The sequence below is a fragment of the Caretta caretta genome, chromosome 15, assembly GCF_965140235.1.
Source record: "Caretta caretta isolate rCarCar2 chromosome 15, rCarCar1.hap1, whole genome shotgun sequence".
NCBI lineage: Eukaryota > Metazoa > Chordata > Testudines > Cheloniidae > Caretta > Caretta caretta.
The window spans coordinates 5,631,184-5,874,976 of NC_134220.1; the positions used below are offsets into that span (position 1 = coordinate 5,631,184).

The 243,793-nt window shown below is 49.8% G+C and overlaps 2 protein-coding genes and 1 long non-coding RNA gene across 4 annotated transcripts; 2 read left to right on the forward strand and 1 right to left on the reverse strand.

Annotated features, from left to right (window-relative positions):
- The first annotated feature begins 90,699 nt into the window (after positions 1-90,699).
- Positions 90,700-112,663, forward strand: PRODH (proline dehydrogenase 1). Its single transcript, XM_075120192.1, has 14 exons — positions 90,700-91,053; positions 91,837-92,045; positions 99,940-99,974; positions 100,528-100,677; positions 101,032-101,096; positions 101,817-101,933; positions 103,086-103,165; positions 103,764-103,845; positions 105,282-105,374; positions 105,763-105,909; positions 106,198-106,373; positions 106,458-106,556; positions 107,353-107,441; positions 111,143-112,663. Exons 1-14 carry the CDS (start codon positions 90,730-90,732, stop codon positions 111,331-111,333), a joined length of 1,857 nt encoding a protein of 618 aa, XP_074976293.1. The 5' UTR covers positions 90,700-90,729; the 3' UTR covers positions 111,334-112,663.
- A 4,128-nt stretch (positions 112,664-116,791) lies between these two features.
- Positions 116,792-121,584, reverse strand: LOC142069372 (uncharacterized). Its single transcript, XR_012665157.1, has 2 exons — positions 121,270-121,584; positions 116,792-117,987 (listed from the first exon to the last, which is right to left on the reverse strand). It is a non-coding gene; the product is annotated as an uncharacterized LOC142069372 (long non-coding RNA).
- Positions 121,585-134,439: 12,855 nt separating this feature from the next.
- On the forward strand, positions 134,440-243,537 carry SCARF2 (scavenger receptor class F member 2). 2 transcript variants are annotated; one of them, XM_048821412.2, is made up of 11 exons: positions 134,440-135,300; positions 152,868-152,926; positions 156,914-157,015; positions 160,909-161,428; positions 161,657-161,875; positions 163,896-164,024; positions 179,674-179,777; positions 186,783-186,900; positions 220,737-220,858; positions 239,962-240,114; positions 241,241-243,537. In XM_048821412.2, the coding sequence occupies exons 1-11, from the start codon at positions 134,927-134,929 to the stop codon at positions 242,473-242,475; spliced, it is 3,135 nt and encodes a 1,044-aa protein (XP_048677369.1). In that variant the 5' UTR covers positions 134,440-134,926; the 3' UTR covers positions 242,476-243,537. The 2 variants fall into 2 exon arrangements, with proteins under 2 accessions (XP_048677369.1, XP_048677370.1); XM_048821413.2 differs by lacking the exon at positions 239,962-240,114.
- Positions 243,538-243,793: the final 256 nt, after the last annotated feature.

Sequence of the window (243,793 nt, forward strand, 5' to 3'; positions counted from 1 at the left end):
CTGTCTGGTTCTGTGATTGTTTCTGTCTGCTGTATAATTAACTTTGCTGGGTGTAAACTAATTAAGGTGGTGGGATATAATTGGTTGCATAATCATGTTACAATATGGTAGGACTGGTTAGTTAAATTTCAGGAAAATGATTGGTTAAGGTATAGCTAAGCAGAACTCAAGTTTTACTATATAGTCTGCAGTCAATGAGGAAGTGTGTGGGTGGGGGAAATGGGAACAGGGAATGGGGGTGGGGAAATTGGAATCATGTTTTGCTAAGGGGGAAATGGAAACAGGGAGTGAGGGAGGAAAATTGGAATCATGTTTTGCTAAGGGCAGGAATGGGAACAGGGACACAGGTGTAAGGCTCTGTGGTGTCAGAGCTGGGAAGGGGGACACTAAGGAAGGAAACTGGAATCATGCTTGCTGGAAGTTCACCCCAATAAACATCGAATTGTTTGCACCTTTGGACTTCGGGTATTGTTGCTCTCTGTTCATGCGAGAAGGACCAGGGAAGTAGGTGGATGAAGGAATAAGCCCCCTAACAATAGCTACCAACAAGAGGGAGTCCTTGTCTTGAAATTAAAGTCCCACCTGTTCTCCAAGGTGAAGTTCATTGAATAACATTGAGTTCCTGTGAAAAGGCCATCCCTCCTTTTGCATCTGGGGAGGAGCCCCAGAGTTCCTCCATGGCCATTTCTAGGCTGCTTGGTTGCTCCCACAGAATGCACACGAGCATTGCCCAGCCAGGAAGGTGAGCAGAGACCCCCTCTTCTGGTCAAGGTTCACAGGCTGCCTATTGGAAGAGGGATGTGAAAGTGCCGGGAAAATGGCAGGGAAGGGGCAGAAGCCGAAAGCTGAGGAAGGGAATGGATACAGTTCAGACTTCTTATCATGCCCTGCCTGAGCAAGTCCTCCAGTCACGGCCTGGGGAGGACCTGCTTGCCCCCAAGAATAGCTCATTTTACAGCAACAGAGACAAGCAACCACTGAAACGTGCCCCTATAAAGCAGGGATTAGGAAGAGCAGTCAAAGCACTGAGCAGTGGAGCAGATGGTGCGACAGGTGCTACAGGGCAGGGATCCAGGAGTAGGTAACATGAGAATGATTCACACCCCTTGTGTGCATTCTGGTCCCCTCCCCAGCCCAACTCTCGTGGTCACGCATCGGAGCCCTCGTTCATTTCGACTCCAGACTTCCCGCTGCTGGAGCCCTTCCTGAAGGATGTGGATGTTTCAGCCGGGAGCCCACATGTCAAAACACTGTAGCATGGGGGTGAAATACACGGTGACACAGGCTGTGACACAGACAAGCGGCAGGTGGACAGCACATCCCGCATCTTCCTTCTCAGCTTTGTTGGCAAGAGGCTGGAGATTCTCCACCATCGACTCCAGTGGCTAGATTCTCTCTACATTTCCACAGGTCCTTCCAGAACTCCTGGGTGCATGTGCCTCCCAGTCTCATCCCAACATCATCTCAGAGGATGTCCAATGTTTTCCTTCCCCAGTAAGTCCCTTTCCCACCTGGCTGGTTGTTCCTGGTTTGGAACAGGACTGAAATTAACATGACATTCAGGGGATGCTGCGTATAGTAAACAACTCCTGAATGACACCATCCTGATGCAGCAAATGTATACTATCTCTGGCAATAAGGAAACCAATCTCTCCAGGAGGGGAAAGGCAGCTCTACTGTCTGTGTTCAAGGAGAATCAAAAAACACTCATCAACAGTTGCAGAAAATATTGATATTAAATCTCTGTCTCTTTCGTCAGGTTCCCAATTCTCCAAAGCCCCATCTCCCACAGTAAACAGAGATCACTTCTGCTGCAGCATCCCTTCAAAGGGGAGTTGTGGCCCTGCAGAAAACACTACTAAACAAGCTAAGTAGCCACGGGATGAGAGGTAATGTCTTGTCATGGATCAAAAACCAGCACAGAGTAGGAGGAATACACTGGAAGGTTAAATTAATTTTCATCATGGGAAAAGCTTGGTAGAGGGGCTTCAAGGTTCTGCACTCAGTCATGTATTAATATATTAATGAACAAGCCAGGTGAATGGGCAACTTGTTGGCAAATGAAGTTCAATGTTGATAAAGGCAAGGTACTGCACATGGGAGGGGAAAAGGTCCTGCTTCTCACAGGATTGTAACAACTACCAACTGATAATCCAGTTGGATGTCATTATGCTCTTCTGCTGACTGTGCAGCTGAAGTCAAAAAGGCAAGCAAGATGTTAGGATGCATAAGGAGTGGGATGGTGAGGAACACATAAAATATTGTAATGTCTTTACACAAATCTATGGTGCAGCCTGTGTGCAGACCTGGTCATTGCATCTCAATGACAGTATTGCAGAACTAGAGGCAATTCAGAGAAGGCCAACAAGAATTATCAAGGGCTGGAAAACTCTCTTTTGAAGAGAGACTGAAATGACTGGGTTTGTTACCTTAAAAAGGAGATGGGTAAGGGAGAACATGACAAATGTCTATAAAATAATGATTGGTCAAGAGCAGGGAGACAGGGAGAACAGAAGGTCCCAATCTCAAACACTAGACTAAGGGGATGTTGAATGATATTGAAAGGTGAGAAATTCAAAACTGACGAAAGGAAATCCCTTTTAATACGTGTAATTAGACTGTGGGACTCACTGCCACTGGAGTCATTGAGGCCAAGAACTTGGCAACATTCAAAAAGGGATTGGTCATTTATATGGATAACAATAATAACTGACAACAAAAATGTTGGCAGGGATTTAAAACCTCCTGCTTTAGGGATTAAGCCAATCTCTTTCTAACTTGAAACGAGGGTGACCCCTAATGTGGAACAGGGAGTAGTTTACCCCACATCTACTACTGTGAGGTTCTTTCACCTTCCTCGGCAGCATCTGGTACTCGCCACTGTAGGAGACAAGATTCTGGGCTAGATGGACCCCAGCTCTTAGCTAAAAAGGATGTTGATACATTGGAGAGTGTTCTGAGAAGAGCCATGAGAATGATTAAAGAATTAGAAAACATGTTTTATGGTGATTGAGCTACTTAAGTCTAGCTATTTACCTTAAATAGCTGGAAAGTTTAAATTTAACTAAAGAGAAGGTTAAGGGGTGACTTGATTACAGTCTATACATGTCTATATATAAAACAAATATTTAGTAATGGGCTTTGTTGGATCGTATTAAAGAAGTTCTGTATTAAAATCACAAATGAGTTTGATTTCCCATAGTTTAAATTCCAAGGTATTACTAATTAAGAGGTCTCTTGGTTTTTGGTACTGTTTCTCTCCCTCTATGTGTGAAACTTGCAAGCTGCTAATTGCGTTAGTACATTCTAAGACAGAGTCTGTTCTCAAAGCAATTCTTTGTAATAACAACTACTCACACAGAGAGAGACTCAAAGCAATATTCTGTAACAACAGAAACAGCACCCAGAGACTCCCCGCCTTTTGTTGTATTCATCTTGCTTTGTTAACAATTGTGATTAAAATAGAGATAGAGGATGTATGTGGATGGATGCTTGGCGTGGATAATAACTGAATGATCAGGGAGGTGCCAGCCTAAGAATCCAATGTTCATCGGCTGAAGAAGGTGTCAAGTGGAAATAACCAGAGGACCCCCGGAGGGCAGACTGGAATCCACCCAACTGCCTCAAGAATGGGAGAACCAAAGAACAAGATAACATCTAGCAGCATGGAGCCGTCAGGAATGTGCTATCTGCTGATTGATTCAGCAACAGCATGATGAAGCAATTCCCATAAACTGGCATAGGAAGAAATTCCTATAAAAATGGACTCTAGAAAGTGAGAACTTTGGGGTCTGATTCTGCAAACCAACTTCCAGGAGCATCAGATGAGCATCTGACAAGTTCCTGCTCCATCCTCGTGTCCAGACCACCTGGCCAGTGGCTTGGCATGAGCAACTCTAAGGCTGGTAACTATGATAACAACCTTGCAGAACCTGTGTGTGTGTGTTTGTATGAATGAATGTGTGAATAAATATGAGATTGAATGGAATGTTATAGCTATAACTAACTGCTTACTATGATTCTTTCTGTATTCACAATAAATGTGGTATTTTGCCTTTTCCCCTTTAATAAGATCCTGCTGGTTTTTATTTTATTGGTATAACAGCTTTTCAATCTAGCAGCAAAAGGTCTAACATGATCCAATGGCTGGAAGTTGAAGCTAGACAAATTCAGACTGGAAATAAGGTGTAAATTTTTAACAGCGACAGTAAATAACAACTGGACTTGAAACAATTTACCAAGAGTCGTGGTGGATTCTCCATCACTGGCAATTTTAAAATCAAGACTGGATGTTGTTCTAAAAACTCTGCTCTAGGCATTATTGTGGGCAGTTCTCTGGCCTGTGTTTTACAGAGGGTCAGACTAGATGATCACAGTGGTCCCTTGAAATCTATTAATCATCTGGCAGTTCCTACGTTCTCATACTGCATCCCAACTTTGGCTGTTCTGTAATCAATTTACCCACCCATACAGCAACCTGCTGTCGTAGAATCAGAAAAGCCAGCATTGTGGATCGACCGTGCATGATCACTCTGTGGACTCATAGGGGCTGGACGCTCCCCGAAGCTTTATGAAGTATCCTACTAGATTTAAATATCAGAACAAGGGGGAGCCTTCTGTGCGCCCCAGGAGAAGACAGTACAGCAGCTAAGGAATAGGGAAATCCTGGAGGGACAGGAGTGCTGGGCACCATCTCCCTTTCCAGTTGGAGAGAGCCTTAGCTGAAATTTGGTTTGGTCTGAGGGGTGCAAGTTCGTAGATGGGAACCTGCTTCTAACTGAGCTGGGGCACCCACATCTGGGAAAGCGTGGGCAGCTCCCCCAGATTCAGAGCCAAACTTCAGGCCGGAGCAACTGCCTACAGCTCTGCAGAGAACTGGGCCTGGGCGTTCTTTGGCTGCACTGCACAGAATCAGGTGAGATTCCGGACTGGGCCGTTCTGGCCTTGACATCTCCAAAACAACAACTTGTTCTTCCTGCCACTGCTATTTATTGCCCTCCTGTTGCTACAGAAGGTCCTTCCACAGGGACACCTGCTAGCGCACAGGAAGAAGAGACCCAGAACCAGAGCCGAAGCCTAAGGGATATACAGTGCTGGTTAGGAATTATTTGGTGAAACATTTTTTCATCGGAAAATGCCCATTCATCGAATCTAAAGCTTTTCATGGAAAAATTCCATGAACTTTTCATCACAAAATGTTCCTCACGTCCAGGCTATAATTTGTGGTCAAAACCAGAGAGCGAGAGACAATCCCCCACCCATACCAAAGTGGTCATGTCATTCACCAGTGGCAGGGAGAGCCAGGTTAAAATCTCTGGTGGGATATGGTGGAACAGAGGCTTGAAGCTGTGTATCCTACATACCAGTTGCGTGCTCTAACCAGGCAGTTATGGGCTAATCTATAGCTTGCCTCTTCTGATTCTCGCTTTTCAAAACAGGTTTGGAAGGTTTTGCTTTCATTCCACATCTGAACAAAAATAAACATCAAAATCGTCAACATTTTTCATGAAATGGAATTCTTGTTTTCTGACCAGTCCTTTTTATCAGTGTCCAGTGGAGCATCGGTTCACATCCTGGTGGTCGTTCAGGGGTTGTCTTGCTGGACATATGTCATAATTCCATAGGGCAGTAATGGCGGTAACTGACAGACTCCATTGTGTTCAGCGCCCAGGACATCATGATCTGTGCCAGCCTGGGCCAGAATGGCTTGGCCACAAACACACTGCGGTGTGTTTACTCCTCTCCATGGCACTGGAGCTCTCAGTACCTCACCCTTCCACACTGCCCCCAGTCCATTCACCCACTGATGTGAAGGGTGGGAGAGATAGCATTCTTCTCTATCCACCATGCACAGGTGTCCCAGCTGCACAGTGCCCCCACCTCAGAGGAAGCCTCAGAGAAGTACCCCTTACTAGCTCTCTTGCAAACCTGCCTTTGCACAAAGAGATGCGGCACAAACAATTCATATTGCTCTGCTCCCTCCACACTGCACACTCTGATGTTGGAATTCACGATGCTCTGACTCGAATCACTCTCCATATAAAAAGGCATTGTGCTCTGTGAATTAACTCTGGCCCAGGGAGGGGCAGCAGAGGCTGCCATGCATGCAGGGATTCCCTGTGCCAGTCACACCCAGCTGCTGGGACAGGGAAGGGCAAAGGGCTGCGTTCGTGTAGACTTGTTAACGATGCTTTCTGATTTGTGAATCCAAAGCACAGCGGTAAGAGCTCCGGTCCTGCGATAAACAAATCAATACACTCAAATTTAAATTACTATGCCATGCCAGACAGCTGGGTCAAGGCCACCTCTCCCAGCCATGGATCAGGTTAATAGAGGTTCCACTCACCACGCTCTGCAGTGAGGAGGGACTCCGCCAGCTATTCTAGGCTGGGCCCATGTCTGTTAAATCTGGGACAATTGTGTCCTGCTGACAGTGGCGGGGGGATCCTGGCAGCCTCCCGTCTGAGCCGTGGGCGGACCCACGCAGCAGGCACTCGGGCCTCCTCAAGAGCTTACATCAGTCAGGCAAGTAAGAGGCTCTGGTGCTGGAATAGGGAACTTTGACCTGGACACTGAGCTTCTTCCCTCCCTTTGCTGCCCTTCCATTGGCTCCGTGCATGATGGGCCATGGCTCATGTTCACTTGACTGTCACTAGTTCAGAAACCCCTGGAAAAGCAGCACTAACAAGCGGTGACCATGTGCCTGCCTCACTCGCCTTGGCGGGCCTATGGGGGGGGAGGGGGAACTGGCCCAGACACCGGCTCTTTTACTTGTGTTTGTGACCTGGCTGGAACTTGGGTGTTCAGATGCTACTGGGCTACGCAGCTGGAAGACAGCCAGGCCTCCAAGAGACGGTGGGCTCTAGGCTCTCCCTCGGCTCTTCAGGACGGGCAGAGATGCTGTCCCCACTGGCAGCTCGCAGAACATCAGGCAGGGCAAAGGCTCCATCTGCTGAAATGGGACCCTGCTTCTGGGGTCAAAACTCAACTCGCTTCCCACGGTGAAAAGACGGGTTGCCTCCTGTGGGGCTGGGTGCATTCACGGGAGCAGAGTGCTCCAAACCCCTTCTCCAAAAGAAACAGCCCGAAGAAAGGAGAGTCAGGGACCGAACCAGCCCTTTGGGAAGGGATGCAGCTCTGGCTAACATGGAAATGAGCAGGCTCCAGGTAGCCCAGCATTCTGACAGCATCCAGCACCAGACGCTACAGACAGCTCGGCTCTACAGGGAAGGCAGTGCACAGCGAACAAGGGCATGAATTCAACACACAGGGGCTGCCTTCAGGTGGTTTAGCATGGGGCATTAGCACAGAATAGCAAGTGCGCACCAGCCACGGCAGGCCTTTTCCAGGTAGCAAGCCCCAGGAATCCTGCGGTAGCAGACGTGGGGTAATCTGCCCCCCTGCTAAGATCTCGTCCTGCTCTCTAATAATCAGAGATAGGCTTGAGCCCTGAAGCAGGTTTTATCTCCATTCCAGGGCTTCTTCCTAATCCTCCCTGGCACTTCCAGACCCTAGACTTCACCACTGACAGTGCCCTGCCCCCTCTGGCTGATGCTGGAAGCCGGTACATTACACTGCAGCCTTTGCAGAGCATCAGGCACAGCTTTGGTGAGTGAGTGACCATGACCGATGATCAGTGGAGCCTGCCCTAGCCCCTGCTGTGCTGGGATCCAGGCCTGCTGCCCAGTTCATTAGGACACCCCCCTCAGCTGGAGTGTGAGGTGCTCCCTGTGTCCTCTGTCCTGGGAACTAATTCGTGAAGTGCGTGCCCTCTCATTCTTCTGTTCTGCCCCAGCCATTGCTCTGCTTTGCAATGCCCCCAGGCCAAGTGACACCGCCCAAGAGCCTGCAAACACTAGCTGGGCCTCCTGGGCCATTGTAGCCAGGTCCTGCTGAGCTACTGCTCAGTGATAGAGTAGCTCATCACGCTAGGACCCGCTGGGGCTCTCTGTCCTGCTCTCTCTGGGGCTGCACACGTGCTGGGAACCTGCCACGCTAGTTGCTGCTGTGCTGGGTTATAGCTCCAGCCCCACAGCTTCCCTTCTCCGGTCCATCCAAAGAGCAGCTGCCAGGCTTGCTCCACTGCCCTTTTCCCATGCTCCCCTCCCCATATTGCAACAGTCATTATCACTGCAATCACCCACAGCTCCATGACCTGCCCCCTACAGCTCCTCCCACCCTCTGCCAGCTCTTCTGTCACCCCCTCCTGCCCTCTGTCGCCTCCCTTCAGCTCACCAACCCACCTTTGGCCATAGCACTCCCACCGCTGCCCCACCAGGCTCTGCCAACCCTTTGCCCTCCACCTGTGGGCTCCAGCCCAGCCCTCGGAAGCCCCCTGATCCCCTCCAGGATTCCTCCTCCATTGGTAAAGAACTCCCTGGGTTCAAGGCCTCCATGATACTCCACTCTTTCAACCGAGTCCCCACCAGCACCTGACCATCCCCTTCTGCCACTGCCCTTCCCCCCAGCCCTCCCCTCTCCTTCTTTCTGCCCTGCACAGAGCCCATAGGATCGGTGACAGGGTGCCCCTCGCCTTGCTGTCACTTCAGCCCCCTGTTCTTTTCCCTTCCCATTTCTTCACAGTCTTTGAAATCCATTCCACCCAGCCCCCTATCCTCAGGCCTGGGCAATGCCTACCACCCCCAACCCCTCCACTGCTGCCTTTCCCCATCCTTTTCATGCAGGTGGGCAGACTGACCCTGCTGCTTCTCAGCTCCAGCTTGAGCTGTCTCCCCAGCTCACTCACTGGGTCACGCCCTGGGCCACATCTTTACCAAATACTGCTCTCTCTGATCTGTCTTCCCTCTCCCTGTCTCTGGCCACAGCTATCGCCCTACCCCCCACCTCCTGCATTGATCTCCCGTCCATTCATCTTCCTGGCCCGACCTCCATCTTTCCTGTTACTTCACCTGTCCCAGTCCCTCTCTGCTCCTTTAGCTCCTTCTCCCACTCTTGGCTTCACACTTCCCATAATGCAAGTCAATTTCAGTGTCAATAACCTGTATTGGCATGACCTGGAGCAAAAATGTTGCCAAAGGTCAATGCAGCCAAATCCGACACCCACCAAGGACCGGTTTCCCAGCAGTAGTGGGTCCATCCAGTGCCCAGATTGTCAGGCTAGTTCTGCCATCATTTTCACTCTGTCACGTCTATGTTAGTTTCTTTCCCATACCTTCTGGCCCTGATTCAATATGGAATTGAATGTGGAATGCCTCACTTAAAGCCTGTGAGTAATCTTATTGACTTCAATGGGACTATTAACATGCTTAAAGTTAGGCATGTGCATAACGGGGTCTCTCTGCTGCCCAGCAGCCATATTTCTTGCTTCAAATTTTAAGAGCTGTGAGTGTAATTCACTCCCATGTCAAGGGCCAGCATGGGTCTGTCTACACTGCAGCTGAGAGTGAGCCTCCCAGCCCAGGGAGACAGACTAGTGGGGCTCAAGATTGGACATTGAGGCTGGGGCAGAGATTCAGACCCTCAAGCCCACCAGACCCCCTGGGTCTGAGATTATATTGCTATCCCAAGTCTCGGCCAGATTACAAGTTGCAGGTTTGGTGAAGAGAGAACCAGCTTACCCGTCTGCGTCAGTCCCCCCACAACAAACACACACGCTTTTACTGATACAGTTTACTGATTATCCTACGTACAACACAAAGGCTTCTCACAGAGAGGTTGAAGTTATTCTCAAAAGCTACAAAAGAACGGTTTATGCACAGCATTCAAACATCTGCCCATAGCTCTTTTTAATAACATACACTGTGCACCATCATTGGGGGGATAAAATTAATCTTTCCTGAGCATAATGTGTTCTGTTCATGACCAGATAAAAGAGCAAAAATCATAATAATAATAAAGCGACAACCTGTTGTATTTATTTCTGATATCTGACCCATCAGGCAATTCCTGAATTACTTCTCTAATTAGTTTTCACCTTCATGAAGGATACAACCTGCCTCTCTAGAGAGAAATCTACAAATGAGAAACTATTTCTTGCAGGCAATAATGTGGAAGCGGCAGTCAGATTAGGGATAAGCAGGGATAACAAAATCTGCTATTAAAGGGGAAATAAAATCATTTTCTTCCAAGACTTAACACATTTTCCTCATTTCCAAAAGGGGAGGAAAAAAAGGGAATATACAAACAATCCCTTCCATCCCCTCTGCAAATTGTACTCATCAGTGTGGTCACAAGACAGGTATCTGAATACTTCGTGCTTTTTCCACAATGTAATTGTTAACTCTACCAATGTGTTGGGAACACTGGGGCATGGCCACTAGGTAACTTGAGGGGATGGAAGACCACGAGTGTCGATGAAGCCACCTCGCACTAGGCCCCGGTGTCCTTGGCCCCCCCTCCTCCTGCCTGGAGGCACTCGCAGCAGCTCTGCGTGCTAGGCCCAAGTGTCCTTGGCCCCCCCGCCTGGAGGCACACACAGCAGTTATGCTGAGAATCTGCAACAGTATGTTGCAGAGTCAGACTGCCTGAAACTAAGCAAGGCCAAACAGGGGAGATATGGAAGAACAATGCTGAATAAAGCAGCTTTATGTATAGTTTAACAAATGATACAGAGAATCAGGGAACTAGCTGGGAACTGGATTGGCTGGCTATATGGATACTTGGAGCAGCTTGCTATTGGATAAGTATGCTGGGAAAAAGGATGTATAAAAGCCTGTGTAACTTCCTGCTCTGTTGTACAGGATTTGAGATTCAAATCTCCCTGTACCTTTTTGAAGCTTCAAATAAACTTTTCTGCTTCTCCACCCCGTTGTGATTATTGGGTGTAGCACACCGGGTAACGAACCAACTCAAGCTGTTGTTCAGCCTCTCGGCACTGGGTGCCGGCAACAGCTTTTGGCGTCCCTGGGTGGGCGACGAGGCTGCAATTTAGCCTTGCCCGGACCCCTCCTGGAGGTCGAGGATTGCGGCGAGAACCGACGCCCAGCGCGCACCGGTGAGTTCATCGGGGGCCTCGGAGGAGACGCGATTTGATCGACCCCGGAGGGCACAACGGTGCAACGCACTCATATAGTGGAGAAGCTGTTGTGGACGGCGGTGAAGAACCGGTCCCTTAGACATGGGGGAGGAGCAGCTGCAGGCCACGGTGAAGAACCGGTCCCTTGGATAAGGTATGAACCTTTTAAAATCCGGATTGTATGCTCTGTTGGAACCTGGGGACGCCCAGAGTTACCCTGTAGGTATGGGACAGGGACAGAGCTCAGAGGTTAGGGCACGGTGTACGCCCCTAGAGTGCATTCTAGCAAACTGGAAGGTATTTGGTGCGGATCCGATGACTAAGAGCCAATTAAAACGATTCTGTACAGTTGACTGGCCTCAATATCAACTAGAGGACCAGGAGTGGTGGCCACCAGGAGGGTCAATTAATTACAACACGATCCTCCAATTAGTTTTGTTTTGTCAGTGAATGGGTAAATGGAATTAATATTTGTATGCACAAGTGTTTATGGCTTTAAGAAATAGAAAAGAGCTGTAATTCTGCAAAGTTGTAATCTGACTCCGACTGGTTCGGTAGCAGCTAATGTTAGTCCCCAGACCCCCACCCCCACTGTAATGGCAGAGCCGGTGTCCCCTTCGGCCCCTACACCCACACCTTGTAAGTCCCCAGTGGTTGGCCTATACCCCTTAATCACCGAAACTAAAGTCGCCCGGTCTGGATCAGACAGGCGTCCTGCCACAACTATGCAGGTTTATACTCATGTGCCCTTTAATCCTGTGGATTTGGCTGCTTTCAAAGCACAGGCAGGAGAGTTTTCCACCAACCCAAGCAGGTTTATTTCAGTCTTTGAGGGGTGCCTCAGTAGTCACAAGCCGATTGAGACGACTGTAATATCCTCCTGAGAACCCTGTTGTCTGAGGTGGAGAGGGATCAGGTTACAGCTAAGGCAAGGGGAGCGTCAGCTTTCAAGCGAAAGAAAGGAAGCTATCTGTCAAGTTTCTACCCCAAGTAACCGTAAGCGGCTCAGGGCATTTCTGGGTATGGCAGGCTTTTGCAGGATAGGGATCCCAGAGTTTGGACTGTGGGCTAAACCCCTGTACGACTGTGTAAAAGGAGCAGATCATGACCCCTTCTATTGGACCCCAGAGGCTGACAGGGCATTTAAAATTCTGAAAAGAAAATTGATGGAAGCCCCGGCTCTGGGCTTGCCAGATCTCTCTAAGCCGTTTCAGTTGTATGTACATGAACGAAGGGGGGTGGCCCTAGGAGTGCTCACACCGCTGTTAGGAGCATGGAAGCGTCCTGTGGCTTATTTTTCTAAGCAATTGGATCAGGTTGCAAAGGGTTGGCCAGCATGTTTACGGGCGGTCACAGCTACTGCCCTATTGCTTGAGGAAGCCGAGAAGCTAACATTGGGAGGGGTTATGCAAATCTATACTCCCCATATGGTCCGAGCCTTATTGGATGCAAAGGGAGGGCTTTGGCTCACCCAGGCTCGGATTGCTCGGTACCAGGCTAAGCTGTTAGAGAACTCTGAAGTCACCCTACAGCCTTGCCCCTCCCTTAACCCAGCCACTCTCTTGCCAGAAACAGAGGAACAGAAACATGACTGTTTAGAGATCATAGATGTCCAGTACTCCAGCCGTCCGGATTTAAAGGATGTACCTCTCCCAAATGCAGATTATGAGTGGTACACTGATGGTAGCAGTACTGTAATAGATGGACAAAGGAGGGCGGGTTATGCTGTTGTGACCCTCCATGACACTGTGGAAGCTGAAGGTTTGCCTGCTGGGACCTCTGCCCAGCTTGCTGAACTAATAGCCCTGACTCGTGCACTTGAACTATCAAAAGGAAAGCGGGTCAACATTTTTACTGATTCAAAGTATGCTTTTGGTGTGCTGCATGCTCATGCTGGCCTATGGAAGCAAAGGGGAATGCTGACAGCCCAAGGCTCCCCAGTCAAGTACGGGCCCCAAATCCTCCGGCTCCTAGAAGCCATACAACTCCCCTCGGAAGTGGCGGTGGTACACTGTAAAGTCCATCAAAGGGAGGATCAAGATGTGGCCAGAGGTAACGCCCGGGCAGATAGAGAGGCTAAGCATGCTGCCACCCTGCCATCCCCTCAGGCTGAGAACGCCCATATGCATGCCCTTATCCCATCAGTAGGGGAGCTTCCAACCCCTCAGTACTCTGGGGAGGAGAGACAGCTAACTGACAAACTCTGTCTCCGGGAAAAGGAGGGATGGCTCCATTCCCCAGAAGGGAAGGTCTTCTTACCAAAGGGCCTAATCCGGCCAGTGCTGCAGAAACAACATCAAACCACTCATGCTGGCAGGGAAACACTTATCCAGCTAATGGGAAAATACTTTATCACTTCCGGACTCCGACCCCTGGCTGCCCAGGTACAAGCGGACTGCTTAGTCTGCCAAAAGAATAACCCCCGACCGGGACATCCTGTGCCACCAGCTGCCCTAGAACCCACTCCGGGCCCCAGACAAGTGTGGCAAATAGACTTTACTGAGTTTCCCCGGACCCAAGGGTTCAAATATCTCCTTGTTATAGTGGATCGGTTCAGCGGATGGCCAGAAGCCTTCCCATGCCGTAACTGCACTGCCAGGACAGTGGCCCTCAAGGTTGTTAAGGAGCTCATTCCTCGCTTTGGACTCCCCCTGTGGATGGAATCTGACAATGGGACACACTTCACGTCAAAAATCATTCAAAGCATCTCACATGCCTTACAGATCCCCTGGAATCTCCATACGCCCTGGAGACCGCAAGCCAGTGGGGTAGTGGAGAGTACCAATCAGACCCTTAAACGGCATCTCTCAAAAGTGTGCCAAGAAGCCTCACTGCGATGGCCTGATGCTTTGCCCCTCATCCTACTCCGTATCCGCGTTCTCCCAAAGGGTAGATTAGGGCTCAGTCCCTTTGAAATTATGTTTGGAAGGGCATGGCCCATGAATGGCACCCCGGTTCTGTCAGGGGAATGGGAGTTGGGTAATGTTTTTTTGTCACAGTATATGTGTTCCCTGTCTGCTGTTCTCTTGTCTCTTCACAGGTATACCAAGGATTCTCAGCCTCTCCCCTTGGACTCTCCCGTTCACTCCTTACAGCCCGGTGACTCTGTGCTTGTTCGCACCTGGAAAGACGAGCCTCTCCAGGAAAAGTGGAAAGGACCCTATACCGTCCTGCTGACCTCCCATACAGCGGCAAAGATCGAGGGACACAAGAACTGGATCCATCACTCTCGTCTGAAGGCAGTAACCGCCCCCTCGTCAGCAGAACAGTGGACCGTCCAACCTGCTGACTCCTCATCTAGTGACGATCTCGGGCTAAAGCTACTGTTTAAAAGACACAAATAGCGGGCACCTTAATGCTAAAATGGGCCCACCCAGGTATTGGAGACTTTGGGTTGGGAAGACTCTGGTAATAATTAATTGGGTAACATTGTTATTCTTTGTATTGGTATTTCCAAACTGTGCATATCGGGAGCATAACTCCTTTGTTTTGCTTGCGCACCATGTTGCTAATTTAACAAACCAGACTGATTGCTGGGTATGTGCTCCAACTCCACTATCCCCCAAGACGGGAATGCCCCTTGACATGCTGCCCTTGACCCTAGCAGAATTAGCCACCACCAAAGAGCAGGAAAGAACGAACTCACCGTTCTGGAACAAGACCTCTTTACAGCAAGCCACCTATCAGGACCAGGAGTATTCAGTTGCAGTACTCACTGAGGGAGTGTTATGTTTTACCCGAAACCAATCTGATCCCTATGGGCATCCTGTGGGAAAGAGCTCCTGTGTTATTACACAGTGGGCTGATGGGTATTGGATAAAAACCAACAGGGGAGGCCAACAGTGTGGGTGTAATGGTTCCTCCCCTTTTAGGGAAACACTTACAAATAATCTTACCACAAAAAAAGGGGTTTGGAAATGTAACTTGCCGTCCAGTTAATACCTCCAATGTAGCAAGCCAATGGTGGGTTTGTAGTGGTCCCTATGGCGAGTGTAATTTGAACGGGACAATTAGAAATGCCCCCACTTGTACCCAATCAGGAGGATGGGATGCCCCCCTAGGGGCATATGACCTGTTTGGAAAAGCAGCCTTAAATATCCCAGGAATCCCCTTAAGAAACAGTCCTTACTGGGCCCTACAGGGTCACTATTTTGTATGTGGCCGAAAGGCTTACAAGGTGCTGCCAGCCAACTGGACAGGTAGCTGTTATATAGCTCATGGAGTTCCTCATCTTTCCATAACTGCCACACTGCCCAAAGGAAAGATTAGAAATGCCCGAGACACCTCTGTTGAGTCACGAGAAAAGACCCTGCGGCGACTGACTAAGGCATTGGAGGACAATATGAAGAATCCCCTCACAACTGAGAAGCTGGTAGGGTGCTCTGTACTGGGAATAGCGCCACTGTTTACCGGGCCAGCCCTGGCATGCATAGGCCGCTATACTGTAAGGCTGCAGATGGTACTTGAGAAAGTGGCCTTAGAGTTAGAGGACTCGGTTAGTGATTTAGGGTCAGCAGTAAAAACATTAAATAAAGAGGTACAGCAGCTCAGGACGTTTTCCCTCCAAAACAGGCTGGCTTTGGACTATCTCTTGGCATCCCAAGGAGGGGTGTGTGCCCTCATCGGGCCCCGATGTTGTGTATATGTAAATGATAGCAGTTATGAGATCTATGAAAAGGTGGTACAGGCTGAGGCCCATGCCCGAGCCGGAGCACAGGTTGCCTATACTGTCCCCGAGAGCGATTGGTTGCAAACCTTGTTTTCAGGCTGGGGTTTGTCGTCTTGGCTTGGTGGTTTATTTAGCCTGCTATTGAAATTTCTCTTTCCTGTATTGCTTGTATTACTGGTATTATGCTGTGCAGTATCATGTGTTAGGGCCCTTTTGCAAAAGTTAATAAGTCAGTCTCTTCAGGGCTATCACAAAGTGCTTATGCAAAGTCCTATTGTAAAGAAATAAGTAGCCCAAGTGAGAAAACTCAGAGCCAAGGTTGTTGAGTGTTCTCAAAGGGGGGAGTTGTTGGGAACACTGGGGCATGGCCACTAGGTAACTCGAGGGGATGGAAGACCACGAGTGTCGATGAAGCCCCCTCCCACTAGGCCCCGGTGTCCTTGGCCCCCCCTCCTCCTGCCTGGAGGCACTCGCAGCAGCTCTGCGTGCTAGGCCCAAGTGTCCTTGGCCCCCCCGCCTGGAGGCACACACAGCAGTTATGCTGAGAATCTGCAACAGTATGTTGCAGAGTCAGACTGCCTGAAACTAAGCAAGGCCAAACAGGGGAGATATGGAAGAACAATGCTGAATAAAGCAGCTTTATGTATAGTTTAACAAATGATACAGAGAATCAGGGAACTAGCTGGGAACTGGATTGGCTGGCTATATGGATACTTGGAGCAGCTTGCTATTGGATAAGTATGCTGGGGAAAAGGATGTATAAAAGCCTGTGTAACTTCCTGCTCTATTGTACAGGATTTGAGATTCAAATCTCCCTGTACCTTTTTGAAGCTTCAAATAAACTTTTCTGCTTCTCCACCCTGTTGTGATTATTGGGTGTAGCACACCGGGTAACGAACCAACTCAAGCTGTTGTTCAGCCTCTCGGCACTGGGTGCCGGCAACAAATGGAATCCTCTTCCATGAATGGTGGAAGTGCCAGTCAGTAGCCTCAAACCGTGGATCTAGGAGGCTGAATGGCCACAGCACAGCCACATCCAGAACTACCCACACTCAGCATTTGGATGGCCCCTCTCCTTCCTTCTCAGACCCGTCACACCAAAGAGGATCATAGCGCCAACCTGTAGCCCTCTTATAGCAGGGGTGCAGAGACTGCACCAATGGATTCCAGCCACCCCTGCCAACGTTCCTGAGTTCTCCCATTGCATGTCCATGCTGGAGTGCCAGGAAGATGTCGTTCCACTTGGCGCCAGAGCCTTCTCTTTAGTAGTTGTTGAATAGAAAGGCCAGAGCTAGATGAACTCAGGACAGAAATTCCCCAGCACAGGCTGTAGCCTGACATATCACGCCGGGGAGGCAGGATTCCTCACCCTCCATAGAGCAAAATGCAGTTGCACTCCTGCCCTGTCCAGTGCTGAGGGGTTAAACACACAGATTCAGAGGAAACATCCAAACCAGCCAGGATCTCTGGTTGGGGTAAAACAGGAGCTGGGCCTTAGCAGCCTCGGGTGCTTTTCTGTTGTACTCAGAACAGACTCCAGGTGGGTACGTCCAACTTGCTGCCCAATATGCAAAAGTCAGCACTTTTTCTGGTCTTTCTTCTCAAGACAGTCCCAGGACTGAACGGCATTGGGTGTGGCAGGTCAGCACTGACATGACAGTAGGAATGCAATCCCAGAACATGGCACTGGGAACCCATGAGCCATAAAATTCCAGGTCTCTCCACTAACTTGCTGAGGGAATTAAGCGATTCACTGAACCTGTCACACTTTCAGGTGTAAGTAGTGCAACCTAGTGGTCAGAGCAGGTATCTGGCCTAATGGCCAGAACAGAACCAGATGTGTGTTCAGGAAGCAAGTCAAGGGTAGGAGTCGGGAGCCAGAATAAAACCAAAGGGCAGATCCATAGTGGTAGACAGAACCGTGAGTTAGAAATCAGAAGTTTAGAGGCAGGCAGGGACTGGGGCTGGAGTGCAGCAAGCAAAGGATGGAGCAAGGGCTGGACAGGAGCAGGTCTGGTGCAGCTGCAAGTGTGAGGCCTAGATCCAAACTGATGCATGGCTGCATGTCATGGTACCTAAAGACTTGCTTCGGGAAGACTTGTGTGGTTCTATGGGCAGACTGAACAGTGCAGCAGGGAATAAAATGGGCCACCTTAGTCAGGAGGTCCATTATGGTCATGATAAATGAGTGTCTTTGGGAGTGTGGTAATTCAACAATAAAGTCCATTGAAAGGCTGAACCAAGGACACAGAGGTGTGGAGAGGGACTGAAGGAGGCCCACAGGCTTGGCTTGTGATTTCTTCACATGGGCACAGAGGTTGCATGACTTGACATAGTTTTAACCTCAATTCATAGGGCTGGCCACCAGAACTACCTAGCAATCAGGGTCCAGGTTTTAAATTGGCCGCAATGTCCACTCATGGGTGAGTTGTGGCACAACCTTAGCATTTGAAGGTAGGAGCTGCCTTTGGAAATGTAGAGACAATCTCCATGATAAAGGAGATCTTGTTATAAATGCAACAGAGTCTGGGGAAGCATGAGTGGCTTAGAGTTTGGCAGACTGGGGACACAAACAGGTCCCTTGGAAGCAAGGAACAGATAGTGGTCATAACATGAAGCTTCCTGCTCCACTTCATGGTATCTGTCCTAGCGGAACAAGGCATCCACATTCCTGTTCTTAGTCCCTAGAGGGTATGTAACCATGAAGTCAAGTTGGGAGAGGAAAAGAACCCAGCAAATCTGACACTGATTCAGTTGTCACATTGTCTATAGATACTCCAAATTCATGTGATCAGTCCAGACTTGGACAGGGATGCAGGCTTCCTCAAGGGGATGCCTCCATTCCTTGAAGGTGGCCCCCTTGGTTAGGAGTTCCTTGTCCCACACATCATAATTTCTCTCAGTGGGAGTCAGTTTCCAAGAGAAAAGGGTGAAAGTATGAAGCAACTGGCAAGGGATGGTGAAATGTGAGAGGACTGCACCTATTGCAAAGTCTGAAGTATTGGTCTTGACTACAGAAGACTTTGAGTGGTCCAGATTGATCAAAATGGAAGCTGAAATAAATGCCTTTTTTAAGCAGTCAAAAGCTGCCTGTCAGTGGACCAAGTGAACTTAGCCCCTTTCTTGAGGAGGGTCATAATGGGAGCTACCAAGTTAGAGAATCCTTAGATGAATTGCTGGTAAATATTTGTGAACCCAAGGAATCGCTGCACCCCACCTATACTGAAGGGCGCCTTCCACTTGGCTATGGCTGAAACCTTGTAGAGGTCCATGGCAAGTCCTACCAAGGAGATGACATAGCCCAGAAACTCCACAGTATCCTTTTCAAATTTGCATTTCTCAGGTTTTGCGTAAAATTTATTTTGGCAAAGCCAATCAATAACAGTGAATGCATGGAAGTCATTGAGTTCTTAAGTCTCTGAAAAAAATAAGGATATAATTTCAATAGATGATCAAGAATTAGTCAAGGGTGTCTCTGAAGACGTCATTCATAAAAATGTTACAAAGTAGTGGGAGGACTGCATAGACCAAATGGCATGACCAAATATTCAAAGTGGCCATATCTGGTTCAAAATGCTGTCTTCCTTTCTTTCCCCTGCCAGATTCTGAGCACGTTGTATGTTCCATGCAGTCTTTCCAGGTGTCTGTTTATGAGAGGAAGGAGTACTGATTGCAGACAGTGATCTTGTTAATGGCTCAATAATCAACACAAGGTCTGAGGGAGCCATCCATCTTGGCCACAAAGGAGATAGGTACTCGCTCTAGGAAAGTCAAGTGATGAATGAACCCTTTCTGCAGATTTCCCTTGAGGTACTCCTGGACGTTTGCAGCTCAGGTTCAGATAAGGCATAAATGCATCCAAAAAGGACTTTAATTCCCAGTTGAAGGTCAAATAGGCAATGGAGAACAGCTTCTGTGGTATGTTGTCAATTAGGGTCAAAGATGCCTTCTATTGCCCATACAAAGCTCTCGAAGTGTTCAAGAAAGAGGACTGGACCCTTCCAGGAGAAGGGACACCCACTTCAAGGCCTCTCTGGTGAGCAGTCTATGCACTAATCCCACTCAGGACCAATCGGGAGGGTTTAACTGCTGCTGCAACACAAACTAGAGACAACATGGTTAAGGAACCCATGAAACTTGGCACAATCCCTATCACACTTATTGGGTAGGGACAGCTTGGGCTTACAGACAGTGGATGTGAGAGTTGGGGGAAGGGGAGAAAAGAAGATGCTACCTAGGTTTGTACCTGGGCCTGGAGGGCTGCATTCTGGTCACAAAGTGTGGTGACCTGAGCCTGCAGTTCCTGCAGGACCCTAACAATGTCTGAGGAGATGGGCTGAACTCCTGCTGGGGCCATTCTGGAGGGGAGCTCCATGTCATGGGATGAAGTCCCTCTTATCTTCTAGTGGGCTGCTCAAACTGTCACAGTTTGTCACTGTAGGTGGTGTGATCTAGTGGTCGGAGCAGAATCAGATGGCAGAACTGGAGTCATGCTCAGGAAATAAACCAGTGGTCGGAACCAGGAATCAAGGGTTCAGAGGCAGGCTGGAGTGGAGCAGGGACCTGCGTCCCAGGACCTGCGTCCCAGGACCTGCAAGGGTATGGGAAAGTGTGTAGAGTACTTTCAGGATGTAAAGCACTTAGGAACCTGCTGAGCATTATCAGTGGAGTTCAGTTGCATGACAAAGGTAATAGAAGGGTCAGAACTGGAGTAGCAGGGGGCTGCAGGTCAGGACTGAGATACGTTGGAAGCTGGCACAGCTCTTAGCTGCCTCTCACCAATGCTTTCTGCTCCTCATTTGCATAAGCACTGATATCCCTCCTGGATATTCTGTATTAAGATGTAAATGAAAGCAGCAAGCTTTTCTCAGCAGCATGGAGACATGGTGGTTTCCATCCCATTTCTGAGTTTTTCTCAGTGGTGATGCCCTGGAAGTCCCAATATCTGTTGGGAGTAGGCAGTTTGCATTGTTACAGGCATTGTAATTGCACAATAAAAACATTTTTCTTCACCACCAGTGGAATTGGTATCAACAATATGTTTGAAAGCTTTATAGCCCAATTAATTGTAAGGCAGGAATAGGAAAGGACATTATGGCTTCAGAAAACACAAGCTGCATCTATATTCAGTGATATTAAATGGCAAGAAGCCTTCATTCTAACAAAGCAAAGGGCTGGTCTAGTTCCCATAAAAGCAAGGATCTCAGAGTTCAGCACAGGGAGTCTGAGTAGGGCAGGGAGTATCCAGGACATCACGACCTGTGGCAAGGCCTTCATGCAGCTCCTGCAGCAGCTCTGCAGAGCACTCAGCCATGGGGCAGGCTGGCACTAGAGAAGCCTCACAAGACCCTGACAAGCACTGGAACAACTTCCAGCGCTACCTGCTTGCCCAGCATAAGGAGCGGAGATGATTGGGCATATTCCAATTAAACAGATTTTCAGCTGAAAATGCTGCTTTGTCAAAGCCAAAGTGTCTCCTGGAAATGTATCGGTTTGGATAAATTTCCAGTGAAGTTTCCTACCAGCTGCTGGAGAGCTCGGGCTTCTAAGATCCCTGGTTCCAGGACAGCCCCACTATAGGGCCTACAGCATAGGCACTGACACCATGGGTGCTCCAGGGCTCACGCACCCATGAGAAAAAAGTAGGGGGTGTTGAGCACCCACCAGCCACAGCTGTTCGGCAGGGCCACCAATCAGCTATTTGGTGGCTGGCAGGAAGCGTTTGTGGGAGGGTGGAGAGCAGCAAGCGGCCGGCAGACAGGGGGCCTCAGGGGAGGGGGCGGAGTGGAGACAGGAAGAGGTGGAGGGAGGGCAGGGCCTTACGGGATGGGCGGGGCCGGGGCAGGCAGATGAGGAGCAAGGGCGGGGACTCAGGTGAAGGGGCAGATTGGGGCAGGTCCTTGGGGTGGGGGTGGAACACCCACCGGGGAAAAATAAAAGTCAGCACCTATGGCCTGTGGGATCTGCAGCTCGAGGGAAGTTGCACCATGCAGTCTGTCCCAGTCAGGGACCCCCGGCTCCGTAGTTCCAGGAGCTCATCTCCTTTCTCTGCAGCAGGGAGTCTGGAAGCCCTGAGAACACTGGCTCAAGCCACAGAGCCAGGGGCCTGGAACTCCTAGGGTGTCACAGGGCTTCCAATCTCCCTGCCACAGAACTGGCAGCCCCAGAGTCCCAGCTCAGCTGTGGCTCACAGGTTTGGTAGGCTCCCCACCAGTCCACTAGGGCTGATGGGGCTCGGACCTCGAAGCCACAGCTGAGCTGGGGGCCGCAGAGCTTGAGCTCTCAGGACCAATTTTTTTTTTTTTGACATTTTGATTATTTCAAAGTGATTTTTTTCACATTTCCCTTACATGGGACATTTTGAAATTTACACTTTTTGTTCCAAAATGGAATAAAACCATCTGTATGTCAGCCCAGCACAAGGGTGTTCCAGGCAGGCTGCTAGCAGGGTGTGTGTCAGCAGCAGGATGGGGCATGGCCATGGTGGCTCTCTGCTTCAGCAGTTCTCCATGGCTGGCAGCAGGGACACAAGTGTAGCCTGTTAAGAGGCCAAACTGGCCCCCAGCAACCCTTGAGTAGGGAAGGCGCACTGCAATGGTATGGGGCAGAGGCTCTGAGGCCCCCTTTCTCTCCTCACTGGCATGGTTTTCACATTGCCCATTGCCCCAGCTTAGAGCAGTGTCCATGAGAGGAGAAGCAGGCGTGGGCTGTTCAGACAGACCAAGAACACGTGAAATCTGAAAAACAGATATCGGAGGAGACACGGAGAATGTCCCCATGCTGATCAACACCCCTCAGTTGCTAGGCTGCAGCTTCTGACCCCAAGACTAGAGAGTCCCCTCCACTACTGATGCAGGCAGAACCTTCCCAGCCATGGCTGGCTCTTCTGGAGTGACACCTGTCCAGCATCCTCTCCATTGCTGAAGAGCCCTGTGTGTTTAAGGTGAGTAATTATCTCCACTCTGATAGGGGATCAATGAGCAGAGAAGAGACACGTGGAGGGGCAAGGTCATTGTCTGACTGGCAGCTTCAGGAAAGTTACGTTCTTCTCAGAAACAGCCTTGCCTGCCTCTTGGTCCTAAAGGGTGAATACTCTGCACCAGCAAAACTAGGTAACACAAAGTACAAGGCTCTGACAGTTGTTAGCTTTTGTATGTTTGCAAGTGTAACTCGTGTTGAGATTAATTCAACATGCAGGAGGGGAAGTGAGATGCAAGGTAGTTAATTTAAAATTATATATGCAATCAATGGAAAATTAATACAATTACATTTCAGACTGGCATTTCATAAAACACCTTTTTGCAAGTAGAATAGTAAGTGGGCATTAAATGCTGCTGGTTTGTAAAAATGTGACTCGCTCCTCTGGCTGAGGTAGCTGTGCCAGGGAAATGATCACACAGCTCCATCATGGTAATTTGTTGGGAGAGACTCTAATTACATATTTATAGCTTACAGAGGAAGCCACTAATTACAAGCTGCTGCAAAGCTTCACATGTTGTTCGTAGTAGATTATGATTTACTGAGCTACCTGAAGCTGGAGTTTGAGTGAGCAAGTCTCCTAAACCCGCACTGCCACTCGTCTTCCCCCCAGGCCTTGTCTGTACTGTAGCGCCCAGCTGGCAGGGCACCCCGTGTGAGTGCCTTTTTACCCACCCCTCCTGGGCACTTGCACGGCCCCTGCACGCCTGCTGCCCTTCCCTGCTTTCCCACCTTCCCTCCAACCCAGTTTCTCCTGCTCCCTCTGGTGCCCAGAGACCACACCCCCTGCTACACTATCCACCAGCACCACCAGGAACCTGTGCTGCTGACACTAATCCCCTCCCCAGATTTTTTTTATTGCAAGCTTGAAGCTAGAAGCCCCCCAGCACCAGCAGAGAATTATTTGTACCCGACCTTTGTTTCCAGCCATTTCAGCCCCTTTGCTGTTCTAGGCTGATTTTGGGTGTGTGTGGGAGTGACCCGTTTCTGTGAGGTGCTGGGTCTGCTCTGGCTGATGGGCCCTGTGGTTTGGCATGAGGGACGAGACTGGAACACACTGTGCCCCCCACACCAGCTCAGTGTCCATGGAAGAGTTCAAGATAAATGAAAGGTGAGGTGTGGACATCATGGGGAGCCCGTGCTGGTCTATTTCATATTGGGGGCTTTGCCTTTTGGGGCTGTTCTTCCAGACAGGGAGTCTAGGCAAGACACTGCGAGCATCTTGTCGTTATGCACAGACTGATGGAACCAGACACAGAATAAAGAGATCTCTTGCAAGCATCATAAGCAGTGAGTGATCACAGAATAGCATCTGGTACCAGGAGTAAAGAGGAACTAAGAAAATACCCAGAGTGGACAAGCGGAGCCATTAAAAGCCCCACCCGAGCTGAAACTGTCTGTAAATGTGGGAAACAACTGGAGAAGGTTTAAAGAGCCCTTCACTCTTTATCTGCAAGCACTGGGGGCCAGCAGACAGGAGGATGGTCGGAAGGTTGCTTTATTCCTGACAATAGCTGGTCCTGAGTTGATGTGCTTAACAGTTTTCAGATAAGTCATGCACAGGAGACTAACTACAAAACGGTAGCAGAGGAATGTGAGGAGCTCTGCACCCCACCGAAAAATAAGACAGATGAGAGATCCTTTTAAACAGAGAGAACGAAGGGAAGGTAAAGCCATTGAGGAGTTTGTGACTGATCTAAGGCTGAAAAGCCAATCCTGTGGGGCTAATGGAGTCCTTGATAAGAGACCCGATTGGACAGGGACAGATGGGGATCCGGAACAAACAACTGCTGGGAGACCTAGCAATAACCCTTGGCAAAACAATTAGCATTTGTCAAGCAGTGGAAGTCACCCAGTCCAGAATGAAACTTATGGAGGGTGGACAGTGCTCTGAGACTGTGGGCACAACGAAGAATCCAAAATAAGACAAGAACAGCCCTGAGGCAGAAAAGCATGCAGAGCTCAAAGTTAGAGTGCAACAAAAACAGCACATGGAGCTGCACACTGCAGCAACCAGCCCACGCCAAGACAATGCCTGGCATATGGGAAAAGATACACCAAATGCAGTAGGTTCCATTTAGATGCGGGAGTTTGCAAGCCCAGCTGAGTATGCACAGCAAGGACAGGGAGGGTGAGGACAGCACCACTCACTCAGAGGAATTCTCCACAGGAGCAATGGGCAGTGTAGCAGCAGATGATGAGACAGTCGCCCTGAAAGCAAATGGGGCCTGTATTAGTTTGAAGTTGGACACCAGTGGACAAGCCAGTATGTCACTAAAACAATGGTTATTAGCACTGGGGGAAAAGCCACAGGTATTGGAGGGCAAGTGGGTAAAACTCAGGGCTTACAGTCCACTAAGGGAGTGTGTGAACTACATGTATGGCTAAATAACAGATGGGAAAAGCTGCAATTTGTAATAGCAGCAGGGAAAAGAGCCCCTGTAATTGGATTAGAAGGGTGTCAAGCTCTGGGTCTCGTCAAGTGGGTGCACTCACTGGAGGAAGAGTTTGACGATGTCTTCCAGGGGATAGGGAAGCAGTTACCAGAGTACAAGACAGAATGAAGGGCTCAACTGCCCCACAATTCACACCCCTAGGAAAGTGGCACCCTTAGCAGCAGCTGAAAGAGAAGCTGGATAGACTCATTGCTTTGGGAATCATCGAGCGAACAGACGAGCCAAAAGATGGGTACACTCATTGGTCACTGTAGAAAAAGACAGAACCCTTCTCTTATGTATAGACTCAAAGGAATGACATAAACATGTCCAGCTACCAACAAGCAGTTACATTTTGGGGATATGGCTAATGCCAAATACTTCTCCTCACTAGGTGTGTCAGTGGGGTTCTGGCAGAGGCCATTAGAAAAACAGAGCTCACCTGTGTGCACATTTCACACCCCCGGTGGGAGACACTGTTTCTGCAGACAGTCGTTTGGGCTGTGCTGCATGGCCAAGGTGTCCCACCAGAAAATACAACACAGGTTTGATGGTCCAGAGGGTACCAGTGTTTACAACTATGGGGTTTTGATTTGGGGAAAAACAGTAGAAGAGCAAGACCTGAGGCTCCAAGCAGTTTGCAAAGTGTGTGTTATCTGTGCTGGGCTGAGCAGGTCAAGACTGGGCCAGGCTCACCGTGTGTTACCCATGCTGGGCTGGGCTGATCTCGCCGTGAGTTACCCATGCAGGCTCAGAATGGACGGCAGAGTCTCGGTCAGGCTAGCACAGTGAGCTTCACTGCCGTTCTGCAAGATGCAGTGACGTGGTGTGAAAGCAGCAGGTTAATAGAAATCTCAGCAGAAGCTGCCGCTCCCTGGCTTCCCCTCAGTAGCAAATCCCTTGGTGTTCAGCACAAAGTGGGGGGCTGATGTTGAAGGGGGCCAAAAAGCCAATGCCAAACAAACTCTTCTCAGGTGGAAACAGCAAGAGCATCCTACCAAACCTGAAGATGAATAAAAGCTCCCAGTGCCCTTACAAATCTGGCTCCTCTGCTTTAAGCATCAATAAAGTTTCTCCCAGAGCAGGAAACAGACTCAGCCAATCCTTCCCCTTCAGCACTGAGTCCTGGGCCAGTGTCTGTCCCGCTTGGATTTATGGCTCCCCAGGCTCATAAATGTCAGAGCTGCATGTGATGGATGGAAGAGGTGGGAAATGCTTCCCCTCAACTTCAGGAGATTTTTTTATTTTTCCTGATCTTTTACAAAGTCATAAACCAGCTGCTGATTAGTGGCAGGTTTTAAAACTTTAGGAGAAAGCTGTTGAAATCAGCTTTAAGTGATAAGCTCCTCCAGAAGCCCAGCAGCTTAGTGTCTTCCTTTTGAGGTCACACTCCTGATGTGTGTGTCCTTCACAGCCACAGCCTCTTTGCCCACGGGGCTAGGCCAGCCTCACCAGCACCAGCCAGGGGTTCTCAGAACAAATTTTTTTGATGGCCTCAGAGCACGGCCACCAACCCTTGCAGGTGGCCGCTCTCACAATTTTTCGAAGCCCAAGCCCCTGCTGCCCCAGGCTGAAGCTCACAGCTGAAGCCCGAAGCCCACTGAGCACACACACTGGCCCCATGTGTCTGCAGAGGCGCTGCTTGGAGCCTCCAGGAGGCTGCATGGTGCAGGGCACTGATCCCCTGCTGGCGGTGCCAGCAAACACCAAGGCAGCCAGGAGCAACAGCTGGGCATTGCAGGGAGGGGCTGCAATTCCGGACTAGGCCCTGTGCCCTTTCTGGAGCAAACCAGCTGTTCTTCCCACCTACTCTCAAGGGAAACGAGCCTCAGGGTTGGAGCCCAAGGCTGTCATTTTCTGTTGCACTGACGGAGTGGAGTCATGCCAGCCGTGTGCCTACCAAGGTGGGCAGGCATCTTGCAGCCAGACTGGACAGAAGAAGCAGGGATGGAGAGGGGACCACTTTGGAAACCATCGTCACAGGCATCAAGAGAGGCTCAGGTTACCCAGCCATGCTGCTTGCCATGTCCTTTCACATCTCCTTTCTCCCCTGCTCCACTAAAACCTTTTGGGGCACAGCCCGTACGAATGCATTATAATGGCCTGAATCCGCACCCCCTTCTCATGCTGAAGGCACCCTGAGTTCAGGGGGCTGCACCTGTTTGTAGGCACTGCCTGTGGAGTAAGTGGCTGCTTCCCATCTGAGCCTCATCCAGCCCTTTGGGTGAGCAGCACTGAACTGGGAATCCTGGGAGAGCAGGTTTTCCCCTGTGATTTCCTGGCCTTCTGCTTCTGGAATTGCCTAGCAGGGCTTGCACACGCTCTCACATTTGGCTTTCTGAACACTTGTGCATTAAGCATTTGGGAATTCTCGGTAATCTTGCTCCCTGCTACAACCTCACCACCCCTCACAGGCCTGGCCTGTGAGGTTCTTTCTTCCCCCTTCCCCAAATGGTGGTAGGGGATTGTTGCTTTTCTTGGTCCCAACAGAGAGACCTCGTCTCTGTATTAGTCTAGAAACCTGGGCTAATGCAGAGGCAGATGCTGCTTGTGCAGGGTGCAATACTTCATTAGCACCCAGGTGAGCCAATCACTTCTTGGTCAGACTGGACTAGAGTGCCTAGCACAGACAGCGCCAACCAGATCTACATCAGGGTATGAAACACACACAGAGACGGATTCCAAGGCCTGCTCAGACTGACTGCTGATGAAGAGCAGCGCATGCTCACTCCACAGCACACATCCCAAGATGTGAGCGTGCTACAGGGGAAGCTGCCCAGGCCGGGTGCATTAACTTGCCATTGGACTGCTGTGGCCTCCAGTCTCCATCCATGTGTATAAACTGAGGGTAAGAGCACTCTGCTGCTTTGCCGTTAGGGTTGCCAACTTTCTAATTGCACAAAACTGAACACCCCTGCCCTGCCACCTGCCCTGCCCCTTCCCCAATGCTCCATCCTTGCCCCGCTCCTTCCCCAAGGCCCCACCCCTGCTCACTCCATCCCTCCATCACTTGCTTTCCCCCATCCTCACTCATTTTCACTGAGCTGGGGAAGGGGGTTGGGGTAGAGGAGTGGGGTAAGGGCTCTGGCTGGAGGTGTGGGCTCTGGGGTAGGGCCGGGGATGAGGGGTTTGGGTACAGGAGGCTCTGGGCTGGGGCTGCGGGGTTTGGAGTGCAGAAGGGGGTGTGAGCTCCATCTGGGGGTGTGGACTCTGGGGTGGGGCCAGGGATGAGGGGTTTGGGGTGAAGGAGGGGACTCCAGCTTGGGGCAGGGGGTTGGGATGCAGGAGGGGCTTTAGGATGCTATGTCCTGGCAGCGCTTACCATGGCTTTCAGGAAGTGGCCACCAGGTCTTTGTAGCCCCTAGACACATGGGTGGCCAGGGAGGCTCCATGCGCTGTCCTCATGCCCACAGGCACCGCCCCCGCAGCTCCCATGGGTCATGGTTCCCGGCCAATGGGAGCTGCAGAGCCAGCCCTCGGGGCCAGGGCTGCCCGCGGAGCCTCCATGGCTGCCCATATGTTTAGGAGCTGCGGAAACCTGGTGCCCACTTCCAAGAGCCGCATGGAGCTAGGGCAGGCAGGGAGTCTGCCTTAGCCCCACGCCTCCTCTGCGCCACGGACTGAACTTTTAACGGCCCCATCGGCGGTGCCGATTAAAGCTGCCAGGGTCCCTTTTCAACTGGATGTACCAGTCAAAAACAGGACACCTGGCAACCCTATTTGCCATCCAAGGCTGAAAAGCAGCAGCATATAGTGCAAATGGTTATTAATTGACCATTCCTCCACATAGGTGGCTGCCCTTTCCTCACAGGCCAGGAGCAGAGACAATCAGCTGGAGACTTCCCTCTCCCTGCCCAGAGGAAATCCGGGAGTTACTCACCCCACAGTTTAGAGAGTGCAGTGACTGGCACCTGCTAGCTCTGCCTGTAGCATACTCAGGAGCAGCAGTGTAGAACAGAACATTTCTGGACTATCCTTATGTCATAGAGACCTGGCCGAGCCTGGAGCCTCACCAGATGACTGTGTCGAGCACTCGAACCCCAGACGGCACGGTTCGTTGTCTGACCGGAGAGAGACAGGCAACACCAGCGAGGTCCGAACACAAAGCTCTTCACTTAAGAGTGCACACAACAATAGAGAGCAGCCCGTCTCCAAAGAGAACCAGCAGCCTCTGAGTAAAACTAATAGGTTTTTATAAACAGTTCCATCGCATCACAAATTTATTCATAAAGCAGCCACCCCTCCCCTATATTAGTTAACATCCTCTTTCTCTATATGCATGCACATCTACCCCCCTTATTGTAGATAACTTTTAGCGAATTGTAGTGCTTCACTAACTTTCTTATCGGTATGGGTGTCAACCGGGAGACTAGGAGTTAAAACAGACATAACTCAAAAGCAGGGAGTGGAAAGCAGCGCCTCTGTATCTCAAGGACTGTTCCCAGCACATCTGGTACAAAAATGCAGGAACGCAGGCCTCCCCTTTTTATTCACTCTCCGTAACTTGAACAAATATTCCTTCATTCTACTTTCAGAGACTTTCCCAGCAGCCTCTCTTAGCCTGACTTTGGTTCGGTTGGCATAACTGCCTCCTGTTTAGCTTTTCTTACCTAACAACTGTGAGGGGATCTGACCACCGGATCCCGTGTGCTTTAAGCTTCTGGAGCCTGGTCCAAGCCCAGGTTCTTCCCCTAGCTGGGGGCCATAGGCCCACTCTCAGTGTGTGGATCCTCTCTCCAGCACCCCATCCTGAGAGCTGAGATGTAGTGGTCTGATGGTCCAGCACCTGACACCAGTACTGACCCATCAGACTCTCTTATAGCTTAAACACACCCTCTCCCATCACTCAAGCTGTGTGGGTGCTTGGGATCCACAGATTAACTCTACAGGGGCATATAGTAGGTGTAACACATCACACGCACAGTCTTTGCACAGGATTCTAAACCATTATTGGTCTTTACTTTATAGCACAAGAAACATATAGATCGATACAAAAATAATAAACAGGCATTTTCCAGGCATTTTCCTGCCTCTGTGTCTCAACTCGTTTGGAGCATTCTTTGGGCTGGGATCTAGGTTCTCTGAGGGTATCCAGAAAAACAACGAGTCCGGTGGCACCTTAAAGACTAACAGATTTATCTGAGCATAAGCTTTTGTGCGTAAAAACCTCACTTCTTCAGATACTTGGAGTGAAAGTTACAGATGCAGACATAAATATACTGACACATGAAGAGAAGGGAGTTACCTCACAAGTGGAGAACCAGTGCTGACAGGGCCAATTCGATCAGGGCGGATGTAGTCTACTCCCAACAATACATGAGGAGGTGTCAATTCCAGGAGAGGCAAAGCTGCTTCTGTAATGAGCCAGCCACTCCCAGTCCCTATTCAAGACCAAAATTAATGATGTTAAATTTGCAAATTAATTTTAGTTCTGCTGTGTCTCTTTGAAGTCTGTTTCTGAAGTTTTTTTGTTCAAGTATAGCTACTTTCAAATCTGTTATAGAATGTCCAGGAAGATTGCATTGTTCTTCCACTGGCTTTTGTGCGTTACCTTTCCTGATGTCCGATGTGTCCATTTATTCTTTTACGTAGGGACTGCCTGGTTTGGCCAATGTACATGGCAGAGAGGCATTGCTGGCACATGATGACATATATCACATTGGTAGATGTGCAGGTGAATGAGCCTCTGATGGTGTGGCTGATGTGGTTGGGTCCTCTGATGGTGTCGCTAGAGTAGATATGGGGACAGAATAGGCAACGAGGTTTGCTACAGGGATTGGTTCCTGGGTTAGTGTTTCTGTGGTGTGGTGTGTAGTTGCTGGTGAGTATTTGCTTCAGGTTGGGGGGCTGTCTGTAAGCGAGGACTGGCCTGTCTCCCAAGGTCTGTGAGAGTGAGGGATCGTTTTCCAGGATAGGTTGTATATCGTTGATAATGTGCTGGAGAGGTTTTAGCAAATCATTCTATAACAGATTTGAAAGTAGCTATACTTGAACAAAAAAACTTCAGAAACAGAATTCAAAGAGAAACAGCAGAACTAAAATTCTGAATTAAACCCTCCGACTAACAGGAGCATTGAAGAACTTTGTTATATATCAATGCCATCTACTGGACAACGATGGAAGCAGCCGAGAAACTGAAAAGCTGAGAGCCATTTGGCCAGAGGCCAACAAGAATCAGAGGGTGGCTCCCTCCAGTAAACCCTGAAGATGGTATATAAAACAGAGGTCACTGTGTAGGACTGTAAAGAGTTTAACTGAGCCCCCAAATGGGAAAGACTCTCTCCTGGGCCAAGTTATAGGACTAAGACAACAAAGAGTTGGCTGAACCCCCCAATAAGCTGCAGAATCCACAGTGCAATCAACACGTGGACCAGCCATGTGGAAAGAACTTATCTCGGGATCAACAGGATAAGAAAAATTGGTAAAATTCTATTTCAACGATTGCATTTCCCAGTCTGTTCTTTACCATATATAACTGAAATGTAGCTTGCTGAGTCTACACTCTCTAGTGAGACCTCAGTTAACCATATTTTAGATTTTAACTAATGCTATATCCATGCTCTAAGCCCAAGTAAATTGGCCTAAGAGAGATTTAAAGCAATAATTTTAAGCAATTGTTTGTGATATTCTGAACTTGTCTCTTTGAGATCAAACCAGTCAAATATCAGGAATCACACTCCTAAAGGGGGCTTAAAAACAAGTGCATCCCTGTTCCTTAGAGAAACATTGCATGTGCAATAAATATGCTAGGTACTAAAGAACTGATGATAGATGTCATAAGCAAATATTATAAGAAGTTCTTTGGAATAACTGCTGAGCCTCAACACTAAGCTGTGACAATCGGTAGCGAGGCTGTGTTGGTATGGTTCTGGACATGCCAAGAACATTAGTTGTGGTTATACTTGGTTGATGAGCTGTTGATTGTGCACTGATGTAGTTCTTGGTGAATTAATAAATGATTGATTGTTTAAGAATAACCAGATGTCCTGAGTTAAGGAATATTGTTCAAAGTAAAAGTTTACTTGAAAAGAACCTAGCGTTAACTTAGTAAGTTAGCACTCCCTGTGCTCAATAAACAAGTTTGTCCTATTAGATTCCATTCTAATATTGGCCACAAAACTCAAACTGGCAAATCTAGCCTGTTAGATTTTAAAGTTGAAATCTGACTGGCACCTCAGAAAATTCCCCCTTTCACACTTACAACTTCACAACATCAACCAGAATTTGTAAGTTGTACAGACCGATTCCCCAGACATGGCAACAGAGCAGAGCAGGTCAGGGATCGTTAAACACTGAGGATGGAGTGGAGGTCAAGGATAATCTAGGCATGGCCCAATATCTAAACAAATACTTTGCCTCAGTCTTTAATAAGACTAAAGAGGATATTAGGGATAATGGTAGCATGACGAATGGGAATGAGGATATGGAGGTAGATATTACCATATCTGAGGTAGAAGCGAAACTCAAACAGCTTAATGGGACTAAATCAGGGGGCCCAGATAATCTTCATCCAAGAATATTAAAGGAATTGGCACGTGAAATTGCAAGCCCATTAGCAAGAATTTTTAATGAATCTGTAAACTCAGGGGTTGTACTGTATGATTGGAGAATTGCTAACATAGTTCCTATTTTTAAGAAAGGGAAAAAAAGTGATCCAGGTAACTATAGGCCTGTTAGATTGACATCTGTAGTATGCAAGGTCTTGGAAAAAATTTTGAAGGAGAAGGTAGTTAAGGACATTGAAGTCAATGGTAAATGGGAAAAATACAACATGGTTTTACAAAAGGTAGATCGTGCCAAACCAACCTGATCTCCTTCTTTGAGAAAGTAACAGATTTTTTAGACAAAGGAAACGCAGTGGATCTAATTTACCTAGATTTCAGTAAGGCGTTTGATACCGTGCCACATGGGGAATTATTAGTTAAATTGGAAAAGATGGGGATCAATATGAAAATTGAAAGGTGGATAAGGAATTGGTTAAAGGGGGGACTACAATGGATCCTACTGAAAGGTGAACTGTCAGGCTGGAGGGAGGTTACCAGTGGAGTTCCTCAAGGATCGGTTTTGGGACCAATCTTATTTAATCTTTTTATTACTGACCTCGGCACAAAAAGTGGGAGTGTGCTAATAAAGTTTGCGGATGATACAAAGCTGGGAGGTATTGCCAATTTAGAGAAGGACAGGGATATCCTACAGGAGGATCTGGTTGACCTTGTAAACTGGAGTAATAGTAATAGGATGAAATTTAATAGTGAGAAGTGTAAGGTCATGCATTTAAGGATTAATAACAAGAATTTTAGTTATAAGATGGGGACACATCAATTAGAAGTAACGGAGGAGGAGAAGGACCTCGGAGTATTGGTTGATCATAGGATGACTATGAGCCGCCAATGTGATATGGCTGTGAAAAAAGCTAATGCGGTCTTGGGATGCATCAGGAGAGGTATTTCCAGTAGGGATAAGGAGGTTTTAGTACCGTTATACAAGGCACTGGTAAGACCTCACCTGGAATACTGTGTGCAGTTCTGGTCTCCCATGTTTAAAAAGGATGAATTCAAACTGGAACAGGTACAGAGAAGGGCTACTAGGATGATCTGAGGAATGGAAAACTTGTCTTATGAAAGGAGACTCAAGGAGCTTGGCTTGTTTAGCCTAACTAAGAGAAGGTTGAGGGGAGATATGATTGCTCTCTTTAAATATATCGGAGGGATAAATACTGGAGAGAGAGAGGAATTCTTTAAGCTCAGTACCAGTGTGGACACAAGAACAAATGGATATAAACTGGCCACCAGGAAGTTTAGACTTAAAATTAGATGAAAGGTTTCTAACCAGAGGAGTGAAGTTTTGGAATAGCCTTCCAAGGGAAGCAGTGGGGGCAAAAGATCTATCTGGCTTTAAGATTAAACTCGATAACCTTATGGAGGAGATGGTATGATGGGATAACATGGTTTTGGTAATTAAATATTCATGGTAAATAAGCCCAATGGCCTGTGATGGGATATTAGATGGGGTGGGATCTGAGTTACCGAGGAAAGAATTTTCTGTAGTATCTGGCTGGTGAATCTTGCCCATATACTCAGGGTTTAGCTGATCGCCATATTTGGGATCAGGAAGGAATTTTCCTCCAGGGCAGATTGGAAGAGGCCCTGGAGGTTTTTCGCCTTCCTCTGTAGCATGGGGCATGGGTCACTTGCTGGAGGATTCTCTGCTCCTTGAAGTCTTTAAACCATGATTTGAGGACTTCAATAGCTCAGACATAGGTGAGAGGTTTTTCGCAGGAGTGTTGGGTGAAATTCTGTGGCCTGCGTTGTGCAGGAGGTCAGACTAGATGATCATTATGACCTAAATATCTATGAATCTAGCCTGATAACCTGTTTCCAACAGTGGCCAGGCCTGGCTTCTTCAGAGAAATGGGCAAAAAACTCAGAAATGGGAAACTCTGGAATAAGTTGTGCAGAGGGGGAGTCTTGCTACCTCATGACACCATCATTAGGATATTTATAGTGTAGGCAACCTATACTAGAGGGGCCTCTGAAGTTAATTGGGAGTGTTCTAGTAGGGAAGATCCTGAGTGCTGCAATCCAGCCTTGACAACTACAACTCCCATGATGCTGTGGGGAAGAAAGACTTCTGTTCCATGGGATGCAGAGAGCTTCATCTTGCTGAAAGCTGAGATCCTGGTCAGGGGAGTGGAGACTGCCTTCTGGAGCCCATCCAAGCCAAGGGCTGCTGTCGAGAAACTGCTGGGGCTTTGAACAAGCAGGGACTCATGGAGGCTATTGCTGGATTTCACTGGAGCCAGGGAAGACTGTTGCTGTGCCCAGAGATGACTGAGGTGGGCCTGCAGTGCAGGGAAAGTGCTTGCAGAGGAAGGGGGACAGCGAGGAGACTTTAAGGGGTTGCCCAGAGTCAGAGAAGAGATTAAGTGTTCTTATTGTCTAACCAGGATCCAGGGATACTGACCTCTGGTTATAACAACTCCCGTCTTCAGAGGAGTTGTGCAGGTTGGAATGATCCCAAGTTAGAATCCCTCTGCCGCCTCTGTCAGACTGTTTTCCTGGATCAACAGAGCTCTGTCCCCAGCTTTGAGATCTTCATGCACACCCATGCAACTAGAACTTGGACACTTAGAGGAGTGAGCACTCGGGGGCGGGGTAAGTGGTGCAAGTGTGAATGTCAGTTGGTTTAAGTTTCATTTATTGCTGTAAACTGCATTTTATTGAAGTGTCCCCTTCTGATTTCAAGTAGTTGTGATGTTTTAATCAATCTCAGTCTGTTCCATCACATTTCTTAAAGTTGTGAAGTAAAGGTGGGTTAACACTAACATAAGAGGCTATGGGGTGTGTATTGTTTATAATCAGTACTTGTGAGTTAGACCCATTGCCTAGATCAACTCACATTTATTCCTGGAGGCTCCCAAGACACATCAGGGAGGGCGTACAGGGCCCAGCCAGGTGAAGGCACAGCCAAGAATTACTTATAAAAGAAATTAAAGGACTGCAGCAGAGGGATGGAAAGAGGATTCCCACCTATCCAACATCACCACTGGGATACTCAGGATCTTACTGTTGCCAACATCAGGCACCCGGGCACACAGGTGAGCGTTGCCTGCTCCAAAGTAACCCAGGAAGGAAAATGTGTGTGTGTGTGGGGGGGGGTGTGTGTGTTACATTAGTATACAGACATGCAGCTCTGGTTATGTAATTTAATTAACAAGGTACCCACACCAAGTTTCTCATGAGGGGGATGAAATTTGGATTGCGTAGCTAAGTGTGAGTCTGTATAACTGTGGATGGTTTGATAATCCAAATGACGTTTAAATATGAAGAAGACAGTAAAGGAGTTGCTTTGAGTGCACTCCTGAAGGTCACATTAATGCATGGAAAGTAGCCGAGTTAAACTGTACCAGGAAGACAAATCAAATCACAATAAATAAAAGACTCATTACAGAACAGTAACTCAGCCTGACCCTAGGAAGGTGCCTTCGGTGTCAAGCAGGAAGTCTGGAACTTTAGGACAAGTCTTTATCTATTTTCTAGTGAAACTTGAAAGACAGTAAGACAGTCAACAGCAGTGCAACTACATGTAATTCTAAAGATTTAAAAACAAATTATTGCTTCGTTAGTGACATGTTCAACATTCAATTCAGCATTCCCTTCCCAGCTAATAATTCTCATTCATAACCAGCTTGTTCACACACACACACACACACACAAAAGTCCCATGCTAACCCAGTGAATGCCTCAGGCCCCCACCCTGCCACTGTGACTCGCAAGAAAGCTGTGCAAAGCAGGCAGAGCGTCACTGAGAACCAAACTGTCTTGCTGTATTCCAGGTCACCCTGCAGTCTTCCTTGAGGACTGGAAAGGGAGAGGGGGAGCAGTGCTTTATAAGCTAAATATTACCAGTGGGAGAAGTTACTGAGCAGCAGCCTTGGCTCTCGGCCTCTCGCACCTGGGCTAGATTCACAAAGGGGACTTAGGTATTGTAATGTCTAACTCCTAGGGGCCCTGCTGCCCAGCAGAATTCACAACACCCAGGTTCCCCCTGCATTGGAGAAGAAGAGTCAGGTGTCTAAGAGAGGGATTCAAAGAAGCCAGCAAGCTGAGTGGCTGGGAGCTTCAGCCATGAACCCTCTCCTGGAGTTAGGCATCAAAACCAGGTCAGCCCTTTCTCTGGAAAGTCGAGAGTGAGAACCCCACACACCTCAACAACTGGGCACTCCTTGGAATGTGGGAGGCCTCTGTTTAAATCCCTCTCGGCCTATTCTGCTTTCTCAATCCGCCTTTTGAAGCTGTTCCACTGCATATAAATAAGTAAAAACCGTTGGGCGAGAGAGCAAGAGAGCAAAAACTAGAGCCTGAGTTTATGTCCCAGTGGTTAGTGCACTCAAGTGCTATTGAGGAGGAGAGAATGCAGATAAATAGTTCAATGGTAAAGTCTTACTCTGCAATCTTTAAACTGTCCTGGCCCTGGCGAGGGGTCATTGGTCCCTGGATGCAATGGTTTTGCCCTGTTAGGCTCTTCTGGACCCAGCTCTCCAGATAGAGTCACTAAATAATTTAGGTCCCCTTTCCGGGGGTGTATCACAGTTCAGTCTTCAGTAAATTGCTGACCCTTTTCAGAGTCTTCAGTCCCCTAAGGTTCGACTCTCTCCTCAGGGAGCAGGCCACTCTGCCTGTGGCCAGTGTGGGGGGACTGGGACCGCCCACTACTCCAGGTCCCAGCCCAATGACCCTATGAATAGCAACTACATGCCATTGTGTCCCTTTCAACTGCTCACAATGCTGCTACGATTCCCTGGGTCATTTCCCCATGGTCCCTGCACCTTCACCAGTGTTTCACTCTTACCGTAGGGCTGAAGTCTTGTACTCAGTCCCAGCAAGAAGCCAGGAGCTCCTTCTTGCTCCCCCCATCCCTATCAACCACTGATCTGTCCACAGTCTTGTAGCTCCCTTGGCCAGCCAGGAGCAACATTCTACCTCCTCTGGCTTCAGGCAGCAACTGTCTCTGGCCCTGCAGCTCCTTTTATATGGCCCTCCTGGGCCCTGACTGGCTGCTCCCTGCAGCCTCTCGGATTGGCTGCTTCCCCTGCAGCCACTCTAGGCAGCCTGGAGGACTCATCTCCACTGCTCCTTTCTGGGACGGAGTGTGGTAGGACGCTGCACCTGGTACACCCTATCATACCTACCATTTACAATATCATGCTGTCTTTGACGTTCATTACGCTTCAGTCTCTTCAGTGTTTCTAAATCGTACGGGTTTTCTAATTATACGACCCAAACGTGTAACAACTTGGCCATCTGTCTGTCCATTAGTTGCATTGACTGGCTGTGGTCGGTTTGGAATCCTTGAGTCTTCTTCTTGTTCTGCATCTACCATCTGTAGAGCTTGTTCTGTTGATAGTTTTTTCTGAGGAACAAACTGTGGATGCTGATGGTTTCTATTGAACTCTTCACTGTCAGTCTCGATCACCTACAATCTGGGTGCTGAATTCTTTTTCTTTATGACAGCTGGAGTTGTCCATTCCTTTTCTCCATCCAGTTTAACGTGAACACAGTCACCAAGTTCTAGGCCTGGCAGTTTGCTAACTGGGTGACATAGCCAGAACCGTTTCATAGTCATTTTTGTGACTGTCTTCAGTAACATCAAAGGATTTTAAGATATGCTCTACTTGCTTCCCCATAGCATAAGGTAAAGACAATACCTGGATATCTCCAGTTTCTTTGTGCAGCTTGGTAGCAATGAGAAACCTTGCTAAATATTATTTCCAGTCTGTCCATTCTGAAGGTTTGTAATAGCTGAAGTTCTCCAAAGATTAGAAAAGTGGCATATTGATGAGATCCTGCAGCCTTTGTTGCTGTTCCTTCTGTTTCTGTTCTTAATCCAACTACTGGCCCCCCATGCCATGCTCTTGTAACAGATATGGACTGGTCACAGACCTCGTTTATACCCACCAGCTGTGCTCATCGTAAGATCCTTTAATGGTCTCCCAGGTGTGGCTGAGGTTTGTTTAAATAAGGTATTTTGCACACAGTGCCACCTAGTGGCTACCAGTATAAAACAGTTTAGCATTCCATTACAGAAGGGGTGCAAGATGAAATTTTCAAAAGCACAAGGGACTTAGGAACCATTTTCCAAAGTGATTTAGGAGCCTACATGTCACTGACTTACAATGACACTTTGGGTCCTAAGTGTCTAAATTACTTCTAAATATGGGATTAAGGTTCCTAAATCACATAGGTACTTTTGAAAATTGTATCCATAATTCCTTCCATATTTTTACCCATAATTTACATTTTCAGGCCAAAATTTGCAAAACAAACTGAAGCACATAGCAGCATGTAGGAACTGTCCTTCCCCAGGGGTATCTGTAGCTGCTCCATCACAAGGGTGGTGTGTCCCAGCAAGAGGCAGTGGGTATAATTTCCTTGCAATGGTTAATAACAGAGTGGACCAGCATTACCATGTGTTTTCCCTGGGCTGTGACATTCATAGGCAACTATCAACTGAATGAATTTCCAGCACTGTATGCACAGGCATGACACCCTTCCACCCCATGACACACACCCTAAAGATGTGTAAGGTTTAGACAAAGTGGTAGTCTTTTTGCTCCAGGTGCAACCACCAGCCCTTCCAGCCTTCATCAGGCTGAGACACAAAACCAAGTGTCCATTCAACTCCATTCTAGAGGCTGCATGACAGTCACAGTGCTGCACTCTCTACATGGGGAGGCAGGATGGCAAAGGAGCAGATTCCTCCAGGAATCACAGAGGCCTGGGCATTGGCATGTCTATAACAGCTCTTCAGCCACACTGGAAGCTTTTCCCCAATGAAGCCACCAGTTCCAGCATTTCCCTAACTATACAAGCCAGAGCAACAGTTTGCAATCTGGGAAGAAAGGTCTTACAGTAGGTTAGCACAGAGCACAGTAGTACCAGGTGGTGGTAGTCTGCCAAGCGCTGCCTACCAGGAAGCTCCACTGCTCTGAGAGGACAAAAATCAAACATTACTCATAGTAGAGTGTGAAGATATGATGCAGCTACCTGAGTTCCTGGGCTCGGCTCCCCCGCAGGGGAGTAAAATACACCCCTGGGCTCTGTAGAACAACTTCAGTTCTCTGACATTCCTGGGAGATGGAGCTGTCTTAGCAGCTTTCATTTATTCTGGCTCTGGACACAGCCTCTTGGTACTAATGCCGAATCCCCAATGCAGCCTGCCTGGAGAATGAATGTTTTGTTTAAGGCACAGCCCTGCCACTGGCTAGTGTTGCACAATCTCACCAGGGTTTCACAGCTGCTCTCCTTCTGTAATGGTTGTGATTCATGAGAGTATGGGACAATCCTGGGATACCTGCAACCACACAGCTCATGCTCAGATAAATTTGTTAGTCTCTAAGGTGCCACAAGTACTCCTTTTCTTTTCACACTTACATGGTGCATTGAGAGAGGAGCTGCAGTTATTCTTAAAAACCCCAATGGGTTTTAATGGAGACATATTGTCTGGAACTTTCCTGCAGGATAATGGCTCGTACTCAGCTTTGTAAACGTTCCTCCCCTAGCTAAGGGGACATGGGATTATCTGTCTCTGGAAGAGGTAGGGCTGGGGTCAGCTTGCTCTATTAGCTGCTTTATAGCTCCTGCAAATGGACACGGACCCATCTCCTTTCACCACCAGGGCAACTGAACAACTTCAGAGAGCTCACCACTGGGTGATCACTTCTGTCCGCAGCAGCTCCAACTCCCCCTTCAGCTTTGAGTCCGGCCCCCCTGAAATATTAGCAATAACTTCCCATACTGGGGATGGAAGGTTCCTGATCTAAGCGGTCAGGCTGGTTGAGAAACGACAGTTATTTTTCATGTTTGCACTGTTGCCGTAGACATGTTGGTCCCAGGATATGAGAGAGACAAGGTGGGGGAGATCATATCTTTTACTGGACCAACTTCTGTTGGTAAGAGAGACAAGCTTTCTAGCTGCACAGAGCCTAGACCTGAAGAAGAGCTCTGTCTGTAGCTCGAAAGCTTGTCTCTCTCACCAACAGAAGCCGGTCCAATAAAAAGATATGACCTCCCCCACCTTGTCTCTCATTGTTTTAATGGAAAAATTCAAATTGTGTTCACTTTTTAAAATTTCCTGTGAATTTTTTGCTTTGTCTATGAAAAAAAAAATGAAACAAAAACTGAAAAAAACCCCATCAGTTTTCAAAAGCCAACTTGGATAAAAATATTCCTGGAAACCAATTTTGTTTTTGCCAAAACCTGAACATTTTTACAACCAAAAGAAAAATATTCTGTGGAAAAATTTGTTTTGGTGGGAAAAACGCCCCTTTTTTTTTCTTTTTTTTTCCCACTGAAAAAAAAATGTTACATTATCCAGACCAGCCGTCTTATTTGCTTGGATCAGTGGAGCTGTGCTGTGAAGTAGAGCAGGTGAGAGTTTAACAGAAATTTTTTCCTGCTAAATTATAAGATTTTGTCACAAATCACATTTTCCAAAGGAGGATGTTTTCAGTTATTTGTTTGTTTACATGTCAGTGGCAGATGAAAGTTTTCAATTTTGTGTTGAATTAAAATTTTTTGTTGTTTCCGTTTTTGAACACTAAAAAAAAAAATCACTAAAACACTAAAAAAAAAAACCTGTAGGGGACAATTCTTCCAGTTTTCAGGCTTTTTTCTGCAACCAAGAGGGCTAAAAACTTCCTTTTCCTTTAAAAGGGAAGCTAATATTCTCCTATAATGACTAGTCTCAGGACTCTGGGGCTGTAAGAAACACCCCCACACTCGGGAGCTGCTCAGTAGAATGCGGGGAGTCAGCAGCTCTGCCCATGAGATGGGTCTGGTGAGCTGGCACCAGCTGGCAGGACATCCCATGTGTGTTCTAACTCCCATATCACAAACTAACTCCACACTTTGCCCTAATAGCAGATTCAGCTGTGAGGCGAAGAACCTCCATCGGTCATGGAGCTTGAGCTGACCCAGGAAAGCTCCTCCCAGATTTGGGTGAGGCTGGCTGGCAGGGAGCACAGATGGGAAACTCACCCAGCGGTGGCCCGCAGATAGACACAGGGCTTCATTCTCCAGGGCTCTTCTGTGGATGCCTTTCCCCAGCTCTAGAGCCAGACCATTTTTAAAAGGCAAAGTTTACAGGCGTGAAAATCTGTTGTGAATATTCAAATCAGACCGTTACATTTTTGGCGTCAAGTGCCACCCATGGAGCTGCACAAAACTTGGCAGCTATAGCCCAGCTGGTAGTACTCTGCCCTGTCCACCAGTGCATATCTGGCCAAATTGCTGCTACGCGATGGCTCTTCCCAGTTCTCAAGCCCTTTGGGGGCAGAACCGTATGAGATGTGCCAGCCGGGGAAGAGGGCAGCAGTGTGCCAGCCAGGGGGAGCCAGCCCCAGGCTCACACCTGAACGCAACAGGTATTAACGTGAGCCCAGCTGTGCTGGGTACAAGCAGAGTATTTTAAGCCGCAGCGTGACCCAGTCATGGCTGGAATGGGTTTTCAGAGCCAATCTGACTTCAAGCCTCCTCCCTGGGAAAATGTATTGCCTTAGAAATGCTATGCCTGTGCCTGATGGGTGGGGCCAGGAGCTCCTCCCAGGATGCTCTAGGGGACTGCTTCATTCACTGTCCCCAGAGAGCTGCAATGTAACACCTGCTGATCAGTGCTAGAGCTGTTAATAATAGAAAAAGCCATCCTGGAGCCTTGTGGAAATGAAAACCTGTATCGCGGAGATGGATTTCAGCGTTTCCAAGAAGTGTGTGTCACCATGGATCCCTGTATCCTGTCCCACTGCAGGCATCTATGGAGCATCCTGCTAATCTCCCTCCTCAGATGCAGTCAGGCTGGGCGTGTTTTTCCGGGGGCAGACAGCCCTCTCCCCAGTGCTGCTCTGATTCCTGCTGAAGACTCCTGGGTATCGCTCAGGGTGGGAGGGGATCAGCGTGGCGAAGCCAGAGGGCATTGGCGACTTAAGTGGGGTTTGCAGCGGCTTTGCATCACCAAAGCAGCTGGAGCATACACCCCATTCCCACCCCCTGTCCTCCAAATCCCCCTTGTAGGGGGCAGTCACCCCACTCTGGCTCAGAAAGGGTTAAAAGCCAGCCCTTGGAGAGGGCTGGGGCTGAGAGCCAATAAAAAAAGGCTGGGAGGCAGCAAATCAGGGCCAGGCTGGGCCCTATAAAAGGCCTGTGAGCCAGGAGCTGGATCAGTTTCCCTCTAGTTTTGGAGAGAGATGTTCCTAGCTGCTTGAAGGGGCAAAGAGGGGCAGGGGCAGGGGCAGGGGCAGGGGCAGGGGCGAGCTGAGCTGAGCTGAGCTGAGCTGAGCTGAGCTGAGCTGAGGCCCGGTGACCTCCCAGTCTGCGGCCTGACAGGAAGGCCTAGAGAGGTACTGGGCTTCAGGGAAAGGCAGCAGGTCCAGACCCCCCTTGCCAGTGATGAGTGGCCATTACACTGCAGTCTGCCCCAGTGAACAGGGGCTAGATGACGACTGGCAATAACCAGTGAGGTGGGGATACAGGGTTGGAGTTTCTCCTGGGAGGGGAGACCCAGAGCGTGGAGGTACTGCTGGGGCAGAACCCCGAGGTAAAGGACACCGGGGTCTGGGAGGGACGTGGGGCCTGAGTTGAGCGGGACACTGGCCAGTAGGAGGTGCTCTGAGAGCTAATTCCCAAGACAACCAGCAGGAGGCGCCACACTGGTGAGTCGTTGCTTCACTGTGCGCGCACACACACACACACATGCACATATTGAACTTCCTCCTCCCTCCTGCTTCCACTGTCAATAGATCTGGTAAAATAAATGTTTCCAATGAAGGATCATTTCCCACAAGAATTGGCAGTTTTCCCTTTCAGGAAAAGCTGAAGAAGAAAATCTTCTTCAGAGAAATTCATTCAAATGGCTGCCAGCCTCCATCATTCTGAAAGGGAGGGAGGCCAGGCTTCCCTCAGGGAAGGCGGGAGCTCCCCGTGCTGCCAGGAAGCGGAGAGAAACAGGTGCTTAGAGACAGCAGAAGAGCTGGGTGGAGATTAGAAAGGTCATGCTGTTTCATGGAGGATTTCAGCATTTCACAATGTGGTCTTGTTCCAGTATGGAAAGGCAATGGAGTACCAGCTGCAGGGCAGGCTCCATGGTGGGCTGCCCCAGACAGGTTTTCCCAGGATCATCCCTTTTTGGAGGTAGATATCCCATAGAAATCTGAACAGGTGCGGCCAGCTGTCCAGTTTTATGGGCTCAGGATCATCCTGGAAAGCATTTTGATTTCACCAAATTGACCAATTCTGATGGGAAAAAAAAATTGTCAGAATTTTTCCACCCAGCTCTAGATAGCAGCCATCTTTGCTAAGGGCAGCCAGTGACCTCAGTCTCATTGAGGAACAATGGGAAGTGGTGGCCATTTTTAGAAAGGCATCTTAATAATGGCCAGCCTGTACCCTCAGCCCCACAGACCAAGTAAATGCTGGTCACCATGTGAAAGAGGGCAGTTCTCTGTGGAATTCTCTGAAGAACATTGAGTGGCAGGAAAAAAGACCATGAGGATTTTTTAAAAGGATGAATGGAGCTCCTGGTCTAACAAATCAGCAGCTGCTGTGTTGAAGATCAAGGTTGTTGATACATTGATCAGTCTCATGGAGGTTCAGGTCTTCCAGAAACCAACAGTTAACATGTCAGAGACCTTGGTCTCTGAATTTGCTTAGCCCTGTCAGGTTCACACAGGTCCTAATCTGTGACAAAGACACAGCTACTGTGTTGAAGTTCCTGGTTTACACGTCCAGCCTGGTGATGATCAGCAGTGCCAGGAGGGCAGTACTCTCCCGTACGCAGTACCGGCAAGAGATTTTTAATGGGTATGGAGTACCAGAAAGATTTGGGGCTAGCCATCCCCCCTCTGGAGGGGGAGCGTGGGGCTGCACTCTGCTCCTTAAAGGAGCAGAACTGGGCTAGGGAGGGCATTTATTCTTTATATGGCTTTAACAGCACAATACATATGCTAACAAACTTAAAGGCTTTGTTTAAGTTTGTTAGCATATGTATTGTGCTATTAAGTTGGTCATGAGTCCTCAAGAGGGGAGGGGTTGGGGGGAATAAAAGGTGTTTAAACAGTGTTTTTGATTCTGTTTCTCCCCATTGGTCTGAATTATCCATGAAATTCATACTGCATCACATCAAGTACAAATCATTAGAGGGATGCCTCTGCTTGCACTGACCAGATGATGTTTGGATTCTGATGTCAGCCCAGTTCTGCAGCCTGACATAAATCAGCTGTTGTCCCCAGTGTACACAGAATTCTTCTTTTCAGCCAAACTGGTCTAACATGCATTTTGTTAACTGAAACTGGAGCAGCAAAATAAATGCCTCATTTTCCAGTTTTGTGGGTGAGAGAACTATAAGTGAAGATTATAACGCCGGACACTGACGGCCTTTGTCAAGGTTCCTTCTCCACTCTGAACTCTAAGGTATAGATGTGGGGACCTGCATGAAAGACCCCCTAAACTTATTCTTACCAGCTTAGGTTAAAAACTTCCCCAAGGTACAAACTTTGCCTTGTCCTTGAACCGTATTCTGCCACCACCAAGTGTTTTAAACAAAGAACAGGAAAAGAGCCCACTTGGAGACATCTTCCGGCAAAATATCCCCCAAGCCCTACATTGCTGGGGAAGGCTTGATAAGAATCCTCACCAATTTCTACAGATGAACATCGACCCAAACCCTTGGATCTTAAGAACAATGAAAAATCAATCAGGTTCTTAAAAGAAGAAATTTAATTAAAGGAAAGGTAAAAGAATCACCTCTGTAAAATCAGGATGGTAAATACCTTACAGGGTAATCAGATTCAAAACATAGAGAATCCCTCTCGGCAAAACCTTAAGTTACAAAAAGACACAAAAATAGGAATATATATTCCATCCAGCACAGCTTATTTTACCAGCCATTAAACAAAAGGAAATCTAATGCATTTCTAGCTAGATTACTTACTAACTTAACAGTTGTAAGGCTGCATTCCTGATCTGTTCCCGGCAAAAGCATCACACACAGACAAACCCTTTGTTCCCCCCTCCAGATTTGAAAGTATCTTGTCCCCTCATTGGTCATTTTGGGTCAGGTGCCAGCGGGGTTACCTTAGCTTCTTAACCCTTTACAGGTGAAAGGATTTTGCTTCTGGCCAGGAGGGATTTTATAGCACTGTATACAGAAAGGTGGTTACCCTTCCCTTTATATTTATTACAGCCTTAAACCAGCTGCCTCAGGAATCTGCCAAGAACTTTGCTGAAGATATAGTCCTCATCTTAGCAATGGAGCTAAGACTTAACACACATCTGCCCACCTTTATTGGAATGAGGCTCCTTCTGATCTGACAGCTCAGGCATTGTTAGTTTCATCCAAAAGAATTTACAGACTTGGAACTTAATCCTGTAAACCCTTAATCATTTCAACCATCCCATTGAAGACAATAGGACTATTTGCATGACTGTGGACCACTTTTGTGGTAAGAGTTTCAGGAGTCTGTTCTTTTCCTATAAAGGAAGTTGACTCTCCCACCGAAATGCAATGTTTGCGTACAATACCATAATGCAGTTTATGATACGGTTCTACTGAAAATTTGTCTTTTAATAAGTCATACATATGCTGAAATGGCTCCTCACCCAACTCCCATGTTCCATATAAACAGACTGAAATACTACATATTTGGGGAGAAAGTGCGTAATTAAGCATGTTGATGTTTGTATATACAAACACCCATGTCATCACTGTAGTGGAAAATATAGCTGAACTTAATTTTCTATGGAATTTGAAGAAAGTTTAACAGCCCCAATTGTTTGTTAATCAGTGTGTACCTGAAAAAATTGCATCCCTTCTAAGAGAAAAGAATCAGTCCACACTTACTGAAAAAAAAAATCCTTCCAAAAGGTGTTCAGAAGAATGTGACAAGACACATACATAACCTCGTGAGCAGAGGGCGGAGAGGATACCCTCCCACATTATGACCAGAAAAAAAAAAATCTCAAAGAGAGGTTCACAGATTTGCAAACCTAAAAACCTGTGTTATGCTTTAAACCACCTCAGCACATACCAGGTTTTTGAACATTAAAAAGTTAACTGCAAAGGCACACTGAAGCCCATTAACCTGAATGTGTGCCAGCCAATATGCCCTCACTGACTAAAGGTGCAGTCACACATGTCACTGGCTCCATCTCTGTTGTTACATAACAGACAAAACTCCAGTGGGGCCTGGTGCTGGCACACAGAGTCTCAGGTACATGGTGTGATTTTTCAGAATCTCTTTTGGGAATAGTCATGTAGGTGAAATAGCTGGTACTTATGATTATGTTATTTCTATGTATGTATATTCATCTTGGTAGCTGAAGTTATGAATATTAGCTATGTTTACTACATGTTTGCTCCTGTGGTAACGCCCACAAGATATTTAGCCAGCACATGAAGGGACAAGTCAAGTTGAATGGCCCATTAAGGAACACTTAGTTCACAAGGGACCCTGGAAAATGCCTGTCTACACTTAATGGACTTTTTGTGAACATTCTAACTAGAATATGGGTGGGGGTGATGGACATGTGACTTGCCCATGTGACTCCAAACACCATCTTTCACAGTGAGAACAGATTTCCCTTTACTTGGCACTTGGCAGAAGCTAAAAGGCCCTAGCCTGGAAACATCTCCAGCCTCTGGAGTATGAACATATACTAACAGGAGCATTCTAACCAAGGGACTGAGGACTTTAAGGTAATCTGGAGCCTTCATATTTCCTTGATCCTTTGCAGATGGACTTGGGTTGGATATGGTACAGAGACTGTTCTAGCCTCATTGATTGCTGATTTCTCCCTTGTGATGCACAAAGATCAGATGTCTGCTGACTTTCTACATGAGTCAGCAGTCGTTGATACCTGTGGCATAAGCAACATAGTCCTTGCTTAAGTGGTTTTGTTCTTTCCTCTGTAAATGTCAAAGCCTGTTCCCATTGAACTCAATAGCAAAACTCCTTTTGATTTCAATGGGGAAAGGATTTGGCCCCAAGAGATCAGAGAATGTGATTTGATCAATTGCTTATCTGTCCAGAGACAGTTCTCATGCATGTTCTGCCAGGCTGATTTTGATTGCCCCTCCTGTATGTCATGCTGAGGAAAATAATAAAACAATCTGGGCTGTAGTGCTATCAAGATGTCTATGGCACACAGCTCTATGACTCTTTTCCATCAAACCCAGATGGCGCAGCATCTTTGCATTCCTAGTGCCTGGAGGAGAGCAACACTTAGATAAAGGCAAGCTGGCAGGAGCTTAGTTTGGACATAAGGGAGGCACTGATAATGTGTTAAGGGAAAGTGGGGTGATTGTCCTTCCTATCCTTCTTTCATTTAAGAAGTTTTCAATTTGGAGTGCTGCTGGATACTTAGTGACATGTGGATCCTCAGTGAGGACAGGGAAGCTTTGGCTGGTTGGAGTCTCCAGGAATGGCTGTGGACGCTGGTCTGCCGCAGCTCACTCTCTCTCGCTCTCTCCAGGCCCTCTGCTGTGTTTGGGAGGGGGATTTGCAGAGAACCAGCTCCAGTTCTGCTGCCCTAGATAAACCATCCCTGAGCAGTCCACGCTTACCCCAACAGCAGTAGCAGCTCAGTATTTTCCTGCCTCTGCAATTTTGCCTGGGTGGTGGACTCAGCCCCGCGGGCCCAAGACATAGTACGTAGACACCCCAGGAGGCTGAGGGAGGAGCACTTTGTCACACAAACAATTTTTTTGGTAAATACCCTTAACAGAATAGACTGGGTGAGGCTGACCAGTGCTTGGCTCCCTGGGCAGCCGGGGCAGAGGGATGTTCCAGGGGGTGGCGCCATCCTGTGCTCTGCAGCGGAAGTAGCACCTGGCTCCAAAGGGGCTTCTGGAGGAGCAGTGGGAAATTCAGTGGCTGAGGCGAGAAGGCTCAGCATAGGGTACAGAGGGTGTACGAGGGAAACAGCTGGGCCTGGAGTTTGATAACACTAGAACAACAGGTGTCTCAGAACAGAGCAGTCTGCCAGAGAAGGGAAAGATGGAGCAGGAAAGAGAGCAACTGAGAGGGACAGAGGGGACAGGAGACAGACAGAGGGGGTCAGGGAGCCTATATGACCTGTGGTCCTGCCTCCCCTGGGGGAATCTCAGTGCTGCTGGGATGCACCCACCTGCATGGGGGTCAAAGAGGGGGAATCAGAATTCAGTGCGGCAGTGCTATTTTTAGGCCCACCGCCCAAGCCCCTTGAGCCTAAATCAATTGACCCCGGGATCTGAGGCTTGCTTGAGTTGCGGGTTTTTCTTGGCAGTGTAGAAACACCCTTTAGGCCGAAAGGGCTGTGTGCTGGTGTCCATGGCGGACGGAGGCCACGAGCCACCACCGAGCGGCGGTGTGTTCATACCCCTGTACCCTGAGGGGCAAGCGGGGGAAGATTCACACAGAGCTAGGGGGAGAGAGCTCAGCCCAGGGAGTGGAGAAATAGGAGAAAGGGATTTTATTTGCTTTTGGGACTGCCCTTCACACCAGAAGGGCAGGGTTTCATCTGGCTGGAGGCCTAACCCACCCAGCAGCAGAGGGAGCCAGGGGCATGGCCAGTTCACACCAGGCATCTTTGAGAGATGACTAAAATCGAATCCCCTCCAATCTGGAAAGCCAGAGCCCAGGAAAGTGCAGTGCGGCAGTGTCATCTAGTGGCAGGCACATGAATCCCATAATCCCTGCACTAAGGACTCAAGGAGTCTCAGCCCCTTTGTTTGTGATGACAGGTTTCAGAGTAGCAGCCCTGTTAGTCTGTATCCGCAAAAAGAAAAGGAGGACTTGTGGCACCTTAGAGACTAACAAATTTATTTGAGCATAAGCTTTCGTGAGCTACAGCGTCGGGAGGGATAGCTCAGTGGTTTGAGCATTGGCCTGCTAAACCCAGGGTTGTGAGTTCAATCCTTGAGGGGGCCATTTAGGGATCTGCGGCAAAAATTGGGGATTGGTCCTGCTTTGAGCAGGGGGTTGGACTAGATGACCTCCTGAGGTCCCTTCCAACCCTGAGATTCTATGATTCATCGGATGCATTCAGTGGAAAATACAGTGGGGAGATTTATATACAGAGAGAACATGAAACAATGGGTGTTACCATACACACTGTAACAGGAGTGATCAGGTAAGATGAGCTATTACCAGCAGGAGAGCAGGAGGGAAAAAACCTTTTGTAGTGATAATCAAGGTGGGCCATTTCCAGCAGTTGACAAGAACGTGTGAGGAACAGCAGGGGAGAAGTAAATATGGGGAAATAGTTTTACTTTGTGTAATGACACATCCACTCCCAGTCTTTATTCAAGCCTAAGTTAATTGTATCCAGTTTGCAAATTAATTCCAATTCAGCAGTCTCTCGCTGGATTCTCTTTTTGAAGTTTTTTTTGTTGAAGAATTGCCACTTTTAGGTCTGTAATCGAGTGACCAAAGAGATTGAAGTGTTCTCTGACTGGTTTTTGAATGTTATAATTCTTGACATCTGATTTGTATCCATTTATTCTTTTACGTAGAGACTGTCCAGTTTGGACCCATGGAAAAGAAGCCCTTGAGGAATTCCACCATGATTTCAACAATTTCCATCCCACCATCAACCTCAGCCTGGACCAGTCCACACAAGAGATCCACTTCCTGGACACTACAGTGCTAATAAGCGATGGTCACATAAACACCACCCTAAACTGGAAACCTACTGACCGCTATTCCTACCTACATGCCTCCAGCTTTCACCCAGATCACACCACACGATCCATTGTCTACAGCCAAGCTCTACGATACAACCGCATTTGCTCCAACCCCTCAGACAGAGACAAACACCTACAAGATCTCTATCAAGCGTTCTTACAACTACAATACCCACCTGCTGAAGTGAAGAAACAGATTGACAGAGCCAGAAGAGTACCCAGAAGTTACTTACTACAGGACAGGCCCAACAAAGAAAATAAAAGAACACCACTAGCCATCACCTTCAGCCCCCAACTAAAACCTCTCCAACACATCATCAAGGATCTACAACCTATCCTGAAGGATGATCCCTCACTCTCACAGATCTTGGGAGAAAGGCCAGTCCTTGCTTACAGACAGCCCCCCAACCTGAAGCAAATACTCACCGGCAACCACACACCACACAACAAAACCACCAACCCAGGAACCTATCCTTGCAACAAAGCCCCTTGCCAACTGTGTCCACATATCTATTCAGGGGACACCATCATAGGGCCTAATCACAACAGCCACACTATCAGAGGCTCGTTCACCTGCACATCTACCAATGTGATATATGCCATCATGTGCCAGCAATGCCCCTCTGTCATGTACAGTGGCAAAACTGGACAGTCTCTACGTAAAAGAATAAATGGATACAAATCAGATGTCAAGAATTATAACATTCAAAAACCAGTCAGAGAACACTTCAATCTCTTTGGTCACTCGATTACAGACCTAAAAGTGGCAAAAAAAACTTCAAAAAGAGAATCCAGCGAGAGACTGCTGAATTGGAATTAATTTGCAAACTGGATACAATTAACTTAGGCTTGAATAAAGACTGGGAGTGGATGTGTCATTACACAAAGTAAAACTATTTCCCCATATTTACTTCTCCCCTGCTGTTCCTCACACGTTCTTGTCAACTGCTGGAAATGGCCCACCTTGATTATCACTACAAAAGGTTTTTTCCCTCCTGCTCTCCTGCTGGTAATAGCTCATCTTACCTGATCACTCCTGTTACAGTGTGTATGGTAACACCCATTGTTTCATGTTCTCTGTGTATATAAATCTCCCCACTGTATTTTCCACTGCATGCATTCCAATGAAGTGAGCTGTAGCTCACGAAAGCTTACGCTCAAATAAATTTGTTAGTCTCTAAGGTGCCACAAGTCCTCCTTTTCTTTTTGTCTGTGATGTGGATGGGAAAGTTATACAGGAAGACATGGATGGCCTTGAAGTGACAGAAACGGGATGAAATTCAATAACATGAAGTGCAAGGTCATCCACTGAGGGGCTAATAAGAATTTCTGCTGCACACTGTGGGCTCATCAGTTGGAAATGACAGGGGAGGAAATCTGGGCATGTGTATCGATCACAGGATGACTCTGAGCCACCAGTGTGATGCAACTAATGCAATCCTAGGCTGTATCAGGTGAGGCATTTCCAACAGAGATATTGAAGTATTAATGCCACTATACAAGGCACTGGTAAGAGCTTGTCTGGAACACTGTCTGCCACTGTGGTCACCCATCCTTGAGAAAGATGAATTCCAGCTGGAACAGGGGCAGAGAAGATCTGCTAGACTGACCAGGGAAACGCAGGGTCTAGCTGATGAAAGGCGACTGGGAGAGCTGGGCTTGTTTAGTCTCATGAAAACAGGCTGAGAGGTGTCCTGATTGTCCCCTATAAATACATTAGGGGTAAACACAAGGGAAAGGGAAACGCTGTATAAGCTAAAGGACAGTGTTGGCACAAGAACAAATGGGATAAACTGGCCAGAGACAAATCCAGGCTGGAAATTAGAAGGTGGTTCTCACCATCAGAGGGGTGAGGATCTGGAACAGCCTCCAGTAGGAACAGTGTGGGCAAACAACTTAATTTGTTTAAGAGAGAGCTGGACAAATTTATGAGTGGGATTGTATGTGAGATTGTATGACAGGATTGCTTATGATGGTGGGAGAGGCATGGCTCGGCAGCTCTGGGGCTCACTTCCAGTATGTGTCTAGTGTTCCTAAAGTTCATGCTTCAGGGTGTCAGATCAGCAGAGGTCAGGTAGAGAGACCCCCCTCTCCCCAACATATTCTGGGATTTTTTTTTTTATTTCCTTCCTCTGAAGCATCAAAGATGGCCATGGCTGGAGAAGGGACATAGGATGGGAAGGGCTGGGACTCTTAGGTGGCACTGAGCATTCTGTCTCAGGTGCTTGGCTGGCTGGTTCTTGCTTGGGGTGTAATTGATCGCCATCTGTGGGTTGGGCAGGTATTTCCCACCGGGTCAAATTGGCAGTGACCTTGAGGGGGTTACTGCCCTCTGCAGCATGGGGGTGCAGGTCACTTGCCAGCGTTATCTGGGTATCTCTCACGTAATCATTGCCCTGCCGTTGCGGAGTGCACCTTGGTCCGCCCTGCTCTGCACTTGTGGCACAGAACAGTCTAGTACAATGAGTTTCAGCCTGGGGTCCACAGATCCCTGGGAGCCACAGACTATGTCTAAATTTTCCAAAGGGGTCCACACCTCCATTCAAAATTTGTTAGGTGTCTGCAAATGAAAAAAGGTTGAAAATCATGGGTCTAGTCACCTGAGGGCTGTAATACTTTGGTCTCATTTTGGTTGTTGGGGTTAGTGTGTGGGTGCTGGGTGGTGGTGTTGGCCTGTGCTGTACAGGATTTGAGGATCATAGAATCATAGAATAACAGAGTTGGAAGGGACCTCTGGAGGCCATCTAGTCCAACCCCCTGCCCAGAGCAGGACCAATCCCAACTAAATCATCCCAGCCAGGGCTTTGTCAAGCCTGACCTTAAAAACGTCTAAGGAAGGGGATTCCACCACCTCCCTAGGTAACGCATTCCAGTGTTTCACCACCCTCCTAGTGAAAAAGTTTTTCCTAATATCCAACCTAAACCTCCCCCACAATCTCCACTGGTCCCTTCTGGCCTTAAACTCTAGGTCTATGGTGACAGCAAAGGACAGCAATCTTCAGTTTGCTTTTGCAAGTTCCTTGATGTGCTGCACAGAGTTGACCAAACCTGGGTCCCTCTCCCAGCTCTAGGGCATCTCTCTTGTGTAATGTCTCTACTGTGCCAACCTGTCCATTCAACCCTAAATTCCTCAGCACCTTCATTCCTGCAGGCATGCGTCACATTGTACTTCAGAAAGCCTGGGCCTGGACTTACAGTTTGCTCTGTATAGTACATAGCTTGAATTTATGTTTCAAACGACTTCATTAACGGATTCTGCAGGAAGTGAACTGAATTTCTTCCTCCAGGGGTACAATGATCTGACAGATGCCTGGAACCAAAATCTGGATGCTCGATATCGGAATTCTCATTCCTCCATTGAGCTGCCACCATTGATTCAAGGCTGGAGAGTGGAGGGGACATAGAGCATTGCGGTGCATGCCAATCTAAAGGCCCAGTTGTGATGCTCTGTACCTCGGGGGAACACCCTACACCCCTATGTTCATCCTTGTAAAATGATTATATGGTATCCAATGCAAAGTTTGTCATGTCGGGTGTCTTCAGAAGGCTCATGATGCACTGAGCATGGTTGTTAGTAATGTTGTAGGTTATAATTTCATGTATATAGTAATGAGGCTGAGTATCCTTGTGGCTTAAAGCAAGCCCACACAAAAACTCTCCAAGAGCAGAGACGCAGTTCACACCTCATCAGGTCATGTATGGGACAAACACAGCCCAGCCTCACAGGAACAAAGGATGCTGGCCTAGGCAGCAACAAAAGAATCTGTTGGACTCTGAGTGAGTCACTCCCCTTCCTTTGGTCAGTTTGGGACTGCGATCAGGTAATGCTCACCTGACTCTGAAGGGGCAGGGGTGTGTGTGCAAAGCTCAGAGGGAAGAAAGAACATGATAAAAGGGAGAGATGTCGGCCATGCTCTCTCTTTCTCTTCCACCGACATCTACAGACACCACACCAAGTGACTGATCAAAGTGGAGAGCCTGACTGAAGAGAAACCAGCCAGGCTGTGGTGAGAAGCATCTAAGTTTGTAAGGACATTAAACGTGTTAAGATCAGCTTAGAATGTGTTTTGCTTTTATTTCATTTGATCAAATCTGATTTATTATGCTTTGACTTAGATTTTAAGTGATTATATCTTTATAATTAATAAATCTGTTTGTTTATTCTACCTGAAGCAGTGCATTTGGTTTGAAGTGTGTCAGAGACTCCCCTTGGGAGAACAAGCCTGGTTCATATCCATTTATTCGTTAAATTGACGAACTCATATAAGCTTGCAGTATCCAGCGCTTGTAACTGGACACTGCAAGATGGAGGTTCCTAGGGTTGTGTCTGGGACCAGAGATATTGGCTAGTGTCATTCAGTTGCACAATACAAGGAGCAGTTTACATGCCAGAGACTGTGCATGAACAGCCCAGGAGTGGGGGGGTTCTCATAGCAGAGCAGGGTAAGGCTGGCTCCTAGAGTCAAGGATTGGAGTGACCTAGCAGATCACCGGTCCAGATAACACCAGAAGGAACATTCCAGTCTTGTCAATTCCCTGCAGAGAAGAGAAGCTGGATGCCATATTTGCAGTGGAGAATGGAGAAATGCCTCCCCAGGGTTTCTCTTTAAAGGTCAAGAGGAGGAGGAGGCACCATCCAAGGCAGAAGTATCAAAAGAGGGTGCAATGACGCCAAGACAGCAAAGGATGCTTCTACATCACTCAAGGAAAACACCACACAGACTTCGGCTGCATGAAATAGCTGGTCACGTCATTTGTCCTTGCAACAGTGCAGCATGGCAATTTGAGCTTACGGAAATATCTGTTATGCTAGAGCAATGCTAGGGCTTATCTCCCCAGCTTTCCAAGTCAAAGTTAGGAGGGACTAAGATGGAGTTTTATGAGGGAAGCGAGCTGCACCCCTAGCTGTGGGGTGGAGTCTGCCACGTCTCCATAATACAGCAATGCTACAAACTGACCATTTAATTTAGATTCTAAAAGGCTCCTTTAAAACTCATTGTCAGAGTTGCCTGCAATAGCAGGGGACTGTACTTGATGACTAAGGAGTTCCCTTCCAGTACCATGGTCCACACCTTCAAGCGGACATGCCAAACCCTCAGGAAAAAATGCAGAAATTGGCCCTTGTTTTGGCTTAATTGGCTTGTGAGTTGCTTGTTGGCTAGGTTTTTGCTTGTAGCTTGTTGCTTTTTTTTTTGATCAGCTCCTGGCAAGCAGGGAAGGGGGAGCAAGCAGGGGCAAGCGGGGGCAGAGAGAGTCAGGGTGCACAGCAGGCCCATCACAGTCACAGACTGCATGCCGGGGGGATCTAGTCCCATAGAGTTTGGGGTTCTGAGGGACTGGCTTGTTTTGAAATGGGATTAGCTTGATTTTTGGATTATTGTGAAAGTTGGGATGCTTATTTACCGTGTGAAAGTTGGCAACTGTGCTTCAGAGGGTATTAGATATATCAGTAGAGGGTTAAAGCTCAGGAGAAGATTAACACTTGTTTTGTGTTTTAAATGGTAACAAATGTGCTTTATGATCAGCTGGGGCTTCACTTGATTGTTAGCCAAGCAAAGCTCCATTGATTTAAACTAGAACTTCACCTAAATCACAGCAGAATAAGAACTGAGTGAGACTGGATGTAGCCAGGGTGTGCTCAAATACCGACCTCCTCCTCTGTGACACTGAAGTCTTTTGCAGGGGGGGTGAGGTGGGGTGTCTTCACTGCAGAGTAAACATGGCTGATCGGTATCAAGGTCTGAGCCCTGGTTATCCTGGCCCAGGTGTGGGCAGCCACCCTGCAAAGCCACACTTGAGTTACTGTGTCCTCACCAGTGCTGCACTCCCCTGCGTATGAAACCAGGACTTCTAGGGGCATGTCCCATGGTTCTTAGGCTGCAGTAAACTGAGCTGCTGTACAATGTTTTCCCAGGGAATTGTGGGAAGGCATTGAAGAACTATCAACATTCAGGTGATTTGGCCTGCATCCTCACTGCAGGTTACTGGCCCATATGAAAGCGGCTCCTGGGCTTTAGCCTACAGCCCCAGTCAGGCCAGCTAGCCTCGATTGAAAGGTGAGATGGTTTTGGGGGGTGATTTAGGTGCGACACTGCCTTTTGTTGTCAAGCTGATTTTGCACAACTGTACACTGAATACATCAAAGTGTGCTGACCTGTCTTTCCAGCACAACCCGCCATCTTTAAAAATCCCACGTTGCTGTTGGGAAACCACAGGCTTTTCCATCTCTGTGCAAGTACTAACCATGTGGACTTATTTCTGGAGCAAACCACTATTCAGCATGAGTAGAGGTAACAGAAATTAGCCCTTTGATGCTATTGAGATCATTGTGAACAAGGAAGAAATTGGATGCCAAACTAGCAGCATTCACAGGATGACAGGCTCTTACCTTGGCTATTTCTCTGCCTGACAGAGCAAGTCCCAGATACATAAAACAAGAAAGGGTGGGAACATCCATTGCTGGCCCATCTCACCCCACGCTCCTGTGATGTATTCATGGTCAGAAGAAGGGAAGTGCCAGCTCCTAAGCAAACCGAGAAAGAATAGGAAGATGCCACGAGCCAGGCCATTCCAGAAGCTGCAGTAGGAGCTGATGAGGGAGGCACCACTATAGCCAAAGTGGGGAGTATGCAGTGAGGCTGCAGAGACAGCAGGTGTACTGAGAAAACTAGACACTAGAATTTGAATGGAACGGAACTGATCAGATCTGAATGGTGAAAGCATAAGGGAAGGAGAAAGGTATGGCTGCTGCTGCTTAGGAATTATACTGGTCCTGGAGGGAGATGCCCAGAAGATTAAGACAAAGGGGATTCTGCTGAACATAAATGGTGATTTATAGGCAGGGTAGGCAGCACTACCTACAGCTGAGGTTGCCCAAAACTTCCTATTATAAGCCCCAGCTTTGTTGCTTGTAACTTTGCCAAACCTGCAGCCATTTGGACTGAATTGTTCTATGCTGGGTGTCTGCCTCTGTCTGCATTTTTTCTTTCAAAGTTTCAGCAAAAATGTTTCTGAGAAAGATTAGAGAAAAACACTTCCCCCTCCAAGTTAAAAAACAATTACAACTATTTCACTGAGAAGCTTTAGCACCTCCATGCTGTGGAGCAGGAACGTGGACTTTGATGCCAGGGATATGCTGTCTCCATGCAAATCGGCACAAGTTTAGCCAAGTTGTAAGCCTCTGAACATTTCAATTCACATGTTTGGTGGAAGCTTTTAGAGGCTGGAAGCATTATTCTCAAAGAATCCATCTGCATTCAGCACACTCCATCCCCTTACAGCTCCTAGGTGTGACTGGACTGCGCATGCACCATCCCCACAGAGCAACTGAGCATGCGTCATCCCGGAGCTGAGGGGGCCGAGAGGGACTTCCCTTGAAATTACTTCTCCTGGCTGCTGGGACACCTGACACCAGAACTGACAGCAAGGAGACTGTCCCTCCTATGTCTCAATCTCCCCACCCCAGGCAGCGTGGAGAGCAAGGAGGAAGCCACCTAGCTCAGATACAAAGGGGTGAGGAGCAGGGGTAGGAGCACGGTAGACTAGGGATAATAGGAGCTGAGGGATGGAGACGAGGGAAACAGGAACAAGAGGCAAGGGCGGGGAAGTGAGAATAGGATCAAAGTGGTGACAAGGGCAGAAGAGTTTATAACCACTAAAAAATACTCCTGTCCAGAACCAGGAATAAAACCCAGGCTTCTGGGTCTATAGCTATGATACCCAGTAGCAAAATGTGTGTCTGCTCTTCCTCTAACAGCTGTTCCACATAGAGGATAACAGCTTACTGCTGTTAGCAGTAAATGAGTTAGCTCAGGTGGTAGAGGTCTGTGCTGAAATCTAAAGGTTCTAACCTTGCTGACATCCCACGTGGGGGTCAAAATGGTTTCACATAATGGGACTTCTGTTGTTTAAAATTGCTCTCACAAGCACCCTCTTGTTCGGGTGTGTGTCTGCACCTCTTTCAGGTAGTGCAGGTAGATGGCAACTTTCTGGCAATTTCTAGTGACAGCCCTCCAGCCAGGTCACACACAGTCTGTGCAAAACACAACTCAAGCAGATCCTTCCGGGGTATTAGTCCAACAAAGTCTTTAAACGCTTCTGGCCCTGGTAGGGGCATGCACCCAGGAGACTCTTCATCCACTCTGGTCTGTTCTGGCCCTAGCTCTGCAGCTGGGCCTCTTAACAGGTCAGATCCCTTTCTGGGGGTTTATCACTGTCCAGTTGTAGGCCAATTCCCCAGTGGCTTAACTGTGGGGGTGTGGAACAGGACCCAGGACAGCCCACTACTTCAGGTTGCAGCCCAGGAACCCTAAGAATAGCAGCCACACACCACCATATCCCTTTAACCAAACTGCTTTCAGTTCCCTGGGCCACTTCCCCACAGCCCCAGCCTTCACCAATGCTTCACCCTTACCTCAGGGCTCTCCTGTATTCAGGCCCAGCAACCGAGCAGGAGCTCTTTCTGTCTCCTCCAATCCCTGCCAGCACTGAGCTGTTCATGGTGCTACAGTTCTCTTTGGCCAGCCAGGAGCACCATCTTAACTCCTTAGGCTCCAAGCAGCAACTGACTCAGTGCTGCACTGAAGCTCCTTTCATATTATCCTGCAACCCTTTGATTGGCTAGCCCCTTGCAGCTTCCCCCTGATTGACCGCATCCCATGCAGCCTCTCTAGGCTGTTTGGAGGACTCCTATACTGCTCCTTTCCTGGGATGAGCGGAGCAGGACCCTGAAGCCTCCAGCAGGGGACTTCTGGGCCTAGTCCACACCATCACAATTGCCATTTTAAAAATATAGAAAATTATTTTTAAAAAAGCTTCATTAAAATAAAGTTAAAGTTAAAAAGTCAAGCACTCAAAAGTTAATAAATGGGATTAAGAGTGCCTGGGAAACCTCAGTCCAGCTCCTTCTACTTATATATTATGATACAATTTATAAATACATGATCATGTACTATTTTTGCCATAGGACCCCTATGTCATTCGCGGCACAAGATGGATGGTGCTCAAGGAAAGAATCGGATTTTATAGTGAAGGACATTGTGGTCTGTAGGACCCCTGCCTCATTTGTGCAGAAGGTGGAATGTGTGTGGTGAATGAGGCAGGGAACTGAATGGGGAGAAAGGATGGTCTCTTGATTAAGGCAGTTGAATGCTGCCCTGGAAAACTGGATTCCATCCCTGCCTCTGCTACAGAGTTCCAATGTATTGCTTCACAGTTGGTCTCTAATTGTGTGTTCCTCGTTTTGGGGGGTCCAACTTGAGACATCTGGGGTCTGATTTGCAGAAGAACTGAGTGTGACACTGGCAGACCAGGAGCCAGCTCAGACCAAGGTCCCGTGACTGGGATCTGTCTGGCTCACCTGTGTGTTAGGACTGTTCAAATAGGTAGTAGAATCATAAGAATGTGTTTAGTGTTTAGTTTTTATTGAATGCTTGTGAGATCCTACCACATTAATCTCACTTATAACAGTTGTATCCCATATTGTAAGGTAATATTTGAGCATTTGCATTGTAAGGCTCCACAACTGTGTAACTCAGTGTGAAGTGCTGGTCTCCAGAATTAGGTGTTATGTCCTGCCCAACAAGGAAGGCCCATCAACACAAGATGGACTGGAGTGGAACGTTAAAGAGGAAAAAATACTTCATTGTTTGCTCTTCCACCTACCATGAAGATGAGTCTTGCAAGTGAATTCCTCCCATCAGCTGAATTTGCAGCCCAAAGCACAAGGGGAGAGTGGAATAAAAAGTCCTAACAAGGAGTATCTTTATGCTGCTTGGATTCTGGGGGGAAAAGATTACTAAGCATAAGAAAAAGATCCCCAGTGCTTAGCCTGGGTACAGAGCTTGATTATTATGGCAGCTTCTATTACCATTTCAAACTTAAGATTGTATCTCATTTCTGTATGTATGTTTACCTGCTTTAACCTTGTAAATAATTCCCTTATTTCCTTTTCTTATTAATAAATCTATAGTTTATTATAGGATTGGCTACAAGTGTTGTTTTTGGTGTGACAGCTAAAGTGCAATTAACCTGGGTAAGTGACTGGTCCTTTGGGATTGGAAGTAACCTGAATTTTGCTATGATTTATGGTATATAGACCAGCCATCACAAAGGCAGGCTTACCAGGGTGGCAAGTCAGATCAGAGGAACTGAGGAGGAGTGTCTCTGACTCCATGTTAAGGCTGTTATATTGCCTGAGGAGTTTACACTGGATAATTGGTTAGTGAAATATAAGTATAGAGCTCACAACCAATTTGGGGTTTGTGACCTGGTTCTCAACAGTCTGCCCTGAGGTTGGTACTCACGCTCTTGAGTCACTGCAGGACAGCTTGACACTGAGCACTCAACTGAAGTCAATGGGAGCTGTGCTTTCAACATATAAAGTGTTATAAAAATGCTAATTACTATGAAAAATCAGGCCTTAGGCATCTCAATTTGGGTAACCAAAGTTAGAAAACATTTGACTATTTTGGCCTTAATCTTTTGTGCGTCTCAGTTCCCTGTCTGTAAAATATCACCTCACAGGGGTGTTGAGAACATAAGTTAATTAATGTTAATGGCTATTAGCCAGGATGGGCAGGGATGGTGTCTCTAGCCTCTGTTTGCCAGGAGCTGGGACTGAGTGACAGGGGATGGATCACTTAATGATTCCCTGTTCTGTTCATTCCCTCTGAAGCACCTGGCCTTGGTCACTGTCGGAAGACAGGACACCGGGCTAGATGGACCCAGTATGGCTGTTCTTATGTTCTTACGTTCTAATGTCTGTGAAGTGCTCAGATACTACACTGATGGGTGCCTATGAGCAATTAACAATTCTATATTCAGTGCTGAGTTTGGATGGGGTGCAGTAAATAAGGTCTAGGACCACATGTTGCATGTGGAGGATAAAATGAAATATTGAATAGCTGCCCATTTAGTGAGCAGTGTCCATCCTGTGCATTGAATGAGGCAGGGTCCTATGGGAAAAAATAGCATGTGCTCAGGTAGTCAAATTGTACCATGATGCATATGCACAAATGAGCTGAATTAAGGCTGCGCAAGGAACCTTAGCTCTGACATTTCCTAACTTCTGACTGTTTGTCTTTTCAACCTTAATGTTTCTTTAATGGCCGGGGGGGGGGGGGTTTGGATGCAATAATAAGACTACAGACTGCAGGAGAAAGATGAGAGCCCGGGACTGCAGATAGAAGAGAGCTGGAGACAGAGTACATGGAGCATGGGCAGAGGCAGATGGAGATAGAAAACCATGCCAGGCTCATCTGTCAGATGACTGATGGCTTGCACACTGCTATTGGAAATGCTTGCTAGGAATGAAGCCAGGCACAGCAGCCTCCCAGGCTGCCATAGGCTTCCAGCAGCCACAGTCACTTTTCATTCAAGCCACTGTTTCTTTATGGCATTTACCCACCCGAGGCAACATTCGTCCTACCCTCTGTCGTACTTTCCTTGTCTGAATGTGAGGTTATTCTGGGAAAGGGAAGCTGAAGCAGGGTGACATGAGGTTCATGCATGCTCTGTTGTGAGTTCCAAGCCATGGCACAACTTCTGGGAGACCTCTGCCGCCCTCCCTCTCAGGCCTCACCCTTGTGTCTCACAATCCCATTGCTCCAGTGGTACTCAACTGTCCATGGCCAAGGTCATGGAGGGTGCAGTGATCCCATAGGTAGCTTGGGCTGTTTTCACAGAGGGCTTACCTGGGATTTCTTTCAACTAGCAGCTTCCCAGGCAGGTGGTGCTGGGTCTTGGGCAGCCACCTGGGAGATAACACTTCACGCCTGTACTGAGATGGACACTCAGTTTTGCCAACTTTAAGAGATCAAAAATCATGTGTCAGACCCTCCCCAATCGTGAGATTGGCCCAAAATATCGTGAGATTTTTAAAGAAATCAAGTCAGGCTTTTGTCAGGCTTTTGACTTGTTCATAGACTCATAGAATCTCAGGGTTGGAAGGGACCTCAGGAGGTCATCTAGTCCAACCCCCTGCTCAAAGCAGGACCAATCCCCAACTAAATCATCCCAGCCAGGGCTTTGTCAAGCCTGACCTTAAAAACTTCTAAGGAAGGAGATTCTACCACCTCCCTAGGTAACGCATTCCAGTGTTTCACCACCCTCCTAGTGAAAAAGTTTTTCCTAATATCCAACCTAAACGTCCCCCCACTGCAACTTGAGACCATTAATCCTTGTTCTGTCATCAGCTACCACTGAGAACAGTCTAGATCCATCCTCTTTGGAACCCCCTTTCAGGTAGTTGAAAGCAGCTATCAAATCCCCCCTCATTCTTCTCTTCCGCAGACTAAACAATCCCAGTTCCCTCAGCCTCTCCTCATAAGTCATGTATTCCAGTCCCCTAATCATTTTTGTTGCCCTCCGCTGGACGTTTTCCAATTTTTCCACATCCTTCTTGTAGTGTGGGGCCCAAAACTGGACACAGTACTCCAGATGAGGCCTCACCAATGTCGAATAGAGGGGAACGATCACGTCCCTCGATCTGCTGGCAATGCCCCTATATATACACATCCCAAAATGCCGTTGGCCTTCTTGGCAACAAGGGCACGCTGTTGACTCATATCCAGCTTCTCGTCCACTGTAACCCCTAGGTCCTTTTCTGCAGAATGGCTGCCAAGCCATTCGGTCCCTAGTCTGTAGCAGTGCATGGGGTTCTTCCGTCCTAAGTGCAGGACTCTGCACTTGTCCTTGTTGAACCTCATCAGATTTCTTTTGGCCCAGTCCTCTGATTTGTCTAGGTCCCTCTGTATCCTATCCCTACCCTTCAGTGTATCTACCTCTCCTCCCAGTTTAGTGTCATCTGCAAACTTGCTGAGGGTGCAATCCACACCATCCTCCAGATCATTAATGAAGATATTGAACAAAACCAGCCTCAGGACCGACACTTGGGGCACTCCACTTGATACCGACATGACTAGACATGGAGCCGTTGATCACTACCCGTTGAGCCCGACAATCTAGCCAGCTTTCTATCCACCTTATAGTCCATTCATCCAGCCCATACTTCTTTAACTTGCTGGCAAGAATACTGTGGGAGACCGTGTCAAAAGCTTTGCTAAAGTCAAGGAACAACACGTCCACTGCTTTCCCCTCATCCACAGAGCCAGTTATCTCGTCATAGAAGGCAATTAGATTAGTCAGGCATGACTTGCCCTCGGCGAATCCATGCTGACTGTTCCTGATCACTTTCCTCTCCTCTAAGTGCTTCAGAATTGATTCCTTGAGGACCTGCTCCATGATTTTTCCAGGGACTGAGGTGAGGCTGACTGGCCTGTAGTTCCCAGGATCCTCCTTCTTCCTTTTTTTAAAGATGGGCACTACATTAGCCTTTTTCCAGTCATCCGGGACTTCCCCGGATCGCCATGAGTTTTCAAAGATAATGGCCAATGGCTCTGCAATCACATCCGCCACCTCCTTTAGCACTCTCGGATGCAGCGCATCCGGCCCCATGGACTTGTGCTCGTCCAGCTTTTCTAAATAGTCCCGAACCACTTCTTTCTCCACAGAGGGCTGGTCACCTCCTCCCCATGCTGTGCTGCCCAGTGCAGTAGTCTGGGAGCTGACCTTGTTCGTGAAGACAGAGGCAAAAAAAGGAACTCCCCTCTCGCCTCTGTCAGTGTGTGTGTAAGAATGTCAGGTTGAAAGTCAACATTTAATATGCACGGACATGTCCTCGTTCTCCCTGGCTATTCAGATGGAGACTCCATTTACCCTATCCCCCAAGGGGCGGGAACTCCCTTCCCCTTCCTGGATCTGTCCTGACACCAAGGCAACCATGTCTCTGCCTCCTTCTGCCCTGGGACTTCTCCCCCTGGCACCCGACAGCACCACCCCTACACAGGGCTTCTCTTCTTCCCTGGTCCCAACAACACCCCTTTCCCAGCTCACCCCTCCCCGCCTCCCGCTGCCCCCAGACCCTCTCTCTGCTCCAGGGCCATACTTGAAGGCAGGGCTCAGTGGTAGGGCAGGTCTGTGCCCTCAGCCCTGTGTCCATTGCACACAGCTTTGCCCCTGTGCCCCAGCCCTGACAACCACGGGATCGGAGGAGCTGCTATTGTGACAGTGCCTCCAGCAGGCACCAACGTCCCACGACTCACTCCTAGCTCATGAGAGCTGGCAACACGGTCACATGGCCTTCCCCTGGCTGCTTGCAGGGGGCTCCCCTTCCCCACCACTGCCCCCCAGCTGGGGGAGCTTCCAATCATCCTGCCATCTCCTACCCCCATCTGTACCCCACATCCTCCTCCACCCCCTCAGACTCTCCCTGCCCCCACATCCCCTTCCCCCATCGGCTTCCACTCTGCCCGCACATCCCCTTCCCCCCTCAGCTTCTGCTCTGCCCCCACATCCTCCCGCACCCCTTCCCCAGCAGTCCCTAAATCCTCCTCCTCCCAGTGCCTGCTCCCCCTCACTCTCTATCTCTGCTGCCCCTCCCAGTCCCTGTGTCCTGCCCAGCCCCTGAACTATAGAGGGCTACCACATTGTCTGTAGGCCCGGCTTCAACCTCACTGAAAACAGTGGGAGGTGGCAGCCAACTTTATTAAGGGCAGCCTCCCTTCCCCCTGCTAGCGGACTATAGGGGAAAGACAGTGTCTTGTTGGCTCAGCTCCATTGACAGGAACGGGAGCTGGCAACCATTTTGTAAGGGAGAATGTGTGAGTTGGCCCCTTGCATCATGTTTTCAGGAGACCAGAAATACCTGCCCCCACATCATAGAGTTGCAGCAGACCCGCAAGGGTTGGCCTTGCTGCTGGCCACACAGATGCAGCAATCAAGGAGGATGAGTTCCTGTGGCATCTCACAGAAAATTTTGATTTAGTTGAGGATTGGTCCTGCTTTGAGCAGAGGGTTGGACTAGATGACCTCCTGAGGTCCCTTCCAATCCTGATCTTCTATGATTCTATGAAAAGGGCTCTGGGGCTGGAAGAAGAATGGCCCATCACATCCCTTTGGTTTGGCCAGCTCGGCGGGACCCTGCTAACCCCAGCTCCTGCTGCATCAGCTGGGCAAAACGGCTCGTCTTTTCCACGAACATGGAAACACATGAAAAGAGAGTGGTGTCATTTACAAGGATTTGCAAAAAGTTCTGTTGGTCACGAAAATATTGAACTGATTTTTTTTCATTTGGAAATGATTCAGAGAGCCTTAGATTGTAAAGCCAGCAGGGCCCTTCTGTACGACAGGCCAGATTTCAAACGCTTTTCATTTGCGTAGGCCCAATCCCACTTCTTGTACCTTTTCATTTTTCCCGCCCTTTTTTTCCACTGGGGGGAGGACAGTAAAAAAGTGAGACAAAGTGGGGAGAAAACAACGGGTTTTCACTCCCCCCTTCCTTCCAGTGGAAAGAGGGGTGATAATTTTAAAAAAAGAAGGGGGGAAAGTACTTTCTCTGACTTTTTAATTTGTTTGCCATTGGGAAAATGTTGCCAGGTTCCTCGGTGTTACTTTCTCTCCAGTAAATAGAAAGAAAGTGAAAGTGAGACTTTGACATGAGAAAGTGTTGCTGCCCCGCTGCCAGTCGTGGCCCACCAAACCCTACATCAACTCCTGGCAACCCGTGAGGCAGGGCTCCAGCTGCTGTGAACCGGACATCAAAGCTGCTCTGTAACAAAAAAGGGCTTTACTGTGTCTGTAGCGGGCTAAGGAATCGATGGGGTTGCACTGGGAGCCATCTCGTCTTCCTGAGGCTCGGTAATTAAGGGTATATTTTTAGACGCATCAGACACTACAGTGATCAATATGTAACAGCCAAGTTCTCAAGGGTAAAGCTGGCTTTCAGTGAATCGACCTCCTCCTTGCCATCGCTAACTGACTAACGCCGCGCAGACTCCTGGCTGCACCAGGCGTGGCCCACATTTATAACAACGCACAGAGTCATACAATGCTGCATGTCTACTCTGACAGCACCCATCTGACATGCCATGTCAGAGCGTTACACGCTGACTGCACGGGTCCCTTCTCCGTTACTCCAGCAGGAAGCTCGAGCAGGGTGTATGTTCCTTCTCAATGCACTGAGAGGCCTTTGAACACCCAAGCAGTCTCCGGAGAACACCACTGCCCCGACCCAGCTCATTGTTACTGAACCACAGAGGGCACCTTGAAGCCAGCTTCTCCCTTTGAAAACAAACGGCTTGGCCTCCTGGGGACAGCAGCAGTGGAAGAAAGGCAGGAGCTGGGCCGGCTTCTCAGAGACTGGGATTTGAGCATGCTGGCTTTTATGCTCGTTTGTACCCTTATTAGTTTTTTACAAGAGTCCCTGGATGCTGGATGGTTGGAAGTGGGGGACGGGATGGAAACAGCCATGCAGGGTTGCTAGAAAGGCTTTTCCCTTGGGGAAAGGAGCATTGTTACGGAGACCAGCAGGAGGGTCTGGGGGCTTTCCTCTCCTCTCAAGTCTCACCACAGAGCCTGAGGTGGGAGCGGTCCCCAATCCAACAGAAGAAAAGGATCATGGGGGAAAGGAGGCAGCTCTCCCCTCACCAGGCAGCTTGGGTTTTGCTATCTTGAGCCCTGTTGCCTCTGGCCATATCCTCACAAACAGTTTTTAAGAGAGTTGCCAGGACCCTCCCTTTTTTCCCTTTCTTACCCAGTTATGTAAAAAGAATCGTTCCCAGCCCTTCTGGTCACTGAGATAACCTCATGAACAGGAAATTTGTTTAACGGATGGAGTGATGCCTGCCTGAATCTGCAAAGAGCTTGAGACAATAGCTCTAAAGGGAATGAATTGGCCCATTCATCTGCATCAGAACCTTGTGGATGCTCTCATTCTGTGGCCATGGAATTTTCCATTTTTCTGTAGCCAGGCATCCAGCATTTGGTTTTCTGTCTCCCTGACCTGCTGGGGCCTGTTTGTAGCTGCCTCTTGCTTTCCAGCTCTCCCCTCCAGCAGAGTTCATTGGATTTTAGTGCATGCTCCTGCTCTGTTTAATGGAGCCAGGCAGCAGGCCAGTCACAACCAGCCTAGCTTTTTTACTCTGTATTCCTTCTTCTTTGTGTAACCCTTCTGCCCGTCAGAGTTGGCAGCAACAAGGGCTGGGTTCAATATCTAGGGGATCCATTCCAATAACACAAAGCAAACCATCTTGAGCCCCCACCCAGTGACCTGGGACAATTATATACCGCCCCCGCTGGGCGCCTCCAAGAGGTAATACTTCTCCTCTCGCAAGCACCTAGTCTGAGTGTAGCAAAAAGCCTTTTAATAACAGAGAGAAACAATGTGGCATTGTGTTGGGGAAACACCACCAACAGGATTCGTAACACAACCCATGAGCAAAAAAACCCACCCCAAGCAAATTGGGGCATGCCCTTTCCCTTTGGTTCTTGAGTCCAGCAACCCCAAATCACTCAAAGTCCCAAAAGTCCAATGACCCAAAAGTCTCTGTCCCTGGTCAGGGCAGCCCCAGAGTTCAAAAGTTTATCTGCAGAGCTTTACCTCCCAACCTGGGTGGAGATGGGGGCGGGGGTAAAAGGCACCTTACATGATCTGAAGCTGACCGCCCCACAGCTCCATAGGCCTTCGCTCCGCTCCACCAGCCGCCCCACGAACTGCTTTGCTCCGCTCCACTCTGCAGCCCACAAGCAGCTCCCGCCGTCCCACAAACTGCTCTGCATCCCACCAGCAGCTCCCGCTGTCCCACAAACTGCTCTGCATCCCACCAGCAGCTCCCGCCGTCCTATGAACTGCTCCACCAGCCTGTCCACAAGGCACTCCAGCCGTCCTGCAAACTTCTTCACAATATATCTTCAGGCTCCCCCACTACTTAACACAACACTCAGTGATTTCAGCTCTTAGTCAGTTCAACTCTTTGGTGAATTCAGCTTGTAGTAGGGGAGCCTCAGTGCTGGTGCACCATTAGCCCAAAGTGAGCTCAGCAACCTGTAACTAGACTTCTAATGAAATCAAAATTAGCTCTGATATTCCACAGTGGAAAGAGGAAGAAGTGCAATTAGCATGTAAGGCCCTCACCAAGGGGCCCATGCCACCAAGTATTAATACTTATCCCCCAACCTCTCTCAGTTCACAGAGTTTTGGAACCCATGACCTTTGCCTAGCGAGTGCTACTTAGTTGATGGTTAGTCCCTCCATCATAACAAAAGGCCAAGTACAGTTCCAAGCACAGTTCCCATAATCAGGGTAATAACAATTTATTCTTCCTGCCCCAATAACAGAGACACTGGGGATCCCACAGCAGCCAAAGTGACCATTTGGGCAGCTATGGCCTCATTCTAGGCGAGGTGGGTGTGCCTATGCAAATGAGATCAGCCCCTGAAGTTCTTTTCCACAACTTGCCACACCTCACCACCAGATGTCAGGGTGGAGCTCATCCTGACACTGCTTACATTTGGATTCACTGCTTGCAGTTCCTCTAGCAGATTCAGACCAAAACACATCCTGGAGTGCTTGTCAGTTCTGCAGGATATCAAAGAGGCTCCCTCAGTAACTGGCAAAGTATTCTGGGTGTGTATATGGCCATTTAAAAAAGGAGCACTGATCTATCTGGAGACCAAACATCCATCCTGACAAAAGAACCCACTGAATTCTTCAAACCTGTGGGATTACAAAATAAGAAGACTGATTAACAGTGGCTTTGTGGTATAGGCTTTTCTTATGTGTCAAAGGTTCTGTGTTCAAATACTAGGGATGGCCTAACAACAAAGAATAAATCTCTACAACTGCTAAAGTTAAATATTTTGTAATCTGCAGGACTGATAACTTGCACCCAAGAGTTTTAAGAGAATTGGACAAGAAGCTTTCTGAACCATTTATGTTGATATTGAACAACTCTTGGAATACTGTGAAAGGCCCAGAGGAGTGTAAGAAAAGCTAGAGTTGTGCTAATATTTTAAAAGAGTACATGGGATGATCCAGGTGCCCCTATAAACTACATTGTTTGACATTGATTGCAAGGACAATCAAGAAAAGGTGGATGCTGGATGCAAACAGTAAAAAATGAAGGATGGCAGATTAAGTAATGACAATCAACATGATTGGGGGGGGGTTGTTTTGTATTCTTTTGTTGTTGGGTTTTCTTGGTTTTGTTTTGGGGATTTTTGTTTTTTGTCCAAAAACTTGATATTGTTTTTTGATAAAATCACAAGTTTGCCTGATAAAGGTAACTGTGTTGACATAACATATTTGGACTTCTGAAAGGCATTTGACTAAGTCCCACATGATATTCTAATAAAAATATCACAGTACAAAATCAATGTTATTCACATTAAAAACTGGATTAGGACCCAGCTACCTGACAAATCTCAAAAAGTAATTGTTCATGGGGAATCATCTACCAGCGGGGGGTGGGGTTTCAAAGGGATCTGATTTTGGCTTTACACTATTCAATATTTTTATTACTTATCTGGAAGAAAATATAAAACTAGTAGGGCTGTCAAACTATTAAAAAAATTAATTGCAATTAATCGAGTGATTAAAAAAAATAATCATGATTAATCGCATGATTAATTGCACTGTTAAACAATAATAGAATACCATTTATTTAAATATTTTTGGATGTATTCCACATTTTCAAATATATTGATTTCAATTACAGCACAGAATACAAAGTGTACAGTGCTCACTTTATATTTATTTTTTTACAAATATTTGCACTGTAAAAAACAAAAGAAATAGCATTTTTCAATTAACCTAATACAAGTATTGTAGTGCAATGTCTTTATCATGAAAGTTGAACTTAAAAAGTTAGAATTATGTACAAAAAATAACTGCATTCAAAAATAAAACAATGTAAAACTTTAGAGCCTACAAGTCCACTCGGTCCTATTTCTTGTTCAACAAATCGCTAAGACAAACAAGTTTGTTTACATTTATGGGAGATAATGCTGCCCACTTCTTATTTACAGTGTCACCTGAGAGTGAGAACAGGCGTTCACATGGCACTGTTGCAGCCGGCGTCGCAAGATATTTACATGCCAGATGCACTAAAGATTCATATGTCTCTTCATGCTTAATCCACCATTCCAGAGGACATGTCCAGGCTGATGACAGGTTCTGCTCGATAATAGCAGAGCAGACCGACGCATCATCTGAGTCAGTTGCCACCAGCAGAAGTCTGATTTTCTTTTTGGGTGGTTCGGGTTCTGTAGTTTCTGCATTGGAGTGTTACTTTTTTAAGACTTCTGAAAGCATGCTCCACACCTCATCCCTCTCAGATTTTGGAAGGCACTTCAGATTCGTAAACCTTGGGTCGAGAGCTGTAGCTAACTTTAGAAATCACACATTGGTACCTTCTTTGTGTTTAGTCAAATCTGCAGCAAAAGTGTTCTTAAAATGAACAACATGTGCTGAGTTATCATCCAAGACTGCTATAACATGAAATATATGGCAGAATGTGAGTAAAACAGAGCAGGAGACATACAATTTTCCCCCAAAGAGTTCAGTCACAAATTTAATTAAAGCATTAATTTTTAATGAGCGTCATCAACATGGAAGCATGTCCTCTGGAATGGCAGCTGAAACATGAAGGGACATATGAATGTTTAACATGTCTGGCACATAAATACCGTGCAATGCTGGCTACAAAAGTGCTGTGCGAACAAATGCCTGTTCTCACTTTCTGGTGACATTGTAAATAAGAAGTGGGCAGCATTATCTCCTGTAAATGTAAACAAACTTGTTTGTCTTAGCGATTGGCTGAACAAGAAGGAGGACTGAGTGGACTTGTAGACTCTATAAAGTTTTACATTGTTTTGTTTTTGAGTGCAGTTATGTAACAAGAAATTCTACATTTGTAAGTTGCATTTTCATGATAAAGAGATTGCACTACAGTACTTTTATGAGGTGAACTGAAAAATACTATTGATTTTGTTTTTCATTTTTACAGTACAAATATTTGTTTTCAAAAATATTAATATAAAGTGAGCAGTGTACACTTTGTATTCTGTGTTGTAATTGAAATCAATATATTTGAAAGTGTAGAAAAACATCCAAAATATTTAATAAATTTCAATTGCTATTCTATTGTTTAACAGTGCAATTAAAACTGATTAATCATGATTAATTTTTTTAATCGTGATTAATTTTTTGAGTTAATTGCGTGTGTTAACTGTGGTTAATTGACAGCCCTAAAAACTACTGCTAGTAAAATTTGCTGGTGACACAAAAATTGGTAGCATGATAATGATACAGGCAGGTCAAATATACAGAGCAGTTTGGAACACTTGATAAGTTGTTCTCACTTGAACAACTTGCGTATTAGTACAGCCAGACATAAGGTCACATATCTAGGAATGAAGAATGCAGGTTACATTGGGGGTGTGTGGGACAGGGTGGGGCTGACTGTATTCTGGAAAGCAGGGACTCAGAAAAGGATTGAGGAGTGATGGTGCAAACCAGCTGAACATGAGCTCCCAGTGCCATGTTTTGGCTAAGAGGGCTAACACAATCCATGTATATACTAGCAGGGGACTATCCAGGACCAGTAGGGAGGTGAGATTACCTCGGTATAAGGCCCTGGGGAGGGCATTACTGGATACTGTGTCCAGGTCTTGTGTCCACACTTCAGAAAGGACATTGACAAATTGGGTATGGTTCAGAAATGAGTCTGGAGAACTGGCCTTGGAGGGAGAAATAAAGGAGCTCAAGAGAAGATTCAGGGGTGATGATCTGTAAGTACCAACATGGGAAAAGGGGATGGGAGGAGAGGAGGAGCTGGGCAAGAGGGAACAGGCAGGGAAGCAGAGCTGGGAACAGGCAGGGCAGCAGAGCTGGGCAAAGGAGGGGGAGGCAGAACTGGATGATGGGGCAACAGGAAGGGAGGTAGGGGCAGGAGATGGGAAGGGGCGGGGAGCCTGGGTGGTGGCAAGGGGTGAGGAGCTGTCCGTTTATTAGTCTCTATCAGTGTGTGCTCCGTGTGGGAAACTGTCCCCTTCAGAGAGTCTGGCAAGAGCTAGTTGGAAGCCGTGGCAGAGACTCACATTAGGCAATGCTGATGATCAGTCTACGTTTGTGCAGGGAGCTGGGATTTCCAGCTCGCGCGGACAGACCCAGAAGCACCTATGAATAGCTGTGTATCGTGGGTGGCTGCTCAGGCAAGGCAACTGAGTACATATCCAGGGATCGGAAGGGATTTTAGTCAGGGCAGGTAGCCCGAGCAGCCACCAAGGCCACGCTGCCATTTTAGGTGCTACCTCATGCAGCTCTCGCGTGGGTATGTCTGCGAGAGCTGGCAGTCGCACCTCCCAGCTCAAATATAGACGTACCCTCAGTGAAGCAGAGCTTTGTCAGACTCCCTGACTCAGAGCGATCATTGGCTGCAGAAACCATCCTGTCTTACAGACTCCATCTACTGCAGCTGAGCCAACTTCTACCCACACCTAGGAATTGTCCCCAACTCACACACATGCACACCCCACTTCCCCCGTGGCTCGAATCACTTCCTCCCGCCTTCATTCCACTTCTCCCCTTGCCTTCAACAGCCTCTGCCCCTGCCCCGCTAGGTCAGACAGCCCTGGCCAGCTGCTGCGGGGGTTCAGGTGGCTTCCTGCAGTTTGCTTCCTCTGTCTCAATCTCTCAGGTGCTACGCTAGCTTCCCTGCACTGGGGACTCTAAACACCATACTTGAGACCTTTCCTCCTTCAACTTTTTCCCTCTGCTTTTCTGGGAATTGTCTTTAGCATGAGGCATTGAAATCATTTGCGTGGGTCTTCCAGCCATTTTGAAATCCAGATGCTGTAAACAACCTACCAGCCCAGGGAACCAGCCTGGAAAAAGACTTTTTACAGCTATACCTCAGCCCAGCCTCACTACTGTCAAAACCTTTAAAATTGTTCTTTTCTAGTCCCTCAGTGCTTCAGAATTCTTGCAGGCACTCACTGACCTTCCCTCTTCCCACAGCCATGCACAGCGAGCTCAGGCGTCCTGCTTTTTATCCAGGATGCCCCAGCTCAGAGCTCTGCTTGACAGATTCTCTGAATTGATGGAATATCACAGGGGCCCCTTGCAAAAAAAAAAACAACCTGGGAAAATTTGATGTTTGCTTCCTTGCTCTGAAATATTTCCCAGATGTCCTTTAAGAAGCAACCTCCTTTTTGCAGAGGTTTGACCTTTCTGGAGATGGGAATTCACCAAGGTATTTCCCATTGGCTGCTCAGCAATATTAGACCTGCAGCAACTCACAGCAAGACTCAGAAAGAGTCTGACTCAGTTTTATTTCTTGCACTGAAAGTAAGTCACTGAATGTCTGTTTTAATCCATTAGAAAATGCAGGGGAATTTGGAGCAGTCCCACAGCCAGATACTGGTCTTATCTACACTAGTGTAGATCAGAAGTTAGTCCTCTGAAGTCCATGGAATTAGAAGAGTGTAAAGCAGCGGAAGATTAGAGAGATAGTCGCAGTCTCCAGGGAGATTTCCACCCGAAAACATCAGTAGCTAGCTGGTAGGTGTTTGCATTATCGGTGGGAGTTTATGATTGGCAGATTATGGACAGACTTTAGCTTCTCTAATAATATCTGCAAATGAAAAAATCAACAGCAATGTCCAGTGAGCGGAAGGATGGGTTAGCGGTTAAGGCACTGGCCCAGGACTGCTTGTGTGACCTCAGGCAAGTCATTTCATTTCTGTGTGGCTCAGTTGCCCACCAGCACGATGGGATAATAATCCTTCCTTTCTTCCACCCTCTGTCTGTCTTGTCTAGAACTCTTCATGGCAGAGTCTGTCTCACTGTGTGCAGCACTCTGGTGCCCTGAACTTGGGGAACACCTCTCGGCACTCTCACGATATAAATACAAAACTGAAGAAATGCATTTCTCAAAACCAAACCCTTCCCAGCAGCTCTCTGATATGTCGGCTATTCTTGCAGGTTCCCTCAGGTCTCTGGCTTGGCCACTCCTTCCCCAGCTTAAAGCAAAGGAGCTTACCTGGAATGGATTCTCCTGTGGGTGTGGTTATTGTTCTGTGCTCAGTACTATCACCAGCCCCTTTCTCCAGGGCTTTGAGCTGCATGGGTCTGCCAGAGCAGATGACACTGGGGTCTCCTCTATGTATTTCTGGAGATCATCAGGGCAGGAAACTGGAATGTTCCACAAGGAGAAGCTACTTTTCTGATGGACAGTCAGGTGATCCTTCCACAGAGGATGTGGAAAAAAGCTAATGTACTCAATGCTTTTTTTGCCTCTGTCTTCACTAACAAGGTCAGCTCCCAGACTGCAGCGCTGGGCATCACAACATGGGGAGTACATGGCCAGCCCTCTGTGGAGAAAGAGGTGGTTAGGGACTATTTAGAAAAGCTGGACGTGCACAAGTCCATGGGGCCGGACGAGTTGCATCCGAGAGTGCTAAAGGAATTGGCGGCTGTGATTGCAGAGCCATTGGCCACTATCTTTGAAAACTCGTGGCGAACGGGGTAAGTCACAGATGACTGGGAAAAGGCTAATGTAGTGCCAATCTTTAAAAAAGGGAAGAAGGAGGATCCTGGGAACTACAGGCCAGTCAGCCTCACCTCAGTCCCTGGAAAAATCATGGAGCAGATCCTCAAAGAATCAATCCTGAAGCACTTACATGAGAGGAAAGTGATCAGGAACAGTCAGCATGGATTCACCAAGGGAAAGTCATGCCTGACTAATCTAATCGCCTTCTATGATGAGATTACTGGTTCTGTGGATGAAGGGAAAGCAGTGGATGTATTGTTTCTTGACTTTAGCAAAGCTTTTGACACGGTCTCCCACAGTATTCTTGTCAGCAAGTTAAAGAAGTATGGGCTGGATGAATGCACTATAAGGTGGGTAGAAAGTTGGCTAGATTGTCGGGCTCAACGGGTAGTGATCAATGGCTCCATGTCTAGTTGGCAGCCGGTGTCAAGTGGAGTGCCCCAGGGGTCGGTCCTGGGGCCGGTTTTGTTCAATATCTTCATAAATGATCTGAAGGATGGTGTGGATTGCACTCTCAGCAAATTTGCGGGTGATACTAAACTAGGAGGAGTGGTAGATACACTGGAGGGCAGGGATAGGATACAGAGGGACCTAGACAAATTGGAGGATTGGGCCAAAAGAAATCTGATGAGGTTCAAAAAGGATAAGTGCAGGGTCCTGCACTTAGGACGGAAGAACCCAATGCACAGCTACAGACTAGGGACCGAATGGCTAGGCAGCAGTTCTGCGGAAAAGGATCTAGGGGTGACAGTGGACGAGAAGCTGGATATGAGTCAACAGTGTGCCCTTGTTGCCAAGAAGGCCAATGGCATTTTGGGATGTATAAGTAGGGGCATTGCCAGCAGATCCAGGGACTTGATCGTTCCCCTCTATTAGACATTGGTGAGGCCTCATCTGGAGTACTGTGTCCAGTTTTGGGCGCACACTACAAGAAGGATGTGGAGAAATTGGAGAGAGTCCAGCGAAGGGCAACAAAAATGATTAGGGGTCTGGAACACATGACTTATGAGGAGAGGCTGAGGGAACTGGGATTGTTTAGTCTGCAGAAGAGAAGAATGAGGGGGGATTTGATAGCTGCTTTCAACTACCTGAGAGGTGGTTCCAGAGAGGATGGTTCTAGACTATTCTCAGTGGTAGAAGAGGACAGGACAAGGAGTAATGGTCTCAAGTTGCAGTGGGGGAGGTTTAGGTTGGATATTAGGAAAAACTTTTTCACTAAGAGGGTGGTGAAACACTGGAATGCGTTACCTAGGGAGGTGGTAGAATCTCCTTCCTTAGAAGTTTTTAAGGTCAGGCTTGACAAAGCCCTGGCTGGGATGATTTAGTTGGGGACTGGTCCTGCTTTGAGCAGGGGGTTGGACTAGATGACCTCCTGAGGTCCCTTCCAACCCTGATATTCTATGATTCTATGATTATTTTTATTAACAGTCCTTGAACAGCCATTCTGCCCCATTTGCATCTATGCAAGCCCTGGGGCCTCAGACTCCTGGCATTGGTGGCTAGTTGGTCACACTCCCCATTCCTAGCGGCACACCAAAGGGCACCCTGTATGCTGGAGGGCAGGGCAGCACTGCAGCTGGTTGCAGCTCGCAGCTGGCTTATTTTGCTGGGTTATGGCGTGTTTAAATAAAAATAATGTGCCTGGTAACACCAGCTCCTTGTGCCTGAATAGGAAGAACACACACCACTCTCCAAGCCCTACAGATGAGCTCGAGGCAGCACCTTTGCCCATCTCCCACTCAGCTCTGCAGGTTCTGACCCACAGGTTCTAACGCACTCCTCTGCAATTTGGCAAGATGTTGATTTGAAACCCCAACCACACTGCAAATGCAGATGACTGGCAACCACGACATCGGCTCTAGCAGCAGCATTTGGGCAATGAACTTTCCTGTGTCCCCTCCAAGTGTCATTCAGTAGAAACCCAGGAGGTTGCTGGACTCTGGCTAGCCCACAGTGGCAGCCCTGTCCCTACTGATAGGGCCTGAGGGGGAGACCCTGCTCCCTGATTCTCTCTAGCAGCAAGAGGAGTAAGTTCAGGGTTTGTCACGAGCAGATTCAGCAGGCAGAGTGTGGGTTGATTTTAAATGCCATAGTTGTATGTGAACCATGGTTTACTCAGCTTCCCATGGCCTTGGGTAGTTTTCCATTTGTTTATACCTAGCACATTTCTCCCTCCAGTGTATTTTGTCTCCATCTCTAGCATCTCCATTTTCACCACGGCGTTAGCACTGGATTGCCAGTTTTCACAGGCTGCATAAGCCTCTTTTTGTCAGGGCAGCCTGGAATCAGCACACGGGTAGTAGCCCTGCAGAAGAGATGCCAGGGGCAAGAGAAGTGTGCTGAGCCACCCCTACAGTGTCCAGGGAAAGCGGTCTGCTAGGAATCTGGGGGGTGGGGGGTTAAGGGCCTCTATCCAGTTAGTCAGATCAGCAGCACTGGCTGTAACTGTATCAATGTATATGTCTCTCCTGATACCACCATATTCATAGATGGCCAGCAGGGACCACAAGTCTTTGGACAGGAAATCTGGCAAGACTGCGTTTCTCGTGTCATGTACTGAATGAGTGCATTGACTGGGGGGAGGATGCGGGGCTAGCAGGTTGCTGCTAGTGTTCTGATCCAGCGCTCTTCCCTGGGGAATGCCTGGCAGCGCTGTGCAAAGCTTTGGATATGCAGGCCGGACAGAATGCGGGCAATTGATTCTCAGGGAAAGCATGCAGCCAGCTGGACTTGCGCAGGCCTTCCCTGAGGGGCACCAGACTAATCTGGGGGGTAGAGGAGGGGAGCAGTGGGGTGAGGGACAGCGTATTCATAGAGTGAGAACCTCCCATCCCTGCTCTAATGGTCATTCCTGCTCTCTGGCCTGGCCTAGGTCTCCCATCACTGCTGGAGAGGGGCAATGGCCTTACTGTACAGGGACAGGGCTGGGCAGCTGGCCTCAGAGTGTCCAAATCTGATGGAAACGGGGAGTTCATTAGACTCTCCTGGAGAAAGGTCCGGAATACTGGCAGCTTTTATGCCCTGCCTCCAGCTGCTTTAACACCTGCACAACAGCAAGGGGAGAGATGTGCCCTGCATGGGGCACCCTGGTGCTTCTAGGAGTGAATGAGAAAGGTCCCCTGGCAGTACGACCACCAGCTGGGGAGAGCGCTCCTCCACCCCAGGGCCTGTTAGCAATGAACTGAGACCTCTGCCTCTGGATAGGGGCTGGCTTCAGCAACTCTCCCACCTGCCTTGGCCTGCTGCTCTCCGGTGTATGGTGCAGAATGCACAGACTGGGAGAGCATTCCAGGAGCTGACTACTCGACCTCCTCACATGGGACACAGGGCACTATGATGGCCACTGAATGCAGAAACACTGGCCGGTGCTGGCCGGACCCCAGCTGTCAGGCTGCTATGCATGGAGACGGCAGACCCCCACTTGCCTTCCAGTCCCCCTGCAGCCACTTTGGGGATGCTCTCTCTGAGGGTCCCATGCTGCTTCTGTGCTTTGCACTGAGCACTCATGGTGCCAGATTGCTAGCGGGCATGATGCCAACTGGGACTGTCTGGGAGGCTTCATAACTCCACAAAGGATGGGGGAGGGAGGGGGCTATTGTTTGCTGTTATGGTTTGTTATTGGTGTGCAGAGCAGCCCTCTGGCCCAGGCCTCGCAGGGGGCAGGTGGGAAAAGCTGCCCCAAATCCCAGCACAGCAGCTTCTGGCACCCTCAGCCTGTCCAGTTGCTCACATGCCCTCTCCTCAACCCTCCACCTGTCCTCCTCCTCCAGCTTTCTCTGCCGGGATCAGGGCAGATGCCTGGCTGGTTGTGTGCTCTCTGCCTCTGAGGGGCATGGACAAGCCCGTATGCACAGCCTGCTCCGAAACCTTGCTCTGTGTGGTCCGACAGAAATATGCAAGCTCTGAGAATCCCACTGGGGGTTCAGTGGAATGGCCGCAGGCAGCAGAGCACTCGCCCTCAGGCCGCCCCGCAGTGTGAAGCCCTCACCACCCGCAGCCCATTGCTAAGGCACCCATGGCTGGCTCATACAGGGAGTCCATTAGCATATGCTGCACCAGGGCCGTCCGCAGGGAAATCACCTGTGAGGCCAGCTTGACATTTTTACTAAAATGCAGAAGGCGAAATTTTCACCTCATAAATTTCCCTCTCAGGTGCCGTGAGTCTTTGCCATAACTTGTTGCCATCTGTTGTTTTTGCTGCATCAAAAAGCCCCTCTGCTGAGCACCAGCCTATGAAATATGCATGAAGTACCTTTCCTCCCTTCCAAACTGTCATCTCCTCCAGCACTGAATCCGCTTCTCATCTGTTTGTCTTGCATTCATTTTTGTTTCCTTAAATTTTATGGATTCTCAGGCCATCAATAATAGACTATTCCCCGGTGTGGCACGATCATCAAGGTGTGGCTGAGCAGCCCAGGGAGATGGGGAGAGATTCATGCTCAGTTGTCTCTCTAGAGGAGCGAGGGCCCTTGTCCTCTGGGATTCGCTCCCCTCCGTGCCAGATACCTGGAAAGGCAAGGTGCCATTGTATCCATGGGGTAAGTGAAGATCAGAGAGTGGGGATGGTGCTTATCTGTTGATCCACACCTGGCTTTGTTCTAAGAGACAGGAAATAGAAGGCTGTCGGAGGTGTGATTTCAAGCCCAAAGAGATACCCCCAAACTGCCTCTGATTGAGCTAGCATGCTACACTACCACTGTGGCATCAGTGGCAGGAGGGACCAGCTGCCTGAGTTTGGGGGTTTCAGATGGGTATGTACTCAGTGAGGCTAGCAACTATACTGCTGTGGCTATGCTGCTATTTTTAGTGTACTAGCTTGATCGGCGTGACTATGGGTATATCTCATGGAAATCACACCCCTGGCTAGAAGTGTAGAAGTGCCCTTAGAGGTTGGCCAAGTAGAAGGCCCTGCTCATTCTGGAGCTGGCAAGGGGGATGGTCCTTCACTGAGCAGGGGTGGAGGGAACAGCAGCTGACAGAGGGCTCAGCGCTTGTCAACAAGGAGAGATGGGAGGGTTTGGAGGCTAGACCTGAGGGTCAGGCACAAGTGACTGAGGGGGACTCAGGATATTTTAGCAATTAGGGGGTCCAATAAAGTTCTTGAAGTGGGGAAGGTCACAGATCCAGCATAAAAACAATTAAAAATTGAGCTGGGTTGCTGAGGGCTGCGCTTTCAGTACTGTCTTCCCAAAGCTCCTACTCCCAGATTATGATAGTGCCTCACTTTGTTCAGATCACTTTAAGGACTGGGTCATTGTTTTATAAATTCATATTCATAGATCCCAAGGCCAGCAGGGACCATTTTGATCATCTAGTCTGACCTCCTGTATCGCACAGGCCAGAGAACCGTCCCCAAATCATTCCTAGAGCAGAGATTTTAGAGAAACATCCAATCTTGATTTAAAAATTGTCAGTGCTGGGGAATCCACCACGACCCTTGGCAAATTGTTCCAATGGTTAATTACCCTCTGGGACAGGCTGTACCAATCCCTCACTGGTGAGGCAAGCATTAAAGAGCTGCTCTGGACCCAAGAGGCCATGCCCCCCTCGCCTCTGCTGGGCATGATCCCAGTGGAGGGAACATTTAAAAGGGAACACAGGAGGGACCCCAAATCCAATCCGTGATGACATTGAAGGGACTGAAACAAGGTTAGGAAGTGACCCAGAGAGTGCCTTAGGGAAGAGGCCCCAAATTGTGGGGCGCACCCCCCTAGGGGGGCAAAGAGTAACAGCCAGGAGTGTGTGGTGGAGCCTGGGCCAGCTCCCCCGGGGGACAGGGAGGGAGCGCCACCCAGCCCCTCCCTGCCCCCAGCTCTGCTCTGGTCCCATCACCAGCTGCATCCTTGACTCCCAGCCCCTGCCTCAGTGTGGCTCCACTTCCACCCCCACCTCCAGCCTTGGCCCCTGGTTGCAACCCCACTCCCAGCCCCTGACCCACCCCAAGCTGTGGCCCCAGCCTAAGTCCCCTTACTCATGTCCATGCCCCCCCATACCCACAGCCCCACTCCCGGCCCCCTTTATGGGGGGCAGGAGGGTGCAGACAGGGGCAAGGGGGAGTTACGCTCAAAAGTTTGAGGACCACTGACTTAGGGGTCTCAGGCCCTGAGCCCTGTGCAAGGGCCACTGTTTTGAAAGACCCTGGATTGGAACCCAGTGGAGTAGGTTGGGCCCAGGTTCTTCTATCCCCCCACTCTCATCAGCAGGGGACACACCCCAACTATTGCTGCCAGGCAAAGTGGCCTTTGGACTCTTGCCACTGGGTGACACTACCCTGAACTGAAATTGCCAGCAGCTGGGAATGGGCGACAGGGGATGGATCACTTGATGATTCCCTGTTCTGTTCATTCCCTCTGGGGCACCTGGCATTGGCACTGTCAGAAGACAGGATACTGGGCTAGATGGACCTTTGATCTGACCCAGTATGGCCATTCTTATGTAAAGTGACTCTTGGACTCTCACAGTTAGGCATTTCACCCCCAAGTATCACCATTAGGCAGTACTACCAGCCCAGAGCACACAGCCAACTCCCGACACCCTCACTGCCAAAAATGTACACATTATTTCAAGTCTCAGTTTGTCTAGCTTCAACTTCCAGCCACTGGATCACGTTAGACCTTTCTCTGCTAGACTGAAGAGCCCATTATTAAATATTTGTTCCCCATGTAGATACTTCTAGACTGTGATCAAGTCACCCCTTAACCTTCTCTTAGTTAAGCTAAATAGACTGATCTCCTTGAGTTTCTCACCCTAAGAGGCATGTTTTCCCAGGACATGTTAAGGACATAAGATTCTTCCCATTGGGATATGTGGGGATGTGAGCACTTGAAGGGCACTCATTGCAATACGGAGGGAAGCAGAAGAGTCTGGTCATGCTGGTGATGTTTTTCATCTGTCCGGTTATAGGTGTAAGCCGGGTCTGAATGAGTTCCAGCATGACAGCTAATGAGCTGGGGGAAAGGCTTCAGGACCAGCATGTGTTTACATGAACACACCCCCTCTGCCTAGGTATCCAGCTGACAGAGCTGTTTTGGCTGTTGTTACAGATCACTTTAGTAGAATGCAGGGATAACAAAATGTTGTTATCCTGATTGTACAAGTGAAGGGCAGCAGAAGTGTGCTTGGCCTGTCCTGATTGAAGGGGTCACCCTCAACTGAACTGCACTCGCTAAGCCAGGGGTTCAGCTGCCAGAGCCCAGTGGGGTTGGGGGGGGGGGGAGAGAAAGAGAGACAGGTCAGGTCAGGTCAGGTCAGGTCAGGTCAGGTGTTGTGTTTGTGTTGTGTTTCTGCCTGTCTAAAAGAGTCGTAGGCACCTTTTGACATGCCCCTCTCCACTGTTTAAAGACAGAGCCATTTGTTTTTTTAAATAATCACTAGAACTGAAATCACTGATAATCAGGTCTAAGTGCTCAGCCTGAGACCTGCTGCAGGACAACCTTTCTGCAGAAAAGACTGCCCAGCCTGCACTAGCAGTGAGGGTCCCTCCCACTAGCTGCTGAACTCACTGAGAGCTGAGTGGAACCTCAGGAGACTGACTCATAAAGGTCACAATAGAGAGGCAGGTGGCAGTATAAGGAGACGGTGCTGGACTATCGGCAATGGAGCAGATGATGGCGCGGTGGAGCAAACAGTGACATGACGAACAACAGCATTGGAGTGAACAACGGCATGGCAGCAGGAAGTGACACAGAGTGGACAGCAGCAACTGTGAGCCAGTCACAGTGGCAACAGCAATTGAGGCATTGCTTGACATTCCTCCTTCGAACCCCAGCCCCCCATGTGGGAGGTGAAATCATGTGAACGCACCTCTGAACTCTGGGTCTCCACTGACCAAGGGCAGCAGCTGTGAGTGGAGGGAGAGTGGAGTACTGTGTTAAAGGACCTTTTTTTGGTTGGACTTTCACACTGTAAGGTGAGAAATGGAGAAATGGAGGCAAAAGGCACCGCCCAACGTACTCTAGGCTGGGTATTTGCTCATGGCCAGATGTGTTCAGATCATGGTTGTGGTATTTTCTCAAATTAATGCCAGCTTCCGTTCCACTTTTATGGTTTTCTCTGCTATACACAGACTTAGTGCTTGCAAGTGAGGAAGTATTGCCTCTTAGAGGCGCCTCGGGGTGGTGGTTAATTTTCTCAGATTACTGGGTGGAGTCTCGAGCTGGAGCTGTGTTGTATTGTTAAGTGGGACCCCTGGACATTGATCCTGGCCCTTGTTACTGCCAGCTCCACCTGGCAGAAGGATTACATAGGTTGACATTGTATCCATGGCATGAGGACATTATGGTCCAACAGGGCTCTCATTAAATGCAAGGTGGAATCCTACCTTGAATGGTCCCTTACAAAATGAACTAACTACTCTTGCTAAACAATCTGTTCCATCTGGCCTTTAGCTGTGATGCTCGGAGTACCTTTCCCAGACCAGAAGAAGAGCTCTGTGTGGCTCGAAAGCTTGTCTCTCTGACTGACAGAAGTTGATCTGATAAAAGCTATTCCTCCCCCACCTTGTGAATCCTGGGATAGTGGGACTGACACACTGCATATGTTAAGTCCATGATATTAGCCCCATTGCAGATGGATGTTAGGGTCTGACAGGGCACTAGTCACAATATAGAAGGAAGTATTAGAGTCTGCTTGTTTCATCCAGGTACAAAACATACCCTTGTGCTCCCGGGAACGCACAGGAATGTGAGGACTGGGGGTAGGGTTAGTGCTAGTGTTAGGTGTGGAGCAATGTTAGGGTCAGATTCTGACTGATTTTTTTTTTTTTTATAATCTAGTTTATTTTAAAACATCAAATAATTTTTTTAAAAAATTTTTTAACCTCGGCTTTCTGGATTTAACACAAATCACAATGTTTTTACTCTTTTTTACCCTCAAGTTCAACCCACTATGCTGGACTTGGTGTATTTAACCCCCTTGCAGTAATGATGTTCAAAGGAGTTATTTCCATAACGCTATTAAAAGCCTGCTCTGTAGCTCGCTCCTAGGGTCACATTATGGGAATGCATGGAAAGGGTGTTTACAAAGGGAAACGTTGGGCTATGTCTACACTAAAAGAATTCTTCCATCAACCTCGCTGTGTCTCGCTGTGTCTCGACCTAACTACAGTGCTCAGGGTGTGAATTTTTCACAGCCCTGAGCAATGCAGCTAAGTGGATCTAATTTTTAAGGGTAGACTTCTACAATCTTCTACAATATGAATTTAACAAAATATTTTCATGAAACCTCAACAATTAGGTATAACTATTAATTCTTAAATTATTTGTGAAAATAATGGATATATTTCTGTTTGGTTTTGAAGGAAAAATGTGTATTTTTAAAATTGCTCATTTATTGCAAGCTTCCTCTGGTGACCAAACTTGGACATTCCGGGCAAAAAATATATTTAAAATTGGCAGATTTTGAATTAAAACCCCCCCAAAAAACTAAGTGTAAGTTCACAACCCCCTACAAAAATTCAGGGTGGGGGGTCTAGTACTTAAAAATAATGCAAACTATTTCTGTCACAACCACAGTCTAATCAAAATGTGCTTTCAAATGCAAACAAATACTTGCAGGTAATTTCTGCTACTGCTTCATCGGTTCTGCCTAATAGAGGGCTCCTTCTAAGGCCATGGCTATACGTACAGTGCCGCAGCGGTACCAGTACAGCTGAGCCGCTGTAGTGCATCTGGTGATGGGAGAGTGCTCTTCCATTGGCATAATAAAACCATCTCCGTGAGCAGCATAAGCTATGTCAGCGGGAGAAGCACTGTGCACGTGCGCACATGTGCCGGTGTAACTTATGTCACTCAGAGGGGTGGAATATTCACACCCCTGAGAGACATAGGTTTTGCCAACATAGGTTGCAGTGTAGACATGGCCACATACACACATGTGATTAGCATAACTAGCCACTAGATGTCACTGGGGCTCCCAGAATAACAGAATCTCTTTGAGTTTGCAGTTCTCCATTGGATACACAACACATTTCTATGGGGAATCAGGAGCATGATTCAGAGCCAGTCCAGGGCTCCCCTGGAAATGAGCCCAGTAGGTTTGAAAATAATCATATTGAATTGTAACTCTAGAGTGACTTCCATTCCAGGATCTCAAAGAGGCTTACAAACACTGGAGAACTAACAACACCTCATCTGCCCATAGACAGTGTGTCTCACAGCGGAGTGGGCCAGTGACACAGCAAAGCCAGGGCTTGATCACAGCTCTGGCTCCCAGTCCACTGCTTTAACCAGTAGGCCATGCTCCTTGTGAATGCAGGGGAGCTCAGATAACTGAAAGGACATTCACTGGTACTAGGGTTGCCAGGATTGGCCTGGAGTCTCCAGGTATTAAAGATTAATATTTAATGTCATGTGATGAAACCTTCAGAAATACGTTCAACCAAAACTGGCTACCCTAACTGGTACCTTTCTGTCTAAAATGGTCTCCGTGCTGAGCAGCAGCCTGGTCGGTAGGAGCAGGAGTGGGCTGTGCATGGGGGTCTGTGGAATGGACTGTGCAATGCTGCCCTTTCACTTCCTCACCGCCTCCGTTCCCCAGGGCCTGAAGCGCCCTCCCCTTCTCCTTCCTTCCCCTTGCCTGTGCTATCTGGATGAGTGTGTCCAGCCCAGCACAGGAGGAGATGGTGATAAAGCAACTGTTTGCTGACCCAGCATTAAGCAGTTAGGGAGGGGCTCCCTCTGTTTGCTAGGCCTTTGTGTTGGGATTGACTGTCCTGTCCGGGAAGAAGAAAAAGTCGGGTAGATGGGCTGGAGCTGTTGCTGTTGCCTTGTCAGTGTCTGATCCTATTTCCTCTAGGACAAAACAAGACAAGCATGCACAGAGGGAAGAAGACGGAAGGGAAAGCGACTTGTTCCCTGGTGCTGGCTCTCACTGGCAGCTGTGCTGAACGACCTGCCCAGCACCTGCTCTAATCAGCCACCTCCAGCCCTGCAAGCTGTACTCACTGCCTGGCTGGTTACAGTGTTGCCATGGCTGCCTCTCTGCTCACAGCGCTGGTACAAGGGGGAGCCGTCAGTATGCATCCGATGAAGTGAGCTGTAGCTCACGAAAGCTCATGCTCAAATTGGTTAGTCTCTAAGGTGCCACAAGTCCTCCTTTTCTTTTTGCGAATACAGACTAACACGGCTGTTACTCTGAAAAAAAGACTCCCCTCAGAGGCAAAAGGAGAGACAGAACGGAGGAGAAAGAAGGTGGGGGAGAAAAATGAGCCATGGGAGTGCAGGGACAGCAGGAACCTGGACTCTCAGCCCAGGGGCTGCAGAGGTCTCAGCTGGAGGTGCTGTGGTCATCGGTTCCCTCTCTGGCCTGGTGTGATTAGAAGATCGCTCAGGGCCAGGGCAATCAAGGCCTGGTGTTGCCATGGTGGGTCACCTGGGAAGCTGGGGGTGGCAGCGGCCAGGATGGTGAAACTTCCACCCTCCACTCCTCTGCGCCCCGGCTTTTCAATGACCCTCAGATAAACACTGGCCTGAGAGAGCAGCAATCTCCTGCCATTGACACTTCCCAGTCATAGCACGTAGGCCAGTCCAATGAGAATTGTTGAGCAGGGGGTTGTGACCTCCTGAGGTCCCTTCCAACCCTGATATGCTATGATATTCTATGAACCACCCACCATCTCTCCAGTCGGCCAGTGTGTTGCCATGCCAACTGCGACAGCCGGCCCCATGGAGCCCCCTTAACAGCATCCACTTAGAACCCGTCCCCTGGAGGCACTCCAGGGAGCTCAGGGAGTCGACTCATAGAGTGAAATCTGCACACGGCAACGAGAGACCCTGACTCCATGGGGATGTTCTCACCCCTTCCAGCACCTTCCTTCCCCTGCTCCTTCCCCCCAGCACCTCTCCCCGCTCCTCCCCCAGCACCTCCCCCCCCACCACTTTCCCCACTCCTCCCCCCAGCACTTCTCATCCCCTCTCCTCCCACCCCACCCAGCACCTCCCCACTCCTCCCATCCCACCCAGTACCTCCCCTCACTCCTCCCACCCGTCTCATCCCCCGGTCCTCCCCCCAGCACCTCCCCCATTCTTCCCACCCCTCCCAGCACGTCCCACCCCCCAGTCCTCCCACTCCAACGAGGACCTCCCCCCCGCTCCTCCCCCCAGCACCTCCCATCCCCTCTCCTCCCACCCCACCCAGCACGTCCCCTTGCTCCTCCCACCCCTCTCACCCACCGGTCCTCCCCCCAGCACCTCCCACTCCCCACTCCTCCTACCCACCCAGCACTTCCCCACCCCGCATTCCTCCCTACCCCTTCCACACCTCCCCACTCCTACCTCCAGCACCTCCCACTCCTCCCACCCTGCCAACACTTTCCCCCTCCTCCCGCCAGCATTGCCCAACCCCTCCCCGTCGCCCCTTCTAGCACATTCCTTCCCCCTACTTAGCCCCCAGCACCTTCCCACCCCCCACTCTTCCCCATATCTCCACTTCTCTCCTCCCAGCCCTTCCCCAGGCCCCCACTCCTCCCCTCACCCCATCTAGCACTGACGATCAGGAGCACCAGCATTGTAAATGTATTAAACAGGCCTGAAAATTCTGATGCCAGCCAATGACAAGCCAGCACTACTCAGAGGCCACGGCTAGCCCTGACCTCTGACACAGCTTAGAAAGGCCCCCTGGACTTTGCTTTGGCCCATGTTTACCCTGCCCTAATCACCAGACACCTCTCCTGCCTCCTGGATTAATGGGGATTTCCTCCCCTCCCTCTTCACGGGTAACAACCCTGAGGTGTGTTACTGCGTCTGGCCATGCAGGATTATTGGAGCAGAGGCTGTTAGTACAACTGGGGGGAGCAACCTCCATCCTATCCCTGTTTCCATACACTTTAGGGGCTGGAGCTGTCAGCTGTGGTTGTGTCCAAGGTGCATCGTGCGTTGTTGTGTTGGGAAAAGGCCCTTAAAAATTCTAATTATGATGCCCAACAGGGGCACTTCACTTAAGTGCCCAATGCCCGGGCCTTGCCGGGCCGTTTGATCTCCTGTACAGAATCATAGAATCATAGAATATCAGGGTTGGAAGGGACCTCAGGAGGTCTAGTCAGGGGTGAAAGTAAGTCAAGTGACTTACCGGTACCCTGGGGCCAGCTCTGGCTCCCGGAAGGGGTGGGGCCTAGGGCAGAAGGGGCAGGGTTGAGGGGGTCAGAGCCAGCCCCAGCCCACCCTGTAAGGTAAGTGCCCCCCCACCAGGGTAGCAGCAGCAGCCTGGGGCTCCGGGGGCTATTTAAAGGGCCCAGGGCTCCCCTCTTCTACCGCTCTGGCCCTTTAAATAGCCGCCAGAGCCCTGGGGAAGCGTCGGGACTCCAGCGGCTATTTAAAGGACCGGAGCGGCAGAGGCAGCTGGAGCGCCGGCCCTTTAAATAGCCCCTGAAGACCCCGCTACCCCAGGGCTCCGGGGGTTATTTAAAGGGCCCGCGGCCCTCCTGCTTCTACCGCCCCGGTCCTTTAAATAACCGCTGGAGCCCTGAAGTAGCGGCGGCGGGGCTCGAGTGGCTATTTAAAGGGCTCGGGCGGTAGAAGCAGGGGAGTCCCAGGCCCTTTAAATAGCTGCCGGAGCACTGCAGCCGCTACCCCAGGGCTCCAGCAGCGGGGCTCTGGAGGCAATTTATAGGGCCTGGGGCACCAGCCACTGCTGGGAGCCCCAGGCCCTTTAAATTGCCCCCTGGGGAAGCCAGGCTGCCCCAGTACGGTGCACCAGCTCTTGCCAGTACGCCGTACCGGGGCATACCGGCTTCCTTTCACCTCTGCATCTAGTCCAACCCCCTCCTCAAAGCAGGACCAATCCCCAACTAAATCATCCCAGCCAGGGCTTTGTCAAGCCGGGCCTTAAAAACCTCTAAGGAAGGAGATTCCACCACCTCCCTAGGTAATGCATTCCAGTGCTTCACCACCCTCCTAGTGAAAAAAGTTTTTCCTAATATCCAACCTAAACCGCCCCCACTGCAACCTGAGACCATTACTCCTTGTTTTGTCATCTGGTAACACTGAGAACAGTCTAGATCCATCCTCTTTGGAACCCCCTTTCAGGTAGTTGAAAGCAGCTATCAAATCCCCCCTCATTCTTCTCTTCCGCAGACTAAACAATCCCAGTTCCCTCAGCCTCTCCTCATAAATCATGTGTTCCAGACCCCTAATCATTTTTGTTGCCCTTCTTGTAGTGTGGGGCCAAAAACTGGACACAGGACTCCAGATGAGGCCTCACCAATGTCGAATAGAGGGGAACGATCACGTCCCTTGATCTGCTGGCAATGCCCCTATATATACATCCCAAAATGCCATTGGCCTTCTTGGCAACAAAGGCACACTGTTGACTCATATCCAGCTTCTCATCCACTGTAACCCCTAGGTCCTTTTCTGCAGAACTGCTGCCTAGCCACTTGGTCCCTAGTCTGCAGCAGTGCATGGGATTCTTCCATCCTATGTGCAGGACTCTGCACTTGTCCTTGTTGAACCTCATCAGATTTCTTTTGGCCCAATCTTCTAATTTGTCTAGGTCCCTCTGTATCCTATCCCTACCCTCCAGCATATCTACCTCTCCTCCCAGTTTAGTGTCATCTGCAAACTTGCTGAGGGTGCAATCCACGCCATCCTCCAGATCATTAATGAAGATATTGAACAAAACCAGCCTCAGGACCGATCCTTGGGGCACTCCGCTTGATACCGGCTGCCAACTAGACATGGAGCCATTGATCACTACCCAGCTTTCTATGCACCTTATAGTTCATTCATCCAGTCCATACTTCTTTAACTTGCTGGTAAGAATACTGTGGGAGACTGTATCAAAATCTTTGCTAAAGTCAAGGAATAACACGTCCACTGCTTTCCCCTTAGCCACAGAGCCAGTTTTCTCATCATAGAAGGCAATTAGGTTAGTCAGGCATGACTTGCCCTTGGTGAATCCATGCTGACTGTTCCTGATCACTTTCCTCTCCTCGAAATGCTTCAAAATTGACTCCTTGAGGACCTGCTCCATGATTTTTCCAGGGGCTGAGGTGAGGCTGACTGGCCTGTAGTTCCCCGGATTCTCCTTCTTCCCTTTTTTAAAGATGGGCACTACATTAGCCTTTTTCCAGTCATCCGGGACCTCGCCTGATCGCCATGAGTTTTCAAAGATAATGGCCAATGGCTCTGCAATCTGAAGACTGGGTTTGATTAAGGAAGGCAAAGCCATACTGGGTACGTGCAGAGCATGGTGGGCTGCGGCACTGCAATAGTCACACCTTTCCCAAGAGCTGAAGGGGGACCAGGCAAGATCCTAGCTCGCTGTGTTGTTCTTATGATGCATGGCCATTGGATCCCAGATTCCATGCAAATCCCTGGGTGCACCTACTTTCATGCCCCATAATGCACTGAGGCCTTCACAGCCTGGGGAGATGGAAATGTAACCAGGGAGCTGCTCTTTGATTTCTTTGACACCATCAGGGGCCTGTAGTAGGTTCAGGTCTGAGGGGGCAGGTTAGGGTTTGGGGCACTGTCCCTAGGGGCAGGTTAAGGAGTGTGTTGGGCATAGTCACTAGGGGCAAAATAGGGCGGTTGGGTTACAGTCCCTAGGGGCAGGATGGGGGGTTGGGGTACTGTCCCTGTTGGCAGGATAGGGTGGGTTTGTGCCACCATCCTTAGGGGGCAGGTTAGGGGGGATTGGGTCACAGTCCCCAGGGGCAGGCTAGGAGTGCTTTGGGACTAGGGTGACCACCTAGCAACTATGAAAATAGGTGGGGGGTTAATGGAGGGGAAATAGGTGCCTGTATCAGACAAAGCTCACCAGGAACACAGGACTGGAGGGGACTGGAGGAGAGGGGTCATGGAGTGCAGCCCCCACCCCCCATGTAGGGCCCTTCATAACTCTGACTGTGGGTCCTGCTCTGCTGTGCCAGCTCACCAACAGGCGACAGGGGGCGCTGCAGGGAGGGGGCGGGGCTACACCCTAAGGGGGTGGAACGCTCCAGATAGTGGGCGGGGCGTGCCAGGGGCGGGGCGGGGCTACGCACTAAAGAGGCGGGGCACTCCAGGGAGGGGTGGGGGCAGAGCTCCCTCTATTTAAACCGGCTCAGGCCGGCGCGCGGCAGTCTCCCCCATCATGGCGAGCGGTGTCCGGCTTCTGGTGGTCCGCGCCGCCTACGGCCTGCACTCTCCCCGCTGCCTCCGCTCCACCGCCGCCGCCCGCCAAGAGCAGCCGGGGGAAACGCCGCCGCCGCCGCCGCCTCCTCCTCCGCCCGAGCGGGGCTCGGCGCGCAGCGAGACCGGCCCGCGGGGGACGCCCCGAGTGCAGCCGCTGCCGCCCGCCGTGCACTTCGGGGACGCGCGGGAGGCGTTTCGCAGCAAGCGCAGCGCGGAGCTGGTGCGGGCTCTGGTGGTGCTGGGGCTGTGCACGGTGGAGCCGTTGGTGGCGCGGAGTCGGCAGGTGAGCGGAACCCCGGGGCCCCGTGCGCGGGGCGGGGGGTTCGGAGCAGGCTCGCCAGGGCTCGGCTGCTGTCCCGCGGGGCTGAGCTGGGGCCGTCTTGGGAGCGGTCTGGGCCCCTCAGGGCTGCTCCTGTGGCCGCACATCTCCCGGCGCTCTGCAAAGCAAGGTGTGGGCGTCCGGGCAAGGCACAAAGCCTCAATGACACCCCCCGCGAGTCAGCTAGGGGATCCCTCGAGCCTGCCTGTGACTGATGCCTTCTGGCCTCCTTCCTCCCTTAGACGCGGGCACTGGGGTGTCTCTGGACGGGTGCTGGGAGAGGGGGTCTGGGGTCAGGTGCTGCTAGGATCTCATCTTTGGTACGATTGTCACGGTCTCACTGTCGTAGTCGTACCCCCCCCCCCCCCGGCAGCGTGTGGTCCAGTGCCTGGAGCGTGGACCGAGACCTGGGCTCCATCCTGGTGCTGGTACGGAATGGTTCTGGGACCTCGGGAAAGATCATGTGCCCTCCCTCCTTTCCCTCCTCTGTATAAATGGGGATCGTGATTTGGACCCTCTTAGTGGCTCTGAAGTGCTGTGGAGTGGCAGAGCTCTGGTGTGACCAGCACTGGCTGGAGCCTGAGGTCAGACTAATCCAGGGCCCTGCAGCTACTGGTGCATCTGGGTCTTGGCATTCCCAGAGCACTGTTTCTGAGAGTTAATGCAGAGTTGTTACCCCAGGTATGGCGGGGCAAGAAGGTGCCTGTGCTGGGGAAAGCTGTCTTACACGGGCTTTGTGTCTTGCAGCTGATGAACCTCAGCCGGAAGCTGCTGGGGCAGCAGCTGTTTGAGAAGCTGATGAAGATGACCTTCTATGGGCAGTTTGTGGCTGGCGAGGACCAAGCGGCCATCAAACCCCTGATCCAACGAAATCGTGCATTTGGGGTGGGCTCGGTGCTGGACTATAGTGTGGAGGAGGATCTGACGCCAGAGGAGGCGGAGCGTAAGGAAATGGAGTAAGCATCTGAGTGCTTCTCACTACTCGTTTGCAGATTGCAGGCAATTAAAAGCAAAGCTTTAGGCAACCTGTGCTGAGGGATGTGAATAGAATCAGAGAATATCAAGGTTGGAAGGGACCTCAGGAGGTCATCTAGTCCAACCCCCTGCTCAAAGCAGGACCAATCTGCAATTTTTGCCCCAGATCCCTAAATGCGCCCCTCAAGGATTGAACTCACAATCCTGGGTTTAACAGGCCAATGCTCAAACCACTGAGCTATCCCTCCCTGCCCTATACAACACGGCTAGTACTGCTAGACCTCCCAAAGCTTGAGATCAGAACTGGGACCACCTTTGGGGAGCTTTTGTGGTTCATGAGGGGAGCAAGAAAATAGAGCTTGGCTCTTCAAACCTCCTGATGTACAAAGGTATCCCAGGGAGTGCTGAGAGGGGGACAGAGCTAGTGTGTGGGGTGAGATGAACTAGGCAGCAGATTGTGCCCCAGTCGTGGATGCAACCTAAGGGGGAACCATCCGGTGAGGATTTTCCCTTTTTTATCTGCCTCTGTTATTCCAGGGCTGCTGCTGGCACAGGAGAAGGAATGATCTGATAGTGTGAGTTAAGCTCCTTTTTTCAGGCCTTGTTGCTCAAGCAGCCTAGTTATAAAAGGGAATGGCTGGAGCTTGTTGTGTCCATGATGAGCTTTCCTAGGGAATTGCACCCCATAATATGTGACGTCCAGGATTTGGCTGCTTCTGTTCTGTCTTCTGGTCCCTTTGCTTTCCTTTCCTGGCCTTGCTTCAGGCCCATGACAGCTTCATCATATCTGTTCTCCCTCAAACTTACCTTAAGGTTAAGATTTGAGCTGGTGACTTGGGAGACAGTTTCACGCTGTTACATGTTCACCATGGCCATTTCAAATCATTCGCTCATTCACACTGTAGTTTGTGCTGCATGGACGTGCTGACCTTGCCTTGCTGTTCTGGTCATGTTCTCCTCAGACTAGCCCATGTGTGAAAAGAGAACGTACAGTTCAGATTTCTAGCTTCCCAGGTGCTGACACTGCTCTGCTTTGGCACCAAAAAGCCACCCATCCACCCCTGCCTCCAAAGGATAGTGTAGTTGGAAAATGCTCAGTGGCACCCCTTCTGGGACATCATCCCTTCTGCTTGCCCTTTCTCAGAGACCGAAAGGTGGGGCGAAGCATTTATATGTTCCTTTTCCTGTGTGGAGAAAGGGCCTCTTTTCTGGGGTCCCAATTTGAGATGTCTTCAAAGGGTCTGATTTTTAAGAAGTGCTGAACACCCACCGTCTGTAAATTTGGTCCCTAAGCTGTCTTAGGTTGGATTTCCAAAATCACTGGTCACTTGGAAATTCAGGGCCAGTGCATGTTATGCTCAGTCAGGACCTGTGTGACCTGACATCTGATCTGTACATCCTTTTCAAACCCGGAGCCGTCTCTGCTGTGGGATCAGAGCTGCGTTTGGCAAAGCCGGGTTGTCTCTGGCCTGTGGTGCTGAATGGAACCTACACCAGTACAGCATGTGCTTTGAACCCATGTGCACGTGGTCTATGTCCTTCCCTCAGGGAGGTGGGCTCAGTGCTGCTGAATCCTCAAGCCTGGCCTGGGGCAGTTTGCTGTGACCTTGGTAGTGGGCAAGGACTAGATTACTGTGGAGCACCTGCTGCAGTTGAAGGGAAATTGTCTTCTCTGCCTGCAAGTACCTGGGACAGAATGTGCCCTTTCAAACTTGCCAACGACTTGAGCTTCTTCCTGGTAATGCAATTGGTCAATAAGGCCCATCCCCTTCAATTTGATTGGCTGTCATAGAGGCAGAGCCTTTAGGTAAGCACTGGAGCTGCCAAGTTCTGTGCTGCTTCCCAGAAGGCTCAGATTGAGTACCCCCTTCAGGCAGATCTCCTAGCTTGCCTGCCTGCCTCCGCCTGGGAGCAGGTGCAGGGATCCCTCCCCATCCTCTCGGAGGTGTCCTTGAGTTCTGCCCCAAAAGGACAATTTCTTGCAAGACTTGTGTCCCTAGATTCCTCCCAAGGTTTGTCTACGCTACAGGTTACATCCGTATAACTTGTCCCCCCTCGGTTATGAATAAGCCACCCCCCCAGCAACAAGTTACACCGACCTAAGTGCCAGTATGGACAGCAGTATGTTGTCAAGCAGAGCCTCGGAGAGGTGGATTTATTATGCTGACTGTGTTACCTGCACGCTCTAGGGCACCCACCTTTACTTAGTTCCTAGGGATCAAGGCGTACTCTTCTGTGGGTTTGCAGGACCTTTTTACCAGTGAAAGAGCCTTACACAGAAATTCTTAACCTCCCTCTGTTAACAATCACAGAGCAGAATACACATGCTAAGAATACAATGCTGTGCTCACCAATCCTGGTCACGCAGGCAGACTTTACCTGTTGGCGAGGCAAGATCGGTCTCAGCTGAGTTCTTGTTGCTGCACGTCAGGGTCGTGCATAGGATTCTAGCAGCTCTGCTCTTGGGCTGTGTCTTGGAGGTGAGTTCTTCTTCCAGGTCTTTTTTTTCTTTTTCTTTTTTTGCCCAGCCAGTCTCCTTCTTGGAACCCAGTTTATATAGTGAAACTGGAGTCCTGCTTAGCTATACCTTAACCCAGGGGTGGCCAACCTGAGCCTGAGAAGGAGCCAGAATTTACTAGTGTACATGGCCAAAGAGCCACAGTAATACATCAGCAGCCCCTGCATCAGCTCCCCCACCCTGCTCACAGCGCCTCCTGCCCACCGGCAGCCCCACCAATCAGCGCCTCCCCCACCCTCCCTGCACCTCCCAATCAGCTGTTTTGTGGCATGCAGGAGGCTCTTGGGGGAGGGGGAAGGAGTGAGGGCATGGCAGGCTCAGGGGAGGGGGTGGAGTGGGAGTAGGGTCTGTGGCAGAGCCAGGGGTTGAGCAGTGAACACCCCCTGGCACGTTGGAAAGTTGGCACCTGTGACTCCAGCCCCAGAGTCGGTGCCTATACAAAGAGCTGCATGTGGCTCCGGAGCCCCAGATCGGCCTCCCCTGCCTTAACCAATCATTTTACTAAAATGTTATGCAGTTCCTTGTCCAATCCTAACATATTGCAAAACAATTCTTTGTCTAATCATGCCCCACCACCTTAGTTGATTTAAATCTTGCAAAATTAGTTATGCAACAGACAAAGAACCAGACAGATAAACAGGGAAGCAGGGACCATAGACAAGATAAAATAATGAAGTAGAGACTTCACAACCACAACTGTTGAAGTGATTCCTTGCCAGACAGAAGACGATCAAACAAGTTTTCTTTAGGCATCTGAAGATCGGTTTCTGTATCCGGTGGTGGTGGGTACTATTAGTGCAGGAGCCTTTTGAACAGCCTGATATTACATTGTTTTAAAGTAATTTAGAGGGAACTTGAGGATGTGACCTTTCGCTTCTTGGCTCATGGCTGCTGCTCCCCTAATATGGCTGCAGACCTCACAACGGGAGAGCTCTCTCCCATTGGCATGGGGCATCTTCACCAGACAGATTGCAGCATCTATGTAGCTGCACCAGTGTAGGGCTTCTAGTGTAGACTAGAGGGTGCTTGTGTAAATCACTGAGTTGAAGTTGCCCTTATTTCCACTCTAAGCCCCTGTTTTCAGGCATTCAGAACTTTCTGAAACTTCATTTTTGGGTAAAAAGTGTCCCACCTTGACCATTATAAGAATTCCTTTTTTGTAAGCTGGAGGGAAAAAATTCAGCTGCTTGAGAACAAGGATCAGCGGGTGAGGGAAGGGGAGTGCCTTGCCAGTCATTGAGACTATGCCTGCCCAGCACACGGCAGAGCTGGCTGGGGCAGAAAGCTGAACATCAGATGGTTCTCACTGCCAAGGACATCTCCAGTGTTCTGGTGAAATTTAGTTTTGATTTGGTAAAGCCGTGACTTTTGACCACCAATAAGCTGGACGTACACAGTGCACTTGGCACAGGGGTTTATGCTAAGCTGGTAATGGTTGTGCTCTCTCTGTACGTGTGGCTAAGTGGAGTGTGCAGTGAAGAGTGTGATGGCGGAGGGAGTCCTGCTCTGCCCTGGAGCCCCACAGCTAAGGAAATTGATCTGTGTTTAGCAGTTATCAGCTGGCAATCTCTGTGCTCTTGCTGCTGTGGTGCTCAGGGCTAGACCAAGGCAAATGTTGTGGAGATATTTTTCATAAAATTCCATGCTAAATTTTTATCAGTTCACTGTGCCCATTTTTGCATCCTCTGTTTTGGAAAATGGGGAAATTGAGGCCCCAGCCATTCCCATAGAAACACTATGGCATAGTCGTCTGTGTTGGAGCAACAATGAAATGCTTTCTCCCCAGAAGAGCAGCTTCAGCTTCTGCCTCACCATGAGGCTTTCACCAAAGCAGGGTGGTCAGAATTAACCCTCCAGCCAAATCAGACTGCGTGTGGACAGTGTTTTGTAAACTGGGCTGTTTCTCTTGAGCCTGGAGCCTGGGTTAGCTTTGTGAGTTCTGGCAGAGTTCTTGATGCCGTGTAAGAAACGACCCTGATTCACCATTCCCTTGTGCACTTAGTGCATTGGGGCTGGTTGGTAGCATATCACACCCACTGCACAAGGTGCAGGGCAATGGTTGGCTGAGCCCAGAGACAGCAGAAATAGTGTCCAGCGGGTCTGGGGAACCAGTGACATCTGGAGTGTCCGTTAGACACGAGGTGGGCCTCACACAGGCGCAGCCACAGCATACTAATACTCATCATCCCCCCCACGCCCCCCCCCTTGAGAACCACACAGCAATACCAATGACTGCCCATCATCCAGCTAGCTAGGAAGTTGCAGCTGTTCCTCTTGGTGGGAACCTAGTAACCCTGATTGTCACTCAGAAACTGGATGACTGTAACTAGGAACATCAGTCTAGGCCACTTTAACTGTAGCCCATGTGTTTCATGGCAGCACCAAGGCACGTGGCACCAGAATGCCACTCCAGGTTCAAGTCACTGGCTTGGTCCTAATCTCTAAAGCCCCTGCTGGGCTGTGACCAGGCCTACAGAACACCTGGTTCTTGCTGTAACTCCAGAGACCACCGCCCTCATCATGGCCCAAACTCCAAAGCCAGCATGATGCTCTTGGCCCTGAATCGGAGGCTCTTCCAGGGTGGTCCCAGGCTGTGGGGCACTGTGCCAAGTAGATCAAAATACACTTTAGCTCTGCCTCCTTCAGAGCTGGGCTGCCCATAGGAGTTCACAAATGGGGAAGGAATTGAACCACCGTCAGCTGAGCCCTGGGAGATGAGAGGTGCTACTATCAGGTGTGTAATTCCTCCAAACCCTGCCAGACCTCCGGGCTCTGGGCTAGTCTCATCTTGTGTGCGCACGGAGCTGGCTGTTTTGGCGCAGGGTATGTTGGTGTCCCAGCAGGCTGCTTTGCACTCTGTTAAAGGGGATGTCTTTTCTCTCCTGACAAGGTTTATTCCCGTGTTGCTCCATCCCGTAAATTGTTGTAGGCAAATATTTACACAAGTCTGGGTTTGCTGCTGTGAGTTTGCTGGCTGGGACTAACTTTCCAAAAAGGACATGGGAGCTCGTCTGTTTGTTCAGTTGGGAAAAGGCTTTTCTTCTTTTTGGCTTTATTAAAATGCAAAATCCCTTCTATGAATGCACAATTCTGACCAATACTTTAAAAGCCCAGGCCAGGAACCAGAAAGCTGCACTGTATTCTAATGCGAAAGGAATGCTGAGCAGGTGGGCATGTTGACACATGAGTGCGCTCTCCCATATTAACAAATCAACAGGGAACTTCTTGCTGCTGTTCCAGTTTGTGTTTTACTCGGCCTGGCGCAGGGACACCGGGTGGGCCCGTTTCACTTCCTGCTACTTAGCCTCTAGCTGCACAGTTGCTCTTGAAAACCCCAAGGGCTGGGCTACACAGTGTACAGATGTGAAAGCACATACAGTTAAGCCAGTGCAACCCCTTAGTGTGGGCACAGGGACGCCTGCGTAAAAGGTGCTTATTCTGCTAAATGTACAGCACTGAGTGCCTTGTATGGGGATCACTGCACCTGCACTACGGAGTTGCATGGCTTGAAATGTGTCAGTCTCCAAACTGGTACACAACCGGGGTAGGCTGGCCCTAGCAAAGCCTAGTGTCTGCACGTTGAAAATTCCTTGTTTCTAGTGAAATTAAGAAATCCTCTTCACGGATGGAATCTGGGGCCTGCCACCACTAGCATGTCCCTTGCCCAGCAGTACTCGTAGGAGGACTGTGCCTTGCTGTATTACATGTCCCTTGCTCTGAGCTCTGTGGCTGCTCTCTCTAGGCAATACCTCTGTCTGTTAAATGCTGTCTCCTGACTTTTCTCTTTCAGCTTTCCCTTGGGGGGGGGGGGTTAGGAGGGGCTGGTATTTGCAGCTCTCTGGGCTTGTTTGAATTTCTGGTGTTTCCTCCGCTCACTGCCATGATCACATTAATGCACACCTGCAGCGGCAGGTGGGTTATTGCCTATACTGCTCTTGGTCTTAGTAGTGCCATTGGCCATAGCAGAGAGAATGCAGAACGCTGAGTTCAGCAAGGGGGCCCCATGCTGCTGTGCTCTCTGCAATTGGACGTCTTTGTAGCTTGTTCATATGGAATTTCATTCTGCTTCTAAACCAACCAGGACCCATTGCTGACCCCAGGGCGCCACCAGTCCTTCCCCCAGCTTCATGCTAGACCTAGCCACTTGTTTATATGCTAATCTACGTTGCCTCTGGTTTAGAGGAGAGACTCAAATTAGCAGGAGGTAGTTTTGCATGAGGGTGGTCCCTCTCGCTGTCCCTATCAAAATCCAGCCAAATGGTGCCTTCCAGCCTTGCTGACTGCTTGTGAAAGATCGTTTGCTGCATATGAGGGGACTTGCACTTTTTTAGAAAAACCTAGTAAACTAAATACAAAAAATATTAAAATTAGGGCTGTCAAGCGATTAAAAAAATTAATTGCGATAAGTCACACTGTTAAGCAATAATAGAATACCATTTATTTAAATATTTTTGGATGTTTTCTACCCTTTCAAATATATTGATTTCAATTATAACATCGAATACAAAGTGTACAGTGCTCGCTTTATATTTTTTTATTACAAATATTTGCACTGTAAAAAACAAAAGAAATAGTATATTTCAAGTCACCTAATACAAATTCTGTAGTGCAACCATTTTCTAATGAAAATTTAACTTACAAATGTAGAATTATGTACAAAACATAACTTCATTCAAAAATAAAACAATGTAAAACTTTAGAATCTACAAGTCCACTTAGTATTACTTCTTGTTCAGTCAATTGCTCAGACAAACAAGTTTGGTTACATTTACGGGAGATAATGCTGCCTGCTTCTTGTTTACAGTGTCACCTGAAAGTGAGAACAGGCGTTCACATGGCATTTTTGTAGCTCGTGTCACAAGATATTTACATGGCAGATGCACTAAAGATTCATGTCCTTTCATGCTTCCACCATCATTCTAGAGGGCATGGACACTGGGGCAACTTCGCTCTCCTCACCTATGGCAGTGTCTCCACCCCAGAGCTGGCTGCCCCGTGGGGTGGGGTAGGAATCTCCACTAACATTTTCCAAGGCACTGAAGGTCCCACTGATTTTCATGTGGCCCGGAGTGTGGGGGGTTTGCACATGACTGACTCCGATGGGCTTAGGCCCGAAGGAGGCTTTGGAAAATATCGCCTTCCCCACCAGCAAAGTGCTCTGGCCCCGGAGGCGCGTGAGAGAAGCGCTTCTATGAATGGCCATTGTCGGAGTGAAGAACAGGGAGGATGAGGGGCTTGTGGGGATCTGGCCAAACCCCAGTGGCCTTTTGGGTACAGGGAGCTGACCCATGTGAAGCCAAGAGAGCTGGTTGTGAGGGGGTTGGACTGTAGTCTCACCATCTGCTTCCTTCCTCTAGGTCCTGTACCTCTGTATCTGAGAAGGAGATGGGGGGTGAGTGATGCAACCGCTCCTCACACAGCCTAGTTGGATGCTAATCTATTGAGACTCTGGCCCAGACCATCCTCCCCAACATGCTCCAGGGCTCTGGCCCTCACCCTTGCCTGGGGCATGATGGCCAATTGTACCTTGATATGTTCGTAAACTGTGAAAACCCAGGCATAGACTGTGTTTAAAGTGCTCCGGGGGAGCCTCGGCTCGTGGGGGTCTCAGATTGCTACGGTCCGTCAGCTGCTCAGTTCTCACATAGGTATTAAGACTGGAACATCTAATCTGTGTTTGTGCATAGCACAGGCCAGGGAATCCCACCCCATGAGTCCTGCCTCCAGCCCATTGGCTTGTGGCTGAGCTAGAGCAGATCTTCTAGAAGGACCTCGATCCAATGAAAATCTAGCCTTGGGACTTTCTCCTAGGGCCTGAGAGATCCCCAGAGGCTTGGGCTGATGGGAATGGTAAGAGTAAGGGGGTTTGTTCCAGGGACATGTGGCTGTTTGCGATCTCCCCCGCTCTGCCGTGTCTGCAGCACGCTCCCCCTACCTGTCCCCAGGTGCCGCCCAGAGAGAGAAGCAGTACCGTGCGCATCGGGAGTTTGGGGATCGCCGGGACAAGGTCATCAGTGCCCGCACCTACTTCTATGCAGACGAAACAAAGTGTGACCAGCACATGGACATGTTCCTGCGCTGTATCGAGGCCTCAGGTAGGTGCCCTGCATGTGCCACCCCCAGAGTGCCCCTGTGTCTGCTGTTCCTGACTGTCCCTCTGGGAGCACCTGGCAGTGTGCCCCTCCCCCAACAGGCTGCATAGTCACCCCCGGGCCATGGCTCTCCAGGTGCCCTCCTGCTGCAACTGTCAGCGCTGTGTGGCTTGCTGCAGAGGCCAGGGGCTGCTGCAGTCTCTGGAGGGTATCCAGCAGGGGCGAAGGACAGATCTGCCAGCTCAGATTGGCTTTCTCAATTCCTCCCCCTCTCCAGATTCCCCTGAACTGCTTTCCTTTACTTGCCCTGGAGTTATGGATGCTGCAGTCACCTCAGCTCTCTCCTGCTTTGTTTAGGTAGCAGCTCCGAGGACAGCTTTTCGGCCATTAAGCTGACTGCTTTAGGAAGGCCTCAGTTCCTGGTGAGTGACTTTTGGTGCCAGGGCTCACACGATGGCAGAGGGAGAGGCAGGGAGGAGGGGTGCTCAGGCTGAGACAGGCTCTGGGAGTTACTTGGAGACTGTTCCAGGTGGCAGGAGCTGCAGAGGAGGTGGCTCTGGCGTGTGAAAGGACGGCAGCCCCTAATGCTGGATGAGGGCTTTGGGACCAAATCTGCCTCACTACTCTCCTCGCAGGCAGCACCCCGCCACTTGGGCTCAGTGCAGCGAGCTGGGTGCCAAGCAGGATGGTCCCTCCTGTCGGGTCCATGCCAGGCACATGCTTATGGATTGTGTCTGTCAGTGATGCTCAGTAGACTCCCTGGGGAGACCAGTGCCCTGATCAGGGCAGCAGCTTGGGCCGTAGTCCATTCCTAGAGAGTCAGAGCTCCTATCTGATGTAGAAGGGCCTGAGTTTGCCTCTTGCTTTGAGGATGGAGATCTGGCTAAATGCTGGGCTATCTCACTGGGACCCCTGCCTAGTGTCAGCGTTAGGGGCCTTGATCTTTACTAGGAGGGGCCTGGGGTAGTGGGAGGTGCCAGCACTGTCCTGTTTGGGGCCCAGCAGGGCCAGTCCTGCTTACTTGGCGTGGCAGAGTGCCCAGCTGGGTGGATAGTGTCCCTAGGGTACAATCACGGCGGTGGGTCTGAGCCATCCCCACTGGGGAGAGGAGGGGGAGCTCACCCTGCAGTTTGCTCCCCCAGCTGCAGTTCTCGGAGGTGCTGATGAAGTGGAGGAGGTTCTTTCACCAGATGGCAGCAGAGCAGGGCAAGGCCGGGCTGGCTGTGGTGGAGACTAAGCTGGAGGTGAAGAAGTTGCAGGTGAGCTGGGCACAGCGCTCCCAAAGGAGCTGTCTTCCCCACTCTGCCCCATGGGCATCTGTGCTGCTCATGCCCTGGCTGCATCACCCTCCTGGGGGACTGCACCCCCACATTTCTCTGGGGGTTGTGAAATGCTTTGGGGCCTTGGGTCAAAGCACTGGGGAGGGCTGAGTTGCTAGAGAGAGTTCTTTCCCAGGTGTCTGGCTGGTGGGTCTTGCCCATGTGCTCAGGGTCTAACTGATCACCATATTTGGGGATCGAAGGAATTTTCCCTGAGATCAGATTGGCAGAGACCCTGCGGTTTTTTGCCTTCCCCTGCAGCATGGGCATGGGTCATCAGTTGGCTTGAACTTGTGCAAATGCTGGATTGTTTGTAACTTGAAGTCTTTAGACCCTGATTTGCGGACTTCAGTCACTCAGCCAGCAGTGCGGGGTCTATTACAGGAGTGGGTGGGGGAGGTTCTTTGCCCTGCAACGTGCAGGACCTCAGACTCTATGTTCAGGATGGTCCCTTCTGGCCTTAAAGTCAGAGTCTGGGAGGAGCATTGTTCTGGTTCCATGCTCAGTGAGCGGAAGAGCATGATGCAGCAGTCAGTATAATCTGCGCCCTATTGCTCCCTATCCAAGCAGGCTCATTTCTGTGCATTTCCCCCAGTCCTTCCCCTGGGCTGCGGTTGCACTGTAATCCCCATTCCCCTTCATCGGTCCCAGTGCACTGTAAATCTTTTGAGATTTATTGTTGCCCCTTCGAGGCAGAGCAATGCGGGGAGCCCCTCTTGGCCGGTACCTGTGAGGTCTGTCCCAGGTGCTGGTGCATGTACCTGCATAGCTCCTGCAGTAGCCCTCTTGCAGCCATGAGGCTAGTGCTCCCTTCTCTCCCAGGAACTTCTCAGCAGCAAGGGAGAACCCCTGGGAAGCTCCAAGTGGCTGTTTGGTACCACTGAGCCCACGGGGGCTGTCTGCATCTCAGCCACCTGGCGTTGTGGTGGGCAGGGACTGGCAGTCCAACCCCAGCCATCGTCTCGAAGCAGGGTCATGGCTCAGGGCAGAGTCCAGGCCTGCAGTGCGAAGGCAGCAGGGCTGCTGCTCACTGCAGTGTTTGGGGACAGCAGGTGGCAGCAGGGACTCTGACTTGCTCCTTTCTCATTGCAGGAGACCCTGGCAAACCTTGGGATTGTGACCAAGGCAGAGAGCCAGCACTGGTTCACGGGCGAGGACCTGGGCATGTCTGGGTGAGCTCCCTGCTGGGCCACAGCCAGCCTGACCCTCTGGCCTTCCTGGAACATGCTGCAGAGTGGGGGGGGGGGGGGGGTGCTACGGAAAGGAGCATGGGGAGGGGTCCCAAAGGCTTCCATTTCAGCCAGTGTGTGTACTGTCAGAGGGACTGGGGTAGGAGGTGGAGAGGGCAGCTTCCCAATTCTAGAGCAATGGCTCAGGGCAGGGGTCCTGGGAGAGGCTGCCTTTCTCAGAGGCCAGGGAGCTGCACTGGGAAGGGGTAAAAAGTGGTGGTGGCCATGTTTGTTGTGGGCATTTTGAGGGGCGTGTTAGTTCTCGGAGCCATAGCTGGCTCAGGTGGAAGAGTTTGACTGGGTAAGTACCCAGAGTTGCCATGCTGATCCTGCTGCTCTGCCAGGCCCCTGGTGACCAAGGAAAATCCCAGTGCTGGGATCTACACCCAGGGAGCTCTGCTGAAATCCTCCCCAGTTGGGTCAGGACAGGCAGCAGTGGGCTCTGGGTCACTGATCCATCCCAACTAGTGAGGAAGTTGCCAGTGCACCCCTTGGGGAGTTTGCTTGGAGCTGGCGCTAACGAGAGTCTTTCTGGCTGCAGCACCGTGGACTTGCTGGACTGGAACAGCCTGATTGACAGCCGAACAAAACTCTCCAAGCTGCTGCTCATCCCAAACATGAAGGTGGGTGAGTGGCACTATTTTGGCCCAGGGAGAGGCCCCAAGGGAATCCTCCTGAGCAGTAGAGCTCACCCCAGGTAATGGCACGGAACACTGCAGCTGGAGAGTTTCCCTGGTACCATACCTTCCAATGTTTTAGAACTGACTGGCTAAAACTTCCAAGTAACCGGGATCAGCCAGTCACATGCGAGGTGCTTCCTGTCAGGTACTTCATCCTGATACTCGTCTGATCCCTTGATTGCATCCCATTGCTTCTACGTACACCATGCACCATAAAGAATTCTCTCCCCTTGGGGTCTGCACCCTTCAGCCCTGGGTTACCCTCTTTCTTGAACTGGATGGGGAGATGACTGGTCAGATGCACATGGTGGAGCTCCTTTAACACGAGTGTATGCAAGTGAACTCCCAGGCTAAGCAGAGCCCTGTGTGGGAGCAGGTCAGGGGGAGGGGTGGCTAGAATCCATCTGCCCTGGGTGGGGAAGACTCCAGGGTCCTGGCTGAGGCATTCCTGCCTCTTGGGGATCCAGCGCCAGCAGTTCAGAGCTGTAGCAGCGCTGCAGTACCCCCTCGTGGCTGGGCTGGGAGCTGGGCCCTGCGGGTGTCGGCAGCCGAGCTGTGCTCTAATCTGCTCTTTCCAGACAACAAGGTGGGGTGGGGTGGGGAGGGTAGACCAGCCTGGGCATCCGCCTCAACCCCACCTCTGCACAGCCCAGTGCTGCTGTGCTGGCCTGAGCAGAGAAATGGGTTGGACTCTCACCAGGCTGTCTCAGCCAGGCCTGTCAGTGGAGCCGTTCCCCTGGCATGGAACTAGGGCAAGTTCTGGGTTAGGGGTGCAAGCATTCTCCTCTCTCAAACAGCTTCTTCGGGGGGCTCCTCAGATAGAAGGGCTCCATCCTGCTTCCCAGGCCCTGCCGGGCCAGCAGCTGCCATTACCCCAGTCGCCTAACCCTCTACACCAGGGATTCACAAACTGGGTGTCACACTCAGAGGCTTGCTTTGTGAAAGCGGTCACCAATACAAAAGTTTGAGAGCCACTGCTCTACACCCCTTCTGTAACATCTGGGGAGCAGCAGCTCCGGCTCCCAGTCTAAGGTGGCTGGTGCACAGGGTTGGTGAATGGGGCTGGGGGGATGCCCCTTAGAGTCTGGAGCATGCTGGTACTCCTACTCCTTGGAACCTGATCCCAGCTTGGGCCCCCCCTGCACTTTGATGCAGAGAGTTCAGCACACAGTGCTTGTCCCACATGCCTGCGTCCCACGTGTGTAAATGGGGAGGGAGTGAATAGCTGCATGGGCTCTCAGGGTTAGCGCTTGTCCAGAGGCCTTGTGTCATGTCCTGCTCTGCACCTTGGGTGAGGGAGGGAAGGCTTATGGTCTGTAATGTCCAAGCTGTGGCCGCGGGGGCATAGCACTGAGGCTGTCTGGTGCTTCTCCTTTCAGACCGGCCAGTTGGAGCCCCTGCTCTCGCGCTTCACCGAAGAGGAAGACCTGCAGATGAAGCGAATGTTGCAGAGGATGGACATCCTGGCCACGGTTAGGAGCAGCCCTGCCTGGACTGTCATGGGGGTCTTTGTGGGAAGTTTCCAAGCCGGGGTGAGGTAGAGTGGGCCCTGACCTCAGGGTGAGGGAGATGGACCTGCTCACCCATGACCCAGCATGGCCTTGGTGCCAGAAGCGTTTTGGGTGAGCCCCAGATTGTAAGCCCTGCTCTCTGTGGCCTGTACGCTGCTGTGCTAGGGTCACAGGGCTCTTCCAGCAGGTGTTCCCTGGAGGCATTGGCATGCAGGGGTGAGTGCTGCCATCTGCAGGACCCCTGCAGTACTACACAGCAGTGGGCTCAGCATTGGCCCTGCAGACTCCACCTGGACAGAACCTAGTCACTGCTTGTGGCCTGACCTGAGGAGTGTCCTTCCCCCTGCAGAGAGCCCTGGAGCTGGGAGTGAGGCTGATGGTGGACGCTGAGCAGACTTACTTCCAGCCAGCCATCAGCCGGCTCACCCTGGAGATGCAGCGCAAGTTCAACATGGAGAAGGCAGTCATATTTAACACCTTCCAGTGCTACCTGAAGGTGAGAGTCTGGCCAGTGCCACCTGCGGGCAGGGGATCTAGGGCCCAGCCGTGTGCGGGGTGCAGCCTGCATGCCTGAAGGGCCCCGGATGCAGTGGTGACGGTAGTGCTCCAAGCAGTGGTGGCAGGCACTGGGATGGAGATAGGTCGTGCTGCAGGAGGGGATGCTTCAGTGCCAGTTTGTGCAAGCAGCCCTGTCTCAGGGCAGAGCTACTCCAGGAGCAGGCGTGGAGCCTTGCTCCCCAGACAGCATTTCAGTGGATGTCACCGCTCCGTCTTTCCACTGCAGGAGGCATACGACAACGTGACGATGGATATGGAGCTCTCTCACCGTGAGGGCTGGCACTTTGGGGCCAAGCTGGTCAGAGGCGCATACATGGAGCAAGAGCAGGCTCGAGCTGCCCAAGTCGGCTACGAGGATCTCCTCAACCCTACGTATGAAGAGACCAGCAAGATGTACAAGAGGTAGGAGGGCCCGAGCTGGGATGCCGGGGTGAGGAGGTGGTGCCCTGGGCACTTCCCTGGGCCCACGTGTGATCTGTCCTGCAGGTGCCTGGACTACGTTCTCAAGGAGATAAAGTACAGCCGGAAAGTCAGTATGATGGTGGCATCGCACAACGAGGACACAGTGAAGTTCGTCCTTCGCAGGTAGGGCACTGATGTGGCAGCGTGGCAAGAGCCGTGGGTGCCAGGCCTCAAATAGCAGTGGGAGACGGTGCTGCAGCAGAGCAGCTATGTGGGAGCCTAGCGTGGGGCTAGCAGGGGCTGCTGCAAGAAGGGATTGAGAGGTGGCAGCAGAACTGTGTGGGTGACGTTTGCACAGCATCTGACTGCACTAGGAATGGTGGCTGGCCATAGCTGGGGAAAGAGGCTGGAAGGGAGGGGGCCTGTGCATGGTCTGGAATTGAATTAATGTACCTTCCTGTTTTGTTAGGAGAATAGCCCCAGGGCTGCAATTGAATTGGGGCCCTTGGGGGTCTGGCAAATAGGAGATCAGACACTGGCAGAAGCCACTTTCAGGAAGGGACTTGCTTGCTCTGTGGTGACCTTTCTGGCCTGCAGGTGTAAATGTGTTCGCTCACACCAGTGCTGAATACCAGACTCCTGGGTTTTTGTATCACTGGGCGTATGAAGGCTAGCGGCCAGACAAAGATATGCTGTAAACTGTTGGATACAGCACTGTGTGCTGGGCAAGGGCATGCAGTGATTCCAGGGAAGAGCTGTGCCCGGCACTTTGAGGGGATGGGCACTAGTTACCCAACTCTGCTGTGCTTCTCTTGCAGTCTACTTTTTTACTCTATGGGAAGTTAATTTAGGCCTGTGGGCAATAGATCTCTGAAAAAGGAGCAGGATTCTCATGGTCCCTCCAGCTCACTGTCAGTCCTTCTAGTGTAGTGTTTCCTGCTGGGCATCTCCTGGTGTGACTCTGGTGATTCCATTACAGAATGGCAGAGCTTGGCATTCATCCCTCTGAGAAAAAGGTGTACTTTGGGCAGCTGCTGGGCATGTGTGACCAGATCACCTTCCCTCTGGGTAAGTGTCTGGTGTATTCCTCTGGGCGCCCAAGATGGGGAAGGGGTTGCTGTGCTGCTTTCAGTCAGTGAGTAGAGATCCATCTGGCTGATCTTTTTTTTAAAAAAAAAAAAAAGGCCTTGAACAAGATCTTTCATGCATGATTACTAGAGACGAGTCATGAGGTAGGAGGCTAGGTGTTATCATGGATCAGAAACTGGCTGAGAGGAAAAACAGGAGGAATACATCGCTTTTGTCATGGCCAAAAGTTAAAGAGCAGGTGCCAGAAGGCTGTGTGTAAGGAGCAGGGTTTAGTGATCTGGGAAAGGGACGAGTAGTGAAGTGATGCAATTGGCAGAGGATGTAACTTAGGTTAGTCAGTCCAACATGGGCACGGCAGCACTTCTGAGGGGCCTAGCCAGGCAAGAGGGCAGCTCAATGCTGAGCAGTGCAGGAGAGGACACAATTAATAGCTTGTGCACAACCTTGCCACATTGTAACTGTGTGAACTCAGGACAGGGACCGGCACATGTGTCCAGCTTACTGAAGATCTGCTCACTGCATGGTTGTGGTCAAGTCAAACAAACAAGATGTTAAGCTACATAAGAAACAGGACTGACAATATAGTCATAATGCTATTCTACAAATCAGTGGTTGGTGCACATCTGGATCCTGTGTACTGTACCTTTCACCCTATCTCAAAGGATGTTGCACAATTAGAGGGGGCTCAGAGACAAGTGACAATGACCAGAGGCAGGAAAAGCTCTTGGATGAAGAGATGGAGAAGACCGGCACTGGTCTCCTTTGAAAGGAGATACATAAGCCATATGATAGAAGTATATAAAATGGCGGATCTGGAAGGGAGATCATGTGCTTGTCCTCTGTCTTAGCACAAGAGCAAGGAACATCCAATGACATTGGAAGGTGAAAAATTCAAAGAATAGAAAAATGTTTTCATTCTAGGTGTAACGAGACTGTGGAACTCACTGCCAGTGTATTATTAAGGCAGAGAACTAGCCACATTCAAAGGCTATTGGACACTTCTATGGGTAACAAATAGCTCGAGGAGTTAAATGCAATTTAAAAAGCTCAAGAAAAGACATCAATCCTCCTGCTTCTGGGTTGGAGCCCACTAACTACTGGAGGTCAGAAGGGGACTCCCCTGGGGCAGGTGACTATCCCATCACTACCTATTGTGAGATGTCTTGCACCTTGCCCTGAAGCAGGATACTGGCCTAGTGGGCCATAGTGCTGACCCAGTCTGGCAATACCTGTGTGCACACAGGCCTGGCTGCAGGAGCTCTGATGCACCTTCACGGTGGACCCGCTGGCTGCTCTTAGTCACTAAGGCTTGTGGGACAACTGGAAGAGCTGAGTCAAGTGGTTTCTTCTCCTTGGCCTGTGTAAGTAGCCATGGCATCAGATCCCATCCTGCACAGAAGTCTCCCCGCATATTCTGCTGACACATGCATGTTGGTACTTGCCAGCATTCCTCTGCTATGCCTAACAGGAAGGGGTAGAAACATGTGCATGATGCTGTGGCTACTGTGGAACTAAATTGACATGGGAATGTCTTGTGGGTGGAGTTGTGGTGTGGTCTGCCTATGGCACTGTGCAGAGCTGCCCAGCGCTGCCCCACCCTTGCTTTAGTGACTTGTAGGACATCGCTGTTCTAGCTGCCTGGGCTGGCGTGAATGAGGAGTGCTGAGGCACCCAGTAACTGTTCACATGCCTGTCACTAGCGCAGTGGTGGTGCTGGGCTGTTACTCCTCACCCCGCTGGAGTCACAGCAGTTTCCTTGGCAAGCTGAGGGTGGCTTGGCCTCTCCGGTCTCCTTCAGCCAAGTCACTGGCCCGCTGGCTGGAAAAAATCATGTTTGTCATAATTTGGGTATTCTTGGTTGAGTGCTTCTTGAATTGGCCCAACCCTCCCTGCTTCTGGGGTTTCCCACCGTTTCCTCCTGTGACACCAGCCACTTCTCTCTCTCTCTCTCTCTTCCCCAAGCTCAGGGGAATTCCCAGTTCTCCCCCACCCCTACCTTTTTCAAGGGGATCCTTTTTTTAAGGGGATCTTATGTGCCTCATACTGCTGAATGTTTGACATGTTCTCTGGCTCATCTTCCTCAGCTCTGCTTCATGGGAGAGTCACTTAGGTTCAGACTGGAGTCTGAACCTTTCTCTCTTGAGTCATAGAATCATAGAATAATAGAGTTGGAAGGGACCTCTGGAGGCCATCCAGTCCAACCCCCTGCCCAGAGCAGGACCAATCCCAACTAAATCATCCCAGCCAGGGCTTTGTCAAGCCTGACCTTAAAAACTTCTAAGGAAGGAGATTCCACCACCTCCCTAGGTAACGCATTCCAGTGTTTCACCACCCTTCTAGTGAAAAAGTTTTCCTAATATCCAACCTAAACCTCCCCCACTGCAACTTGAGACCATTAGTCCTTGTCCTGTCATCTGCTATCACTGAGAATAGTCTAGATCCATCCTCTTTGGAACCCCCTTTCAGGTAGTTGAAAGCAACTATCAAATCCCCCCTCATTCTTCTCTTCTGCAGACTAAACAATCCCAGTTCCCTCAACCTCTCCTCATAAGCCATGTGTTCCAGACCCCTAATCATTTTTGTTGCCCTTCGCTGGACTCTCTCCAATTTCTCCACATCCTTCTTGTAGTGTGGGGCCCAAAACTGGACACAGTACTCCAGATGAGGCCTCACCAATGTCGAATAGAGGGGAACGATCACGTCCCTCGATCTGCTGGCAATGCCCCTACATATACATCCCAAAATGCCATTGGCCTTCTTGGCAACAAGGGCACACTGTTGACTCATATCCAGCTTCTCGTCCACTGTAACCCCATGGTCCTTCTCTGCAGAACTGCTGCCTAGCCATTCGGTCCCTAGTCTGTAGCAGTGCATGGGATTCTTCCGTCCTAAGTGCAGGACTCTGCACTTGTCCTTGTTGAACCTCATCAGATTTCTTTTGGCCCAATCCTCCAATTTGTCTAGGTCCCTCTGTATCCTATCCCTACCCTCCAGCGTATCTACCACTCCTCCCAGTTTGGTGTCATCCGCAAACTTGCTGAGGGTGCAATCCACACCATCCTCCAGATCATTAATGAAAATATTGAACAAAACTGGCCCCAGGACCGACCCTTGGGGCACTCCGCTAGATACCGGCTGCCAACTAGACATGGAGCCATTGATCACTGCCCGTTGAGTCCCTTTGTTGGTACCTTCTAAGCATTTCCAGAATTGTTCTTCCGCCCCTGTGGCACCTTGGGGCTGCTCTTGCTCCTCACTACACCCCGTCTTGAGGTCTCTGCAAATCTCTACTTGAAGCATGAAAGGGTTCAATGTGCCACTGTCACCACTGTAGTAAACGTGGTGGGGTGTAACAAAGAAATGAGAAGAAATGGTGTTAGCAGATTATGTAGGGTGACTTTTTTTCTGTTGGGCTGGGAAAGTGCTGCCTTGAGGCCAGGGTGCAAATTCCTTTGCTTGAGAGGTTAAAATGAGTGCTCTCTGCACTGAGTAACTTTCCAGAGGCCACAGAGGTGGTCTGGAATTGCACCTGGAAAATGCTTCTAAAGTCTTGCTCTGGGAGGCCAGATCCTGAGCTGGTGTGAACTGGTATCTCAGCAGTCGATGGAGTGGGATTGATTTGCACTAGCAGAGATTCCTGCCCACTGTATCCTGTAAGTTACCTTGATTTCTCTCCTCAGGGCAAGCAGGTTATCCAGTCTACAAATACGTTCCCTACGGCCCTGTGAACGAAGTGTTGCCATACCTGTCCAGAAGGGCTCTGGAAAACAGGGGCTTCATGAAGAGAGCCAAACGCGAGAGGGAGCTCCTCTGGAGTGAGTTGAAGAGAAGACTGATCACTGGCAGCCTTTTCTGTAATCCAAGCCACTAACCTGTCCTGCCTTGGGCTGGGATATAGAAGTAGAACTGCTGTCATGCGGCGGCAAATATCCCAGACTGGCAGACCTAGTGGCTTTTTAATAGAACTGCTGCTGTTTTTCTCCAAGTACCCTTCTCCACCAATCTCAGTCCTCTGCAAAGACACTCTCTAGTGCATTAATATCTGACCTGCACCAGTGACCCTCCAATAAACATCTCTGCTGCAGGCCCATGTCACTGCCCCTGCTGTGGGATGGTTCAGCAGCAGCTGTTTCCTTAAGTTAGATGCAGTTAAATGTTGTCCTAGGACATCATTGCCTTTCTGGGATTTAATACAACTGCAGATGGGCCCCTAGTTAAAGGCAGGGCTCTGGGAGAGAGCAGCCATAGGTGTAAAACAGTGGGAGACTCAATCATGTCCCTGCAAGTCATAGCCACCTGCTTGTGACTCCATCCAACTTCCTGGTGCTGGCATGATCACATTCCTGGCTCCTAGGAGGATGGATGGCATGCCCCAGGGCTCAAAGGTTAAGTCATCGGAAAGCAGTTATAGCTTGGCACCCCCACTAGCTCTCCAGGGTGGGGTGAAGATGGTGAGAACTGGGTGTTCATACTGTAGTGGGAGGTTCCATCCAGGCAGCTCTGGGGCCTGCACATTGCTAGGGGTTACTTAAATCTTGAATTGTGCCCTCACGTGGCGGGTGTCCCTAGTTTACAGATAGGGAAACTGAGGCACAGAATGATTGTGACTGGTCTGAGGTCACACGGGAAGGAAGTCTAGTAGAGCCAGGAATGATTCTCACGCTTGTGCCTTTATCACACCCTTTCCTGCCCCACCTCCATGCCCTCACCAGCCAAAGCCTGTAGCCCTGACACTTGATGCTGGTCACTAGAGCCCAGGGCCTGCCTAGCTGATGGAGTGTGTAGGGTGGGGGGAGATTGGTGAGAAACAGTAGCAGAGCATGCCAGTGGGGTAATGCCTCTCCAAGCTGCTGCTCAACCTATCTGTGAACAGAGTCTGGGGGCCAGCACGGCTGGTCTCTGATGCACAGACTGCACACAGCCAGCCTCTGGCAGCTCTTCCCTTGTCCTGCAGCTGAAGGAGGAAGGGTGGGGTGCTGACTGCAACACAAGGGGAAGCACCTGTGCTGGGAATGAGGTTAAATTGGGCGGGGGGATTCAGGGAGGGGAGGGGGAATGTGCTGCTTTAGAACAGAACTGTGTTTTTTATAAGTGGCCCAGCTGTCTGCACCGCTGGGTTTTCTTGGATTTGTAGCTGGCTGCGGTGACACCCTGGGTTTGAAAAAAGAACTGTGCATGTATTAAATCTACCAATGTTCCCAGACCAGCATCAGTGCTGTTTGTCAGGCCCGTGAGCCTGGGCCCCAGGGGAGAAGGACCTGCCCCTCAGCAGTCCTGGCCTGGGCTAGCACAGTCATGTTAGATGAGTACTGTTGAGTACCTCTTAGCAATCTGCTCTGAGCCTTCATCCTCAGCCCCAAAGCGAGTAGCAAAGAGGGCAGGGAATAAAATGCAGGCTGCTTTTGGAGGAGGGAAAAATTCGGGAGCCAGGGTCTTGTGCGACTCCAAGCTGGGTAGATGGAAGGGCCCTAAACTTTCAAACTACTGTCCTGCCTCTTCTGGAAGAACTAGCACAGAGTGTCCTTTAAAATGACTTGGTAGCTGCTGAGCCTATTGCCACTGTTTGCACCTGCTCCTGGGGCCCAAAACTGATCCCACAAATGCAGAAGGGGGGGGTCCCGCCTTCCCTGCTGCAGGCCAAGGGTCTAAGGCGTGCCTGTGAAGACATAGAGGTATCTGCCTCTTGCAGTTCCCTCCTTCCCCGGTCAATCCGCTAACTGAAGTGCTGCCAAGCAGGGTATGAAACAAAGTAATGTGGAAATGGTTTCCTGGCTCATAAAGCTTCCCCTTCAGGAGAGGGAGGAGTCCTAAAACAGCTTTCTTTCATTAGAAGACCAGGAATGTGCCCAGCTGCCTTTGGCAGTGCACAAGGGAAAGGAGAAAGCAGCCCTTAGTTCTCATTCTTGATTCTCCTGCTGCAGGATTTGAGTAGTGCCCCTGCCTGAAAGGTGTTCAGGGGATTAGCTCTGCTGCAGCCCCTAGGAGTGCTACCCTCCTTCATTCCCCTCTGGGTTCCTAGAGGCTGTATGGGTGGTGGCCACCCTAGACCGTGGGAGGCTGTGCCTCCCTAAACGGCCAGGCGTGGCTCTGAGCATGCTCTTCCCCCAGACCCCTTCCTGCTCTGCTGCTTGTCCTGGGCGGTGGCCCCAGCTCAGGCTGGGGCCATGCCTCCCAGGGCTGTGGCGGCTGCAGCCGCACTGCCCACCCTCCTGGGGCTGTGGGTACTAACCTGGGGCAGGGGCCAGCCTCCACAGTGGGGGACTATGGGCTCTGATGTGGAAGGGGTGGGGCTGGGAGCTAGCCTCCCCCCAGCCCGTGGTTCTTGCGCTGCCCATGACAGACTCCTTGCTGCTAATGCAGCTCCTGCTCCTCCTCCCCTCAGCACACAAGTCTTCAAGAAAGGCCTTGGGAGAGGGTTTACTCCCCCTGGTGCTCACACGAAACCACCACTCCCCCCAGGTAGTTCTCACCCTGAAGATAAGGGCCCTACTTACATCATTACCATTGTGTTCACCACTGTCACGACCTCACCCACAAATTGCTGTCTAGTGTGGCTGACTCAGAATGTTAACAGTATTGTAGCCATGTCAGTCCCAGGGCATTGGGGGTGGAGTGGGGTTAATACCTTTCATTGGACCAACTTCTGTTAATGAGAGGCACGAGAGTGAAAGCTTGTGTCTAGGGGTGTTAGTGAGAGTCTCATGGTCTGTGATGAATTCAGTGAAACCCCAGCTCCTGGAATCATATGAATATGGGAGAATCTCAGCTGACCTTTAAAACAAGGGTCAGTTTCTAGCCCTCCTCCGTGGGGAGAAAAGCTGGAATGTGGCTCCTAGAGGCTGGGATGGAAACACCAGAAGGTCAATGTATAGAACCTGACATTTTTAAAGTCGCAGGATTTTGAAGGGCCTGATTTGTGATTCATGATTGGAAGCCTTAGGGTTCACAATAGAGTATCAGCAAGTGTTGCACAAAGTTCCTGCTGGAGTAGAGAGGGGCAAATAAAAATTTGGTGAAAAGTAAATGTGCCCCAAAAAGTTCATGGGGAGGGGCTCTGCACCTACTCACTAATCGGGGTCAAATTCAGCCAGTAGTTTCACCTGGAATGTGTTTGGAAAAGTCACGGTTGGGTTTGGTTGGACATTTTTTTAAATGACCAGTTTTGACATTCCATTGTGAATTGACATTTTCCGAACAATGTTTTGCCATGACATTTTTGAAATGAAATGTCGATTTAAATCCGTGTTTTGTTTAAAAGTGTTGATTTGACTCCCCGGTCAGTGTTTCATGTGACCTGAAACTGGGTTTTTTTAGGTTTTCATTTTGGGGTGGAAAAACTGAAGCAATCGGGTTTTTTTTTGTTTTGGCCACCTAACTGAACCATCAACTATTGCCCTGCTCTGTCCATGAGTGTATTCCCTGTAAACCTAGCCCCTGGGCATGTGCTTCCTAATCTACCAGGGGGCTCAGCCAGAACTCAAACACTTCCAGATATAGCCCTCCCCCTAATCCACAGCCAGCCACAAACATCATCCTAAACTGCTCCACCCTGAGCACTTCTCCGGCCCCTCCCTCACTAACCCCACAAACTGCTGACACCCCTCCCCCCCAAATCCTTCCCCTAATCCACTGCCCCTGGGGTCTTCACCACAATTTCCTCCTGAACTCTCTGCCCCTCCACTCAAGTGCTCCCCCTTCTTTTTGGAGTAGCGACCCCATGGGTGCTGCACTTCAGGTGTGCGTCTGCATGTGCCCCTCAAGCCCTTATTGGAGAGTTCTAGCTACTGGTGCCCATTCAGCCCACACGTGCCCCCTAAGCCTCCTTGTGGCAGACATAGAGGCTATATACAGGTGCATAGGCAAACCGCCCTCAGTTTCTTCCCTACCACCTCAGCCCAGGACAGAACCTTGGTGTGTCCGCCTAGAGTGCTCAGCCTTCTCTGTTTGCTGTGGCCGTTAGTTTAGAGTGGTTGCTAGTTGGAGGTAAGAGGGACCCTTGGGACCCTTGTCTTCTGGAGGACTCTTCCTCTGGTACCGGTGGGCCCGTAAAGGCCTGGGGCTCCAAGGAGAGGCAGCACAGCTGATAGTGCTCCTGTGCTCTCCACCACTAAGGAGGGTAAGCACAAGGTACCACTGAGCTCGGTCCCATCAGCACTGAAGCGTCCTGCTCAGCCATGGGTGCTGTGACACACCAGTCATAATTACCAATGCAAGCTCAGCTGGGGGTGCCTGGACCCTCTGTACCAAGCAAGCATTGGTGTTTGACACTCACAAAGCCTGTAGTATGCTCATTACTGGCACTGGCAGCTCCAGCCACAGCAGCCTCAGGTATGGTGTCAGTACCAGGGTCCTGTCCAGTACCACAGAAGTTCTGATACTCGAGGGATTGCTCAGTGTTGGATGAACCAGAGTCCCTGTTGCTGTCAGGTACCGAGCATCTCGTGGTACCAAGATCTCGGTCTCTGAGTGGCTGCTCCCTGGCAGAGGTTTCTCCTCTGTCCTCAGTGGCTGCTCCCCCATGGGAATATTTTGAGGAAAAAGAAGAGGATTCCGTTGGTCTCCTCAAGTTCTGTTTGAGGTTCTCCTACCTAGCCCTGTAGGAACCTGCCCTCGCACAGTGAGGACTCTGTGGCTCATCAAGCATGGTGGAATCAGCCCTGTACACAACTTCTGCTCCCTTATAGACCCCCACAATGACCATATTGGGACCCGTGGGCTGCTTATCTGCAACAATCCAGTAAACTACTGGTACTGTCCTTTAGGGAGACCGGGGTTCCACATCTTCCCTCTACCCTTCCAAGGCAGGAGATGTTGGAGGGCAGATGAGGAAGTCACCCCTGAAACTCCCATTTTGTTGTTGCCGCTGGATGAGGCACTCAAGCTTCCCCCTCTTTCGATGAAAATTTCAGGTCCTCATTAGAAGGGTAGCGAGTGCCCTACAGATCCCTCTGGAGGATGTCAAAGACTAGCAGCACAGGCTGCTTGATATTTTGCACTTAGCAACACCCTCCAGAGTGGCACTACCTGTCAATGAGGCTCTCCTGGATCCAGCTCAGACAGCATGACCGAGGCCATGCCACCAACATGCAAAAGGGCAACAAGTAGTAGTATGTGCCCTTAAGGACTCAGACTTTGTTTTCCCATCAGCAACCTAACTGCCACATGATGGATGCTGTGAATGAGCAGGATAGGCAGTATTTTTCAAGGGCTACCCTGTGACAAGGATCAGACTTTCATGCAAAGAGATCCAGTCTTTCCTTACTCGTCCCCAATATTGAAGTTCTGCATCACGCGCTATCAGGTGGCCATGGCCAAAAAAACTTAACTAATTACAAGAAGTTTACAGCCTTTATTAAACATCTGCCATGTGACTGTAGGGAACCATTCCAGTCTATTGTTGCGGCGGGTCAACTGATGACCAGACCAGCTCTCCAAGCATCCTTAGCTGTTGCGGATACAGCTGCCAGGTCTATCTCCACGGTGATAGTTATGCACAGGGAGTCATGACTCCAACTTTCAGGATTTCCAATAGAGGTTCAAAACACAATAGGTGACCTCCCCTTTGATGGTCATAAACTCTTCTCAGAGACCACAAATGGCTCCCTGCTCACGCTTAAGGACACCAGGGCTACCCTACATTAGTTGGGTGTTTACAGGCCTACAAGCAAGAACCATTTCAGTAGGTCCCAGACTGCCCAAAAATCATGCCCTGCTCAGTTCTCAAGGCACCAAAGACCCAGGGAACTCCACAGAAACAGACAGATTTCAGAGGAAGAGGGCCACCCTCTGCAACCACCCAGGTGTCATCTAAACAGCAGCTTTGGTGGGTTGAATGAAGGTTCAATTCCTTCCATTCCTCTGATTTTACAGTTACACCCTCACTCCCTCTGGGGACCATGTTGTCCATTTTCACCAGGCCTGGGAGCGGATCACCATAGACCAATGATGGTCATAACATCAGGCAACACCACCCAGTTTTTGCCACTCCCTTTCACACCCATTCCCTGTCCCTCTTCAGGTACCCTCTCATGGTCTTCTACTAAGGCAAGAGGTGGACTCTCCTCCAGCTAGGAGCAATAGAGCCAGTCCCTTCCCCTCACAGGGGTAGCGGGGGGGGGGTCTATTCATAATATTTCCTAGTACTGAAAAAGGACAGAGATTGGAGGCTACTCTTAGATCTGAGACAGTTGGACAAATTTGTGAAGCCTGAAAAGACCAGGATGGTGACTCTTAACAATCATAATTCCTGCTCTAGAGGAAGGGGATTGGTTTTCATCCCTTTACCTACAAGAAACCTCTTTCCATATAGCCAAACACCCATCACATAGGAAATATTCACTGTAGGCAAAGATCATTTCCAATAACAAGTGCTTTTCCGTTGGTCTGTTTTCAGTGTTCTTGAAGGTTCTAGCAGTTGTGGTGGCTTACTTGTACCTCAGTGACTGGCTTCTCAAAGGCTGCTCTTTCCAGGCAGTGTTGTCATCCAGTCAGAAGGCTCTGTTCTAGGAGTTGGGCCTACAGCTGTCTGTAAAGAAACCAACATTAGTACCAGTGCAAGGAATACCATTTATAGGGGCATACATGGACTCCGGGACAGCCGGTGTGTACTTCCTTTCAAACAGATTTGTGACTGTCGGGACTGCTAGGGGTGATTCAGGGAAGCCCTCAGACATCACTAAGGAGCTGTCTTCAACTCCTTGGCAATATGGTAGCATGTACCTTTGGGACCAATCGTGCAAGGTTACACTTCCACTGCTTCCAATGTTGGTTGTTCTCTGACTAGGGACACCTTGGACAGGCAGGTCATGGTCCCCTTGCATGTGAAGAGCTTCCTAAACTGGTGGAAGGAGCAACACCATGTCTGGCCTGTGTTGTTCATAGATTTTAAGACCATCAGGGATCTTTGTCATCATCTAGTCTGACCTCCTTCCTCATACAGGCCAGAGTCCTGACCCACAATAATTCCTGGAGCAGATCTTTTCAAAAAACATCCAATCTTGATTTTTTAAATTGCCAGTGATGGGGAATCCACCATGACTCTTGGTAAACTGTGTTCCAATAGTTAATTACACTCAACCCTTAACAATTCACACCTCATTTCCTGCCTGAATTTGTCTACCTTCAACTTCCAGCCATCGGTTCATATTATATCTTCTGATAGATTGAAGAGCCCATTATTAAATATTTGTTCTCTATAAGTAGGTACTTCTAGATTGTAATCAAGTCTCCCCTTATAGAATCGTAGAAAGGTAGGGGTGGAAGGACCACAAGATGTCATCAGGTCCAGCCACCTACACTGAGGCAGGACCAAGTAAACATAAGGAGGGTCTAACAGGTGTTTGTCCAATCTGTTTTTAAAAACCTCCAATGATTGGGATTCCACAGCCTCTTTTGGAAGCCTATACCAGACCTTAACTACCCTTGTGGTTAAAGTTTTTTCTGCTATCTAACCTAAAATCTCCTTTTCTGCAGATTAAGCCCATTACTTCTTGTCCTACCTTCAGTGAACATGGAGAACAATTGATCACAGTCCTCTTTATAACATCCCTTAACATAATTGAAGACTATTATCAGGTTCCTCCCCCAAGTCTTCTTTTCTTTTGACTAAACATGCCCAGTTGTTGTTGGGTTTGTTTTTTAACCTTCCCTCATAGGTGAGGTTTCAAAACCTTCTATCATTTTTGTTGCTCTCCTCTGGACACGCTCCAATTTGCCCACATCTTCCCTAAAGTGTGGTGTCCAGAATTAGACACAGTACTCCAGCTGAGCCCAAGTAGAGTGGGACAATTACCACCCCTCCATCTTCCGTACAACACTGCTGTTAATACACCCCACAATATTAGCCTGCTTTGAAGCTGCATCACACTATTGACTCTTATTCAATTCATGATCCACTATAACCCCCAGATTATTTTCAGCAGAACTATACCATGCCAATTATTCCCTGTTTTGCAACTATGCATTTGATTTTTCCATCTTAAGTCGAGATCTTTGTACTTGTCTTTATTGAATTTCACCTTGCTGATTTCAGACCAATTCTCCAACTGGTCATGGTCATTTTGAATTCTAATTGTGTCCTCCAAGCTGTCTCCAACCCCTCCCAGCTTTGTGTCATCTGCACATTTTATAAACATACTCTTCACTCCCTTATCCAAATCATTAATGAAAATAGTGAATAGTACTGGATCCAGGACTGACCCTGGTAGGACCCCACTAGATACGCCCTCCCAGTTTGACAATGAACCATTGGTAGAACCAGGTTCTCAGACTCGCTGCCATGGGGCTTCTTTGTGGGGTAGACACTCTTTATACTACTACTCACATGCAGCTCAGAACACAGAAAAACACAACAGCTCCACCTAGGACAGGGAGTCACCTTTATTAACCCTTGAGTGGAAACAAACCACTTCGACCCACATTCCTCCCCTGAGTGACTGACGTTTGGGTTTGCAGAAGAAAACAAAGACCAATCCACTGTTTAAACCCTGGATCACTCAGTAAACTGGGCACAAACAAATGTGGTTTAATGCAGCCAAATGCAAAGTCATACATCTAGGAACCAAGAATCTAGGTCACACTGACAAGATCCACAGCTGTCTCCTGGAAAGCAGGGACCTTGAGAAGGACTTAAATGTTCTGGTGGAAACCAACTAAACGTGCCCTCAGTGCACTGCAGTGTACAGGAGGCCTACTGTGACCCTCGGAGGTTAAGCAGAGGAACATCAAGCAGGAGTAAGGAGGTGGGATTACTTCTGTGTATGGCATGAGTGTATATGGCATGTGTTAGGATAATACATCCAGGTCTGATGTCCATATTTCAAAAAAGGAGGTTGAAAAATTGGAAAGTGTTCAGATAAGAGCCACACGAATGACTTGAAGTCTGGAAAACCTACCTTCCCCTGGGAAACTAAACCTCAAACTATTTAGTTTATTCAAGAGAAGGTTGAGATATGACTTGATCACGGGCTGTAAGCACCTATGTGGGGAGAAGATCTCTGATAGCAGAGATATTTAAGTTAGCAAACCAAGGCAGGCCAAGGTTCAAGGCCTGGAATTTAAAGACAGAACATTCAAACTGGAAATAGGTAGATGTGGAAGGATTTGAGGTTGGTAAATGTCAATTTCACTAAAAAGAAAAGGAGTACTTGTGGCACCTTAGAGACTAACCAATTTATTTGAGCATGAGCTTTCGTGAGCTACAGCTCACTTCATCAGCTCACGAAAGCTCATGCTCAAATAAATTGGTTAGTCTCTAAGGTGCCACAAGTACTCCTTTTCTTTTTGCGAATACAGACTAACACGGCTGTTCATCTGAAACCTGTCAATTTCACTGTACACACACAAATGGATGAAAAAATATTTCCATCAATAATAAGAATTTACAGATAGGCAAAGTGTCGGGGGGGGGGGGGTAATGCTGCTTGAGAACTCATCAGAGTCAAAACCCAGTAATCTAGACTTCTGAATCCGGCTTGTTGCAAATGGGCTAGTGAATGAATATTGAAAACAGTTATGATTTGACTTAAGGGTATTTACTTTGCATACTTTGACATGATGTTGACAATTGGTGTTTCAATGGTTTATAAAGCTTTACTTTTTTGAAATTCAAAAGGGCTTCTGTCATGAAACAATTGTCTGACCTCTCCAATAATTCCCCACAACTGTGAAAAATTAAATTGGTCATAAAAATGCTTAAAAATAAATATCAACATTGTCCAGTGACATGTTTAAACAATCAAATTCTGACAAGCCTAGAACTAAGTCACAAACTTTTAACTGAGAATAATTAGCCATTGGAGAAACTTACCAAGTGATGTAGTGGATTCTTCATCACATGAAGTCTTTTTACATCAAGACTGGCTGTCTCTTTCTAAAGGATACTCTGTATCACAACCACCGGTCATTAGACTTGATAGTGTTAATTAATCCTCTGTTAATTCCATGTAAACATTGTTAAAAGCACATTAAGGCTGCACAATGAAGTGCTGAAGAGGCAGGAAATGTCAGTTATGTCCACGCAGCCTTAGTTCCGCCCTCTGGTGTGTATGCATTGTGATCTAGTCCTTAATCCTATGATCACGTACGTTGCTTCTGCAGAACCCCGGCCTGCTCGGTGCACAGGATGGACTGGAAACTGAGTGGATGAGGCAGCTGAGCTAGGTTTATTTTTATCCTCAGGCAGGAGCCCTGCCTTGAGCACTGCCCCTCCGGTGTGCTGAGTGATGTATCCCTGGGCAAGGCGGAGCTTGTCCAATATAGTAAATTCTAGAAGTGCAGGCAAAAGGCCTCTTGTTCCTTTGTGACATGAAACAAGGCTAAGTCAAGGATCCCTTATTTTCTGTCCACACTGGCATAGCCCTGTGCCATCTCCACGCATGGCACTGCAGGCATATTCCAGAATACATTCCTCTAGGGCACCAGTGCTCCTGCCTTAAAGCAAAGACTGGAATATTGTCCGTAATAAATATAACATGGCATGTAGGAAATACAGCACTGTCCTGTCCCTTGGAGGAGCCCAAGAACTGCCAGAGACCCATGGTCCATCTTGCCCAGTGCCTGTTCCAAAAGTGGCCAGAGCCAGCTGCTTCAGAGAAAGAGGCAAGAACCCTGCAGTGGATAATGGTGGACTAACTTGCCCCAGGGAAGTTTCTCACTGTACCCATTGGTGACACTCTCAGGGGTACTCAGGGTTGCGAGGCCCCTGCCCTTCATGCGAGGACGTCTTGTCTAGCCCTGCTGTGGATCAGCTCCCTAAAACCACCAGCCTCTGGTAGCACAAGAACTGCCTCCTAGGCCTCGCTCTCTCTGTACAGCGAGTGCTAGAAATGCCCCGAGGCCTCCAAATGTCCCCTGTAGTATCCAGCCCCTGCTCCCCTGAACACGGAGTTACCAGGACTGCTGTTGCCAACACACCAGCTTCTTAGCTAGGCCTCAGAACCCAGCTCTGTGTAACACAGGAAATAGAGCCAGCAAGAGTGAAAACAAGAATATTAGCAAAGAATGGTCTACAGCTAGTGAGTCAGAACACTGGAAACAAATGGCTACATATAAAACATGATCAATAACATGCTTTCTGGAGCCTAAACATAACTACCAGGTTTGACCTCCTGTCTAAAGAAGCTTTTCTCACCCAAAGTTATCTCCAGTGGTTTCAGCCAGGCCTGGCTAACAGCCCTCTTTCATGAGGGCACTTGCTGTCCACTTACCTCCTAGGTGAAGGATGCCAGGGTGTGAGGTTCTGCAGAGTGCAGAATGGCCAGTGCCTCCAAGCCGTTACCCAGCAGCGTTAGCACATAGACCCTATGACACAGACCCGATGGACGTACCTACCACAGAAAGTACCACCCCAGATGGCCAAACTGACAACTTCTCTCATGGCCCCTTATTGGTCCAGGCTCCCTATTTAAGCCCAAGAGGGGTTCCCAGAAGTGTCTGTGCAACAAGATAGACTCCTCCGCCAGCTATAGCTACAGATCTGCCTGCCAGCTTGCTCTTGGACAACTGACCCCAGCTCTGAGTCTTGGCTCTGACCCCTGGTTCCTGACTCTGCCCATTGTCACTGTTCTTGGCCTCTGACCGTCACTGCTCCAGCCACTAATCCTGACCACCCAAGCCCCAGCTGTGAAAGTTTGCATGGGCTAGAAGACCCCTAACTCCCTCTGTGGAAATGGCCTCAGGCTTACCACCCCCCAGCACACCCCAATGGACACCAGGACCGCAGGAGCAGATTGACCATCTCCAGGCAGAAAATCATGCACGGTGAGCTCAGGTGATGCAATTTTTGGCTGCGAATCAGCCCCTTCAGGAACAAGTGGTCCACTTCCCCAAAGAAAACACTGCAGCCAGGCATGGATCATGGCCCTGCTTCCCCAACAAGGACCCGGGTAACCCTGCTTGAGCATTTTGGTGGAAGCAGCCCAAAATTCAGAGGGTTCCTCAATCAATGCCACCTATTTTTCCTGCTCCACCCCAGACCTATTCCACAGAGCAGGCAAAAGTGGAAGTGTTAGACTGGCTCTCCCCTCTTGGAACAAAATACCCCAGTGGTGTAGGACTGGAACACTTCCCTGCAAGCATTCTCAACTCTTCAGTGCTACTCAGCCGAAGCCACCCTGCGGAGGCTCTGACTGGGCCGGGCTACCTCATACACCTCACCTTTCCAATGGCTCACTACTGACGCAGAATGGAATGGGACAGCTCAGCTTTATCCGTTTTGAGACAGGCTCCAGGAAGAGACCAAGGACAAGCAGGCCCAGGCAGAAACACCGACCAATCTGGATGCCTTCATCAACTTAGCTCTCTGTATTGACAACCAGTTGTGTGAGTGAAGGGGGGAGAAAAAAGGGTGTCGTAGCTGTCCCATTGATACCCCAGCCCCATCAGCTGCAGACCAGACTCCCGAGCCCAGGCGGGTCAGTCTGGCTCACTTGCATCTGACCACCAAGGTGGGGGAGCGATGCCAGCGTAATAACCTACGTTTTCATGGCAGTGAGCCTGGCCCCGCTCTGGCTGCCTGCCCTTTGCAAACACTAGTCCGGAGAGACCTGACTGGAATGTGCTGTGGGCCACATAGGTCCTCCGTGCACTTTCATGTACGGATAGAGTTATGCATTCAGGATGAATCCCAACAGATACCTCCGTGCTGGGCCCTTGTTGATTCTGCTGCTGCTGCTAACTTTATATACACCATTACAGCTCAAGCTGTGCAAATGCCCATATGGCTGAAATCTACCCTGGACCTCCTAGAGATGATAGTCTGGTCACTTCTGTCCCCAGGTCCGATGGAGGAAGAGACTGCATCCTGGAAGTCACCATCCAAGGACACCGAGCGACACTGCAATTCAGTGCAATCTGTTACCTGCATTTCCTGCTGATACTCAGTGTCTCTCTACAACCCCCAGGTCTTCTGGTGGTAACAAAAAATCAGCTTCCCCTACAAATTTTGCCTTCAAGTCTGTCTGCCCACAGCTAACAGTGGGTCTTTGGACCTGGGTAGACCCTTCTAGCGTGAGGCAGTGCTCATCTCCAGGGAATCCCGGGCACTGGTGAGAGGTCAGATGGGGCCATACTCAAGACTGACCCTCAATCTACCTGTCAATAACAAGACTATGGGGATGTTTTAGAGAAAAATAATGCAGCTACCCTACCCCCGCACCGGGACTACAACTGCCCCATAGATTTGCAGTCTGGGGCACAGGCCCTTTAGGGTCGAATCTACACAATGTCTGAACTAGAGCCAGCTACCCTACATAGGTACCTCTTACCTCTGATCCCTGAACTGCTAGACCACGTATGGTCTTCTTGGCTATCTATGAAAATGGACCTGGAGGGTGTGTGTGTGGGTGGGGGGGGGGGTTGTAGCTTGGGGCACATCTAGGCAGGGGATGAATGGAAGACCACCTTCCGAATCCATTACGATCACTTAGAGAACTTAGTGATGCCATCTGATCTTGTGAACACCCCTGCAACCTTCTAGCACTTTGTTTACGATGTGTTCTGGGACTTTTTGGACCAATATGTAGTCACCTATCGCGACAATACACTGTCAAACTGCATGCAGTGACTCAAGAGTGTGAGTACCACCCTCAGGGCAGACTATTAGGAACCAGGGCACAAACACCAAATTGGTTGTGAATTCTATATGTGGATTTCATCCACCAGTTATCAAGTGTAAACTCCTCAGGCACTGTAACAGCTAAACAGGGAGTCACAGACAGTCCTCCTTGGGTACTCCAGTCTATCTGGCTACCCAGGTGAGTTTACCTTTGTAATAGATGGTCTCTTACACCAAGAATCACAGAAATATTCAGGTTATTCCCAGTCCTAAAGGATCAGTCACTTACCACAGGTCAATCACACCTTAGATCTCACACCAAAGACAATGCTTGTTGCTAATCCTATAATAAACTATCTGAAGTTTTATTAACTAGGGAAAGGAAATGAGAGTTATGTGCAAGGTTAAAGCAGGTAAACATCCACACACAAATGAGTTACAATCTTTAGTTTCAAAAGGTAAGAGAAGTTTCTATAATAAGCAAGCTCTATATATCTGTTTGCCAGAAGCTGGGAATGGGCGATAGGGGATGGATTACTTGATTGATTGTTCTGTTCATTCCTTGTGGGGTACCTGGCATTGGCCACTGACAGAAGACAGGATACTGGGATATAGGGATCTTTGGTCGGACCCAGTCTGGCTGTTATGTTCTTAGGTTGGCTGACTGAAAACCTGTTTTTCACCTCAGCTGAAACAAACCTTATGACCATAATTTTCAGTGTATATAGATCACTCCTCGCAAACCAGGCTTGCATGTCTTTCACAATGATACTGTGACCCCCTGGCTTTTATGTGAGACCTCCAATCACACTCTTTAGTGAACTAGAATGTACCTACCAGCTACAGAATATCTCTGTAACTCCTAAGAACTCCTCGGTGCCCCTTGCCATGTGGCACTAAGAGATGCCTGGGCCCACCTCCAGATAATGTCTGGCTCATGCCCTGAAGCAGATGGACTTAAAGCCCTGATCCATTTGTACGTTGGGTCTAGCATGTGAATGTGGATTACCTACAGACACCACCGAGCTTTTGACTGGCTCACAAGGCTCATGTGCACGCTGTCACAGGACCATCAGCTTTGCAGCATCCTGCGGCTCAGCAGCATGGCCACCAGGGGGAGGCAGTGCTACGTTCCTGTTATAGATCTCGGGCATCCTTCATGCCTGCTAGAGGCGAGCTGGGGCTATGCAGGGCGGGGGAGGTCACTAGCCCCAGAGCTGCCTGCTGGGCCCAGGCCTTCTGTACTGGGAACCTGCCCTCAGTCCTGCCTCCCTCCCTCAACACAGGCCTGCTGGCTGCACTAGCACATCGCCCCGCCCCTCCTCTGCCGGTTCTCCCACCAAGCTCCTGGACGCTGGCCTGGCACGCGTGCATGCGTGCGTGTGCATGTTAAGTGTGCATGTTTCTGTCCTGGGAGTGGGGATCTGCAGCAGGGTTTGGCACATCACATGAGGAGAACAGACTAGGTATGAGGGTGGGTCTCAGCTGGATACACCCATCCAGACTCACTCAGACATGAATCCAAGCCTTCACCACAGGGACCAGAAATCCCCCTCCTCCTCCTCAATACAGCATCCCCAGTGACTTCTCTGAACCCTCAGCAATTAGCCAGTGTCAATTGCCGGGGACTACCTGGTGGTCTAGCCAGTGGGCCATATGAGGACTAGCCAGAGGGGCCCTGCTCTCTCTGGCTGAGGTCCATTCTGCACAGTCCTGCAAGAGGCTCAGACCCTGTGGGAACCTCCACTCTGCAGGAATCGGACAGCATACCAACTCCAAGCAGCCCAAATGTACTCCGGAGCCCATGGGGGAGAGACGCAGCAGGGCAAGCCTAGCCCTGAGCCCTCAGTAACCAAAGTAGAAATTAACCTGCCTCTTCATGTTAATATCTACTGAGCCATGAACACAGGGGAGCTGTATGCATGGCCCTGGGCTGGGGTGATTGGTGATTAGGGTGTGGAGAGGAACCTAGTAAATCACAGCTTCTTTTCAAACTCTTTAAGACAGAAATACTCCCAAGAGGTCCCATGTGGTAAGCATGCCCTGTGGGTGCAGTGAAAGCTGGTGGCAGATTATAACTGGATGTAAATCTTGCCAGGGTCCTGATCTCCTGACAGGGAAGTGGAGACCTGGTGCTAAATCGGGAAAGACTGAAAACCAGGGAGATCCAGCTTGACAATGAAGGGGTAGGGGGAGAATCAAAAAGAGAAAAGAAGGGCAAACTCCAGTGGCTTCTTGCCACAGAGCCGAGGTCCAGAGGACAGTGAGACAGGCCATTTCTGGGCTAACGCTCCAGGAGCTGAGATTCCCTGGATCCCATATTCAAAGGGGATTAAGGATCCAGTAAATGCTGGGTCACAAATACAGCCACCCATGGCCCAAGGGAGTTTGCCTTCTAGTACAGAAAATAAAATGATCCAAAAAAATAAAACTTCCCAGCCAGAGAAGAACTGGCTGAGCAGTTGTCTTTTGCTGACAGCAAGACACTGCCTGAGAATGACAGCACCGATGCTCCAAGCCACTGGCACTAGAAGGGATGGGGACGCAGGCTGGCAAGGAGACAAAAAGCAAGCGTGGAACCAGGAATAAAAGGAGCATGATTCTGCTGCCCCAAAAGTCAGTGAAAAGCCCCATTGATTTTAATGGCAGCAGGAGCCTCCAACCCTGCATGACTGGTGCAATAGAAGGAAGGCAAGGAATGCAAGCAGCCCCCTGAAAAGGACTCCAGAAATAAGCCCTCTGCACAACAAGAATTCAGTGGGGAGGAAGCAGCCAGTGGGACTTCAAAAGGGGCTGCTCAAAGAATGGGCAATAATGAAAACTCTGTACTGGAAACAGGATGGCAGAAAGGCAGTCAGATACAGGGCCAGGCTGTCAGGGAAATGAGTTCATTCCCTCTTGCTGAGCAGAAGCAAGGGTCAGGGCCCTGCAGGGCAGCTTCCCATTGGAGCAGAAAATCAGGGACGCAGTGTCTGGGTATATTCTTAGGACAACTTGTTTATTAAATGCTATAGACACCAGTCCTGGAACAGAGATGGTCACAAATGACTCGCATCTACTCCCTTCTTTCATGAATCTCAGCCCAACATCAGTGCCCAATCTGCCTCCAGAAGTGACTCTAGCTAGAAGGATTAAGGCAGAGAGCACACTCCCTTGCTGCCTGCCACAGCTCCCCAAACACACAACTAACATTAACACAGCATTTCTTCAACACCTGACCAGCACTCACACTCTGGGGGGAAAAAATGCATAACATTATGTGTAACAGCACCCCGTGGTTACTCCTGCATTACAGCCCCCAAAGGACCAGGGAATAAGAAGGGATTTCATGATCTTCAGGGAGGACGCAACATGGATGTTATAAAAGCAGCTACAAAACTAAACCGCTTTCAAAAATCTAGCTTTGGAATACAGACAAGGTTGGACAGTCAGGAAGCAACAAGAATTGGCCAGCAGAGTGGCACAATCAGGCCTAAATTTACTTATCCACAATGTATTGCTCATGTAAAATCCTGGAGCATTTGGGATGTAGCACAGGTCCGGAATGAAGCAAACACAGCACTGACTTCCACTTAGGGATAGCACTGACCCTGAGAGCTCTGTCTGGACACCTTAATGCCTGCTGTGATACAAGGTACCAAAATGAAGGGGGAAATCTCTGCAAATGTGTTGAAGCTAATAGAGCCATCAGCATTAAGCAGCAGCGAGTTTGCGACTGGTACAGAGATTGGGTGTTTCTATTCACCCTGCCATCTACCTAAGAACAAGGGGGCACTAAATTAAATTGAAAGTCAGCACATTTAAAATGGCCCTGTTTTGTGCAGTGCACAATTAGCCTCTGGAACTCATTGCCACAAGATATCACTGAGTGCAAAAGTTCAGCAGGATTCAAAAAAGTATTGAGCATTGCTACTGATAAACATCTTTTATAAATAAGAGTTTGGGAAGGGATAGATGCCATCAAGCTTCAGGGCAGGAAACCACTTCTCACCGATGGGAGTTAGGGAGAAACTTTCCCTGTGGACAGGTTAGCCCATAACTGCAGGGTCTTGCACCTTCCTCTGAAGCAGATGGTGCTGGACAGGAGACTGGGCTAGATGGAAGTTGGGTCTGATCCGATCTGGGTATCATTTCTCTTGAATGCTGTGGTGCCTTGTTCAGTGGTCACAGATGACAGTCACGTCTTAGAGAGTGATTCTGCTCAGAATGATGGAATCCTGTCTGAGGTTTGTCAGGGCGTTTGTTGAAATTGGCAATATGGGCTTGGGGAATCATGGTCCCAAAGATGAACAGCACATAAATCTATTCAGAGATTTAAAGGCCAGAAGGGACCATTGTGATCATCTAGTCTGACCTCCTGCATAACACAGGCCAGAGAACCACCCAGAAATAACTCCTCCTCGAACTACAATGTATCTATTAGAAAAACATCCAATCTGGATTTTAAAATGGCCAGTCATCCACCACAACCCTTGGTAAATTGTTCCAATGGTTAATCACCCTCACTGTTAAAAATGTGTGCCATATTTTCAACCTGAATTTGTCTACCTTCAACTTCCAGCCATTGGATCTTGTTCTACCTTTGTCTGATTGAAGAGCCCATTATCAAATATTTGTTCCCTATAGAGGCACTTATAGAGTGTAACCAATGGTTTGTCAACACGGTGTTTTAGTCCACACCCGAAGGTTGTAAATGTAAATCCGTGTGGCCTAAACATGCACTAAAATTTCCATACTCACATCAATGTAGTCCCATTTCAGACAATCCTACATTAATCTGCACTGGGGAACTTTTTGTGCACACCAGCAGTGTTTGTACAGGCCAGTAAGTGTGCAACACACTAGTGCAAATTAAAATGTACACCCCTCTGATATGGACTAAAGCAGTGGTACTCAACCAGGGGTCCAGGGCAGCCGCGAGCGGGTTTCAGGGGGTCTGCCAAACAAAGCCAGCATTAGACTCGCTGGGGCCCAGAACCATAGGCACCAACTTCCTCTCTACACGGGGGGTGCTCAATGCCTCCTTTGCCCCAGCCCCACCCCCCCCTTCCCCCAAGCCTCCACCCCACCCCTACCTCTTCCCTGCCTCTTTCTGCACCCTCCCCTGAGTATGCCCTGTCCTTGCTCCTCCCCCTCTCTCCCAATGCCTCCTGCATGCCATGAAACAGCTGATTGCGGCAGGTGGGAGGTGCTGGGAAGGAGGGGGAAGAGTTGATTGGCAGGGTCGCCTGCAGGCAAGAGGTGCTGGGGGGAAGTATGGAGCTGGCTGCCAGTGGGTGCTAAGAACTGGCTAATTTTTTTCAGTGTCTATGCCCAGGGCAGAAACCTGAAGCCCCACCACATGGGGCTGAAGCCTGGGGCCCTGAGCCCAGGGGGCCGTGGAGTTTTTATAGCATGTCAGGGGCGGGTCAGAAAGAAAAAGGTTGAGAACCCCAGACTAAAGCACCATGTAGGTGTGTGCCCAAGGCACCCCAAGTCTTCTCTTTGTTAAGCTCAATAGATTGCGCCCCTGGAGTCTGTCACTAGTCGGCAGGTTTTCTAACCCTTTCATCCTTCTCATGGCTCTTCTCTGAACCCTCTCCAAAATAGCAACCTCCATCTTCAATTGTTGGCACCAGAACTGGACACAGTTTTCCAGCAGCAGTCACACCAGTGCCAAATACAGAGGTAAAATAGCCTCTCTGCTCCTACTTGAAATTCCCATTTATACAACCAAGGATCACATTAGCTCATGTTCAGTTAATTATCCACAGTAACCCTCAAGTCTTTTCAAACTCACTGCATCCCAGGATAGAGTCCCCCATTCAGTAAGTATGGCCTACATTCTTTGTTCTGTCATCTGCAAACATTATCAATTATGATTTTATGTTTTCTTCCAGTTCATTGATAAAAATGTTAAGGAGTGTAGGGCCAAGAACTGAACCCTGCAGGACCCCACTAGAAGTACACCCTCTTGACGATGATTCTCCATTTACAGTTACACCCTGAGACCTGTCCATTAATTTTTAATCCATGTGTGCCATGTTATTTTTGTGTTACTCTAGTTTTTTAATCAAAATGTTGTGCAGTACCTAGTCAAATGCCTGACAGAAATCTAAGTATATTATATAAACATTATTACTTTTATCAACCAAATTTATCATTTGCTCCATTATTTTGCCCAGGATAGATATCAGGCTGACAGGCCTAGAGTTACCCAGGTCAACCCATTTACACTTTTTAAATATTAGCACAATGTTAGTTTTCTTCCAGTCTTCTGGAACTTCCCCAGTGCTCCAGGAGTTATTGAAAATCAACATTAACTGTCCAGTGAACACCTCAGCCAGCTCTTTTAAAACTCTTAGATGCAAGTTATTTGGACCTGCTGATTAAAGAGTACCTAACTTTAGTAGTTGCTCTTTAATATCTTCCTGAGTTAAAATCAGCCAATTGAGAACATTAGTCAAGAAATAACAGATACCCATATGAAACAAATCAACAATTCAAAGTTTCTGAGTGTGACTGCAGATGAAACAAAAGACAGTGGGGGGAAAGGAATGCATAATCATTTTGGTTTAGATACTTGCACCACAATATACTCAGAGAGAACTTGTTCCAGGTAACAGAAAGCCATGGTGTGCCTTGCAGAGACACAGCAGAGAAGATATTGCCTGAGCTGCAAACTTTCGGAACTGATGATCTCAATGTATTTTTGGATTTGGGCTTTGTGCAAAGAGCAGATGATTTTCCTGGAGCTCAGGCACTCATTTTCTGTAAGGCCCCAATTTTGGTCTATGTCCAAGTCAGTGTCTAAAATTAGTTATTAGTAAATCTAGTGAGGCTCCTGCAATTCATAACTGTTGGAGTACAATTGAAAAAGAACAACATTCAGCCAAAACGTGATCTGTCTGGGACATCATGTTGAAGGCCCACACATTCACTGGGAGTCAATGGGTTGATCAGCATGCCAGCACTATTTTCCACCACCGTTATCCCCATAGTTTGGATACTGCAGAGGAGGCCAAAGGTCAAAACGCTCCAGGAGATGCAAATATTCTCCTTCATGTTTTACAACAGAGAATTTACCATTTCCCTTGGCATTCTGGAGGCACCTTTGCATGAGGAAGTGTCAGCACTGCACTGCAGAGTACCACGACGGACGTTTTTGCCAGCCACGACCAACGATCAGACTGAAAAGGTGAAGCGATGCTTCCAAGATTGGCAGCCGAAGCGTGATGAATTCAACAAGCTCTGCAAACGCCAAACAAAAAGGAAGGGATGCTGGCCAAGAGCTTTCAATGTCCATGTTGTCAAGTGACACCGCCACCAGCAGAGTTTGCTCCTCTGAAGTCTGGGCTGCCACATTACAGAAGGTCCCTGTTTCTTCAGTTTGGCTCTACACAGCTAAATAACCAATCTGGAGCTTGCAGTAAAACTTTGCTTTGCTGCCTATTTATTTCAGCAACTACAACTCCAGTGACCTTGGGAAATGACTTAGCTACTATATACTATGTTAACCTGGTGACAAACATCAGGAGTAAAATCTGCCCCACTGACATCAATATGAGTTCAGTTCAGCCAGGATTTCCACCCAAGTCTCCACTGACTACCGAACTCAGCATGACCCAATATTCTTTTGAAGCATCCAAAGGTCATTAAGAATACTGACTACTCTGCCTGTGACTGCAGCGACTAGGGGATGTTCTTTTTCCGCCCTTGCTTGCCCGAAAAACTACTGCTGCACCACAGTGAGTAAAGTCTGGTTGGCCATGTCAGATCTAGGAAAAAAGGTGTGTTTTAACATGTGTTAGCTAACACATATTAAAATACTAATGCAGACAAGGCAAACTATACTGTTAGCACTTTAGCTGGTCAAGGGAACCTCCCTGTTAAGCCTAAAATTTGAACAGGTGCTTGAAAACTTACCCTTTCCCGCCCTAGGGAAGACAAAATTCATTGCTCTGAAGGCAAGAAGGAATCATTTTGATTGTCCAGTCTGACTTGTCTAGGTATAGCACAGGACAGAAAATTTCACCCAGTAATGTTTGCATCAAGCCAATAACCTCTGTCAGAGCTATGACAGATCTTTTAGAAAGACTTCCAGCCTTGATTTAAAGAGTTCAGGTAATGGAACAACTTCCTTATGGATTACCAATGGTTAATGACCCTCACTCTGAAAAACATGCCCCTTATGTCTAATCTGAATTTCTCTAGCTTCAGCTTCCATCCATTGGATTGCACTGTGCCTTTTTCTGGTAGATTAAATAGCAGTCTGCTCTCAGAAATCTATTCCCCAGATAGGTATGGATAGACCGTGACCAAGTCACCTTCTCTTGGCTAAACTAAGCAGATCCAGCAGGAGTAAAGAGGTTACTTTACCTCTGTATTTGGCACTGGTGTGACCACTGCTGGAATCCTGTGACCAGTTCTGGTGCCCACATTTTAAGACGGATAGTAATACATTGGAGGGATTCAGAGAAGAGCCACAAGAATGATTAAAAAACATGACCTATAGTGAAAGGCTCATACAGCTCATCTATTTAGCTTAACAAAGAGAACGCTAGGCGATGACTGGATCACAGTCTGTAAGTACGTAGCTGGGGAACAAACATTTAATGGTGGGCTCTTCAGTGGAGCTGGAATAGTTATAACATGATCCAAAAGTGGGAAGTTGAATCATAGAATATCAGGGTTGGAAGGGACCTCAGGAGGTCATCTAGTCCAACCCCCTGCTCAAAGCAGGACCAACTCCAACTATAAGGCATATCTTTTTAAAGGTGAGAATAATTAACCACTGGAACAATTTATCAAGGTTTGGTGGATTCTCCCTTGCTGACTATTTTAAATCAAGACAGGCTGCTTTTTCTAAAAGCTCTGCTCTGGGAATTATTGTGAGGAAGTTCTATGGCCTGCGTTTTAGTGGAAGTCATACTAGATGATCAGAACTGTCCCTTCTGTGAGCTTCTTTCATCTCTCACTAGAAGACAGGTTTGCCAGCCCTCGAGGCCGTTTTCTGAACCCTTTCCAATTTTTCAACATCCTTTTCTGAAGTGTGGACCCCAACACTGAATGAGGCTTCCCCGCTGAGACATCCAAGGAGTGTGTTTGCCCTTTGTCATGTTCAGAGTCCACTTTCCAGGGTACAGTCCCGCTTTGTAGAGCTTCGCTTTGATGTTTGGTCTGTCGGCATGCCTGGAAAGAGCTGGCTGGCTCTCGTGCGATTCATACTCTCTCATAAAGATGCAGCTAATGTGGACAGCTCATTTGCATGTTGTCTTGCCCCCCCACCCCGATCTGCGGCTGGCAGTGACGCCCCAAGTCTGTTCTCCAGCCTCATCTCCTAGACAAAGCGCCTTCCCCCCCCCCCTCTGAACTTGAACCTCTCCGTGGGCTCCCCCTTGCTATCGGGTCCCAGCTGCCTTTGCTTTTCCACCCCTTCAGGACGGGCTACAGCTAACCTGACAGGCCATCTCCGCTCCTCTCCCTCACAGCTGCTGCAAGAGCCGTCTCCTCCGCAGCAACGGACCGGCCGCCGCCCTGTCTCTCCCCCCAACACGCTTCGGACATGGGCTGCGACCTGCCTCGCCCCAGCCTGGCTCGCTCGGGCTGTGGTGAGGCTGGGAAAGGCCGGGTCATTCTGGAAGGCACTGGGCAAATCCCGCACACCAGCGAGGTCGGACCGTGCCCTCCGCACCCCCTTCGCCTGCTAGCGAGGAATCGCGGCCCCCAGGGACAGCCCCCCTCCTCCCAAGAGACCCTACAATAACCAACGCCCGCGGTGCCCCCGAGGGAGAAGAGCTCGGAAGGGGCCAGGGCCGTGGCGGGGGCGAGGAGCTGCAGCCCGGCCGGGCACGGGGCGGGGAGGCCCCGGGGCGGGCAGAAGGCGGCGGCTCCGCGTCCCCCAGAGCCTGGCCCGGGATCAGGGGAACCAATGTGGAATTTCCTGGCTGGCCGGGCGCCCTCCTGCTGCTGCCGAGAGGGGCGCGGAGGAGGCGGCGGCGGGGCAGCTCGGCTCTCGCACTGCAGCTTCCGGCCGGGACCCCGCAGGCAGCCGCCGCCGGGGAGCCAGGGCTGCGGCGCTCGGGCCGGAGAGCGGACCGCGCTGCCCCGCCCAGGAGCCGCCGCGCTGCAGCAGCCCGGCGCCCGAGCGAAGGAGACGCCGATGGAGGCGCCTGGGGGCCCGGCCGCCGGGCTCCGGGGGCTGCCTCCGCCCGGGCGGGCTGGAGCGCTGCTGCTGCTGCTGCTGAGCTGGGGAGCTGCCCAGGAGCTGCGTCCCGGCGGGAGGAACGTGTGCGGAGCAAGCGGGTAGGAGCGGCCGCGGCCCCACCGCCCCCTGCCCGGCCGCGGGAACCCGCCGCCCGGGACTCGCTGCCCCGGGAGAGAGCTGCCTCTGCCTGCCTCCTCCCGCTGGAGAGGGGCTCTGCGATTCCCACCCCCCGAGAGGGGCTGCTGGGGGCGAGGGTCCCGCTGGCCCTGCGATCCCCCCCCCCACGAGAGGGGCTGCTGGGGGGCGAGGGTCCCGCTGGCCCTGCGATCTCCCCCCCACGAGAGGGGCTGCTGGGGGGCGAGGGTCCCGCTGGCCCTGCGATCTCCCCCCCACGAGAGGGGCTGCTGGGGGCGAGGGTCCCGCTGGCCCTGCGATCCCCCCCCCCCCCGAGAGGGGCTGCTGGGGGGCGAGGGTCCCGCTGGCCCTGCGATCCCCCCCCCCGAGAGGGGCTGCTGGGGGGCGAGGGTCCCGCTGGCCCTGCGATCCCCCCCCCCGAGAGGGGCTGCTGGGGGGCGAGGGTCCCGCTGGCCCTGCGATCCCCCCCGCCCCTGAGAGGGGCTGCTGGGGGGCGAGGGTCCCGCTGGCCCTGCGATCCCCCCCGCCCCTGAGAGGGGCTGCTGGGGGGCGAGGGTCCCGCTGGCCCTGCGATCCCCCCCCCACGAGAGGGGCTGCTGGGGGGCGAGGGTCCCGCTGGCCCTGCCCTAGCCCCCCGGATTTGGGCTGGTGGGGGCGATCCCAATGCTGGGCGAAGCGGCAAAAGCTGCTGGAGTGCCCGTTCTGGCTGGGGGCATTGGCCCCTCCGAAGGAGGTTTTGGGTGGCTGGGGTCTCGCCTGTGGATACGGAGACGGGGCAGTTCTAGCTAACGGCCCCCGGCCGGCCGGCATGGTTCCGACCCGCGGCACCTGGGCAGGGTCTGTGCACTCCTACATCTATGCACAGCTGCCCCCGGAACCACTTGGGTCCGGAGGACCGGGGGGGGGGTGTCACCTGAATCGGCCCCACTGCCACGATCGGGCTGGCCGAGCTTGTAACTTTAGTCGCACGTTTCTCGGCATCCCTGTCTGGAGTGCCAGCTCAGAGCTCCGCATGCCTTTGGCTTCCCCTCCCTCCTTCCAGCGAGCGCCGCTTTCTGGAGAATTAACCCCGTCGTGGTCTACTGCTCTCGGGATGCTGCAGCTCCCTCTTCCCCCTGCCAAGCCCGAACCCCACCAGCACCCCTGGAGCGCAGGGCCGGCCCCAGGGCTGGCATTTCTGGGGAGATCCCGTACAGCAGGTGTGCCCCCTGCCTCGAGGTTCCGAGGGAAAACACGCAGCCCAAGTGTAACCTAAAACCCAGTGGAAAGGAGGCTCCATCTGCTTTAGATTTAAACTCTTGCAAACAAACCCTCCTAGACAAGAGGACTTTCCAATTCTGTGGAATTTCTGCACCCCCCCCCCCCCATGGAAGCGTCTAGTCTTTTTTTTTTTTTTTTGCAAGACAAAGTCCCTTTTGTGAGGTACTGCGGGGCGGTGGGGTCTGACACCACCATGCTCAGGTAGGGGGCTAGTCAGGGGCTGGGGTGTAGCACGATGAGCTGGGGCCCATGTGACCCAGTAGGCTGTCTGTGGGAAGGAGAGCAATTGTGCGTGTGTAAAATTAAAAAAAACAAAAACAAAAAAGGGTCACCAGAGCTGGTGAGGAGCTCATCCTGCCCTGCCCCTGCTTGCCGTGCATGTACATGGTGATTGGTGACTCCTGGCGCGGAGGAGACAGTCTCCTCTCTGGGGTCACTGGCCCACTCTTGGGCAGGGGCTGGATGGGGGGCGTTGGGAGTTAGCTCGCCCGTGGGCTGGAGCGGTACAGAATCAAGGAGATGTTAATGTTGGCTCCAAACGTCCTGACTCTCCTAGTCACTAGACGAGCTGCGCTGGAGCCCACGGGGGCTGGCAAGCAGGGGGGTGGCGCTGGTTCCCCTTCAGCTGCCTCACCAGAGCGTCTGACTCCTCTAGCAAGGCCCAGGAAGTCCAGGGAGTTGCTAGAGTCCCTGCCTCGCTCTCCAAACAGCTGCTTAGAGGCCACCACTTCCTCCCATTTGATCGTATCCCTGACGCTGCAGATTGTTTTCACAAGCCCAACTGCTCCACAGCACTGGATTTGAAGCAAGGTCTCATTTTCAGCATGCGGCTGGAGTGGGAGGAGGGAAGGGGGTCAGAAGAACTGCCAACAAACCAGACTTTCAAGCAGCAGGTTGGTTTGTGGGGCAGGAGCTGAGACCTGCTCTTTGCAGGAGGGAAGAGCCCCTTTCTTTTCTAGCCCCTGGCCCATGCTGGGGATGGGCTGCTACCTCGGGACAGAGCATATATTCACCTTTTGTATCGTGGCTTGTGAGGTCAAATGAGTCCACAAGCTATGACAGGAACAACACACAACTTTCATGGGCTCTCAAGGGGCTTGGATAATGGGCTCATTGAGCAAAACTTCCCAGCTCCAGCGCCCTCTCCTCAAATTACAGGCCGCATTTTCTAGTGAGACAGTTTATGAACCAGAACAGGCGTCAGAATCCCAGCCATGTGCTCACTTAGGAGTTGGCCTTCTTGCTGCAGGGGGAATAGAGAGTATCTCTCTCATTGCTATTTAGGGGGGAAACCCTCCAATTTTCTGAAAAACCTACTGAGTATCCCCTCCATCCCCCCAACCTCCCTTCAGCCACCTTCATTCCAAAAATGCAACAAGAGCCAGCAGAGAGACCATGGCCAGGCTGGACGACACCCCCCCCCCTTTGTGTTTTTCAGAGGCACTCAAAGGGAGGGACTTGCCTGGAGCCTGGTTCCAGGTGCAGCAATAGCCATATTGTTACAAAGAACCAGTGCTTGAGAAGTGGAAACAAAATCCCTGCTCCGGGGCAGGCCAGAACTGAGGGAGCCCTGCCTGGCACCTCCCCACTCTCTGTAGGGAGGCCACGTCTCACCTGGTGCCCTCACCATCAAAGTCAACTATATTCCACAGGATGCCTTGAACTTGACCCTTCCCCTCCTTAGTGCCTTATTCTGGTTCTGCCTCCTGGTGGGCAGTGGAGGCAGGAGGGAAGGTGGATGGGTAGATGTCTCATTTCCTGGTCTTTACAGTGCAGATAACCACTGGAAGCTCTTCTGGGCAAGACCTGTTTATTGCAGAGTCTGTGAAGTGCCTGGTGCAGGGGGTCACAATCTCAGCTGGAGTTTCTAGGAGCTACCTAATAGAAACAATAAATACAGTAGGCAGGTTGGGTGGGAGTGTGGGGGCGGCACCCTGGGAAAGGGACAGCTAGTAAATAGTCATTCTATTCAACCTTCTAAAACCCCTCCCCCATGTTCTGCCCCGATCGCCCACTAACCCCCTGCCCTGCATACCCAGTTCCAGTGCCTTGTCCCTACTCCCAGCCATCCCCCTCTAGGCTGCTGTCCCCCCACCTAGTCTACCCGAGAGGGACTTGATTTGTACACTTTTAAAATCTACTCATCCTGATGTCAGAGGCACTTAGAAAACCCAGTGAAGGAGGCATACATTTCATGGGAGGTTCCCACCCCATGCACTGTGGTGGTTACTAGTGGAGTTCCTCCAGGACTGGTCTGGGTACCCATCTTATTCAATGTTGTTAGTAATGATATTGGTACAAAAAGTAGGAGTGTGACAATGAAATTTGCTAATGACATGAAGTTCAGCATCGTCAATACAGAGGAGGATGGGCACGTTATACAGGAACATCTGGATGATCTTGAAGACTGGAGTGACAGAAATGGAATGAAATTCAATAGTACAAAGTGCAAGGTCAACCACTTAGGGTCTAATATGAATTTCTGCTACCAGCTGGGGACTCATCATTTGGAAGTGACAGAGGAGGAGAGAGACCTGGGTGTGTGAGTCGATCACAGGATGACTCTGAGCTACCAATGTGATGCAGCTGTGAAAAAAAGCAAATGCAGTCCTAGGTTGTATCAAGGCATTTCAAGCAGAGATATTGAAGTATTAATGCCCTTGTACGAGGAGCTGGTAAGACCTCACCTGGAACACTGTGTACACTTCTGGTCATCCGTGTTCCATTCCACATTAGGTGTGTTCACCGCGAGCACAGTCACTGGAAATTTTTCCCTCAGTGGTACCCGGCAGGTTGGCTCTAGCGCCCTCTGGTGCTGCGCGCTCATGCGCCGGTATAAGGGGTCTGGCTGACTCCACATCCTCTCATAGAATCATAGAATATAAGGGTTGGAAGGGACCCCAGAAGGTCATCTAGTCCAACCCCCTGCTCGAAGCAGGACCAAATCCCAGTTAAATCATCCTCTCAGTTCCTTCTTACCGCCCGTGACAGTCACTGGAACTGTTCTTCTTTTGGCTGTACTGAGTGGTCTACCTAGCCCAGTTCTTTATTTCTTACATGGACTATTGTTAGTTGGTTATACATAGTTAGTTGGTGCTTCTTGCTGTGTTAGCGAAGTTTCATCTGTTCCCAGTACTGGGGCATGCCTTGGTCTTTGGGCTTCAAGCCCTGAGCCTTCTGTGTCAAGGCCATGCCCGTGGGTGACCCACTCTCCAGTTAAAGTGCTTGCGTGAGACCCATATCGGGGATCACTGTCAGATCTGCTGTCCGTTCACGCTGTGTATAAAGAAAGGCCTGGAGGCCAGGTTGAAGTTCCTGCTGATGGAGGTGGTGCGCCGACCCTCTTTGGAGCCGAGCCGGTCGGACTCAGCACCGAGTCCCTCGGTGGCAGTGTGGAGTGCTCCTCCCGCTGTGAGAGACTCTCAGCACTGTTCCCCATCGCTGGTGCTGAAAAGAAGCAGCTGGCCAAGAGGTGGCATTCCCCGACTCTAAGGAAGGCCAAACACGGGGAGTGCAGGGGAGTGCGACCTAAATTGGCCACTCCTCCGACATGCTCCGCAGGCAGCACCATTGATTCCATCCTGTACGTAGGCTCCGTTGAGTCCGGTCCCCATCATCAGCACCGGAGGGACAGCGCAGCACCAGTGTAATTGCAGTGCTGTGCTCCCTGGAGGCATTTAGGGCAGCCAGAGACTTGCTGGCGCGGTTGGTACCGTTGTTGCCAGCAGTGCACGAGCTGTCACTGGCGGTGCTGGTGGGTAGAAGGGCGAAAGTGCCCCGTGGCCTCAAACCTCGGACTGGAAGTGGAGGTGGTCAAAGCGTCCTCCCACAGCTTGGTCAATGTATTGACCACGGAGGCCCCGTCTAAGGTGATTCTACCTCTCAATGAGGCCAGCATGGGACCAGTTAAAGCCCTGTGGCAAACCCCATCCTCCTTGCCTCCCACTTCAAAGAGGGCCAAAAAGAAGTACTTTGTTCCCGCCCAGGGGTATGAGTACTTGTATTCCTCTCCAGACCAGGGCTGCAAGGAGCAACCCCCTAAGGCAAAGGACTCAAAGAAACTAGGCCTCTTTGGAAGAAAGGTTTATTCTCCATGGGCTTTACCAACCAGCTGGCATTGCCAGGGAGGTACGATTTCATGGTCTGGGACTTTGTCAAAATTCAAGGACTTGCTTCCCCAAGAGTCCAGGCAGGAGTTCTCCACTCTGGTGGAGCAGGGGAAGTCTGTAGCCAGGGCTTCCTTGCAAGCCATGCTGGATGCAACAGACTCAGTGGCCAGACCCAGGGTCTCTGCAGTGGCCACGCGCAGGTGCTCTTGGCTTCAGCGCTCAGGCTTGCTGACGGAGGTCCAGCCATCCCTTCATGATCTTCTGTTTGAAGGTGCTTTGCTCTTCTCAGAGCAAACATATGCAAAGCTCCATGGCCCAAAGGACTCCAGAGCCAGCCTCAAGTCCCTGGGTCTCTACGCCCTGGCGCTTTGAGGAAGCACTTCAGGCCCCAGCACTCCACCCGTTTCTTGGCTCTACCACTCCCCAGGCAACTGCCCCCGTCTGCCTCAGCATCGCTACCCAGCCCGCCCAGATACTGGGGGGCAGTTAAGCAGAACTTTTGATGGGACACCCAAGGACATTATGCCAGTTGCTGTGTCACTGGATCCTGTCTCCTTGTTGTTTTCAGACCGCCTGTCCCACTTCAGCTCAGCACAGTCTCATATCACTACAGACCACTGGGTGCTGAGCACTGTGGAAAGGGGTTATACAGTCCAGTATATTTCCACTCCTCCCCTCCATCCTCTCTCCCTGTCCCTCTTCAGGGACTCATCTCATGAGCAACTGCTAGCCCAGGAGGTGCCAGCCCTCCTCTGAGGGGGAGCCATGGAGAAGGTTCCTCAGGACTTAAGAGAGAAGGGGTTTTACTACTGCTATTTCCTAATTCCAAGGGTGCTCTCTGACCTATTGTAGATCTGCGATGCCTCAACAGATACCTCAAAAAGCTGAAGTTCCACATGGTCTCCCTGGCCTCCATCTTTCCCTCCCTGCATCCAGGGGACTGTTATGTTGCCCTCAATTAGAGAGAAGCTTATTTCCACATCTCACTTTTCCAAGGCTGCAGAAGCGTTCTCAGGTTTGCTGTAGACCAGACTCGCTACCAATTTGCGGTTCTCCCGTTTGGCCTGTCGGCAGCCCTACACATTTTTGCGAAATGCATGGAGGTAGTGGCGGCCTTCCTGAAAAGATGAGGGGTCCAAGTCTACCCAGACCTCGACGACTGGCTGGTCAAAGGCCGGTCTGAGGCCCAGGTGGAGGCTAATATCCACCTCATACAGCCAACCTTTTGAGCACTGGGCCTGCTTATAAACAAACAGAACTCTGCCCTGGCCCATGTGTAGAGGATAGAGTTTATTGGAGCAGTGTTCAATTACTCCCAGGCCAGGGTCTTCTTCCCAGAAGCCTACTTCCAGACAATGGCATCATCGACAGCGCAGGTCAAGGCCCACCCGGTCACGATGGCCCGTTTTTGCCTCAAATTGTAAGGTCACATGGCCGCGGGCACATATGTAGTGCAGTACGCCTCAGACCCCTTCAAGTTTGCCTGGCCTCAGTGTACTCGCCAAGCCGCCACCACCTGGACTTGGTGCTCATAGCACCTGCCCCAGTCCTTGCCTCCCTCAACTGATGGAGGGACCCTCTGTCAGTCCTTTCAGGCATCCCCTTCTCCCGGCCCCAGCCCTCATTATCCATAGTCTCGGATGTGTCAGAACTAGGATGTTCTAGACATGTTCTACCTCAGCGGGCAAGGAGGGGCTTGCTCTTTCTGTGTCAGGACGCTATCCACTTGTGGAGGTTTTGCATAAAGCACTTGATCCACCTCATAAAGCACTTTTGCATAAAGCACTTGATCCACCTTTTCAGCTTCCGGGAGCACCAAACGAGCTGGCAGATCATCCAGCAGGTCTTTCTCCAGTCACCACGAGTGGTCCCTCCACCCCAATGTAGTAAGGGTTGTTTTCCAGTGATTGGGAACTCCCCACGTAGACTTGTTTGTGACCAAACAGAACAGGAAACGTTCCTAATTTTGCTCCTGCGAGGCCACAGCCCAGGCTCACTCTCAAACATTCTCCTGGTCCTTTGGACACGGCACCTGTTCTACGCCTTCCCTCCCATTCCTCTTATGCGCAAGGTCCTGCTGAAGATCAAGCGGGACAGAGCACAGGTCATTCTCATAGCCCCAGCCTGGCCGCACCAGCACTGGTTCGCCACACCGCTAGGTCTTTCACTAGCGACTCTGATGCCGCTCCCTCTCCTCCTGGACCTGATCTCACAGGACTATAGTCAAATACTCCACCACCCTCTACCTGACAGCTTGGAAGCTCCAGGATTAAATCCCGAGAATCTGGCCTGTTTCGAGCAAGTCCACCAGGTGCTGCTACCTAGCAGGAACCCCTCTACCAGAGCTAAATACCTGTCCAAGCAGAAGAGTTTTTCCATTTGGTCTTCCCAGCAAGGTCTCTCACCTGCCTGGCTGTCACTGCAGACCGTTCTTGAGTATTTGCTACATCTGAAATAGCAAGGGCTGGCAATGTCTTCAGTTAAAATACACCTGGCCATGCACCATGGTGGATGGCTGATCGGTTTTTTTACATTAGATGTCTGTTCGTTTTATCAAGGGCCTAGAAAGACTATACCCTCGGATTTGGGAGCCCAGTCCCCCATGGGACCTAAACCTGGTCTTGTCAAAACTCACAGGGCCCTCTTTGAGCCACTGGCAACATGCCCCTTGTTTTACCTTTCTTGGAAGATGTCCTTTCTAGTGGCTGTCACTTTGGCCAGGCAGGTCTCAGAGATCTAGACCCTTACATCAGAACCCCCTGTACATGGTCTTCTTTAAGAGCAAGGTACAGCTCTGCCCTCACCCCATGTTCCTCCCAAGGTGGTTTTGCAGTTTCACAATAATCAGACTATTTTCCTGCTGGTTTTCTTCCCAAAACCGCACGTGAGCAGGGAGAAGCAATGTCTCCACACACCAGATGTTAGATGCGTCCTGGCTTTCTATATTGAGAGGACAAGACTGTTCTATAGATCCACGCAGCTCTTTGTGGTGGAAGCGGACAGGATGAGAAGCCTATTTCAGCTCAAGAGGATTCATCCTGTATCACATTGTGCATCTGCACATGCTACAAGCAGGCGTGTGTTCCTCCACTGACTATACTGACGGCCCAGTCTATGAGAGCGCAAGCTTCCTCAGCAGTGTTCCTGGTCCAGATCCTGATCCAGGACATCTGCAGAGGAGTGACTTAGTCGTTGGTACATGTTTTCTTCCCACAACGCCATCACCCAGCAAGCTAGAGATGACACTGAGTTTGGTCGAGCCATGTTGCAATCAGCATGTCCATGAACTCTGATCTCAGCTCCTATGACACTGCTTGGGAGTCACCTAACGTGGAATGGACATGAGCAAGCACTTGAGGAAGAAAAAACGAGGTTGCTTATGGTCGGGGGGTGGCTCAGCAGCCCTGGGGCTCACTTCCAGTATATGTCTTATGTTCCTAAAGCTCATGCTTCAAGGTTTCAGCCAGCGACCAGAAGAGGTCAGGAAGGGATTCTGTCCCCCTCCCCATGTATTCTGTGGGTTTTTTAAAATCTCGTTCCTCTGAAGCATCAGGAATGGCCATGGCTGGAAAAGGGACATAGGATGGGAAGGGCCGGGTCTCTGAGGTGGTACTGAGCATTCTCTCTCAGGTGCTTGGCTGGCTGGTTCTTGCCCAAGGTCTAAGTGATCACCATCTGTGGGGCCAGGCAGGAATTTTCCCCCAGGTCTGATTGGCAGTGACCTTGGGGTTGGGGTGTGGGGGGGGGTGCCACTTGCCAAGATTCTCTCAATTATTTCCCTGCCATTGTAGGGATCTCAGCACTGGTGCACCTCAGTCCCCCCATTCTCTGCCTGTGGCACATACCAGTCTGCTCTCCTGTGTACTGTGATACTTTGGTCTCATTTCAGTTGTTGGGTTAGTGTGCGGGTGCTGGGTGGGACTGGTGATCCGTGCTATACAGGAGGTCAGACTGGAAGATGTGGTGGGCCCTTCTGGGGCTTTTAACTTTGTGACTCCGAGGCTATGCACATGGCATGATAAAACCGGGTCTCACCTGGTCAGGAGATGCCATGCTGGTATCCTGTACAGTGCACAGGCCTGCTCTACACTACACAGTTAGGTCGACATAAGCTGCCTCATGTTGACCAAATTGTGTCCGTGTGCACACTACAGCCTTGACCCGCTGATGTCAGTGACCTATGACACTGACATCATAATTCCACCTCCGCCAGAGGCATAGCGCGTATGTTGGTCTAGTTAGGGCCACGCAGTGTCCATGTTGACACTGCATTCCTTACATGGGCTGTTGGCTGTCTTTCAGCTCCATGCTGGCTGCTACCCAAAGGCTCCCTGTTCAGGGAGCCGAGAAGCCGGGGTACCCCTCCCCCTGCGCTCCTGGCTGGGAGGCGAGAAGCCAAGAGCCCAGAAGGGCAGCTGGGCTCCCGGTGGGGAACAGCACGGAGCTGAGAGCCCTGGGTCTCAGCCCCCCCCCGCACAACCCCTACTGCCCCTCTTCAGTTGGTGGAAGTGTTCCTGGTGAGGACGTGCACCACTGACAGAAGGACAGTAGTATGGACATTCCCTAACATAGGTCTGTAGTGTAGACCTGCCCTAGGCCTCTACATTCCCTTCACTTGTTACTCTTTGGTGTTTAGCAGAGGTCCTGTCCACTTCTGCTCATTAGGGTGCCATAGCATCTTTATCGGCTGTAGCAAGGCAGTGGCTGCGAGAGTGTTCGCTCTGTTAACCAAGTGCTCCTTCCATATGTCCGTAAGTTGCTTATTGATATCTTGGATCCTATGATGCCTTGTTGTTTTCTTTTTCTGAAAAGGAAAATAATGTTGTTTGTAAACCCCCTGTGCCTTTTCCTCAGAGTCGGGATATTAAACCTGGCCTATCCGAATTCTACCTGGACTGGAGTAATCACATTCTGCATCCCTAAATTCCTTCTGCAGTTTTAACTAGAGTCTTCCACAGCCTTCTGAATTCCCTGCCTCCTCTCTTGTGTAGCACTGCAGTGCGCTATGTGCAGGGCCACATTTCCGCCACAGGGGTGGCTGCGTTTCAGTGGTGGGTGAGCGATCCCTGGATAAATTATATAGTTTGTATAGTGCTTTAAGTTAATGAAACCTTTTGAGGTAGCAGGCACGACATAAATGTAAAATGTTCCTTCATCTACTCCTTAGGGTTAGAACTTCTCCCATACTGGGGTTTTCTGGAGCATTGTCTTTGAAGTGGGTGATCCTACAGTGGTAGGAACTAGCTCTAGTTTTGTACTAGCATTAGAGTCCAATTTTCATTATAACAAAACAAGATTAATTTTGGGGAAATGCAACTAATAATTGGGAGCCAGAGGGTAGTGGAAATTAATCCCAAACCTCAAATCCTCCATGGGAGGGAGACAGCTGGAGTGACTGCATGCAGCAAGTTCAACACCATCCAGGGGGTATTGTTTTCCAAATAGAAGGGGGCATAATGAGGAGATAGTCAGTCAGACTATCAGGATAATCCTCTTCTCAGACTGGATCAGCGCCTGCCTGGGGTCGTGATGGGGATCCTGTCATTTGGATCCAGCCTGGTTTGGCAATCCAAATTATAGAAAACTTTTCACCTTCTCTTCTGCACACACTTCCATGGGAGCCCTGCATTCCCCTCACTGAAGGAGTAACCTCCTGGATATGGCTACATCTGCTCCCCATAGAAGTGGAGGGTCAAATTGGTCCACACCAGTTAGCCTCTCTTGAAGACCAGGAAAACGGGCTGAAATGATAACTAAAAGTAGAATTACAAAACATCTGCATGACCATGATATGACAAAGATTAATCTGAACAGTTTCTGCAAAGGAAAATCCTGCCTCACTAATCTATTAGGGTAATAGATTTGCAAAAATGATGTAGTTACTTAGGGCCTTGAGTGACCCTGGTACTGAGGTGCAGCATCACAGTGCCTAACTTTTAGGCACCTAGAAAATCACAGGAACACACTACGATTCACAAAGCCTGAGCTCCTATACAATGAATGGGGGAGAGAGGTGCCTTAGGGCTAGACTATAATAGAAGCGCTACACCGATGGAGAGCATGTCCAGAAATGGATGATAAATATGATCAGAGGCTGGGAGAGACTTCTGTATGAAAGGTGAGTGAAAAGCAACTACCCTGCTGCAAGCAGAGACAGTTTGATCCTGAAAAGGAAGAAGAGCCAGAAACTCCATGAAGTCCATTCAATTCTTCACTATTGCTGTTCATTTTTAGATTCTACAGTGATGGGTGGCAGGGTAGAACCCTACGGGAGTGACATAAATGATTGTGAGTGCCTAGTTAGAGAGGAGATGAACAAGAGGGCACATATTGGGGGTATATGAAATAATGAAAGACCTTGAGATAGTAAATCCAGACAAAGGGATGTCCAATGAAATTGAAAGGCAACAAATTTAACACTGACAAGGAAATACTCTCTTACACCGAGCATTATTGACCATTGGAACTCACCACCACAAGATGCTGCTAAGGCCAAGAGCTGAGCAGGAATCAAAAGCAGATTAACATTAATATTGGTAGTGCAAACATCCACTGAGTTCCCCTATGGCCAGTATTGCTCACTAGGGGTTTACTGCCCTTTCCTCTAAAGCAGCTGGTACTGGCGTCTGTCAGAGACAGGCCACTGGACTAGACGGGACACTGTCTGATCCAGTCTGGCAATGTGTTCCTGTGTGTCTACCTCTGCCACTGTCCTGCCTATCCCACAATTAACTCCTCCAGCAGCAATGGAGGCTTGAATATGTGCCTCGAATTCTGCTGCACATGGTGCTTTGACAATTGGAGCAGGAGAGAAGCTGGCACAGGTCACATCAGATTCCTGCTGCTACTGTGGAGATGCTGGCACCAAGGAGTCGAATCCAACAAGTAAAGTCCATGCAACGTTAATGATGAGCTATTAAGAACTGATGCTAGACTGGAGTTGGTTTATTCTTCACTGCCTTTGCCTTGTATGAGGTGTAAACTGCTACAGATCTAGCCCAGAAGGGGTCTTTGAGCTGCATTAAAACAAGCTGTCCAGGTCCTGATGTTTTGCTGTGAGCTGCAGAACTTCCTCTGCTGGCCATGAGGGATTCAGTGTTTGCTGGAGCTCATTCCAGGCCCTGCACTGGTGTGCTCTGTGTGTGGGGGGAGTGGGTGGGTGGGGGGGGGGGCAGGGGGTCCTGTGGTTTAGTTGCTGCATTTGAAAGAGACAGACTTAGAACTGACTTGACATTTTCCTCTCAAAATATTTTTAACTGAAAAAAATGAAAACAGTTTTTTGTTTGTTCGTTTTGATAAAAATGTTCAGTTTTTGGTAAAATTTTGGGGGTTTGGAAACTGAAAATATTTTCTGTTGAAAAAATGAAAAATGATTCATGGAGAATTTAGAAAAAAATGCATTTAATAAGTATTTCCTTTGAGAAAAAATTTCAGACCCGCTCTAGAGAGGCTCCTGGTACCACTAGAGACTGTGCTTCTTCCCACCTCCAAACTAGGGCAAAGAGGAAAGAGGGGAGACAGTCACTTCCCAGTTGGCTTTAAATCATCACAGCAATATATTTCTGTTCTGTATTTGGGGGCTTCTCTCGGACACTTAAGGTCTGACCTTCCCCTCCCATGTATGCAGCTGTGCATGAAAAAAGTGTTGCATCCAACATGGGGGAACTCTATATTAGACCTTGTCTTGACGAATAAAGAGGAATTGATCACAGAACTGAAAACTAACGGCAGCTTAGATAGAAGTGATAATGACTTCAGCACATTTTTAATGTGCAAACAGAATAAAGTCCAGATCAATGATGTATGCTTTAAAAGGGCCTATTTCACAAAGCTGAAAACAATTATAAGCCAGATCATCAGGGAGGAAGAATTTAATCAGAAAAACGTGAATGATATTTGAGAATTGTTTACGATCACTTGATTAGATGCCCAAGAGCCTCAATTGAGGAAGAAGGCCATATTGGTTAAAAATGGCCTGGTTAGGAGGGGGAGTGAAGGCAGGTGTGTGTGTGTGTGTGTAAACAAATGGAAGAATGGAGAAGCTGAGAGTAATGAATATAGATCAGAAGCTAGGAATTGTAAAAAATTGATAACGGAGGCAAAGGGACACACAGAGAAATTATGGCCAACAGAGTTAAGGATGATAAGAAGGAATTTTTAAAGTATATTAGGAACAAAAAGAATCCTGAAAATGGTATTGGTCCATTACTAGATGGAAATGGCAGAATCATCAATAAAAGGCAGAAGTGTCCATTAAATATTTCCGTTCTGTATTTGGGGAAAACACAGATGATGTAATCCTACCATATGGTAACACTCTTTCTGGTCCACAAATGTCTCAGGAGTATGGGGTTGGTCCTGCTTTGAGCAGCGGGTTGGACTAGATGACCTCCTGAGGTCCCTTCCAACCCTGATATTCTATGAACTACTAAAATTAAACTTTTCAGATCAGTAGGTCCAGTTAACTTGCATCCAAGAGTTTTAAATCAGCTGGCTGAGGAGCTCGCTCAACCTTTAATTTTGATTTTCACTAAGTCTGGAAGCACCAGGGAAGTTCCAGAAGACTGGAAGAAAGCTCAGTTGTGCCATTGTTTAAAAAGGTCACAGGATGACCCAAGTATTATAGGCCTGTTGGTCTGATGTTGATCCCATGATAAGATAATGGAGGGAGTGTTGCAGGACTCAATTAAAGATTTCAAGGAGGGTAATATAATCCATGCCAATCAACATGGCTTTATAGAAAATATATCTTGTCACACTGTCTTGGTATCTCTTTTTAATGAGATTACAAATTTGGTTGATAAAGGTAATCGTGTAGATGTAATGTACTTAGACTTCTGTAAGACATTTGACTTGGTACCACATGACATTTTGATTAAAAAAACTAGAAAGATATAAAATAAGCATAGCACACATTAAATTGATTAAACTCAGGCTAATTGACAGGTCTCAAAATGTAATTGTAAATGGGGAATTGTCATCAGATGGGTATGTTTCTAGTGCGGTCCCGCAGCAATCGATTCTTGGCCCTACACTATTTAACGTTTTTATTAATGACCTAGAAGTAGACAACATAATTACTGATTAAGTTTGCAAATGACACAAAAATTGGGGTAAAAAATGAAGAGCACAGGTCACTGATACAGAGCAGTCTGGGTCACTTGGTCAGCTAGGTGCAAGCAAACAATATGCATTTTAATATGCCTACATGTAACTGTATACATCTAGGAACTAAGAACATAGGCTGTACTTACAGGTTGGGGGACTTTATCCTGGGAAGCAGTGACTCTGAAAAAGATTTGGGACTCAAAGCAGATAATCAGCTGATCATGAGCTCCCAGTGTGACGGTGTGACCAAACAGGCTAATGTAATACTGGGATGCGTAAACAAGGAAATCTCCAGTATGAGTGGAGAGGTTATTTTGCCACTGTATTTGGCACTGATGCAACCACTGCTGGAATACTGTGTTCAGTTCTGGTGTCCACAGTTTAAGAAGGAGGTTGAAAAATTGGAGAGGGTTTAGAGAAGAGTCACGAGAATGAGTAAAGGATTAGAAAACCTGCCTTATTGTGACAGACGCAAGGAGCTCAATCTGTTTAACAAAGAGAAGGTTAAGGGGTGACTTGATCACTGTCTATAAGTACCTATATGGGGAACAAATATTTAATAATGGGTTCTTCAACCTAGCAGAGCAAGGTATAACACGAGCCAATACTAGGAAGCTAAAGCTAAAAAAATTCAGACTGGAAAGAAAGTGTACATTTTTAACAGTGAGAGTAATTAACCACTGGAAAAATTCACCAAGGGTCGTGGTGGATTCTCCGTCACTGATGATTTCCAACTGTGTCTCTTTCACATACACGCACAGTGTATGAGAGCTGTGACAAGGCTGCCAAATGTGTGTCACAGGAGAGGTCTCAGACATGGTCTGCAGAACAGAACTTTGCCTGAGAGAGCAACAGATGAGTAACTGCCCTGTGTGTCTCAGAAGGGGAAGCTCCAGCTACTCCAGTCTAGTGCTTAGAAGAGCAGCTGGGCTACTTTGAAATGGCCTGGCTTGTTCAGCTTCTAGATGCCAAGTTTGGTTAGGGAGGCTGCTCCCTTGTAGCTGCTTGCAGCTCCCACGTGCCCTTGAAGACTTGTACAGAGGCTAGAAGCAGTGAGAGGTCATTGCTCCCGGGGCAGTTTCTGTAACAACAAGTGGAAGCTGCAAGTGACGTTTGGGCCACAGCAGGAGATGAGTTTAGTCCAGTCTTATCTTGGTAACGAAGGCCTGGGTCACTGTCTCATGGTCTAACAGAAAATGACTGATCCCTCTCACTATGTATGGACTCAGAGGGTATGTCTACATTGCAGTAAAACACCCAAGGCTGGCACAGGTCAGCTGACTTGGGCTTGCAGAGCTCGGCCTGTGGGGCTATCAAGTTGCAGTGAACACATTTGGGCTCAGGCTGGATCCCAGACTCTGAGACTCTGCAAGGTGGGGAGGGTCTCAGAGCCTGGGCTCCAGCCCGAGCCCTGACCTCTATGCTGCAAATTTATAGCTCCACAGCCCAAGCCCTGTGAGCACAAGTCAGCTGGCATGAGCCAGCTGCAAGTGTGTTGTTGTAGTGTAGACATACCCAGAGTGCTCTCTCCACTGCAGCTGGTCTCTACCATGGCTCTAGCTTCAGACCTGTGTGACAGACAGCAGGGAGGGATGTTTGGCTGACTGGAGCTGGTCAAGAAATAGAAGGATTGTATGGATCTGGGCCAGGTGAAGACATTTTGGCTCCGTGTGTTCCACAAAGCTCCAATTTTTCATTTTTTTGCAATTTTTTATAGAAAAAATGTATTTCATTTTCAAAAGGGGGGATGCTGAAAATGAGATGTTTTTGGCTAACTCAGTCACATGCTTTCTAAACAATCAAAACAGGCCATGCAGAAAAATGGAAAAGCACCCCCCATTCCATTGGGCCAGGCATCAGGTGGCATTTCTTCCGAAGTTTCCATTGCATATTTTTCAAAATGGAGATTTTTGAAGAAATGAAACCGTCGTTGTAACTCCATTTTCAAATCGGAAATGTGGATGACAAAGATTTCCTGTGAAGAATGTGGACCCTCTGTTGCTGGTATCCTCTCCAGCTCTTCCCGCTTCTTCCCCCAACCTAGCATCACTTCAGGCTTGTCTGGATTGGCCATTTGCCAGCTCACACACAAGCAGGTCCCTATCTTATGCTGACATATGATGGTTAGTTTCGCTGCACCAGCTGGGCCAGGTGAGACCGAGATATGGGTGTGAGTGGTGGTAGCATATTGAAAGTATCATCCCTTGCTTATCCTCCGACCACCCGCGTACGATACATCTACACTGCAAGAAAAACTCTGTGGAACAAGTCGCAGAGCCCAGGTCAACTGATCCGAGGGAGGGTGTGGAAGCTCCTTTCCTGGAGGTTTTAAAAGGAGGCTGGATAGCCATCTGTCTTAGATGGTTTAGACCCAACAAATCCTGCATCTTGGCAGGAGGTTAGACTAGATGACTCTTGCAGTCCCTTCTAATCCTAGGGTTCTATGATACAGGCTCACGGGGCTTGTGCTGTGGGGCTAAAATTAGCAGTGTGGCCATTCCTGCTTGGGCTGGAGCCTGGCGTCTGGAGCCTGGGGTCTGAAATCTGGGGAGGGTCTCAGAGCCTGGGCCCCAGCTCAAGCGGGAATGTGTCCACACTGCTCTTTTTAGCCCCATAAGGTGAGCCCGCGTCAGTTGACTCAGGGTCTGAGACTCCCTACAGCTGCATTCTTTTGTTTGGGTTGCATTGTAGCTGTCAGCACCCTGCACTGGACAGCCCTTGAGGAAAAGGAGAATTGCCCCAAAGTATTCTCCAAGGGGTGGGGGGAGCGGAGCAGCCCACGAGTGAGTGCCCCAGCCCCGGTGTCAGCCAGGACTTGCAGTCACTGGCTGCAGATATTTGCCTTCCTCTCAAACAGGCCTGCCCGCTGGGTTTTAAAGTGGAGCCCTGGGTCTTTCTGACTCACTTCAAGTCCTTGGGGTGGGGTGGCTCTCTCAGAGCTGTGGCCCAACACGCAGGAGAGCGAGCTCTCTCCAGAGGAAGGGGAAACCTTTGGCAGAGGGACCGAGGTATGTGAGAATTGTAACCGGACCTTTGTGTTTTCCTTTGTGCAGCTTCTCTGGGTCTCTGTGCTGCCCAGGATGGAGGCAACAAGGAGACGAGTGTTTGATAGGTAAGCACCAGCATCCCTTCTTTAGACACTGCTTCTTCCTCCTTCCTCAGAGCCACCTCTCCTCCCGTCCCTGAAGGGCTTTCCCAGCCCCCTTGTATCTGAGTTCGGCTTCCCCAGAGCCTGCCTTGCTCAGAGCTCTGTGACTAGGGGGTTCCTTTGGGAGGGTCCTGCCTTTCCTTCCTCGGTCAAAGCTAGCCCTGGGGGCGAGGCAGGGACCAGCAGCGAAACAGTGGATGTCTGCAGGACAGTGGGCATATCCCCAAACTTCTGTTCACTTGGTAAAGTGGCATTGCAACCGATGGACTGGAGCTGGGCTTCCCTCAGAAAGTTAGTCACGTCCCTTCCCAGCACGGTGCCAGCTGCCTCCAGGAGACAGCAAAGTGCAGACGTCAGTTCCACAAGCAGTGTCTGGCTTCACCTGTGAGAGGGGGTCGCGAGCATTAGTCCCTGCCCTTCCACCCAGATTTCGGGTCTCCTCGCTGTTACTGCTGACAGCCGTTTACATCCACCATAAAGCCTTGTGAAGCTGAGCAAAGAGAGCCATGTACACTCAGGGGAAGAAGCCCACGCAGTTTGTCCTGCATGAGTCGTTTTGCAGTCTTCCTCATTTTGGGTCCTTGTCGCACACTAGGTTCCTCATTTGGGCCTTGGCTGGAGAATGAAACTCAGCTTCTGGGTTGGTCACTTACTCTCTATGCTGGGGTTGAGGGGTACTTTGAGGGCAGCCGTTTCTGCCCCTCAGACGCCTCCCACGACTCTGTATTGGCCTGTGTTTGGATAGTCATGGGAGTAGATTGATGGGTTTCAGAGTGTACTGCCCAGCCCCCGTGAAGAGATGATGTAACTACCAGAGGCCTCATCTCTGAGGGAGGGAAGAGAAAGAGAAGTGAAGGAGGGGGTACGGAGACAGGGGGCTGGAAAGAAAAGGGAGGCCGCATGTATGGAACACGAAGAGCTTCAGTGGACGTTGCTACAGCTCCAGTGCCAGGCGTTCGGCCTGAGCGTGTCTGCAGTGAGTGGAAGAAGCAAGTGATGGGGATTTGGGGCTCTGTTGTGGACACTCACTGAAGTCCCCAGTGGAAGGGAAGGTCGTAACTTAAGGCACGTCCTAGATATGGCAGGATAATAGTGCGTATTCCACAGCGTGCTCTTCATTTCTGCAAGGAGAGCTCTGGCCGGGGCTGCTCCAGGGTAGGGTCATCTGAAGGTACTGTTACAATCAATCGGTTATTGTCGGTGGTTCAAAGCTCCCCTGGGGGCTGAAGCTCAGCTTTCAGTGCCTCTGTCTCTAGAGAGCTTTGTTGAGTTCAGGTCTGCAAGAGTGAGTGTGTGGGGATTGAGAATTCTTGGACCCTGGATTCCCAGAGCGCAGCTGTGAAACTTTGGGAGGCTATTTTTGGATTCCTGTAAAACTTCCCGCAGTTCCAGCTGGCCCCAGTATCCCTGACTTCCTGTTGTGTGGTATTGCTCTGCGCTGCTCAGCGGCTGCGTGTTCGTGCTGGAGGAAAGGCTTCCTGCCTATGTGTGTTCTGTGCACGGCCTCGCTTGAATGCAACATTCAGTCTGAGCGTGTATCACATAAGTCCAGGGAATTCAGAGGTAACGGTTCCCGCAGGAAAATTAAGTGAGCTCCTTTGCATCTCCTGCATATACGAAGGTAACAATATAACAAACAAATACCTCAAGGTTTGCATTTAACACTAATTATGATACTTTGCATGAGTGTCAGATACTTTTATCTGACACTCTCAAAATGCTTCATGAGGTGGGGGATAAATTAACCTCTTAGCATCTCCATCTGGAAGCCTCTCTCAAGGTCTCACAGCAGTCGGGGTCAATCAGGAAGGCAATCCAGGTTTCCTCAGCCCCAGGCCTCTTCTCACCACTAGACTCCAAGCCTCCGTCAGTCTGGTTTGTCTAATCTAGCTGTCTCTTTGAGGGCTTTCAGAATCCATCACCATAGCATCTGGGAGCTTCCCAGGTAAGATGGACTGTATGGAGTCCCCTGCTCTTCTCCCTTCCCTGGGTGAGGAGGCTCTTCTGGTGACTGCCAGCACTTTACCTACAGCTCTCGTGGGCTTCGGCTGGGGCTTGTGAGCTGCGATGTGCACAGCTGTTGATCATGGGTGCAGATGCGGTTGCTGAGGTAGCTGGAACCTGGCCTTTTGCTGGCTTTACAGATTAGGACCGAGGCTGTGGACTGGGAACCAGTGGAAGGAACTGAGTACAAGGGAGATGTGCTCACGGGCCCAGCAGCCTGGCCCATTGAAGGGCTGCTACCCTGTGTTCAGGCTGCAGCTCTTGCATTTCATCCACGCTCAGCTCAGTGCACAGCTTGCAGCAGTAATGCAGCCTGGAGGTGACCACCGCACGGATCCATGCGGAAGGGAGGACGGAGGTGCCTCGCGAAGGCACACCTGGACTAGAGAGCACCATGGAGTCATGCTGGCCCTTTCTGTGAGTGCTGGTCAGCTGCTCCCGGATCAGTGAGGTTCCACCCCATGGGTGGAACACTGCAGGGATGCTGGTGGGGGCAGGCGAGGCTCCAGTCATGTCACCTTGGGAGAACAGGAGCCAGGAACAGCATCAAGCACTGGGCAGGATACCTGTGCTGCTCCCAGCCGGAGAGGGGCAGGGCATGGGTCAGACACCTCTCCTCAGCCTCGGGCTAGCCCTGGGCAGTGCCATTGCCCCCTTGTAGTGGGGCAGCCAACACGCTGCTGCTGGCTGCAAGGACAGAGGAAGAGCTTCCCCTAGAGCAGAAGGGTCAGAGCCAGCTCAGGCAGGGAGCTGTCTCCAGCAGAGGATACGGAGAGCCTTTTGTGAACCTTGCTGGCTTTGCTGGACCCAAGTGGCTGAGGAGAGGTGTCTGACCCATGCCCTGCCCCCTGTGCCAGGCCCCAGCCTAATCCATGTGGTGTGCTGTGCCCGGGGCGATGGAAGCTCCATGAGATGTGATGCCTCCTGGAGGTCAGTGCCTGTGACAGAGGAGGCAGGCACCCTTTTCCTCCTCTCCCTGTGATCCTCCCAGGGGGCCTGGCCGAGTCATCTGGCTCCATGCTGCCAGGCGCTGCCTTAGCTGTGTCGGCCAGAGGCTGCCTGGCACTCCCAAGGCCTGGAGACTGGCATCCCCTCATCCCCTGAAGATGGCCGGCTGATGCTGCTTTTGACTACTGTGTTCATTTAGGTTTGTAACAGGATTGACCCTAGCTGCCATGTTCTATCCAGGGTTTTGCAGGAGACTTCCGTCCTTCCCCTCTTGCAGCACCCTTGGCCTGTCGTTCGCCCAGAGCCAGTGCAGGGCCTCCCTGTCAGCGAGGCATCTCCCCCTCCACTCCTCAGGCAGACCTCCTGCCAGATCCCAGAGTGTCATGGCACCCACTTTTGCCAGCCAAACCCTTGCTGTGGGGTTTAGTGTGGCACCCAGAGTCCTGTGAGACTGCCGTTGCCCAACTCCAGGGCAAGAAGAGGCTAAGGGGAAGCAGCCTCCTTCTCTTAGACCAGCACTGCACCGAGGGTGACCAGATAGCAAGTGTGAACAATCGGGATGAGGTGGGCGGGTCATAGATGCCTATATAAGAAAAAGCCCCAAATATCGGGACTGTTCCTATAAAATTGGGACATCTGGTCACCCTGACCGCACCAGACTGGACTCTTGTCTTCTCCCACCCTGGTGACCTTGATCTTCCACCCAAAGCACCTTATCAGGTGTCCAGAAGGCAGCAGTTCGCGGAGCACCAAGGCACCAGTTGCTCTTCTGCCGCTGCCTCCTGGCTCCATCCAGGATCCCCCCTCCACCTGGGGACATGCACTGGTGCCCCTGGTTTCCCAAGGGTTGCTGGGGAGGAGAGTGGTGGTGCTGCCTCGTGCCTACTCTCCTAGACTGCTGGAGAACTTCCTCCCTTCCCTTCTCTAGCAGGGAGTGCTCAGCCCTGGCTTTGCCTTTCCCTGCCCTGTCACTGTACGTCTCTCCCTTTCTCTTGGCAGCCGTGTGCGAGGGGAATTTCACCTGCAAGGAGAACGAGGTGTGTGTGAGACCCAGTGAGTGCCGCTGCCGCCATGGATACTTCGGGGCCAACTGTGACACCAGTGAGTATCGGGCATCTGTTGGAGCTGGGCGTCAGCAGCTCTGACCTCTGTCCTGGCACCATCCCATAGCGGAGTGACACAGCCCCGCCTAGCTTGGGTTAGTGCATAAGCAGTAAAGTCAGTGAGTGCAAAAGCTCTGCTCCGGCAGTATTGGTGATAAAAGCAGACAGGGAGTGCAGGGTTAACTCACCCCCCTGCACATGCCCTCTGAGTGTTTGAGGTGATATTGGCCCTTTTGCATGTTGTGCTCTTTCGTTTAGAAATTGCACTTGGGATAGATGCCTGCTGACCTCTTTGCTTGGGACTTGCCCAGGCTTGGGCATTACAGGCTGCAAATTGTTCTGTTTGCTCCTTGGCTGGAAGCTGACATTTTCTAGCTGGATTGCATCTTCTAAAGAGAAGCATGGAGCAGGGCAGCCTCTGTGCACTCTGGGAGCCCACACTGGGTCCTACAAGGACCATACTGGTGAATGGGTGGCAGCACGCTGCTCCAACTGCTTACTTATACATGCTTCACCAAGTTACAAACACGAGGCTGGAGCCTCCAGGGAGTCAGACAGGGCAAGTTCTGGGTCTGAGTGCCCAGGAGTGATCACCCCTACAAACTCATTCCAGGAGTTGTGGGCGAAAGGGGTGGCAGGGCTAGATGTAGCAGTTGGACAAAGCTTCCCCCTTTCAAAATCCTTGTTCCCGCTCCAGCAGGGCCACTTCATAGAATCATAGAATATCAGGTGTTGGAAGGGACCTCAGGAGGTCATCTAGTCCAACCCCTTGCTCAAAGCAGGACCAATCCCCAACTAAATCATCCCAGCCAGGGCTTTGTCAAGCCTGACCTTAAAAACTTCTAGGGAAGGAGATTCCACCACCTCCCTCGGTAACGCATTCCAGTGTTTCACCACCCTCATAGTGAAAAAGTTTTTCCTAATATCCAACCTAAACCTCCCCCACTGCAACTTGAGACCATTACTCCTTGTTCTGTCATCTGCTACCACTGAGAACAGTCTAGATCTGTCCTCTTTAGAACCCCCTTTCAGGTAGTTGAAAGCAGCTATCAAATCCCCCTCATTCTTCTCTTCTGAAGACTAAACATCCCCAGTTCCCTGAGCCTGTCCTCCTAAGTCATGTGTTCCAGTCCCCTAATCATTTTTGTTGCCCTCCGCTGGACGTTTTCCAATTTTTTCAAATCCTTCTTGTAGTGTGGGGCCCAAAACTGGACACAGTACTCCAGATGAGGCCTCACCAATGTCGAATAGAGGGGAACAATCACGTCCCTCGATCTGCTGGCAATGCCCCTACGTATACATCCCAAAATGCCATTGGCCTTCTTGGCAACAAGGGCACACTGTTGACTCATATCCAACTTCTCATCTACTGTAACCCCTACGTCCTTTTCTGCAGAATTGCTGCCGACCCTTTCAGTCCTTAGTCTGTAGCGGTGCATTGGATTCTTCCGTCCTAAGTGCAGGACTCTGCACTTGTCCTTGTTGAACCTCATCAGATTTCTTTTGGCCCAATCCTCCAATTTGTCTAGGTCCCTCTGTATCCTATCCCTACCCTCCAGCGTATCTACCACTCCTCCCAGTTTAGTGTCATCTGCAAACTTGCTGAGGGTGCAATCCACACCCTCCTCCAGATCATTTATGAAGATATTGAAGAAAACCGGCCCCAGGACCGACCTCTGGGGCACTTCCCAAGGTGCAGGCTCACCACAGTGTTTTGCAAATCTTCAGAACTGTATTTTTCCTCAAACCAATCTGTTTGACACTTCGCACAGCAGGCTCACCTCCTCTAGTTGCCCTAGCTTCCTGGCAGCGAAGCACTGAGTACAGAATGCAAATCACCCAAACTCTCTTTGAAACTGACAGTGCTCTCTAAGTGAACAACAGAGCAGCAGCAAAGTATTCCTCGCAGGCAGAAGTGATGCAGGCTTTCCCCCAAATTCCCTGCCCCCCATCTCCTTCAGGCTGGCACCAGGAATGGAAAGTTTCAAGCCACAAGGGGGATTTCTGGGAAAGCAAACCTAGACGTTCTGCTGGCTGCTGAATAACGACAAGCTTCTCTCTTTCCTTGTCCGTACCCCAGATAGAGCACAAGAGGGAGGCATTAGCTGACCCTGTTGGCCCCCCACAGCCTCTTGGGGTCCTCGTTTCATTTACCTGCTGCCAGGGCTTAGCAAAGTGCAAAGCCTCACGCTCTGCAGTGAGATGCCCGGCACTTCTAGGGAAATGGTTGGGGCCGAAACATTTTTTGTTAATTTCGTGTGGCCAGGAAAGTGACGCTGACTAATGGTCCCGTCTTCCTCCACAGATCAGCTTCTGCTGGATTAGCAGTCAGTCTGTTCATGCCACTAACTTAAATAGGCTTTGATTCCTCCTTACTCCGGTTATCCCTGTGGAGCCAGCCCAGCCCAGCCCAGGCCAGAGAAGAGGCAGCTGGAGTCTGTTCTGGCTTATGCATCATCAGTAGCATTGTTAACTGTGTTTGGATTGCATGGGCTAAAGTGTGCTCCCATTAAGGGTACAGCAATTAAACATCTGCGGCTGGCCCAGGTCAGTTGACTTGGGCTTGCGGGGGTCAGGCTGTGGGGCTGTAATATTGCTGTGTAGACATTCAGGCTTGGGCTGGAACGTCGCAAGGTGGAGGGGTCCCAGAGCCTGGCATTTATAAAGAGCCTAGAGGGGCCAGTCACTGCAGGGTTCATTTATTGCTTCCTGGGGGAGAGGAGGAGTTGTGTGTCAATCAGAACCCTGAACCAGTGGAAAAGTCCACGTGTCTCATAACCAGCCTATGCTGACTCGTTCCTGGTGATGGCCCCAGTGCTTAATCTGTGCCAGGGCTTGGCAGTTCAGAGCCTCGGCACCTCTGGGCTCGCCACATCAGTTATGAAAGTAAAAAAATTACTTGAGTCTCGGCACCTCTTTCATTACAAATTAAGCACTTGCTGGCTCCTGTAGCTAAGGAATGGTGAACGCACCAGACCTCTCTCCCTGAGCCTATCCAGATTCTGCTGCCTCCTTGTCTAGGCAGGAGACCTCCTCCTCACCCCTGGGCAGCTGGGGATCAGACCCTGTGTCAGTCATAGGGAAAGGTGTGTTTGATTGATTGACCAGAGATTGCTTTTGTTATGAAGCTACATGTGCAGGATGAAGCAGCTAAGGATAAGGACAGAAGTCATGCAACAGAACAAACACGTTCACCTAAATAGTAACAAACTTCTACCAAGGAGAAGAGGCACTTTGCAGTGGGAAAGCCAGGAGAAGGGGGGAGTGAGAAGCCTGTCCTGAGCTCAGCCAGACGGCTCTTGCAATTGTTGCCTCTGGAAGCTGCATCAGGGCTGGCTCCCAGCCCCTTTCCCTGGGACCTGCCCAGGCCTGTGTGTTACAGGGTGCTTTTAGGGGGTTCTGCTGAAAATTGCTTGGCTTTCTCTTTGGTTAGAAGCTGACATTGTTTCCAAATGGAGACAGCTGGAGATGCTGGCACGGCTACTGCGTTCTTGTCTCCCTGGCCCCCTCATCTTGGAATCGCATGTTCTGTGGCAGCAGGAACGGCAGCACTGCCAGTGGGTGCTATAGACTCCTGCGGGACCTGCTGGGTCGCTTCACCTGCCGGGGCAGATCAATGTGCAGACAGAGAGCCTGTGTGAGATGTGCTGGGGAAATGTGCCTGTGAATGATGCTTGGATGCTCTTGGCGCAGAACTGGGGCTATACAGACCCACAGTCAGCAGATGAGTGTGCTGGGCAGGGCTCCTTTAAACTTGGGTTTGGAGCTGCAGTCCTCTAAGGAGCTGCAGCTGGAGCGTAAGCTGACAGGATGATGGTAGGAGAGGCCTGGTGACCGACCAAGGGACTTGGTGGCTGCTTAGTAAGTGCTGGTGTGTTGCTTGTTTTGCAGAATGTCCCCGCCAGTTCTGGGGTCCAGACTGCAAGGAAATGTGCAGCTGCCACCCCAATGGCCAGTGTGAGGATGTCACGGGCCACTGCACATGCAACCCCAATCGCTGGGGGCCCAAGTGTGAGAACGCCTGTCTCTGCAAGCATGGCAAATGTGACCAGAAGACGGGCAAGTGCTCCTGTGAGCCCAACTGGTGGGGTCCCCAGTGCTCCAGCTCGTGTTACTGCAGTCTCAACTCCCAGTGTGACCAGCAGACGGGGACGTGCATCTGCCAGCCCGGCTGGTGGGGCCGGGGCTGCAACAACCAGTGCGTCTGCAACAACTCGCCATGCGAGCAGTTCACTGGGCGCTGCCAGTGCCGGGAGCGAATGTTTGGCCCGCGCTGCGACCGCTACTGTCAGTGCTACAAGGGGAAATGTAACCAGGTGGATGGTACCTGCACCTGTGAGCCGGGATATCGGGGCAAGTACTGCCGGGAGCCCTGCCCAGCGGGCTTCTACGGACAAGGCTGCAGGAGGCGGTAAGTGTGCAGGGCCTTGGGCAGGTTCAGGACCCCATGCTGCACTGGGCCCTGCCCGCCCGGTGTTCTTGCAAGTTGAAGACAGTCCCTGTTTCATCTGTCTTGTGCAGTCACTGCTTGGTCCAACAGCTGAGTCCTGCCCATGATGGGGCGGGAGGGAGGGGTGAGCGTGGGGGTGTTCAAATGATTGCTCACGTTCTGGGTTGTGCTCCCTGTTGGCATCTGTAGGTGTGGGCAGTGCAAAGGGCTGCAGCCCTGCACCATAGCGGACGGCCGCTGCCTGGCATGTGAAGCTGGCTGGAATGGCACCAAGTGTGATCAGGCCTGCTTGTCAGGCTTCTACGGAGACGGCTGCGAGAAAATCTGCCCCCTGTGCAAAGATGGCCACACCTGCAACCACATCAATGGCAAGTGCTCGCACTGCAATCCCGGCTGGATTGGAGACAGGTGAGTGGAGGCTGGGAAGCTGCTTTGTGAGGAACCAGGCTGCAAGCTCCTGTGCTTTTCCACTGGCCAAGGCAACTGAGGCTGTGCAGGACATTTGTGGCACTACCTGCATTAGACCTGTGGTCCCCTGACTCCTGTCCTTTGCCCACTAGACAATGCTGCCTTCCTCTGAATACCATTTAAAGCCTTCTTCTGGGATTGGCACTCCCCTCCTTCTGGGGCATCAAACATGCTGGCGCTTTGCATAGTGCTCGGTCAACATGCCCCAGTCTTGCCACGGAGCCACCCTGCTGGAAGCTCTGGCCAATCACAGACTGACATTGTCCTGGCCAGTCAGAGCATTCTGGCCCCAGCCTGCTTCCTCTAAGGTCAGGAAGTGCAAAATGCTTCCCCCAGTCCCTGAAAGCCACCAACCTCACCAGCCTGCACCCTGCTCCCGGGTGTGAGCTGGTGGGATGCAGCACCCAAGGGAGAAGCATCTCGCGCTATGGGAGCACACGGTACAGGATGCAGCATCTGAGCCCAGTACAATGGAAACACATCACAAAAACCAAATCTGTTGCTCACCGGGTGTTCCTCATTCACTGGGGCCTGGCCTAATCCAGCCTGCAGGAAACAGAGCCGTAGCACCTCTCACGGACCAAGAGAGAGAATGGCAGCCCCCACCTCCATGCCCAGAAGCTGCCTGCAGAGGACAGAGCTGTGGCCTCTTGCCATGCATTGCAGAGGCTGTGGTGAGCTCTGCCCAGCCCTGGTGGCTCTGGCTACTCCAGGGCACTGCTCATCCCAGGGACCCCTGCTCTGTCAAGTCACTCCCTGCCCCAGCCCACTGAAATGTGCCCAGTGCTTGCTGCTCCGCTGGAGCAGGCGGCCCGTGCGGCCAGCTCCCTGGGGATGCTCAGACGGACCCTTTCTTTCTACTCCATGTTGTCAGCTCTGGAATTCACTGCGGGTTTGTAAGCCCAGCAAATGGGAGAAGCGTTAGCAGGAAGACAAGCCGTGTTTCGCTGGGCTGTTCTCTAACCGAATGGGTCACTGTCTCATCAGGTTGGCAGGATATCCTGTCCCACCTCTAATCCAGGCAGAAAGTGCCATCCAAGCAGCTCCTGCTCTGTGTTCTCTCCAGAGGAATTTATGGCTGGGCCTGGGCTCCAGCTAGAAGCCAGTCTCAGAGCAGAGCATGGGCAGTGGCTGGTGGGGACGTCCTGGGGTGCTGGTCTCAGAGCATAGTGTGGGCAGTGGCTGGGGGGATGTCCCTGGGGGCCGGTCTCAGAGCAGAGCATGGGCAGGGAATGATGGGGAGAGGTATCGCAGGCAGATCATGGTTAGTGAGGTGAAGAGAAGGAGAGTGTCCCAGGATGGTGCCGAAGGCTCTGCCGACTCCTGTCTGTGCTGTGTGGTCTCGGGAGGTGCCTCTTTGCTGCAATCACAGCTTCACCTACCAGATAGGCCGTAATCCAGAAGCAAGAGTGCCAGGCCAGCACTAAAGCTGCCTCCCCCAATGGCTACGGGTCCCACCAGCAATCATGGCACCTGCACTCGCGATCTGGAGCTCTCAGAGCGTTTGCGGTGGCCCTATGGTTTGAATCCCAGCTAGGGCCTCACACGGGCAGCACTGTGAGCTGTGGTTGACGTAGGCTGCTGCTTTCCCAGGAGGCCTAGAAAGAGCCCAATGTGCTGAGAGAGGCAGCAGAATCTTTCCTTTTGCTTCCTACATACCTTACAAACATTGTGAGCAATACGTGATTGAGCCCGGCACTCCCTTCATGGAGCTAAGTGTCAATTGACTGAGGTGGAAAATGGCCTGGCAGCTCCCAGCAGCTAAACCCAGTCCTTCTGTATTGGGGACAGGGAGGGACCATGCAAGGGCAGTGGCTTTGCAGCACTCAAATGCATTTGTCTGGAGAGTCCAGCAGCTGCACCAGGCTGCCTGACCCTGCCAGCGTGGCTATGCCAGCTCTCAGGGCATGGTCTCCTCTGGTGCCCGCCCTGTAACCTGCTCCTTTTGGCCCTTTCCTAGGTGTGAAACCAAGTGTCGCAACGGGACATATGGCGAGAATTGTGCCTTTGTGTGCAGTGACTGCTTCAACGGGGAGTGCCACTTTGAGACGGGCAGATGCCTCTGCCGGGCAGGCTCTCACGGCACCTAGTAAGTGACTCTTGCGTCTTGCACTCTGTGCGGCTGGTGTGGTGGGTGTGTGGGCTGCTCCGGCCACTGCAGACCTGTCTGGATAAACACACATGGATTTGGGCACATGGGTGGGGCTGTCTCTGACATCCCCAGGAGAGGAGGCTGTGGGGAAGAGCCCAGAGGAGTATGACAGTGACCGGTGCTTAATTTGTAATGAAAGAGGTGTCAGGGCTCAAGCCATTTACTTTCGTAACTGACGTGGCAAACCCAGAGGTGCCGGGTCTATGAACTGCCAAGTCCAGCGGTGCCGGGGCTCAGCCTTAGCAAGCCCTGGCACAAATTAAGCCTTTACGGTGTCCCCTAAATACTCCCTTTGAAGCCTGCAGAATACACTGTGTGTGGAGGAGGGTGCCTTTTGATTGGAAGCACAACTCCCTCCAGGGGGAGCTAATTGATTACTGTTCGTTTTGTACTAGCTGGGGTGGCAGGTGAGGGGGGCTTTGCATGTGTCAGAACAAATGAACCCGCAGTGTATCAGTGCAAAGTTATTCTTATTTCTTCATTCCTTGCTTCCATCTGCTTGAACCCCATCAATGAATTATCTGGGCCTGTTTCCTATTTTCAGTTGCAGACAGAGCACTATACTTTTCCATTTTCACAAACCACCCTTTCCAGGCTGCTCGGTGTTCATCTAGATACTCAAGCAGAATTTGCTGTAGAATATACCTGGATTTTATGTGATATTTTCTTTTTGTTATTACGCTGGTTTTCACTGTGAGATCCTTGACTTTAGCAAAGCTTTTGACACGGTCTCCCACAGTATTCTTGCCAGCAAGTTAAAGAAGTATGGGCTGGATGAATGGACTATAAGGTGGATAGAAAATTGGCTAGATTGTCGGGCTCAACGGGTAGTGATCAATGGCTGCATGTCTAGTTGGCAGCCAATATCCAGTGGAGTGCCCCAAGGGTCAGTCCTCGGGCCGGTTTTGTTCAATATCTTCATTAATGATCTGGAGGATGGTGTGGATTGCACCCTCAGCAAGTTTGCAGATGACACTAAACTGGGAGGAGAGGTAGATACACTGGAGGGTAGGGATAGGATACAGAGGGACCTAGACAAATGAGAGGATTGGGCCAAAAGAAATCTGATGAGGTTCAACAAGGACAAGTGCAGAGTCCTGCACTTGGGACGGAAGAATCCCATGCACCGCTACAGACTAGGGACCGAATGGCTCGGCAGCAGTTCTGCAGAAAAGGACGTAGGGTTTACAGTGGACGAGAAGCTGGATATGAGTCAACAGTGTGCCGTTGTTGCCAAGAAGGCCATTGGCATTTTGGGATGTGTACGTAGGGGCATTGCCAGCAGATCGAGGGACGTGATCGTTCCCCTCTATTTGACATTGGTGAGGCCTCATCTGCAGTACCGTGTCCAGTTTTGGGCCCCACACTACAAGAAGGATGTGGAAAAATTGGAAAGAGTCCAGCGGAGGGCAACAAAGATGATTAGGGGACTGGAACATATGACTTATGAGGAAAGGCTGAGGGAACTGGGATTGTTTAGTCTGCGGAAGAGGAGAATGAGGGGGGATTTGATAGCTGCTTTCAACTACCTGAAAGGGGGTTTCAAAGAGGATGGATCTAGACTGTTCTGAGTGGTAGCTGATGACAGAACAAGGAGTAATGGTCTCAAATTGCAGTGTGGGAGGTTTAGGTTGGATATTAGAAAAAACTTTTTCACTAGGAGGGTGGTGAAACACTGGAATGCGTTACCGAGGGAGGTGGTGGAATCTCCTTCCCTAGAAGTTTTTAAGGTCAGGCTTGACAAAGCCCTGGCTGGGATGATTTAGTCCTGCTTTGAGCAGGGGGTTGGACTAGATGACCTCCTGAGGTCCCTTCCAACCCTGATATTCTATGATTCTATGAAGTGGCCCTGCTGGAGCGGGAAGAAGGATTTTGAAAGGGGGAATCTTTGTCCAACTGCTACATGATATTCTATGATCCCAAAATAGAGGGACTAACTGAATACAATTCTTAATACAAGAGAGTAATTGCAAGTAAAGCAATATCTTACTTTCCAAACCCCTGTCACCTGCCACCATTCCAGAGACAACTCAGTATTGTTGCGCATTCATTATCACCTTTTGTACACCTTGGAATATTTGCTTGTAAATGGATGACTCGGAAAAGGCCTGGAGTACACCAGTGCCACTTTTGTTCCACCCAGTCCAGGGAAGGTGGGGCTTTTTGTGATTTTCACCAATCAAAAACCAGCCAAAGACAAAACCAACAACACAAACCCACTGAGAAAGTCAGCGACAAAGCAAATAAACAAGCAGAACTCTCAGAAGGTATTTGAAATGGAAGAGAAAACACATCCTGTGTTATTCATGTCACACGCACGTTCATCCCTCAGACATAAACAGGCACACCTCGTTCAACACGAAAAACCTGCTGTGCTGTGAGGAAAACACAAAAAGCCTAGAATCCGCATGTGTAATTAGATCAAGCCAAATTTCTGCTGACACAATGACAGTGGTGTCATGAATCTGCCAGGTCCCACCCAAAGCACCTTGAATTGCTTAGGGAAGCCTCTCTGTAGAGCCCTTTGTTGTGGAAAATGTCCACTGTGGTTTTGCTCAAAGTCCTTCTGGTGGTAACTGGCTGATAATATAGAGACATGCTCTTCCTGAGAGTTCAACCAAGAGTCACTGGAAAATTTTCTTGTCCAGTTAAGCAGCCGGGAGGCTGATGGTGATTGTAGAAGCAGGTGTGAACTTCCACAATCTGCTTTAGGAGAGTGTTGGTTGTTTTTTCAGTGCACGGAGTGGTTCCAGCTGAGGATGATTGAACCTGATCATTCTCTCCTCCCGTTCGTTATATTTCCATTATCAGCCCTTATGGTGGATATAGCAGCCTTGGGAACAATTCATGGTCACCAATCTTTGCCAACAGTGATTCTCTGCATGTTTTAACTGTCGGCAGTAAGTGCTCTAGCCAAGGATCCTAGGGTAGGTTTCATCCAAGCCTGAAGATTAGCTGGAAATTCAGGTCTCTCTTTCAATTAATTGGTAAGATCTCTGTCTTGGAGAGGCTTATCTTGAACCCTAAGAGCGTTCCCTCTTCCTGTATGAGAGCAAATAGTGTTTGGAGGGAGGAGTATGTATTGTGCATAACAGGGAGGGAGAAAAGCCGCCATATTCCTCGTTCTGATGGGAAGAAGGATTTAGTTGTTATGCAAATGACACAAACATTAGGTGAGTGGTAAATATTGAAGAGGACTGGTCAGTGATAATTGGGATCACTTGGTAAAGTGGGCACAAGCAAACAATACACGTTTTAGTACAACTAAATATAAATATGTATATCTAGGAACAAAAAATATAGGATAAAAGATTTAGAAAACCTGACCTATGAGGAAAGGTTACAACAACTGGGCATGTTTAGTCTGGAGAAAAGAAGACTGAGGGCAGACCCGATAACAGTCTTCAGAGTCGTTACTTACAGGATGGGGGACTCTATCCCTGGAAACAGTGACTCTGAAAGATTTGGGGATCATGGTTAAGGCTACATTTTAGTCTCAGGTATTTTTAGTAAAAGTCATGGACAGGTCATGGGGAGTAAAAAACAGTTCACGGCCTTGTTCATGACTTTTACTATATACCCCTAATTAAAACTTGGGCTGGGGCACTGTGGGTGCTCTGGGGTGGAGGGTCGGGGGTGCTGCAGGTGCTGTGGAATGTAGCCCGGGACCCTTGCTGGTGCTGGGAGGGGGGTCAGGCAGTGGCTTGTGGCCCGGTGTCCCTGCTGGTGCTGAGGGTGGGAGGGGCAGGCAGCACATGAGAACCGCAGCTAATGGGAGCTGCAGGGGCAATGCCTGTGGGTAGAGGCAGCGCGTGGAGCCCGCCTGGCTGCTCCACCTAGGAGCTGCAGGAACATGCCGGTGGGAGCCGGGGAGCCCCCCCCGCCGCCGCAGTAAGCAGTGCCACACACCTCAACCCCCTGCCCCAGCCCTGAGCCCGCTCCCACACACCCAAACTGCTGCTGCTGGCCCTGAGGTTTGACGTGATTTGTTTTTGACAAATCCATGCAGGCTATTCCTTATAAGCCTATTATCCTTTAGTTTTTTTACAAATTGATTGTTTTATAATTTTCCCAGTATCTTTCCAGGTATGAAAGTAAAGTTGGCTGGTCCATAATTCCCTGAGTTCTCTTTGTTCCCTTTTTTAAAGATAGGGACTATGTTTGCCTTTCTCCAGTCCTCTGGGACCTCACCCATCCTCCATGAGTTCTTGAAGATGGTTGCTAACAGTTTCAACATTGCGTCAGCTAGTTCCTGAATTTCATCAGGCCCCGCCAACTTGAATACATCTAACTTATCTAAATATTCTCTAACCTGTTCTTTCCCTATTTCAGCTTGTGTTCCTTCCCCCTTGTTAATATTAATTATGTGGGGTATATGTTGACCTTTAACCTTTTTAGTGAAGACTGAAGCAAAATAGGCATTAAACACCTCAGCTGTCTTCATGTCATTAGTTATTAGCTCGCCTTCCCTGCTAAGTAGAGGACCTACACTTTCCTTTTGTCTTTCTCCTGCTCCTAATGTATTTAAAGGGAGAAAGGAGTCCTTGAGAGCTGGCTGTATTTTAAAGAATCCTCATTGAGGTTACAGGGACAAACCATCCCGATGTGTAGAAAGAATAGTAAATATGGTAGGCGACCAGCTTGGCTTAATAGTGAAATCCTTGCAGATCTTAAACACAAAAAAGAAGCTTACAAGAAGTGGGAGATTGGACAAATGACCAGGGAAGAGTATAAAAATATTGCTCGGGCATGCAGGAGTGAAATCAGGAAGGCCAAATCACACTTGGAGTTGCAGCTAGCAAGAGATGTTAAGAGTAACAAGAAGGGTTTCTTCAGGTATGTTAGCAACAAGAAGAAAGTCAAGGAAAGTGTGGGCCCCTTACTGAATGAGGGAGGTAACCTAGTGACAGAGGATATGGAAAAAGCTAATGTACTCAATGCTTTTTTTGCTTCTGTCTTCACGAACAAGGTCAGCTCCCAGACTACTGCACTGGGCAGCACAGAATGGGAGGTGACCAGCCCTTTGTGGAGAAAGAAGTGGTTCGGGACTATTTAGAAAAGCTGGACGAGCACAAGTCCATGGGGCCAGATGTGCTGCATCCGAGAGTGCTAAAAGAGTTGGCGGATGTGATTGCAGAGCCATTGGCCATTATATTTGAAAACTCATGGCGATCGGGGGAGGTCTCGGATGACTGGAAAAAGGCTAATGTAGTGCCCATCTTTAAAAAAAGGAAGGAGGAGGATCCTGGGAACTACAGGCCAGTCAGCCTCACCTCAGTCCCTGGAAAAATCATGGAGCAGGTCCTCAAGGAATCAATTCTGAAGCACTTAGAGGAGAGGAAAGAGATCAGGAACAGTCAGCATGGATTCACCAAGGGCAAGTCATGCCTGACTAATCTAATTGCCTTCTATGACGAGATAACTGGCTCTGTGGATGAGGGGAAAGCAGTAGATGTGTTATTCCTTGACTTTAGCAAAGCTTTTGACATGGTCTCCCACAGTATTCTTGTCAGCAAGTTAAAGAAGTATGGGTTGGATGAATGGACTATAAGGTGGATAGAAAGCTGGCTAGATTGTCGGGCTCAACGGGTAAGTGATCAATGGCTCCATGTCTAGTTGGCAGCCAGTATCAAGTGGAGTGCCCCAAGGGTTGGTCCTGAGGCCGGTTTTCTTCAATATCTTCATTAATGATCTGGAGGATGGTGTGGATTGCACCCTCAGAAAGTCTGCAGATGACACTAAACTGGGAGGAGAGGTAGATACGCTGGAGGGTAGGGATAGGATACAAAGGGACCTAGACAAATGAGAGGATTGGGCCTAAAGAAATCTGATGAGGTTCAACAAGGACAAGTGCAGAGTCCTGCACTTAGGACAGAAGAATCCCATGCACTGCTACAGACTAGGGACCGAATGGCTAGGCAGCAGTTCTCCAGAAAAGGACCTAGGGGTTACAGTGGACAAGAAGCTGGATATGAGTCAACAGTGTGCCCTTGTTGCCAAGAAGGCCAATGGCATTTTGGGATGTATAAGTAGGGACATTGCCAGCAGATCGAGGGACGTGATCGTTCCCCTCTATTTGACATTGGTGAGGCCTCATCTGGAGTACTGTGTCCAGTTTTGGGCCCCACACTACAAGAAGGATTTGAAAAAGTTGGAAAAAGTCCAGCGGAGGGCAACAAAAATGATTAGGGGACTGGAACACATGACTTAGGAGGACAGGCTGAGGGAACTGGGATTGTTTAGTCTGCGGAAGAGAAGAATGAGGGGGGATTTGATAGCTGCTTTCAACTACCTGAAAGGGGGTTCCAAAGAGGATGGATCTAGACTGTTCTGAGTGGTAGCTGATGATAGAACAAGGAGTAATGGTCTCAAGTTGCAGTGGGGGAGGTTTAGGTTGGATATCAGGAAAAACTTTCACAAGAAGAGTGGTGAAACACTGGAATGCGTTACCTAGGGAGGTGGTGGAATCTCCTTCCTTGGAGGCTTTTAAGGTCAGGCTTGACAAAGCCCTGGCTGGGATGATTTAGTTGGGGATTGGTCCTGCTTTGAGCAGGGGGTTAGACTAGATGACCTCCTGAGGTCCCTTCTAACCCTGATATTCTATGATTCTGTGAAAGAACCCCTTCTTCTTACTTTTTATGTCCTTTGCAGGTGTAGCTCATTTTGTGTCTTTGTCTTTCTGATTTTGTCCCTGCATACTTGTGCTGTTCTTTTCCTCCTTTGCAATTCATCCATGGTTCCAGTTTTTGTAGGATTCCTTTTAGATTTTCAGGTTATTAAAGAGCTCCTGATGAAGCCATATTGACCTCTTACTATTCTTCCTATCCTTCCTTTGTATTGGGATAGTTTGCAATTCTATCTTTAGTATTGTCTCCTTGAGAAACTGCCAGCTCTCCCAAACTTCTTTATCCCATAGATTCTCTTCCTATTGGACCTTACCTACCAGTTCTCTGAGTTTGTTAACTGGCTTTTTTGAAGTCCGTTGTTCTTATTCTGCTGCTCTCACTCCTTCCTTTCCTTAGAATCACCTTCATGTTTGCAACCAATTCCTCTCTGTTGGTCAGAATCAAGTGTAAAATGGCTGTCCCCCTTCGTTACATCCTCCACTTTCTGAGACAAAAAATTGTCCCCAGTGCATTCCAAGCACTTACTGGAAATGTTGTGTTTTGCCATGTTACTTTTCCAGTGGATGTCTGGGTAGTTAAAGTTCACCATTACTACCAGGTTCTTGTGTTTTGGATATTATTTGTTCTAGAAATGCCTCATCGACCTCCTCTTCCAGATTTGGGGGTCTAGAGCAGACCCTTCCCATGACATCACCCCAGTTTTTCCCCGCTTTTATCTTTACCCAGATACTTTCAACTGGCTTCCTCCCACCTCCTTCTGGACCTCAGAACACATGTATATATTCTTGACATATAATACAGTACCACCCCCCTTTTTCCTTGCCTATCCTTCTTGAAGAAGATATACCCCTCTATACCAATATCCTAATTATGAGATTTATCCTACCACGTCTTTGTGACACAGTTATGTCATAATTAGCTTATGTATCCATACGTCTAGTTCTTTCTGTTATCCCCCATACTACTTGCGTTTTTGTATAGCGGAAATATACGATGTTGAGAAGTTTCCCCCACTGATTCTCCTCTTGATGTTCCTATGAGCCTCTTGTAATTTTCCATGTCCGCGCCCCGCTGCCCCAATATTTAGCTCTCTCTTTTGTCACCTGCCCCCTTTGAAAGTAATTTACAACACACCTCAGTAGGTTGGCAAGTCTGTGTGTGAAGATGCTCTTCCCCTTTTTGGTCTGGAGAATGATTAAACAATTAGAAAACCTGCCTTATAGTGATAGACTCAAGGAGCTCAATCTATTTAGCTTAACAAAGAGAAGGTTAAGGGGTGACTTGACCACAGTCTATAATTACCTGCATGGGGAACAAATATTTACTAATGGGCTCTTCAATCCAGCAGCTAAAGGTCTAACACAATCCAATGGCTGGAAACTGAAGCTAGACAAATTCAGACTGGAAATAAAGCATATATTTTAACCCATTGGAACAATTTACTAAGGTCGTGGTAGAGTCTCCATTACTGACGATTTTTAAATCAAGACTGGATGTTTTTCTAAAAGATCTGCTCTAAGTAGGCTGACCAGATAGCAAGTGTGAAAAATTGGGATGGGGATGGAGGGTAATAGGAAAAAGCCCCAAATATCAGACCTGTCCCTATAAAATCAGGACATCTGGTCACCCTTGCTCTAGGCCTTATTGTGGGGACATTCTCTGGCCTGTATTATACAGGAGGTCAGACTAGACGATCACAATGGGTGCCTTGGAATCTATGCCAGGAGAGCCAGTGCTGACTTTGCTTTAGATTGGAGCAAGTCCAACCCGGGTGGAACCTAAAATTCAAAAATTTGGAGGTAATTTTTTTTTCAATTTTTTTAAAGGGGTGGGTTTGTTTTTACTTATTTGAAATTTGATACTCAAAAAAGTAATCTGAAATTTCCAGTTTTGAAATATTTATTTTGAGGGTTTTGTTTACCCTCCAACCCCACGCCACCATTGTGAACATACAGTCTCTCCCTTTTCCCCCCTCTGCTTTTCCTTTTCTTTGCCTTCCTTTTTTCCATTTTCCCACTGGAAAAGGGGGCAAAAGGGAGAAACAACAAACTGAGAAACCAAGAGAGTCCTGAAAAGGTTCTCTCCTTCCCTGCTAAAACTGGCCCAGGCAGTGCTTTCCATTCAATCTAGCTGCATGAATGACTTGCGTGTCTTGTGTTCACCTCCTCGATTGAGTTCTGTTGTGCAGTGCAACTCTATCGCGCAGGCTGCTGCCTGCCCAGTAAGCAAAAAACTGGGACAAGGTTAGAATTTCACGCTTTTCCTAGAGATTTTGTTTTTCACAGCAAATGATCATTCTCATGTGTAAGATGGGTGTTGTGACCATTTGTCTTGCTTACCGAGCTCACTGCATCTCCAGCCGCACCTGTAGTGAAATCACTTGTTTGTTTCAACTCTTCATTTTCCAGAATCCCCTTCAGTGATTGATGGACCTGGTAATTGGAGGGAAACTTGCTGTCTGACTAGTCACTGCCTGCTTCACCACTGTGCTTTGCTTCCTCAGAACCACACAGCTGTGATTAACTCTGGACAGCCAGGTCGCCAATGCTAAGTGCCTCTTGTTGGCCTTTATTAAACAGAGTTGTTTGTGTATGTGTCTCCCTCCAAGGGTCTTATCAGTCAGATTGGGAGATTTACTACTAAACTGAGAAATAGCAGCCAGGATAGAAACAATCTCTCCTTATCATCACGGCAGCTGCCAGAGATCAGGGGCAAAAGCTGATGAACTGCCTCCAACCCCAGTGGAGGTTTGTGGGCCATTGTCTCCTCCTGAAGTAGGGGATGGGGCTGGTGGGAAGTTGCTGAAGGCCTGGCACAGATCAGTGGGCGCACATGCACGCACACCTATGCTGCAGCTTCGCAATTCTGATTCTCTTGACGTCTGAGGTGTGTGGTCCGATCTTGGGGCTGGGGCTAAGACGCTCATGGCTTCCCAGATGTCCTGCTGGGGCCTGCATTCCCTTGTGTCCTGTGGAAACTGTGCTAGCAGTGGGAGAGAGCTGTGCTTCCGCTTCCAAGAAGGGCTTTGATGGTTTCCTTAGGGAGCTGGAAAGCAGCTCTGTGATTGGCCAACTGAGTCCAGCACGGGGTGCTGGAGCATCCCTTTTACAAATTGCACCATGTGGTTCCAACCCTGGCTGCAGAAGGTCAAGGCCAGAGTCACATGTCTGACGCATGGCTCCTGGCAGGGAGGGCTTTGCGGGGTGCCAGATGTTTGTTGACTCAGCGGTGCTGTCAGGCCTTTTGCTGCTTCTTCTTTTTTCAGTGGAAGGAAAGGGGAAAACAGTGGTGTTTTTGTGCCAATGCCCCCTGCAGTGTCACCCATCCCTAGGGTTCAGGCCACAAAATCATGAGATTGGCTTAAAAATCAGATGATTTTAAAACATGGTTTTGGTTTGTTTATTGTCTTCTGGTCTTAAGCCTGGAGGATTCACATTTCCTAGCTTTCTTCCTGACCCCCAAATACTAGAAGTGTGCTTTCTGTAAGTGGAAACTGAGAGTCTCCCATAATCACCTGACTCCAGAAGCTGGGGCTTTAAGCAAAGCACCAGCTATGACGATGATCCTGTTAACAACATGAGAGTTGGTGACACTGCCAGAGCCTTGTAGGGAAGCGCATTGGGCTCAGTCAGACGTGCTCCTCCTGGTGTAGTCACATTGTGGGGGCCCCATTTCCCTAGTGTACTCAGACAGGTGCAGGCTGCTCAGGGAGGCATGGGACACAGCGTTCACAAGCCAGGGGGTTTGTGTACAAACGCTGCAGAGACTTGGTCTGTGTCATAAAGGCACAAGGAACAAAAGTCTCTCCTAGCTGTACAGGTCCAGGCTACACTCACTTTCATGTGATGGGGTAAAAGCAGCTTAGCCAGATTTTCCCCTTCACCTCTTGTGAACAGAGATGGCTGGGTCCTTTTTCACCTTTCACTATGCTGATGGCTGGAAAGCAGGGTGGTATCATGTGTCAGGTGGAGTTCCGTGCTGCTGACCCTTCCACACCAACATATGCTCTGTTTATGAGTGAAGAGCTAGTTTTCTTGCCGCTGTGCAGACTCACCTGGGATCTGACCCTCATGGGCTGGGTTTTCTTTGACATTACCCCCGGAGTGTAGGCCCTTCTAATTATAAAAGCATCTTAGACCTGTGTTTCCAGGTATGCCGAGCTGATGTTCTGTGCGCTTGTGTCACATGGAGGACTCTGATAGCTGAACGAACACCCTGACTCCATAAGAGCCATCCCATCCAGAAGGCTTTGTCAGCAGTTTAAACCCCTGCAGATGGGTTAAATATAACTTTGGTCAGAAGTTACTCATTGCCCCGATTAACTTCAGATTAACTTCAGAAAGGGACTTGGCTTCACTTTGCTCAGGATAGAAAACTTTGTGGTAACTTTCCCAAACAGCATGTGGGAATTTCTCTGTAGGGCACCCGGTGATGTCAGTGAGGAGTAAACCTGTATTTACTTCTGACAGTAACATTAAAGAAATACCAGTAATTACAAGAAGGGAAGTGAGCCGAAGAACAGCTGGAGACTGTTCCACCATCACGATCCCCCTGGAACTGAAAAGCAGAAACTTAGGTAAAGGGTGACACCAAGGTTACTGCAGGGGTCCCTCAGCCTCGCCTGTTGCAACAGTTCCACTGTGTATAAATAATTAAAGAGTCCTTGGAGCAGGGGGACTAGACCCGAGGTCTCCCAACTCCCACACGGTGCCATAACCAACAGGCTACGGAGTCATTTGCTCTCTGGTCTGGTGAATGGTTAAGTATAGAGTGAAACAGTTTCAACAGGCAAGATGGGGGCAGGCCCACATCAGCCTATCCCATGGCCCACTGGCTAGAGCTGAGAGACCTTTCTCCCCTCAGAGAGAGGAGGGAGTCCCAGGTAACCCCTGTAACCACTGGGCACCACTCCTCCTCTGGCCCCTCCATGTGAAGTAACTCGTTCTCCCCAGAAACGCCTTTGGCGCCTGCCTCCCGGAGAGGGGGCCAGGCTGTGATTGCTATAGTGGGAGGCACCTCATGGCAGCCCATACTTAGGCGCCAGTCTCTGTGAGGGGGCGGGGCTTAGCACACACCCCGCCCATTGACTAGTTTAGCTTAGTCCTGCCATGAGTGCAGGGGACTGGACGAGATGACCTCTCGTGGTCACTATGATTTTATGATCTATGATCTTCCTCACAAGTAATTCAAGGGTGTGTAGTAGTTGGGGATGGGATCCCGTTAGCAGAATGGCTAATTGGAGCTGGCACTTTGGCCTCACTGTGGCCCCAATTGAGCAATCACCAAACCAAGTACAAAGGCAGAAGTATGCTGAGAATGGGTTGACTTGTCCCATTGACTTCAATGTGATTCCTTATATGTTTAATTGTGTGGCTGGAGACATAACTAAGGGGAGGCATTGGCCATCTCAACAGATGATAAAGCCAACACTGGGTCTCCCCACCAGATTTTATCAGCCAAGGAGCCCTAGGTCCAGCCCACATGTTGTGGCCCCAGCTCCCTGAATACCCCCAGAGCTTTAGTGAGCACTCCAGGAACTTGGACATACAGAAACTGAACATTCACAATGAAGGATCAGGCGAGGCATTTCCAGCAGAGATAGGGAAGTATTAATACCATTGTACAAAGCACCGGTAAGACCTCACCTGAAATACTCTTTACATCTCTGGTCACCTGTGTTCAAGAACAATGAATCCAAACTGGAACAGGTGCAGAGAAGAGCTACTACGATGATGAAGGGAGTGGAGGGCCTGGGTTACGAGAGGAGACTGGAAGAGCTTTGTTTTTATTTAGCCTAGCAAAATGAAGGCTGAGAAGGGACCTGACTGCTCCCTGTAAATACGTCAGGAGGATAAACACCAGGAGGAGAGAAGAGCTATTGAAGTTAAGGACAGTGTTGGCACAAGAACAAACGGCGATAAACCAGCCAGGGACAAATTCAAGCTGGAAATTAGAAGAAGGTTTCTCACCATCAGAGAGGTGAGGATCTGGAACAGCCTCCAATAGAAGTTGTGGGGCAAACATCTTACTTGATTTAAGCGAGAGCTGGACAAATTTATGAGTGGGATTGTATCATGGGGTTGCTTGTGATGGTGGGGGGCACGGCTCATCAGCCCTGGGGCTCGCTTCCAGTACATGCCTTATTATGTTCCTAAAGCTCATGCTTCAGGGTTTCAGCCAGCAACCAGCAGAGTCCAGAAAGGGATTCTGCCTTCACCCCCCTCCCCCCCCCGCAGTGTATTCTGGGTTTGTTGTCTTCTATTTCCTTCCTCTGAAACAGTGGTTCTCAACCTATTGACCATTGTGGGCTGCATATGCAGGTCTCTGTGTGTTATGTGGGCCACATCCACACAACATATATGCTATCTGTATATCTACCAAAAAATCATGGTTCGTGTGTGTTCCACAGCAGCACTACGATTCAGACTGACCTGGTACCTTTTGTTTCAACACTGGCAAATTTCTGCGGCGCAGCTGGGCTGAACGTCTGGAAAGCGCAGCTTGGAGCCTGGGAGCCCAGCTAGGGACTGCCCCCCAGCCCCTCCGTAGACTGCCCCTCCAGTCAGGCAATGCCCCTCTTCACCCAACCCCGCAGGGACTATCCCCCCAGCATCCAGAAACCCAACACTGAACTGGCTCATATGTCTGCCCTGCAGAGACAGGGTGCCTTGTCCCTGGCAGAATGTCCCCCACCCAGAGACTACCCCCATGCACCCAGCCCCCCATCTAGAGTCTGTCCCCCATGCACCAGCAGCACCCCTCTCCACAGCCCCCTGCACATACCTTCCTGCGTCCCCCTCACCCCAGCCCCCTGTGCCCCCCTGCCTGTGCCCCCCCTTGTCCCCTGTACCCCTTCTCCACACCCACTGGTCTCCTACCTCAGCTGCACATCGCTCAGCTGTGCAGCCCACCCCGTTGTGATACCCCCTGCTGGGGGGCTGGTGACGCGTAGAGTGAGGCAGGGATCTGCGTGAGCTCCATTCTCTCAGCACATGCGGTCATGATCAGCAGTGGCAGTAACCAGCACATTCATGCATCTGCAGGGGATGAATAAACTGGGAGCTATTCAGACCCCAGTGAGGAGAGATGAGGAGCCCAGTGGGGCCATTGAGAATGGAGAGGAATAACAAAGTGGGATTAGTTCTGGAGAAATGTGAGCAATCTCCCATGAAACACATGGGTGGGAACAGAGAGCAGCAAGCAGGGAATTGCAGACAGGGCTCGTGTGATTTGGGGCTGCACAGTGCGGTGGGGGTTGGCTGTGTGGGGGCATACAGGGTGCTCTGAGAGGATAATAGTAAGAGAGGAGAGTGAGAAAGGGAAAGTTTAGGCCAAATCCCAGAGCACACTTTGTGTCATCAGCAGGGATCCTAGAAATCTGTTTGCTGCAGAATTTGCATTTTTACAGAGAACCTTTAGTTTCTACCTTTTGTGAAAAAATAAATACATATATTAACTATTAACCAAATTTTAATGAAAGTACCAGTGTCACTTATTCAATGTGCACAACCTCCCCCTCTTGTGTTTGATTTTTGAATGCCCGTTAAATTTACATCGCTAAACAGACTCCAATAAACTGTTTCCGGCGTATAGAGGTTACTCAATGGCATATAGGGGGTTCGTGTTTTAATGCATCTCAAATTTCACTTCATCTTCCAGGACTAACTCAGAAAGTGAGTTATGTTAATATAAAAGGAATTTTCACTTTATTTTTTGTGCATTTAAAACAAATTTCTGAAAACATAGAATACAGACGTAGAAGTATTTGGAATCCGGAAGAAATACAAATTGCAATTCTATTAATTTTATTTTATTATAATGATTGGTGGCACTGGTAGGCTTCGAACTTGCTTAAAAATTGTAACTATATCAATAAAACATTGTGTTCAGCTGATACTGTATATATTGTGGCTAGGAAAACTAATGTTCAGCATTTCATTTTCATCATGGAAAAACAGATTTTTATATTTTTTTATCTGAGAATTTTGGTTTTTTTATCACGGAAAACTAGGATCCCCGGTCATCATAACCTGGCCTCCTGCGGGACGTGATGGCATCCCAGTGCGAACAGGCAGGACCAAGCATTGGGAAACACCCTGAGGGACCATGCAGCCCCAAGCCCTGCAGAGTGATGCTTTTTCTCTTATTTCTGGCTCATTGCCCACTCTGCCCTTCCAGCACCAGCGACTGGTCTAGGAGAGCCCTAGCCCAGGAGAGCCCCATCATCTCCCGCTAGAGGGAGGCACATGGTTGCTGCAGGCTGGAGTGGCAATGGAATCTACCTGCCAATGCCCCAGCTCCTGTCTGCTCCTTCCCAGGGCAGATGGTGTCCTGGCCCCTGGGACAGCACAGGGAGCCTTGGGTGCTCTGGGTGCTGATGTCATCATGGACTGCTGTAGGAAGTGTGAGGCCACGGCACAGCTTCTGGCAGATAAATGCCAGATGTTAAGGCCTGTTGGGTTGTGGACTATGGGCTTGGCCCATGCCGGCGATTGTGTCAGGAGCTGGGATCTCAGTCCAGGCCTGTATCCCCATTCCTCATTTACCCTGGGCCATTCCTTCACTGGCCCCCAGGGTGGGTGCCACAGAAGTTACCAGGGCTTTCCCATCTGTAACCCCCATGGCTGTGGCCCTCTGCTCCCCTGCCCCAGGCTGCTGGCAGATGCTTGTGTGTCTGGCCAGTGGTGACCATACAGCTCCTCCCTCTGTCCCTTCCAGCCCGCAGCTCAAGCCTGGAATGGGGAGTGGGGGAATGGCTGGGGCTCCTGGGACATGTCTCTTGTCGCTTGAGCCACCAGAATGTGACAGTTTCCTCCCAGCACAGCTCCACCCCCAGTCGGAGATCCAGGGCAGGTGTTGCAGCTCCAGGGGCCCTGGGGTCTGAATCCACAGAGAGGGCTGTGGGGAGCCCAGTGGGGGGCTCAGAACCGCTGATGTGGGACTCTCTCTCTCCTCTCCAGCTGTAACCTGACATGCCCAGCTGGTCAGTACGGAGTCAACTGCGCGAAGTCCTGCAGCTGCCATGATGACACATGTGACCCCCTGACTGGAGCCTGCCACATGGGTGAGTGCAGCAGTTGTGTCTGGGTGTGGAGTCGGATGGGGAGGGGGCAGGGCCCCTTTCTGCTATATTATCTAGAAAATAGGTGCTGTGGGGGTGGGGCTTTCAGCTGTCCTGGGCTTCTCTCCCCAGGCACTCCAGCCCCCCTTACCCACTGCACCCAATCCTGTTGCTAAGAGGAGCCAGGCCCACTTGCCCCACGCATAATTGAGATGCTCCCCAACTCTTCCTACACCTGCTGTCCAGGAGAGTGCCCCCTCCCCCTGCACTGGTTGGCTTGGATCAGGTAGGTTCTCCCAGCACCAGATGAGCACTACACGTGCATCTTAGAGCCACAGCCTGACCTCTGGCACACTTCCTGTACGGGGCCTTCAGTCTCTCTCCTGTGCAGACGTCAGGGCTCATCGTCCAGGTTCCATAACCAGAGGATGGCCACTGTGTCAAGGGAGTCTAGACATTGTAGGCTGCTCTCCAGATGTCAGGTTGGGCACCTTCCACCACGTGATTTATTGTTTGCAAAGCTGCCCCACCGTCACCGTGTGGGGAGGAAACCAGGACAAGCTGGTGCATGGATGCTGCAGCTCCGGTCGAGCCAGAGAGGCTCCTGTTGAGCCTGATCCAGAATCTGCAATCAGGCGGACAAGGGAGCAGGGTAAATTCTTGAATGCATTTAGTGTGTTAGACTTGCTTTCCCACTGATGGTCCTACTCTGTTAGGACCAGCAGCAGTGAAGATGTTGTTATCAGCCCAGGCTGCTGGGGTGCGTGCAGTGACCATAGCAATAGGATGTTTTCATGTAGGGAACAGTCTAATTGCATTGTGTATGAACAGTATGGATTAAGCCTGGCTTTGCAGCAACTTCTCCCCAATTGTTCCACCATTGTCCAGAGATCTCAAGCCACAGCGCTCTGTTGTTCTGGTCATAGAATCATAGAATCATAGAATATCAGGGTTGGAAGGGACCCCTGAAGGTCATCTAGTCCAACCCCCTGCTCGAAGCAGGACCAATTCCCAGTTAAATCATCCCAGCCAGGGCTTTGTCAAGCTTGACCTTAAAAACCTCTAAGGAAGGAGATTCTACCACCTCCCTAGGTAACGCATTCCAGTGTTTCACCACCCTCTTAGTGAAAAAGTTTTTCCTAATATCCAATCTAAACCTCCCCCACTGCAACTTGAGACCATTACTCCTCGTTCTGTCATCTGCTACCATTGAGAACAGTCTAGATCCATCCTCTTTGGAACCCCCTTTCAGGTAGTTGAAAGCAGCTATCAAATCCCCCCTCATTCTTCTCTTCTGCAGGCTAAACAATCCCAGCTCCCTCAGCCTCTCCTCATAAGTCATGTGTTCTAGACCCCTAATCATTTTTGTTGCCCTTCGCTGGACTCTCTCCAATTTATCCACATCCTTCTTGTAGTGTGGGGCCCAAAACTGGACACAGTACTCCAGATGAGGCCTCACCAATGTCGAATAGAGGGGAACGATCACGTCCCTCGATCTGCTCGCTATGCCCCTACTTATACATCCCAAAATGCCATTGGCCTTCTTGGCAACAAGGGCACACTGCTGACTCATATCCAGCTTCTCGTCCACTGTCACCCCTAGGTCCTTTTCCGCAGAACTGCTGCCTAGCCATTCGGTCCTGGGTGCACTATCACACATGCACAGAGCTCTGCTGATGTCCCTCAATCCCGACCTACAGCCCTCCTGCTAGGCCAGTTCTGTTCCCTCCCACACACGCAACTCTTCAATACCTCTTAGTCCGAGCCCTGGCTCTACTGTGATTGAAATGACCAGTCATGCCAGACTCTGGTGGTATTGTAGCATGAACTCAGACCTATGGGGGTTCATCCTCGTGAGGCAAGGAAGTGGTGTTTTACTGACACGTGTTTAACAGCGGAGCTGTGGGACATGCTGCCGAGTGGTCAGTGCAGGTGTGGACCCAATGCGGTGAGCCCTGCTTTGATCCACAGCTAGTGGGCATGATGCTGACCGTGCCATGTCTGTGTCTGGCTGGCTGGCAGAATTGTGTCACCTGACCTGCCTGTTACAAATCAGCTTTAAACCCTATTTAATTGTCTAGTGAAAGGGTGACCAAAAATGAAAACCAAGTGCATGAGCTCAGCCTGGCAATTCATATACCCCTCTCCCGCACCATGGAGATAGCAGCTCTATTTTCTGTCTCCCGCCGGGGACTCTGTTCAGTCCAGTGGTTGGCACAGACCATCCCATCTGGAATTTGCACAGAGCAGTTCCTTGCACAGGGAGGGGAAGCTGGAGAATCCTCATTTTGGTCACCTGGGCCCTCTGGCTCTAGCTCCCTGCTCTGATCTGCTTTTCTGTCTCCCTCAAGCCCCATGTGGGAGTCCCTTTGGAGCCTGAAAGAAGCCACAGTTGGACTGAGCCCTGCTGGGCCAGAAGGCTCCAGATCTCACTTTTGCTCTGGCACAGGGACCCCCAGAGGATGATGAGAGATGCCATGCTCCAAAGGATAGTGACCAAGAAGACTGCCTGAGCTGCCTTGCAAGCAACACTGGGGAACCCGAGACAAGAGATCAAGATGGCCATGGGTTGAGCAGGATCAGAACCCACTCTGAACACCGGCAGAGAGAAGTGTTAGAGCAGGAGCAGTGCACCATTACGCACAGAGTGTCAGGGATCTGCTAGCTCGAGGGGTTGAGATACATTCTGCCTCCCCTGCACCAGTTGCTGGGAGATTCCTCTCTTTCTGCATAGCCCCAGCCCCAATGTAAGGGCCATGACTGGAGGATTGCTGCTCTCCCACTCTTCCCTGCAGCTGGAAAGGCCCCTTGGGAGCCAGCAGTGGAACTGGCTCCTGGCTGGCTCCACCTTCATCCTCCTTCCTCCCCAGCAGGGTCCACACAAAGTGAGGTGAGGCCTTCCCCAGGAATCAGGCCCACCACATCACAGCCAAGCCCGGTAGCAGCCACTAGATAGGAGAGTATTCTATGGTGTTAGGAAGTGAAATGCATGGAACGCTCCAACTGAAATCCTGCAGGGCCAGGAAATTCCAGTCCGTACAGTACAGACAGCAACGCCAGCCTCATTGCACCTTGGGAGCACTGCTCATTCCTGCATCTCTGGTTACACAGATGGTTTAAAATTATTCATCTTCCTGTGGGACCCATGAAATGTCCCAGATGCTTTCTCTCCAATGCCACCCTGTCTCCTTTCTCCCTTTCATCTCAAAGCTCATTGGACCTGCCGTCTGCAACTGCTGATTGGAGTTCTTCTCCTCCAATGCCATCTTAGACCCTTTCCAATCCAGCATCCTCCCTCTGTACACCACTGAAACAGCTCTCACCAGAATGTCCTCTCCCTGGCCAAGCCCAGAGCCAGTGCTCCATCCCCCTCAACCTGCCAGCCACCTTCCATGCCTTCAACCCTGCTGTTCTTCTTGGAATGGAGCGCACTTCGGGTTCTGAGCCTCTTTCCTCTCCCAGGTCCCCTCCTCCCTTTCTCATCACTCTGTCAATGTTTCAGATGGAGGATCCACTTCTTACCTGATCATCTTCTTTTACAGAGGGTCCCCCAGAGCTCTTTGTTGTTGCCTCCCCTTCTCCCTTTAACCTTGTCTGCACAATATCATTCAAAACCACACGTTGACTATTTTCTTCCTGCTGACAACCCCCAAATCTTAGGGGCAGCCCTATGAACTCTCAGGGAAGACTGGGTAGGAGCAGGGAGGTGACATATAGTTTAGATGAGACCATGACTGAACACCACATCCAGTTCTGGTGTCAAAATTCAAAAATATGTTGACAAAATGCAGAGGATTCAGAGATGAGCCACAAGAATGATTCAAGATCTGGAAAACCTGCCTTATAGTGAGAGATGCAAGGAGATCACTGTATATACATTAATAAAGAGCAGGTTAAGAGGTGACTTATCACAGTCTACAAGTGCTCACAGGGGGAAAAGATTTCTGATAGTAGATGGCTCTAAATCTGCAGCTCCAGAGAACTTTCATCCCAGAGTTTTATAAGAGCTGGCTGAGGAGTGTGCTGTACCATTAATGTTGATTTTCGAAAGTCTTGAAATAGTGGAGATGTTTCAGAAGACTGGAAGAAAGTGAATGGTGTGCTAATTTCAAAAAAGATAAATGACCCATATAATTATAGGCTTGTCAGCCTGACATCAATCCTGGGCAAGATAATGGAGCAGCTGCCACAGAACTCGATTAATAACTAAAGGGGAGTAATGTAATTAATGCCAATCAGCATGGGTTTATGGAAAATAGATGCTGTCAGGGACAATGGGTCTTGAACACTGGTACACTGGGCTCTTAAGAGCCAATAAGTTCTGATCTGTCACTTTGTGTCCTCTTAATGATCCCCAGAACTACAAGCCCAGCACTGATGGAGAACTCCAGTTCTGGGATCTGATTGGTGGAACTCCTGCAGTCTCAATTAGTCCCCTGCTCTATTTAAATCAAGCAGAGGAACAGGAAGTTGTCTGTACAATGAGGTTTCTCCTATTTAGGATGCCCCCACACCCCAAGCTACCTGCTCCTACTGCCTGACTCTGGTCTCTTGGTAACATGACCCTGCCTGTCTCACGACACCTGATTCTCTGTCTACCCTCTGGCCTGTCTTGGACTCCGATCTCCTGGTGTACACTTAGCCTGGCCCTGATTCGTGTGGCTTCCACTAGCTCAGACCACCCACAAGCTGGTCGTGCCACAAGCTAACTTGAGATTTTCTTTGGATGAGATTACAGCTTTGGTTGAAATAGTGTTGACGTAATATATTTAGGCTTCTGTAAGGTGTTTGACTCGGTGCTACATGACATTTCAATTAAAAAACTAGAGCGATATAAAATTAATATGGCACACATTAAATGGATTAAAAACTGGCTACCTGGTATGTCTCAAAATGTTACTGCAAATGGGGAATTGTCATTGAATGGATGTGTTTCCAGTGGAGTGCCACAAGGATCAGTTCTTGCCCCTAAGCTATTTAGCATCTTTATCAGTGCTCTGGAAGAAAACTTAAAATCCTCTTGGATAAAGTTTGCAGATGAGACAAACTGGGGGAGAGGTAAATAACAAAAAGGATAGGTCACTGATTCAGAGCACTATGGATCAATTGGTAAACTGGGTGCAAGCAAACAATATGCATTTTAATATGGATAAATGTAAATGTATACATGTAGGAACAAAGAACATAGGCCACACATACAGGATGAGGGATTCTAGCCTGGGAAGCAGTTACTCTGAAAAACATTTGGGGGATGGATTGGGTGGTTAATCAGCTGAACATGAGCTCCCAATGGACGCTGTGGTCAAAAGAGCTAACGCGATCCTAGGATGTATAAACAGGGGGGTCTCCATTAGGAGTAGAGAAGTTATTTTACCTCTTGGTTTGGTACTGGTGGGACCCCTGCTGGAATAGCATGGCCAGGTTGCGTTCCCACAATCCAAACAGGCTGTTGATAATTGGAGAGGATTTTGAGAAGAGGCCCGAGAATGATTAAAGGATTAGAAAACCTGTCTTAAAGTGATTGAACTTTTTGATCAACTTGAGTTTATCTATTTAGCTTAACAAAGAGAAGGCTCAGGGGTGATTTGATCACAGTCTGTAGTTATCTACATGGGGAACAAATATTTAATAATGGGCTCTTCAGTCTAGCAGAGAAAGGCCCAACACGATCCAGTGGCTGGAAGCTGAAGCTAGACAAATTCAGACTGGAAATAGGTTGTTCATTAACAGTGAGAGTTAACATTATTAACAGTGAGAGTCATTAACCACTGGAACCATTTACCAAGGGTCGTGGTGGATTCTCCATTGTTGACCATTTTTCAATCAAGATTGGATGTTTCTTCTAAAAGCTCTGTTCTACGAATTATTGTGGGGCAGGTCTCTGGCCTGTGTGATACAGGAGGTCAGATGAGGTGATTGTAAGGGATCCTTCTGGCCTTGGAATCTATGAGCAATCTGTGTGACAAAGGCAGAACAAGATCTAATTGGTGGGAGCTGCAGCTAGAGAATTTCAGACTAGAAATAAGGGACACATTTTTAACAGTGAGGATAATTAACCACTGAACAACTCACCTAGGGGTGCGGTGGATTCTCTGTCACTTGGAATCTTTAACACTGGGATTCTCAAAGGGACATAAAGGCCTGAATTACAATGGGTATTGGGCATCTAACTTTCTGAGGATCCTTTGAAAATCCCAGTCAAAATCAAGATTGGGTGCCTCTTTCTAAGAGATCTGCTCTGGCAGATCTCTGGGTGCAGAAATTCTCTGGCCTGTGTTATAGCAGAGGTCAGACTAGATGATCACAATGGTGCCCTTGGGTTTAAAATTTATTAATTGTGCGTTTTTGCCAATTTGCCCCACTCACATCCAGTCAAACTGATGCTGGCTCATTGCTTTGGCCATGTCACTCCTCTTTTTGCATCCCTTCGTTGGTTCCACTGTATCAAACACCAACTGCTGGGCTTCACTTTCAGGGCCCTTCATGGCCGTCCCCACCTACGTATCATCTCTCAGATGCTATTGATGCTGACTCTGCTCCGCCAATGACACCAGCCCCAGGGCTCACCGTGGGGCAGAGGGGCAGCCCTGGGGCCTACCGTGGGGCAGAGGGGCAGCTCAGGAACTGTCATCCCCAAAGGGGAGATTTGGGGAGAGATTTTATCATGGACTTTTCAGTGAGCACCGAGGTGTTCAGCCTCATCGAGACACATGGGACTGACGCACTCCCTGCCCCTAATGATCTAAACAGCAACCTGACATGGCCAGGCAGAGAGCTCAGGACTCTGCTTGGCGGGGACACAGGTGATTGGACTCAGTGAGGGCGTCTGAGCCGCCTGTGTTGAGGCGTTTGGTGGGGAGGGGCAGGAAACGGGAGGTGCCTTCCCTCCCTCTTTCCCCACTCCAACTAGCCAGCCCATTGGATCTCGGACAGGCCTGGGATGAGCGACTGGCTCTCTAACCGTCCCCAGGGCAGTGTGTTAATAGAGTGCCTTGGGTGTCTTTTCAGAGGCCAATCAACGGATGGGGGTGATTGCAGCAGGGGCCCTGCTGGCTTTGCTGCTCATCCTGCTCCTCTCGCTGCTCTGCTGCTGCTGTGTCTGTCGCAAGAAGGAGGAAGCTCAGGGGTAAGTGTCTGTGCCTTTGCCTCACCAGTGAGAGCCCAGTGCACGGCCTTCCTGGAGCCGCTGCCGTCCATCCTGGAGCTGCCGGGCTCCTTGCTGCTGGCCTTAGGCACTGACCATCCCACCAGGTCCCCCAGCTCTGATTGCTGGGGGAGAGTCTGGTCCCATGTGGTTCCATGGGACACGCTGCGGGGGCCCGCCACTGGGGCTGGGGGAAAACAGCCACTGAACCTATCCAAGGGAGCAACATGTTCTTTTCAGATGGAATCTGCCATGGCAATGTTCAGGTTTTGGATGGAAAAATTTTTGGGGAAAAATTTAAAATTTCCTTCAAGTTTTGGAAACCATCCATAGCCTGAGAACTTCCCTCCCCTGGGAGACACTATCCTAGAATCTCCTGCCATCCCCCGAGGAGACTATCCTAGAATAATCTCCCCCCAGGAGAGAGAGCCTAGAATTTCCTCTCCCCAGCCCCTGCCCTCTTCCAGCACCCTCCAGCTCAGACTGGCAAAGGTCATGCACTCCTTACAAACTGAGCAGCAGCCAGCTTCGGGGATGGCTTAAGGTATGTCTACTCTGGAGCTGGAGGTGCCATTCCCCGCAGAGTAGCCGTGGCAGAGCTAGCAGCGGGAGGGGCAAGCTGTCCTGAGTACATACCAAGGGTCTTAGACAGGATCGCACCCGGCCAGCTAGTCCCCCCGCCCGCCGCTCATCCAGGTGTGGCTATCCTCTGCTTTTAGGGCTGGCTCGGTCAGGAAAGAGGTGGCCTAATTGGAGAGATTCCAGAGGAGAGCGACAAAAACGTTCAAATGTTTACAAAACCTGACGCAGGTGGAAAGGTTAAAAAATAGGGCATGTTTAGTAGTGAAAGAAGAAGGAGGAGAAGGACCTTGGAGTATTGGTTGATCACAGGATGACTATGAGCCGCCAATGTGATATCGCCGTGAAAAAAGCTAATGCGGTCTCGGGATGCATCAGGCGAGGTATTTCCAGTAGAGATAAGGAGGTTTTAGTACCGTTATACAAGGCACTGGTGAGACCTCACCTGGAATACGGGGTGCAGTTCTGGTCTCCCATGTTTAGGAAGGATGAATTCAAACTGGAACTGGTACAGAGAAGGGCTACTAGGATGATCCAAGGAATGGAAAACCTGCCTTATGAAAGGAGACTCAAGGAGCTTGGCTTGTTTAGCCTAACCAAAAGAAGGTTGAGGGGAGATATGATTGCTCTCTATAAATATATCAGAGGGATAAATACCGGAGAGGGAGAGGAATTCTTTAAGCTCAGTACCAATGTGGACACAAGAACAAATGAATATAAACTGGCCATCGGAAAGTTTAGACTTGAAATTAGACGAAGGTTTCTAACCATCAGAGGAGTGAAGTTTTGGAATAGCCTTCCAAGGGAAGCAGTGGGGGCAAAAGATCTATCTGGCTTTAAGATTAAACTCGATAAGTTTATGGAGGAGATGGTATGATGGGATAATATGATTTTGGCAATTAATTGATCTTTAAATATTCATGGTAAATAGGCCCAGTGGCCTGTGATGGGATGTTAGATGGGGTGGGATCTGAGTTACTACAGAGAATTCTTTCCTGGGTATCTGGCTGTTGAATCTTGCCCATATGCTCAGGGTTCAGCTGATTGCCATATTTGGGGTTGGGAAGGAATTTTCCTCCAGGGCAGATTGGAAGAGGTCCTGGGGTTTTTCACCTTCCTCTGTAGCATGGGGCACGGGTCACTTGCTGGAGGATTCTCTGAAGTCTTTAAACCACGATTTGAGGACTTCAATAGCTAAGACATAGGTGAGAGGTTTATCGCAGGAGTGGGTCGGTGAGAATCTGTGGCCTGCATTGTGCACGAGGTCAGACTAGATGATCATAATGGTCCCTTCTGACCTTAATATCTATGAATCTAAGAAGACTGATGTTGGGAGGCCGACAACAGTCTTCAGACGTGTTAAGGGCTGCTATAAAGAGGATGATGATTGATTGTTGTCTGTCCCCTGACGGCAGGACAAGAAGTAATGGGCTTCATCTGCAGTGAGGGAGATTTAGGTTCGATATTAGGAAATCTTGTCTAACTAAAGGGATAGTTCAGCTCTTGAGCAGGTTCCCAAGGGAGGGTGTGGAATCCCGTCATTGGAGGATTTTAAGACCAGCTTGGACAAACACCCGTCAGGGATGGTCTAGGGTTATTTGGTCTTGCCTCAGCCCTTGTTGCCTCTGTGTCCTTGGGGAGCAGCTGCTGGGCCAGCTGTACTCATGGCCCCATTAGCAAGCACCCTGATACCTCTCCTTGTGCAGCAGGCTTGTGCCCCACAGTGCCAGACTCTGACAGGCAAGTTTAAATCCCCACCCTGAACATCACCTCCCTGCAGGGTCACCATTTATCTTGCTGCCTGAAAAGGAAAAGTGGCAAAGAGCCAGTCCTGCTGGAGTGCAGTCTGGGAGCCTGCCCAGCCACCATGTCCTCACTGCTGTACTGAGGTATCTGTGCCCCTGAGTGGGGGGCAGGTCCTGAGCGCCCTCCTCTACTGCCCTGGCCCCTGGGATCTCCAGGGGAAAACGCTGCACTCAGCATGGCCGTAGCAATGCTGTGTGCACATGACCTCAGCCTCTGCTCCTCCCACCATCCCCTGGATGGCTCATAATCCTTTCCAGCATGGGCCCAGCCATGCACTGTGTACTGCCAATCAGCCTCTTGCCCCTGACCCCAAGGGGAAGCCTGACCCCCTTATGCCTGCAGGAGCTCAATGGATATTCCAGCCACTGAGGTTGGTGGGTTCAGCATTCAGGCCAGGCTCTGCCAGAGGTCGGGCTGCAACCAGAGCCCCGTGTGCCTGTGTTACCCTTCAGTCTCTAGTCACAGCTCTTAGCTCAGTCTCTCATTTTATTTACACAGTAGATCATCGAGCAATTCTTACTGCCACTCTGGATACACATGTAGCACCCACCCTGGGCGTGTGCTGCTCAGTGTACACCAGACAGGCAGAAACATGGGAGAAACAGCATGTGTCCGACTGTTAAAGAGCATGTTCAGAACTGGATGGTCTTGTGGTCAAAGTGCAGCACTGGGGATCAGGGGTTATGGGGGCTAAGCCTGCGCTCAGCACTTACTCTGTGACCTTAGACGGGTCTCATCCAGTGTTGTAGTGGTTAAAAAAAAAAAGTGAGTAAATGAACCTAAACTAAACTCCACTTTCCAAGAAAGAGAAGTGGATAAACTGTTTACCCTCGTCTATGCTACCGGTCTCATCGCTGCTCTGTGTCTCAGCAGACTGGGGGGAAGTCCCTGCAGGGACATGATATGGCACCATGCAATAGTGGTTGTAAAGTGCTTTGAGATCCTCCCTCTACAAGTGCTCTCAGCCTCTGGCTCATGCCCCTAGGCCAAGGGGGCATTTGGGGGCAGGAAGAGGAAAATGCAGCATTAACCAGACCAAGGTGTTTCCCGACATGTTGGAAATGGCGCCTTGCCCATCATCCAAGGAACCAAGGAGGTGAGTGTGCCCTTGCCTTAGATCTCCCACAAAGCAGCCACCTGTAGAGGGCACAGAACCCTATCAATGAGAAATCTACATGATGGGGACTGCGCTGCATGATTGCCAAATGCTGGGAGATCAGTCAAGAGGCCCATTCACACAGGGAGAAGAGAGCTGGCATAGGAGCTCGTTAATCTGGCGGACAAGGCAGAATGGGCTCCGATGGCTGGGAGCTAATGCTAGGCAAATTCAGAATAGAAACACGGCACCGATTTTTAACAGTGAGGGGAAGTAGCCATTGGAACAATTTATCCAAGGACATGGGGGATTGCCTATAACTGGGAGCCCTTCAGTCAGGACTGGGGGTCTCTTTCTAAAGATCTGCTCTGGCTCAACTAGAGGTTATTGGGCTAGACGCAGGAATCCCTGGGTGGGTTCTCTGCCCTGTAAACCCAGGAAGTCAGACTAGATCAGGATGGGCACTTATGGCCTTGGAATCTGTGAATCCATAACAAAAATCCAACTTGAATGGGAGCACTTTTGCTCAGCCAGGACCCTAGCCCCTCACCCCTCCTCCTCATTCCATTCTGCTCAGATGGGTCTCTCACCCCCCTACCTCTCTCCTCCCCTCTGCTGCTCAGCCAGGGCCCCCACTTGGTGCACTCCCACCCATTTCTACAGTAATGCTGGTTAAAATCAATGTAAAAAGTTTCACAGCAAGGGAGTGCATTTTCCCTCATTCTCTGCAATGAGTGAACTACTTTTGCAGACACTTTCCAAACATTTTCGACCTCAGACACAGACTGAGCCTGGAAATTTCAACCAAAAAGGTGAAGATTTCTGAAAACTCTGGGTAATTGCAAACAGGTTTTTAGTAATGGCCACTCTTAGCAGCCTTCAATCCCCTGGCTTGGGCCCAACCCACAGGGCTTTGCCATCTGCCAGTGCAGCTGTCCTCCAGTGCAGGGTGACGGGGGGGTGCAGCCACCTCTGGGCAGAAAGTCCATCTAACAATGCACTGCAAAGAGGCCCTGGAGTCAGGGAAAGCACTGCCAAGCGGAAGCTCAGGGAAATGTAGATTGGAAGAACATAGTTACTGCCATAGAATTGGACAAGACACCAGGGTCAAACTTGTGCTGTTACAAAGGCCATGAAATCTTTGATGCCCACAAGGGATCAGGTCTGAACCTCCCCAGCTGGCATAGCAGCAGAGTGACGCTGATGTGGAGAAAAGTGTACGACCTGTGGAGTAACTGGTCCCATTACGCCCTCAGCTTCCCCAGGTCTTAGAATCATAGAATCATAGAATATCAGGGTTGGAAGGGACCCCTGAAGGTCATCTAGTCCAACCCCCTGCTCGAAGCAGGACCAATTCCCAGTTAAATCATCCCAGCCAGGGCTTTGTCAAGCCTGACCTTAAAAACCTCTAAGGAAGGAGATTCTACCACCTCCCTAGGTAACGCATTCCAGTGTTTCACCACCCTCTTAGTGAAAAAGTTTTTCCTAATATCCAATCTAAACCTCCCCCACTGCAACTTGAGACCATTACTCCTCGTTCTGTCATCTGCTACCATTGAGAACAGTCTAGAGCCATCCTCTTTGGAACCCCCTTTCAGGTAGTTGAAAGCAGCTATCAAATCCCCCCTCATTCTTCTCTTCTGCAGGCTAAACAATCCCAGCTCCCTCAGCCTCTCCTCATAAGTCATGTGTTCCAGACCCCTAATCATTTTTGTTGCCCTTCGCTGGACTCTCTCCAATTTATCCACATCCTTCTTGTAGTGTGGGGCCCAAAACTGGACACAGTACTCCAGATGAGGCCTCACCAATGTCGAATAGAGGGGAACGATCACGTCCCTCGATCTGCTCGCTATGCCCCTACTTATACATCCCAAAATGCCATTGGCCTTCTTGGCAACAAGGGCACACTGCTGACTCATATCCAGCTTCTCGTCCACTGTCACCCCTAGGTCCTTTTCCGCAGAACTGCTGCCTAGCCATTCGGTCCCTAGTCTGTAGCGGTGCATTGGGTTCTTCCGTCCTAAGTGCAGGACCCTGCACTTATCCTTATTGAACCTCATCAGATTTCTTTTGGCCCAATCCTCCAATTTGTCTAGGTCCGTCTGTATCCTATCCCTCCCCTCCAGCGTATCTACCACTCCTCCCAGTTTAGTATCATCCGCAAATTTGCTGAGAGTGCAATCCACACCATCCTCCAGATCATTTATGAAGATATTGAGCAAAACCGGACCCAGGACCGACCCTTGGGGCACTCCACTTGATACCGGCTGCCAACTAGACATGGAGCCATTGATCACTACCCGTTGAGCCCGACAATCTAGCCAGCTTTCTATCCACCTTATAGTGCATTCATCCAGCCCATACTTCCTTAACTTGCTGACAAGAATACTGTGGGAGACCGTGTCAAAAGCTTTGCTAACGGCAAGAAACAATACATCCACTGCTTTCCCTTCATCCACAGAACCAGTAATCTCATCATAAAAGGCAATTAGATTAGTCAGGCATGACCTTCCCTTGGTGAATCCATGCTGGCTGTTCCTGATCACTTTCCTCTCATGCAAGTGCTTCAGGATTGATTCTTTGAGGACCTGCTCCATGATTTTTCCAATGATCTTCCTGACTAAGTACTGGCCTCCTGACTTGATAGCTGCCCCAGTACCACCCACGTGGGCAGATGGGCTCAGCCTTGGGCACCTAGCCCCAGCGCTGCTCATGCGTCTACTGCCAAACTGTTCTTTTCTCCCCAAGCCGGGAATCACACCTGCTGGCTGCTGTGCCCAGACGGTGACTGCAAGGCTACGTGAAAGTGAAAAGGAAACAGACGCCACTGGGACTGGGACCAAACAGCTCACTGAGAGAAAAATTAAAAGAGGGTCAAAATGTCTGGCTGTTTGGGGGAAATGGACATGTTGGGTAGCTCAGTAGAGGACTGGCCCACTTGTAGCGAGAGACTGCAATGGCCTATATGTGATGACAGGGCATGGGCAGTCATGCCTAATGGCTAGAGCAGGAATCATGCCTGGTGGTTGCAGCAGGAGTTCAGAGCCAGGAACCAGAGTCAAGGGTCAGAGCTGGAGTCAGAAACCAGAGTCAAGCTGGGGTCAGAGCTGGAGCCAGGAGGAAGCAGGGTTGGAACAGAGTGGAGCAGGACAAGAATAAGGCTGGAGCAAGGCTAGGAACAAGGCAGGCACAGGAGCAATCGCAGCTGCAGGGTTAATTGATGATCAGTCAGCAACCTGCTGCTGCTGAGTTCAGAAGCAGGTCTACTGGTTCCCTCCTGCCAATCAAGCAGGCTGGTCAATCAGACTGTCCTACCACAGCCCAGCTGGCTAGTCCTCAGGCTCAGCTAAAGAATATCACTCCTGATGGTATCCTCCTCTCAAGGAGTCCTTCCAAGGGCCCTCTGCCCAGGCTTCTCTGGATGAACTCAGCGGAGGTCCCACAGTAGATCTGGTCTTTGGATATTCTCTACTAGCTCGCATCGTCAGGACCATTGCATTCCCAATCCACTAAGTAATGAAGCTTACCCTGCCCTCTCTGGGAGTCCAGAATCTGTTGGACTAGGTGTTCCTTTTGTCCTGGTACTGTTATGGGTGGCAGTGGCGTGTGGACCAACCAGGAAATGGGTTTTGCACATAAGGTTTTAGGAGGGAGAGGTGGAATACTGGGTGGGTTTTCATTGACTCCAGTAGTTGCAGTTTGAATGTCACTGGGTTGATTTTCTCCAAGATCTTGAATGGACCTATGTATTGGCAGTCTAACTTGACTGACAGTCATGTTAACCTGAGGATTCTGGTTGACAGCCAGACCCTGTCCCTGGTGGCCCTGACTGGCATAGCACTTGTAGGTCTCTGGCAGTTTCCAGCTGCTCCCTGAGCTCCTGCTGATGAGTGACTAGATCTGCCACTGCAGGGACCAAGGAAACTATGGGTAATGCTGGGTGGAAACATGGGTGGAAGCCAAAGTTGGTGTAGAACAGTCTGTGTTGGGTAGAGGTATGGCCCAACTTGTTATAGGCAAATTCTACAAAAGGCAGCAGGGAGACCCAGTCATCCTGTTGACAATTTAGGAAGCAATAGCGGTACTCGTAGCAGTGTTAGGCACCTGCAACCCAGGCAATCGCAGAAGGTCCCAAAGCAGCTGGAGAGCCCCCTGAAAGCACGGTCCAGTCCATGAGGACCTTCCATTGGCCTGCTTGACAGCTGCTCCATCCTGCTCCCCAATGGGGGCTCTGATTGAAGGACAGCCCCGCTACCTGGCTCTAGCTCCGCTCCTGGTGGCTCCAGCACCTGCACTCCCCTTCTCAGTCCCAGCTACAGCAGTTCCCATGCTGACCCGCCTCTGCGTGCTCCACCCAATCTCCCCACTGGGTGAGGGAAAGGGACTGCCTGGCAGCCAGGGAGCACAAGGGCCAGAGCTAAGAGGAGCCCAGGGCCAGCTGGAGCCAGGTAGCAGGGCCACCTTTACAGCAGAGCCCCCAATGGGAACAGGAAGGAACAGCTGATTCCTGGTGGGCCAAACAAAAGGCCTTTGCCGGTGGCTATGGTACCTGTGCTCCCCTGCCAGATGGCCCCTTTCCCTCCCCTGCAGGGCATTCTCTGAGCCAGCAGGTGCCAGTGCTGGACTCAGGAAGGAGTGGGGGATGCTCAGAGGTGGGTCAGTGCAGGAAACTTGCAGTCCAGAACTGGGCAGGGGAGTGCAGGGGCTGGAGGGGCTGGGAGGTTGAGGTGGACTCAGAGGTGGAGTCAGAGCTGAGTAGCAGAGCTGCCTGGACATTGGAGACCCCAGCTGGAGGCACAGGGAAAGGATGGGCTCTAGGGGGAGTCACTCCCTGCTTCCCCAGACCTCACCCAGCTCCGCCACTACTCCCATATTCCTCCCACTCCCAAGTAGGGGCCCCAGAATTGAGCTTTTCAGGGGGCACCTATGGGACAAATGCCAAAACTGGGAGGTACTGCTCTGGGATCTGATTTACCCATTCTGTCTGTCCATAGTGTGTGGATGGTATGCTGATGAGATAAGAAGTGCTATGCTTAGGAGCTTAAAAAACTCATGCCAGAAGTGCGCAATAAATCGCCTTGATCTGACACAATGGCAGTTGGAAGTCCATGGAGCCAGAAGACATGTTCTAGAAGAGGTGGACTGTCTCTGAGGTGGTTGGTACTGTGCAGGAAGGAACAAAAAGTGCCATCTTGATCAACCACTGTGCACTACTGAGAACGAGGCAGATCCATAGTGAAGTCCAGAGACACGGTGGACCAGGGCTAGGACAGGTTGGGCAGTGGCTGGAGAAGGCTGAGTGGCTTCACATGTGTGTTTCTGATTCAGGAGCAAAGGTCACAAAAGCTAATGTATTTCTTGACAAAGTGCTTACCCAGCCACCAGAAGGTCCATAAAACTAAGCTCCACGTTTTAGTTTGGCAAAAGTGACCATTGAGAGGTGCATTGTGGCAGAGTTTCTGGACTTTGCATCAAGGTAGACCATCAGGGACATAAATGTGTTCCCCATGGTAGAGGAAATCTGAGCCGGGCTGAGTATTTGTATTGTCCAAAGCCTGGTCGATCTGGGTAGCAAATGGGTCATGAGGCAGCCGGGACCAAATGATGGACATTAGGCTCTCTCCAGTGTTCCATTGACAAAATGTGTTGGTTTAAGGACTCAGAAGAGGTTCTGTGTGAGATCTGATGTAATCATCTTTGAGGGACAAGGCATTCACCTTTCCATTTCTAGCACCTGGGCAGTAAGTCATGACAAACTCAAATTGGGCAAAAAATAGTGACCAACAGATCTGACACTGATTTACATTTTGAGCCATACAGAAATATTCCAAGTGCTTGTGGTCAGTAGGGACCTGAACCAGGCTCCTTCCAGGAGGTGGCGCCATTCTTCAATGGTTGCCTTGATCACCAGTAGCTTCTTATCCCAAATGTTGTAGTTCCTTTCTGCCAGGGTTAACTTTTGTGAATAAAAGGCATGTGGGTGGAGCTGATTGTGTGACCCATTTGTTGCTACAGTACTGCTCCAATGGTGAAATTTGATATATTGGCCTCCAGAGTAAATGGCTGGGTGGGATCTGTATGGACAAAGATGGGAGCCATGGTAAAAGCTCTCTTTAGTTGGTCAAAGGTGAATTGAGCCTCAGGAGACCAGACAAATCATTCTCCCTTCTGGAAGAGCACCCTCATAGGGGCTACCAGGTGGGAAAAACCCTTGATAAAATGCTGGCAAAACTGAGGAACCGTTATACCCATTGCACATCCCTCGGAGCTGCCCACTTGGAGATGGCAGATACCTTACATGAATCCATAGTCAGTCCTTTGGGGAAAATGGTGTACCCTAAGAACTTGATTGTGCTCTTGTCAAATTCAAACTTCTCTAGTTAAGCATAAAGGTGGTTCTGGTGGAGCCCTTCCAAGACCCAGGTCACATATTGGTCACGAAGGACTTGGGTCTCAGAGAAGATATCATCAAGGTAGATCACAACGATCTGGTCCAAGATGTCTCTAAAAATATCTTTGATTAAATGTTGGAACATCATTGGGGCAATGCACAATCCAAAGGGCATTACCAAGTACTCAAAGTGTGCGTACTGGGCATGGAAGGCAGTCTTCCACTCATCCTATTCCCAAATACGGACAAGGTTATAAGCTCCATAGAGGTCCAGATTGGTAAAGATCTTAGCAGAGTGAACTGTCTCAAGAGCAGTAAAAGGGTATCGATTCCAGATGGTTACCTTATTCAAGGCTCGATAGTCCACGCAGTAGAGGCTCCAGAATTGACTAGTGCTTCTTGACTGGCCAGCATGGCAGGGTGCCATAGTCAAAGTGGAAGCTGGAGGGGTGTTGGCTGCTGGTTGGACACTGCAAACGTCCTGGTGGACAGGTGTGGGCTCTGCAAGGCCAAATGAGGGGAGGAAAACTGGCCCAGCTTAGATCCCTCTTTCAGAGCTGGGGCATTTCCTGATTGAGGTGTGGGTCAGGCCTTACATGGACAGGATGAAGCAAAATGCTCAGGTTGTCCAACAAACAGACAGAGGTCTTCTGTCCGGCATTGAGCCTACTCCCCTTTGGAGAGGTGGGTCTGGGCCATATCAACCTGCATGGGTTTGGACTGCAGTGTGGGCACGTGAGACTGACTGGTCAGGGCCATCAAAATTGTATCATCTACCTTTCTTGGTGGCATTTGGGTTAGGTGGTTTTTAACTTTAATGCACAGATCAGTAAAAGCGACTAGGCCAGCCATAGGCTTTATCCTGCTGCTGTGAGGGAGCAAAGAGGGAACTAGCAGCTCCTTTCCAACTGAAATAGCTGTGGAAAAAATCTCCCTGCAGTGTGGCTGCATCTCATACTGTCGACTGCTACAGGAAGCTTCCATTTGGCAGTAGTGCCAATTAAATTCCAAAACCGTACATCTGGTTTGGAGAACGTGTGGTCTGCATCTAATTATTGTGCAGATAAAAGAAGCCACTTCACAAACACAGACTCATTGTCAGAAGTATTTCTTGGGAAAAGTCTCAAAATAGTTTTCTTCGTCCATAGTTTGTTGGGCTCGCTGGCTCTTTGTGGCTGTGCTGGCGCATTGCAGGATGGCGTTAGCTCTGGAAAGCATTGCCGGCTGCTTCCCCAGTGCAGAGCTCGAGGAGGGACTGGCAGCACCCCTGCTAGCAGCAGTGGAATGGCAGAATCTCTTCACAGTGAGTGGGGCCAGTTCAGGTTGTGGCTAATTCTAAACTTTGGCAGGTTTGCCCCATGTTCTGTGCAAAATCCTAGATCAGTGGTCCCCAAACTTTTTATCTTGTGCCCCTCCTTACCTCTGTCCATCTCCCACTGCCCTGCCAGCCAGGAGCGGGGGACTCAGACAGGAGTAAGGGGGCCCAGCCTGGGGGCAGGAGCAGCTGAGGCTGGTAGCCAGGGCCCCAGGCACAGGGCCGGCAGATGCAGCCAAGAGCAGAGCCCTGGGCACAGGGCCAAGAGTAGAGCCCCAACGTGGGGCTGGCAGCCATGAGCAGATCCTCAAGTGTCGGGTCGGCAGCCGGGGTGCAGCGCCAGCAGCCAATCCCCGGGACCAGGGCCAGGAGCGGAGCTGAGTGGCGCTCTCTCCCCACTCTCTGTGGGGGCTGGCCCAGGCCCCAACCACACCCCCCCCCAAACATTCCTCCTTGCCTCCAAGAGGCACGCTCCACAGAGTGGGGACCTCTGTCCTAGATGAATATGGAGTGTCACTGTTTAGCACCCTCTAGTGACAGCATGGTAGCATGACAACATATCACAAGGCAATCAACTGTGGGAGGGCTAGAGGGAACTCTAGTGAGCACACAGCCTGTCTTCTGTGCTTCCCTTTCTAGGTGTCTCCTTGACTCTTCAGCCTATTCACATCACAGCATTATTATGGTTATTTCTTTATACTCCCTTAGCACCTGGAAGTCCCAGCCATGGAGCAGGGCTAGGTGCAGTACAAACGCAGAACTAACTGAACTACCTATAGCCATGCTAGAGAACACTAGCCAAGGCCTGTTTTGCTTAAACCCAGTTGCAGGAGCCACGCAACAAGGCTGCATCAGGCAGAAAAAACAGCAACTAACCTTCCCATAACTGTTGTTCTTCAAGGTGTGTTGCACATTCCACTGTAGGTCTGTGCATGCCTTGAGCACAGCCATCAGAAATTTTTCCCTCAGTGGTACCCATTGGGTCAGCTCTGGCGCCTTCTGGGGCCGCGCACTTATAGCCCCAGTATAACGGGCTCAACCGACCCCACACCCATTAGTTCCTTCTTTCCGGCCAACTCCAAAAGAGGGGTAGGAGATTGGGTCGTGGAACAGACATGTGCAACAGATCTTGAAGAACAACAGTCACGGAAAGGTTAGTAACTATTTTTTCTTCTTCGAGTGATTGCACATGTCCATTCCACGGTAGGTGACTCCCAAGCAGTAGCATAGGAGGTGGGATCAAAGTTCATGGACATGCTGACTGTAAAACAGCTTGACTGAAACTGGCATCATCCCTAGCTTGTTGAGTAATGGCGTAATGAATAGAAAACTTATGAACCAATGACCAAATTGCGGTTCTGCAAATGTCCTGGATAGGGGCCTGCATCAGGAATGCTGCTGCTGATGCTTGTGCCCTTGTGGAGTGGGCAGTCAGGATAGCTGGTGGCAGACCATCCACCTGCTCGTAACATGTGTGAATGCACAATGAGATCCAAGATGAAATAGTCTCAGCAGAGACGGGAAGGCCTTTCATCCTGTCAGCTACCACTACAAAGAGTTGGGTGGATCTACGGAACAGCTTGGTCCTCTCTATGTAGAACACTGGGGCACATCTAATGTCCAGAATGTGAAGATGTTGCTCCTCCCTATTCGTGTGTGGCTTTGGGTAGAAAACTGGCAGGAAGATTGCCTGATTACTATGAAATGGAGAAAACACCTTTGGAAGGAAGGCAGGGTGAGGATGCAGCTGCACCTTACCCTTAAAGAAGACTGTGCATTGGGGTTCCAACATGGGGGTGTGGATCTCCGAGACCCCTTCTGGCCGAAGTAATGGCCACCAAAAAGGCCACCTTCCATGAAAGGTATGACAATGGGCACATTGCCAGCAGCTCAAATGTGGGACCCATACATTTTGATAAGACCATGGAGGGACAGGTTCTCGTATTTGGGGGTATAGTCTTTCTAGGCCCTTGAGGAAGTGGATGGGCTTCTCACGTGAAAAAACGGACCGATTATCCACCGGGGGATGGAATGCTGAAATCGCTGCAGGGTTGACCTTAATTGATGAAATCACTAAACCCTGCTGTTTCAGGGGTAACAAATACTCAAGAACGCCCTGCAGAGATGACTGCGTGGGTGAGACTCTGCACTGGGAAGCCCATTTCATTTGGAGAGGTATGTAGCCCTGGTTGAGGGATTCCTGCTACCTAATAAGACTTGGCGAATCTGCTCCAAGCAGGCCAGCTCTGCATTATTTAGCCATGGAACTCCCAGGCCATCAGGTGGAGGGTGCCGAGATTTGGATGGAGCAGTCAGCTGTGGTCCTGGAAGATCAGGTCTTAAAGTAGAGGTAGTAAAATCAGTCACTATGGAAAGGCCTAGCAGTGTGGCAAGCCAGTGCTGATAATGCCAAGCTGGTGCTATGAGAATGACCCTCGCCTGATCCTGCTTGATTTTCAGTAGAACCTTGTGCATGAGCGGGATGGGGGAGGTTTAGATTGGATATTAGGAAAAACTTTTTCACTATGAGGGTGGTGAAACACTGGAATGCGTTACCTAGGGAGGTGGTAGAATCTCCTTCCTTAGAGGTTTTTAAGGTGAGGCTTGACAAAGCCCTGGCTGGGATGATTTAACTGGGAATTGGTCCTGCTTCGAGCAGGAGGTTGGACTAGATGACCTTCTGGGGTCCCTTCCAACCCTGATATTCTATGATTCTATGGGGGGAGAGCGTAGAGCAGGTGCACTGTCCATAGGAGCAAGAAGGCATCTGTGAGCGAACCTGGGCTGTGGCCACGCAGTGGTGACACTTTCTGTTGTGTCTGGTTGCGAATAGGTCTATCCGGGGAGCCCCCCGCGTCTAGAAAAAGTCCCTCATGATTTCCGGGTGAAGGGACCGCTTGAAAGACCTGCTGAGGCAATCTGCCAGCTCATTTTGTGCTCCTGGAACATGAGAAGCCTCGAGGTGGATTGAGTGGGCTAAGCAGAACTCCCAAAAGATAATTGCTTCCTGACATAGTGGAAAGAGCGAGCCCCTCCCTGACCCAAAAGTCTCAGACAAAAGCAGGCTGTTGTAATGGGTGGTCCTTGAGGTGTATTCTCAGCGACGTCATCATCTGAAGCCAGCCTCCTGGGAGGAAGGCTCTGGCCTGGGTGGAGTCAAGCACTGCATTGATAATCTCTATCCTCTGCACTAGAGTGAGAATAGACTTCTGTGCACGTATTAACAGGCCCAGGGCCTGGAAAGTCAACTGAATGAGATGGATGCTGGTCTCTACTTGAGCCCTGAACCTGTCTTTGACTAGCCAGTCATCCAGATACGGGTAGACTTGCACCCTCCATCTTCTCAGGAAGGCCACCACTACACCATGCAGTTTGTGAACCCCCAGGGGGCCCCAACAGGCTGAACAGGAGTACCGTGAATTAGTAATGCACTGGGTTCACAATGAACCTGAGGAACCTTAGGAATTTCCAATGTGAAAGTAGGTGTCTCTTATATTGAGGGTGGTGTACCAGTCCCCAGGATCCAGGGAAGGAATAATGGAAGCCAGGGAGACCACACGGAAATTCAGTTTCTTGAGGTAGCTGTTGAGCAGGCGCAGTTTAGAATAGGTCTGAGACTACTCTTGGCTTTTGGAATTAGGAAATAGCAGGAATAAAACCCCTCCCCTATTAAATCCTGTAGAACATCTTCCACGGCTTCCCACCTAGAGGAGAGCTTGCACCTCCTGGACTAGAAGTTGCTTGTGAGAGATGGGGAGGGAGAGTGGGGGTGGATAAAAATAAATTGGAGTGTATAACCCGCTTCCACTGTGCTCAGCATCTAGTGGTCTGTGGTGATATGGGACCACACCATGATGAAGTGGGACAGGTGGTCCAAAAATAAAGGGGAAACAGGATCCGGCAACACAGGAACTGGTATAACGTCCACGAGCGTCCCATCAAAAGGTCTGCTCAGAGCCCCCTGGATGTCTGGGCGGGACAGATGTTGCCGCTGAGGTAGACGGGTGGTTGTCGGTGTCTAAAACCCCTGCTCCCTTTCCTTTGCAGGTTGTGACGGGACAGTGCGGTGGAGAAACAGGTGGGCTCCTGAGGCCTGTAGTACTTCCTCAAAGTCATTGGGGTATACAATCCCAGGGACTTGAGGGTCACTCTGGAGTCCTTCAGCCCATGGAGCTTCACATTCGTGTGCTCCAAGAGCAAAACCCCTTTGAAGGGGAGGTCCTGAAGGGTTTGCTGGACCTCAAGTAGGAGACCGGAGGACTGTAGCCGTGATGCACGGCCATCGCAGAGGCCATGGACCTGGCTGCTGAATCTGCTGCATCCAGGGCAGCTTGCAAGGAGCCCTAGCTATTGACTTCCCCTCCTCCACCAGTGAGGAGAAGTCCTGCCTTGTCTCTTGGGAAAGCAAGTCTTTGAACTTCATATTGAAGTCCCACATATTGAAGTCGTATCTGCCCAGCAGCAGTCCCATGGTAGAGTAAACTTCTCTACTGAAAAGGTCCAGTTTCTTGGACTCTTTTGCTTTAGGAGTCACCCCTTGCAGGCCCTGCCTCTCCCTTTTATTGGCCACGGACACCACCAGACACCCAAGGGGGGAGAATGTATAGGAACTCATAACCTTGGGCAGGCACAAAGTACTTCTTCTTGGCCCTTTTTGAGATGGGGGTATGGAAGTCAGGAGTTTGCCAGAGGGCTTTCACTGGGTCCATAATGCCATCAGTGAGAGCTACTTTTCATAGGGCCGCTGCAGTCACAATGCCAACTAGGCTATGGGAGGAGTCCTTCACTACCTCCGCCTCTAAGCCTGAGTTGGAGACCACTCTCTTCAGCAGCTCCCGGCGGGCCTTGTGGTCGTCTTGAGGAGATGACATGCCTGCCCCTGACACAGTGTCATCTGAGGAGGAGAAGGCCTGCACTGGCAGAGGGCTCCGCTCCGCTCCTCCTCCCCTCCTCCTCCCCTTCTGCACCAACAGGATTCCACAGATCTGGATCCTGAAGCTCAGCACTGGCCTCGGTACCAGAGTCTGGATCAGGGGTTGCCTGATGGGATGAAGGAACCCTTCTATCGGAGGCCATTGAACATCTTGAATGGGGCCCTGACATCAGGGGAAACCCCCATGAGTTCCAAAATGGCCACTGGCATAGGCCAGTGACCACTCAGCCGAGCGCTCAATAGCACTACTATGCCAGGGTCCACAACAGCTAATGCCTCAGCTCTTAGAGTGCTGTGAATAAGTGGGAATCTTAGCTTCCATTTTAAAAATATATGTTTCTAGCCCTCTGGTTTGAGGTCTTCCTGGGGAGATGCACCCAATGAGTAGTGATGGGAAACTGCACCTCTACTGCTGGACCCATCACTTATGGAGTCCCACAAGGATCAATTCTCATTCTGTTCCTTTTCAACATCAGCATGCAACCGCTAGGTGAAACTGGTCAGACAACATGGACTCAAGGGCCAGCAACATGCAGATGACAGACAGCTCTACCTCTCCTTTGCCACACACAACTACACCACTATCACCAAGATGGCCCAATGCTTGGCTGAGATCCCCTTTTGGAAGAAGAACAGCAGGTTGAAGGTGAATCCGAATGAGACAGAGGTGATGCTGGTGGGCTGAGGGAAGCATTTTGAAGAGCTTGCAGCTACAGTGTAGTCTCTGTTATTTGAAGATACACAGCCACAATTGGTCAATTCAGTCCATACTCTCTGATGCTGAGCTCTCACATAGTAAAGCTTTCTGTCATCTCCACTTGGCTACGAAACACCATCCCATTCTGGCGGACGAAGACCTGGCCTCAGTTATTCATGTCTTCGTCGCCTCTCAGCTGGACTACAGCAAAAACGGGCTATACCAGGGCATGAAGCCTTCAGCACTTGAGAAACTCCAGGTAGTTCAGGACACTGCACTCCTTAGCAACACAGGCTTCTGGGAGCACATCAGACCTGTCATTGCCTTCCTACACTGGCTCCCCAGAGAATTTCAGATCCAGTTCAGGATCCCAGTCCTTATTTTCAAAGGGACCAGGGTTTCTAAAAGATCATGTAAAGCTCTGGGACAAAGACCATGGTCAACAACTCTACTCCTCTGATATACTCTCAACAATATGAGTAAAGCTTGTCTGTGTGGGGGCCAGGACCTTCTCTGGGGTCAAGTCAAGACTCTGGAATGAACTCCCTGAGTGTGATGGGATGGATTAGGCCCTGAGGCCTCTGGCTGGAGGCCTTGTGGCCCTGCCACATCTTGCCCCAGGAAAGAGCAGTAGAGAGGTCATCCAAGCTTCCTAGAGTGGCTGTGTGGGAAGCAGCCAGTCAGGGCCCAGCATGCTAGTATAAGGGTATGTCTACACTACGAAATTAGGTCGAATTTATAGAAGTTGTTTTTTTAGAAATCGGTTTTATATATTCAAGTGTGTGTGTCCCCACAGAAAATGCTCTAAGTGCATTAAGTGAATTAACTCGGTGGAGCGCTTCCACAGTACCGAGGCTAGAGTCGACTTCTGGAGTGTTGCACTGTGGGTAGCTATCCCACAGTTCCCGCAGTCTCCGCTGCCCATTGGAATTCTGGGTTGAGATCCCAATGCCTGATGGGACTAAAACATTGCCGCGGGTGGTTCTGGGTACATATCGTCAGGCTCCGTTCCCTCCCTCCTTCCATGAAAGCAAGGGCAGACAATCGTTTCGCGCCTTTTTTCCTGAGTTGCCTGTGCAGACGCCATACCACAGCAAGCATGGAGCCCGCTCAGGTAACCGTCACCGTATGTCTCCTGGGTGCTGGCAGACGCAGTACTGCATTGCTACACAGCAGCAGCAACCCCTTGCCTTGTGGCAGTAGACGGTGCAATAGGACTGGTAGCCGTCATCGTCATGTCCGAGGTGCTCCTGGCTGCGTCGGCCTGGAGCGCCTGGACAGACATGGGCGCAGGGACTAAATTTGGACTGACTTGATCAAGTCATTCTCTTTAGTCCTGCAGTCTGTCCTATTGAACCATCTTATGGTGAGCAGGCAGCCGATATGGATTGCTAGCAGTCGTATTGTACCATCTTCTGCCAGACAGGCAAGAGATGAGGATGGCTAGCAGTCGTATTGTACCATCTTCTGCCGAGCAGCCCTGAGATGTGGATGGCATGCAGTCCTTCTGCACCGTCTGCTGCCAGCCAAAGATGTAAAAGGTAGATGGAGTGTGTCAAAACAAGAAATAGACCAGATTTGTTTTGTACTCATTTGCTTCCCCTCCTCCCCCATCTAGGGGACTCATTCCTCTAGGTCACACTGCAGTCACTCACAGGGAAGGTGCAGCGAGGTAAATCTAGCCACGTATCAATCAGAGGCCAGACTAACCTCCTTGTTCCAATAAGAACAATAACTTAGGTGCACCATTTCTTATTGGAACCCTCCGTGAAGTCCTGCCTGAAATATTCCTTGATGTAAAGCCACCCCCTTTGTTGATTTTAGCTCCCTGAAGCCAACCCTGTAAGCCGTGTCGTCAGTCGCCCCTCCCTCCATCAGAGCAACGGCAGATAATCATTCCACGCCTTTTTTCTGAGCGGACACCATACCAAGGCAAGCATGGAGGCCGCTCAGCTCACTTTGGCAATTAGGAGCACATTAAACACCACACGCATTATCCAGCAGTATATGCAGCACCAGAATCTGGCAGAGCGATACCGGGCGAGTAGGCGACGTCAGCACGGCCGCGTGAGTGATCAGGACATGAACACAGATTTCTCTGAAAGCATGGGCCCTGCCAATGCATGCATCATGGTGCAGGTTCATGCTGTGGAACGCCGATTCTGGGCTTGGGAAACAAGCACAGACTGGTGGGACCGCATAGTGTTGCAGGTCTGGGACGATTCCCAGTGGCTGCGAAACTTTTGCATGCGTAAGGGCACTTTCATGGAACTTTGTGACTTGCTTTCCCCTACCCTGAAGCGCATGAATACCAAGATGAGAGCAGCCCTCACACCGGTCAGTTGGGAATCAATTTGGAGTGGGCAAATCTACTGTGGGGGCTGCTGTGATGCAAGTAGCCCACGCAATCAAAGATCTGCTGATATCAAGGGTAGTGACCCTGGGAAACGTGCAGGTCATAGTGGATGGCTTTGCTGTAATGGGATTTCCTAACTGTGATGGGGCCATAGACGGAACCCATATCCCTATCTTGGCACCGGAGCACCAAGCCGGCAAGTACATAAACCGCAAGGGGTACTTTTCAATAGTGCTGCAAGCTCTGGTGGATCACAAGGGACGTTTCACCAACATCAATGTGGGATGGCCGGGAAAGGTACATGACGCTCGCATCTTCAGGAACTCTGGTCTGTTTCAAAAGCTGCAGGAAGGGACTTTATTCCCAGACCAGAAAATAACTGTTGGGGATGTTGAAATGCCTATAGTTATCCTTGGGGACCCAGCCTACCCCTTAATGCCATGGCTCATGAAGCCGTACACAGGCAGCCTGGACAGTAGTCAGGAGCTGTTCAACTACAGGCTGAGCAAGTGCAGAATGGTGGTAGAATGTGCATTTGGACGTTTAAAGGCGCGCTGGCGCAGTTTACTGACTCGGTTAGACCTCAGCGAAACCAATATTCCCACTGTTATTACTGCTTGCTGTGTGCTCCACAATATCTGTGAAAGTAAGGGGGAGACGTTTATGGCAGGGTGGGAGGTTGAGGCAAATCGCCTGGCTGCTGGTTACGCGCAGCCAGACACCAGGGCGGTTAGAAGAGCACAGGAGGGTGCGGTATGCATCAGAGAAGCTTTGAAAACCAGTTTCATGACTGGCCAGGCTACGGTGTGAAAGTTCTTTGTTTATCCTTGATGAAACCCCCCGCCTCTTGGTTCACTCTACTTCCCTGTAAGCTAACCACCCTCCCCTCCTCCCTTCGATCACCGCTTGCAGAGGCAATAAAGTCATTGTTGCTTCACATTCATGCATTCTTTATTCATTCATCACACAAATAGGGGGATGACTACCAAGGTAGCCCAGGAGGGGTGGTGGAGGAGGGAAGGAAAATGCCACACAGCACTTTAAAAGTTTACAACTTTAAAATTTATTGAATGCCAGCCTTCTTTTCTTTGGGCAATCCTCTGTGGCGGAGTGGCTGGTTGGCCGGTGGGCCCCCCCCACACTGCGTTCTTGGGCGTCTGGGTGTGGAGGCTATGGAACTTGGGAGGAGGGCGGTTGGTTACACAGGGGCTGTAGTGGCAGTCTGTGCTCCAGCTGCCTTTACTGCAGCTCAACCATACACTGGAGCATACTGGTTTGATCCTCCAGCAGCCTCAGCATTGAATCCTGCCTCCTCTCATCACGCTGCCACCACATTTGAGCTTCAGCCCTGTCTTCAGCCCGCCACTTACTCTCTTCAGCCCGCCACCTCTCCTCCCGGTCATTTTGTGCTTTCCTGCACTCTGGCATTATTTGCCTCCACGCATTCGTCTGTGCTCTGTCAGTGTGGGAGGACAGCCTGAGCTCAGAGAACATTTCATCACGAGTGTGTTTTTTTTTCTTTCTAATCTTCACTAGCCTCTGGGAAGGAGAAGATCCTGTGATCATTGAAACACATGCAGCTGGTGGAGAAAAAAAAAGGGACAGCAGTATTTAAAAAGACACATTTTATAAAACAGTGGCTACAGTCTTTCAGGGTAAACCTTGCTGTTAACATTACATACATAGCAGATGTGCTTTCGTTACAAGGTCGCATTTTGCCTCCCCCCACTGTGTGGCTACCCCCTCAACCCTCCCCCCTCCCCGTGGCTAACAGTGGGGAACATTTCTGTTCAGCCGCAGGCAAACAGCCCAGCAGGAACGGGCTCCTCTGAGTGTCCCCTGAAGAAAAGCACCCTATTTCAACCAGGTGACCATGAATGATATCTCACTCTCCTGAGGATAACACAGAGAGATAAAGAACGGATGTTGTCTGAATGCCAGCAAACATACACTGCAATGCTTTGTTGTACAATGATTCCCGAGTACGTGTTACTGGCCTGGAGTGGTAAAGTGTCCTACCATGAAGGATGCAATAAGGCTGCGCTCCCCAGAAACCTTTTGCAAAGGCTTTGGGAGTACATCCAGGAGAGCCGTGAATGCCAGGGCAAATTAATCCTTTCACATGCTTGCTTTTAAACCATGTATAGTATTTTAAAAGGTACACTCACCGGAGGTCCCTTCTCCACCTGCTGGGTCCAGGAGGCAGCCTTGGGTGGGTTCGGGGGGTACTGGCTCCAGGTCCAGGGTGAGAAACAGTTCCTGGCTGTCGGGCAAACTGGTTTCTCTGCTTGCTTGCTGTGAGCTATTTACAACCTCCTCCTCCTCATCATCATCTTCTTCATCCCCAAAACCTGCTTCCGTGTTGCCTCCATCTCCATTGAAGGAGTCAAACAACACGGCTGGGGTAGTGGTGGCTGAACCCCCCAAAATGGCATGCAGCTTATCATAGAAGTGGCATGCTTGGGGCTCTGACCCGGAGCGGCCGTTCGCCCCTCTGGTTTTCTGGTAGGCTTGCCTCAGCTCCTTAAGTTTCACGTGGCTCTGCTTCGGATCCCTGTTATGGCCTCTGTCCTTCATGCCCTGGGAGATTTTGACAAAGGTTTTGGCATTTCAAAAACTGGAACGGAGTTCTGATAGCACGGATTCCTCTCCCCATACAGCGATCAGATCCCGTACCTCCCGTTCAGTCCATGCTGGAGCTCTTTTGCGATTCTGGGACTCCATCATGGTCACCTGCAGCTTGCCACGCTGGCCAAACAGGAAATGAGATTCAAAAGTTCGCAGTTCTTTTCCTGTCTACCTGGCCAGTGCATCTGAGTTGAGAGTGCTGTCCAGAGCGGTCACAATGGAGCACTCTGGGATAGCTCCCGGAGGCCAATACCGTTGAATTGTGTCCACAGTACCCCAAATTCGACCCGGCAAGGCCGATTTAAGCGCTAATCCACTTGTCAGGGGTGGAGTACGGAAATCGATTTTAAGAGCCCTTTAAGTCAAAATAAAGGGCTTCATCGTGTGGACGGGTGCAGGTTTACATCGATTTAACGCTGCTAAATTCGACCTAAAGTCTTAGTATAGACCAGGGCTAAGAAGAGCTGCAAGGCAAGAGTGAGTTCAGTACCTTTCTAGACCTGGAGGAGAGTGGAGGGTGTGCCCAGCTGGCTGAGACAGCTACAGGACCTTGGACATAGCAGTGCTGGCAGAGGCTGAGGGGAATGTGAAAGAGCTCCGGGCTGGCTGCTGAGACTCCACCAGGACAAGGCCCTCAGGTAAGGCCATGAAGGGTTTGCTGGACCTCAAGTGAGAGACCGGAGGACTGTAGCCACGAGCTCCTATGCACGGCCTTCACGGAGGCCCTCAGGTAAGGCTGAAGAAATGTGCTAGGGCAATGGGAAAGTGGCCCAGGGAATTGTAGCAGCAATGTAGTTTATTTAAAGGGACATGGCGAATGGCTGCTATCTATAGGGTCCCTGGTCTGGGTCCCAGAGCAGAGTGTGGGCTCAGGTCCTTCCCCCCCATCCCCCAGCCACTGGGAAAGTGGTCTGGTCATTGAGATACCCCAGAAGGGGAACTGAACTGTAGTGGCCCAGTTGGAGAGCTGCAGCCAGAAAGGCCTGAGAGGGCGAAGACATTGTCTCCAGAGGGACAGCTTGAGAGAGATGTTACAGAGGGCACTGAGAGTGGCCCCTGTTGGACTTGTTAGTTTGCTTTTACCTCCGGCTGAGTCACCGAAGACCCACCACAAACAGAGAGAGAGCACATGCACACGGCCAGGGGGAATTCACCCATTACACTCAGGACCATCACAAACATCACCACTTTCTGCTCCATGTGCAAAGTGCATTTCTTTGGCTTTGCCTTCTTTAGCATCTACACAGAGCAACAGTATACTTATAATAATAACAATTAATAAAAGGAGACAACCTACCAAAGCAAGACACTCCACTGGAACTGCTTCTCCCTCTGTGGAGAGGATGAGAAAACAAACAACATGGAACAGATCTATTAGTTACGTTGCTTAATGTATTACTGGAAGATGCTCAGATGCTATGGTGATGGACATGGTACAAAACCTATATAGAATATAACAGCCCTCATGGCTGCAGAGGTAAGTGTCAAGCTTTCTGGAGTGGCTGGAGAGTGAGTACCAACCTGTTAAGAAGCAGGGCACAGACCCCAAATTGGCTGTGAGTTCTGTACTTAGATTTCACCAACCTAATATGAACTGTGAACTCGAGCATTATAACAGCCTTAACATGGAGTCACAGACAGTCCCATTGGGTACTCTGATCTGGCTACCCAGGTAAGCTTGCCTTTGTGATAGCTGGTCCCTTATACCAAAAATCACAACGATATTCAGGTTTCACAGTAGCAGCCGTGTTAGTCTGTATCCGTAAAAAGAAAAGGAGTACTTGTGGCACCTTAGAGACTAACAAATTTATTAGAGCATAAGCTTTCGTGAGCTACAGCTGACTTCAACGGATGCATACAGTGGAAAATATAGTGGGGAGATTTTATATACACAGAGAACATGAAACAATGGGTGTTACCATACAGACTGTAACAACAGTGATCAGGAAAGGTGAGCTATTACCAGCAGGAGAGCGGGGGGGGGACACCTTTTGTAGTGATAATCAAGGTGGGCCATTTCCAGCACTTTACAAGAACAGTAGGAGGGGAAATAAACAAGGGGAAATAGTTTTACTTTGTGTAATGACACATCCACTCCCAGTCTTTATTCAAGCCTAAGTTAATTGTATCCAGTTTGCAAATTAATTCCAATTCAGCAGTCTCTCGCTGGAGTCTGTTTTTAGTTTATTTGTTGAAGAATTGCCACTTTTAGGACTGTAATCGAGTGGACCAAAGAGATTGAAGTGTTCTCCGACTGGTTTTTGAATGTTATAATTCTTGACGTCTGATTTGTGTCCATTTATTCTTTTATGTAGAGACTGTCCAGTTTGGCCAATGTACATGGCAGAGGGGCATTGCTGGCACATGATGGCATATATCACATTGGTAGATGTGCAGGTGAACGAGCCTCTGATAGTGTGGCTGATGTGATTAGGCCCTATGATGGTGTCCCCTGAATAGATATGTGGACACAGTTGGCAAGGGGCTTTGTTGCAAGGATAGGTTTCTGGGTTAGTGTTTTTGTTGTGTGGTGTATGGCTGCTGGTGAGTATTTGCTTCAGGCTGGGGGGCTGTCTGTAAGCAAGGACTGGCCTGTCTCCCAAGATCTGTGAGAGTGATGGGTCATCCTTCAGGATAGGTTGTAGAACCTTGATGATGTGATGGAGAGGTTTTAGTTGGGGGCTGAAGGTGATGGCTAGTGGTGTTCTGTTATTTTCTTCGTTGGGCCTATCCTGTAGTAGGTAACTTCTGGATACTCTTCTGGCTGTGTCAATCTGTTTCTTCACTTCAGCAGGTGGGTATTGTAGTTATAAGAATGCTTGATAAAGATCTTGTAGGTGTTTGTCTCTGGGGGTTGGAGCAAATGCGGTTGTATCATAGAGCTTGGCTGTAGACAATGGATCGTGTGGTGTGGTCTGGATGAAAGCTGGAGGCAAGTAGGTAAGTATAGCGGTCAGTAGGTTTCTGGTATAGGGTGGTGTTTATGTGACCATCACTTATTAGCACCGTAGTGTCCAGGAAGTGGATCTCTTGTGTGGACTGGTCCAGGCTGAGGTTGATGGTTACTCCCAGTCCCAAAGGACTGGTCGATTACCCCAGGTCAAATGCACTTTAGATCTCACACCAAAACACAATGATTGTAGCCAATCCTATAATAAATTATCTAAAGATTTATCAGCTGAGAAAAAGAAATGAGTCATTTGCAACGTTAAAGCAGATAAACATACACCCACACCCACAGGTGAGTTACAGTCTTAGCTTCCAAAAGTTGATAGGAGCTGCTGTAATATGCAAGCTTTATATGTCTTTTAGGGCTAACCCAGACTAAGCAGCTGGGAATCCCTTGCTTATGTTTAGAAATCTTGTCCTCCCAAAGTCATAGAGACAGTTTCTTCTTGTCAGGGATTTCCCCCCGCCCCTCCCAACCCTCCCAAAGCTGAAGCTGATGGGACGAGTTCATGCTCTCGTTTCCTCTTCATGGGTAATGGAGAGGAGGAATGCAGTTAACAAAGTCTTTGTTCTTTGATGTTTCACAATGGTTCATTTGGTTTCTGGGCCTTCTTGGTGGGCAGGACCTAACACCTTGTGTAGGAAACCAGCATTGTACATTGATTAATGCTTCTTTCCTGTTTGATGACTTACACAATTACAGAGGATGAGAATGCGAACATGTAATGTCATGTTATAACAAAGGCTATAGATGTTGTGAGATTAATACACATAAAGCCTAAACACCAAGCACATGTGTATAACTCTAATACACAGGTGAGCCTGAGTGGTTCCAGGTGTGTATTTGTCATTGTTCAATTGAGGCCTAGGGGCCTTGGTGTGAGCTAGCACCTGCTCCGCCAGCATCACAGTAAGCTTGAAAGCATGATTCCTAAAGACTCAGAAACCAGAAGCAAAGAAACAGAGCCACCGTTTATTATTTTTAAAAATCTCATTATTTGGGGGGCCTGACTCATGATTTTTGAACACTTGTGGTCAGTGATGCTGATGGCTGCAGCAAGCTGTTCTCCTGGAATTGCCAGGTACCTTATGGTTCCTAACGTGCTTTGAACATCATGCCGGCCCTGCCCGGCACTGATTCATAAATTACAGAGTCAGAGGGACCGTTGTGATCACCTAGTCTGACCTCCCCATAATACATGGTGTGGGAAATTTTTCACACCTGAGCCATTCTTTTTAGGTGGCAAATCTGAGGAACTGTCCCAGATTGAGGGGTCAATGGAGGAGGTTTTGGAACAAATCAATAAATGAATAAGTCACCAGGACCAGATAGTATTCATAGAATCATAGAATATCATAGAATCATAGAATATAAGGGTTGGAAGGGACCCCAGAAGGTCATCTAGTCCAACCCCCTGCTCAAAGCAGGACCAATTCCCAGTTAAATCATCCCAGCCAGGGCTTTGTCAAGCCTGACCTTAAAAACCTCTAAGGAAGGAGATTCTACCACCTCCCTAGGTAACGCATTCCAGTGTTTCACTACCCTCTTAGTGAAAAAGTTTTTCCTAATATCCAATCTAAACCTCCCCCACTGTAACTTGAGACCATTACTCCTCGTTCTGTCATCTGATACCATTGAGAACAGTCTAGAGCCATCCTCTTTGGAACCCCCTTTCAGGTAGTTGAAAACAGCTATCAAATCCCCCCTCATTCTTCTCTTCTGCAGGCTAAACAATCCCAGCTCCCTCAGCCTCTCCTCATAACTCATATGTTCCAGACCCCTAATCATTTTTGTTGCCCTTCGCTGGACTCTCTCCAATTTATCCACATCCTTCTTGAAGTGTGGGGCCCAAAACTGGACACAGTACTCCAGATGAGGCCTCACCAATGTCGAATAGAGGGGAACGATCACGTCCCTCGATCTGCTCGCTATGCCCCTACTTATACATCCCAAAATGCCATTGGCCTTCTTGGCAACAAGGGCACACTGCTGACTCATATCCAGCTTCTCGTCCACTGTCACCCCTAGGTCCTTTTCCGCAGAACTGCTGCCTAGACATTCGGTCCCTAGTCTGTAGCTGTGCATTGGGTTCTTCCGTCCTAAGTGCAGGACCCTGCACTTATCCTTATTGAACCTCATCAGATTTCTTTTGGCCCAATCCTCCAATTTGTCTAGGTCCTTCTGTATCCTATCCCTCCCCTCCAGCGTATCTACCACTCCTCCCAGTTTAGTATCATCCGCAAATTTGCTGAGAGTGCAATCCACACCATCCTCCAGATCATTTATGAAGATATTGAACAAAACCGGCCCCAGGACCGACCCTTGGGGCACACCACTTGATACCGGCTGCCAACTAGACATGGAGCCATTGATCACTACCCGTTGAGCCCGACAATCTAGCCAGCTTTCTACCCACCTTGTAGTGCATTCATCCAGCCCATACTTCCTTAACTTGCTGACAAGAATACTGTGGGAGACCGTGTCAAAAGCTTTGCTAAAGTCAAGAAACAATACATCCACTGCTTTCCCTTCATCCACAGAACCAGTAATCTCATCATAGAAGGCGATTAGATTAGTCAGGCATGACCTTCCCTTGGTGAATCCATGCTGGCTGTTCCTGATCACTTTCCTCTCATGTAAGTGCTTCAGGATTGATTCTTTGAGGACCTGCTCCATGATTTTTCCAGGGACTGAAGTGAGGCTGACTGGCCTGTAGTTCCCAGGATCCTCCTTCTTCCCTTTTTTAAAGATTCACCCAGGAATTCTGAAGGAACTCAGATATGAAATTGCAGAACTAACAACTGTGGTATGTACACTATTGCTTAAATCAGCTTCTGTACCAGATGACTGGACGATAGCTAATGTAACACCAGTTTTTAAAAAAGGCTCCAGAGACAATCCTGGCAGTTACAGGCCAGTAAACCTAACTTCAGTACCAGGCAAATTGATTGAAACTATAGTAAAGAATAGAATTATGCTATGTAGAGGAAGAGTCAGCATGGCTTTTATTATGCCCCAGCCTTTGTTAACCTGAGTAGAGATTCCACAGACACTTCAGCCAGTGCTTTATCTAAACTTTACTGGTTTAGATAAAGCACTGAAACAAGTTTATTAACTGGAGAAAGATGGATTATAAATAATAAAACCATAAACGTCAGAATTGGTTACAAAAGAAATTGAAGATAAACATGAAAGCTATTGCAAAAGTCTCTCTGGTGACTTGAGAAAGATTGGAAGGGCCTCAGTCCATAGTCAAAATACTCTATTTAGTTATAAATCCACAATCCAGAGAACTGGAGCAGGAATGAGGCAAAATGGAGATGTCTCGGGTGTCTTTTATATCCTCTACTATGTTCATGAAAATTTACTGTCCCAAACAAAGCCCACAGCCCCTGCATATGGAAAGTTACTGACAAAGATGGAGTCCGAGGTCACATGTCCACATCCCACGCCCTTACATGTTTTGCTGAATCACAGGAGTGACCATTGGCTCTTGTCTGTCGGAGGCATCCTCAGGAAGAGCTATCTAGAGAGTTGACAGGTTTCAGACTGGTAGCCGTGGTAGTCTGTATCAGCAAAAACAACGAGGAGTCCTTGTGGAACCTTAGAGACTAACAAATTTATTTGGGCATAAGCTTTTGTGGGCTAAAACCTAGTTCATCAGAGAGTTGATTCTTCTTAATGGCCCATCAAGCTTAAATAGTCCAGTCACAAAAGGCTGGCGAGACTGGATGTAAATTACCTTGTGGGTGTCACCCCAAGAGTAAACACATTTGAGATACAAATACATAGCCAATACTCATAACTTCAGATATAGTTATGATACATGGATTTAACCAGGATAATCATACTTGACAGAGTGTAACTTTTCCATTGACACCTTACATGATATACTTGTATCATAATTTAGTGCAATTGTACAACAGGGATAGCAACAATGATTTACATGGTCATCTTCAATCATACAGCATCGGACACAAGATTCATGGTAAAACTGTGAGTTTGCAACACTGCCTCTTCCCTCAGTTTGGAAGCAAGTTCATTATCTGCAGTGTTTTTACTGTTGTATTTGTTAGATTTGCTGTTCACTCAGCTTGGACACCAAAACTAGACTGGTTGGCTTCACTTTGTGGGTCTCCTGCGGGAGTCCCATATTGTTGGGTTTGGATTGCAAACACTTTAGGGCAGGGGTCAGCAACCTTTCAGAAGTGGTGTGCCGAGTCTCAATTTATTCACTTTAATTTAAGGTTTCACGTGCCAGTAATACAGTTTAACGTTTCTTAGAAGGTCTCTCTCTATAAGTCTATATATTATATAACTAAACTATTGTCATTTATAAAGTAAACAAGGTTTTCAAAATGTTTAAGAAGCTTCATTTAAAATTAAATTAAAATGCTGATCTTACACCGCCGGCCCGCTCAGCCTGCTGCCAGCCTGGGGTTCCGTTCACCTAGGCCGGCAGCAGGCTGAGCGGGGCTAGCAGCCGGGACCCCAGGCCAGCAGTGGGCTGAGCGGCTCAGCCTGCTGCCGGTCTGGGGTTCCATCCGCCGGCTCCTGCCAGCCAGGATCCCGGATGCCAGCCCCTCTCAACCTGCTGCCGGTCTGGGATCCCGGCCCTGCCCACATAGAGTGGGCACCTACCTTCTCCCTGGTTCTAGCCCATTCTCTTCCTCTCTCTTTGCATTGAGCTGAGGGTGGGAGTGCACTGAGCACAGGGCTGGGGGTGAAGGAACAGGCTGGGGCTTGGGGTGCAGGGTCTGGCCAGGAGTTAGAATGAGGGAGGGGGCTCAGGGTTGGGGCAGGAGGTTTGGGTGTGGAGTACTTACCTGGGCAGCTCCCATTTGGTGCAAGGGATGCAGGTGGGAATGTGTGGGGGGTGCAGGAGCTCCCATTTGGTGCTCAGGGTGGGGGTGGAATGTGGGGGGTGCAAGAGTCAGGGTATGGGGTGTGGGGGGGGCTGGGTATGTGTGGGGGGTGTAGGAGTCAGGGCAGAGGGCTGGGGGCAAGTGAGGAGGGTGCAGGAGTTGGGGTGGGGGGGCTGGGTATGTGTGGGGGGTGCTGGCGTCAGGGCTGGGAGGGTGTGAGGGGGGTGCAGGGGTCAGGGCAGAGGGCTGGGAGTGTGTGGGGGGATGCAGGGATCAGGGCAGAGGGCTGGGAGGGTGTGAGGGGAGTGCAGGGGTCAGGGCAGAGGGCTGGGAGGGTATGTGGGGGATGCAGGGGTCAGGACAGACGGCTGGGGGCACATGAGGAGGGTGCAGGAGTCAGGGCATGGGGTGTGGGGGGGCTGGGTATGTGTGGGGTGCTGGAGTCAGGGCTGGGTGGGTGTGGGGGGGTGCAGGGGTCAGGGCAGAGGCCTGGGAGTGTGTGGGGGGGTGCAGGGGTCAGGACAGGGCTGGGGGCACGTGAGGAGGGTGCAGGAGTCAGGGCATGGGGTGTGGGGGGGCTGGGTATGTGTGGGGGTGCTGGAGTCAGGGCTGGGTGGGTGTGGGGGGGTGCAGGGGTCAGGGCAGAGGGCTGGGGGTGTGGGCTGGGGTCATGGGGGTGCTCCCAGCCCCCTGCCCTGAGCGGCTCACGGCAGGGGGCTTGGGGGGATATGCCCTGATTCCACCCTCCTTCCCCAAGGCCCTATCCCCACCTCTTCTCCGCCTCCTCCCTTAGCAGCAAGCGTGCTGTGGCTCCGCTTCTCCCCGCAAGGGCCAACAGCTGATAGCAGCGGCAGGGAGGGAGAGGAGGAGGGGCAGGAACCCAGCACACGATGAGGCAGGGGGAGCTTGCCTGCCCTGCAGCAGCCGGCAGGACCAAGCTTTTTCACCCTGCCCCGGGGACGAGGAGAAGAGTGGGCCGGGGCGGGCAGGATTTTTCATGGCACGCTGCTGCCTGCCGGGGTCCTGGCCTGGGTTCACCAGTGGGCTGAGCGGGGCCAGCGGCTGGGACCCGGCAGGCAGCAGCATGCCATTAAAAATCGGCTCACGTGCCGTCTTTGGCACGCGTGCCATAGGTTGCCAACCCCTGCTTTAGGGAAACCCTTGCCTGCCCACCCACCTGCCCAGAATACCCTTCCCCCCTAAAATCCATATTTTATAACATTTTTATTAGTGTGACAGATCTGAGATCTTGGAAGCATGGACCGGTATATTGAGATGTGCACCAGGCTTATTCATAAACATGTATATCTCTAAGAGTTCTTTGTGTCTTTGGGAACTAGGAATTGTATTCTACCTCCATGGGGACAGGTTACAGAGCTTCATGGAGGAACTAAAATCAGTGTGGGGAGGGGTTATTAGTGCAAATGCCCGGACAGGTGAACAACTCCAGAGAAGTCCCACCCCAGCCCCTGGGGGAATTGCGTAGACTGGATCAGATCCAGCAGACAAAGAACAGGCCCTCATTTGGTTCCTCAAATTGACAGGAGATTGCAACCCTGGTGGAAGGGTTGAAAGGCCTGGAACCTGCCAGGGTCTCCATGTGGAAGACTGGTGACACCTGGGAAGCTGGCATTCATGTAGACTGTGTATTGTGCTATGATGGGGATCCTCTGCAATGGTTTTGCCCTAAATAAAAGTGCTGTGCTCTGTGAAAGCTGGTTGCTCATTGGTAACCCTGTTTTAGTCCCAGGGAGAGGATACCTGCTTGGATAGTCACTGTGAATTGCATGGGGACTGCAGCTTAAAACCCCAATGTGAAGGTCCTTACCCATAGAGAGATGACAGGTGGAGGCCTGAGATGTAAAGTGGGGCCCATGAGTAGACCATAGACGGGGGCAGAGTGCAGCTAACCCCAGAACTGTGACATAGAGAATAAAAGGGTTTTCTACACAAAATCAGACTGTAGGATGATGGTGATTTATTACTGCTATAGTGCCTAGAAGGGACTGGGGCCCCTTGGGGTTGGACTCTGTACACACAAGTAAAACAAATACAGTCTTTTCCCCCTGGGAGCTCATAGCATGAGCCATGGCCTGGCCAAGTATCTCATTATGGGGTGCAGTCCAGACCAGTAAGGAGCTGTGTCACCACCTGCCCTGCAACTTTGGGTGCCTCATAATGCTTTGCAGCTCACAAACAGCCTAACAACATGCAGGTCACACCCTGAATGTCTGAGCATAGCTGGAGCCCTGGGCCAACAAATCTGGCCCCAGCAGCCTGTCAGCCACACTCCAGTCACAGTGACTTCCACCAGCCTCAGTTACTACTAGCAGGGTGACCCCAACACACTCTAAATCCTGAATTTTCTCCAAAACATGTGCTCTGCACTGTCCAACCCTTTCCTGGACAGTTCAGATATTAAAGGTCTGTTGCCCTTGTAAGGGGTCAAGATTCAATGGCTTGCTACTCTAACAGGAGTGACAAAACAGTTCAGTTTAAACACAACACTGGATTATTTCCATTAAAAATAAAACAAGTTGGTTTTAAGTGGGTACAGGTATAAGGTATTAAAAGTCAGAAATGGTTACAAGAGAAATAAAGATAAAATGCTTCCTAGTAGCTAAAACTTAACAAGCTAGATTTGGTTCAAGATAAAATCCTTACCCAGGGTCCTAGCAACATGGCTAGCCAAATTCTCAGGCATAGGTGGTGCTAGCCCATTGGGGCCCCTAAGCAGGAATATTCCCCCTAATAATAATTAATAAATAAAAAGCAAATAGGGTGGGGGGGGGGCCCTTGAGCTGCTTGGGGCCCTAGCAATTGCTTCATTTGCTTATGCCTTGCACCAGCTGTGTTCTCCGGCCAGGATCTCTTCCCAAAGTCAAAAGGCTGTTTCCTTTGTCTTCTTAGGTGAAAGAGAGAGAGAACATGTGGTGTTTTGCTCCTCACTTTTGTAGTCCAGTCACCCCTTGAAATGGATTTTCCTGAGGGTTACTCCTAGATAATGTTCATTCCAGTTGTGAGGACAGAGACATGGAGTCTAGTGGTGAAAGAGGTTCCATGTTGTTTGTTGTTTGTTAAAATGCTGATGGATCTGTTCTTGCCCTGATTCGTTGCCAAAGAATGGCCACTTAACAGGTGATTGCCAGTCAACTTTGATGACACCTGGCTAGAGATGTCAACTTGTCCTTCATCTTTGAGAAACTGGCTTACCCCCACCCCAGACTTGTCTGATAAAGGCATTATAGTTATAATTTCAGTTTATGTTTATAGTGCTTAATATGTATTTTGTACACACATTACACAACAATATTGATGATCAGTGGGTCATTGGTTTTTAAATGATACTTCACAAGACATATTTTGTACAAAGATTATTACAATAGTGTGTAGGGTGTGAATACAGGGGTGCTTTCGAGAAGCAGCTCTCCGGATGATGCAGCTGAGGCAGAGTCAGTGCAGTAATAAGAAATTCGATTACCTGCCATTGTCGCTTTGAATGGGATTGGTTCCATTGCTACAATCCAGCCCAGCCTGGATTGTAGCATAGAGGCTGGAGGCCTACTGTGAGGTCAGGAACGGTGGATAATGAGAGGGGACATGGTGGCAGAGAGAAACAAGTGGGAAGAGATTTCCTATAACCCCCAGCAGGCTGGTCTCTGAGGATACAGGTACCAGCACCATTAACAAGCTTTGTAGAGGCCAGTAAATTACTGAGCTTCAGGTACCCGGCAGGTCAGAATCGCACTCAGGAATAGATTTACTGCCCCAAGGGCAGGGCTGAGCTGCGGCAAGCGCAGATGCCGACACAAGTGACTCACTGTCCAGCCCCAGGCTGCTCATGGCCAAGATCGTAAGCCCATGCCTAGTCTGGCACCTTGCTGGCAGACTGCTCCCCCTGGGGACCCTGCACCAGGCTGAGGTGGTGCTGTGCCCATGTTCCCATTCTGCTCAGCTCTCTGGAGACCTAGGGTCTTCTCTGGACAAATTAACCCACCTTCACCATGCAGTTAGCTTTGGGGCTCCCAGCATTCGCTCTATGCCCAGGCGTGGCCCGTCTAAAACGTCTCCAGCGACGCGCTTGTAATGAGGCCCCGGCATGTATCTGTTGTGCTCCCTGTACGTAGCCCTGCAGGCCTGGCGCAGCGGCACCCACTTATGCTCTGCCAGCTCTCTGACTGATGCACGGTATTTTTTTACAGTGCGAACCAGGACCCAGCAGCAAGCAAGAAATCGCCAGGGCGCTTGTGTGGCCGGTTCAGTCGAATTAGCATGAAACTCCCCCGAATTCCTCTGCATCGCCAGAAACTGCCTAAAGTTGTCGGTAAGGTGGTAGGGCTCATTAACTGCTCTGGTGTGTATTTTCCAGCCCCTAACCCAGCTGTGGAAGGAGCAGAAGGCTCTAACTTAGACAACACACTATCCCACAAGGCTAGCAACAAGAAAATCAACAGCCAAGGGGCCCTCGGCAATCAACAACCAAGTATCCATCTCAACTCTATTGCCTGCTGCTCATCGTACACCCACCCTGTGCTGCACAGGAAACTTCACTGTCCTGCTGCAAGGACCTATTGACCCCCTGACGCCAGCTGCCATGGGGCCCAAATGTGGAATGTGTGCCCTTCTAAACCTAGATTATGCTGTAGTTGCTGTTGTGATGTCTGAATGCATGGTATGTATATGTTGAAGGAGGTGTAATGTGTGTTTGTTGTGTTGCAATGGATAAACTGATTGGGTTGTATGTGGTGTTGGATGTAAGGTATGCATGTGCGATGTTGTACGGTTGTGTTGTGCTGTGTATGGTTGTGTGTGTTTCAGAGTATTCCCCTTCTGTACTCTGTGCAAAGTCCCTGCACCTCTGTTTCAGTCTGTAGAAAAGAGTGCAGGGCTATGTGTAGCAATGAGAGCAGTGAGTTTTGCAATGGGGCTGGAGAGCTGTGTGTACAGGGCTGTGAGGAGTGGGATTGCAGGGCTGTGTGTAGCAATGAGAGCAGCGGGTTTTGCAGTGGGGTTGCAGGGCTGTGTGTAGCCATGAGAGCAGTGAGTTTTGCGGTGGGGCTGGAGAGCTGTTTGTACAGGGCTGTGAGGAGTGGGATTGCAGGGCTGTGTGTAGCCATGAGAGCAGTGAGTTTTGCAATGGGGTTTCAGGTCTGTGTGGAGCAGTGAATATTGCAGTGGGGTTGCAGGACCGTTTAGAGCAGTGAGTTTTGTAGTGGGATTGCAGGGTCGAGTGTAGCAGTGAGCAGTGGGATTGCAGGACCATGTGGCGCAGTGAGCTTTGCATTTGGTTGCAGGGCTGTGTATAGCAATGTGGGGAGTTTTCAACAAGTCTTTAGTTTCTTCTTGGAGGTTGCTTGCTGATGCCTTAGCTGTTCTCTGTCCTGGCTCATGTTGTTGCTGGTGGATTAAAACCTTCCTGCTGCCACAGTGTGGTGGTTCATTTATGAATCTCCTGCTGTTTCCATTGTGTGTCATGTGTGATGTGGTGGGAGACGCAAAGAAGTGCAAATTGTACATTGGAATGTGCTGTTCTTTGACAATAGTGAGGTCTTGTTTAGAATTCAAATTCTCCAAATACAGACTGGGCTGTTAGAGAAACACCTTGTTCATGTTAAAGATGAAGATCCTGCTCAGCCACACAGAGGGTGGAGGTGGAAGAAGCTCTGCTCTGGGTGTCCATGCAGGGCTTACCCAACCAAAATCTGGAGCAGGAGAGATGGCAGTATCTGCACACCCATCATCCAGTGTGCAAGAATCATGAGATGGACTTAAAAACCACAGGATTTTTTAAAATAAATGTTTATTTGCCTTCTGGTGTTTGAGCCTTGAAGGGTCACGTTTTTCTCCACAACCCTGACAGCTTTCACATTACACCTTGCTGATGGAACATGTGTATAATGAGCGATGCAAAGTGTATGTGCCCAGACACTATCCTAGCTGCCAAGTTTTGGGCAGCTTCATGTGACACTTAGTGCAAATTATTCAGTGAGCTTTGCACTGCTCCTTGTACCCATGTTCCAGTAGCAAGGTGTAATGTGAAAGCTGCCACGGCTGAGGAGAACATGTGGCATTAATCTTTCTTAATGCAAGGTGAGATTCCCCTGTAATCACCTGACTCCAGGAGCTAGGGCTTTTAGGAAAACACCGACTATTATGAGATTTGCAATAAAATTGTGATAGCAGGTAGCATTGCTAAAGGCACCTAGAACCTCCAGTTACTCCAGTGCCCCCAGGAACTGCCATCACACATTGCAGGAACCCCAGCACCCACCCAACTGCCCACCAGATACCCCCCAGATTCCCCCACCTGCTAACCCATGCACTCACCCACCCCAGCCTCTCCCAGAGGCCCCAGCACCAACCCATCTATCCCCCTGCGATCCTCTCCAGAACCCACTCACCTGCTCCAACCACAGCTGCCACAATCTGTGCAACTCAAGGCCATGTCCCTGTCACTGTCTGGAAGTGTACGGTCACATGCAAATTATTTGGAAGTCTGCCAAAGCGCTCACTGAATAATTTGCACTAAGTGTCCCATGGAGCTGCCCGCAGCTAGGGTAGCATCTGGGCGCAACAACCGGCTGTTCGCACACATCCCTGTGGTGGGAACGCCGTTCTGGACCTTTGCACTGTTTCTTGTATCCCTGTTCCACCCTGGAACCTCCTTTAAAGGGGCATATTTCTTATCATCCCCCTGCTGTACAAAGGAGCTAGAGTGCAGCGGGGATAGGCTGGCTGGGAGGTGATGCCATGGCAGTCTTACCTGCAATGCATTTGGGTTGGTTTGTAATAACTGAGTGATTGCCCCTGTGCTGTAGTTGGGGTATAACTTCCTCCCCTGGCCCCGCACTGCAAAAGAACTGAGCCGTCCCATTCCCATCCCATCCTCAGTTCCCCCAAAGCCCAGGGCACTCAGGTGCCAGCTCTTAATAAGAGCCGGCGGCATGTGAACCTCGCTGCTCCCTCCAGTGCAGGTGGCTGTGCCGATCGCTGTTCCCCTGAGATGCTGTGTTCTCGCGGTGTAGCTCAGGCTCTGGGGCTGTGGCTGGGAGCCAAGGGAACCAGGGCAGGACCGTCACCCCTGAAACGATAACAAATGCTGCGTTTATGGGAGCGAGCGGAGCAGGCCTTTCTGGAAGAGAGGCGGCTCCGCTGGGGAAGGATGAATGGAGCTGTGTGCGCTTCCTGGAGCAGGCTGCAAATCAGATGTTTGTGTAAACAGGGAGACAGAGGGAGAATTCCCCTTGGGCCCTGGCTGTATGAAAGGCTGCTTCTTATGGCTGAGCGTCACTCGCCTATTCTGCAGGTATTGCCCCAGGCTGGCTAGAACGGCTCCTCCCGACCTGTCAAGGGCAGAGTCCCCACTATCTCTTTGGATGGACCTCAGAGGCTAGTGGTCTTTAATTATCTGAGCTGCAATGCACTGTTACAGGAAGCTTCCTGTGCACTACAGCATGGCTGGCTCCTCAGGGCCTGCAGAGCAAAAGGCCAAGGAGCCATGATCGGCTCTCTCACACGCCCTCCCGCTAAGGCGAGGGGAAGGCAGGCAGCCGCAGAGACTGTTTGTGTTGCCAGGGGGCTGTTAGTTCATTGGAATGAAATGCTTTGGTCACAGGCTGCTCTGTTTGCCTTGGCTCGCAGACCTTGCCATGTGGTCTTCTTCTTATCCTGGCTTTGGAGTGGGCTGGAGGCCGATCCCCCCCACAGCTCCTCAGCAGGATGAAGGGGAAGTGCCAGGAGTAGAAGTGCAGCCTGTCGGGAGGACGGGCAAACCCGCCCTCCTATTTGGGAATCTGGCTTCAGCCCCTCGAGGAACTGGGCAGAAGCACAAATTTAGTCTGAGGCTTGGGAGCTCCGGGAGAGGCTGGGCACTAAACCAGCCCTGGCTCCCGAACCCCACTGGGATTTTGAACACAGCCCAAGCAATGCCAGTTCGTGGGCCTGCAGGATCCAGTTGTGCCTCTTGCCAGATCCAGCTTCGTGCTGTTCTTCATCCACATGAGCGGAGAAGGGCAGAGCCTGTGTCAGTCAGGGAAAGGCCGAGGGTCCGATCCGAGCTGTCTGTAGCCATTTGCACCTATGCACAGGAGTGCAAAGCACTCCTATTGTGGTGCAGTAACATTTTACTTCTACTCTGCATGGGAGTGAATGAGTCCACAGGGCCCAGCCAGAGAAAATATAGTGATTCTAGTAGGGCAGGAGCTAGTGAACAGGAGCAGCGAACAGGAGGTTTCTGAGTTAGTTCTCCAGGTGAAGGAGGCAAGACGACGGGACCCTTGGAGTGAGTTCGTTGTCTGCGAGTGTGCTTGCCACGGGCCTGCTTGATTGAGGTTTATAGTGTGATCTGTCTGGGGGGCTGTGTGCTGAACCTAGTGCTCTGCTAGGCTCGGCTGAGAGCTTCCTGACCAGGCTCTAGCCTGCTTCCTTTGATCCCCTTTAAGATCCCGACAAAGGGGTGGGGCTCATTGAGGGAGAACAAGGATTTAAAAAGCCAGCTCCTAAGCGAGCAGAGGAGCTAGCAAATAGGAGCAGCAAACAGTGGAGTTTTGCAGGGGTGTTTAGAGATGGAACATAGGAGCCAGATTTGCCTAACAAACATTCTCTAAACTTAGGCCAATAGCCCCGGCCCTCCAAAGAAACACACACAGAGATCTAACAAACAAACAACCAAAAATCCTGCAGGAGTAAAGAGAATGCAGACAGAAGTCCAGCAGCAGAGTGGGGGCCATGCAGGTTATTGCACTGAATGCAGTATGTAGGATTGCCTGCCTTGTGGGCCGGTGGCATAGGTCTGTGTTCAGTGTAAGCAGCAACTGGCCCTCAGAGACACAGTATGGGCTCTGGAGACCAGAGTGACTAAACTGGAGATGCTAAGGGAGGCAGAGAGGTACATAGAGGAGACTTTCCAGGACACAGCACCCCCAGTCTGACAAGCCTCTGTGCTGCAGAGCAGGATGAAAGTCTCAGGGAAAGAGAATAGTTGGGATCCTCCTTCCAGATGATGTCATGGTATCCTCTTGCACTGAAACTACCTCTCTGGGGGGAGACCCCAATTATTAGGAAGAGACAGGTAATAGTAATGGGGGATTTGATCATTAGAAATATAGATAGATGGCATTGCACAGCTACAGACTAGGGACCGAATGGCTAGGCAGCAGTTCTGCGGAAAAGGACCTAGGGGTGACAGTGGACGAGAAGCTGGATATGAGCCAGCAGTGTGCCCTTGTAGCCAAGAAGGCCAATGGCATTTTGGGATGTATAAGTAGGGGCATAGCGAGCAGATCGAGGGACGTGATCGTCCCCCTCTATTCGACATTGGTGAGGCCTCATCTGGAGTACTGTGTCCAGTTTTGGGCCCCACACTACAAGAAGGATGTGGAGAAATTGGAGAGAGTCCAGCAAAGGGCAACAAAAATGATTAGGGGTCTGGAACACATGACTTATGAGGAGAGGCTGAGGGAACTGGGGTTGTTTAGTCTGCAGAAGAGAAGATTTGAGGGGGGATTTGATAGCTGCTTTCAACTACCTGAGAGGTGGTTCCAGAGAGGATGGTTCTAGACTATTCTCAGTGGTGGAAGAGGACAGGACAAGGAGTAATGGTCTCAAGTTGCAGTGGGGGAGGTTTAGGTTGGATATTAGGAAAAACTTTTTCACTAGGAGGGTGGTGAAACACTGGAATGCGTTGCCTAGGGAGGTGGTGGAATCTCCTTCCTTAGAAGTTTTTAAGGTCAGGCTTGACAAAGCCCTGGCTGGGATGATTTAATTGGGTATGGGTCCTGCTTTTGAGCAGGGGGTTGGACTAGATGACCTCCTGAGGTCCCTTCCAACCCTGATATTCTATGATTCTATGATTGTGATGACCAGGAGAACCGCCTGCTGAATTGCCTACCGGGTGCGAAGGTTGCAGATCTCTCAAGATATCTAGACAGACATATGTGAGGTACTGGGGAGGAGCCGATGGTCGTAGTACATATAGGTACCAATGACATAAGGAAAGGTAGGAGAGAGGTCCTGGAGGACAAATGTAGATTGCTAGGTAAGAGATTAAAGTCCAGGACCCCCATGGTAGCATTCTCTGAAATTCTTCTGGTTCCATGTGCAGGGCAAGTTAGTCTGGCAGAACTGCAGGGTCTCAATGCGTGGATGAGATGATGGTGTAGGGAGGAGGGCGTTAGGAACTGGGGACCTTTGGGGAAAGGAGGATGGGCCCCTTTGAAACCAAGTGGAATCAGATTGCTGGCATGTCAAATTAAAAAGGTCATAGAGGTTTTAAACTAAGGGCTGGGTGAAAGCCGAGAGTGTGAAGGAGCACACTGTTCAGAGAGAGACATCCCTTAGGGGAGGATCTATTAACAGATTCTCTATATCCCAGTAAGGAGGAGAGGATGGAAGTTGATAAAGTACTGGTAGGAACTGAAGAGAGACAAGTCAAACAAAAAAGAGTCCCATTGAATTATATCACAAGAAGGCAAACAACTAAATATTGATCAATTTTGTAAGTGCTTGTATGCAAATGCAAGAAGTCTAAATACTAAGATGGGTGAACTTGAGTGCCTGGTATTAAATGAGGATATTAATATAATAGGCATCACAGAAACTTGGTGGAACAATTATAATCAATGAGACATGGTAATACCAGGGTACAAAATATAAAGGAATGATAGAGTAGGTTATGCTGATGGGTGAGTGGCACTGTATGTGAAAGAAAGCACAGAGTCAAATATAGTAAAAATCTTAAATGAATCAAACAGTACCATAGAATTGCTGTGGACAGAAATTCCATGCTTGAATAATAAAAGTATAGCAGTAGGAATATACTACTGACCACCTGACCAGGATGGTGATGGTGATTGTGAAATGCTCAGGGACATTAGAGAGGCTACAAAACCAGAAAACCCAACAATAATGGGGGATTTCAACTATCCCCTTATTGACTGGGTACATGTCACCTCAGGACAAGATGCACAGATAAAATTTCTAGACACCATTCATGACTGTTTATTGAAGCAGCTAGTCCTGGAACCCACAAGGGGAGAAGCAATTCTTGATTTAGTCCTAAATGAAACACAGGATCTGGTCCAAGTGGTGAATATATCTGAACCACTCAGTAATAGCAACCATAATGTAATTACATTTAACATCCTTGTGCGGGGGAGAAATACCAAATAAACCCATGAGAGTAGGACTGAACTTCAAAAAGGGGAACTACACCAAAATGAGGAGGCTAGTTAAACAGAAATTAAAAGGAACAGTCACGCGAGTGAAATGCCTGCAAGTTGCACGGAAACTTTTTAAAAATACCACAGTAGAGGCTCAAACTAAATATATACCCCAAATAAAAAAAACAGTAAGAGGACCAAAAAAATGCCACCATGGCTAAACAGAGTAAAATAGGCAGTTAGAGACAAAAAGACATCTTAAAAATTGGAAGTCAAATCTGAGGAAAATAGAAAGGAGCATAAACTCTGGCAAGTAAAGTGTAAATGTATAATTAGACAGGCCAAAAAAGAATGTGAAGAGCAACTAGCAAAAGACACAAAAACTAACAGCATCAGAAGCAGGAGGTTTGCCAAGCAACCAGTGGGGCCACCAGATGATTGAAGTGCTAATGGGGCACTGAAGACAAGGCCATTGTGGAGAAGCTAAATGAATTCTTTGCATCCACCCTCACTGCAGAAGAGGTGAGGGAGATTCCAACACCTGAGCCACTCCTTTAGATGACCAGTCTGAGGAACTGTCCTAGATTGAGGTGTCATTAGAGGAGGTTTTGGAACAAATTGATAAATTCAACAGTAATAAGTCACCAGGACCAGGTGGTATTCACTCAAGAATTCTAAAGAAACTCAAATATGAAATTGCAGAACCACTAACTGTGGCATGTAACCTATCACTTAAAGCAGCCTGTGTACCGGAGCATAGTTAATGTAATACCAATTTTTAAAATAGGCTTCAGAAGTGATCCTAGCAATTACAAGCTGTCAGGGTTCCTTCTCCACTCTGAACTCTAGGGTACAGATACGGGGACCCGCATGAAAGACCCCCTAAGCTTATTCTTACCAGCTTAGGTTAAAAACTGCCCCAAGGTACAAACTTTGCTTTGACCTTGAACAGTATGCTGCCATCACCAAGCGTTTTAAACAAAGAACAGGGAAAGAGACCACTTGGAGATGTCTTCCCCCCAAAATATTCTCCCAAGCCCCACACACCCCCTTTCCTGGGGAGGCTTGAGAATAGTAGCCTAACCAACTGGTTACAAAATCAGCGAAGACCCAAACCCCTGAATCTTGGAACAATGGAAAAATCAGTCCGGTTCTTAAAAGAAGGATTTTATTAAAAAAAAAAAAAAAAGGTAAAAATCACCTCTGTAAAATCAGGATGGAAAATACAGGATATTCAGATTCAAAACACAGAGGATCCCCCTCTGGGCAAAACCTTAAAGTTACAGAAAACAGGAATAAACCTCCCTCTTAACACAGGGAAAATTCACATAAAACAAAAGATAAACTAATCCGCCTTGCCTGGCTTACCTATACTGGTTAAGGTCAGGCTTGACAAAGCTCTGGCTGGGATGATTTAATTGGTGATTGGTCCTGCTTTGAGCAGGGGGTTGGACTAGATGACCTCCTGAGGTCCCTTCCAACCCTGATATTCTATGATTCTATGATTTGGTTGCAATATTGGAGACTTGGATTAGGATGGGTTGGAGAAGATGGATTTCTCTCTGGCCTCTCTCAGTCCCAAGAGAGAACAACCACGTAAACAAAGAGCACAAACGAAAGCCTCCCCCCCCCCCCCCGGATTTGAAAGTATCTTGTCCCCTTATTGGTCCTTTAGGTCAGGTGCCAGCCAGGTTAGCTGAGCTTCTTAACCCTTTACAGGTAACAGGATGTTGCCTCTGGCCAGGAGGGATTTTATAACACTATATACAGAAAGGCGGTTACCCTTCCCTTTATATTTATGGCACAAGCCAATGAGTACTAACTAAAGTACCAGACAAATTGCTTGAAACTATAGTAAAGAACAGAATTATCAGACACATAGATGAACACAATATGTTGGGGAAGAGTCAGCACAGCTTTTGTACAGGAAATCATGCCTCACCAATCTATTAGAATTCTTTGAGGATGTCAACAAACATGTAGACAATAGCAATCCAGTGGATGTAGTGTACTTAGACTTTCTGAAAGCCTTTGACAAGGTCCTTCACCAAAGGCTCTTAAGCAAAGTTAGCTGTCATGGGATAAGAGGTAAGGTTCTCTCATAGATCAGTGTATAAGCAATAGGGGAAAAAGGATAGGAATAAACAGTCATTTTTCACCAGGAGAGAGGAAAATAGAGGGATCCCTCAAGGAGCTATACTGGGACCAATGCTGTTCAACATATTTGTAAATGATCTGGAAAAGGGACAAAGTTTGCAGATGATGCAAAATTACTCAAGATAATTAAGTGCAAAGCAGATTATAAAGAGTTACAAAGGGATCTCACAAAATTGGGTGACTGGGCAAAAAATGGCAGATGAAATTCAGTGTTGATAAAAGCAAATACACGCAGGAACTTATACACAACTATACATACAAAGTGATGGGGTCTAAATTAGCTATTACCACTCAAGAAAGAGATTTTGGAGTCACTGTGGGTAGTTCTCTGAAAACATCCACTCAATGTGCAGCAATAATGAAAAAAGCTAACAGAATGTTAGGAGCCATTAGGAAAGGGAGTGATAATAAGACAGAAGATATCATAATGCCACTATATAAATCCACGATACGCCCACATCTTGAATACTGCATGCAGTTCTGGTCACCCCATCTCAAAAAAGACATATTAGAATCGGAACAGTACAGAGAAGGTAAACACAAATGATGAGGGAGCTGGAACAGCTTCCATCTGAGGAGAGATTAAAAAGACTGGGACTGGTCAGCTTAGAAAAGAGACGACTGGGGGGGATATGGTAGAGGCCTTAAAACCATGACTGGTGTGGAGAAAGGAAATAAGCAAGTGTTAGTTACCCTTCACATAACACAAGAACCAGGGGTCACCCAATGACATTAATAGGCAGCAGGTTTAAAACAAACATGAGGAAGTACTTCTTCACAGAACACACAGTCAACCTGTGGAACTTCTTGTAAAGGGATGTTGTGAAAGCCAAAAGTATAACTAGGGTTAAAAAAAATTAGATGGGTTCATGGAGAATAGGTCCATTAACCAAGATGGTCAGGGAGGCAACCCCATGCTCTGGGTGTCCCTAAACCTCTGATTGCCAGAAGCTGGGTCCTCACTCGATAAATGCCCTGTTCTGGTCATTCCTCCAAAGTGTCTGGCACTGGCTACTGTTAGAAGATGGGACACTGGGTTCTGTGGACCATTGGTCTGACCCAGTAGGGCCAGGCTTATCTTTGTATGCTAGAATAAGCCCCTCATCTGCTCTCCCCAACATTGTATCTGCCCTCCCTTTTGGGTGTTTCCAGAGGATAGGCTAAAACCTAAACCTAAAACATGCTTCAGGCCATGAGCTGCCAACCACTGATAGGGCATTTCCCCTCTGCACATGCTATTCCAGAATTGTTGGTAGAGGGTTCTTACCCCTTCCTCTGGACAGCTGGGTGTGGCCACGTTAGAAGATAGGGCACTGGACGAGGTGGAACCTTGCTGTGACCTGAGCTGGCAGGGCCTGTGTTCCTATGACAGTCCATGACAGACATTACCACTTCAGTGCAGGATCACAGATGAAAAAGCTATGCAAGACCATCCAGTCTGCCTGCTGGTGGTCTGAATAGGTGTTATTTAGCAAAGACCTCTTTGTGTTCTGTATAGAAATTAGAGATGGAAAAGAATTCCTAAACCCAGGCCAGAAGAGTCCCTACTGGCCTTCTCTAGAGTCTTGTCCAGGGTAATTTGAAGGTCCTATGTGAATGCATCAGTTTACATGGAGTTCCCATTTCAGGTGCAGGTCAGTGCTGGGAGCGCACAGGACTTTGCAGGGGCCTTAGAATTAAAACAAACACAAACACTTCAGAGTAACAGCCATGTTAATCTGTATTCGCAAAAAGAAAAGGAGTACTTGTGGCACCTTAGAGACTAACCAATTTATTTGAGCATAAGCTTTCGTGCATTCGATGAAGTGAGCTGTAGCTCACGAAAGCTTATGCTTAAATAAATTGCTTAGTCTCTAAGGTGCCACAAGTACTCCTTTTCTTTTTACAAATACTATTCAAACCCCAAGAAATGCAGTGACAGGTGCACATCTGAATGTGAGGCACCCAGCCTAACTCTGCCCTCGGCCCCAGGGGGATTGTCTGGTGACTTGTGCTACAAGTGCAGTCATAACCCTGCCTTGCTTGGGTTTCTAGTATTTGTGTGCTTTTCCTGTTCTTGGAAGGTAACGTGCTCACCCTACTGCTCTGTGCCAGCAACCACAGCCAAGTTGTTGTGTGAGAATTTCCTCAGGGTTTTTTTTTTTTTAAATGGTCGTCAGTCCTGCTGAAAAGAAGCCCTTCTCCTGCAGCCCTAGGAACTCAGCGGCCCATGGAGGTCCAAAGGTAGGCAATGCCTGTGGGTCTGCTGGCCTGGCACAGTCCCTTGTGGCATGCAGTACTTGTGCTGCAGATCTCCTGTCTGCAAAAAGGGAGTCTCAGTCCTGCAAATCTCTGTAGGTCCTGAGGATCAGGGCTCCTGTCTTACAGAGCTGAGGACGTGTAAGAAGCAATTTCCTTCCCATTGATCTTTAAATGTTCCATGCAAGTCCCCTGCTCTCTACAGGGTCTGTGTGTGTGTCTAGGGGAATGCACGGGTTACAGAAGGGAGGAGGGTCTGAGATACGTGCAGGGGTACAGGAAGGAGGAGGAGTTTAGGGTGTGTGCAGGGGAATGTACAGGAGGGAGAGGGAACTGGGGCATACACTGCAGTTGCTCTTTATTGCTTTAGGTGATACAAAGCAGTGTGCACCCAGTGGTGAGCTGGAGCCGGTTGTTAAATTTAGAAGCCCTTTTAGAACTGGTTGTTCCGCGAGGGACAACCGGTTCTAAAAGGGTTTCTAAATTTAACAACCAGCCAAAAGTGGCGCCTTAGGCGCTGACTCCATGGGTGTTCTGGGGCTGGAGCACCCACGGGGAAAATTTGGTGGGTGCAGCGGCAGCTCCCCGCCCCGCCCCCAGCCCCAGCTCACCTCCGCTCCGCCTCCTCCCCTGAACTCGCCACTCTGCTCTGCTTCTCTGCCCCCCCCCCCCAGCTTCCCGCGAATCAGCTGTTCATGCGGGAAGCTGGGGCGGGCTGAGAAGCAGGCGGCAGCTTCGCACTCAGGCCCAGGGAGGCAGAGATGAACTGAGGCGGGGGGGCGCGAGGAAGGTATTCCCCACGCCGCAGCAGGTAACCCGGGGGGACAGGTGGGGGCGCACAGGGGAACCGCTCCCCACCCCAGCTCACCTCCACCTCCCTGGACCTGAGCGCGAAGCCGCCGCCTGCTTCTCAGCCCTCCCCGGCTTCCCATGCGAACAGCTGATTCGCGGGAAGCCGGGGGGGGGGGGGTGGAGAAGCAGAGCGGGGCGGCGCATTCAGGGGCAAGGCGGAGGCGGAGTGGAGGTGAGCTGGGGCCAGGCACGGGGCGGGGAGCTGCCGGTGAGTGCTCTGCACCCACCAGATTTTCCCCCTGGGTGCTCCAGCCCCGGAGCACCCAGGAAGTCGGTGCCTAAGGTGCCACTTTTGATGTGATCAGTGGGGGGAGCGGCCGCTCCCCCTGCTTCCCCCGTAGCTATGCTCCCCCGCCCCTAGGAGCCAGAGGGACCTGCCGGATTCTTCCTGGGAGCTGCCCCAGGTAAGCACTGCCAGGACTCCCCACCTCTCCCCCCAGCAGGTCCCTCTGGCTCTTAGGGGTGGGGTGGGCACCCACTACGGTGGCTCACGAGACCCTCCTGCCTGGTTCTGGGGGCAGTCAGGGGAGAGGGGTGGATGGGGCAGGGGTCCGGGGGGGGCATGAAGGAACGCAGGGGGTTGGATGGGGCAGGAGTCCCGGGGGGCGGGGATGGGCAACAACCCCCTCGTGGGGTGAGGAGGGAACCGGTTGTTAAGATTTTTGGCAGCTCATCACTGTGTGCACCCACTGACATGGTCTTATGCTATGGCTGCATCATGTTGCTCCAGAGTGGGGTGAGCAGCCAGAGCGTACTAGTGAGTCTGGCCCTGGAAGTTACAATAAATACGACCTGAGGTTGACATTTCAGATAATCACATCATTAAAAATAAACCCTAGCGACAGTCTCTGGGAGTTTCTTGTTTCATGGATGAAATTTTACAATAAAATAACCCAAGGAACTTCCCAGGAAAAAAAAATCCATTAAGAGGAGTTAAGGCTGAGAGCCCATGTCAGTAAGACAGGGTAATATACATTGCAGGGATATTGCGATAATCCTCAAAACAAGCCTTATAAACCCAGGAAAATAAAAACTCCAAATATTTTAAGATAAGCAAGGCACAGTGATGGCCAGTTGCTGGTCAGAAAGGGTAAGTATTTGCTCCAGAAAACGTTGAACAGAAACTAGAAAGTGAGAGACGGAGCAGAACCGTTTACAAAGTGAAATGCACTTTGGGTTTCTCTAGCCTGGGTTTGTCTAGCAAGACATGTGCCAATGTGCTTTTAAACACTGCTCAGCACTTAGTGTAGACAAAGAGAGAGTGATGTATAAAAATGTGTTACGTGGTTGTGTTCAATCCTGGGGTCTCCTCAATAATACACAACCCTAACTACAACCTCAGCAAATACTCAGTGCTGCGAGATGTGCAGAGTCCAGGTTCCACTGGGCTCCATGTTTGTGGGGGGAGCGTGATGTCATCACTAAGAATCATGCCATGCTGTGGAGGGGACTAATGTGTGGTGTGTAGCGGGTTTCCTTAGCTGGTGAAGTTCTGTGGGAAGAGGTGGTGTGTCGCTGCTGGTGGAAATGTACCATGAGGCCATTAGGGTCTGTCCCACAGCTTACTGTTACCTTGCTTCTACAGGTTTCACTTGTATGTTGCACTTACTGAACCTTCATCCTGGCTGTACAAAGTGTTTGTTTATGTGACTTCCTAGGGTTCTGATATGGTGAATGTAGGAGGGTTTGGGGGGGAGGCATGGAAGAGGGACAAGGATGCCCGTTTCATCCCCTGTGGTGAAGAGATATGGCAATAGGAGGAATGTCTGAGGTGCAGGGGAAGGTGAGACAGTGTGGTGGGGAGTCTGGCAGGTTAGTCTCTACCCTCTTTAACTCCCGGAGAATGCCAAGTGCCACAGCTGCTCCACAAAAGTAGCCAGAGGTCCTCAGAGCACAGGAGCCTCACCTAAAGCTTCACAGCCCCTGCACAGGGGCCTGTAGCTCCAATGTCGAGGGAACCCCAGCTGCAACTCCTCATCTCAACCACGGTTTGTGGCATAAAATGTCTTCTCACAGCTCGACAGGGTACCACAGTGTAGCTGAACCAAGCAGTGAGCGCGCCCCATCTGAACACCTTTGGCTTAGCGAAAGATGGCCTGAGCTGGAGAGCGTAAGTTCAAATCCCACCTCTTCACTGTTGGAATCTCTGGAGGAGCATGCAAAATTTTCAGGCCATGAGCCCAGCTGCGTAAGATCCTGACCCTTGGGAACCACAGCGGCCTTTCCCCCCTGTGCTGCCCTTTCAAGATAAGTACCACCAGGGACTGTCTCAGAAACCTCGGAACTGCTGATTTGAGAAAACTCACCTAGTTCAGTCTAGACCATGCTGCCAGCAGCTGCTGCCAGAAGAAAGGTTTCTGGGGCCTCCATGTGTATCTGCTCTGTGGTGGGGTCTTTTGTTACATAACCAAATAGCACCAGCCCCAAGACACACTACTCAGCACGTGTTTATTTCAAAAATAGGCATCACGCCTTGGGCTAGTTGGGGCCTGGCTTGGTTTGGTGCTCCTCTGTTCCCGGCAGCTGCTCACAAACGCTCCCTCTCACCGGCTGGGCTTCATTTCCCTGTTGAAATCTCTGGACATTTAAACAACGATGAAGGGAGAATTTCATTCTGTCACTTCCTGGGACTGAGCAGGGGGAAAGGAATGATCTGAAAACAGCTGGGAGCTAAGAATACTCAGCTCTGCGGGCCAGCTGTTGCTCAACACTAGCCCTCTGGAGTCCATCCCAGCCTTCCCCTCCGTGGGCCTGGCTCTGCTTGGAGGCAGGGCCAGCTCCAGGCACCAGCGAAGGAAGCAGGTGCCTGGGGCGGGCAACAGAAAGGGGCAGCACTCCATCCGTCATCGGGGCGGCATGTCCGGGTCTTTGGTGGCGGGCCCTGCAGTCTCTTCCTCTTCGGCGGCACTTTGGCGGCAGCTCAACCAGGCTTGGTTTTGGTTTTTTTTTCCTTCACCGCTTGGGGCGGCAAAAAAGCTGGAGCTGGCCCTGCTTGGAGGAGACTGGCTTCTGCATGGGCAGCATCCTTCAGCTTTGAGGATGTTTCAGTTGTGAGCAAGTCTCTGCTCACCCAGCCACTGGGAAAGTTGTTTCGCATCCCGGAGTCATCCCGCAGCCATGCAGCCTGCTAGGCCGATCCAATGGGGCTCTCTGGGACTTTGCCACAGATACATCTTCATTCCCTGCGGGGTAGGGCCACACTACTGCTGGCTTTTCCGTGTGCAGCGAGGAATGTGAAGAGTGGGCAGACGCTGGGCTGCCCTCTGCTCAAAGGGAGCCTCCTGCGTGCAAGAGCAGGAAGCTCAAGTCAGTGCCACGTTGGACCACGCATCAAAAGAGCAGCTGGGGCAAGGATCTGCCTTTGCCTTCGCTTCCAGTCCCAATGCTGGGCTGGCCTGGCCTCTGTGCAGCCTCCTCACAGGCAATGTCAGAGTTCAGTTGGGATGGCCCCTCCTGGCCCGAACACCTATGACTCCATGAGCAGCAAGGGAAATCCCAGCACACCTTTCCTCTCACTGCCCTGCCTGTGCCCCAGAAAACCTACCCTGCCTAGGAAATCAGCAGCAATACTTGGCATTAAAATACAGGAAGTATTCAACATCCAATGCACTTTCCTCCCCCTGAACACACCTCTCTGTACACACTGATATCCTCTCCCTGGGCCTGTACTGCCCTCCCACCTCCAGACTCAACCCTGGTGCCTTCCTCGTCATGCGGAAATGTGCCAAACTCCGCTTTGTGTCCTTACTCCTCTGGCACGTCCCACCTGAAGATCTTAAAGTGCTCTGTAAACATTCATTCAGTCTCACAACACCCCCTCCCACGTCCACGTGAGGACTGTAAAGTAAGAAATATATAGCGATCACGTCACTTGCCACTAAAATGCAGCCACCTCAGGAGCGGGACTCGGCAGCTATGTTACACTACACAGCCATCTGGGAGAGGAAATGAAGGTGAATACCACAGCCCAATTGCTACTACAGGGGAAATTTACAGAGGCCGGGTGGAATGCCTGAGTAGGAACTTGGCCAGGACCCTGGGCATAGCACCCTGGCTCTTACTGGAGTCTGAATGGGGTCACAGCCATTCATTCTCTATATTTTGCAAACTTATGCCTGCAATTTTTATGCCCAAAAACTGAGAGTACAAAAAGGGAGGCCAGGGTGAAAGCTTAGCCCCATCAAAGTCAGTGGGAGTTTTGCCAATGCTTTAATGGGACCAGGAGTTCTGAAATCTGCCCAAAGTGCCATGGGATCTTTAAAGAGAGCACCTTAGCACTCCTTAGCCTTGCACTGGTCCCATATTTAGGCAAGGGCACCCCCTACCTATTCCCAAGACCTAGCTGTTCCCATTCATGTACTTACCCAGGCTGATCCTTTAGCATTTGAGAGCTGATGGTGCAAAGCGCTCTGGCTGAGTATGTGGCAGGGAATACCATTTCAGGCTGAATCTGGAAGCTTTGCCGGGCGGTATTGTCCCCCTGTGTTTGCCACATGGATGATATTCAGGTGAAACCTCTAGCACCTCCTGGGAACTATGGCAGGAAAAACCATATATCACAGCTGGCCCCTTGCCTCAGGCGAGTGGGGAAGCCGCAGTGCTGCTGTACTCTAAGCAGGAATTCAGTCTGTGTTTAGTGAGTGAACCTCCAGCAGCGTGGAAGGAGCCCATAGGAAGTGGCCAGCTTTCTCCCAGCCACTGTCAGCCAATGATTTATCTGAAAGTCACCCAGAGCCAGATGTGTAAGCCAAACAACTACAGAAAACGCTGTTCCCTGGGGGTCCTGTTCTGAAGCTGGCACTGCATAGCCTGCCGGCTCACTCCCAAGGCAGGGCCCAGTGTCTCTCTGCCGTGCACTTTCAATCAATGAGCCAGCTGCTCGCAGGTTGCACCCTGGTGAGCTGCTTTCTACAGCCATTCTCTCTTCAGAGAGGAGGTGTGAGCTTTGCTCTCACGCACTGTTCAGCTGCTTCAGAGGAAGAGGCAAGAACCCCTGCAGTTGGCAATTACGGGTACACTGTCCCCAGGGAGAGTTCCTCCTGACCCCATCAGTTAGGGCTAGGTTACTTTTATCATATCTCATCTTATTTGTCTTCTTCAAACAATCCCCATCATTTTAATCTTTCCTTATCCGGATTTTTTTCCAGGCCTCTAATCATTCTTGTCTCTGAACCTCCTCTATTGCTGCAATAGCCTTTTAGAGCTGCATTGTCTGGAGTGGAGCACAGCATTCCACAGGAGAGCGTACCATTGAATATCTATACTGGCATGCCGAGATCTTCAGTTTTATCCTCTGTGCCAGTCCTTACGCATTTGGTTTGTTTTCTTGGTTGCTCTTGCAAGTGGAGCAGAGATCTCCACAACAATGCCCAGGTCTTCTTTATTTGGTGATGGTGTGTCCAGTTTTGGTGCCCACAATTAAAGAAGGAGGTTGATAAATTGGAGAGGGTTCAGAGAAGAGCCATGAGAATGATTAAAGGATTAGAAACCACGTCGTATAACGATAGCCTCAAAGAGCTCAATCTGTTTTGCTTAATGAAGAGAAGGTTAAGGGCCGACTTGATCATAGTCTATAAGTACCTCCATGGGGAACAAATATTTAATAATGGGCTCTTCAGTCTAGCTGAGAAAGGTCTAACGTTATCCAGTTACTGGAAGGTGAAACTAAACAAATTCAGACTGAAAATAAGGTGTAAATTTTTAACTATGAGAGCAGTTAACCATTGGAACAATTTACCAAGGCTGTGGTGGATTCTCCATCAGGGTCAATTTTTAAATCAAGATTGGATGCTTTTCTAAATGATTTGCTCTAGGAATTACTTTGGGGAAGTTCTCTGGCCTGGGTCATACAGTAGGTCAGACTAGATGACCACAATAGTCCCTTCTGGCCTTGGAATCTGTGAATCAAGGACCCAGTGAGGTGTATGAGTGGTCTGAATTATTTCTCTGGATGTATATTACCTTGCATTTCAATACATATTTGGTAAAAATATTCAAATGAATAAAATATTGTTCTGGTTTGAATTATGTAAAAAGGAAACAACTTCAACATTTTGAAAATTTTCACATAATTGTTTCTCTTCTTTTTGATCAGCTCTAGCCATTGTCCATACTCCAGAAAATCATTAACACCAGGCCTGTGTCTGGCTCCAACCCAGTGGTGTCCAGTGTAGCTCAGTACCAAAAGTACATTCTGCAGATAGTTACAGCAGTTTCATTTCCCTGTGTCAAATGGCAGCTTGTTCTTTCCTCGCTATTCCAAGTGGGGGGAAAGGGTATGCATTTTAATAGCATAATATACAGGGCTTCACTATATATAATGCAGCGAGCATTCAATATATAAATTTATTAACATCATTAATATCCACAATTGTTCTCTCATGACTAACATAAATAGTGTTTAATCCGCAAATTTTGCCATCACCCTTCTTCCCCTCCCCATTCCCAGACCATTAATAAAACTATTAAATAACACAGGGCCTAGTATGGAGCCTTGCCACACCTGCGCTAAACCACTTAGGTTGAAAACTGATGGTTTATTCCTACTCTTTGCTCTCTGTCTTTAGACTAGTTTCTGATCCATGACGATATTTCACCTTGCAACTCATGACAACTTAGTTGCTTTAAAACTTTCACATGAGAGACTTTGTCAAAGGCTTTTTGAAAGCCCCGATAATTATGTCAGCAGGTTCTCCCTTTACCAGCTATTTTAGTGACACATTCAAAACATTGTAATAGATTGGGGAGGTATGAGTTTCCATTTTAGAAACCATCCTGGTTAGTTCAGATCATCGAGATGTTTTACTATTTTATTATTAATTATTATTTCAACCAATTTCCTGGTATGTAGCCCCTATTGGAAGTGCTAGGATGGCTCTGGATGGGCACTCTCTGGAAATTGAACTGGCTGTCCGGAAGTGGGAGTCTCTTTCCCCGCCAAGGTTGTACAAGGAAGATTGGAGTACACATGGGAGGTGATGTGAGAGTGCTGCTCTAAACTCTCCGCTCTCTCCCGTTGCAGTGGCTCACCATGACCTGGAGAACACCATGAACTGCAGTTTCATTGAGCCACCGTCTGTAGTGGAGCAACCATCTCCCTCCTGGTCCTCCCGGGGCTCCTTCTCCTCCTTTGACACCACCGATGAGGGACCAGTGTACTGTGTACCCCATGAGGGTGAGTGGACATTGGGCAGGGTGGGCAGAGCCAGGAGCCTGATGGTGCTGCTGGATAGGATGATCCCCACTGCTAATCAGTCTGGGCTCTCCAGCTCTGGGTTGTTCCCCTGCCACGACAGCCCCTGTGATGCAGGGGGGTTACATGCCTTCACAAGGGGGGAGTGATACAGAATGTCTGTCAGTGCACACTGGGATTGGCACCAGCCCACCCATCCGTCGAAAGACAGCCCTGCCCAACAGATGGGAGCTCAGCAGAGATGCTGCCCCGCCTGCCCCCAGTTGCACTCTTTCCTCCTCCGTCTCGTTGACGTCTCAGAGGCATGCTGCCAAGGCTCATCCTGCAGGTTCCTCTGCTCGTGAAGCTGTCCAAAGTGCGTGCAATGCTTTGTGTGGTTCTCCCAAGCCAATGGGATGATTCTTTTTCCTTCAGAAATAAAGCAACCAAACCAACACCCCGACAACGCCAAAGCAGCTCTAAAATAAAAGCCATGGTTATTTTAGCAACCAAGAGAACAAATGTCTCTGCTCAGAATGGACACTGTACCTGCAGATCCTCATTCTGGGGCACTGGGCCCAGGACTCCTGGATGCCGCACCAACCTTTAGGAGGGCCAAGCACTTCACCTCGTGGCAATCCATTTCTCAGCAGGCTCTTGTCCCAGAAACATGATTTTCTTGGACCCTAGTTGTAGGTTGTCAGCCTCCAGCATGTGGCCTTGTTATTGTACTGAGGGGTTTTGAGCTGTGTTCTGGCTGCTCCATTTCCCTAGGCTGTCTGACCAACCCCTTCAAGAGAGCCAACCCCAACATACAAACGAGGCTGCTCTGCTCTGGGGGGGTGTCTGGTGGGGATGGTATTGCAGGCCCATGTGAGGGGGTGGGTTTAAGGCCTATGGGACAATGGATGTGTGTGGGTATATAACAGGACTATGGGAAGGGGTAAAGATCCACAGGGCAGTGAATAGCAGGGACAGAAGGCCCATGGGGGTAGTATAAAGCATTGCCTGATTATAGCTTGTGTCCCAATCCTTTTCTCCCGTCCCTTTGCTGTGGGGCCCTCATGCCCCATCCTGTCTCCTGTGCACCATGGCACAGTGTAATGTATCTGTGCTTTCTCTTTTGCAGAGGGTGTGGGTGAAAGCAAAGAGAGAGGCCCTGCCTGCAGTCTGGTGGAGAAGCTGGCACCCCCAATCAGCGCAGAGGAGGCTGGAGAGTACACCTTCTTGAAAGAGACGGGCTCCGTCAAGGCCTTCCAAACAGACAGCAGCGAAACTCCCCTGCTCAAATCCTCTGACAGCGAAAGGTCGTCCTGTGGCTCTGGCTCCACAAGCGGAGCCCTCTATGCCAAAATCGCCCGCCTCTCCAAGCAGTCCAAGGACGAAGATGAAAATACAATGGACACCAAAAGCCCTGGAGTGAATGGTAAATCCCCCTCCCCAGAGAGAACCAAGCCCCCTCCCCCTGATCCCTCCACAAAGCCTAAAGTGTCCTGGATTCATGGGAAGTACAACTCCAACCAGTCCAACTCACTACCCGCTCCCAGCAGGTCCCCCGAGAGAGCGGCTATGCAGCCTGATTGCGCCGAGCACACTCAGGCCAAGAGAAAGAGAAGCCCGAGTGAGACCTCGGCTGGCCTCCATGGGAAAGCTGACGATAAGGGCAGCGCGAGGAGCAAAGAGAAGGCGCAGAAACATCTGAAAGAGCTCAGCTTCCCAGAGGGCAAAGCCTCCTTCTCTGGGGAGCCCCAGTCACCATCCAAGCCCAAGCAGAAGACCAAGGCCAGTTCGGAGCAGATGGAGAACATCAATGGGGCTGTCCAAAATGCTCTGAAAAAAATGGGAAACTACCACCCAGACAGGAAAGGAGGAGAAGGCAAGGAAGTCCCCCGGAGCCCCAGTCACAGCAAGCCACGCTCTGAGGCCGTCCACCCCCATTTGTCTTCAGAGGCAGCCACTTTACTGGCTGCTCAACTGAAGGAAAAGACTCAAAGCCTCAACAAGGGCGATGGCAGCACCCGGCAAAATGGGGTGAGCCCTTTGCAGCCCCAGAGGGAGAAGCCCACCCCTCCGCAAAAAGCCAAGCGCTCTGTGGCCACCAGCAGCAGCCAGAAATCCAGCAAGCCTGTGCTGCCAACCTCCCCCAACCTGCAGAAACTGATCAGCCCCGTGTCGGAGACCACGGTCAATGAGGCCAAAAGGGCAGAGAAGCAAAATTCCAGCAGCAGCAGCCAGGACCACGCATCCCTGGGTGACCAGACCAGCAAAAAAACACCCATTAAAAAGCCCCCTAGGAAGAAGAGCAGAGAAGCCACCTTGGAGCAGCCCAAAGCAGCCATAATGCCCCCTCAGACAGTGCAGTAGAGGAGACCCGTGGGCCCCAGGTGCTGGCCTGGTACTGCACCAGACAAGTGTTGGCGGGCAGAGGAAGCCTCTCTGCTCTCAGCAAGTCTGCAGGAAGGGTCAGTGGAAATGGAGGTCTGAACTGGGAAGTGAGCTCTGGAGAAGCCTCCGAGCCATCTCTGTCCTGCACTGGGGCCTCGGACTCTTTGCCCATCACAGACGCCCTCCTCCAAGCTGCGCTGTGCCCTTTGCCATGTATCTTATCCTCATGGGGGCTGGAGCAGCTGGCATCCCATGTTTCTTTTGCAGGGAGAAGGACCGCATGGAGCTCCTCTGATGTGGAAGGGTTGGCAGGGTTGCACTGGCCTGCCCTGAGTTTGGGGGGGCTGCATGAGACTCTGAGAAGGGCCCTTGTCCTTTTGTATCAGTATTATTGGTTGCATAAGCAGTGCTTGTTTACTAGAAATCCCCGTGTTGTATTCTGCAGTAACGGATTAGCTTGCTTCCTGTATCCTAGTCCGGTCTGTCACATTCACATTGGCGAATAGCAGTCAGAGGCCAAGGCTCTTGCTCCGTGTATTAGAAGGGTAGACAAGGTCTGTGCCAGTCTTCCCTTGTTGCTAGCCATGTGCCTAAGGCCAAGGGCCCCTGTGTTGTCCATCCTCAAGGTGGCTGTGGCAGAGAGGAGTCGGCTGTGGAGCCTGCGTGATCCAGAGCAGTGGAGCACTGGGACCAGCGGTGCTCACTGTCTTGGGTTTAGTTTGTGTTTCTTCCTTGCCATTTAGCTTTTTATCTTCTGAAGATGTAAACTCCCCCGGGCGTCACCTTCCTCTGCAGGCACGCTGCTTTGGTCAGTGTGGGGTCGAGCTGGTTTCGACTGATGCCCCCTCCGGTGTCTGAGGATGTTGCTGCTGGTGGTGGCTGTGAAGAAAGTACTATTTATGGCCTGACACCTGGACGCCATTCAGAAAGGCTGTCCTGGTTAAGGGGGTCCAATCCACTGGAGTTGTGTGGCGTGATTGGTACTACAGAATTTGGCACATCTGCAGAAAGCTTTCCTAATAAAAGTGTATTTCTTCTCTACCCTTGGTGCTCTCTCCTCCCGTGCCCTCTGCCGATCACTGCCTGCTGCCTGGCTGCATTAAGGCTCCCACCGGGCTCCTTTTGTTTTATTTTAATGTTTAGGGTGTGAGCACCCTATCCTGGGACCCAGCCCTCCTCCCTCTGGAGGGGACATGGAGTTCCTTGCAGATTACAGGGAGGAGGCACACACCTTCAGAAGAGACCTTAAAATCCAAACATCTCAATGACACAAACCAAGTCCCCGCCTGGCACCCCT

Coding starts and splice junctions, on each gene's coding strand:
- PRODH (XM_075120192.1), top strand. CDS start 90,730: ATGGCGAGCGGTGTCCGGCTTCTGGTGGTCCGCGCCGCCTACGGCCTG. Junction 101,097..101,816: donor TAGGAAGGCCTCAGTTCCTG/GTGAGTGACTTT, acceptor TTGCTCCCCCAG/CTGCAGTTCTCGGAGGTGCT. Junction 106,557..107,352: donor GTGAAGTTCGTCCTTCGCAG/GTAGGGCACTGA, acceptor ATTCCATTACAG/AATGGCAGAGCTTGGCATTC.
- SCARF2 (XM_048821412.2), top strand. CDS start 134,927: ATGTGGAATTTCCTGGCTGGCCGGGCGCCCTCCTGCTGCTGCCGAGAG. Junction 152,927..156,913: donor AGGAGACGAGTGTTTGATAG/GTAAGCACCAGC, acceptor TTCTCTTGGCAG/CCGTGTGCGAGGGGAATTTC. Junction 157,016..160,908: donor CGGGGCCAACTGTGACACCA/GTGAGTATCGGG, acceptor CTTGTTTTGCAG/AATGTCCCCGCCAGTTCTGG.